General features: G+C 40.8%; 1 protein-coding gene across 1 annotated transcript; it reads right to left on the bottom strand.

Annotated features, from left to right (window-relative positions):
• Positions 1 to 114,736: 114,736 nt before the first annotated feature.
• On the bottom strand, positions 114,737 to 278,251 carry cn (Kynurenine 3-monooxygenase cn). Its single transcript, XM_067146690.2, has 11 exons — positions 278,118 to 278,251; positions 265,199 to 265,268; positions 260,716 to 260,909; positions 259,715 to 259,763; positions 252,956 to 253,043; positions 220,049 to 220,220; positions 217,704 to 217,955; positions 192,134 to 192,223; positions 176,442 to 176,582; positions 130,359 to 130,520; positions 114,737 to 114,878 (listed from the first exon to the last, which is right to left on the bottom strand). The coding sequence occupies exons 1-11, from the start codon at positions 278,154 to 278,156 to the stop codon at positions 114,801 to 114,803; spliced, it is 1,335 nt and encodes a 444-aa protein (XP_067002791.2). The 5' UTR covers positions 278,157 to 278,251; the 3' UTR covers positions 114,737 to 114,800.
• Between the last annotated feature and the right edge of the window lie 10,107 nt (positions 278,252 to 288,358).

Raw genomic sequence — 288,358 nt, 5'->3', positions numbered from 1 at the left:
CACCTTCCTTTTGATTCGTACATCTCCTTCCATCATAATAGATTCACCAGCTTTCCAATCTTTTATTTGGTCATCTCGACAGGTTGTGTCTTTACAAATATTTTTTCCTTTTATTTAATTTTATCTTCTTTCACCTGAAAATAATGACATAAAAATTATACTCTTCACACGCTTTTCTTTCTTGCACGGGCCAAACACGTCTGTCGAATACCGACCCGCACTTGCAATATTTTAAAATGATATGATTATTTACATATTCACTTTTACGAACTTGCTGAATCGCGGCATTAGAATGACGGTCTATTACCTATCCCAGAAAAATGACGTGGTGATTCAAAACCTGTCTCCACTTGGAGATGATACAACAGCTACCTCGGCCAAAACCTATCTTCCCTTTTTTGACTTAGTCTTTCAAACGCTGGTTTATAGAGTTAGTCGGAAATGCGAAGTCTCTCCTCGAATTCAGTTGACACAATGCGTGATTCCAAGATGGCACGTTGTTCTTTTATAGTTTTCTCTCCCACTCTCATGCCATTTTCACTTACCGCCAAGAATTTTACACACACTATTCCTACCCCATAAAAATGTATTGAAGGCAGGTTTCACTGTAACACGTTATTGTTAATTTAGTAGCAATATTATTGACGAGCACTTAAGAATTTCTCTCAACGAATTGAATTGTTAAGTTACCTCATAAGTTAGGCACCATATTTTGTTGATGTAACAGAGTTTAAACGAACAGGCGCGTCCTTTGACAAATTTCCTGCTGGAGCTATTTAGTGGTCTAAAATCTGCATCATTTATGACCAAATTGTTTCATTTATAATTCCCTAGCCTTTATTACAGTAGTTTCGTTGCCAATTCGTTTTAAAATGTACTTTTCAGTATAACACATAGTCTACTGCTACTGTATCCATACTCCTTTTCCACGTGCGGGTGACGTAATTTCTTTAGCGTGAGAATGAGAACTAACACCTGTCCTCCACGTGCCGTCTCTGGCCAGAGATAAAAAAAGTATGTAGAGCTCCTGACTTGTAAATTATATGGGACCTCATGTAATGACTTTAGGACTCTGGTTCCTTATGACACAAAGGTCAAGGGTTCAGTACTGACCAGACCAACTTTGTGGACGTGTCCTTAAGGTTCTTCAGAGAAGCAAGTTAAGTCTCATTCACGTCAAACTGAACATTATGGGAGCAGATTACTGGACGTGCGTTTCGGTTTGCAGGTTAGACATAAGAACTGATCCGGCTGATCTTCATTTCCGTCAAGATGACCTATCAGCGTCGGTTATTGGAGTTGAATAAGGACTTTTACCTCATCTGGATGGACATTATGCAGTGCCAAATATGGACGCGGAGCCCTAACCCCGCTAATGAAGCTTCTGGATCAGCAGAGAGGTGACCACGAGGACTGAACGAGACGGCTAAGTTTTACAAGATGCTTTACGTCGCACCCACACAGGTAGGTATTACGGGATAGCAAAGGGCTAGGAGTGGGGAGGAACCAGCCGTGGCCTTAATTAAGATTTTTAAAATGGGAAAGCACGGAAAACCGTCTTCAGGGCTGCCGACAGTGGGGTTCGAACCCACTTTCTCCCGAATGCAAGCTCACAGCAGCGCGCCCCTAACCGCACGGTCAATTCGCTCGGTCTAATAGTATGTACCCTGCAAACTAGTTATTATCTCTTGTAGTAGTATGTAAGTAATTAGTCTTATTTATTCTCTAGAAGTCTCTCTATATCAAATAAGTTATCCGTAGTTTTCATCATGGAGTTGGGATCCATTTGTCTTACTGTGCATGACATGCAGTCACTTTCCATCAAAATTATTCCCTTAGGTCAACGTTGTAAAATATCATGTATTAATAATCAAAAGTCCCTACGATAAATTATTTTATTTAAATCAACTTGTGAACGGTAATAATTCAATGTGTTTTCTAGTTAAATCATCTGATGGGACATGCTGTTTCTAAAAGTCATTTTGACTTATTTCCTTTATACTGTATAGCAACAGGACAGGATACACGATGGTGATAATAATTCCTATTTCATCCCTTGTGATGATGATAATAATCAGGTCTATAAACTGGAGTTGAGTGTTAGTGTGATGTGTGCTCATATATTTTATTGTTCTGCACTGGTGGAAAATCCAGTCTAGGTCGTCAAGCCTTGATTATTGCAATATGAATGGATTTGTGAAGCATTTAGGAGCGGACATTGTGTAATGCATTTTCAGTGCATTGATGTAATTTTTACGCACTCGGCTGAAGAGGATGCAAGTAGAATTATGCCTGGCCATGTCAGAGATTGCACTTAAATTACAGGAAGCGTCCACGTTGGAGGTATGCGTGTTTGTGTAATATTCATGCTATACTTTTTCTGCTATTTCGATCTAATTTTTTGAAATTGTATTTCGTCAGGATTACAACTGAATCACATCTTTTTAAGTGGCCTACTCATATTTCAGTCTTGTTTAATTAAGGAAGTTCTCCCATTAAAAATACTGTAAATAATAATTGTGTAAATTTAGTGGAAATATATTTCTAGAGTATAGCATAGTCTTGATACTTGTCTGGTATTTGTATAAATTTGTTACTTGTATTTAACTTATCCTGAACATGTGTGTGATTTTTGGTAGTTATAATTTGGTCATTTTCTGCAATTCCTATTGAGAAATTTTTCAGATTTCTGGAATTCCAGCTCTGAGTTACTCTATGTCATGAAGGGAGAGAATTAATGTGTTAATTTTGAATTTGGTGAGAGAAATTATCACGAGATCGTAGCATAGTACTTTTCTGTTACCATAATATTTAGTTGTGTTTAATTCAGAGACAATTTAATTATGTTTAATTGAAAGAAAATTTGTAATTGTGTTTAATGAAAAGATTTAACTTAGTTTAATCAAATAATTGTTCAAGAGATATTTGTTAAATAATGCTACACAGCTACTTCAACGTTAAATAAATTATTTTCGAGGCATTGCATTAAGATCAGGTCAAATTTAATTTTATTAATTCAATAGGCCTCAGCTACCGTGTGCAGACATTTCAATTTAACGCCATCTGACTGTCTGTTCGTCAATTTCGACGTTCCGTTTTACTCTAGGCCCCCACTAGATGGCAGACCGAGTAAACCGAAACTCTCTTGGGCGTCTATGGCTGAGATTTAATGAATTTTGTCGGGTAAACACCAAATGTGTCACCAGAGATCTTTTACATGCCGACATCGTACGACATGGAGGCCGACAAATGTATTTGTTACTTCAAGATGATTGTGGTCAAGACTTTTATTTAGAGTTCCTTTCTCTTGATTGTTTAATAAGATTAGAGTCATTCGAAGCAGTATTGCAAATGATCGTAAAATTAGTTTGTTATTAATGAGATTAAAAGTCGTTCAAAATAGCATCCAGAAAGAAACATAGCAGAAATGGTTATTTTTAATTTGGAGATCATCAAAATCTAGTATGATGTTATTTCGTTGATGTGATTTCTTCACAAACTTCGTTAATAAATTTTGTTTGCAAATTCCAAATTTTTTAATTTATTCTTATTTCCTTGACAAAAGTCATGTCATTTCCTATCCCTATTTCCAGGATCAGGCTCACGAACTCATGACTTCTGGCTGCTAGACGGGCTTAGACCCGAAAGTCGGAAAGTAAAATAGCATGAACACGAGATGTACAACGAAATGTGCTGGTGATGCAAGAGGAAATGGAAGGATATGGGGGACCTGACCGACGAAGAACTTGATGGCGAAAGAATCTGACGGAATTGTACCAGAAGAGCGACCTCTCTTGGTCAACACTTATTCTCTTTTGACTCCTAGGGTATTAGGTTTGCGACTACCAAAGAGATTTCATTTTCACGCTCTTACAGGTCTTTTCCCCTTCTTTTGCCAATATCTCTATTGTCTGACGGATAACAACAACTAGTAATCGATTTCTAATAGCTCCAAATTTTCTTCTCGTGAACTAGTGTTGAGTGCCAGCGAGGGTATTTAGGACGCTGCATGAAAACTAGGAAGGATACATCCCTATTCCTCTTCTTCCTCCTCCTCCTCCTCCTCCTCCTCCTCCTCCTACACTACGATGTAAGTGTTGTATCCAGAATTGATCATTTTTAAGCGAATCATGTGTCATTTAAAATTCACGACACCAATGTTCAACGTAATACAGATGATTCTATCAAATGAATTGGGTTTAACCATAGCTCAAATCACAAGCGAGAACTCAATGTTGTAGGAATTAGCTCTTGCTGGGCAGCGTTGTGCGGCTGCGATACCTCATAAGTCTGAGACTGTCGGAGTTTGATACTTGTACACGTTCAGCACATTAAGTAGGTAATTTCGAATCGTACAGAAGAGAAAGCAATGCGCGCCTGGTCAGATTCCACGGCGGAAGCGCCTGGTGTAGGTGACATCTTGAATGTAATGAATCGCAATATAACATACAAGTATCAACCTATATACACAAAAATAACAGTACCAACACAACAATATATATGTCCTTCCGAAGCATACCGCCCACCTTATTCATATAATTGATTACAGTAAATTACACTCAAGGTTTGAACACCATCACTGAGGCATGTTCATGCACGAAAAGTCTTCTTGATTGGGTACTATCTTAGTCTATCTGAACTGAGACACTTAACGAAAAAACCAGATGAAGAGAATTTTAATCGAATGTCATCACTCATTGGCAACGAGGATAGTTTATTGACATGACTCTTGAATTAGCCCTTAGCAATCTTCACAGCAACCACTTGAACAAGCCCATCTCGTCCTGGATGAACCTCTGTGACCAAGCCCTTCTTTCATACGATTGGCGGAGCCTTGCCTTCCTTGATGATGACTACAGATCCCACAATGAAATGTGGCTGCATTTGTGACTATTTATTTCTCTGCGGCAGTTGACAGATACTCTGATGACCAAGACTTCCAGAAGTATTGTACAATCGGTAGGACCTACTGCCAGCGAGACAGAGGGTTAGGTTCGGAATCAATTTTGTGGTCTGAGAGAGACAATATGGATGCTCCAATGAGAAAATGACCTGGTGTCAGGATGTCTGTATTAATAGTATCGGTGGACAAGGGAACAAGTGGTCTGGAATTCAGAATAGCTTCTGTTTGACACAATACAGTGTAGAATTATTCAAAGGTCAAATTGGCATTGCTATTTGTGCGTTGCAAGTGAAACTTGACCGACTTAACACCCGCCTCCCAAATATTTCCATGTGAAGGGAATTCGGAGGAATAAAGTAAAGACTGATAGGCTATATTGCTCCGCAAAATAACTGGTGATTTCAGTTTTGAAATCTGCTGAACCTAATAACTCCGTTAGTTCATTATGTGTTCCAACAATGTTGATCCCTTTTTTCACCATAAACCTTAGAACATAGTCATCTTCTTGCAACAAACCGGCTCAAGGCTCGATAATTGTTTCAGCTGACAGATCGATTACTAACTCAAGATGTAAGGCACACACACAAGTGCACGAATAGAACTATGTAACACTTGTTCTTCAGTTTACTTCGTTTTCCTCCTGGCATTGAGAATCAAATATATCTATCTGAGGATAAACAGTAGCAATTGTCATTTTTCATGCTGATGTTTCTTGTGATTGTACTCAACAATGAATTTTGTATATGATGCTTTGAGGGTAAGAATAGAGGATGTTGGTGCTCGAACCATACTGTAAGTTTGAGTGTCGTAGACTACTGCCCACCCTCAGCAATTGTTTTTAATCAACAACGGGATTAAAAGATCTTAACGAGCTCTTGGTAGATAGTTCTTCGTTTTACGTCAAAGTTTCTAGGTCTTGTTTGAAGACATCCATTTGCGCATGTTTTATACATACGAAACGAGAAGTTCTTCCTTCAGAAGTTTCTGTTAGCTTCTGCATCTTTTGCCACCCTGCGACGCCTCTTTCCTTAATCAGTCTGGGCCATTCCAACATACACCATGATCCTTAAATTGCCTACAATCAACTCCACGTGATATTAAATCTGCAGGATTCTCCTTGCTGCTGACGTGGCTCCAGTAACTCACAGTTGCCATTTCCTGAATTTGATTAACCCTGTTAGCAACAAATTTCTTCCATCGTTTAGGTGAAGAAACAAGCCAAGATAGGGTTACGTACGTGTCAGACCAAATTCTAACGTTGTAAAATTTCTTCTCTAATAACCACTGTGTCTTCTGAGACAATTCTGCAAGTAGAGATTCCCACGAAGTTCTAGTATTGTTAGCGATAGCTTCTTTAAAGGAGCTATTTTTGATCGTTAGCTTAGTAGTTTGACATTTACATTTCTTTCAGAGTCCACGGTTCGAAGATATAAGCAAGCACCATATGCCAATTCACTGGCTACTGAAAATCCCTTCAATTCAAATCTGTCACCGTCTTCAATACTAGTGATACAACGGTCGACCTTGGTGTCGTTTACATTTGCTAACTGTTCATGAATATTTGACCAAGAAGTCCATAAATCCTGTGGTAGAGGTACATCTCAGTCTATTCCAGCTGACCAAATTTGATGCATAAAAAGTTTACGGGTAACAATTATGGGGTCTAAAACTGCTATAGGATCATATATAGAAGCTATTGTCCTAAAAACACTCATTTTGTTTACAATATTGTCTGGTTTAGGCTGGATATCAAACAATAATTTGTCAGTCACTGAGTTCCATAATACACTGACTGAGCAAATGTTATGGGATAGCGGAGCACTGATGCGCAGGTGCGTTGTCTGCGCACCACACGCCCCCTGTGCCAGCGGCAGTTGCATAGGAGACCTTGTGAGCAGTGGCTGTGCATGTGACAGGTGTAACATGGAACGTCGTCGTGAGCTGACACCGTTCGAACGGGGTATGGTGGTCGGTGCCCGACGGGTGGGAAGTGCAATTTCGGAAGTGGTGCGGGAATTCGGCTTCACACGATCAACCGTGTCCATGGTGTATCGTGAATGGTTGAATGCGGGTGTCACCGTTCACAACAGACGAACGACTGGCCGTCCAGCCACCCTCGATGACCGTGACCGGCGACATCTGAGACGGATTGTCAATAGTGACAGACGGGCAACCGTGCAACAAATTACGGCTCAATTCAACACAGGCCGTGCTAGACACGTCTCCTAGTGGACAATCCGTAGGAACATGGGTTCTATGGGGTATGGGAACCGGCGCCGCACATGGGTGCCACTGTCAACTCAACGTAATCGGGCACAACGACGCGCATTTGTCGGCAGTCACAAGGGATGGACACTGGAACAATGGCGTAACGTGATATGGTCGGACGAATCACGATTTCAACTGCACCATGTCGATGGGAGGCAACGTGTATGGCGCGGACCACAGGAAGCGATGGATCCCGCCTGCCTCGAAGGAGTGGTCCAGGGTGCTGGTGTCTCTGTTATGGTCTGGGGTGCATTTTTCTGGTATGGAATGGGCTCCTAGTTGTTCTGGAAGAGACTTTGAATGGTACGCAGTATGTTGAGCTGCTCGGAGACAATCTCCACCCATTTTTGGCCTTCCGGCGCCCAGACGGTTCTGCGGTGTTTCAAGATGATAACGCGTCGCCACATCGCTCCCACGTCGCCCGGGAATGGTTCCAGGAACATGCAGCGGAGGTCCAACGACTGCCATGGCCACCCAGGAGCCCCGACATGAATCCTATCGAGCATATCTGGGATGTCCTGGAACGCAGGCTCCGTGCCATGGATCCTGCACCCTCCCACAGACCAGTATTGACGGCCGCTCTGCAAACGATTTGGTGTCAGCTGCGTCCAGAGGACTACCAGGGACTTGTCGACTCACTTCCACGGCGTCTCACTGCAGTTTTCAGGGCCAGAGGAGGCCCCACACGCTATTAGGTGACTATCCCATGACATTTGCTAAGTCAGTGTAAAACTCCTAACGTTTTAATAGTTTCCTTGTCGTTGAAATTCAATGGGACATTTGTGTCCAGATCCTCTGGCGGGATATTTTGTAATAATGCAGGATGATTGGATGTCCACTTCCTTAGATGAAATCCACTGCTCCTCATCATTGCTATTAAATCTTTCTCTAATCTTAAAGTTTCATCTAAGTCATTTGTTCCAGGAATTATGTTATCAACATAAAAATCATTGTCGGCTGTCTTGGCTGCTTCAGGATAGTTGAGTGATTCATCTGCTGTCACTCTTCTTAGGCATCTTGCGGCTAGGAATGGCGCCGATGCTGTTTCATATGTAACGGTGTTCGATTCGCACTCTTGTACTGGTTGGTTTAGATCACTTCTCCACACTATTCGTTGGAGATGTCGGTCTTCAGGATGCACCCATATTTGTCTATACATTTTCTCAATGTCAGCCTTAAAAGCAATTCTATGTATTCGTAATTTTTGAATTATTGTGTACAGATCACCTTGCACAGTTGTACAGACCATCATTCAATCAAGCTCCATTGTCGCTCGGTTCTGACGCATTAATGCAACCCTTAGCTTAGTTGTTGAACTGATCTCCTTTATAACACCATGGTGCGGCATGTAAAATGGTGGGGACGTGTATCAGGAAATACTTCAACTTTCTTGTCGACTGATTGTGACTGGTTCTTGGTAACACTTGCTCTGTTGTTATACTTCTGGTCGCTAACTCTGATCCTACCATGTGAGCTTTCTAAAACATTGCATTTATGTTCTAAAAATGAGTACAGTTGCTGGAAAGTTGGTAACTGCCTATCTGAAAAGTAAAAGTAAGATGTAATTAACACCATGCAATTTTAACTTTAGTTATATGCAGCGACGTAAATATTCGGGCACTTGTCGCGTAGGCAGGAACAGGTGAGAGAGGGGGGGGGGGGGGCTAGTAGTAAGCAGAACAAGCTCATTATGTAGTGATGGGCTGGGAATGGACTCGCGAAGACTCGAGTCTGGGATCGTAAAACTCGAGGTATTCGAGTCCGTACTCGAGGCCGAGGACGCTGGCAGCGTTTTATCTGCGAGCCGTGTATGGAAACAACACGATGCTTAATACTGCAGGTAGGCCAAGGACAAGTATTGGGTCCGTTTTCCAATAATGCACAGTGATATAATGTACAAACTGATGTTGCGATGCGGTACTTAACATCACTTTAAAGAAGTGTGTACACAGTCACCCTTTGAAACAGTCGTTAATCCCGAAGCATACACACAGTACCTTACCGAAAAAATTAGTACGATATTATACGGCAGAACAAAATACCGGAGTTGGAAACAATATAATCGTTATTCTTGGATACCTCACCAAATGCCCAGAGCATTCCTTCAATCAATTGAACGTTGTGGACGTTTAACTAAGGCATTCGTTGTTCTACTGCACAACAATATATACAGCCGAACACGTACATTATGCTTTCTTTACAAGAATGTATAGGCCTACACAACAAAACCATATTGTAACGTAAACTAAGGAACGTGTGGACACAGGTGCTTAGGAACCACAGTCCGGCTCCATGTCAAAATGGTTAGCGTGTCCGTTGGTCACAGGGGTCACGGGTTCGATACGCGGCAGGGTCGCGAATTTTAACCATCATTGGTTAATTTTGCCGACACGGGGGCTGGTTGTGTGTGTTGTCTTCATCATTTCATCCTCATTATGACGCGTAGGGCGCATATGGGTGTCAAATCGAAAGACCTGCATCTAGCGAGCCGAACATGTCCTCGGACACTCCCGGCACTAAAAAGCCATACGCCACTTCATTTTACCGGCGCACAGTGTGAAATTGTAGAGATCAGGCAGCACAAGAGTACATTTTTGCCTAATCTATTTATATTATAAAGGGCATTATTGTACGCTCGTGACTATACAAAGAATACCAGACCGCAAAGCTTTTAAAGCTGTGTGTGGTATTTCTGACCTCTACAATATTGTGTGAACATTGCACCCCTTACCGAACCTTGCGTCTTGCACTGGCAATTGTCTAAAGTGTGTTCAGATGAATATACGTAACTAGCGACTGTGTTAAGATATTTTTTATGTGAAATAGGGATACAGCTAGATTGTAATCTTTCTTTCTTAATCTGTTTACCCTCGAGGGTTGGTTTTTCCCTCGGACTCAGCCAGGGATCCCACCTCTACCGCCTCAAGGGCAGTGTCCTGGAGCGTGAGACATTGGGTCAGGGGGTACAACTGGGGAGAATGACCAGTACCTTGCCCAGGCGGCCTCACCTGCTATGCTGAACAGGGGCCTTGGTGGGGTATGGGAAGATTGGAAGGGATAGACAAGGAAGAGGGAAGGAAGCCTACAATGAATAGTTATGTTCCTAATATTCACTCCGTATCTCAAGTTACCAAAGGCTAACCTACTGGGCGATATAATGCAAATATGCAAACTCATATCCTCATCCCGAGGTGGTGTAGCTCCTTTCGGGAAAACCACCGTTGCAGGTGAGCTGCTGTACCATTTCAATCACATACCAGCCTTCCCGACATTCTAAAATTGCTGGCGGTACCGGGAATCGAACGCAGACTTCCAAGGATGGGACTTAATAACACTACACGTTACTCTACAGAGGCGGTGTAATGAGTGAGCCCAACTAAATATAGACGAAGGAGAAAAGAAAGAATGTCATTGTGTGACAAACTAAACGAATGGCATTTCGAAACAAATATGTTACGGTCTTACACTCGTGTGTTTCTCGTTACGGTCATCATTTACGTAGCTGTTGTAATAGTACTTCAGGATTGGGGCATTTCTTCCGACTGCTCGGCAACAGGTCGCAGTTACGGATCGTGACATCACAGTGGAGAGACGAGTACTTCGCACGGGTTACTCGGCGAGGCTTGGACTCGCCAGACTCGATTCTCGCGAGTCCAAGCGTCACTCGCGCACATCACTATCATTATGTGCTTCGTCCCTGTTCTGTAAACAAGAACGTTTTACAGTACGATGGGGCCGAAAAGAAACAATACATCACTTGAAAAAAGAGACAACTTGTTATTTTCCATCATGCTAAAGGGCGTTCTGAAAAAGATATTGCATCATTGATAAAAATAAGTAAGAGTAGGTCTACTGTAGGTGATATTAGAAGAATATTCAACAGAGAAGATAGGATTGAAGACAAACCTAAAACAGGGCGTGCAAGGAAGGTGAGTAGAAAAGAGGAAACTAGAGTAATAAGAACAATTAAGAAAAATCCAAAGTTACCGGCAACGAAAATTTCTGTCGCAGTGCTTCAGGAATATGGGAAGGAGCTTCATCCTGAAACTGTGCGGAGTATCATCAGAAGAGAAGGATATAATGGCAGAGTGAACAGGAAGAAATCCACGGTAAATTAGAGAAATAGAAAGAAAAGATTGGACTTCGAGAATCAGCACATAAATAAACCTGTCCGTTGGTTGGACGAAGTAATTTTTGTAGATGGGAAGATTGGCAGGGATAGACAAGGAAGAGGGAAGGAAGCCTACAATGGATAGTTAAATTATCTTTCTAATCTTCACTCCGTTTCTCTTCAAACAGAGAAAACCAAATGAAGACCCTCAATCGAATAATCTGCAACCCACAATTAAACACGGAGGTGGATGTGACAAGATTCGGGACGCCATGTCTTCATCTGGGGTGGGTGAAGTAGTATTCATTGAAGGTAAAATAAGTACGTGAATATTCTACTGTTACTGTTATTTGCTTTACGTCGCACCGACACAGATAGGTCTTATGGCGACGATGGGATAGGAAAGGCCTAGGAATGGGAAACCACGGAAAACATCTTCAGGGCTGCCGACAGTGGGGTTCGAACCCACTATCTCCTGGATGCGAGCTCACAGCTGTGCGCTCCTAACCGCACGGTCAATTCACCCGGTCGGGAATATTTTAAGAGAGAACTTACCCAAAAGTGTTGAAAATGTAGGGCTTTCGGGCAAGTTCAAATTACACTGACTGACAGAGCAAATGCAACACCAAGAAGGAGTGGTCAGAACTTTATGCCAATTGCAGGGTAGACTGACGTCACTGAGGTATGCTCATGATGTGAAATGCGCCGCTGTGCCGCGCACGTAGCGAACGATAAATGGGACACGGCGTTGGCGAATGGCCCACTTCGTACCGTGATTTCTCAGCCGACAGTCATTGTAGAACGTGTTGTCGTGTGCCACAGGACACGTGTATAGCTAAGAATGCCAGGCCGCCGTCAACGGAGGCATTTCTAGCAGACAGACGACTTTACGAGGGGTATGGTGATCGGGCTGAGAAGGGCAGGTTGGTCGCTTCGTCAAATAGCAGCCGATACCCATAGGGATGTGTCCACGGTGCAGCGCCTGTGGCGAAGATGGTTGGCGCAGGGACATGTGACACGTGCGAGGGGTCCAGGCGCAGCCCGAGTGACGTCAGCACGCGAGGATCGGCGCATCCGCCGCCAAGCGGTGGCAGCCCCGCACGCCACGTCAACCGCCATTCTTCAGCATGTGCAAGACACCCTGGCTGTTCCAATACCGACCAGAACAATTTCCCGTCGATTGGTTGAAGGAGGCCTGCACTCCCGGCGTCCGCTCAGAAGACTACCATTGACTCCACAGCATAGACGTGCACGCCTGGCATGGTGCCGGGCTAGAGCGACTTGGATGAGGGAATGGCGGAACGTCGTGTTCTCCGATGAGTCACGCTTCTGTTCTGTGAGTGATAGTCACCGCAGACGAGTGTGGCGTCGGCGTGGAGAAAGGTCAAATCCGGCAGTAACTTTGGAGCGCCCTACCGCTAGACAACGCGGCATCATGGTTTGGGGCGCTATTGCGTATGATTCCACGTCACCTCTAGTGCGTATTCAAGGCACGTTAAATGCCCACCGCTACGTGCAGCATGTGCTGCGGCCGGTGGCACTCCCGTACCTTCAGGGGCTGCCCAATACTCTGTTTCAGCAGGATAATGCCCGCCCACACACTGCTCGCATCTCCCAACAGGCTCTACGAGGTGTACAGATGCTTCCGTGGCCAGCGTACTCTCCGGATCTCTCACCAATCGAACACGTGTGGGATCTCATTGGACGCCGTTTCCAAACTCTGCCCCAGCCTCGTACGGACGACCAACTGTGGCAAATGGTTTACAGAGAATGGAGAACCATCCCTCAGGACACCATCCGCACTCTTATTGACTCTGTACCTCGACGTGTTTCTGCGTGCATCGCCGCTCGTGGTGGTCCTACATCCTACTGAGTCGATGCCGTGCGCATTGTGTAACCTGCATATCGGTTTGAAATAAACATCAATTATTCGTCCGTGCCGACTCTGTTTTTTCCCCAACTTTCATCCCTTTCGAACCACTCCTTCTTGGTGTTGCATTTGCTCTGTCAGTCAGTGTATATCAAGACAATGACCCAAAACATAAATCGTATATTGTGAGGCTATTGAAAATCTCTGGGATGAACTGAAGAAAAAAGTTAAGAAAACGCTTATGATATCAAGGCAAGCTATAAAGGGTAGAATAATGGAAGAATGAAAACAATGAAGTCCAGATTACACGAGAAAATGCACTCACATCATTTCTAAACGCTTGGAGCAAGTAATAAAGCAAAACTGACTTCATACAAGGTATTGAAATGTACTGTGCTGTGTTTGAGTCACATCTCGCCCGAAAACTTTTGTGGCTGCGATATTGGCCATGTTTCGTTAAGTATTATTGTTTATGTTGTTTTAATTTTTTCAAGTAATAAAATGCTGTTATGTTATTTATTACATGTGTCCCATTTCAATTTATGGCAAGATTGTTCCTATATTATAACATTCTGTTAAAAAAAGGCCTAAAATAGCACAAAACACTGGTGTCCGATTACTTTTGTGATTCACTGTATGATAGTAGGAAGGGAGAGGGTGAAACCCGGTGCCGGCACATAGCCTACTCCCGTCGAATACCACCAACGGACCTGCTCAAGGATTGACGTCCCTATCCGATGGACCATCAACAGCGCCATATGTCCTCACACCATATGAACACTGTGGAGAGGTTTGGAATTTAATCCAGGCTTTTGGCACGCTGTCTAGTGATTAGAAATCACCACCTCTCCTACCCCGCGGGCCAACATTCTTGTGGTGAGACATTATTTCGACCAACGCGACTCGAACCGACTAACCACGGTTTCAGACCGCTTAGACTTGACACCTCAACGATCATGGCCACCAGGTGAGCTAAAAGACTGTTATATCTTTACATTAATAACAGCAATGATCTTTAGATGTTGACTGCTACCTTCAAACATTCCCTGTACCTTGCAGGGTCAGACAAGACTTGTAATTAGCATGCTCAGGTCGACGACTTCTAATCAACTCGTGCCCAGGAGCATTTTGAGACTCCATTGTTTTTACTAGATGGAAAAAATAGTACTGCAATAAGAAAGATATTCCTTCATATTCCCTCATAAATACAGCCAGCGGGATTTCTTTATGAAACACCTCCACTTTATTCTCTACGTGAAATTCCTAGGAATGATTTGAAATGTCACGATCACTAATCCGTAAGGAAAGTCCCTGGCCTTGATAATATATAGCAGTTGGTAAATTAATCCGAACAACATCCAGAAAAGGGGACCTTTAATAAGAATCATAAACTCCTTTGTTACGTAGAACACCACTGACAGGTTTACACATTTATTCCACCAATTTTGCACAAGTAAGCCGTATTTCATGGTCATGTTCATTTCTGTTGTACTTCGACCACGAAAATTCTGAGGGTCAACCAATTTTCCCAGTGCGCCGCTATAGATATTAATATATTTCTGTCAAAAATATTTATTTAGCGTATGTCAAAGCAACTACAAACAGGAATACAAAATACACAGAATATACACACAAAACAACAATATCATACAGAGACAACACTGTGAGTAACATTCAAATTCACAGAGCAATGTTCAATTGATCCAGCCAAACTAGGAAAGGAGGTGCAGCGTCAATGATATCCTGGAATGCTCCATCGTTCTTCCTTAGCGGACATTCCTTCACGACGTGCTTCACAGTCTGGGAAGGATCTCTACGGTCACAGGCAGGAGAATCCCGAAGTCCCCACTGATGTAACATGGCGTTAACTCCGGCATAGGCTATTCTTAAGAGGTTTAGTTTAACCCACTGATGTCAGCCATGTGAGTCATAAATATGTATTTCTTACTATAACGTAATTGCCTTCTTCTCCTACTCAAAACAGTACGGATTGATTGAACTCCGCTTTATAGTAACGTAAACATAGATAATCAGAGAGATTATGACTACTGCTACTAAATGTATTAATTTCTCCCCTGAAGGAGGAGGTGGGCCTCCTAGACGGTGATGCCGTTTCTCAGGCCGTTAGATTTATATCGGAGATGGAGATGTGTGGTGAAGGCGAGAGGGTTGACGGTTGTGGCCTTTACTAGGAAGTGTCCCGGCATTCGCCTTAGTACAGGAGAATGGGAAAACATGGAAAACCATTCTCAGGACAGCCGACGGTGGGGACCAGCCCCTGTGCGTCTCCGTAATGCGGAGGCGTACAGCCGCGGTAGAGCCGTAGCCACCCCTACTCTGCTCGGTTGGCCGGTCGGAGTGCAGAGCTGTCGGACCACGCACCAGCCGTGGCCACTTGTGGACCGAGACCCACTCTGCATCTGCCGACCGAGATTATGAATCAGAGAACACCAAATGTAACCTTGTTGATTTTTTCTCCGCCTCAGTGCAGAACTGTGGTTCCGTACTCACCTAAGCAAAAAAGCAGCGTCTCCGCTTTCTGCCGCCATCACAGTACTCACTAATGTATTTCCTACAGATAAATATCACATATATCATAAAGATCGTATTAACTTCATTAATCCAGGACCATTTTTTATGACTCTGGTACCTTAACTCTTTCCTTCATAGTAGTATTGCCCCGATACCACATATTCCACGTGTGCTCCAGCATGTTGCACAGCGGTATTTTCATTTTCCACGCTACCATCGTTCAGGCAAGACCAACTACAATATATCAGACCTTAACCGACCTATCTAAACTGTCCATAATGGCGGCAGCTGGAGTGCTAGCATGCGTTTGTTTTGATTTGTGTAAGCCGTGTTGTTACCAAATATTTACGGAAATTTGAATATTATTAATCGTATATTATATTTATTTATATTCTTAAGAAGGTTACAGATCCTCTTTCAGTGCCGTAAGAAGCTATTTGTTCTCAAAGAGCTTATTTATTCCAACAATATCGGTGGTGATAAGGTTAATGTTGATTCTCGTGTTCTTCTCTGAAAGTTTTTTCTTCATTTTTAGTTACCTATGCAATATGTTTATAGTTTAATGTGCTGTGTGCCTGGATGTAAGTAAGAACTTAGGTGGTCCCGTTTCCAAAAGACCTAGTATTAAAACAAAATTGGGTTAAGAGCATTCGTAAGGAAAACTTCGAACCGAATCATAGCACTAACAATGTTGTGTGGATTAATCATTTTATCATTTTTGAAATCAAATATATTGTTAGGGAAGACATTATATACCCATAGAAGATGATGATCTAATTCGAGTGCCGCGCAAACTTCCGAAGTTTAAACTAATGATGCCTATCCTAGCATTTGCCTTATCAGCCAACGTACCTTACTACAAAGAACATTAAATCAGTCCCAGAAATCATGACTAAAATTTATGATTTAGAGACTAAATTAATCTTAAACGGTGGCGCAAGAATGATGTAATCAATTTTCAACGTTTTACAATGAACATGCATAAACTAAACCTAACCCCATTTCCCCTGGAGTGAACATGAGGATTGTGTTCTTTTATATAAAATACAATTATGCCATCAATTCTGGTGAGTTTTAAGCTAACGAGTGCTTTAGATGGTCAAGTGTATCATACAAATATCGCTTGTACTTACTCAACAATACAGGTGGATTTAGGAGGGTTGAAATTTTGTTGGAGAAATTCGTTTGCGTGTTTTACATAATGGGCTGTGGTTAAAGGTGGTGTGACATCTATATATCGTATTTGCTGACCGGAGATTCATATGTGATATATTTTTATACACTCTGTCTGTTTCAACCTGACGTTGATACAATAATTCTCCCTTCGTTATTTTCCCCTCTGAAATTTCATTTAGAATTGCAATACGCTATAAGGCTACTTTTGGTGTTTAATTATTCATATTTTGAGTTAGTGAGTTGCATTTCATGACGTTCGACTTGTGATATTTTCTTTAGGTGACTCGAAATAAACATGCATAACCTTTCCCTCAACCTCTCATATCACACGCCAATGTCCGCCATGTTTATTCTGGATTACGGTCTGATGTAATTGTAGTTGGTCTTGGTTCAGGGTCTAGCCTGTGCTGCCACCTGTTGGCCAAAGTATGCACTTCTTCCAACGACAGCGCTATGCGTCAGAATAAGTTTCATAAAACTAACTAACAATATTAGAACTCATAAAAATAATTATTAGTTAACCAAATTCTGTTTCATAAAGATTTACACATGACTAATAAAATATCTTCACTAATAACATTACTTCATTAGTCAGCTGATACAAATGGAGGTTAGAATCGGTCTGTTGCATATGTTCTTGGTTTGGGTTTGTTTCTAGCAGTAGGCTAATGCTTGACTACAACCGACTATTAATCCACATGTTCAAAAGGCTCACTTGATATTTTCGTTGTTGTGACTTCAATACATATGAAAATGGATAAAAGAAATGAAAATAATGTGAGAGGGGCCGATGACCTTCGATGTTAGGCCCCTTCACCAAGCATCAATAATGTGAGAGAAGAAAATTTCGCAGCCTTTTGCACACTATTATCCTCATTGTTCCTTTTACTTTTTTTATTTCATGTCCTCTTAAAAATCTCTGAGATGGACTAGCAAAATCTTTGTTTACTACCCATGTTGGTGGGAGCGGTAGAATAACAGCCACGGTATCCCCTGCCTGTCGTAAGAGGCGAATAAAATGGGTCCCAGGGCTCTCAACTTGGGAGCGTGTGTTGGCGAACATGGGGCACTGAGATGAGTCCTGCCATTGCTTCAACTTTCTTCTGCCAGGCTCATTTTCATGTACCCTTTTGACCTCCCTTGTTCAACTCTTGTTCTTTTCTGACCCTGACAGTATTAGGTTGCGAGGCCGAGAGAGTCTTTCATTTTCACGCCCTTCGTGGCCATTCTCTTTCTTTAGCCGATACCTTCATTTTTAAAATGTCGGATCCTTTCCATTTTTCTATCTGATTAGTGTTGTTATAGATGATGGTTGTCTAGTTGTAGCTTACTTCCTCTTAAAACAATAATCATCACCATCAACATATTGGTTTATTGGTGATATAAGCCAAGATTTTAAAAGATACTTGGAGTATCCGAGCAGAACTGCACTAGAGAAACACAATGATTCTGCGTATCACTACCAACCGGTGGAGTACAATGCGAAGCTGCCATTTTAAGGTTATGCTTCATTCCTTGCAGTGGAACGTTCTATTACCTACAAATCCCATCAAGCAGATACTCAAAAGTTATGTAATCTAACCTAAATCTCCCATTGTACCGGTATTCGTATGTTTGTTACACGTCAGTACAGGCTGTTTTTGACGTAACATTTATTGAACGGTGAATACCTACACTCGTTCCGTATCACTATTTGAATCAGAGTCGACCATTTCAGTGATCTTCATGATTTTATGCCAAAATATTACAATACCGCTCACTTTGGTTTCACTAATAATATGAATTATGAGTCAAAATACACTCGTGGAAATAATCCTAATAATATGAGTAACTTTTATTAGTCATGTTGTCTATGAAACAATTTACTAATATTATTAGGAACATCTACTAATAATTTTGACTCATAAACTAATAACTAATATTATTAACTAATAATTTTATAAAACATAATACTAATATTATTAATTAATATTATTGGTTTCTTATTAATAATATTAGTGTAAGATGTTTTATAAAACAGGGCCCAAAGGCATACACAGTAGCTGCTACTTCAGTGCTCTGAGCGTGTGTATGTCTTCCTTCAAGATACAGTAGTTTTCCTCCTGCAGACGTCTCCAACGTAAGTTACTTATATTATATTATTTCATTGTTATATGTTGTAGAATCATAATATTACATACATTCTAGGCAATTTAATTTATGTACAGTTTAGTACATGAAAACATGGGTGGTATTGCCTCCATACCACTACGACGTAACAAGTTCCTATTATTTGTTTACAGATTTTTAAGATGTCTCGACGTGACGCATGGACACTGGATGAAGTTGATTATGATCTCCTAGTTTCAGTATGGACTGATGTTCCGAGTGAAGGCTCCGATGACGATCTGGCATTGCCTGACGATGATTCACCGTGCATTGATGCGAGTGAAGTAGAGGTGTCTTTACCGTGCCCCCTGCTTCTTGATGCGGATATTCCAGCTACCAGTGACGTGTCTGTTGAAAATGAAATGAAATGTCGTATGGCTTTTAGTGCCGGGATATCCCAGGAAGGGTTCGGCTCGCCAGGTGCAGGTCTTTCTATTTGACTCCCGTAGGCGACCTGCGCGTCGTGATGAGGTTGAAATGATGATGAAGACAACACATACACCCAGACCCCGTGCCATTGGAATTAACCAGTTAAGGTTAAAATCCCCGACCCGGCCGGGAATCGAACCCGGGACCCTCTGAACCGAAGGCCGGTACGCTTACCGTTCAGCCAACGAGTCGGACACGCGTCTGTTGATGTACATGAAGAAGCTTTAGAGTGGCAAAGATTATGATAATAATAATCCAGCCGTGCGGAGAGAGGCGCGCGGCTGTGAGCTTGCATCCGGGAGATAGTGGGTTCGAATCCCACTGTCGGCAGCCCTGGAGATGGTTTTCCTTGGTTTCCCATTTTCACACCAGGCAAATGCTAGGACTGTACCTTAATTAAGGTCACGGCCGCTTCCTTCCAACTCCCATGCCTTTCCTATCCCATCGTCGCCGTTAGACCTATCTGTGTCAGTGCGACGTAAAGCTCTAGCAAAAAGAAAAATAATAATAATCCAGTTCCTGGGCCATCAAATGGAAAAATGCTGATCTCCTGTACCCACAGTTGTTAGATACTCGTCCTGTGCCTCATCATAGTGATACAATAGGCGTGAACAACCAAGTTGCATCAGATTCTGAGAATGATACACCTTTAGTTTATAGGAGGACTGGTGGGGGAGGCTGGTCCTACAGACACGTAACGTAACACGCCAGTGTGTCTGCTTCAAAGAGCCTACAGGTCCCTTGGTACCAGATGAAGCGGAATATCCAGTGGATATTTTTGGACTGATTTTTCCTGATAGTCTGGTAGATGAAATTGTTTATCAGACAAACCTATATGCTACACAGAATTGTGGAGGTATCAGCTCTTCACCAACTAAATATAATGAGATTAAAAAAATTTTGAGCATAAATATCATGATGGGCATAAAAAGATCTCCAAGCTACAGAGATTATTGGTCCTCGGGCCCAAAACTCAGGGACACCCAGTGGCGGCTCGTGAAAAAATCGTCCTACGTGCTACAAAAAACGCTAAATACGCTGTTTTCAATCTGCATATTGCCATGATAAACAACTCATAAGTTACTTCAAACTTGTTAATAATAATAATAATAATAATAATAATAATAATAATAATAATAATAATAATAATAATAATAATAATAATAATAATAATAATAATAATTTTAACAGCTTTTCTCACAATTTATAACAGAGAACGAACAAAAACAACATTAATTTGGAAGCAGATGAATACTTCAACAATTGTCTACGAGATAAATATTTCTTTCGAGAAAGATTGATTTTACTCACCTAATGGCGAAATACGAAGTCCATACTGAGCCGTATCCTGCCGGCCCATAAAAATTATTAGAATATTATTTGACCTAATATGTAAAATTTATTCATAAAAGTTACAGTCTAACATGTTAAAGCATCGTACCCCAAGATAGTTGATACCGGATGTTGAGCAAGACAGTGAATCGCTGGATATTGCTTCATATTTCCGTATGACCGTGAGAAAGGATAGCGTACCCAAGCGCTGGCAAGGATCGACACGTGTATTAGATGCTGACCAAGCAAGATATTTCAGCCAATGGGAACTTAAGGTGTTTGGCAAACCTGGAGGCTACACCGCGCCAAATCTTCATTCCAGGATGACCAACGTGCTCAGTTGATAAAGTCAGTTTCTGTAGGAAATCGGTTTTCCACAGTTTCAGAAGTCAGATATATTTGGAAATGTAATATAAAAATTGGTGGAAGAGATTTGCTAGTGTTTGAGCTGTGTTTTGTAAATATATCACAATAAGTATTGTGTCATGATATATGACGAACTCTCTGATTGGTGGTTGGTTCAGACACCCGGGAACCCCAGCATTAATGGCGTCACCGAAGCCTCCTCAGTAACCCAAGCTCTGGAGAGCGTCACTCTGTGTTAAAGACTTGGATAGTGCGGAAGCATCAACTCTGTATCTCTGTGTTAAAGACTTGGATAGTGCGGAAGCACCAACTCTGTATCTCTGTGTTAAATGCGTGGATAGTGCGGAAGCACAAACTTTGATTGGTGATCGTGATTAACGTGGTGTTATTCCAGTAACAGTAACTGGTTCTCAATGATACTTTAAATTGTGCAGTTGCAATATTTTACTGTACTTGAGTAAATGGAATAGTATAATTTTGGCAGAGTTTACTTTTAATTGATAAAGACGGTGCTTAGTGACCGCTGAGTAATAAGTGTAGAGGAAACGTGCTATTGTTTCACTATTCCGCGACGGGCGCGTTTTCGAGTGGAACTTCCGTAACGAACCGTGTGCTGCTTTTCAAACTGTATTTTCACCCTTTAAGTGAAGTGTGTAATATATATGTGAATCAGTGTGTTTAGCTGATCTTGTAAAGAGAAAGGGTATTTCAGCTCGCAGCATTAAGCAGCGAAGATATTATCAACTCTAGTCTTCTGTGTTCCAGTGAATTATTTTCCAGCAAGATGATGGATACGCCTGCAGAGGAAGGAAGTGCATTCCCACATGTTAATGCTGTGATTAACATGGTGTAGATCCCTAAATCAGTGGGGATGTAAGCTGCTATACTGGTATCTCGAGAGTCGTCATGTAAATTACAGTAAGGCGCATGTGTTATTTATGGCATGATATGTAAGTTATGTTAAGGTACTAGGGCAGTGTAGATATAATTTTTTTCATGTAAAGTAAGCCTGACGGCATGTGTTTGTTTAATTTTGTTACTATGATAGATTCGGATACGAGAATAATGCATGTTTATTTTATTTTCATTTTGATTTATGATTAGATGTTTGGGAAAATGAGGGATTGATAGGATCAGTTGTTGTTTATTTGTGTATGTTATTTAGCGTAGGATATTCCGAGTTTTCCTTAAATATATGCTAGAAGGGCTAAATTGATAGGTTCATTTTTATACAACGTTAAACACGTATTAGTTCATTTTATTTCGGTTATTCAGAGAGACAGGTATAGCTATTCTGCATGATGCATGATTTTACAGAAGCTGATTGAAGGAGCTGCAGAACGTCGTTGTTAAAATAAGATCTTTGAAGTTAAGTTGGATTCTGTTTGCCTGATGGTCTGCCAAGGACACGAACTGCGTCTCATTATGTGGAAAGGCCAGTGGGATTCACGAGAAATAAGAGATAAAATTTGCACGCTGAATTATAATGTATTGGTGCAGGCTGATTGTATGCCTGACAAGATAAAGAGTATTGTGCAGATGTGTGTGCCTGCCTAGTGTCTTCTGAGTGTATATTGTGATCAGAATGGGCAGTGTTAATTCCAGACTATTGAGTCTGATGTTGTTAAATGGCCCAAGCATGCTAAGAAGGAATGAATGTACGTGAGTTTCCGTGTAGCCGATGAAAGGCGTTATCTCATGGCAAGCTGATTTCTGGCCTGTGTTTATCTGTAAGTGTGAAGGAGACAGTATTTCCTTGTGGCGGCCTCCTGAGACAAAATCCAATCTTTAGCATAGTGGAGTTCAACATTTCTTTTCAGCTCGTAATCTACCCGGAAGTACATGACGGATGACCGCGCTGTTGAGCGCTCAAACGCAGCAGAAGGAGGCAATGTTGCCCATTGCTTTCTTCGTGATATGAAGGGTTATTTATATGTTTTCCCTTACAGGATGATATTTTACATTATTATTTGTGATTGTATACATTGTCTCGTTGTTTTTAAAGGGAACAGCCCGAGTGCTGAAGTATTGTTGGTTTTTCTAGTTCTGTCTAGATCTTTTGCAGTGGACCGGGATTCACATTAGAATCAGTGTAGCTTTTAAGATTTTACTCGATATCCGATGTATATATATATGTTTAGTTTGATTATTTGAATTGTTGTTAATACAGTGTAGGATTTGCCCCTAGTATTTTGCATAACTTACATAGCGTCCAGTGCGTCTTAATTATTTTTCTTTATAATGTAACGTTTATTTTACGGAAATAGTTTGACGATTCTCGGGAGTAACTTAACTTTTGAAACCGTATCGTTGAGATGCGATAGTGTGAAACTCCATACGGAAATACCACATGTCAGTGTTTGCGTACACTTGTTGCCATACAATATAAACATTGGACTATAAGACGAAACTCAGTCTTGGTTTATATAATGTTCTTTGTTGAACTTGTTTTTTAATGTCAAATTTGGTATAATCATTCAATTAACGTTTCTAATTTCGACTTATTTCAATACTTTGAGTTCATTTTTTTACAAATTATTATTTTTCCTTGATTTAATTATTTTCATGTGGTATGATCGGGGATATTTATTAATAAATCCATCTTACCCCCTATGATTGTTTCTCATTCGTCTTATACCTCCATTTCCTGTCATTGATTGCTATTTTAGTGTAGAACTTCGACTTTTTATCCTGACCCAATCGACAACCAACCCACACTCTGCCCAACCCTGAGTTAGTCGGATGTTCATACAGGAATGGAGGCATCGTCCTAGAGGGTATTTACCCCTGGGTACGGTACATATATGTGGCGCCGCAACTAAGGGAAAATAGACACTTTGGCGTATGTTCGTATCCCGCTGGGAGTATTTTTGTGTTACCCAAAGATGTCTAGGTTGTTCTTACAAACTTGGGCAGGTCAAATTGAGATTTACGAGAGTGAATGTGGTTTGACAAGCTATTCCGAAGGCTAGATAGGATTAGGATCATGGTTCGAAAGCTGGAAGAGACCAATAATTGGTATCCAGACAATTATTAAATTTTAAGAAAGGTAGATAGGTAATTTCGAACCATAGGCGCAACTTAGGAATCTGGCAACCTAACGTTCAGACAACTTGAGTCTAGAGTCCCATGTTCAGTGCTACGAATGATAGTAGGCGGACATGAAAGGGCAAGATTTCATCGGAAATCGTGTGTTTAGAAAATAGAGTAAAATCTAAATGCATTACGTTAGGAACATCGGCAAAAAAATTTGATTTATATAATGTTAGGACGAATGAGAAACATATGGCCGATAAGTAAGGCGTGTCGTAGTAATAAAGGAACTCTATTTGAGTCAGAGAACTATAAAAAGATTTCTCTAATGAGGTAAAGTGGTCGATGTCGTGTCCTTCAGATATGTGTTGATCTTGACATACCCTGGAATTTGTGTAGAGATCAAATTTCAATTGCCAGTAATGATAATTTTATTTGATTCAGAGTAAGGCTAGGAACTTAAGAGCGCCTCAGTCTTAAGAAAATGGTGGTGATATTTGCAATGAATGGTGATGATTCGAGACTGGTAAACCTATGCTGGAATATTAGTCTGGATTCGGAGGTATTTATCGTAAATATGGTCCAATACTGTTGTCTAGTACTTAGATTAGAGCCCAAAAGACAGGAAAATTAATAATGTTTGGATTAAAAGAATTTGGGGACACAATATTAGTAATTTCTTTTTAAAGTTATGATAACGCGTTTGTTTGTTATGCGCGGCAAAATATAAATATCCCAAATCATAGGAAGCCTCTATATGGCGAATTTTGAGGCCATGTTTTCTTGGTACATGATCAACGTAAATCATAGAAGCTTTTCAGTAAAGTAAATGGTTTTCGTATGGAGTACACAAGATACGGTATAGGATACTAGGTAGTGGCGAACATCCCTGCGTTTTCTCGAATACGTATTTGGTATGGCGATGACGATGGAGGAGTTGTTGGCGGAGATGGACAGAAGGGAGCAGGAGCGTATGAATGAACTTTCGAGTAAGTTGGAGGAACAGTCCAGAGAGACTAGACAATTGTTTAATCAGGCAGAAGATAGGACTGACGAACAATTTAAACAAGCTGCAGATAGGACTGACGAACAGTTAAAACAGGCTGCGGAAAAAAGCGAAGAACAGTCCAGAGAGACTAGACAGTTATTAACACAGGCGGCGGAGAAAACTGAGGAGCAACTCAAGGTGGCGACCAATGAGTTACAGGGGAAAATTGACTTCGTTCGTACATGCTGTTTAGAAGGCATGGGAAAATTAGAGAAACAGCTAGAGACAGTAGAACTTAAAACAGAGACGCAAATTTAAAAGATTAGAGATTCTGTTGAGGAAATCGCCGATCGGGTGACAAAACACATGACTAGCACAGATAAGCGGCTGGGAGACTTATCGTATACATTAGAAGAAGCTACAGCAGAGATTACACTCCAGTGAGGCGCGATTGATAAGTTACGGATTGACACGGAGACGAGGTTGGAAGAGTTCACCGTGGACATCAGTAAACAAATTACTGAAGCTCAGCAGAAAAATGAAGACAAAATTGATTTGAAACTTAAGATGAAGCAAAAGGAGACTGAGGAAAGAATGAAGGAAATAGAAACTCAGATTCGATTGGAAATGAAGGAGGACATCACGGAGACAGGCAAAGAAGTCAAAGATATGATAATGGCTGATAGGGAAAGGAACAAGGAAGATCTACAGGTACTTGGTTCGAGTCTGGAGACGTGGACAGAAATTTCACAGAAAAATCAAGTGAAGATAGAGGTTGTTGAGAAGGAAATCGCCTACATGAAGGATAAATTAGAATTGTTGGATTTACGAACGGACAAAGAACTTAGTAAATTGAAATGTACAGTTCAACGAACCATTATGGAAAAGGCACCAAGTCAAGTTAGCGATAACGTTGCGTTGAGCGATCTTCTACAGTTACCGCGTCAGGAGGTCCACTGTTCAACTCCGAATGAAACACATAACGTTCCTATTTACAATATCCTGCGGAGCAATGAAGAAAAACCACGGAAGTTTACAGGAAATGATGAGAGAACACCTAAAGGTTTCTTGCGTGAAATTGATGACTTCTTAGCGGATTACAAGGTACCACCAGAGCGTAAATTGAGGACAGTAGAAAGATTTCTGGGTGATTCAGTGGCTGAATGGGCGAATGCTTTTCGTTATACGTTTACTACGTATGAGGAGTTTAAGGAGGCATTTCTTAAAAAGTTCTGGGACGTATCTACGCAGCAATCCCTGAGAATGGAATTGTATTCACGCAGATATCCGGCAACGTCGATAACGAAGTATTCTCCTTTTTTCATTTCTCAGATGCTCAAATTTCGGGATTTAGACATGCCCCCGAGCGAGAGCGAAATTATAGCAGCAATCTCTCGGCAACTACCTCTTGAAGTGCAGAGGACATTAATTGCAGCTAATGTCAAAACTGCAGCAGAGGCGGAATTGACGTTAAGACAGCTAGACTTAACATCTAGTCAAAATCAGCCAAGGTTGAGGCATGTTGAGGCTATCCATACGGTAGAGGTGGAAGAAGGAAGCAATCCACCGAAAGTAAGGAACAGAAATGATTATCAAAGCTTAGGGACTAAAACAGCGACACATGAGCAAACCAACAGGAGTGCTGTACATCAGGATGGTAATTGGCAGCGGAGAGACAGAAGAGATCAGTTTCGAAGAAATAATTATCAAGGTAATAGCCTAAATCAGCGAGGATACAGCTATCCAAGCGAAAATAACGGGAGGACCTATAGATACAAGTATCGAAATTATGGTGGACACAGAAGACCATATTATCGTTGGGACGAGAAAGAGCGAAACCCCAGAGGAGGAAGAGGAAATTACCAGGAGAACCGTGACCAAAGAAGAGAAGAGTAAAGACAGTACATAGAAGAGTTGAGAGGAAAAAGGCAGGACGAAGACCGGTGGAGAGGAGCCGTACAAGCTAGTGGTAATGAAGAATGTCACGGGGCTGAAAGTGTTGCGTACAGGGAATACCGTGTAAGGCAACAGGAAAATAGGTTGAATCCCAATGCTCCTAATTATGAGAGTAGAGGAAATAGTGGAAGCAAAGCCCAATGACGATTTCAGCAAATTAGAATAGATGACATCCCAGAAGAAGAATAAGAAGAAGGAGAGATGGCAGAAGATGAGAGTGAAGATGATGGAGAAGAAGAGGAAAACCCGAATGATGAACCCGTGATGGTGGAAGCAGATGACCATGAAGAAGACCCGGAGAATGTCAACTTCGCGCAGATGGAAAGAAATAATTATTCAGAGGAAGAAGATTGTGAAGAGTGTGGTGGCGTGCAGCGACGTTTTCACGCGTTACTTGATATCTACTACAACATCCGCCAAGATAATGATAGACTATGGGAAGAGAATACAAATTTGCGAGACGGCAAATAGTACTAAAGGAAAGAGATTGCATATATCCAGATGATAATAAATAGTCAAATAATACATTAAGAAAAAAATACTCCATATTCATTTTTTTCCCTGGGTAAGAAAGGGATGAGCCGTATCCTGCCGGCCCATAAAAATTATTAGAATATTATTTGACCTAATATGTAAAATTTATTCATAAAAGTTACAGTCTAACATGTTAAAGCATCGTACCCCAAGATAGTTGATACCGGATGTTGAGCAAGACAGTGAATCGCTGGATATTGCTTCATATTTCCGTATGACCGTGAGAAAGGATAGCGTACCCAAGCGCTGGCAAGGATCGACACGTGTATTAGATGCTGACCAAGCAAGATATTTCAGCCAATGGGAACTTAAGGATTTGGCAAACTTGGAGGCTACACCGCGCCAAATCTTAATTCCAGGATGACCAACGTGCTCAGTTGATAAAGTCAGTTTCTGCAGGAAATCGGTTTTCCACAGTTTCAGAAGTCAGATATATTTGGAAATGTAATATAAAAATTGGTGGAAGAGATTTGCTAGTGTTTGAGCTGTGTTTTGTAAATATATCACAATAAGTATTGTGTCATCCAAGGCCCCACACTGCTGGCTGCGCAGAAGCCTGTGACTGGGGAAGACATGTCCATGCGCGTACCGCCATGTTGCGGGCGCTCCTCAGCTTGACGCAGAAATCGTATGGAATTCATGGTTTAACGTACATTTCGCACACATGAAAACATTCGCCTTATAAAATTAATGACAGCCTACACCGACTACCGTGTACACACGCAATGAATATACATAATATCAAGACTGTGGTAATATTAAAACATACTTCTGTATAAGAACTGAAAAATCTACACAAATCCTTTGGATAGCCTATAGGTGGCGCACCTAAAAGATTAGCAGACTGAATAAAAAGACTGAAAAATACACTACTACAAAAATACACTAGCGGTATCTCGAAAATGATCATGTCGCTCACTTTAATATAAAGGTCATGTTTGTAACTGATGTGTTTGAACATTGTACGTATGGCAAGAAGGCCAGACTCAAAGGACGAGAATCACGTGACAATCTGTCTCTTGAGAAATCTAGGATCAATAATTATTTAGCTTTATTGAAAATATGAAGACATGTTCAAAAAGCGGTCTACAACTTAAGTATGATTACATATCGTGAGATAAAAATTACCTGTCTCTCAGCAGACTGGAGAACACATAAATTAAATATCTACAAACTCCTGTACCGATAACAATAATCTTCATTATCAACAAAAAAAGGAAACCTGTGAAATAAAATCTTTCTACGAAAGGTAAATAGCTTATTATTCCTTTCAGATAAGTCATTACAGCAATATTATTTTTGCTAGTGGCTTTAGGACGCATCGACACAGATAGGTCTTACGGCGACGATGGTATAGGAAAGACCTAGGAGTTGGAAGGAAGCGGCCGTGGCCTTAATTAAGGTACAGCTCCAGCATTTGTCTGATGTGAAAATGGGAAAATACGGAAAACCATCTTCAGGGCTGCCGACAGTGGAATTCGAACCCACTATCTCCCGGATGCAAGCTCACAGCCGATTGCCCATAACCGCTCGGCCAAACAGCAAATTTTACTCAATCATCTGAACAGATTGTTTAAAAAGTACATGACTGCAGAAATCTTTCTAAAACAATCAGATACATGTTTTATCATTTTCTGAATACGAAAGGCCGGCTCTGCGGTGTAGGGGTAGCGTGTCTACTTCTTACCCGGTGGCTCCGGGTTCAATCCCCGGCCAGGTCAGAGATTTATACCTGGATCTGAGTGCTGGTTCGAGGTCCACTCAGCGTACGCGATTACAATTGCGGAGCTATCTGACGGGGACATAATGGCCGAGAGGATTCGCCGTGCTGACCACATGACACCTCGTAATCTGCAGGCCTTCAAGCTGAGCAGCGGTCGCTTGGTAGGCCATGGCCTTTCGGGCCTGTTGTGCGATGGGGTTTGGTTTGGTTTGGATATGAAATAACGTAATTGGATGAGTAGAAGTTAAATGATCATGTTTGTGTGATTTGGATTTAGGTAAATGCTGCCTGACATTCGTTACACTGATGCTAGTCTTCTATTGTGTATTTCTCAAAATGAAATTAATGTCTAGGGTTAGTTTGAGTTTCTCTGCGAGGTTTAGGCTTAAGTTTTATTTTTTACAATTTGCTTTACGTCGCACCGGCACAGATAGGTCTTACGGCGACGATGGGATAGTAAAGGTCTAGGAATGGGAAGGAAGAGCCCGTGGCCTTAATTAAAAGTACAGCCCCAGCATTTGCCTGGTATGAAAATGGAAAACCACGGAAAACCATCTTCAGAGCTGTCGACGGTGGGGTTCGAACCCACTATATCCCGAATGCAAGCTCAATGCTGCGCGGTCCTAACCGCAAGGCCAACTCGCCCGGTTAGGCTTAAGTAAGAATGTTATCATTTAAGATGTAAAACCCTCCTCATAATATTATCTTCTTAAATATTATTGCTTTTACAAACTCATTCTGAATTAACGTTATCTGAACACATAAAAATTGAAAGTGCGTTCTAATTTTTCTCTAATATGAGCACCATGATTTACACCAGAAAGAAAATAAAATGGTACTGAAAGTAAAGCATTTGCAAACAAAAAATATTAATCTCATAGTGAAAAGTTAATTTGATTAGCGTTTTCTGATGCAGACTAGGATTGACAAGATGTAATGAGCTTTGTTTAGACTTTATATTGTCAGATTTTTCTGGAATAGCGTATTAACAATTGTATACTTTTATTATAAAGCAAGTGGGAAACATTGGAGAAAATAAGACACACGATACTAATAAATGATTTTTCAAATAATTGATAATTTGAAGCAATACCTTACCCTAATGTTAGAAGGTTTTATCAAGTTGTATCAATCATATCTTACGGATTCTATGCCCAGGTTTATCAAATTTGTAACACCGCTACACAGTTTGTATGAAAAATATGTAGTCTTTTTCAGAACAGCTTTTTATTTCTAAACAATTATCCCCGATGAATTGGAAAAAGGCAAACAAGAAAAAGAAGCCTAAATATTCTAAATTTCATGTCCATGCGTTCTCTGAATCAACCATCCTATAACCTGTTTAGTTCTCGATTATGGTAAATGAAAGATATTTGTTAACAGTTCAATTTCTACTCACATGTGAAAAGAAATACCAGATCCCTTCTGATAGCAGTCTGTACAAATGAAGGCTGCACACAAATTCACCCTCGTGAATATCTTTCCATTCCACAGGTAATGCCTAACTTTAGGCTTAATATAGCCGGTCAATTTAACTACCGTAATGTATCAGCTCTCACATTCCTTGAAAATATTTGACAATATACTATCACTCCGTCACATGTAATACCAAACCAGATCCACTAACAGGCATGATTCAAATCGAAAACATGCAAGGGTCTTTAAACATTACCACGTGCTACCCATGCATTCGAAGCTGAAGCGCCCGCAACATGGCGATGCGCGAAAGTGTTCAATATTCCGATTAGCATCAGCGCGCTCTGTGAGTCTAGATAAGTAATATTAAAGTCTTTGGTGTCATCATATATGACGAACTCTCTGATTGGTGGTTGGTTCAGACACCCGGGAACCCCAGCATTAATGGCGTCACCGAAGCCTCCTCAGTAACCCAAGCTCTGGAGAGCGTCACTCTGTGTTAAAGACTTGGATAGTGCGGAAGCACCAACTCTGTATCTCTGTGTTAAAGACTTGGATAGTGCGGAAGCACCAACTCTGTATCTCTGTGTTAAATGCGTGGATAGTGCGGAAGCACAAACTTTGATTGGTGATCGTGATTAACGTGGTGTTATTCCAGTAACAGTAACTGGTTCTCAATGATACTTTAAATTGTGCAGTTGCAATATTTTACTGTACTTGAGTAAATGGAATAGTATAATTTTGGCAGAGTTTACTTTTAATTGATAAAGACGGTGCTTAGTGACCGCTGAGTAATAAGTGTAGTGGAAACGTGCTATTGTTTCACTATTCCGCGACGGGCGCGTTTTCGCGTGGAACTTCCGTAACGAACCGTGTGCTGCTTTTCAAACTGTATTTTCACCCTTTAAGTGAAGTGTGTAATATATATGTGAATCAGTGTGTTTAGCTGATCCTGTAAAGAGAAAGGGTATTTCGGCACGCAGCATTAAGCAGCGAAGATATTATCAACTGTAGTCTTCTGTGTTCCAGTGAATTATTTTCCAGCAAGATGATGGATACGCCTGCAGAGGAAGGAAGTGCATTCCCACATGTTAATGCTGTGATTAACATGGTGTAGATCCCTAAATCAGTGGGGATGTAAGCTGCTATACTGGTATCTCGAGAGTCGTCATGTAAATTACAGTAAGGCGCATGTGTTATTTATTGCATGATATGTAAGTTATGTTAAGGTACTAGGGCAGTGTAGATATAATTTTTATTTTCATGTAAAGTAAGCCTGACGGCATGTGTTTGTTTAATTTTGTTACTATGATAGATTCGGATACGAGAATAATGCATGTTTATTTTATTTTCATTTTGCTTTATGATTAGATGTTTGGGAAAATGAGGGATTGATAGGATCAGTTGTTGTTTATTTGTGTATGTTATTTAGCGTAGGATATTCCGAGTTTTCCTTAAATATATGCTAGAAGGGCTAAATTGATAGGTTCATTTTTATACAACGTTAAACACGTATTAGTTCATTTTATTTCGGTTATTCAGAGAGACAGGTATAGCTATTCTGCATGATGCATGATTTTACAGAAGCTGATTGAAGGAGCTGCAGAACGTCGTTGTTAAAATAAGATCTTTGAAGTTAAGTTGGATTCTGTTTGCCTGATGGTCTGCCAAGGACACGAACTGCGTCTCATTATGTGGAAAGGCCAGTGGGATTCATGAGAAATAAGAGATAAAATTTGCATGCTGAATTATAATGTATTGGTGCAGGCTGATTGTATGCCTGACAAGATAAAGAGTATTGTGCAGATGTGTGTGCCTGCCTAGTGTCTTCTGAGTGTATATTGTGATCAGAATGGGCAGTGTTAATTCCAGACTATTGAGTCTGATGTTGTTAAATGGCCCAAGCATGCTAAGAAGGAATGAATGTACGTGAGTTTCCGTGTAGCCGATGAAAGGCGTTATCACATGGCAAGCTGATTTCTGGCCTGTGTTTATCTGTAAGTGTGAAGGAGACAGTATTTCCTTGTGGCGACCTCGGGAGACAAAATCCAATCTTTAGCATAGTGGAGTTCAACATTTCTTTTCAGCTCGTAATCTACCCGGAAGTACATGACGGATGACCGCGCTGTTGAGCGCTCAAACTCAGCAGAAGGAGGCAATGTTGCCCATTGCTTTCCTCGTGATATGAAGGGTTATTTATATGTTTTCCCTTACAGGATGATATTTTACATTATTATTTGTGATTGTATACCTTGTCTCGTTGTTTTTAAAGGGAACAGCCCGAGTGCTGAAGTATTGTTGGTTTTTCTAGTTCTGTCTAGATCTTTTGCAGTGAACCGGGATTCACATTAGAATCAGTGTAGCTTTTAAGATTTTACTCGATATCCGATGTATATATATATGTTTAGTTTGATTATTTGAATTGTTGTTAATACAGTGTAGGATTTGCCCCTAGTATTTTGCATAACTTACATAGCGTCCAGTGCGTCTTAATTATTTTTCTTTATAATGTAACGTTTATTTTACGGAAATAGTTTGACGATTCTCGGGAGTAACTTAACTTTTGAAACCGTATCGTTGAGATGCGATAGTGTGAAACTCCATACGGAAATACCACATGTCAGTGTTTGCGTACACTTGTTGCCATACAATATAAACATTGGACTATAAGAAGAAACTCAGTCTTGATTTATATAATGTTCTTTGTTGAACTTGTTTTTTTTTAATGTCAAATTTGGTATAATCATTCAATTAACGTTTCTAATTTCGACTTATTTCAATACTTTGAGTTCATTTTTTTACAAATTATTATTTTTCCTTGATTTAATTATTTTCATGTGGTATGATCGGGGATATTTATTAATAAATCCATCTTACCCCCTATGATTGTTTCTCATTCGTCTTATACCTCCATTTCCTGTCATTGATTGCTATTTTAGTGTAGAACTTCGACTTTTTATCCTGACCCAATCGACAACCAACCCACACTCTGCCCAACCCTGAGTTAGTCGGATGTTCATACAGGAATGGAGGCATCGTCCTAGAGGGTATTTACCATTGGGTACGGTACAATACGGCGATCTTTCTTGCTGCAAAACTTGTCGATCACCTTTTGGTTAAAGTTCTTTATTTCCGAGATAAGCTTTTTTTCGATTGATAGCATCGCTAATGTATTCAACCGTTCCTGACAATAGTATTTCGAAGGAACGTTTTAATCCTTTTAAGACTCGAAAAGCATCTTTCCGGTTCTGAAGTAGTCATTGGAATCGTAATCAAAATCCTGAGCAATTCTGTTATCTGGGCGAAGGTATCTTGCAGTTTGTTCTTCAGGATCAGTTGAAGCAAAGGAATTGCATCGTCAATTTCTCTGAAATCAGTTCTTTCATACAGAACGCTGAGCTCAGTCATTAGTCTATACTTGTCTGGGAGTCTGTTTACGTCACACACCGTGTTAACTACTTTTACAGGGAACTGTTTTGAATATTCGCTAAAATTCATCGAATCTAATAAATTTTCAACCTCTAAATAAGAAACAGACTCAAACCTACGATCTAACTCTTCAGTGATTCGATCACAAACATCCTTAGCATCAGCCGTCCTATAGGATTCCGTTCTGCGTTTTTTGCTTTGTGGCATTTTTGAAGAAACTTCATTTGCTATTTTATCGAACAGAATCCCTGACTGAAGCAATAGTCTTCTTAAAAATGCCAACAACATTTCCTATTTTTATTGCATCTGTCGATCTTGCCTGTAGCTGGGAGTACAAAATATCCACATGAGGCATTATTCTGTGAAAGGACAGCCAAAATAAGAACTCTTCGTCCTCCAAATTGTGTCTGAGTCCACGTGCTTCTTGAACTGTCCTTACAGATTTCGACTTTTCCAGGTCCAGAAAGCATTACAACAAAGCATCTTTGTTTTCATGCCCGACATTGACGGTTCTAGACTTGAAGTTCCACCTTATTGATGAACATCCTGGAATCCTCCGAGCTACCACTTTCTCCAAAGCTGCCAGACGTTGAGGAGATCTGGAAAAGAATGCAGGAAATGCAGATAGGCTGCAGAAAAATACGCGCGCAGCTTGATTTTGAGAGGCCGCGTGTTCTAATACGAGGTTGAGCTGGTGGGCGTAGCAGTGAATGTAATTGGCTAGGGGTAGTGAGCTTTGATTTTCCTTTGAACTTCACCTCTTTCACCACTCATCACAGATGCTCCATCGTAAGTTTGGGCGATAATTTTATCTGGATTAACCCGAAAAATTCTATTGACCTGCTGCAGTATGCACTCAGATATTGCACCTGCAGTTTGTACATCTGGATTAAAGAATCCCCAAAATCTTTCAAGTGGTTGTCCATTTAATACGTATCTGAACACAATTGCCAACTGTAGCTCTTCAGAAACGTCAGTAGTTTCATCTGCCATAATAGCAGTTTACTTAGAGTTATGTATTTCCTCCAGTATCTTTTCACGGCAGACTTCCAGCATACAGTCTAGCAATTCATTCTGGATGATTTTTGATGTGCCCTTAAATACCTTATTGGATTCAATGTGTTCTTTAATGGCACTGTCTAGACTGCTCATGAAATCAACTAATCCCAAGAACACTCCTGGATTTTCAGATACGGAAGACTCATCATGACCACGTAAAGCTAGTTCGAATGCCCCACAAAATTTTATACAATCAATGACTTTAGACAAAATATACCTATTCTTCTCTATTTCTGTATTATGTCTCTGCAAATTGTCGTGATATGCCCTACTAAGATGTGTTGCAATATTCACATTTCCTAGAGCATTTAGGCCCACTACATTTTTGATGTGTTTTCTGTTCGATGAATGCTTCTTCATATACTCGTTTAAATGCCCCAGATCCTTCACACCTTTCGTACTCCAGATATCATTATTTCCAAATAAGACGCAAGGAAAACAAAACAAAGCATTTCTTATATCACAGCTACATATCCAACTGTTATTGTCGTAAACTTTACAGTTGAAATGCCTGATATAACTGGAATTTTACTTTTTCTTCTAATGTTCTCCTAGAAAATGGTTCTTTCATCAAACTGTCCACACTATTCATGCTGTATACTCACTTCCCAAATAGGATCATGGAAATATAAATATAGAAGGCAGTGCCTCTTGCTACCCTGATGATGAACGTGATAAGCGATTCTGCCACTAGAGAGTAGCATCGTCTGGGCTCAAAGGTAAAGCGTTATGTATATTACAATTAGTGCCCAACAGAAAGGCAGATATTTTAATTATATTACAATGTAAATTAATTAAATTGTAAGACTACATTTTATATGTTGAGCATTTCTATCCCCTTGCGGGAGAAAAAGTAACTATACACGGGATCAGTGAAAGTTGATCCCGGTTGACGGTATACTCCACCGGCTAGAGGGAGTGTTCCAAGCTTGGCTGCGCCTGCGTACTGCTTCCTTCAGGCTACACGCCAGAGCTCATTTCACGTGAGCACGAGCCAGGTTCCCCGGGAGAACGGCGCTAGGTGTTCGACAGATCTCTCCCTGATTTTCACAAAACACGAATTCATACCGTACTCAAAACAAAGAAAAGGCAGCAGGATAATTGTACTGAATATAATTAATTCCTTACAGTTCCAAGCTACGTGCTGGAGCCCGGTAGCACGTATTGACCGGCCACCACTGGGGACACCTTCATTAGCAGCCTCATGCCTGTAAACAGATTCAGCTGACTGTTAACTCACCTACACTTCAGTGGCAACTCCCCACAATGGAGAGATCCAGGATTTGACAAGCTATACAAGATCAGACCTGTGTTTGATACTATTTCCATAACATTCGCAGAATATTACCGGCCAACTCAGCACCAGTCAGTAGATGAATCAATGATAAAATTTAAAGACAGGTCAACCCTCAAGCAGTTTATGCCTGCTAAACCTGTAAAAAGGGGGTATAAGGTACGGGTGCGGGCTGATCCGAATGGTTATGTTTGTAAATTTGAATTCTATTGAGGAAAGGTAGGAAATACTACTGAGAGAGACTTAGGAGGCCGTGTTGTGTTGACTCTTTGCTCTGATCTGCAAGGCTTGCTTGTTGTTTAAAGGGGCCTAACATCGAAGGTCATCGGCCTGATCTGCAAGGTAAAGGATATGAAGTGTACTTCGACAATTACTTTACTTCAGTGCCCTTGATGGATAATTTGGCAGCAAAATGTGTTTATGCAGCAGGAACAGTTGGAGAAAACATCTTTCAAAGTGTCTCAGAGATGACAAGCTTTTAGCAAGAGGCGATACAGACTGATTGGAAAATATGAAAGGTATAGTTTATTTGAACTGGATGGACCGGAAACGAGTACATTTTCTTAGCAATTTTCATGACCCAGGAGAAAGAGGAATTGTAACAAGATGCAAAAGAGATGGGACCGAATTAACTGTCAATTTCTCCCATTTAGTGAAAGATTATAATTCCCACATGGGGCACGCTGACAAGTCCGATATGCTAAAGGCATGCTATGAAATAGACAGAAATAGCAAAAGATGATACATGCGTATTTTTTGGCATTTTTTAGATGTGGCGATTGTCAATTCATTCATCATATTTAGAGAAAGAAGTCACGGGAAACCAATGAATCTGAAACAGTTTCGGCTATCTCTGGTCGACGGGTTGCTCCCCATAAAAACTCTAAAGAAAAAGTGTAAGGCGAAACAAAGAATGAGCAAGTTCAAGCCCCAAGTCTCTCAAGAACTCAGATTCACTGGCAGTGTACTGTATGCGTGTGACAGGTACTTGGAAACGATGTGCCAACTGCAGCACCAAAGCCAATCAGCAACGATCCCTATGGTCATGCCGGGCATGTGGTGTTGCTCTGTGCCTCAGAGACAAGAAAAGTTGTTTTGAAGACTACCACACAAAGGACATTCTTGGAAGACTATGCCAGTGGTTGTGAACCGTAACGTCATAGTGGTATCGTGACAATACCACCATGTTTTTCACATATAGTTAATGGTTATATATTTTCTTATTAGTTCGTGAATTTTAGACATTTCCTACAATAAATCATTCTCTCTATGAAAAAATTTAAAATTGCATAGTGCTGAAAATTTTGAGCATCAAAGGGTTAGAGTACTGTTCTCTGCTTCAAATGACAACAGTTTTTATGTTTTACAACATAACCCCATGTACACACCTCTTAAGCCTTTCATAGCAAGACGCGAACAACAAAACAAGAAAACTTCAATGCATTGATCAAACATTATTTACAATTAAATTGATTTAATTTAAAATAAGTAGATTAACCACAGCATGAAATAAAATATTGTACACAAGAGCCACTAAAGTGAAATGTTTACGTCACTCGTTTAGAAAATCCGCCCTCGCCCCATCTCACTCGTAACTTTGCTTGACTGTTGCTTAAATAGCTATCGCAAGGAGCAATACGATAAAGAGGAAGAGTTTGGACCTGGAACTACAGGGAAGTACCAACAATGTAGGAATGTTTATGATAAAATTAGACGTCATGTTCGTCATTATTACCTGCGTTAACTTTCTCTTTAAAAGAAGCTGAATTTTTAAATGGAAGTAGCTCATCCCTCTGAGTATTGTTAAAAAGTATTAGTTTCCATGATACTACGATCAATGGGCGCAAACTTTTAATGGTAAAATACTACGTTATTGCTTAGTGTTGTAGGTTCCTTAGAAGTCTTCAGAACAAAGACATCGACAAGATAAATTAAACCTGGATTAATGCAGGTTTGATGCCGGTAGCTTCAAGGAAATGAGAGAGATTCATTCTTTTGCATCCACGCACCACTGAAGACTTTGTTCCAAACCGTACGCTGTTTCTTTCCAACCCAAGAAACCCGAAGACTGCAATGAGGAAAGGAACATTGCTAGTGAATGGATCGAACAATGCCTAATTCCTAGCATTCGTCCGAAGTCCGCCATTATAATGGACAACGCTCCTATAATAGGCTCCCACTTGGGCTAGCTTGAAACCTGAGGTTATTGAGTAGTTTGGTAGTTGTGGACTTGAATGGAATTTTTGACCATTGGAATAATGAGGGCAGGGACGAGGAGAAGGAAGAGCTGGCCTCGCAAGCCCAAAACCGTCGAGGTAGGAAGAGAACAGTAGTTTACGAAGAAAGGTTGGTTATAACAGGACCATGACGCTGCCAAACTTAGGCAGTGGCCATGGACGATTAGAGGTTTGGCATAAATATGTCTTACGGCTGGGAGTCATCTGAAAATTTGTGTAGCATGACGCAATAAAATGTGTGACGGAACAGTAACCATAACAACCGTGCAGCCTGTGATGAAAAGTAGGTTGGATGGTCAGACAATGTTACCTAGCAACCGTGCAGGCTATGTCTTATGGCTGGTTGCAATCTGAAATCAGCAGCCGTTGATGGATGGTCATGACCGGGAGACATATTTGTGATCATTTGATTTTCGCAAAGGGAAAAGTGGCTTCTTTTTACTCATCCCTTTCGGTAGTATATTTGAGGTACAAACGCGTAGTTAACAACAACTTCCTTATAATGGCGTACCTCGTGCCAGCCAGTGTAACAAGCTGTTGGCTGCTGTTTTTCTGGGCTGTCACCGCCAACATGTGACTGGAGAATGGCGGAGATAATTACATAACAGTTATGACTAGCGGGTGGATTTTTAAAGTATAAAAAATACGCACAAATATGACCTAAAACATTCAAATATAAACTAAAAGACAAAAATATGATCATACAGGTTATTTAATCTATGTATAAAATATAAAATGTAGTCTTACAATTTAATTAATTTACATTGTAAAATAATTAAAATATCTGCCCTTCTGTTTGGCACTAATTGTAATATACATAACACAAAATATGAATAATAAAATAAATGAAATGATTAATCGCCTCACCGGGCGAGTTGGCCGTGCACATAGAGGCGCGCGGCTGTGAGCTTGCATCCGGGAGATAGTAGGTTCGAATCCCACTATCGGCAGCCCGGAAGATGGTTTTCCGTGGTTTCCCATTTTCACACCAGGCAAATGCTGGGGATGTACCTTAATTAAGGCCACGGCCACTTCCTTCCAACTCCTAGGCCTTTCCTATCCCATCGTCGCCATAAGACCTATCTGTGTCGGTGCGACGTAAAGCCCCTAGCAAAAGAAAAATTAATCGCCTCACGCTTGGGCGTTAATTGTAACATTAAGAAAAATTGCATTGATCAGAATATTAATTTTAGTACCATAATTTAATGTCTGGAGACTTCCAATGAAATAAAATTTCAAATTAGTTAATGAATAAGTAAATAAATGACGATACTGATGATAATAGTAATAATTATTCATAATTTGCCGAAAATACAGGTAAATGGGCACCAGAGGTCACCATAAGATCCCTCAATTTAGAATATTAATAACAAGGGCAATAATAATAATAATAATAATAATAATAATAATAATAATAATAATAATAATAATAATAATAAATGGTAGGGCATAAAAAATTCCACTCAGGTCGTGTTCATAGAGTTGCAAACTTCTCCACTAAACGAAAATAAACTATCTATATTCCGACCTGTACGTTAACAAACAATAAATATACGATAGGAACACACTCAATAAATATTTACAACTGCTGGAAGTTTCCCTATATACTGTACATTCATTACACATTGAACAAAAAAGAAAGGCACTGCAAAACGACAGGGACGACTGCACTACTCTTTGTAGTGAGCCCGATGTCCAATAGTTGCAATGCATGAACAGTATATAAGTTATATTGCCCTTCACTGTTTCTGTGTATCATCACAAATTACCGGCTCTCGCCATCAACACATGGTATTGTACCATTATATCTGACCGCAAGCATGGATATTTAACGCAGTAATAATTGTGCAGTAGGGCGCAGTTTGTGAGGGCGTGATGCTATACAGAGCGCGGGAATCGAGAAGGTGATTTCCCGAGGCAAGGCGGCGTCAGGTGTGACGAAGAAAGAATATGTGAGGAAGAGAGAAAGAGAGATGGGATTTTGTCGGAGGGAGAGACCTGCCATCTTAACAGAGATTTTAGCGGGAGCAGACAGGCCCACCACATTACGGAAATTGTGCCGTAATTCCCGTAATTGAAGGTTTTCCAAGAAAATAAAAAGATGGAAATGGTTACTAGAATTTTACGAAACGATAGATACATCTAAGGTTATTAACATAGGATTAGATCAATAAATATGTTCCAAGCAGAACCACCGTGGGAAACTCTGTAGTGGCTACATTCCAGACTCAAGTTGTTTCTCGGGACTTCCCCTGAAGTCCTTAGGTGTGCGGCCTCATATAAAAGCTGAGTGATATGGGGGGAGATCATCCAGTTGACTATCATATTGCTGCCGGCACGCGTCGCGCGTCTGCCTAGATTGCTCCAGAAACCCTTTGTTCAGAACAAAGACAGTGTGTAATTATTAGAGTGCGATTAATTGTTACAGTGCGATAACTTTTATCCAGTGGATAGGAGACTTACGGAGACAGGTGTGGATCTGTAAGTGGCGCAATATTCAGATACATATCAATGAGATCGCGTGTGCTTAATGCTATCAGTAACCATAGAAAGCTGTACTTGCAGACTCGACTAAATAGCGGTAGGGGCGAAGCTCCCGAGGTGCCGAGGAAGTGTAGACAATAGACTGAGGAGGTCTATATTTATTCTCTGATAGAATGTTGAATCCAAATTAAGCGGGCGTAAAACAATAACTGAGTGGATAGTTCCTAGAGCAGAAAATAGCTTGTGGTACAGTACACAAATTAGCGAGTGTGCAGCTATATATGAAGGGAGGACGAGGAGTGTGCATTGCAAAGTGTTAGCGCTGTGTGCTAGCTCAACATAAGTAAATGTCCAGAATGTGGTGTAGTGGGTAAAGTGAATCTCTCATTATAGTAAGAAGTCGAGATATTCTGAGGGGAGTGAGAGGCTAGAACTTCAGAACGTGGCTTCGAAGACGTCACCTTGAACGAGGCATCCCTCAAGAAGAAGGCGGCACTATGGACCAGAGGGGCATGAAGAATGGACTACAAGAATCGAACCTGGATGAGACACCTATCATGATGTGCTAAATCATGCTAGCCGTACCCGGAGGGAGAGACGAGGAGATTATTTAAGATAAGTGGACCAATGAATTATTAGATGCATGGTAGAGTTAAGGTATCACGCAGAGATAGTAGAATTAAACGTGTAAATATTCATATAGGATTTGTTGGTGGCCCATCAGGCTGCATATTGAGATTGTTTGATATCTACGGGTAAGAGTAGTAGATTTGTTTTCTTGTATCTTTATATAAAGCGGACAATGAGGTAATATTTGTTATCGCGGCAAGACGTAGTGTGCCTTGTGATACATATTGTTTGCGCACTATAGACTGGATAAATTTCCGTTGGGGTCGATCGTGAAATACATTTTACTTGTAGGATTTGGCAATATATGTAATTCCCATTATATTCCAGAGGAAGGGCAGATATACCTGCGTTGTGTAAGGTATGCAGGCTGATGACATTTATTTAGTTAAGGGGCTCTACTTACGTATGTTAGACGGGCGTAAACTATAGCGGAGGTGCAGGTTTTAACGCTATTCGACTCTGTGCTACTCTGCCAAATGTGGGTTTGAACCACTGACTCCTGAGGTTACTGTTGGCACGCCGCATATTGGCGGTGATGGTTTGATATGATTGAATTGTAGAACACTTCATGTGATTCGACTGCGACCCGTGTGGGTGGTTAATTGAAGTCAGGAGCGATGTGAGATGTGTTTTCCTCACTTATTTTATGCCATTGGATGGTATGTGTAGAAGCTTGAACGTCCCTTTGTGAAAGAATGTAGGGTAAGACGTCTAGCGGGAGCTTGTTTACGTATTTTTTGTGTGTGGAAGGGGGCTCCAGACCGACTTCAGGTCAACGTTCGCCTGCTCTGTATTGGGGTGAGCTCGGCCATTTTTAATGTGCTCTGGAGGTCGGTCATTCTCCTTTGGCAGGGAGTATTTTGCCAAGCTATGCGTCATTTAGTTTTATCCATTTCACCTGTATTCCTTTCTCGTTTGATTCGTATTATTAGGGTTGTGTAGTCTACTAATGTGATCTTGGCACTATGCCAATGGTATGACTGCTCTGTTGGCACATGTTTCTGCCTAGTGGACGTGGGTTCATATCCGTGTACATATATAATGTTGAGGGCGCTAGAGTAGGTTATCTTAGTTTATTTTTATTTACCTATTGTGCTGCTAATTTTTGTGTATGTAAATATCCCTGTATGGGAGGAAATTTTCATCATAGCGGTAATCTCTGCAGGTATCCTTAATTCTACCATTATATCATTTTATGTCACAGACATAGGGATGTAGCTTCCAAGAACACATCCAGTTTTCTTTTCTTTGGTTCACAGATCGACAAATCTCAGCATAACGTCATCATCCAGACTGTATTTGCTTGTTGTCTTTTTAATTTGTAGAGGTGAGCCTTCGGCGCACGTATTTTGGCACTACAGGTGCAATCCTTGTAATTAACTTGTGTTATGAATACAAACTTATGCTCAAAATTCTGATCATAGCGAAAGTGTTCCTCATTTGGTAGTTTAATATAGTATTGAGTTCCCCATGATCCTCTCGTCATAAGAACCCAAAATTATCGACCCTTTTCTGCCGATGGTAGCTGAGCTGGTGCCCGTATGCAAGAATAGAAGAGCAGGTAGGTATCATCCTGCAGTATTAATGTGCCCTGTAGGGTACATAAAAATGGCCCCCAAAGGCGTGTGGCGAGAGTGTCCATGGGGAAGGATAATAATATCCACCATAATGTAGTAATCTGCCTTTAATTGTGTATGACGAGAGTATAGATGCAGACGCTATGAATATCCAAGAGAGGATACAAAAAACGTGTCTGAATGAAGGTGGATTATTAGTTAGGAATTTTCTTTGATAAATGAGGAACGGAAACAGAGAAGCCAGTAGTTTGGCAGTGAATCTGTTCAAATTTTAGGGCGGTATGTTTAACAGGGAATATTGTACATGTCTTGGTGTCGATATTCTGACTTATATTTCGTAGTCGTGGTGAGGATGACTTTTTTTTCATGAAGGTGATCTGATAATTAACCATTGCTATGCAACACACTGTTATTTAGATTTAAACTATAGTGTGTTATGTCATTTTGTTTTCAAAATTTCTGACATTTGTGTTCATATATGATCAGACAGAGCATAAGCGTATAGGTAGAAATTTAACGAAATCTAGGGTGATGACGGTGTGCGGGTAAGACCTCTAAGTCTCTCTTGACGGGTTGGCGTATTCTCAGTGTAATAAAATGTCGCTGACATTAGAAAGTTTTCGAGAGATGTTGCGGAAGGAGCTGGGACTGTTTAAGGCACAGCTTCAGGAAGAGTGTGACGAATTGAAGGCGGTAATAGCAGGTATAGAGACACAGCCTGCCGAAGCTAGGAAGGAACGGAAGTTGAAATTAGGACAGTTAAATACGCAGGTTGCTGACATAAAATTACAGCCTACGGAGGCAGGTGGAACACAGTCGATAGACACTAAAGAACAATTAGACTCGGTAGCGGTCAATAATCAGCAGACACTCGTTAGTGTGGCAGAAGCAGGTCAGAAAGTTGAAAATACACACCCCAGCTACATGGCAAGTTTGGAGAACGTAGAGAACACTGTTGAGGTAGAAAGGCAAGGCGAAGCGATCCTAGCTTCTCAGATAACCAACGAGGGGGAGAACAGCGCCAGTATGTCTGAGGCGACTAATGCTGCAACGATGACAGATGAAGGTGACAGCCTCCAAGGAGCAGAATTGGAAGGGAAGTTCAAGGCCGACAGAGTTGATTTAAGGCGTGAAGGAAGTCCAGATGAACAGCGTACCCAACAAATGACGGCAGACTGGAAAGCGAATCCAAATCGACCCACACTACACAAAAATGCCAGCCGACGGAAGAAAAGGAAGAAAGGTCTGCAACTTACGATGAAAGAATTGCAACAAGGAACCCCAGAATACATTGAGGCAGAGAAGAAGGCTGCATCCTACCATTTCCTTAATGGCATGTTGCACAAATTTGTGGACGAAGAACACACCCGGCTACGGATAGTGGTACCTTTTAATTTACAGACAGGATTAATTTGGCTTACACATCATGCCACAGGACATGCCGGTATTGATAAGGTTACTGCGACGCTACAAGAAACCTTCGTTTGGCCTAAGTTGAGAACTACAGTTCAACAGTTACTTAAGACCTGCGATATATGCCAGCGGGTGAAACCAAACCCCTACCTATTAAAGCAAAAACCGAAACCGTTACTCCCTACGGAGCCAAGAAAACTCTTCGCAATAGATTGGTATGGGCCAATTCCGGCAGCGAGCAGAGGCTTGAAATACATATTAGTATGCATGGATGTTTTCAGTAAGTACGTAACATTGTGTCCAGTACGGAAGGCGAATACCCGGACGGCGCTAAATCAGCTGAAAAACAAGATAATTCCTTCCATGGGGAAACCTGAGAATTTGTTATCGGACCATGGTGCGCAGTTCACGTCTGAGACGTTTAAAAGGGAATTGGAACGCCTGGGAATCAAACACGTGCTATCCAGCATACGGCATCCGGAAGCAAACCCAAGTGAAAGAATAATGCGAGAGATTGCTAAGTACTGTCGTATCTACTGTCCGCGAGAACATTATAAATGGTTAAGTGTGATACCTATCATAACCGAGTCCATCAATTCGACACGACACGAATCCACGGCACAAATTCCTTCAGTTTTACATCACAACATTTATCCTTGTCGCCCGTGGCAAAGTGTTATTCCGTGCCCCACCGACACAAGGATGTCACAAGAGATGTGTGTGAGGAGGGCGGCCGAACAGCTGAGGGCGCAGGCGGAACGTAGAATGAGGCGAACCAGAAAGAGGCGTTTCCACCGCCCATTGCGAGTGAATGAATTAGTGCTCATTCGTCGCCCTGCTCCCAGTCAACCGTCAGCTAGATTTTATCACAAGTTTGCCGAACTATATGTGGGACCTTATCGTATAATTCAGTGTTACGATAACAAAGCATACAGGGTACGAAGCCTGGACGGTAGGACAGAGAAGGTATTCAATGCAGCCAATCTTAAAATTTATGTACCCAGAGGACAAATGCCAATCGAGGACAGCATCGAGAATGAAGAGATGGAGGGAGAAGAGGACGATGTGGTAGAAGATGATGAAGAAGAAGAAGAAGAAGACGTGGTATGCGCAGACGAAGTACCGGAGACGCACGACGATGAAAATGAAACCCTTGACCACGATCCGAATGAAGTATCCCTAAATGTAGGAAAGATAGAAAATGTTTCACCGCAGAGCAGCGCAATAACAGGAAGGGCTGCTGTGGAATGCAATTAATGTTCGGGGAATCATAGAAAATTCTTGGCTTTGTTGGATGCCTACTATGGAGTGAGGAAGGAACGTGAGGAACTACTGGAGCAAGTTCCGGAAGAACCGCCGGATGGCTCGGAATGAAAGAAAATGCCACGCGAGCGTTAAATATCAGACGCAAAGAAAAATACAAAAAAATAAGAATTTTTTCATATTTTTCTTTGGTGTGTAGGGAGGCAAATGTACCATTATATCTGACCGCAAGCATGGATATTTAACGCAGTAATAATTGTGCAGTAGGGCGCAGTTTGTGAGGGCGTGATGCTATACAGAGCGCGGGAATCGAGAAGGTGATTTCCCGAGGCAAGGCGGCGTCAGGTGTGACGAAGAAAGAATATGTGAGGAAGAGAGAAAGAGAGATGGGATTTTGTCGGAGGGAGAGACCTGCCATCTTAACAGAGATTTTAGCGGGAGCAGACAGGCCCACCACATTACGGAAATTGTGCCGTAATTCCCGTAATTGAAGGTTTTCCAAGAAAATAAAAAGATGGAAATGGTTACTAGAATTTTACGAAACGATAGATACATCTAAGGTTATTAACATAGGATTAGATCAATAAATATGTTCCAAGCAGAACCACCGTGGGAAACTCTGTAGTGGCCACATTCCAGACTCAAGTTGTTTCTCGGGACTTCCCCTGGCGTCCTTAGGTGTGCGGCCTCATATAAAAGCTGAGTGATATGGGGGGAGATCATCCAGTTGACTATCATATTGCTGCCGGCACGCGTCGCGCGTCTGCCTAGATTGCTCCAGAAACCCTTTGTTCAGAACAAAGACAGTGTGTAATTATTACAGTGCGATTGATTGTTACAGTGCGATAACTTTGATCCAGTGGATAGGAGACTTACGGAGACAGGTGTGGATCTGTAAGTGGCGCGATATTCAGATACATATCAATGAGATCGCGTGTGCTTAATGCTATCAGTAACCATAGAAAGCTGTACTTGCAGACTCGACTAAATAGCGGTAGGGGCGAAGCTCCCGAGGTGCCGAGGAAGTGTAGACAATAGACTGAGGAGGTCTATATTTATTCTCTGATAGAATGTTGAATCCAAATTAAGCGGGCGTAAAACAATAACTGAGTGGATAGTTCCTAGAGCAGAAAATAGCTTGTGGTACAGTACACAAATTAGCGAGTGTGCAGCTATATATGAAGGGAGGACGAGGAGTGTGCATTGCAAAGTGTTAGCGCTGTGTGCTAGCTCAACATAAGTAAATGTCCAGAATGTGGTGTAGTGGGTAAAGTGAATCTCTCATTATAGTAAGAAGTCGAGATATTCTGAGGGGAGTGAGAGGCTAGAACTTCAGAACGTGGCTTCGAAGACGTCACCTTGAACGAGGCATCCCTCAAGAAGAAGGCGGCACTATGGACCAGAGGGGCATGAAGAATGGACTACAAGAATCGAACCTGGATGGGACACCTATCATGATGTGCTAAATCATGCTAGCCGTACCCGGAGGGAGAGACGAGGAGATTATTTAAGATAAGTGGACCAATGAATTATTAGATGCATGGTAGAGTTAAGGTATCACGCAGAGATAGTAGAATTAAACGTGTAAATATTCATATAGGATTTGTTGGTGGCCCATCAGGCTGCATATTGAGATTGTTTGATATCTACGGGTAAGAGTAGTAGATTTGTTTTCTTGTATCTTTATATAAAGCGGACAATGAGGTAATATTTGTTATCGCGGCAAGACGTAGTGTGCCTTGTGATACATATTGTTTGCGCACTATAGACTGGATAAATTTCCGTTGGGGTCGATCGTGAAATACATTTTACTTGTAGGATTTGGCAATATATGTAATTCCCATTATATTCCAGAGGAAGGGCAGATATACCTGCGTTGTGTAAGGTATGCAGGCTGATGACATTTATTTAGATAAGGGGCTCTACTTACGTATGTTAGACGGGCGTAAACTATAGCGGAGGTGCAGGTTTTAACGCTATTCGACTCTGTGCTACTCTGCCAAATGTGGGTTTGAACCACTAACTCCTGAGGTTACTGTTGGCACGCCGCATATTGGCGGTGATGGTTTGATATGATTGAATTGTAGAACACTTCATGTGATTCGACTGCGACCCGTGTGGGTGGTTAATTGAAGTCAGGAGCGATGTGAGATGTGTTTTCCTCACTTATTTTATGCCATTGGATGGTATGTGTAGAAGCTTGAAAGTCCCTTTGTGAAAGAATGTAGGGTAAGACGTCTAGCGGGAGCTTGTTTACGTATTTTTTGTGTGTGGAAGGGGGCTCCAGACCGACTTCAGGTCAACGTTCGCCTGCTCTGTATTGGGGTGAGCTCGGCCATTTTTAATGTGCTCTGGAGGTCGGTCATTCTCCTTTGGCAGGGAGTATTTTGCCAAGCTATGCGTCATTTAGTTTTATCCATTTCACCTGTATTCCTTTCTCGTTTGATTCGTATTATTAGGGTTGTGTAGTCTACTAATGTGATCTTGGCACTATGCCAATGGTATGACTGCTCTGTTGGCACATGTTTCTGCCTAGTGGACGTGGGTTCATATCCGTGTACATATATAATGTTGAGGGCGCTAGAGTAGGTTATCTTAGTTTATTTTTATTTACCTATTGTGCTGCTAATTTTTGTGTATGTAAATATCCCTGTATGGGAGGAAATTTTCATCATAGCGGTAATCTCTGCAGGTATCCTTAATTCTACCATTATATCATTTTATGTCACAGACATAGGGATGTAGCTTCCAAGAACACATCCAGTTTTCTTTTCTTTGGTTCACAGATCGACAAATCTCAGCATAACGTCATCATCCAGACTGTATTTGCTTGTTGTCTTTTTAATTTGTAGAGGTGAGCCTTCGGCGCACGTATTTTGGCACTACAGGTGCAATCCTTGTAATTAACTTGTGTTATGAATACAAACTTATGCTCAAAATTCTGATCATAGCGAAAGTGTTCCTCATTTGGTAGTTTAATATAGTATTGAGTTCCCCATGATCCTCTCGTCATAAGAACCCAAAATTATCGACCCTTTTCTGCCGATGGTAGCTGAGCTGGTGCCCGTATGCAAGAATAGAAGAGCAGGTAGGTATCATCCTGCAGTATTAATGTGCCCTGTAGGGTACAGTATATCACTTTGATACTCTACATCTTTTTCTTTCGCTGACACTAACACTTGGTTTTTAGAGACATTCTATTTTGCACAACCACACACTGTTGATCTATGCCTTGAAACCGGGCCATAGATTAACGAAAGTTGCCATAAGATATGAATCTTTCTTTATTCTTGTCACAAGTGCCAACCTTAAATGCAGATACTGTATTTAAAATACATGGTATCTGCATTCCTACCATAAAAATATACAGGTCTATTATACAAAAAGTCTATATATATAAAATAAGAGTTTTGTCTGTACATTGCTCAGAATTTGAAAAGAAAATGTATTTATGTATCGGTCATGTCCACAGTGTCTGTCTGTACACTCATCACGAGAAAACGGCTGAAGAGAATTTCATGAAAATCGGTATGTAAAGTCGGGAGTTGAGCCACTACAATATAGGCTATAAATAATTTTATTCACGCTGAGTGAAATGGTAGTTTAGGGGAAGGCTTAACATTCAATTATAAAATATTTATATTATTAATGGTCCTATCGATAAATACTACATAACCAAAGTTACATAGAATTACTTTCCAATCATTTATGTCTTATACCTTTTTACCGTACCGGCTATGATAACACAGATATTCATGAATTTCGATTTTTGTAGCTAAGTCCACATCAACGCCGAGCCACGAGAAAATGGCTGAACAGTATTTAATGAAAATCGGTATATAGAGTAGGAGAAGAAGAAACTATTGTCTAAAGTATAAACAATGTTACTGACTCTGGATGAAATTGTAGTTTACGGGTAGGCACCTAAAATTTAATATTTAAATACCTATGTTATTTGTCCTATAGAAAAGTACTACATAACAAAAGTTATAGAGAATACAATTTCCGATCATTTATCTTTTATTCACTTTTACCGTAACGATGATAAGAATAGTATTTCAGAGTCGGAAGAAAACTAAATGTGAAGGCCTACAAAATCGAAAGCGCATAAACATTGATCAACAATAACATTACATTGACCATTGTTTGTTGTGATTTTCTTTGCCTCTTATGGTGCCCTCAACTGTTGCGTACCGAGTATAACAGCTTGACTGAATATTGGCGGGAAATAGCTGGGGAGTTAAAAAACGTTTTTCTTTCATACATTGTCTGATACTGCTGGCAAATAGCTTAAGATGATAATAGTGGAAACTCTCCTTACTTAGCACGCAGAGCAGCGGCGACAGCATGTAGTGCTGCCATCTAGCGGCTCGCAGGGAACACTAACATAACGCGCTATTCAAACACTACACATTTCGACTTCCAACCCAACGAAATACAGATTTTAAGACGTTTGCGTCGTTCTTGTAACATAATATAGGGGAGGAAAAAGGTGGATGTTGATCTGAATGAACCAGTGATAAGAATAAAACAAATGTATTATCAAATTAAAAGATTAGATCGTCATGTTATGACTAGGGCCTATAGTCTTCAAGAGCAAATCGCAATATCTTTTTAAGCTTGGTACTTTTACCGGCAATATTTTTCACTGTTGAGTCATTGGTTCTATTCACATATGCCTTTATAAGGACTTTGAAATACTTGACGGTCGGTTATTTCACACAGCTGTTACATGTGACTACACTACATTCATTCAATGACAAAAACCTTCTAATCCCATCTGTGCTTTCTAACAAAAACTTACAAAAACTATCTTCAAATATTCTTGATATTTTAGCATCTAACATTCCCCCACAAATATTCGGAAACAATTTTAGATTTGTCATACTTTTTCATTTCTATGTGCAAGTTTCCCATGCTATAATCACTACCATAAGATGACAATACATCCCTACACTCAGCATGGGGAAATTTGCTACATGCCCAGCCCATTACATAATTGTCGAAATTTTCCTGTAATATATCATGGTCATAATCAGTTACCTGATCACTTAACTCACACTGTCGAGAAACATTAGCATCAAAATTGCACTTCATTACATCATTATGAGTCAGTAGAAAGTCTGCAACATCAGATTCACAATTGCTGTCATCAGAAGCACAGAGCAATTGATTTATCATAACACTCCTTAAGGCACTACAAAGTTTTGTTGCATCTGGGGTTACATTGTTACCTCCACTTGCTCTGATTATGGAAAAAATGTTTTCAATGCGGTCCTGTGTGAGCCTCCTTGTTAGAAAATAATGAAAACCATAATCGCTATATACCGGTAATTCAGACCACAATAATTTCAGTGCAGCAATATTGTCTATCCAACCCTGAATACAGAGAGGGTTGCCTTTGCGGTTATTCAAAACTTTGAGTTGTTTTAGACAATCAAAAATTTCATCCAGCTTTTTCATACGCCCTGAGTCATTGCTTAAGTCTCCTGTACTTTTTGGGACTATTGAGACTTGAAGTATTAAAAATATCAGACAAAGCATCACACATTTCTATAAACTCTGCAGTATTTGCAGCACTTGATTGCAAAGAATTGAACGATACCTGAAGTAGCATTCCAGAAGCTACAGAAGAGCTGAGGACCCTGGTGGCTATACATACCATCATACCTTTCATCTAAATCTACCCTTCTGCTCTTCACCCACTGAGTACACCTAAAAATCGATTAAATGCATAGGTTTAATCATAACAATATTTTAAAGAAAGTATGTTCTCATAAATAGAAAAAATACAGGCACGTAAACATTAACAGGTAGGCCTATATTCACAAAACTTTGTTGTTAGGAAATCTGTAAAATGACTTGCGATCACTTTGTCTTCTGTAATTAAAACACCCATACATAACACAAATAACTCCACTTCCTGCCATTTCCAAAATCGTGATGCATAACAAGCACAAAACTATCTGAAGTACAAATAAGACACTTCTGGCATACACAGCTGACAGCAGTAGCAAGAGTAGTTAGCCTCTCGAACCGCTAGATGGCACGCAGAAGCGGTGTCGCCAGTTTCTCGCAGGAGTTTCCACTATTAACATATTAAGCTATTTGCTGCTGGTACGTAACACACTGGTTCATCATAGTATTCCAGCTATTCGATCCCTACTCTGACGCGCTGTTTTGAATGAGCAGTGTGTACATTTGGCAGAGGCACACGTAGAAATACTGTAGTAGTATGACCTGGTCTAGAATTACAATTTAGGCCTATTCCAAATTATAGCACTACAATTCACTAAATGATTCAAAATTCAACCCTGAAAAGAGCCGTATGTTAAGAAAAGCGTCTTCCTCTTCACTTTTATTAAATTCTATATTCATTTTATTCCAAATTAGCAGTGAAGAGGGATTTTCTCCTCTGGCTTGGAGGAAAAAATTGCCTCCAAGTCAGATAGATTTTTCCGCTGCAAATGTTGTGAAATGATTTTCAGACTCATCGGGTAATCCTAGGAAACAGATTAGTAAAATGACGTAGATTTGCCCCGAGACTCTCCACTATTTGAATCCCCCCCCCCCTCCTTGGAAAAAAAGACGAAGAGTGTTCACGGATCACGGCTGTCTGCGGCTTGGTCATTCTTCCAGCTCTGGAACTTTGGACTATTAGATCGGCAGCGTAGAACTGTTCGTTAAAAGTGAGAAAATGCGTGGTTTTTCATTTTATCGAGTATTTCATATTGCTTTTAATTGCGCCATTCCTACTGACGTCATTCTAATGACCTATGTTCATTTCACTTGGGAAAACCATTAAGACAGTCTTTCTGAGGATGTAAAAAAGCAGATGGAGAGTGAGTGTCTGGCATTATAATGAAAACTCCCCAACCTGATTGTGACTGATGGTAGGCAATCAGGCCTACCATTACAATGAAAATTCCCTAACCCAGTCTTCATATGAGACGTTTGGTGACTTTCCCGTGTCGTTTCTAGGGTAACGTTAAGAGCTATGCAATATAATACAATCTTGCTCACTAAGTGTACACAATCTAACCTAGAATTCTGTATACAATGTAGAATTCCGTAGCAAAGCACGGGTACATCAGCTAGTCACAGATAAAGCAACAATTCGAGAGCTAGACGATTCTTGGCCAGTATTAAGCAACGTTATTAGCGTTGGGACAGGCTGCGATCAAGTCTTTCATAGTGCACATTGAAGGACATAAAACACATTGACATAGATGTTGGATCGTCTGCTGCTCTCCTCAATCACAAAGTGACGAATCGGTTGAGAAACACCACTTCCGCAAATTTACTTTTGTTCTGCCGACTGCTGTACAGAGTCTGTTAAGGGCTTTCCAGATTGTCCAGTTCCCCTGGTGTCCACATGGAAGACTTTCCTTCGGCTCTATCCAGTTAAAAAGGTGGTTGATTCGTTCTTTCCACATTTTGATCCTAGCATTCTCTGCTTTCGCCTCAAGCTTAATTGGTGTGCAGAGAAAAAATGTCTAGATTTTAACCTATGTGTGGCTGGGTGATATCCATAGAGAGGATGTGCTCCTGAAGTAGATGACTGGAACATTTTTTGTTAGCTGCTACCTCCCTACGAATCTCACCGCGAACAATACTAGCTAAAAGTCGGATCTTCTCAGTGGGTGTAGGTTGCAAGCATCCAGTAATGATCCTGCAACATTCGTTGAGAGCGATGTCGACCTGTACCAAACCGGGGAGGCATATTCTTCTACAGAGTAGCATTGAGCTAGAGCTGATATTCTACTTGTTTGTGGTTGTGTTCCCCAACTTGTTCCTGACAATTTACGTACAATGTTGTTTCTAGCAGCTGTCTTTTTGGCAATGTTTCTTATATGTTAATGTGCGATCAGCTTAACACTGATGTACTTTGGTGTAAATCAGTGTTCCAGTAAGTTCCCTTTCCATAGTAAGTTTCTTTGAGTTTCTGAGAGGCCTGTGCATGCCGCAGATGAAACGTACAAATTTGAGTCTTAGCTGGATTTGGTTTCAGTTGGTTTTTCTCATAACAGGTACCTAGCTCTTCTAACGCAGTAGTTAAAGAGACCTCTGCTTCGTCAAAGGAATCATTTTGAGTTATATGTGCAAGGCCATCGGCATAGGTAAAGCTTTTATTATCTAGTAAGACACCCGAAACGGTGCAGTTACTGAGTTCCACAGTTATTATCTCGATTTGATTTTCGGTGGTGACTGAAGCAGACAAAATTCGTAAATCTGGTATGGCAAAAACAGCGCCGGCATACTGTCTGTGGGGAATCTCGGCCACGAGTCTCATTCCCGCTATTTTTGGTCGCCGTAGTTGCTCATCCCAGTGAGTTTCCTGAGGGCATACATAATATATCAGATTCGTACGTTTGACAAAGCTGATATAATATTCCTTCCTTAGATGGAGATAAGCCTTCAGTATTTACAGATATAATGGTTATTGTTGGTCTTGATAAAGACCGTTCTGAATCTAGCGATTTGGTCATGTTGACTGGTAGATACTTCTGGAATGCTGACGTTCAGTTCAGTACTGGAGTTTTAATCCAGGTACCTATGCAGGGGCACCACGGGCAGGAATCACCTTCACCCCCAAGATATCAATACCAAGAATACCTTAGCACGAGAGTTGCATTAGTATTAACAAGCAAACGACAACACTAATCAAACGTACACTCATTAATGTTCACAGTCAAAAGATATAGCAGGTAATATTCACAGTAAACTCCTCCGTGAATTGTTAGCGTAAAATTGTTCAAAGTAATAGTCCTCCGTAAATTTTTCCCGAGTGATGGTAATATTCGCCGCATTGCGTTCTCACAAAGTATAAGTAGACTTATTCCTCCCCACTCTTTCTCGATATCCTCGAGCTCCAATAAGGAGTGAGAGATATCACGTGTCATGGTAACACGTGGCTATTCCGACCACGTCCGAAGTTTGACTTGTGGACTCTCCGTATGACTTACTAAAGTTTCCCTTGGATGATTTTCCAAACCTGTAAATATCTTTGTGTTTCCCAACTGTCTGCACAATACTAATATCTAACATGAAGACGTTCGAGCTTCAAATATTTTTTTACCTGAACACACAATGTTGCATTCCTATACGAAAGTTTTTAGGAAGTGGTTTGAACGAAATCGGGTAGGTCGTTTTTTATAATAAGTAATTTTATGGGATTAATTTAATTACAAAGCCGCACCAAGATTGGATTGACCTTAATGGACAGATTATCGCTAGGAGACAACGACTTATGCTGTATCATTATAGCCCGGTAGGAATCGCTGTATATAGGAGGATGGGAACATGCCGCCATGTTTCATGAAGAACTTTCCTTGCTAAGAGGTTCATGGAATTGGCCAACTCATTGCCTGTTATTTGGAAATAGGAATCCAACATGGTGTGATCAAGATGTACTTTCATGTAACTAGGAAACTTATTGTCTGTTATTCTAAATGTGAATAAATGTGAATAAACATGTGTCCTGTGCTCGCAAAACTCTAAAATTATTCAATCGTCGTCTGTGTTTTCGCCAGCCATAGTACGAGATTCATGAGTTGAATCGAGGAGAAGAAGAAGAAGCACAATAGTCTGAACAAGACCAAAAACAATTAGATTAACAGCTAAGACGTATACAGTTGCAATATGTGAATGTTAGAACCTCATATCCTTAAGTAATAATAAAAGATTCTTAGTCATAGAACGGCAGTCTTTAGTCTTAAGTGATAGTACCACATTCATTAATCATCTGTAATACCTGGCCCCCGTTCGAACAGAGGTCTCCTTTCTCAACACGCAATCACAGAACGTCAATGCATATCAAACCACACTGATCCAGAACGTGCAGGTGCAATGAACCTCTTAGAGTCAGAACTTCTCAAAGGCGAGCAGAAGAATCGGCAGATCAGCGGGATGGACTTGAAGTCTTACGAGTTGAATCGAGAGAACGTGCAGCACAATCTTCTCAACAACGCCAAGAGCAATTAGATCAACAGGGAAGACGTAAACAGTTGCAATATCTGAATGATCGAGATTCATATCACCGAACAGCTTTTTCATATCAACCGGATATTCAGTACAATACTTCATGTAAATTCGTTCAAATCGGAAAAATGGACAAAAGTGTGTCCGCACTGCACAGCAATTACGTTTAAAGAAGAAACCCCGGGAATGTCCTGCACGAGCGGAAAAGTAAAGCTACTGAACTTGAGGAGCCAAGAGAACCACTGAAAAGTTTGTTAAAAAGGAATTACTGATGATTCAAAACATTTCCTCGAAAACATAAGAAATCACAATTCCTGTTTTCAGATTACTTCATTCGGCGCTAACGTTATAGCAGAGCATTTTATGCCGACATTTAAAAGTCAGGGACAAATTTACCACAGATCATTAGTTTTTGCTTCCTTTTCCCAGTAATAATCATTTCTCAGTTTATTTCATTGGAGATGAAAATGACCAAACCCCCTGAAACCTGCTTACCTCGCCGTACCTCTCCCTCGATGGACTGGTCTTCGAACAATTACGGCACTAATGTCATCTAACGGATATGAAGGACAAGAGGCTCAGTGACATCCTCATTTCTTTTCACAAAATCATCTGTAACTCCTAGAACTTAAAGTATGATTCTAGCTTATGTTTCATTTGCACAGTAGGTAAATAGTTCAAATGCTTTCTCGTAAAGTGGTTCTTTCTCCTCACCACAAATTACACTTAGAGCAATGTACAGTTCCGGAAATACAGACTGAAGCTTGACCTCTATTGAAAAGGACAAGTGGAAACCTTAATTTCAGATTTCTTTGACAGCAATGGGAAAAGTATCCTTAAAATGTGTTGACTGTTTTACTTCACCCTTTAGTCTTTTGCTCAAATAATTAGAGTAATTTGCGGTGAGGTATCTAAGCCATCTGTCATTGTTGCCTGTAAGTGCGGTATCTCAGAATCTGTATCTATTCTTGTATTCATGTTACTTTTTGTCATTTTTTAAGCACCAGTATTCAGGGCTGCTTCCTTCCCATTCCTACACCTACACCCACAGACTACACCCTCACAGAGCGATACATGTGCCTCGCCCTAGAAGAGTGTACGGGAAAAATCGCTATACAATAAGCAAGCCAAACATGTCTTCGGACACTCCAGGCGCTGATTTAAAAAAATTCCGCTGTCTCCGCCATGCACAAAACACGACCGCTGGCCGAAGGTACTGGATAGTAGCAGCGATTGGGAATTAGAAATGGGTGGTGGGGGGGACAAAAATGTACAGACAACAAAAAGTATCCGTATTTTTGGGATATATCGGTCGGGGTTTGGTGGGGAGGGAGGGGTTGTAAACCTCAAAACTGAAAAAAGAAAAACAAGCTACAACAAGATGAGCTTTTTTATGCTCTCTGAGCGAATTTCGACTCAGGGGTAAAGGCTGAGTTTACCAACTTAGACTAGGTGCGGTAATAATAGTTTTCTGAGATTTTAAATCAGTAATATACAATAAAAGTTTTCGCCATGCGAACAATATTACGCCTTTATTACAATTAAATAGAAGTACGGCGTGATTATACGATTAAAAATCATTTAATTGATTACACTCTACGAAACTAGCAGACACTAAAGAGACCGCCAGACTGACGAATGCGCGAAACAAGCGGGTGAATCGTACTTGTGTCCATGACCTCGGCAAAAATTATACCCCTGCTAACCTTCCTCACAGCGCATGCAAAGTCTCCACTACTTGCTGTAGCGCTATAGAAATCGGTTAGCCGCGACGAACAACATTTTGTGCGTAAAAAAAGTGCAAGACAACAGGGCTTGTACAAATTGCGTTTTAACTGCATCTACCGACCTAGACGATAACGCCGTCTCTCAGGTAATGGCGGTTTGTATCGCTAAGCTGCCCGGCTCCATGGCTAAATGATTAGCGTGGTGGTCTTTGGTCACAGGGGTCCCGCGTTCGGGACTTCCGGTCAGGGTCGGGAATTTTTGCATTCATTGGTTAATTTCCCTGGTACGGCGGCTGGGTGTATGTGTTGTCTTCATTATCATTTCATCCTCATCACAACGCGCAGGTCGCCTACGGAAGTCAAATCAAAAGACCTGCACCTGGCGAGCCGAACCCGTCCTGGGATCTCCCGGCACTAAAAGCCATACGTCATTTCATTTCATCGCTAAGCTGTTAGTAGAGTGGAATTAGTAAGGAAACTCCTGTTGTATAGATATTATACATTCTTAACCCACCAGTGCACAGGTTGGGTCCTGAGACCCACGCGCTGGTATTTCCTAGATTTTCTAATAGACGGCAGGAGCTGCATATTTCCGGCTTCTGCTACCTTCCTGTTTTTCCTGCAGACGAACATGGAAGTGATTGCTTTAGTACGTGAGCTGTGGGCCTGTGAGACTCAACCCGTGCAGTCATGAAAGTTTTTTTTTTTTTTATCGTAAGCATTTTAGTCTTTCAATTTTAACTGTGTACATAAAAAAGATTTTAGGGTGATTATATCTTAGCGTCTTGTCCAAATCCGTGGTTTAGCTAGCCTGGCTGTCTTTCACCTTAGTTCCTTGGGTTTTTAGTACAGGGTGAGACTGAAAATGGGTTGACCTGGGCTAATGAGTTCGTATGTCTAAAAAAAGTAGTGTTACGATGTCAGCAATTCACGTTATATGGAACGAGTTGCCGCATTACTGGAGGAACCATTATCAGATGATGATATATCCGATATCGCTGATTCTGATGCAGAACCCGAGTTTGTTATTACAAGTGACCATAATACAGACTCGGAGACAGACGCGAACGTGAAAGAGAAGAAGAAGAGGTAGAAGAAAATGATTCAAGAATGAACAATCATTTCATGGGTAGAGATCAAACTACAAAATGGAAGAAAATGAGACCAACCGCAAATGTCCGTACAAGAAGGCACAATATTGTTCATAAACTGCACAGAGCAATAGGGGCTGCTAAGGGAGCAAAAGAAGTTACAGAATGCTGGAATTTGTTTTCAGCAATGGCATGATCGAAAGTATTGTTGCGCACAGGAATATCTTCATTGTAGAAACATTTTCTAGATATAAAGATCCGAGTGACTGTAAACCTACGACAGTTTCAGAAATTAGAGCACTTATAGGACTTCTGTATGGCATGGGTTTCCTTCACGGTGGAAGACTGAATATTCAAGATTTCTGGTCTACTGATGGCTTTGGAACGGAGCGCTTTCCAGTGACCATGGCTTTCAGACGTTTCAGATTTCTTCTGAAATGTATTCGCTTTGATGATGTGGGGACCAGGCAACAGAGAAGAGGAGGTGATAAATTAGCAGCTGTAAGAGGAATGATGGAAACATTCATTGGAAACTGAAATTAGATGAGATGCTTCGGTCTTTCCGGGGACGGTGCAGTTTTAGAATGCACATTCCTTCGAAACCAGGTAAATACGGAATTAAGGTATTCGCTCTAGTTGAAGCAAAGGTGTTTTATGCAAAAAAATTAGAAATTTACTGTGGTAAGACACCTGAAGGTCCGCCTCTGTGGTGTAGTGGTTAGTATGATTAGCTGCCACCCCCCGAGGCCCGGGTTCGATTCCCAGCTCTGCCACGAAATTTGAAAAGTTGTACGGGGGCTGCAACGTGGTCCACTCAGCCTCGGGAGGTCAACTGAGTAGAGGTGGGTTCGATTCCCACCTCAGCCATCCTGGAAGTGGTTTTCCGTGGTTTCCCACTTCTCCAGGCAAATGCCAGGATGGTACCCAACTTAGGCCACGGCCGCTTCCTTCCCTCTTCTTTGTCTATCCCTTCCAATCTTCCCATCCCCCGACCAGACGCCTGTTCGGCATAGCAGGTGAGGTCACCTGGGCGAGGTACTGGTCATTCTCCCCAGTTGTATCATCCGACGCAATGTCTCACGCTCCAGGACACTGCCCTTGAGGCGGTAGAGGTGGGATCCCTCGCTGAGTCTGAGGGAAAAATCAACCCTGGAGGGTAAGCAGATTAAGAAAGAAAGAAAGAAAGACACCTGAAGGCCCGTATCAACATGTGACTTTCAGACATGCTGATGTTGTAGAGAGAATGTGCATCCCCGTGTCCGGAAGTGGACGTAATTTGACAATTGACAACTGGTTTACCTCGTACCCTGTTGTCAAAAAAATGAAGCATAAACATAATATTACCATGGTCGGTACTGTTCCAAAAAATAAGAGTTGCCCACAAGCGTTGTTGTAGCTGCGAAACGACAACTTCACAGCAATTTATTTGGCTTCCAAGAGGACATGACGTTGGTTCCCTATGTTTCGAATAAAGGAAGAACTGTTGTTTTCCAGTCGTCGATGCACAGCGATGATAAAACTGACGAAAGTATAGGAGAAAAGAGGAAGCTTGAAATAGCCACATTCTATAATTCAACTAAGGGTGGTGCAGACTGTGTAGACGAGAGAACGGCATTCTACGATGTGGCTCGAACAGTAGCGTAGCCAGGATTTTATTTGGGGGGGGGGGGGCATTCATCCAGAATTTTATTTTGATAGGTGACCAAACTTCCATAGTTTAGGTGGTGTAGAATACCGAAAAAGGAAATGGGTGTCCTTGGATCCAAGTAAGAGCGGTGGATTCGTGCGGATTCCGGAAGCTAATAGTAATTCTTCTTCTTCTTCTTCTTCTTCCCCCGCTTTTCCCACATCTGTGGGGTCGCGGGTGCTATCTGTGTGGCACATGTGGATTTGGCCCTGTTTTACGGCCGGATGTCCTTCCCGACGCCAACCCTATATAGAGATATGTAATCAGTGTTGTGTGTTTCTTTGGTGGTTGGTGGTGTAGTACGTTGTCTGAATATGAATATGCTGGGACAAACACCTAGTCCCCAGCCAAAAGAATTAATCAGACGCGATTAAAATCCCCGACCCAGCCGAGAATCGAACCCGGGACCATCTTAACCGAAGGCCTCAATACTGATCATTCAGCCAATGAGCCGGACTCCGTAAGCTAATATTAATGTACATTATATATAAAATGCTCAATAAAAGTACATTCGTTAAAACTCCTGGGGTGTCTGGACCTCTTGGGCGACAACCCCCCCCCGTCACCGTTCTACCTCTGTTACTCCCATCCCAACATAACTGCAGCATTTCATATATTCCGAGTACAAGTGAAATGAATGTAAGAATAAACAGTTTGAGTAAGGATACAATATTCTGGTTTAGAATAAATACGGTAATGTTATTATAATAATGGCCATGTGATAAGCAATAAAGAAGTGACATTTTATACAAATAATGCGGCAAAGATATACACACACGCGCGTCGAATACAGGTTTCTCAACCTTCTTGTCCATGGCTAGATGATGAAGGCCCACCGTGGCTCGTTATTTCGACATTATAAACAAACCCTAGATGACACAGACTTCGAATCTAACCGCATCTTAAGAAATCGCACAAAACAGTTAATTAGAAATTTTAAACAATGTATACATTTTCGGAATTTAGCTAACAACTTAAATTCTAATCGCGCACGGGACCAGCTTAGAGCTCTGGGAATAGGAAAACATCAACAGAGACAGACAACTCCTGAGATTCCACTTGACAAACTGAACGATTACTTTAGTAGAATAAATAATCAACCTACCCAAATTAACTGCACCGACTCACCGCCCTCTCCTCCAGCCAATCCACCATTCACATTTCACAGTGTCACAGAAAATCAGGTTAAAAGGCTTTGTACTCATTGAAATCGAAGACTACAGGTGTAGATGATATACACATACATAACATTATGGGTGCTATCTCGCCTATACTGACGCACATACTGAACTACTGTTTACTAAACGGAACTTTCCCTACTGTCTGGAAAACAGCCAATATTATATCGGTACCTAAGAGTTTAGACCCACATTCACCTTCTGACTATCGTCCTATGTGCGTACTCTCTGCGCTTTCTAAAGACTTTGAACGTTTAGTATACGAGGTAGTTCTGGCAGAGGGATGTATTTCCATTTGAGCTACAGGCCAAACGAATACAGACACTCATTCTCCCTATGCTTGATTATTGTGACGTTGTTTCAGTTGACATGACGAGAGAAGAAACATTTAAACTTCAACGAGCACTGAATTCCTGCCTGCGATTTATTTACAATATCGGGTACGATGTTCATATCACCCCATACTATCAGGCTGTCTCATGGCTGATGTCTGATAAACGTCGGTAGCTACACACTTTAACGATGGTGATCAGAGTGGTAGCTGAAAGTCAGCCAATGTATATTTCTTCTAAATTCATCTTTTTATCATCATTTCACAACTTAAATACGCGTTCTAGATTAATTCTTTCTATTTCACTGCACCGCACAAATAAAATTAATAGACAATTTGTGGTGATTGTCGCCAGATTATGTAATTCCCTGCCAGTTCAGGTCAGGGAAACCAGCTTTTATAAATCACGATTTAAGGTCACCTGCCGAGACTACCTGTCGAGGACAGCTGACTGAATGGTTGAAGTATGAATGTGTGCGTTCCTGAGGATTAGCCATTTTTAAGAGTTTTTAATATTAATTTAGTAAGTAATTTATTTAAATATATTTTCAATTCTATTAATTTATGTAGTTTTAACTATTTTAAGTATCTCAATATTTTATTTAAGATTCTGATTAGTATGTGGTTAAGTGTACGAGAGCGCCTGGAGCCCTAACTTCGCCACTGTACTGAAGGCACTAATAAATAAATAAATAAATAAATAAATAAATAAATAAATAAATAAATAAATAAATAAATAATATAAGGCGTATGGGTATAGATATTTTGTTAGTTGGTAAAGAAAAACACGCGTTACAACATATGCTATGTAGGGTTTAACTTGTCCTATTAGTTTCCAACGCGGTTAGGGCCACGAAGCTGTGAGCTTGCATCCGGGAGATAGTGGATTCGAACCCCACTGTCGGCAGCCCTGAAAACGTTTTCCCGTGGTTTCCAATTTTCACACCAGGCAAATGCTGTAGCTGTATCTTAAGTAAGGCCACGGCCGCTTCCTTCCCACTCCTAAGGCTTTCCTATCCCATCGTCGCCATAAGACCTATCTGTGTCGGTGCGACGTAAATTATTAATTACTTTCCTCGCAAGCCTGGGATACAGAATATAGCAGTATAAAGTTAGAGTTTTGTGACGCTAATATTCGTATGTATAATTTTTATTAACGTGTCAGAAACCAACGACACTGAGCTGTTGCCATTTCAACACCGTTTTAAGGTTTCCCGAACCAAGCCGGAATTCGAACCTGCGAACTAGGACTCAGAAGGACAGAGACACAACCAACTGAGCCACATGAAAAGAAGGCGTTTGTGATAATTGTTATAAATAGATGCAGTTAGTATTTTTACAAAGGTTTTATGAGGAGCATTTGTTAAGGCGTACGTTTTCTTACTGTCCTAAATGCACGAGGCCGGACAGAAGAACTAGCTGGGAGCTAAGGAGCCTTGCAGGGGAGTCGCTTCCTTCTCTGTTCACTTTTCCAAACCAGACTCCTTGACGTAACAGCCCCGAAGCGCCATCGCCTACCAAGCGACGGCTGTTCAGCCCGGAGGCCTGCAGATTACGATATGTCGTGTGGTCAGCACGACGAATCCTCTCCACCGTTATTCTTGGCTTTCTAGACCGGGGCCGCCATCTCACCGTCAGATAGCTCCTCGATTGTAAACACGTGGGCTGAGTGTACCTCTAACCAGCCCTCAGATCCAGGTAAAGTCCTTGATCTGGCCGGGAATCGAACCCAGGGCCTCCGATAAGAGGCAGGCACGCTACCCCTACACCGTAGGGCCGGCTGGTTACTTTTAGGTCTCCTTATTTTCGAATTTGACTTAAGGCATTCTGCATTCGATTCCCGGCACTGACAGAGTTAAGAAAGGCATGGGATCGGGAGGATACAACCTTGTTTTTAGGTGCAGAAGAGTTTTCCTAGAGTCTCCCGTAATCGAAATATCTACGGCCTGGAAGGTAGTCACCTTCACGGAGTGTAGTACCAAAGTGGTTCCTTTTTTATGAAGACAAATTAAATAAAGATTCTACTTCCTCACAAACGAAGAACGATATTATCAATTTTACGAACAGTTTCAATAATGCAGCCGGTGTATGTTAAGAGTACAGAAGCTATGATTGTACATGGTAACAATCAAAACCAACAATATCTACTGAAGATCCGTCACCGCACTCGGTAGGACCAGCTTTCTTTTTATATCCACCGGGCGAGTTGTCCGTGCGGTTAAGGGCGCACAGCTGTGAGCTTGCCGCCGGAAGATAGTGGGTTCAAACACCACTATCGGCAGCCCTAAATATGTTTTTCTGTGGTTTCCCATTTTCACTCCAGGAGAATGCTGGGGCTGTACCTTAATTAAGGCCACGGCCGCTTCTTCCCACTCTAAGCCCTTTCCTTTCCCATCGTCGCCGTAAGACCTACGGTGCGACGTAAAGCAAATTCAAAACAAAAAATTTAAAAAAATTCACACCCCCTTCCAAGGAAAAGTTGTATCCATACAACTGGCCTGGACTTACACCCCACCCACTGAAATTATTTTGTGGGTACGCCACTGCACTCACTCGCCATTTAAGGTACAAGGTAAGTCCGAAGAATGGTTGGATACTCAAAATACGCCACCATAAATGATGCGGTTCTGGGTCAAAAGTGTAAGGAAACGTAAGGGACGGGATCTGCGTTTTAAGTAGAATCCGTATCAATAGAACGCGACTTCCCATTTTTAAAATGTTTCATGTATCGACTGCGATTCAAGCCTGGGCCGTCCTGATGAGAAGATAGAACCATTGGAACTGAGTTATCACGCCCGCCAATTACAAAATAGTTATCCGCACTTTTGATGGTGCCATTTGAGGTTCCAATCAGTCCCCAGGCATTTGACAAAATATATAGGCCTACCTATCGAACTTAGGCACGACTCCACGATTGTCTTGCTATTTTAAAAGTAAAAAAATAAACTTTTTCATAACTTACCGAGGATGCACATGGTGTTGGCTTCTCAGTGACAGAACGGTCCCTCTTCTAAGAAAGTTACTTATATGGCACAAAATGAGGAACTAACGTGCAGCTCACAATCCTGTTACAGTCTTCCCAGCGCTGCAACTTAAACACAGCACATCTCTCAACCACGGTACAATCTGAGGATCCCTAGGACATTGTTGTTTCCTGGAACCGATATGCAAAAGCCCGGCCTCACTCCCCCCCCCCCCTTGGCTACGCCAGTGGCTCGAAACACCAGACATTGGACAATGGTGTTTTTCCATGCGTTGCTGAATATTGCAGGATTTAACGCACAGTTAATACTCAGACCCAACAACCCTAACTCTCCAGACGCAAGGAACAGAAGAAAATGTTTGAAGAAACTCTTGTTGCCGCTACTCGTGCTGTTTGTGCAGGAAGTCCCTGTGTCTTAAACACTTGGCATTTGTGTGCAGTGAATGTAAAGATGAAATGTAAATGTTTCAATGAACTTTCTGGATGGTGAAGATTAGGTTATGGCGATTTCATAAATTTTGACCCGATAAGTTCTGAATTTTGTGATCAAATATAATATTGTATGTAAATTTGCAGTGGTTAGAGAAATGCTTTGTAAAATGTTAAGTAAGTGTTAATCATTAACGGTTTTGTGACAGCAATGTGTTTATAAATTTATCGCAATAGGAGAGAATGAATATTGAATATATATATTAGCATACTATAAAAAAGAAATTTGATGATGGGTCTGTGAGACCCAACCCGTTTACTCATGTAACTTTTTGTGACCCGCGCACTGGTGGGTTAAAATGTTTTAAAAAACGAAATGTATGAATAGCTGAAAGAAAATCACGGTATCATAATTATGAAATTAAACAGTGGTCGTAGGAAAGAGAGAGGACCTGTGAATTTCTTTGACAGTAAAATTGTGTTCAAATTCATGCCTGACCCGATCGAATGACTGGAAATTAGTTGAAACAGGCAAGGTCTGTCTAGGGAGGTCAAGTAACGAATGCTACTTATGGAGCCGCCATATTGGGTCTTTAAGCGAGCGTAACCAAAGACAAGGCAAGTGTATTCGAATTTAGAGGATTTCGGTACCGTACATTGAAATAAAAACAAAATACCAACTATTTTTCATAAAGAATTTAATTGGGCATCTACTGTTCATGTATATATAACTGTATAACACTTAAATGAAAAATGAAATGAAATGTCGTATGGCTTTTAGTGCCGGGATATCCCAGGACGGGTTCGGCTCGCCAGGTGCAGATCTTTCTATTTGACTCCCTTAGGTAACCTGCTCGTCGTGATGAGGATGAAATGATGATGAAGACAGCACGTACACCCAGCCCCCGTGCCGTTGGAATTAACCAATTAAGGTTAAAATCCCCGACCCGGCCGGGAATCGAACCCGGGACCCTCTGACCGTTCAGCCAACGAGTCGGACACACTTAAATGATATGAATACATTCACAGTTATCTGAATAGGAAGATAATTAACAGAGCCTGGATTTTTTTCTTTTTTCAAACAAGAATCAACAGAAAAGCTCATGTCCTACTCTTTTACTTCCTTACAACTTGGTCTTACTGTGTTTCTTATTAATATCATCTGTCAAATACGTAATCTTATTTACAGAAACATACATAGAAATCTGTACAGTGTCATATGATTACCGGTAGGCCCATACATGAAATACTGAACTTGAAGTACTGTACTTAAAGTACTAAAAGACAGTTGTTATAAATTACCTTCAGCGTTTTCTTTATTAAGAAAGTAATTACCGATACTGCGTTTCTAAAAGGTTATCCCAGTATGCTGACAAACACTAAATGCATCTTGAGTTGAGTGCATAAAATTATGTATGGTAACTGTTGTTATCCATTCATGTGGTATTTCTATGGGTTCTTAGGCCAAAAAAAAAAAAAAACAAGAGCCTCCGTGGCTTAGGCGGCAGCGCGCCGGCCTCTCACCGCTGGGTTCCGCGGTTCAAATCCCGATCACTCCATGTGACATTTGTGCTGGACAAAGCGGAGGCGGGACAGGTATTACTCCGGTACTCCAGTTTTCCATGTCATAGTTCAATCTAGCAGCATTCACCAATATCATTTCATTTCATCTGTCATTCATTAATATTCATTAATAATATGGTTCATGTTTGTGGGTTACTGTAGTCATGTCCTAGGTCGTGAACCATGGGCAACGGCTGAGTGGCCTAGTAAGTGGTCCTGAGAGTCGGGATACCAGTTGCTATGGAATGGGAGTGGGCATCTCGGACATATTCTGAGTCCTGGCCCTCCTTGTGCTCAGGCGGCTAGGACTATACAAATCACCGGTGGTCCATAACCCGTTTGAGGAGAGATCCTCACTTGGACTATGTGAAAGTAGGGTAGCATCCTGCTTCATGAATCTACCGAGCTCAGAACATTTTAAGCAAGCCTCGGGCCTATGGGAGTAACGGAGTCCCACTCCCATTTGACAGGCGAGGGACTCCTTGGAAACAACTTGGCGAACGAAATGGAATTCGATGGGGAGCTATCAATATTAATGGGGTTTATGGAAGAAAGAAAGTAGAACTGGCTGAGTCAGCAAAGATAATGCATCTGGATGTGCTAGGAGTAAGTGATATTCGGGTAAGGGGAGATAATGAGGAAGAGATAGGAGATTATAAAGTGTACTTGACGGGTGTTAGAAAGGGAAGGGCAGAGTCTGGGGTAGGGGTCTTTATCAGGAATACCATTGCACGCAACATAGTTTCTGTTAGGCACGTAAATGAGCGAATGATGTGAGTAGATTGGAGGAATTAGGACAAGAATTGTGTCTGTGTATTCACCATGTGAGGGTGCAGATGAGGATGAAGTCGACAAGTTTTATGAAACATTGAGTGACATCGTGGTCAGGGTCAACAGCAACGATAGAATAGTGCTAATGGGCAATGTCAATGCGAGAGTTGGGAATAGAATTAAAGGATACGAAAGGGTGATTGGTAAATGTGGGGATGATATGGAAGCTAATGGGAATGGGAAGCGTTTGCTGGACTTCTGTGCTAGTATGGGTTTAGCTGTTACTTTTCTTGCTTGTTTTGAAAGACTATTATTCTCTTTCTTTGGGAGGTTTCCTATTATATGTCGAAGCCTTGAGTGGATTAGGGACGTTGAAAATTGGGATGGAGTTCCACTTGAGTAGTTTCCGTCCATCTGCCCTCTTTAGTTCAATTTGCGATTCTTCAAAATGATGCTAGACAAAAATACATAATAAGACCTATACATATAGAACATCGTTCATATAAAATTATTATTCAGGAATAATACGAATGTATAACTTCACTAAACTCGCCTAAGACGGAATTATATGAATGGATGAAAACCATAACGGTATAAGTGACATTAAAAAAAATGAGTTAAGTGCAGGATTTAACTCCGGGAGGATGTATCCTTTCACCAGCAAAGAGATACAACTGATAGCGGTAATATTCTGCGCTCTAGTGATGGGTGGTATAACTACAAATAGGAAATAGGCAAGGTCTGTCTAGGGAGGTCTGGTCACGCTACCACAATCCTTTGCGGTGGCGGCCATATTGGGTCTTAAATATCGTTGTTATGTGGGCGTGCCCGATGTAATGATGTGAGTTATTACTTGTATTTTGAAGGAAAATGGGATACTGTGCCGCACCAAATTGTCAAAATAAGCCAACTGACGGAATTAGAGTGTTTCGCTTCCCGAGAGATAAGCAAAGGAGAGCTCAGTGGGTACAAAAGTGTAGGCGTGGCAATCTACAGATAATTCCGTCTTGTGCGCGGTTAGTGAAGTTATACATTCGTATTATTCCTGAATAATAATATGTTTATATGAACGATGTTTTATATTTATAGGTTTTATTATGTATTTTCTTCTAGCATAATTTTGAAGAATCGCAATTTGAACTAAAGGGGGTAGATGAACGTAAACTACTCAAGTGGAATTCCATTCCAAAAATTTTCAACGTCCCTAATCCACCCAAGTCTTTGACATATAATAGGAAACCTCCCAAAGAACGAGAATTGTTTTTCAAAACAAGCAAGAAAACTAATAGGAAATGTGTAATAGTAGTACTGATGTTTATGAAAATTTCCTTTTCATGTGTCCGGCTCCATGGCTAAATGGTTAGCGTGCTGGCCTTTGGTCACAGGCGTCCCGGATTCGATTCCCGGCAAGACCAGGAATTTTAACCGTAATTGGTTAATTTCGCTGGCCTATCACTTCAAACCAACCATTTGTGTTCAGGTTGCCATCATTACAACAACAATTGTGAATAGCAGTCTTATACGGTACTGTAGTTATTATTTACAGCTATATTTCATTCATCTTAAATACTCTATGTAGAACATTATATGGCTGGACAAATACTTAAAAATCACAACACTCGCACTAACCAACTACCGTAATTTAACGTACCGTAGCCTAACATAATATCCTAATGTAATCCCTAAAATAGCCTAACCTAGGCTAACTCAACTTAATAGTGACTGAATTTCTATTATTATTATTATTATTATTATTATTATTATTATTATTATTATTATTATTATTATTATTATTATTACCGGGCGAGTTGGCCGTGTGGTCAGGGACACGCAGCTGTGAGCTTGCATTCGGGAGATAGTGGGTTCGAATCCCACTGTTGGCAGCCCTGAAGATGGTTCTCCGTGGTTTCCCATTTTCACACCAGGCAAATGCTGGGGCTGTACCTTAATTAAGGCCACGGCCGCTTCCTTCCAACTCCTAGTCCTTTCCTATGCCATCGTCGCCGTAAGACCTATCTATGTCGGTGCGACGTAAGGCAACTAGCAAAAATTATTATTATTATTATTATTATTATTATTATTATTATTATTATTATTATTATTATATGCATGTTAGGACTCTCTGTTAAGAGCCCCGTGGTCGCTAACCCACACTCCCTAGTTAGGAGCTCCTGACGCCCCTTTTATACTCCGCACGGCCTTACTTCTAAATTGAAGTTTCGCAAAACAAATGATCATCGCCTTTCCTCTGTTGCCAGCGCGCTACGCCCGAGAGAACAGCTGATACAATACGACCGTGATAAACAGCCCTTGTAAAATGTAATACGGTACTCAGAAAACTAATGACTATGGATTGAAAACAAATTCATAAAAACTACACTTACTAACAACATCTGACACTAATATAATAAGTATATTATTCAAGAATAAAAGAGAATGAGGAAATAACACATCACTCACCGCTAATGGCTGGCACAGGAAGGAGGTTATGGCCTACAAAGGGAACACTCCACTCATCTCAGAGTCACTGGAACCCTCCAACACACTAATTACTGAAGGAAAATGCAAAAGATCGCGAACCATACCGAATAGCATACACGCTGAGCGAGATACGTTAACCACGTGGTGAATATAAATAATATAGTTGGCAACTAGGTTTCGAGATCGTGCTCTGCCGATATAAATCGATATGAATGGCAGCTTGGGATTGGTTGGATGTCTATGCTTCAGCGCATAATCACCAGAGAGAGCCAAAATCTTCCAAAACGTCAATTTTGAAGTAGAGCCGTGCGGGGTATAGTCACATCTTATGACAGGCAGGGGATACCGTGGGTGTTATTCTATTGCCCCACCCACAGGGGGAAATCAATTTGGGTTGTGACTACGAGACCCTTAGCTGAGTCTTTACATTGCTTTCACTTACTTGTGTTATGCTCTCACCTATTCTAGCCCATCCGACCTCCAGTGGTCAACACTTGTTCTTTTCCGGCCGCGACGGCATTAGCGCATTCGAGGCCTAGGAAGTTTTTCATTTCCACGCACTTTGTTTCCTTCATCTTTATTTTGCCGATACCTCCATTTTTCGAAGTGTTGGACTCCTTCCATTTGTTTTCTTCTGATTAGTGTTTATAGAGGATGGTTGCCCAGTTGTACTTCCTCTTAAAACAATAATCATCACCACCACTTTGTACTATATAGCTGCATGGGTTATCAATAAACTAGTTAAGAGTAGCTAAGAACGTCACTCTTGTTGCACATGTGCAGAGTATTTTTCCCTTAGAACCCAAGGAAATACCACAAGAATGGATAACAACAGTTACCATACATAATTTAATGCGCTCAACTCAAGAGGCATTCAGTGCTTGTCAACATACTGGAGTAACCTTTTAGAAATGCAGTATCGTTAATTACTTTCTTACTAAAGAAAACGCTGAGGGTAATTTATTACAACTGCCTTTTAGTACTTTAAGTACAGTACTTCAAGTTCAGTATTTCATGTACCGGTAATTATAATATGACACAGGTACTGTACAGATTTCTATGTTTATGTCAATAAGATTACGTATTTGACTGATGATATTAATAAGAAACACAGTAAGACAAAGTTGTAAGGAAGTAAAAGAGTAGGACATGAGCTTTTCTGTTGATACTTGTTTCAAAAAAAAAAAAATCGGGCTCTCTTAATTATCTGCCTATTCAAATAGCTGTGAATGTATTCATATCATTTGAGTGTTATACAGTTATAGTAATATATACATGAACAGTAGATGCCCAATTAAATTCTTTATGAAAAATAGTTGGTATTTTGTTTTTATTTCAATGTACGGCACAGAAATCCTCTATATTCGAATACACTTGCCTTTGGTTACGCTCGCTTAAAGACCCAATATGGCGGCTCCATAAGAAGCATTCGTGACTTGACCTCCCTAGACAGACCTTGGAAATAGGAAGTGGACGCTTACGCGCCTAGTGCGCGATGTTGGAACTCTTTACAATTCTTGGTTGATTATGCATATGTCCGCAGCATAGCGCAATGATCGATACGTAAGGTGCTGCTGAAGTGTCAAGTGACCGAACTTCCTGCTCTCGTGGTCTGGTTATGTGGCGCTGCTATCACGGCGATTTGTGCAATTACTTGCCGCCGTGGTCTGGTATGTGAGACCGCAACAGAAATAGCAGCCAACAAGGCAAATATAAATAACACATGACAAAAAGATTCATATCTCAGACTTCCAAATTGAGTATGAGCAAATTAAAGCAATTAGGCGTGGCTCTATTGTAACAGATGTTGGATTCTTGTTGTAGACATAGTGGATTAGTAAAGTTCAAAGTCCTCTCGAGATAACGTAGCGGCTATATATAGCGTACGCAGATAGCTAGTTATAAATAGGATAAACAATAATAATAGCAACCTCATCAATGTGTGTCCTAAACAGGACAGGTAATGATGAAGACGTACACTGGAAACGTTTGTGAATTGGAATTTTCTTCCGTTGGGGCACAGATATCACCTTCCAAGTTCGAATATATTCGACAGAGACAGGAATGATACACCCGAAGTCGATATGTATGAAACGTTTTTTTAACGACGTTTGAAAAGCAGGAACACTAAAGTAAAAGACTCTCAAATATTCGCGAAGTGACATTACTTAGCCTATAAAGAAAAACACTAAGTAAGAGAAGGCAATGAACGACCTTCAGTAGGAAAACAGCACAGGTGCATTAATACAGCCCCTGCAAGTATTTCTACTCCAAACAGAGCAGATTTCGACAAACAGTGGCTAGCTTTACTAGCCTTGCCCCACATTTCGGCTGTTCTGAGAATACAATTCATCAGTTCTTTCAAAATCCAGAAAGAACCCATTCTTCCCATGGAAGAAAAATTTGAACTTCTTGACCTTGTGTTCCCTGGCACGTACAGTAGGCTATCCTCAGTTAAGATACAGAACTGCAGCTCGTGGGCGAAGAGTGACTGTACACTACTCAGACCCACACCTGAGCATTTCAGACCACATATTACGCTACAGTTGCTCAGTCTTGGAATTTCATTCCTGGTGAGATTAAAAACTCTGCCAAAGTAGAGGCTTTCAGAACCGACCTAAAAGCTCATCTGAAACCAAAGTGAATAGTGGTTTTTCTCTCTTGAGTTCAGTCTCAACCTCTCACTACATCGTTTTCCTTTTTTTTTTTTTTTTCATCCTCTCTCTAAACCACCTTAACCTGTAACAATGTAAATATATTTCATTTTTAGAATGAAGATCTGTTTTTATTAGCTGTATTGTATCAATGCATATTAATGGTTGTATATAATGTAGGGGCACAGGCACTTATTGTGTAAAGAGTGCCTTATGGTCAAACTCTTCCACGCACAGTGTATGTATTGATTTGATACCCATGTAAATTTTAATTACTATGCTGTGAATAATAATAATAATAATAATAATAATAATAATAATAATAATAATAATAATAATAATAATAATAATTTTCTCCTTCACTGAGGGAAATACAGACCGCGGCCGCCATACCCTCATCTGCGCTCCTCAAATATCCTGACCTGAAAGAGGTTGTGACCCTCTAGGAGGCCCATACGGAATGCACACAGTTCAGTAGTAGTATCAATCAGTAGCTCAGGGGGCAGATTAATTGTTTACCTCGCCTTTATAAAGAATTTGGAAATATATCGAACATTTCCCTTGATGAATTATTCCAGTCCTTTATTCCCCGTCCTATAAAATAATATTTGCCTCAATTTGTACTCTTGAATTCCAGCTTTATCTTCATATTATGATCTTTCCTACTTTTAAAAGTTCTGCTCAAGCTTATTCGTCAACCAATGTTATTCCACGTAATCTCTCCACTGACAGCTCGAAACATACCACAAAATCGAGCATCTCGTCTCCTTACTCTCAAGTCTTCCCAGCCCACAGTTTGCAGCAGTTTCGTAACACCACTCCTTTATCGGAAATCACCCAGAACAAATCGCGCTGCTTTCCTTTGAAAGTACGTCACCGAGCGGAGTAGCGTCGGCTAAAGATGGCCACGGCGGCTTTACCGTAGCTTTACATTTGTGCATTCGGGAGGTGGTGGGCTTTTCCCACCTTAGGCTGTCCTGAGAATGGTTTGCCGTGGTTTTCCATTCTCTTCACTAAGGCGAACGCCGGACAATTCCTCTCTTTTAGGCCCTCTCACCTTCTTCACTCCCCAAACGACAGCACAGGAGAGGAGGTCCACCGTACCCCATCAAGGTATGAACTAAAAACATTTTAGTAGCGCTAGAAACATTTTGCAATGCTGTCATGAACAGCTTTAAGTCATAAGCCTCGATCCTCAAATAGCTGTGGATTGTAAATTACGCTAGGTTTCAAACAAGTGCTCGTCAGCAATCACTATCACAATCAGCCACACCAATCATTAAATGATCTGCCCTCTGTAAGTCATACGTCCAAATAGGCTTGTAACAGTCTTCTCCAAGTAGTACGGATTTGTGCGGTTCTCTGCCAAGTGATATCAGCAATCCTCCTGATATCTCTGTCCCATCAGTTTGGTGGTCTTCCTCTAGGCCCCCGATGTTTTTTCGGAATCCATTCCAACACTACAACATGGCATCATGGCCAGCCCACTGTCATTTTAAAAAGCATACTTCCTCCAAGATATCCTTAACCTTAGTGATCGATCGGATGTCAACTGCTCTTTTCCTATCTTTCCTTGTAGAGCACATTGTCCTTTCCATGGCTGTCCGAGCTGTGCTGAGTTTTCCTTTCGTAAACTAGTGTAGTATCCAAGTCACACAACCGTATGTTAAAACAGGAAGAATGTTTTGATCAGAAACTGGCTTCTTCAAATTTTCCGGCTTTTTTAATCTAAAAACTGACGAATTCCTTCCAAAAGCTTGCAATCCAAGCAAGCGTCGATAGATTTTTGGTTTTATATCTCCCTTCACATTTAAAATCTGGCCAAGATAGATATATTCACTGAGCTCTTCTACTGGCGAGTCTTTAATTTTCACTATTCCAGCCTGGACCCATTTTTTGGACACGACTTTCGTTTTGGAAAGTGTCATGCTTAAGGGGAGTATAAATAAATGGTGGTACTTGTAAGAATGTCGACTTTCATTTTTTTTACGTAAAATTATTATTTGGAGTTTCCTCTTTAATTTCATGCATGGTTCACTGATTTTGGATGCCAGCAAGTATTTATAAATTTAAACAAAATTATATTCCTGTACAAACCATTTCTCCAGATTTCAAGAACACTTGCTCAGTTAAGACAAAGTGTCTCGGGAACTATTTACTCTAGAAGGCGATCAATTATGTTGATTTACAGTAAACTTATTGCTGCATAAATTGGCTACATTGGTTGTTATGATATTAGTTCATATCTGGTACTTATGTGGCAAGAAGCATGTCTTGTAAGTGACATTACACTTTCAAGTGTAATTTCTCATAAACTACCTTTTTATTTCAATATTCCCAGTTTTCTCAGAAATTACTTAAAGTAGAGTTCTGAAATCTTTACCTCTCATTTACAGCATTTCTAATGAAGGTAGGAACAAAAAATTCGAACAGTAAATGTATTGTATATAAATCTATATCACATCAAAATTTTGTTTTATTACCTTGGACGATTGCGAAGAAACTGGGATGTGAATGTGTTAACTTTAACATTATCAGGGTAGGTCTTTGATAATCCCCTTAAGCCAACCCACTGTCATTCCAATACGAGATCTGTAACTAACGTTTGTAGCTCATTTTAAACTATGTTATAGCTACTTTCAAGAAGGAAAACCAAAAGGTATTTATCAATTTCCAATTCAATTTCCTTTATTCTCGACCCAAACTTGTTGCTTTCTGACTAGAGCCCTGGTAATGGAGAGGGTTAAAGAAGCAGATGAACTGAACAAGACTGTTACAGAAATAGACTAGTGCACTTTGAAAGGAATCCGTTGAACCTCATTTAGTTCTGTGAAAAGCCCCGGTTAGCCAAATAATAGGCAATATGAACGCAGAGCACAACTCGAGAGAATGTCTAGGGGAGGCACGGCCGATCTGTGGCTCCAAGGAACACACGTGCAGAGTATTTTGTTTTCCACAAAACTGACCGTTGTGAAAAGGTGCACAAAATGTTCCCTCCTCTAACAAGTAAGAAGAGTTCGTCGCTGGGATGCTGACAGGAAATGGCTCGTCGTTACAGAGCGAGTATTGCTGCAGAAGGTGGCACTTTTGAACAGTTTTTCGGGGACATAACAGTTGAATTCAATAATAAAATAGTTCTATTCTCAATCACATGCGCAGACACTGTGTCTGGCATTAACTTTTAAAATATAATCCTTTTATTTCGTGTATTACTTTCGTTCTTTTATCCCACCGTATATTTATTTTTCTTTATTTCTATATTTATTGGGACATCGTTTTTCACGACGTATTGGATATAACGGTGAAATATAACGGATCCGTATAAATCCTATATAAGCACTGTACTGTATTTAAAAATCGCTTAGTACGACATCGCTTATTACGACGTATCGTATAAAACGGCATATTTTATCACATTTTCAGAGAAATGTATCGACTGTAACGACCAATGTTGATTTTTTGGTATGTATGCGTTTGGGGAGTGCTGACAATGTAAGGCTTATTTTCAAACTCTTGTATATTTTAGATTTGAAATCACTTTCTCTGTTAAATTGTCAAGACAAGCTGTGAATATTTTGCAAAAGAAAGGCAAAGTGTTAAATATTGAAAGAAAGTTACACCTAATATGGCGATTACAGTACAGAGCTCGATAGCTGCAGTCGCTTAAGTGCGGTCAGTATCCAGTATTCGGGAGATAGTAGGTTCGAACCCCACTGTCGGCATCCATGAAGATGGTTTTCCGTGGTTTCTCATTTTCACACCAGGCAAATGCTGGGGCTGTACCTTAATTAAGGCCACGGCCGCTTCCTTCCCACTCCTAGCCCCTTCCTATCCCATCGTCGCCATAAGACCTATCTGTGTCGGTGCGACGTAAAGCAACTTGCAAAAAAAAAAAAAAAAAATGCGATTACAGTACAAAATGGGTAAACAAACGTCAGTATGGCGAAAGAACTGGGTGTACAGTAACATACCAAACGATTTCTACAATATGGGAGGACAGAGAGAACATCTCATTCATTAGCCAAGACTGTGTGCGACATTACTGATCAATACATTGTTGCTACTTCTTTACTCACTTACCACTGTAGTTTAGATGTTACTTTGTTGTTCGTACTGTGTAAACATTAGAATTTTTCTCAGTCCTACTCCACAAATATTGTATTGCAAAAACAGTACTTTTTTTCCCTTATGTTTCTTGAAATTTTAATTTTATTCTCTTAATATACAATGTACGCGTGCGACTGTCGCTCGTGGCGGTCGGCTCGGAGTCGTTATTACCGGTTTCGGCTGTACATTCATTATCATTGTTTATTTTACCTTACATTATTTCAGCAAACTTACGTATTTATTGCAGCTGAATGGCCATAATTAGTAATAGGTTCTATGTATTAACACCAAAATTATCGCAAAGAAATGTATTGTTTTTGTTAACATTCTCTACAGTGTGAGCCAACGGCGATAGCCGTGTTGAAACACCGGATCCGGATCCCGTGAGATCTCCATAGTTCAGCAACATTGGGCGTGGTCAAGATTTGGATGGGTTGCCACGCGCTGTTGGTGGGGGGTAAGGGAATGGAAGAGCGGAAAGGAACTGGCCACCCTACCGTACGTAAACTCCGGCTCAGGCACACCTCTGCGGAGGTTCGGACCTGCCTTCGGGCAGAATACACCCTTACCTTCTACAGTGTGAGATGTTAGTGGTTTAACGTCACTCTAGGACATTGAATGTTTTCGGAGACGCGAGGATGGGAAGGCACCGGCCGTGGCCTTAGTTAAGGTACAGCCCCTGCATTTGCCTGGTGTGAAAATGGGAAACCGCGGAAAACCATCTTCGGGTAAGCCAACAGTGGGGTTCGAGCACACTATCTCCCGAATGCAAGCTGACAGCTCCGCGACATAAGGTTTAGTAACAGTAGCGGTGCTAAGAAGTCCCCCCCGCGATAATTAAAAAGCGGTCCCTCGTTTCCTGAATAGGAGAGTTACAATTTTATTTCGTCGTACAACATTGTATATTATTACAATGAACAGGAACGACAATAATAATAATAAGGAGAAGAAGAATTTAGTTTTCAAATCCGTAGGAATGGTAAGAAGACACACACAAGAAACGCATATTCCTATTATAGTCACCAAAACACGCTGCCCGTCACAATATTGAGAAGTAATCTCGTTCCTAGGACCAAACAGTTTACAACTCAACCGTCCATCAGGAGCCTACTTAGCTACACTGACTGCAGAGAGTTATAAACAAACTCGAAACTTCAGTATTTTTGAGTTTAGATAAGGAGGATGTCTTTGTTATCGTATCTTCGCTGACTACTGGGTTCTCAGAACGGGTTAATTACTTCAATAGCCTTGTTGATTGTTGTGAGTTGCAGCAAGGGATGATTATTATTAGAACAGGCTGGAAAACCCACATTCTTTCAGAAATAACTACAGTACTCCTATTGACGAAAGAAGCTCTGCACTACGACGGCCTATGTTTGGAATAACCCTCTGTAATAAAAATAATACTGTAGTTTTATCAATATGTAAAATCACACTTTAGCTACTGAATTAAGAAACAGTCATGGCCCCTCACAAAGCCATGGGCGGAGTCCTTATCACTGCCACTGTTTACCAATTACACGAATGCAGATATTAAATCTATAATTCATTTGATCGCTATGCATTACAGTGCTGTTTCTGGTCTCATTTTGCTCATAATTTAGTCGTATTATCAGTGCTGGAGTAATCGGATGTTCTTGTTTGCTTTGTAGCGGTTTAGCAAGATAGAATATATTTCTTAAAGAGAGGTCCATCGTTAACGGTTTCACCAACTAAAATTAAAGTCCTTTTTTATAGGTTTCCAAAGGACTAACGGTTCCTAAGTTATAACGATTGCCCTGGAGCATGGTACTGCAGAAACGGGTCCTTATTTGGCGGACGTAACAGGATTTTTTATGGGTGTCAAATTATGCTTTAAGCGTTCTTCTGTCGAACGATATAAATTATAATAGTGATATCGTTGCTAGATACGGAGATATCAGCGTTGCAAATTAGCATCACGTTTTGTAAATTGCTTTGTGGGGCTGAAAATACCACCAGTATCAAACCTATGATTATTTAACAAAACATATTTCTCTCGTCCCTTCTACTGTACCTAGACATTTGCCATGCAGTGCTAAACGAAAGCTCACGCGGCTTCGGTGTGGGCATCCTTTTTGTTTTGATAACAAATAACTCGACAAAGAGGAGTAGCGGACACAGTACTGCTAATAAGAACTAAATATCTGAGATTCTTACACCGAACCCAATTCAACACAATCTTTACGGCAACCTGTAGCAAGTCCTTAGGGATACCCTCTTCTGCCTTTCACTCTGGAGAAGTGACGCTCAGATATTTGGCGGGAAGAATTCATCGGTTCACGTAAGAGTCTAGACTTGCCAGTAATTAACTTGAACAATTGAAGGTGAGCCACTGGATTTTCTAATAAAATTATGTAATATATAATAGTTTATGGTATGTCAAACTGGTCAAATGAGTTTTTACTAAGGTTTTTAAATGGTGTATTAACGTCTCGCGAAGCTTGGTGCTGTAGGTTTAAGAACAGCTGCAGAATTGGTCACCTAACGAGAAGTGTCGAACTGGCATCTTGCTGATGCCTGGTGATAGATCATAATTTATCATGCAGAAGTAGAGTGGGTACGTCCTGAGAACTAGAAAAGATCCTAGGGAAGCCTCACAAAGTGTTCTTAGTTATTTGGCAAAAGTGTTTTAAACTTTGGGCTGGGAAGACTTGGGTGTAAGGAGACAAGGTGTATTAACTAACGGGTATGTTTCGAGCTGTCAACAAAGATATGCCGTGGAATTAAATTAGTAGCCTAGACGAATGACATTGAACTGAACGTTGAACAAAGTTAGAATTCAAGAGGACAAATAGGGGCGAATTTTATTTTATAGGAAAAGGAAATTATGATTGGAATAATGTACAAGAGAGATGATTGGTAAATTTGCAACTTCTTTGAAATCATTTTAAGAAAAGCCTATGTAAACAATTCCACCTGAACGACAGCCGTAAATGCTGATCAGCGACGATGTATTTATTTATTTATTTATTTATTTATTTATTTATTTATTTATTTATTTATTTACTGACTTCGTTTGGGCCGCCTGAGGACCACGGTGTTTGTGCATTAGTTCTGTTGTTGTTGTTTACGATGGTTGCTGCTTTCTTCTTGGTACCTTGACCTTTTCTGTTGTCCCAGTAATCATGGGCGCCCGCAAGGGGGGGGGGGGGCCTTGCCACCTCCTGGAATTCTAAAAAGGTTGATGTTCAATATTGTTCAATATCATACCAGATTATTTCAAAACTGAACTTACTGACAATCATCTAGCATCTGTTACAACCGGAAATTTCTGTAAACCATTTAATGTTGCTGACGTTATATTGGTTTTTATATTCAAGAAAATTGTTAATGTGCCCCCCCCCCCCACTGGAAAAGATTCTGCGGGCGCTCATTCCAGTAATCCTTCATTTTCTTTCTGAACACTGTTTTGTGTTGCTCGGACCTTTACCTAGTCTCATTGTGGTTAGCTTTTGTGAGGTATGTAAGGAATTGAATTGATAATTGAACGGTACTTGCTTCTATTAATTACGATGGCATTATAATTTCTGCCGGATACTTCTCTACCTACTGGATCTACAGCGATTCAGTGACTTTACCCTTGGTGACTACTTTGAATATCTTATAGGACAGTCTGTGGTGATCCACTCTACACAGGTGTCCGTAGGAAGCAAGCAGTTTTCTTCTGATGGCATCTGTGAGGGTTTATTGCTGTTCGTAGAGTTTGTGGTTTGGTTTGTACCATCGCCTTCCATCTGATAGGACCCTCTCCTAATATCCTTCTCAGGAACATCCTTTCTTGTACTTCGAGGGCTCTTAGTGGGGTCTTCTTAGAGAGAGATGGGCACTCTGCTACGTACAGGACCGGCGGTCAGACGATTGCATTATAGTGTCTTGGTTTGACGTTCATTGATAGGCGTTTTGAGGCGTACAGTTTTCTGTAGGCATGGTATGCCTTGTCTAGTTTGATTCTCCTCTGTTCGAGAGCAACCATTTCACTAAGGACTTCTGAAATCCACTCTACAAGGACTTCACATTTTTTGGTTTGATATGCTTGGTGTCACTGATTCTCATTGTTGGAGGGGCGTCTTTGATATTATTTATTTATTTATTTTAAACCGGCTTCGGTGGTGGGGTCATGTGAGGCGAATGGAGGATGATAGGTTACCTAGGAGAATAATGGACTCTGTTATGGAGGGTAAGAGAAGTAGAGGGAGACCAAGACGACGATGGTTAGACTCTGTTTCTAACGATTTAAAGATAAGAGGTATAGAACTAAATGAGGCCACAACACTAGTTGCAAATCGAGGATTGTGGCGACGTTTAGTAAATTCTCAGAGGCTTGCAGACTGAACGCTGAAAGGCATAACAGTCTATAATGATAATGAATGAATGAATGAATGAACTTATTTATTTATTTATTTATTTATTTATTTATTTATTTATTTATTTATTTATTTATTTATTTATTTATTTATACTGACATGGCCTAGTTTTCGTTGAAGTGTATCCACCATTCAGACGACACTCTCACTTCCATGTCAGTTCCTCGACTAGACCTTTTCAAAACTATAAAAGGAATCGAAGCCTTCCAAGGAGCAATTCCGGTTGAATAAAATGTTTACGTCAATTCCACCCTCACCTTTCAAACCATATAACAACATTTTCACATTTCTTCTTTTGGGTTTATATCGGAAGCATGTGATGTGTCTTCCCATTTGCACATTTTCAGAATTAACTTTCGAAAAGGGGCAAGGATACACAAATATAGTTGATGTAGGCAGATGAATCTAACATTACTCTATGTTACCTGCAATCTTCTTCTCTCCTGGCCGTACATGTACCCGTAAAACGGGTGCTCCCGAGCTCACTCAGGGTCTTCTCGTCTGACTCGGAGAGAGTATGTCCGACGTTCGTGTATCAGATCTAATGGCACTTCACCTATCCTTCAGGCAGCCTCAGCAGTTCGTTTCCATGTTGCTTTAGGACGCCCTCTTCCTCTCATCGGCTCATCGATGGCAAGAGTTTTCTGTACCAAATGGTGTTCATTTCTTCTTCTGAAGAGCCTCCGTGGTTCAGGTGGCAGCGCGCGGGCCTCTCACCGCTGGGCTCCGTGGTTCAAATCCCGGTCACACCATGTGAGATTTGTGCCGGACGAAGCGTAGGCAGAGCAGGTTTTGCTCTGGGCACTCCGGTAATCCATGTCATAATTCATACGAGCAACACTCTATAATATAATTTCATTTCATCTGTTATTCATTAATCATTGCCCCAGAGGAGTGTGACAGGCTTCGGCAGCCGGCACAATACCTATCCTCGCCGCTAGATGGGGGCTTCATTCATTCCATTCCTGACCCGGTCGAATGACTGGAAACAGGCTGTGGATTTTAATGTTTTTCTTCTTCTGGCATTACGTACCAGTGGTGCTGTTCTTCCTCCATCTTGTCGCTGATGTGCACAAGTTTAAAGGCTCCTTGCGCATGCTCATTGCGCACTTTGTCGTATAGAATGACGCCCGCTGACTATCGCAACATCCACATGTCTGTGACATGCATACGATGGTCATGCATTTTCTGCCTTGCCCAATATTCGGAGCTGTACATGAGAGCAGGCCGGATAGCGGTTTTGTACACTTTGCTACCTGCAAGCGTCTGTACATTGTTTTTGGTCCCCAGGATAGGCTCACTATCTTGAAAAACTGGTGTATGAGGCTTTGAAATGATTGAATTCAGATTTTCACTTTTCTTCTTCAATCTTTAAGGGCACATGCCTGTAGCCAGAGTAAAGTAGTGGAAAATAACTATTTTTGCCATCATAATTTAGACAGAAATATTTATTGTAGGTGAACAAATATTATCATGGCGATTATAATTATTTCTGTGCATGTCACATTCGATGCTGAGGAGGCTGACTGAGTTCATAGACTTTCGTTTTCGGAAATAATCGTTTTGCGGAAGAAACAGGAACAATAATAATTAGGTCAAAATATTTGATACTTTGATACCAATTTTCACTATTTCTTTAATAATGACGCAAATATTTGTAGGAGAGTGTGCCGATTGTGTTATGAGAGACTCAACACAATAACAATAATTTACAGGCAGATGCAACCATGCGACAATTATTCTACAACGCACTGTAAAAACAGACTTTTTCGGCTCATTCTAAAAAAATATCACGATGTAACCTTTTCCATGGCATTCGGACAAAGTTATTAATTTACTCCGGTCTCGCCTTCATTGCAGACCTTACACACCACCGCTTCTATGAAATGTTCACTGCAGATATAATATACACATCAAAAAATGTTTTGCATAATACGGAATAGTATGAAAAATAAACATTTGGCCTTTTGTGTTAGTTTCTATAATGCCATTCATGATCTTGTTAAGTGTATAGCTCTGAAACATCCGCGTCACCGTCCGCTGTTTCGAGACTAATCGCTTCCCCCGCTTTCTTCCATCTACAGAGGAAGAGTAGACAACTCATATCACGGCCTGTACGCATTCGGTACATGTTGTTATTCACATCAACATGCCTAGACGGTCCATCATTCCGTTCAAGCGGGCACGCATCGTCGCTCTGATCCAACAAGGCCTAAATCAGACTGCTGTGGCAACTGTCTTGGAGTGAACCAAAGTGACGTGTCGCGAGTATGAAGGAGGTATCAGCGGACACCTTATGTGTCTGATCGTCCCCGGACAGGTGGTCCTCGCTCCACAACAGCAGCTCAAGACCGTTTTGTATGATAAACGCCACAAGGCGACCGATGGCTAATGCCACAGAGCTACGTTCTGACTTGCGCGGGGCTTCAGGGGATCAAGTTTCCAACCAGACTATCAGAAATCGTTTGCATGTGAGAGGTCTACACTCAAGGAGGCCCGTTCGTCGCGTTCCCCTCCCTGACCGCCAGAGAACTGCTCGTCAGAGGTGGACCCAAGCACACCGTGCATTGCGACGTACAGAGTGGCGATTTGTGCTGTTCACGGACGAAATGAGGATCACCTTGCATCCCGACAGTCGTCGCACAAGAATGTGGACGCGTCAGGAATCTCGTGCCAGGATGCAGCATGTCCAAGAAGTGCACGCATTCCGCGAACGGTCGGACATGTTTTGGGCCAGGATCATGCTGGGACGGCGGACGCCACGCGAGCCTATTGATGGTACAATGACTGGACAGAGTTACATTTGTGAAGTGCTGCGACCAATTTTGCATCCATTCCGTGAAGAAACTGGTGATAAATTCGTTCTTCTGGACGACAATGCAAGACCACATCTAGCGGAGGTGGTACAAAACTTCCTGCAGGAGTCCGCATTTACACGAATGAAGTGGTCTGCTGTGTCGCCGGACATGAATTGTATCGAACATGCCTGAGATATGCTGAAGTGTGCTACTATATTTCTGAGTGTCCATGCCCCCCCCCCTCACCCCATAACTCACCGAGAGATCATGGAGGCCGCCGTCGAAGATTGGGATCGCCTGCCTCAAAAAGACCTCAACAACTTGATCTGTGGTGTGCCACAGCGACTAAGAGCCCTACTGGACGTCCGTGGTGGCCATGTTCCTTATTAAAACATCACAGGATGGCAAGTTTATAAAGCATATCAATCCCTGTTTAACAGGGCAAATGTCTTTCCGTACATAGATTTTAATCTTCCTTAGACATGAATAAAGTCTGCAGGATATTTGTCAGAATGCAGTCTCTTTTGTAATAATATTGCCCACAATCCCACATAAGCTCTGCATCAAGCAAACAAGTGTTTGCAAATTTTTGTGATGGGTATACAATATAACGTTACGTACCAACACAGTGGTGGCACCTTTCGGTGCTTCCTGAGTCACACACCGGGAATCTCCCAGCCGGCCTTTTTCGTCGGCTGGTTCACCTGGGAGGTGAAACGAAAATGTTCCGTCTCTAGCCACATCACGAATATTCTGGTACTCATCAGCCGAGCTATAAAAAGAAGGCTAACCGTGAACAATCAGTCAGTCAGTGTTAGAGTCGCTGCGGGACTAAATGTTGGAGTCAGTGTTAGAATCTGTGTTGGAGTGAGTGTTAGAGTCAGCTTGAGACTCCGTGGTGGAGTCAGTGTTGGACTCAGTTTTAGAGACGGAGTTGAACTCGGTGTTTTTGTGTTCGGTGGCTGGGCTGGACTGGGGCAACAGGGTCGCCAGAGTCCCACCAAGGTCTGAACGAAGAGTTGTTGTTGCGTCGGAGTGTCGTGTGAGTGGCTAAACTGGAGACGGCGTACGGAACGGAAGACTGTGTACTGCCTGCGAGTACTCTCCCTCTCTCTGTGTGTATGTGTAGTCAGCGTTCAGTTGTTCACTGTGTTTGACTGTGCGATTTACTGGACTGTCTCTGGAGTCGAACCAAGGAGACGTTATCGCGTGTTGTGTGGGGAGTAGCCCTGCTTTCAAACTCGTCTGTACGCGGTTGCTGTGCGCGGTAACTGGACTGGTGAACGCAAGTGAAAGGTCCGCCAATCAGCCGTAAAACATCCTTCAGGTAAAGACTGTCCAGCTGGAGTCCTGCTGTAAGAGAGACTTGTAGATAAACAGCAATTACTAAGTGTGGCCATTCATGGTTGAACAGAATTTTGTGTGTGTTCATTTGCTGAATCATCCTGAAATAGAGTAGTACAACAGACGCTGTTTTATTCGTAACAATAATAATTACAAACGCTGGTAATTTCACGATTGAAAAGGTCTGAAGATCTTGTGTTTCCCTTAACATATGCAATCAATGAAATTAAATTATGGTTTCCTTCTGGGAACTTAATTTTTTATATAACATTGCTATACCGGTAATCATTTGTTCGAAATTGTTAACCTATATGTAAAATAGTTCATATAAGTTTCGCAAATAGATTTTTGTGTTAATTAAAATATTTATATCCAGAATTACTTCTTGCAATTTACTGTTAAGATCCACTGTCTGAAAAATCCGTTTTGTGAAGTCGTGAAAGTATGTTCTGTATTACTGCAGCCAATAACAAAGCCAGAACGTTATGACATTAAAAAGTAGTCATCTGAAGATAACATTATAAAATTATTGAATAAATGCATGTAAACATCACACGTGTTCCAGCTTCTTATGGTCAGCTGTTGAGGAACAGGCCTCCAAGTAGTTGTCATAATATCCACCCGCAGCAGCACATTTCTGTAGGCCTATGCACGGAGCCGATACAAAGCTGTAGGGGTATGACGTGCCGCATGCATTGTTAGTAACGAACATATTACACACCTGTGACTTGCAGCAAACGAACTCATTACTGTATTGTTCCATCCACAAGATAGACTCCATTACATTAGTTGAGTTTTGTGTTTGGTGTTAAGTATTTCTAAGAAATCAAGGTAGTGAACGGTGGATGGATTTCCACGCGGTTGGAAGTGTACTTTAACGCTAAACTGGAGAAAGAGGTTCCTTTCTTGAACCAACTATCTCACATTCTCATGATCGTTTTTGTACTTGCTCTTCTTCATCTACCATAAGTCGCAGAGCTCGAACAGAGGCTTTTCGTGGAAAGAGAGCCTTCTTTAGCATGTACAGTGCCCCTGAACCTAATATTACACAACGGCACTTCGCACAATTTTATAAATGCGTGAGAACAGGAAAAATTGTTTAAATTGTCTTCAATCTATGTACAGAATGGCGCAAAGTCAATTTTCCCTAATATATTGCGCAACCACTAAGATAAGGATTGTTCAAAGTGGCGGGTGTCTTGTTCATTACATCTCATGCAACTACTTACAACTGATTCACAAATACGAGAAAATAAAATAATGTTTTGGCGATACGGAAAACATTCTAGATTAAAATCACATCAGGAGGACAGGAGGCTGGTAGTCAACGAACGTTCATTCCAACATGGAGTCGAGCTCTATCTTATCGCCAGATTAAATACTGCATGTGCATTTATTCCAGCTCAGCAATTGAACTAACTGTTTCTCGAAAAAAGTTAGATACTATTAATCGGACGGGCTTACTTGAAATATCTCCCCAGACATTGCACATTAAGCTCTTTCACCATTATCTCACCGGGGTTTGTGCCGGACCAATAAACATAGTTTTATAATAGTGATTAACGCGTTCATTTTAATTGACGATCTACTCTTCTGTCCATAAAATCCACCGCCAAAAGTTTGGACCTGCTTCGTTGCCGCTTACAAACCACTTACAGAACTCAAGTTTTCTGTTAAAATAAGTTCCGTGCAATGCGCGAAGTAATTTTGGGTAAAATAGCTCAAATGTTAAATGTTCTACGCTCCATCCAGATAATCCCGACTAAGCCGACTTCTTACCTGTAGTCTTAGGAGGACTTGCTATAACTGCTTGAGCAGGCAATTGAGTATTTTCTTCATCACATGGCCGACTGGATCTTGATGCACCTCTAGTTCTTTCAAATTTGAGGTTAAGGTTTTGCAAATGTTACCGAGTTTATAACATCAAGAAACCTCATACTAAAGTCGTTATGAATTGTAGAAGTCTATTTATCATACTTCAAATTCAAATATTAGTAAACCTCTATGTCACTGAAGGAGGAGAACAGAATACATATTCTACTCATTAATAACAATAACAGCTGAGTCACGACAGACAAACAAATGAATTTGTGCAGTGCTGTATCCTTTGAACTCCATTACCCTTAGCGTATGCTTCCTGCTCTACCCCTAATTAATTTCTGCACTACGAACATCTGTAGGAAGTGAACACTGCAAACAGTCTAACATAAAACATAATCATGTTACATGAAATATATTTACACTTATAGTATTGAAGGGTTGTTCCTACCTGATGATTTATATCCACAAATTGTATCGGTGAATAAGAACGTAGGATAGCCAGCTTTCCACTCGTGCCATGGATTTGGAGGAGCATCACCACCTCCAGTTTCATTGTCACTATCAGTCTGTTAACTTACAGTTATATTTTTCACTTTGAAATAATCCAAGTCAGTTGTTGATTCATCAACGTCACTATCACCATCCACTAACTCTTCTTAAACATCCACTTCCTTGAGCAAAGAGGAAGCATGTTTACATGTATCTCATTTCATAAACGTTCGAGAATAACAGACGTTCCAAGTTCATTACAATTCCCGCAAGCTATAGTAAATAGGGGAACTGACTCCTGCTTCGCCGTGTATATAAAATCGCCTTTCTGCGTGTACCATTTGATTTTTGATTTTAACATCGGAAAAGACAAATAAGGGCTTGTGGCGGATTCAGTTTATTTATTTCACTTGTCCGTCCGTCTGTTACAGAATGACCGGAGAACGGAGTGGCAATTTTTCATGAAACCTGATATTTATGTTTAGGGTAATGGCGAGTAGGATCAGAGCTATATGAAAGTTTTAAAACATGTGTTATACAAAAGTTTTCGAAATTTTATTAGTAATGCAACTAGTATTACTGTTCACACAACGAAGCACACAGACAAGTATCCAAAATATGAACGTTGAATTAATAATGTACAAATTATATTTTCTTTGCGATGGCGACATATCGTGACGGTGTTCGCCATTTTATTATAAGGCCTCGGGAGTATCAAGTTAGCCTGGCTGCAGCTGCGAGTGATGTCACAGAGTTAGGGCTCCGCCCACTTGCCACACAGCAACTAGTGTGGAACGAGCCAGGCGCGAAAAGCCAGTCCCCACTGTCACCATTTCGTTATCTCACTGCAGTGCCCCCGACGGTGGGGGAAATAGCTGGAAAGTGAACGAAGATCATTCGGTTCCGAGAGGACTCTAGGGGATTCTCCATTTGCAAAGCATCTGGAAGGACCGGTATCCCTATTTAAGGTGGGCCGGATGAGCTCGATTAGTTCAGTTCATTAGAGAGACACAGTGAGTGCACTGCTGTTGAGTATTCAGTGGACAGTGACAGTTCGAGTTGAAAGTCAGCCTGAGTTGTGGAGTCAGTCTGTGTGTCAGTCTATGTAAGTGTCCTGTGAAGATAAGTGTTCGTTCTGTCTGTCTGTCTGTCTGTCTGTCTGTCTGTCTGTCTGTCTGTCTGTCTGTCTGTCTTCCGAGAGTAAATTCTCGTGTCCAGCTGCTATGAGTGATTGGGAAAGGTCAGTGAACGAAATATTCTGTAAGTGTACGGACAGTATACGACATGCAGGATTGTGAGGCTGTAGTGCGCGAGCTGTGAATTAAGTGGCAGTTATAGCGTGCAGCGAGAATAACCGTGTGACTGACTTAGAATATAGGTGACAGTTATGGAATAGTGTGTATTTTGACTGCTTTAATGTGTAAGTGCGAGTGTGAACAAACAGTGTGACTGATCAGTTAAAGCGTAAATTGGTGCAATTGTATGCACTCTGTAGTGTCAAGTGTAGTCCTGGTCTGCGTAGTGTATGAGCCACTAGTAGTTAGTTCTACCAGTAGTGTGTTTACTTACGATACAATATTTTGTGGCATACCATTGTTTTCCTGCAACTAACAGAACACTGCTGAAAGTTCTCACACCTCATCTGAATACTCCTCAATGTTTTCTTGGATTTCATAGTGTACAGACGTCGTGATGAATAGGACCTATCCACTTCAGTCATAAATGAATTCTTGGTTTTTATTTCAGTCAATTTGATGTGACCCGGAATACTTCTTTCGAAGACTGGTACCTTGTAATGTTGGAGTATGACGTAATTAGTTTTAGTTTACTCTGTGCCAATCTTCTCCTTTAAATGTGTTTTATACTAAGCAATAAACAGCATCCAAACAAATACATTCCTCCAGTTTTGGTTTTGCCCGTAGCTAGTTGTCAACTTATTCTTCTGTTTCCGTGATTTTCATAATACTTCAGCAAGTATATACCTATTTCCTCTGAACCCCTTGACGCTACCGTTTCATCCCAGTAAAATAGTGACCTGATGAGAAATCACATGGATGAATACTGGAACTGTAGGAAACTATTTTCTTGAATAGAAAAGAGTTGAATAGTGGGCAATACGTGTTTTAGATCAAAAGAATATTTTTATTTCCCTGCTCTGTTTGTATTTTTGTATAATCATGGCATACCTGGGCTTTTCTGAGATGTAATCCTTTTTATATAGTTAATTCTGCATATTGTCGTTTTTCGCAGCCAACAATTCAATTTCATGCGAATCGCACGTTGGGCAAGTACCTGTGTTGAACGCCATGTGTTTTCTTCAGAGGTCAGCACAATCAGACTGCTTCAGGCCCAGTGGAAGGGGGACAGAGTCTCGCGCCTCACCGGCGTCAGTGAGTTCCGACACTTGGACGAGCGTGGGTAACAGTATTGTGTTTGTGCGCTACAACATGGACCACAGCGTCCTAATGTATATTTTGTACAGTGTAAATAGTTTTGTGAATAAATGAAGTATGTAATGTACATTATGTTGGCCTTCCCTTTGCACTTAATGAAGTACATTTCGTGGACTGTGGGAAGAGCTAGGCCTCGTTCAACACGAGTAAGCAACTCTAAAACGAGACCGAACATTTTGGTCCTCCAGTGCCCGATGTGATTCAGTGACGATATTACATCTCATAATCTGCGCATTTAGGCCTATTAGTGATAACAGTTTATTTACAAGTGTTTACATTTGTGAAGTACGAATGTGTTCGTTTTACCGCCAAACTTACAACCACCCACGTGCTAAGTACTGCGCAGTAAGGTACAAATGAGTGACTTCAACTAACGTGCCGTGTATGTGATTCACAACCATTTTCTACATGAAACACTGTGACTTGTGATGTGATTAACTGAGTTCTAATACAGTTCTCATTCATTTTAAACTTCGAGATTGAAGCGTGTGTTGCCGCCATCTTGCGCGGACGAATACAGTCTTGCCAACTCAATTGATGGAAATTCCAAGGAGTAGTAATCCAGATCCGTAGCAGTAGTTCCAGAAGTGACCACCAGAGTGCAGCCCAGCCGCGCAGTGCTCTTTGGTTTTTTCCCTGCTGTGGAAGGATACATTCTCCTGATTTGTAAGTAATCTAGCATTCCCATTCCTTTATAATATATTCATTATTTCTTGTTATCTTTCACCATGGATCCTGTCCAGCGAAAAGGTCTCATAAACAAGAGAGTGGTTATTAAGTCTCGTATAAAACGTATAGCTAGTTTTGTCAGTACATTTAATGAAGGCTCAAATCTGAATGATATTCGAGTTAGGCAAAGGCTGCTATGTTCAAGTAAGGAGGAATACAACGATGTTCAAACCCAGTTAGAAATTAGCGATACCGAAGAAGTTCATGATGCAGATAGGGAATCCACTGAAGAACTCATCCTAGAAATAGAATATAAGATGCAAACTCTGTTGAATGCAAATTCGAATGCAACTTCCCCCGCAACATTTAGTTCTTCAAATACCAGTAGCATACATGAAAAAAGACTCCCTACAATTTCACTGCCAAAATTTACAGGAATTATTTCTGAATTTATTCATTTTCGAGATACCTTCCAGAGCCTAGTAATTAATAATCATGCCTTAACAGACATACAGAGGTACTATTACCTACTATCATGCTTATCGGGAGAACCTCATAAATTAATTGAAAGCTTGCCTGTCACTGAAAGCAATTTCAAGGTAGCTTGGGAATTAATCTTTCAGAGATATAATAACCCCAAATTGATTGTAGACCTACACGTTAAGCAACTGCTAAATCTTCCGTCACTTAAAACAGAGTCAGCTAAGGACTTACGAGTGTTGCTAAATCAACTGCTGAGCAATTTGAGCACTATTGAAGTAATGGAAATAGATGTGCCTCTGCATGAAATTTTGTTATCTCGCCTAGTGCTAGATCGAATCAGCCTCGGTCTAAGAAAACAGTGGGAAGTTAAATCTTCAAAATCTTCAGATAAGAAGTTCCCTCGCTTGAAGGATTTAGTAGCTTTCTTGGAGAATAGTTGTCAAACTCTGGAGCTAATCAACCCCGAAAAACACTAAAGCGACCAGCAACAGGTCGTATCCAAACATGGTGGTGATAAGAGCATTAAGAAGTCCTTTGTCACAACAGCAACTCATTGTGAGTTTTGTAAGGCTTCTCACACCCTAACAAAATGCCCTAAGTTTCGTGAAGCCAGCGTTGGAAATAGAATAGATTTCACCAAGAAGTGTAAACTTTGCTTTAACTGTCTGGGTGCAAATCATACTTTAAAGGAGTGTAGTTCAGGAAATTGTCGAATCTGCAATAATAGACATCATACTCTGTTGCACAAGGAGCAGAGTACATCCTACAATGCTTCTACTACATCAGAAACCAACCAGACTCAGCAGCAAACCTACTGTGCTGTGAAGAGCAACTATACTCATGTAGAAGTTCTATTGTCAACAGCTCTCGTAGTGGTCACAGACAAACGTGGGAATGCACATCAGTGCCGAGCTCTACTTGATAGTGCGTCTCAAATGCATTTCATGTCCAGGCGTTTGGCAGATCGCTTAGGGATTGAATTGAGTCGGCACTCAATGCCTATAAGGGGAATTAGTGATACTAAGGCAACTGAATCATCACATATTTGTCAAATCCAAGTTACATCTAGGGTCACAGACTACACTACCCCTATTGTTTGTGCTGTACTTCCTCGCATAACTGGTCAGCTCCCTACAGTACAGCTTGACACGTCTGACTGGCAGCTACCACAGGACATTTCCTTGGCGGATCCTCAATTTAGTACACCAGGTGAAGTTGATTTACTACTGGGGGCTTCTGTGTTTTTTAACATACTACGTCGTGGTCAACTCACGAGAGAAAATCATCCTGTACTACAGGACACTGAATTTGGTTGGATCTTATCAGGCAAGATACCACCACACTCTCTCAAGTCTACCAGCAAGAAAGGAATGTCTTGTCTTGAGCGCGGCAATGAACTGCACGTACAGGTCGAACGATTTTGGCAACAAGAGGAAGTAAAGATGTCTCCCCCGCGTTCTAAGGAAGAAAGTCAGCGCGAAGAACACTTTGTGAACAACACTACTAGGGACAGCACCGGAAGATATGTTGTAAGACTGCCTATTAAACCACACCATGAGGAACTTGGGGATTCATTTAAATACGCCACTCGTTGCCTCAGTCAAATTGAACAGCGGTTACATCGCCAACCAGACTTGAAGAAGGACTATGTTGAGTTCATGACAGAATATGCTGATCTTCATCACATGGAACTTGTGACAACGCAAACCAATAAGCCAACATATTACCTGCCGCATCATGCTGTAATTAAGCAGTCCAGCACTACCACTAAGGTCAGAGTCGTCTTCAACGCCTCTGCTAAAACTACTAGTAACTACTCACTGAACAATATCTTGATGGTTGGACCTACGGTGCAAGAGGACTTGTATTCTATCATCTTGAGATTTAGAACACATAAGTATGCCTTCACTGCAGATGTTACAAAAATGTACAGGCAAATTCTAGTTCATCCTGATGACCAAGATCTGCAACGCATTGTATGGCGTTCGTCTCCGAATGAACCTATCCAGATTTATCGACTTTCCACTGTAACTTATGGTACCTCAGCGGCGCCCTTTTTTAGCCACGAGATGCCTGGTACAACTTGCCAACGATGGTGCACTGCAATACCTAAGAGCGCCGGAGACATTACGAAGAGACTTCTATGTTGATGATGTTCTGAGTGGAGCAGATACCATTGGAGATGCACTCAGTCTGCAACAAGAGCTGATCGAACTACTCAGTAGCGCAGGCTTTCCTCTTCGTAAATGGTGTGCTAACCATCCTACTCTTTTAGAGCACATACCTCTTGAGCACCAAGAATCACAACTGCCCTGGAGTCTGGATGACAAGGAAGAGGGTACCATTAAGGCCTTGGGACTACTGTGGCATCCTCTAAAGGACATCTTCTAGTTTGTAGCTACCGGTCACACCCAGAAGACCACAACCTGGACAAAACGTAGTGTGTTATCCTGCATTTCATCCGTTTTTGATCCTTTGGGCCTCTTAGGTCCAGTAATAATAAAACGTAAAATTTTCTTGCAACATTTATGGCAGGCGAAAGTGGACTGGGATCAGAGTTTGCCTCCTGAGCTATTAACTACTTGGGAACAGTTTCATGCATATTTGCCATCACTCAACGACATTCGCATCCCTCGAAGAGTGACGGGAGACGGAGAGATTAAACAATATGAGTTACACGGATTCTCTGATGCTTCAGAAAGGGCCTTTGGAGCATCTGTATACCTACGGAGTATAGATGTCAAGGATAATGTAACAGTAGTACTATTAAGCTCCAAATCCAGAGTAGCACCACTGAAACAGATTTCCCTCCCTAGACTTGAACTATGTGGTGCATTACTCCTTGTAAAATTAATGGATAAGGTTAAAACTGCACTTAACCTCAAAATTGAACAAAACTACTATTGGACTGATTCTACCATAGTACTAGCTTGGCTTGCAGGAGAGCCCGCATCTTGGAAAACGTTTGTTGGTAACCGAGTGTCTGAGATACAACAACTTTCATCTGTAGAACAGTGGAACCATGTGACGTCACAGGACAATCCAGCTGACATCATTTCGAGAGGGATTGAACCACATCTTCTTTAAGACAATCTGTTATGGTGGGCGGGACCATCCTGGCTCTACCAGCCACCGTCAACCTGGCCTGTCAGCGACATGAAGAAAACTTCCGAACTCACTGATGTACCAGAGCAACGGAAACCAGCTGTTTGCTTACTTGTTGTCAGTCATTTCCTTGAAGACTTAGTCCAACGCTTTTCTTCTTGGTCACGGCTGGTGAGAGTCATGGCCTTCATACTGAGATACATAAACAACCTCAGGCTTGCTGCTTCAAGGAGACAGGTGGGAAGTCTGACTGTAGTAGAACTTCAAGAGGCATCGCACAGGATCATTCGTACTGCCCAAGAACGAGAATATGGTAAGGAGCTTCAAGATCTGCGATTTGGCAGACCGATCGCAAAGGACAGCAAGTTGAAGTCTCTTCATCCCTTTGTAGATGCAAACCAGATGCTTAGGGTGGGCGGCAGATTGGAACAATCGCAAGCTCCGTACAGCCAGAAACATCCCATCATCCTACCACCTAACCATCATGTGACCAGGTTGTTAGTAATGTGTGAGCACATGCGACTTCTGCATGCTGGACCCCAACTTTTGCTTGCAACCATTAGACAACGATATTGGATACCTAATGGTAAGTCTGTCATTAGGCACATAACACACAAGTTGAAGGCAAGTACATCAACTGAACTCATGGGCCAGCTCCCACACCACAGGGTGGAACCCAACAGACCATTTTTGAACTGCGGAGTTGACTATGGGGGTCCACTTCACATTAAGCAAGGGACTCGTAAGAGCAAAACAAAGCTAAAATGTTATATTGCTCTATTCATCTGCATGGCTACCAAGGCGATCCATCTTGAACTTGTCTCTGACCTGTCTACTGATGCGTTCCTAGCTGCTCTGCGTAGATTTACATCGCGTCGGGGTATCTGCCAGAATATCTACAGCGACAATGGAAGTACCTTCATGGGAGCAAGAAACGAGCTACGGGAGCTTCACACCCTTTTCAGATCTCAAGTACATCAGAGGAAGGTGTATGACTTCGCATCTCAATGTGGAATCCAGTGGCATTTTATTCCACCGCATGCCCCTCATTTTGGTGGGCTGTGGGAGGCTGGCATAAAGTCTACTAAGTCCCATTTGAAGAAGGCTGCAGGAAATCTTGTACTGACTTTTGAAGAAATGTCCACGTTGTTAGTTCAGATTGAGGCATGCCTGAATTCGAGACCAATAACCAAATTGTCTGATAATCCTGATGACTATTCATTCCTGACTCCCGGTCACTTCCTGATTGGAGAACCTCTCACAACCATCCCAGAGCCAGATTTACTTACAGTTTCAGGTTCTCGTCTGTCCAGGTGGCAACTACTTCAGCGTTGCAGACAGTACTTCTGGAAGCGATGGTCAAGGGGCTATCTATGTCAACTCCAGCAGCGGACTAAGTGGTCAGCAGGAAGGGTCAACATTCAACCCGTAACTCTGGTTCTTCTCAAGGAAGACAACTTGCCACCTCTCGTGTGGCAGGCAGGGATCGTGGTAGATACGCACGCAGGTGCTGACGGCTTGGTGTGAGTTGCCACTATTCGCACGCCCAAGGGGACCTTCAAACGGCCAATTGCAAAACTTTGTGTCTTCCCAGAAGAGGTTGAAACTGTATATAGTGAAAAAGTGTAATTAGTGAAATGGTGTAATCTTTGATGTGCTAAAACTTTGGTTTCTTCATTTGACTTTTTCAGTGTGAGTGCTAATTTTATTGTTCTTAATAATATTTATGTTTGTAATTTATATATAAATTAGGTGGGCGGTATGTTGAACGCCATGTGTTTTCTGTCGTCAGAGGTCAGCACAATCAGACTGCTACAGCCCCAGTGGAAGGGGGACAGAGTCACGCGCCTCACCGGCGTCAGTGAGTTCCGACACTTGGACGAGCGTGGGTAACAGTATTGTGTTTGTGGGCTACAACATGGACCACAGCGTCCTAATGTATATTTTGTACAGTGTAAATAGTTTTGTGAATAAATGAAGTATGTAATGTACATTATGTTGGCCTTCCCTTTGCACTTAATGAAGTACATTTCGTGGACTGTGGGAAGAGCTAGGCCTCGTTCAACACGAGTAAGCAACTCTAAAACGAGACCGAACAACCTGATTTCGGCAATTCGAAGAAAATAATGAATTATTCAATAACATGCGATGATATTTTATCGATATTTTTTTCTTTTATGTCACAGCAGCATTCTTCTTTATAGTAATTCTATGGAATATTCCATCGACACATAGAATGCATAATAAATACCCGCAGATCAAAGATGATTGCAAGGCAGAATGTAGGAGGAACCAATGTTGAACTCCGTCTGGAACATGTTACTGGTTTACAGTCTGTGAAATGGAGACATCCAGTGGAGACATTCATTACATTTTTATTTCAATTTAGCTGGTTGAAATCAGCAATTTAGGAATTATTAAAAACAACAGTTTGTACAAGCGCCATTGTCCCATCAGCTAATTCTTTCCTTTATTTTCTTCAATTAGTAAAATAATTATTAGCGCAAATACACAAAAAAATGATATCGATCGCCACGGCTAACCGATTTGTATAGCGCCACAGTAAGTAGTGGAGACTTTGCACGCACTGTGAGGAAGGGTAGCAGGGCTATAGTTTTTGCCAAGGTCTTGACACTGAGCTGTGATTTACCCGCTTGCTCTGCGCATTCGTCAGTGGCAGGTTCTTTTAATGGCCGTAAGTTTAATAGTATAATTACACCGTACTTCTATTTAATTTAAGGTCCAATGAGCTTAGATGTTAGGCCGCTTCAAACAACAAGCATCATCATCATCATAATTTTTAATTTAATACATGTATAATATTGTTCCTTTGGTGAAAGTTTTATTGTACATCATTGAATCAAAATCTCAAAGACACTATTATTACCGCACTTAAGTTGGTAAAGTGTGAACCTTTCCCTCTCTGTCGAAATTCGCTCAGAAAGATTAAAAAGAAATCCCACTTTGTTGCCCTTTTTTCGGTTCTGATGCGTATACCCCCTCCTCCCCGACCGCTACATCCCACAAACCGGGATACTTTTTGTTGTCTGTACATTCTTACCCTACCTAATGCCGCTACTGGAGACATATGTTGGAGCAACACTAGTACTACAAACAGCGTAGTACAATAAGTTGCAGTGCATCCAGAGTTATGCTCAGGGCACTTGTTACCAAAAAAAGAGCGTTAAATTAAAATGGATACACATGGTAGCCTACACCCTATTATTATTATTATTATTATTATTATTATTATTATTATTATTATTATTATTATTATTATTATTATTATTATTGTACCGGGGGTACACCTTCCCCGGCCAGTTAAAGTGAGCTCCTTCTATAAGGCCATCTATGTAAACAAACTTGAACTGGTGTACTACCAGATACTTTGGTATTCAACTGTTAAATGTCTCTGTCATTGGTTTAATTGCTCTCTGAAGCGGGATGGACTATAATTATTTCATAAAGGAATGTTTATATTTGCAGTTGGCAAACGTTAGGTTTTGTGGATTGCATTGTTTATGTATCGAAGTTTTCAACACTTTAGCCGGTACCTTCTTCAATCGTAATCAACCTATCAGAATCTTGTAAATATTTTTCTCTGGCCAATTAAAATTGGGGATGTGTACAGAAATCTAGCCTATCAGTAAGGAGTTCTGGAAGCTTCCCTTTACAATTACTATAAAAGCAGGGCGCCTTAAGCCGTTTTGTCTGAATTGCTCCAGTGTGAGGAGGGTGAATTGATGTAAACCAGGAAGTAGGGGCGCGGCTTGCATGAGGATGGCCCAGCGACTCATGGTAATGGCAGAATTTTCATAGATATGTGATAGCTCCTGCGGATAGAGTGGTGGCTTAAATGTAGAATTTTCCGCAAGTCTGAGGTAAGGGGAGCAAAGAGTGATTACCCTCTATCGGTTCCCATTCAACTTGACATGGAGTGACTACATTGTTTTAAACTCTAAAATTTTTAAAACATTTTGGCATTAATATTTCTCATTTAGTCACCCCGGTGTCGAATAAGATTAGTCTTTGTATCGTTGGGCCCACTTAGGGTTTTACCTATTTCTATGAGGAGGGCAAGTGTTTCGCCTCCTAACTTTTTGTCTATGGCCAGTCATGTGCAAGCTTTTCTTTTAACACTAAGGCCACTTGGTATGGGCAATTATGCCCCTGTACACTTATTGGTGTGTGTAGACTTTTTCTGGTGTTAGTTCCCTTTGGGAACAGTGAACCCTATAACCCTGCAACGGTGTGTAAATACTTTAATTGAGGACAACCGATAGGTTGTCAGGTGGAACTTAAGTGCGCCATAAGAAAATTGATGTCTTGGCGACGCTGAACTATGATATAGTTGGAGCGCAGACACCTACGAAGTGCATTTTTCTGGGGCATTTCTTGCTCTTATAAAATTTTGGGCTCCATTCTGCATAAAATAACATTTGTTATTCTCTCATGCTTTTTTACCTGATATTCGGACTTCTAAGTCCACTGTATTGTTAGTGTTAACGAGCTGATTAATATTGATGTTATTCATTCAGATTTTCTAATTCTCCAATTTTAAACTCAGAAAAGAAAGGAAAGAAATAAAATTTCAAAATTTGTTGTATTTAGTTCTGCTCTAGTTAATATCTTGTCCAGGTATTTAAACCAGGCGCTTTTTAATCCTTTGTAAGCCACGGAAACCCCGAAACTATTATTATTATTATTATTATTATTATTATTATTATTATTATTATTATTATTATTATTATTATTATTATTATTATTATTTCTTTGTAATGCCCAACTAAGGAGTGCGATTGAACTTATTTAGCTGATGTCGTTGCCTTTTTCTTCTCCCAAAATCTCTTCATCTTCTCGCTGTGGATTTTTTTGCGAACTTCTGACCAAGTTTCTTTGGTGGTAGTGCTTGGATGATGTTTAAAGCAGTGATTGTCGACCATGTCATCTATGATGACTATTTCCTGAAGATCTTTTCCAACTTTAAGCAGCCATTTTTTAAACTTTGATTGACAGGGCTAGGTTCAGAATTATTTTGGCCAATCTCTGATTACTTATTCTGAGAATATGTCCATAAAATTTCAAACGTCGTTTTCTAAATGTGTCCAAGATGTTCTCTGGGTGTTGGTACATGTCATGAGATTTCCTTATCATCCAAATTCCCCCTGTACATACTGGTCCAAATATTTTCTTTATGATGATTCTTTCTTGCTTTTCTACATCTTTAATCAATGATATGCCACCAAAGATCAGTGTATTAGTTGAATATAGTACTTCAGGTTTGATTACAGTGTTATAATATCTTAATTTTGCATTTCGAGATATAGATTTTTTATTATTTCTGCTCCAAGTGAGTCTGATGCTCTTTGTAGTTTAGAGACCCTTTCTTTGTTTGCTTCACGATTGCTTCCTCAAGGTTGAATGACTGTCCCATGTATTTGAATTTAGACGCTTAGGATATTATTATTATTATTATTATTATTATTATTATTATTATTATTATTATTATTGTTGTATCGCTAATTCAAACATTGCGCCAGTTGAAACTCCTCTACTGGATAAAGTCTGAACTTTAACAACCACATTAATTCTAAGGTTTCTCAGAAGATGTCTTTACTGTAAATTTTGAAGTGTTCTGAACTATGTCGGTTTCGATTTGTTTTTGTTTTCTCTGTATTGAGAAGTGTGAACATTCTCTTCTAGATGGCACTACTTAAGAACTACTATTGTGCACCGTAGTGCGAAGTGAAGGAACATTTTTTGAAGAAATTTGCTATTCATAAGTTTGTTCTTTGTTAAATTTCTTTCAGTCATTGTTTGGGTTGGCATTATAACCCTTCTCTTTCCGCCAGTTTTGAATTTGACCAATAAGGAATTTCTGTAATTAATTTTCCACCAATAAGGTGTTTCTTCTTCGTCTGGTGTATTAGTTTTTGCCATTATCCAGTAAAATTTTGTGGGCGGGTTGTAATCATTCATGAAACGTCTCGAATTTTCCACGAGGGTATATAAACTGCTGATTTTCTGGTCTCCTGGCCACTTCAGTAACATCTTTCCTAGTGTGATTATGTAGCAGGGGGCGGGAAGCCCCTCTTTCTTCGGGCAGCAGTTCATCCACAAGGTAATGGTCGTTTAATAACTTTATTTCTTGCTAGCTCAGCAGTTTAACCCTCGGGGCAGGTTCGAAACTTTTCTCATGTAACCTATCCTTAAAATGTAATAGACACTTGGTAAAACTTCGTCTCTTTAACTATAAATTGGGATAGAGAGTGCTAAACCCTCTCGAGCTCCCACTCCTATTGTTTTGAGGTGACTTTGTTTTCGCAACCGTTTCTTCCTTTCTTAATGTAATAAAGTCTTCTTATACAAGTCACCTCTTTAGTATGGGATTAGCCCTTGTGTATGCGGCCTAGTACCAAGTAGGTTTTAAAAAGGTATTAGGAGTGCAAGTTACGCCTCCATTCTAATCAGAATTTTGGGCCATGTAATTGACCTGTTTCTTTACTGAATAGGCCTCAGTAGGTTGGGTATCATTACCCCTGTTCTTGTGTGCCCGGAGGGCAGCTTAAAGGTGGAGTTTGGTGTGGCCTTTGAATAGGCTTGAACTTTGAGAGCGGGTTGCTCTTTCTTAAATTTGGTTTCTGTGTGCCTCGAGCAGGCTTAACTGCGTAATTGGGAGCTAGTGCTCCTTGGCATGATTTGGGTTTTCTGCCCCTTTGTTGAACCTTGTACATAAGTAAGGTTGGGCTCGTTGCTCAAGGATTGCGTGTCCGGGCTCGAAGCCCAAATCCATTAACAAATTGCAATTGTACATTCTTAATTTGTTGATATGCTACTGAGTACCTGTTATACTTGTTATTTATCTTGAAAAGAAAAGTTAAAGTTTTAAATTAACTTTAATTTCGTAAGTTGAGACCTATTCCCACCAGCACCTTCTTTCACCTCTGCTGTTCCACAGATATCTCGGAACAATTATTATTATGACACCGTCAAGGAGTATGTGCGTCTTTTTCAGAACATGTACCAAGGTGGAAAGACGCAAGGTAGAAACAGTGCAGGTTGGTTTTCATGAAGGATGTGGACTGAGTCCCTATATTTTTGACCTGATAATGGATGTTCTCTTTGAAAATCTAAGAGAACCAGCTCCTTGGTGTATGCTAATTGCAGATGATATTGTACTATGCAGCACAAATAGAGAACAGCTTGAACATAAACTAGAATGGCGGAGAAGAGCTCTAGAGGAAAGAGGTCTTAAAATCAGCCAGAATAAGACTGAATACATGTGCATGAGAGGAACTGGGAAAGAAACTGTTCAGATGGATGGAAACCAGCTCCAGGCAAGGAACAGTTTCAATACATAGGATCCATTATGTCTGCTGATGGTAATCTAGATCTAGAAATTACCCACCGAATTCAGACTGTCTACTCTAACTGAAAAAGATTGTCTGGTATTCTCTGTGGCAGTAGACTAAACATCTGAACAAAGAGCCTATAAATGACCACTGAGACCTGCAATGATATATGGTGCAGAAACTTCGCCATCAGTGCACTCAAAATATAAGCGGCTGACTGTATCTTAAAGGAAGATGCTGAGATGGATGTGTGGGGTTGCGAGGAAAGACACCTTTATACGAGGCAGCGTTAAAGTGACTGCAATATCTAGAAAGATCCAAGAAAGACTATTGGTCAGTTATGGCCGCATTAAGCGCAGGGGTGAAAATTATGTGAAAAGGAGAATGCTTGACATGGAGATGGAAGGTAGGACGGAGAGGGGTAAACCCAAAATAAGATGGATGGATTGCGTGCTGGAACATCTCAGGGAGAAGGAGGGCGGAGGGAAATGGAAACGAGTTATCAGAAACGTCGACTCCGCATGAACGGAAAGAGACGATGAAGAAAAAGAAGAGATTATTATTATTATTATTATTATTATTATTATTATTATTATTATTATTATTATTATTATTATTATTATTATTGCAGACACGATATGGTCTTTTCGCCTTATGTTGTGTCAAGGAAACAAGATGAAACTCTTTACGTTTCGCAAAGAACTTTGCTCCGCGTCTTCAGAAGAAAATCTGGACTATTCACGAGGAAGACTTCCACAATAATGAGGGTTTGAATTTAAGAATGCTTTACTGTTGGAGAGCTGTAGTGATACGCTGGTTCGTCACCAGGTGGCTCGCTGTATGCTGGCACAGCGCTCCAAGTGGGAGCCAACGACAACATTAAGCTCCAATTAACATGTTCATCACTCTGTGTGTGCTTGAGGAGTATCAAAGAGCATATCAGATGAATAACGGACGAATGTGGCAGAAGAAAATAGAAACTAATAAAATAAATGCAACGAAAGACACCAGGATAGAATAGAAGAGACCGGAAGAATAGAAAGAAAGTACGTGGAGAAAACCGGAGGATGATAATGATGTGAGACGGTGTGAGATGGGGAGGGGCATAACCGGTGTACACACGTTATGAAAGAGAGAAAGAGAGATTGTGTGTGTGTGTGTGTATGTGTGTGTGTGTGTGTGTGTGTGTGTGTGTGTGTGTGTGTGTGTGTGTGTGTGTGTGTGTGTGTGTGTGTGTGTGTGTGTGTGTGTGTGTGTGTAGAAATGGTTTTCACTTCACATAGTTCAACAAGGTCCCTGGAAACTTTTGTAGACGCACGTGGACACGAGGGAGGTGACCTCAACATGACGCTCTGCAGATGGCAATGACGTGTTAATAGTGTTGGTGCACATTCCTACTTCACGTTGAACTATAGAGATAAGGTTGCTCTTCTGACAATGAACTTCGGCTATTACAGTCAAGAGCTGCAGCTGTACTTGTCACAGATAATGTTTCATAACAAACTATTGTTCACAAGTCCAACCACCTGAAGGATTCATTTTCATTCTTTTGGACGAGGTAAGAGATATTTCTAGCCAAGAATTTAAGTATTCCCTGCCAGAAGAGAGTTGAGTGGCCCCTAAACGCATCGTTCTCTCATTTGCCGCTTGACACTAAATTCAACTCCATGTAGAAGTGGAGCAGTGAAACATTATCATTGCTCCCAAAGTCACGACTGGGTATAACCACCTGGAACTGCTGAAATCTACGAAGCATGGAATATGAAATTGATAAAGCTCTGGGCCGCTTCTTGCGGAACTGTAGCCCAAATCACTGCACTGCGCGGTTAAATGTTCTAAAATAGTTCGGGGTGGATGGCGAGAGTGGATCGATGTCCCTAAATATATTCAATTGCGTTTAGGTGTGGTAGCCTAGTTTCCGCGAAAAATATACCGGACAACACATTACCAACCGCGATCTTTCCTGACGACGTGACGGGCCTGTGTTAAACGTCGATTTTATGGGCTCAGTTGCACACTTGCTACTTGGATACAGGCAAGTAAGCACTCAGAACGAGTAAAGGTGTTTCCAGCTGCACACTACACAACTGGGGGGCAAATATTCATTTACAGGATGAAGAGTAAGCGATTGAAATAAATTGTCGAGAGAAATGTCCGATAAATTTCCAAGTTCTTCGAAAACGTTTAATGAAGTGCTAGGAAAAAAAATCATATGGAATTTCCCACCTCGACGACAATTCTAAATGCAGATTGATTGATTGATTGATTGATTGATTGATTGATTGATTGATTGATTGATTGAACACATGCACATTTGGACTTATTATTTTGAGGGATCTCTCATCGCCATCCTTTCGGGTGGTGGTGGTGGTGATCTACAATGGGTAATGATCCTCTATTAACACTAATAAGATAGGAAAAGGTCCGACACTTCGAAAAATGTCCGACTCGTTGACTGAATGGTCACCGTACTGGCCTTCGATTCAGAGGGTCCAGGGTTCGATTCCCGGCCGGATCGGGATTTTAACCTTCATTGGTTAATTCCAATGGCTCGGGGCCTGTGTATTTGTGCTGTCCCCAACATCCCTGCAACTCACACTCCACACACAACCCTCTCCTCAACCACGATAACACACATGGCAGATGCCACCTACCCTCATCGGAAGGTCTGCATTTCAAGGGCTACACTCGGCTAGAAATAGCCACACGAAATTAATGAATTAACTTCGAAAAATGAAGGCAACGGCAAAAAAAAAAAAGGAAAAGTCACGAAGGGCGTGAAAATGAAAGACTCCCTAGGACTCGCAAAGCTAATAACTTCGGGGTCGGAAAACATTAAGAATTGATGAAGGGAGGTCAGACAGGAAAGACTAAACTGAGAACCCTGACGCAAATAATTCGAAAGAATGCCAGACTCAGGTAGTGCCACATGGTTGCCAGCTATCGCTCTCAAATTCAGAACCCCTTCTATTCGCCTCGCCTCTTATGACAGGCAGAGGGCCCATGAATTCTATCGCTCCCATCCTGTGAGCCTGAGCTCACGACTGCCGTACCCACACGTCATAACCCAGTGTTGTTGCAACAGGATATGTCTCCATTTCACAGACTGAAAGCCAGTAACATGTTCGAGATGAGAGTTCAACATTGATTTTTCCTACTTCCTGCTTTTCAGTGGTCATTGATGTGCTCTTAGGGCTGAGCACCTAGTGGCATATCCCCTATCATTTGTTTTGCCATGCTCCTTTTATCTACCCTATCCGACCTCCGTTGGTCAACACTTGTTCTTTTCTGACCCCGACGGCATTAGGCTGCGATGCCTAGCGAGTCTTTCATTTTCACGCCCTTCGCGGCCCTTACATTTCTTTGGCCGATGCCTTCATTTTTAGAAGTATCGGACCCCTCCAGTTATTTCCTCTCTGATTAGTGTAATGTAGAGGATGGTTGCCTAGTTGTACTTCCTCTTAAAACAATAACCACCACCACCACTACCAACACCTTTCATTTGTTTACCTTGATTTTTCTTAAATGATCTCAAAGAACTTGGAAATTATTGAACATTTCCCTTGATAAATTGATCCATTGCTTAATTTATCTTCCCATAAATTAATATTTACCCCAATTTTTTCTCCTGAAGTCGAACTTTATCTTCGTATTACCTTTCCTATCTATAAAAGCTGCATTCAAGCTTATTCATCTACTAATGTTATTCGACGCCACCGCTCCCCCTAACAACTCCGAACATACCGCTTCGTCGAGCAGCTTGTCTCCTTACTCTCTAGTCTACCCAGAACAAGTTAATCAATATTTTCGTAACACTAATTTCTTGTCACAAATCACCCAGAACAAATCATGGTGCTTTCTTTCGGATCTTTTCCAGTTCCCATTCCTAGTAATCCTGGTGTGGGTCCTACACTTCAAAACCATACTCTAATTGGGGTCCTACCAAAGACTTATGGTGAAAGTACCACATTGTGAATATAAGGAATGGGCTAATCACATTATCCGTGTTCAGAGCCGTTTCTCATCACAGCCCGATAGTCCTGTCTCCTTGATGTGCTTAACTTTCTTCTTGTGTGTGAGTCCATCTTTCAATCAAATTCTCACCTGTAGGTTATTGCTCTTCATCCATTACACTCACTGTACACTGGTCTGAGTTGACCTCTCTGCCTCAAATACCAAATTTATGGTAGCTTATTTCTTCATTTCTCATCATTCACTAATCTTTCGCTTGCCTAGTACATTCTTAATTAATTTTATGCTCGCTGATGCCGAAATATAAATATTATATGCCAGAAAACTGAACCTTAATGAGGCTCATTATAGCTCAAGTTTCATTATGATATAGGTTCTCCACCAATCAGAGTTCATATTTTCATTATGATACAACTGTTTGACCAAATAGGTAAGGATAGCATCGCACTAGCTTCACACTTGTATCCAATATCAAACATGTCGGACACACATATACCTTCTATTTCCAATATTCCACAACCACAGGGCACATGCCCGCAAATTCACTTCACAATAAACAATATGTATTTGAAATAAATGTAGGTTATGATAACCTCCTATCAAAGATCGAGATCGATAGCTGCAGTCGCCTAAGTGCGGTCAGTATCCAGTATTCGGGAAATAGTAGGTTTTATTTATTTATTTATTTATTTATTTATTTATTTATTTATTTATTTATTTATTTATTTATTTATTTATTTATTTATTTATTTATTGTCTTGTTTTATATGGCGGGACTCAGGCTATGAAGCCTGCTATTCTGTCCGACCATACATACACCTACATGAAGAGTTAAATATACACTAAATTATCTACAGTTTAATATCTTAAGCTCTGTCAGTCAGTGTACAAGCGTTTCGTCTACTAATGTTAACCCACGCCATCTCTCCACTGACCGCTCGGAATACTCCTCTTCAGTCGAACAACTTGTCTCCGCACTCCCAACTCTTCACTGCCCAAAGTTTGCAACATTTTCGTAACAGTCTTATTTTGTCGGAACTCTACCAGTACAAATCGTGCGACTTTCCTTTGGATTTTTTCCAATGTTCGAATCATGTGACCCTGGTGAGAGCATGTCAAGATCACGAGCTGTTGACTGACGGGTTTGAGTATATGATAAACAGCTGTTACGAGCGCTAGTCCAGGACGTTATCAGATAGTGAAAGCCTAAAGGGGTGTGCATTACAAGTTCATAACTATGCTACTCCGTGCAATACATGCATATAAGGAAATACATAATTAAATGAGTCCAACACGGCATTTAGGTAACATGTGCGAAACAACATGCTTTGCAATCACTGTGTAGCAGGAAAATAATTATTTTAAAGGTTATAAGCAACAAAAACAAATAAAAAGGCACTTTTTAGTGACAACACGTTCAACTCTCCTATGAATAATCATGAAGGGAAATAATGCCTAATACTATGCCGATACACGTCTGCAGAAAAACATGTTGAAATAAACATAAACAAAAGAAAATAGGCTACTCATTGAACACCATTTGATAGTTCGGCTATTAAGATTTTTTTGTTCTCTCCTGTGATGCCCTTGCAATCAATTCATAGTGCCTTCGGACATTAAACTTCTCACGTATTACATAATTTATTTTTGATATAGAAGGCACTGTGCTTCTCCGTCATGAAAGGAATAACCATTCCTCGTCGCATTTGGAAGATGTCTTCCGTTTACAATTTATGCTTGCACTTGACGTGTAGACCACAACAGGTAACCGGAGCTTGTTGTCGGTTAGCATGCGCACTGCACACCACTGAGTCAGCAACGCGAAGAGACTTGCACTCGCGTGCACCGGCATACTCTGAAACCATGCTCTAATTGGAGTCTTCTCATTTTCTAATACCTTTACATCCTTACTACAAACCCTAAATACCACCGTAAACATATCAAGAGATTTGTAACCTATACTTACAGCCTCATTAATATGTGTATTTTTACCTCATTGGCACAGTATTTAAGAGGACTTTTCCTCTTGGCGAAACTCACAGCCTAAGTTTTTAGTCCATTTACTATCATACCATTGTCTCCTCTCAATCTCACAACATTGTCGAGGTCTTCTAGTTATCACTTACAGTACTGTACCTTATTTCTCTACACAGTATAACATCATCACCAAAAATTTTATATCTGATTCCAGTTCTTTACTTATACTATTTATATGTGATCCAATAACACTGCCTTGCAGAACCCTCCACTGGTGTGTGTATGGTAGATCTAACACCGTCATAGGCTTTTCTAATTTTGTTATGGATGTCGGCGGAGGTTTGACAGATCTACCAACTCGAGCTGCTGCACAACATGCCACTCTTCTGCACTTATTCGCAGACCCACAACACCATCCCAGTGGTTTCCTGTCTCTTTCTTATGTTTGTGAAAAAGCAACATCAGTCATGTCTATGATGTTGCCACATGATGACATCCATTATGCGCTTTTAAAGGAAGTCCCGAGAGCGGATTTTATGATGGGAAATAAAAGTGAGAGAGTAAATAATAACACAAAATCTACATGCACCTACAAATGATTATGTATTAGACGATGCAAACTGCGATATTCTGCTGGGTGTAGATAAGAAGAAATACAAGGACACATGTCTTTAATTCCTTCCTTACTGGAATGGATGACTTTCTCTCTGGAGCTCTAACCTAAGGGATCTCTTGAATATTTGGTCTGGCTACCACTTGCTCATTCTAGTCTGCTCACTATCATCTTGCCGTCTGACCTCCCTTGGTCTTAGGTCCTCAAGGTCTAGGGAGATTTGACGACCTCTGTCATCTTTCCCTGTTTTGTTTTGCCGATAAGTTAATTCTTCCAGGGAGCAGAGCGATTACTTTCTTTGCTGATTAGTGATAACTAGTTGTACTTCCTCTTAAAACTATAATCATCACACCGACGTGATAGGAGGCATATAACACCTACCGTTCTATTCCAAGCGCTTATTATTCATGTGTTATGTATTTAATCTCTCACATCACCGTATGGCTTTAATTTCAGATTTATCTCGGTAAAACAAGTAACTAATTTTACATAACTAGTATTTCAACTTGATCACCTGCCACAGGCTGACCTCCTGTACAGAACAAGGTAACTCAACACTGAAGGTTATGAAAAGCAACCTTGAGACAGGTTTCGAAAACACTGACGAGGTGATCACAGGTGAGAGATATTCCACAGCAGTTCCCTATGTTTGCTCTCGAGTACCGTTTTACGAACCGTTTTATTATGGTTTGGTGGGTGATAAAAATCTCGATTAAACGCTACGAAAAACAAGTTGTAGCAATCGTAAGCTGACACATCCCTGAATACTGTGGGTTAGTAAGTAATTAAGGCCCTGAATAACGTCCTGCAGGAAAGCGAGCCAGGCTTGCTACACAGCCAGAGTTCGAAGTTGTTGAGGGAGCTGTACAGGCGTCCACCCATCCTGTGCCGCACATGTTTAATAGGACTTAGCTCCAGAAACTTGGCAGGTCATTGTAAAATTGTAATGTTTTGGAGCGAATCCCTGGTGACTCCTACTGTTGTACGAGTGGGCACTATGCTACTGAAACACCCCATTTTTAATAGATTCTGACCGGGCGAGTTGGCCGTGTGGTTAGGGTCGCGCGGCTGTGAGCTTGCATCCGAGAGATAGTGGGTTAGAGCCCCATTGTCGGCAGCCCTGAAGATGGTTTTCTGTTGTTTCCCATTTTCACACCAGGCAAATGCTGGGGCTGTACCTGAATTCAGGCCACGGCCGCTTCCTTCCCACCCATAGGCCTTTCCTATCCTATCGTCGCCGTAAGAACTATCTGTGTCGGTGCGACGTAAAGCAAATTGAAAATAGTTTCCAACAGAGCGCTTTAAAAAATATGTACAGCTAAGGATAACAAGATTGGAGTCAAGTGAGCAAAAATGGAACAGTATGGGTATATCTATACAGAAACAAGTTCCTGGCAAGACATTCAGCGATCATTATCGAACAAGGCGAGTGTACATGTGAAGACTAGTATATAAAGACAGTTTGATGTAAGAATAATATTCAGTTAGAGGAGGTGACGAATACTGACGAAGAACTGAAATTTGCTTATGATAATACATTTACAGAAAGTTGCAAAAGTTGAAAGCTTCAAAAACAGCTGGGTTTAATAAAGATTTCTGGGGATATACTAAAGGCAATGAATTGGGATATAGTGCCATGTCTGAAATATGTATTTGATTACAGTTTGCTAGAAGGAGCTGTAACAAATGAATGGAGAGTTGCTATAATAGCTTCAGTGTACAAGGAAAAAGTGTGTTTTCTTTTTGTTTGCTTTACGTCGCACCGACACAGATAGGTCTTATGGCGACGATGGGATACGAAAGGCCTAGGAATGGTAAGGAAGCGGCCGTGGCCTTAATTAAGGTACAGCCCCAACATTTGCCTGGTGTAAAAATGGGAAAGTATTAATTCTGATTATAATGCACGCGTTTGCGAAGTTACTAACTGGTTTGATAAAAGTCAATTCGTTAATAGCATATATATATATATATATATATATATATATATATATAGAGAGAGAGAGAGAGAGAGAGTAGAACCAAGAAATTAGAGTGGCTGAAGAAGCATTATCTGATTCTCTAACCATTAAAAGCAGGATCCCGCAAGGCAGAATTATTAGCCCCTTTTTGTTTTCTGATACATATAGATCATATAAGTAAAAGCTGGATTAATTTTTTTTTTTTTTGCTAGTTGCTTTACGTCGCACTGACACAGAGAGGTCTTATGGCGACGATGGGATAGGAAAGGTCTAGGAGTTGGAAGGAAACGGCCGTGGCCTTAATTCAGGTACAGCCCCCAGCATTTGCCTGGTGTGAAAATGGGAAACCACGGAAAACCATCTTCAGGGCTGCCGACAGTGGGATTCAACCCTACTATCTTCCGGATGCAAGCTTACAGCCGCGTGTCCCTGATCGCACGGCCAACTCGCCCGGTAAGGCTGGATTTAGACAAGGGTGTTATGGCTAACTAGTTGGCAGATTCCCTATTAATTGTGCCTAGTCTTTTCTTAAGTCATTTCAAATAACATGTAAATGTATAGAACATTGCCCTAGACATATTTATCAAATCCCTAATTTATTTCCTCTAAATGAATGTTTATCCCAATTTGTCTTCTTGAATTCCAGTGTCATCTTCATATTGTGATCTTTCCCGAACGAACTGAGCATCAAGAAACGTCTATCTTTCGTGTGAGTGAGTGTTAGCTCGTGTTCCTTGGCCACATTTTTATAATAGAAGGAGAGAACTTAGGAAAGACCATTTGCAAGGCAAAGTTGAAGTAAGTAGACCACGAGGAAGGACGGTAAGTAGATGGTTAGATCTGGCGAAGAAGATCATGTTCAGGAAAGCTGAAATCTGCTCTGGATTGTGGCATCTCATCAAGGCTGCAACGCAGAAATTAAAGTTATGAGGACTCGACGCTCAGCAACGAGCAAAATGACTAAAGATGATGATGATGATAATGATGATGATGATGATGATGAACTTTCCTAATTGTTAAAGCTCCACTAAATATTGTTTGTCTCCTAATGTCGTTCCAGGCCATCTCTCCACTGACATCTCAGAACATGCCGTTTACTCAAACAGCTCGTCTCCTTAATCTCAAGTCTTTCCACCTCAAAATTTGCACCATTTTCGTAACAATTTTGTCGGAAAGTACAGGGTGAGGATTCCGTACTCTAACTGGTGTCTTACGAGAGACTTGCACGTCCCCTCGGAACGTAAGAATGATCTATAGCGTTCTCATTAACAATCATTAATGTACTTAAATTTCATTTTATTTCCCCTGAAACAGTATTTGGGATTTCACAATCTTAAGATGAATATGAACATCCAATAAAATTAATAATTAATTTATTGGCTTTACGTCCCACTACCTACTCATACGGTTTTCGAAGACGCCAAGGTACCTAAATTCCGTCCAGCAGAAATTCTATTTCGTGCCAGTAAACATCTAACAAAATGATCAGGCAGTAGATGAATATGTTTTGAAAAGTACCGGTCGTTGTTGTGTTTTCAAATTTGTTATTCAATCCAGTTTCACGAGGTAGGCTGTAAGAGAAGAATGAGAGAATGACGCTCATCAATATCTTACGCAACCAGCTGAGTGACTCGGAGGGTTGAGGCGTTTGCCTTCACACCCCAAATTGGGTCAATCCGGTGCTATTTGAAGGTGCTCAAATACGTCAGCCTCGTGTCAGTAGATTTACTGGTACGTAAAAGAACTCCTGCGGGACTAAATTTCGGCACCACAGTGTCTCCGGAAGCAATAAAATTAGTTAGTGTGACGTAAACCCAATAACATTGAAAATCTCGCGCTCCTTTATACGATGGCCCCCTCCAGAGAAAACAGGCAAAATGGAAAATCCTACAGGAAGTTCTGTCTCTGATTTCAGCAATATGTCATGCCTTCCACAATAATTCCCTTCATTCAGGAAATCCATCTTGAATGCCACAGCAAGAAGTTGAAGTGGCAATGCGGGAAGGACACGACTGCTTGGGCGAGCAGGAAGCACGGGACGCGATCAGAATATGAGACTAGGGCCGACCGCACACATTCTGGGCCCCCTGACAAACCAAGTTGGCTTGCCTCCTCCTCATCCTCAACCACAGGACCGATTGTCAAATAAGTTTCTACATTAGTAAGTGCAGCCTTAACGGTACCTGATTCATGCTCCAAACAAGTAAATTATGTTTATGTACAGACTGTGTGGACCTTGTCATATACATTGTTCACGTACAAACAGCGTGGACCATGTCATCCACATTGTTCACGTACAAACAGTGTGGATCATGTCATCAACATTGTTCACGTACAAACAGTGTGACCTCATTGTTCACGTACAAACAGTGCGGAACCTGTCATCCACATTGTTCATGTACAAACAGTGTGGCCCATGTCATCCACATTGTTCATGTACAAACAGCGTGGTCCATGTCATCCACATTGTTCATGTACAAACAGCGTGGTCCATATCATCCACATTGTTCACGTACAAACAGTGGGGAAGCTGTCTTTCACATTGTTCACGTACAAACAGTGCGGAACCTGTCATCCGCACTTTTCACGTACAAACAGTGCGGAATCTGCCTTTCACATTGTTCACGTACAAACAGTGCGGAAGCTTTCATCCACATTGTTCACGTACAAACAGTGTTTACCTCATTGTTCACGTACAAACAGTGCTTACCTCATTGTTCACGTCCAAACAATGCGGAAGCTGCCATCCACATTGTTCACGTACAAACAGTGCTTACTTCATTGTTCACGTACAAACAGTGCGGAACCTGTCTTTCACATTGTTCACGTACAAACAGTGCGGAAGCTGCCATCCACATTGTTCACGTACAAACACTGCTTACCTCATTGTTCACGTACAAACAGTGCGGAAGCTTTCATCCACATTGATCACGTACAAACAGTGCTTACCTCATTGTTCACGTACAAACAGTGGGGAAGCTGTCATCCACATTGTTCACGTACAAACAGTGTTTACCTCATTGTTCACGTACAAACAGTGATTACCTCATTGTTCACGTACAAACAGTGCGGAACCTGTCATCCACATTGTTCACGTACAAACAGTGCGGAACCTGTCATCCACATTGTTCACGTACAAACAACGTGGACCATGTCATCCACATTGTTCACGTACAAACAACGTGGACCATGTCATCCACATTGTTCACGTACAAACAGTGGGGAAGCTGCCATCCACATTGTTCACGTACAAACACTGCGGAACCTGTCATCCGCACTTTTCACGTACAAACAGTGCGGAACCTGTCTTTCACATTGTTCACGTACAAACAGTGTTTACCTCATTGTTCACGTACAAACAGTGCTTACCTCATTGTTCACGTACAAACAGTGCGGAACCTGTCATCCACATTGTTCACGTACAAACAGTGCTTACCTCATTGTTCACGTACAAACAGTGCGAAACCTGTCTTTCACATTGTTCACGTACAAACAGTGCGAAAGCTGCCATCCACATTGTTCACGTACAAACAGTGCTTACCTCATTGTTCACGTACAAACAGTGCGGAAGCTTTCATCCACATTGTTCACGTACAAACAGTGTTTACCTCATTGTTCACGTACAAACAGTGCGGAAGCTTTCATCCACATTGTTCACGTACAAACAGTGCTTACCTCATTGTTCACGTACAAACAGTGCGGAAGCTTTCATCCACATTGTTCACGTACAAACAGTGTTTACCTCATTGTTCACGTACAAACAGTGCGGAAGCTTTCATCCACATTGTTCACGTACAAACAGTGCTTACCTCATTGTTCACGTACAAACAGTGCGGAAGCTTTCATCCACATTGTTCACGTACAAACAGTGTTTACCTCATTGTTCACGTACAAACAGTGCTTACCTCATTGTTTACGTACAAACAGTGCGGAACCTGTCATCCACATTGTTCACGTACAAACAGTGCGGAACCTGTCATCCACATTGTTCACGTACAAACAACGTGGACCATGTCATCCACATTGTTCACGTACAAACAACGTGGACCATGTTATCCACATTGTTCACGTACAAACGGCGTGGATCACGTAATCCAAATTGTTCACGTATCGCGCGGACGGTGTCATCACTAGGAACGAGGGGAAAGTACAAAATAAAGTAATAATCTTGATAAAATTTATTCAGCTCCTCAAAACATCAGCTTCAGCAGTAAATGCGTCTTCTTGTTAGAACCAGGCCATGGCACCAACAGTAATGCCAACTCCTGCTGCAGCCACAGCCATCGCCACACAGCGGTGTATCACCTGAAACATGCAGTAATGTTTGCTTATAACTTATAACTAAATCAACATAATTACAATTTCATCGCGAGATTTCTATTCTTTGCCTCATTGTTCGTTTCACCCTCGGATGAGGTGTACAAATGTCGAAGGTATATTCATTTCAATGGGGCTAAAACTAGAAATGTCAATTTTATCTGGTAATGTTACATATGTCATGGACAACGGAATCTTTTTGAATAGGCACCTTTGGAAGGCGCTCGTTTTCAAACATCCCTAACCGGCGCGCTGGAAGAGCAAACCGATGATGATGATGATGATGATGATGAATGTTACATCAAAATACAATTGTTGACGCTTGATATTTCTTCCATTGTAGTTGTTAGAGAAATAATAATGGAGATGTTACATTTTTCACAAACTTGCAAATAACTTCTGAAATACTAGTTCACTATCTTATTTTTTAATTGCCATGTTCCCGTCGTCTATCAATGGGCTGACTTGCAGTTTTGCACGTAGACATCCGAAATAGCGAACGTGTATTTGAGCTGGTGAGGCCCCCTTGCGACCTGGACCTGCAAGGCCTGGAAATGCTGGCCAGCTCATGCGGTCACGGAGAGTTTCATAATACGCCGCTAGATGTCATCTTCATGGGCTGACCTATACAATACTCTTAAATGGCAAAATAACACACATCTGTGTGTTCTATAAGGAAGAGAAAAGAATAAAAATGAATCGGTTTAAAGCACATAATAATTCCGTACCTGATAGTATATAATATTTTGAAGAATCGTTTACATTTTCCAGTCTCTCCATTAGTGTAGCCAATGCAATTTTTAAATGTATTCCTGTGTGTATGTCTTAGGCAACCCATTGAACTAAATTGTAACCATTAGGTGAATTTGTAAGCCATGGAACAGTTATCTTCAAAGTAGTCTCACCAAATTTAATGTTTTCCTTTCTATACGGGTCTAGCTCCTCTACGAGCAATAGTTCATTTGAATCACCATTATCGGAATTCTTTAAATACAGTTTAATTTACTTGTTCGCTAATTTTGTCATAGGATGTTGAGGAGTTTCTCCATGGGTGAATCTGTCATTGACTGAATTCTTTCTGGCTTAGATTAATCTAATCTGGGGTAGCATCACTTCTGCGTTTGGCATATATTTGTTTATGAGTGTATAAACCACTAAATACCGATGGTATTTTCTTTGGAAGAAGCCGCTTAATTGCGGGTCTAACACTGTAATCAGATTCAAGGAAATGCCTGCTATACACTTTCGACGGTCTTGTTGCCTTACCTCGAAACGGCAATTTTCCACTTCTCTTGTAAGTTTGGATCAGTAAGAAACAGATGGAACGCGACATTGTGTTCTTAAGTACATCTTTGTTTGAAGTACATCTTGGAGCAGAGTAAACCATCAATTTGAACACTTTATCTGTACTCACATTGGTATTTTGTGCAAGAAATGTACATTACATGAGTTGGCCCTACAAGAATTCTCAGAGTGTTCAAAGTAACACCACACTATTCGTCAATGCCATAAAGAAACTGACGGTAGTATAGGTGTTTTGGTACAGAAGCAGACGAAGAAACAACTGATAGATTAATACTACTAGTAAACATTTTCATTCTGCACCCTGATGGAGTAAGGCGGGTTTTCTAGAGGGTTACGTAATTTATCAGGCCAAGGAGATTCGAAGCCGTGATTTGAGATGGGAAAAAGGTGAGGGGGTGGTGCGTGTGGCCTATAAAAACGCATGTCCCGGCATTGGTCTTAGTGCAAGATAATGGAAAACGACGTAAAACCATTCTCAGGACAGCCGATCGTGGGAACCAGAACCTCCGCCTCCCGAATGCAGAGCTACAGGCTAGGAAAACTAGCCGCTGTTGAGCCGAAGGCGATTCTGCTCAGTCGATATAAATGATATGAATAAAGAACAAAATATCCAAGCAGATCGAATCTAACTTATAGACGGAATGAGATGAAAATTTAAAATTGTAATTAATGAAAAAAGAACTATAATAGGATGCATCTATAAGGGTTCTATGATTCGTACAGCTGTAGCAAGCTAAAGAATACCATGAAGTCCATTAAGAAACTGCAAATATATCACACATGTAATGCGAATCTTGTACCGAGTTGAGGTTGTAATACACTGACAACAGCCCACAACCCTGACATCTACCTGTGAGACTACAAACCTCAAGTATCCCGCTATTCTGGCGGAAAATAGCCCGTTATTCCAGACCTTTTCTATCTCGCTGCCTTGTACCTATGGATATCACGTAAGCAACGCCTGGACCCAAGCTCCTTCTGATGTAAAGGACTGTACTCAATACGACGCATGAAATGGGCCGTTGAGGCAACGAACGGACGACGTATTCGCAGGCGCTAGTGCCACCTATGTAAATAATGTGTATTAGTATTCTTCGCTTTTCTCACGTCACTTTCATGTTATCTAGTTTGACTTCTTTCATACTCAATCCAATAATCACATTTAAAGAACAGAAGTTGTTTTACATAGCCTAGCTACCATTAATGTTACTTCTTGATAAAGTACTTCCAATAATCATTAACCCACAGCTGGTGACCGACGTTATTAAATACATCTAGTAAGGTGAGCCTAAAGATGCAGAAGAAGACAGTGCAACAAAGTCAACAAAGAATGGAGTCGAACTTGCTCGTATTTCCGTGAAGATTCCACCTGTCTTAGTAAAACGATAAAGGTATGGTTTATGCAAATAAAAACACAGTTACTACTCTTGGTATTAAGAGTGGATATACAAAATGTTCTTTTTGTGTGTTTCATTCCCCACCCGAAGAGCGGGGCGGGCCCCTTAAACGGTTACGCCGTCTCTCGGGCCAGAGCTGTGGGGAGAAAGATAGTGTGATGGGAAGAATACGATGGAAGGACGAAGTGAATAAATTGTATGAGGCGTACTGTGAGGGCATCTAGGCTGGGGAGAGGAAAGGAAGTGAGGATTTACAGGAATTGCGAGAGGTAAAGATTAGAAGAGAGTGCCTATAGGAAGATGCGTGATGAGTAATTGGAGAGTATATGTGAGATTATTGAGGGGTGTGATGAGAAGGCGAAGGATATCTAATGTCGGGAGGGGTGGGACAAAGCAGTTAGATTGGGGAGGGGGTGGACAAATGAGTTGATGGGGTGGAACAGGCGGAGGAGCGGGCTGGGGGCGATAGTATATCCTGTTAGGAAGAGAGCAAGCTGGTTAAGGAGGGGAACGAGATGGTTCCACTCTGTAGTAATGACGGTAAATGTAGACTCCGGATTCAATAAGATTGTGGACGCCAGCTGTAGTCGGTAGATGAAGTTGTACCATGTAGGTTGGGCCAGTGCTTGTTTGTATTCGAAAAGCACGATGGGCGGGGTCGCCTGCGGTGTATAGTTCTTGGAGTATGTTCTGTCTTGAAATGGATGGTTCTATCCTACGGATGACACAACTAGGCATGCCGTGGGAAGATGTTGGGGGCTGAGTTGACAGTGTTGACGTAGTTACTGCTGAGGCATCTGCTTGAGGCGGTGGTGAAGGCGACGGCTATGTTGCTGGTGTTGAATCCAGTGGGAGGGTGGGAAGTTGTTGGAGACTAGGTTGGACGGGGTTCAAAGAAATGGGAAGTGATGGGAATATGATAGGCAAGGGATGACAAGTCAAGACCGTAGTGACTGAACGTGGGAAGGGGTGTAAGCGGATGTTCTCGTGGTAGTAGTGGTGGTAGTGGTGGGGTAAGTAGAAAGTGAGGGCGTTGGACGGAGTTGAGATGCGGAAACGACGGGAGGAAGAGATGGGTCAGCAAAAAGTTGATCTAGGATGGTCTGAGGAGACGGTACCACTGGATGGAATAGGTTGTGAAGAGTCGCACCGGTTTCTTGTAGTCGGAGCACGTTGTCCTCTCGGCGGAGATAGAGTAGAACCGTCGTTGATGGTGAGGATGTAGTGCCGTCCAACAGCCTGAAGACATCAGAGACTGGGACGTCCGTTGTGCGAAGGTCAGTCAAGATGTCATCCTCGGAGAGGGCCAGGCCAAAGTCAGGAATGAGACAGGTGTACATTGTTGGGGAGACCAACTGCCAACTCGGTGTCAGCCTATTTGCTTTTTTAAGGTCGGCGAGGTAGCGAGCTAGAGATGTGAGCCACCCGGCCGAGCTAAAAGACTTGGAGCTTCTGAGAAAATTATAAGGTCGAATGGAGAGGTCGTTGTGTTGTACAAAATGTATTCATGTTGTTGGAACGTTGGAAGCCGATCGCGGAACTGATTTCAAAATTATCAAATGACCAGCAACTTGTACCCCGTTTACAGATCTCAGATAGAGATACAGGGATTCGAAGAATCCGAAGGAAGGAAACTAACTTGTCGACAGAACAGGAATTAGGAGACAAGAAATAATTCCAAATTTTAAGGGAAATACGCACATGCGCGAGATCCCAGATTAAGGATTAAGGATGACTTCCTAAAACAATCTTTGTTCAAAGACTCGCGGTAATAGCACTAGCTACTAGCAGAGATGATTTGGACACTCTAGCAAACATGGCTGACAAAATATAGAATTTGCATGGTCTGGTTCTAACACTGTTGCTCAAAGCACCCAACCTCAATCATCGGATGCTATTCACTCATCATTCAACCTCCCATTCGATCGTCTTTCGCTACTATAAGCGCAGTTGGCTGAGTTAACACAGGTTATTAATAAATTAAAAACATCCCTCTGATGACCATGGTCGTGGTTAAACGGTTCGAGTACCGTTGGTCGAAAAATATTTCAACATCAGAATGTTGGCCGACAGGGTAGGGGAGGAGGCTAAAACTGTCCTCAACTGAAACTCAAGGGGCCGGGAACATTTTCCTCTGTATCCCGGATTTCGTTTCATAAAGGCGGTTAAAAATACAATCAAATCATAAGTACATACCTCCGTCAGATAATCCAGCAGTGGATTTATATGATTTTATGCGGTAGTAGATACAGTAATGACACAAAGCACACCAGCACTAACACAAACCTTTTCTTGCGTAGAACTTCCTCACAGTGCACAGTAGTACAGTACACACACTTGTTTAATACACATTACATGTTTCATTGTGATACTGTGCAGTACTCTCATTTAATTCTTCCAGTAATTCATAATTGTACGCTTGACACAACTATTCCTGGTAGCACGATTCTCATTTAAAATGCGGGCATGGCAAATAATGTCGAACAAGTCCGCGTCATTTATCTCCAGCGAAGAGGACTGAATGTCCTTTGTCGGTAGGACTTCACGTTGGAACATAAACCATCTACTTCATCATGTTTGTTCTCGTCATCATCGCCATCAGTTTCTGTTTTCTTTTCTTGGATGTGATGGGTGACGAACTCTTCGATGTTTCCTAATGCTGCCTCTGTCTCAACTTCCAGATAAATGTCTACGTAATCTTCTGCACTGACATTACTATAATTACACTGTTCGAGAATTTGTTGTAGCATATCAGTATTTCCGTTTATTATGGTTCCTTCGTCAGGGTATGAGACAAACTGACGTACCGTATTTGGCGACACTCCTTTCACTGCTTCTGCGATCCATTGTAAGCAATAATGTCATTATCAGTTTTCTATAATTAATCTTTAAAAAGTGAATGACACTGCACCCGACAGGGGCATGATACAAGGACCCCTGGTCAATACTGGTCTTTGAAATTACAGACGCAATGATCTTTGAGGGAATAAAATCAAAACTAATTAATATCCATATCATTAAGACAGGTAAAATGAGCCTTTCAACTTTATTCTACGGGATTTCATTATTTGCGATCTATTGCGCAATATCTTCCTTTGTGTAGCAGGAACCCGCAGCAGAAGCCAAGCCCACCTAGACTCGGGCGGGGCTGCAATCGGGAATTCACCATGACGTAACTCGAGAGAAGACATCCCTTCCCCACGACTAGGAGACTGAGGGAAAGCAAACATTTTCGAAACGAAATATGGAAACCATCTTGAATTCAGACTAGCCAACTTAATTATCTACGATGTAAAAATTAATGAAATCCGAATTCTGGAGTCGTCTCCCGATTTAAAAGAGATAACTGTCACTGGGACATCTATTTAGAGTGTCTAATGTCCTCTTACTCGATAACTTTCAGATGAAGAAAGAATACTGTGTTGTTTCTGTGTGGAAAAGTACCGGGGGCCATCTGTTTAGTGTCATCACGCCTCCTTGACACGGGAGTTCACCCTCGCGTGGAAGGGGAAGCCGGACAGACTTAAATTAATCACAGGAGATCCTACGAAGAATAATCGTACGGAAATGTCTCAATCACATCAGGTGAATACTGGTCACCTGATAGTCGTACTATTTGACCTTTAGTGGGCCGTGGATAGGCAATATGCTGATTTGGAGAAGGGGAAATTGCCTCTTTGTAAAAAGCACTGCCGAGAGGGAAGCGCGTCATTCGGGAATCTCAGCTTACCGTGGGCGGAGCTATGTTTAGTTAAGCTCCCAATTGATCCATTGTTTAAGTGACTTTAAACTTAAATTTCGAGTGAAATAGTGTAATTCATATAAAGATTGCATAGATTTGGTGTACATGACTTTAAAAGAAACTGTGACGTGTCGCGAACTTTCAGCGCTAAGAGGAATAGACCTCAGTTTATTGTGGACGTACCTCGGGATGAGGTGATTTTGTTAAAGAAAGGGCTTGTTATGCCTTTGAAAGCCAAGGCTATTGACCGCCGTGGTAGGGGGTGGATACGTCTGACCTTGCTAACAGATGTTTTTATTTTTGTGTGTGTCCGCCTCGGTAGAAAGGGGACCTGAGCTAAGAAAGGAAGTCCTGTATGGATCGACTAATAATGGGAAATATTCAACACGCCAGAATGAAGTATTCGCTAATAAACGACACGGTGATTATTATTGCTACGGCACTACTGTCGAGCAGTATCAAAGGTAGAGTGGCTGAGAGGTACCCGGAATCCGATACTGAACCGCGGATTACGAAGTAATATCCGAAATCGTGGCCGGACGTTCACGCTGAACTCAACTAAACAGATTTGAAATAAATAGTGACGTGTTGTGTGCCTAGGATTACTGCCAGCGGCTTCATCAACCAGGAACTATGGACTTCCAGCCTGATTGAAGAATGGTGTCACCAGTAATTGCTTTGGTGCCAATGGGTCAACACTGAAACCTGAAATGGATTTCCCGAGCTGACAACGTGTCATCATGTGATGGAGATGAGTATTTTTCATATTATATGGCCTGATTAGAGGGGACAGGAATGACTTATCATAAGCTGACGGTGTTATGTTAGGGATAACTTAATTTAAATGTTGAAGTGCCGAAATGGGGCACGTAGCTTTTATTTCTTATTTCATTTAATTAATGACAGGTCTGAGTGATTTAACTGTAAATAATTGTGACAATAATCTAATAGGTTTGCATGCGGTAGAAGATTTACTTGGTTAGTTTATTTTTGGGCGTCAGGAGACTAGTATTGTAGTAAATTCAGGGTAATTTAAACTAGGCTGTAGTTGATCCTATATCAATAAATGCATGACTGATAAATAATAAGTATGCAACGTGAGGTCCCGGAGTCACGAGAAATGTATATGGAACTGATGCCCCAGGCCTCCATTGAAATATTTAGCTAGGGAGTGTTACAATTCAAGCTGGATTATTTGATCAGGTTAATCATAATTTTCGTACAATTGAATTGAGTTAATTACCGTGTGGAAATTTAATTGAGTTAATTACCGTGTGAATATTTGATTGGGTTCATTACTGTGTGAATATTTAATTGGGTTAATCACTGTGTGAGTATTTAATTAGAAGTTAATTACAGTGTGAGTATTTGATAGAGCTGATTAGCGTGTGAATATTTAACTCATATTGTATTACTGTGTGACGATTTAATCAGAAAATAATTATGTGTTAATCATAAGTTGATCAAGGTTTAATTATGAATTCATTGTCGTTGGGTTATTTAATTACATCGTAATTACGAGGAAGTTTCGGTATGATGACTCAGTATGATTTAATTACCAGGTAAATCACGTAAAAAGATAGTGTAATGATGAATCCAGCAATAATAATAATAATAATAATAATAATAATAATAATAATTGTAATGGCAGTAATCGTACAAATAGTGTGTCGTGTTGTGAAGTCATGATTGAGTCATGAAAAAATTATGTGTTGAATCGAGGTGATAAATTGGAAGCCGATGCAATTTGCTTAGTGAGGAATAGACCTCAGTCTATTGTGGACGTACCTCGGGATGAGGTGATTTTGTTAAAGAAAGGGCTTGTTATGCCTGTGAAAGCCAAGGCTATTGACCGCCGTGGTAGGGGGTGGATACGTCTGACCTTGCTAACAGATGTTTTTATTTTTGTGTGTGTCCGCCTCGGTAGAAAGGGGACCTGAGCTAAGAAAGGAAGTCCTGTATGGATCGAGTAATAATGGGAAATATTCAACACGCCAGAATGAAGTATTCGCTAATAAACGACACGGTGATTGGTATTAGTATTTGTTAGATTACTGTTGTTACTCATTTGAGTATAATTTAGCTAGGGATTTCCGTGTCCTACTTTCATCCCAAAGGGTTGTCAGTTCAGTTCCATACGCCGGCATTGGTATTCCACAATGCTGAAATGAAGAATGGGGTGCCTCACGTGTTCAGTGATATAATATGTGATTCTCTATATTGTTTATGCATCATGTTGTGACTATAATTAGCGTCGGCGATGGGTCTAATCCATCGGCGCGGCGAAGTTGCATTCAACAGAGGGTCAGTTCAAACCTGGGTGTTTGGTCCACATTTGTATTGTTTCTTTAATGGTATTTCGTTGGGAAATAATTGTGTGTTTTTAGTATAGGGATCGTTCAGACTTGTTGCATGAATTTAAATGTCATTTGTCAATAATGTCATATAGCCTCAATGTTTATGGTAAATGTTTGCGTTCGTATCACGTCATGGCAAATCGCTTTGCGATAAACAATACTCGGATCCATCAAACACGACTACAAGTCGATAATAATCCATAACAATTCTTAATAATTAATGTAATTCATTTGTGAATATAGATGCGTCATTCCCATCGTCATCAATGTCTAATAAACCGCTTGTATTAATTTAAACTTTAATTTGAATGTGTTCTCATTGCAGTTAAGACAGTATGCCCCGTTTTTCCTACCCAGTATGCCATTAAGGTAATGATAGATAAGCAGCTATTTTATTATGTTTTCCACCCGTTAACGCCCTGTAGATCTCATGCCGGAGCCTTTTGGGGTAGGGGCGGGTACAGACACCCTAGTCCGCTAGAAGAATTCGAAAGAAACTATGGGAGCCTAACGATAGAAAGCTGTATTGTTAAATGGCATGTAGCATTGCCGACAAGTAGAATGATGTTCCTGTTTTGTTGCTTCATTCTCAAGTTGAATGGCACCAACCATTCTTCCATTAGGTGGGACATCATCCATGCACTCTTATTGGATCCCCAATCGAGAGGTAGACTCTTTAAATCAATGTTTTTTAATCATCAGGGTTTTGCTGCTTTTCCTGTAACTAAATGGCTTTTTATATTTTGTTTTACGTCACACCGACACAGATATATTTTATGGTGACGGTGGAATACGAAAAGCCTAGGAGTGGGAAGGAAGCGGCTGTGGCCTTAATTACAGTACAGCCTAGCATTTTCATTGTGTAAAAATGGGAAACCACGGAAAATCATCTTCAGGACTGCCGAGTGTGGGGTTGAACCCTCTATCTCCTGGATGCAAGTCACAGCTGCGCGCCCCTAACCGTACGGCCAACTCGCCCGGTTAATGGCTTTTCAGGTTCCGCAGAAAGAAAACCACATTGAAGAACTGTCAATCTGTATCTTTGGAAAGTATGTTTATATTTCCTCTTTCAGAGATAATGTTTTGCTAGGTAGTGCTCGGAAAAGTAGTCCGGTTTCATCACCATAAGCTATGTTCCGCGGTTTATACCCTGTAATTACCCATATTGAACCCATAATTCTACGATGAGAAAGTTTTTTATTTTTCTCTATATTTATTTTCAAATAAAAGTTACTTGTTTGAGAGCGGCCATTTCATGAGTCTGGCTGTCTCGTGGGAGCGACTTCACAGGGTCTAGCCGAGCCGCAAGCTCTTCAAACGCCGGGACACTTCGGTGGACTGCGAAAATTCAACAATTTTTTCATATTCACAGAATTCTTCGTAACGAGAGATTTTGGCAAAACAGTAAATCCTGAAATAAAGAATGCAAATTAGCAGAAATAATTCATTTCGTCTGTTGCGAGTGTGGGAAAATTATGAAATTAACACAGAAATAAATTGTAAGTCTGTCCGAAGTTATGGAACAAATTTCAGAAAAATCTGTCTATTGGATGCGGAATTAGCATAGTGCATAACCAAGCTCCATGGTGTGAGTAGCGTCATCCCATAGAGTATAAAAGAAACCCCCCTCTGTATATTTCTCAGTGTCTGTCTGGTTTCTGAAGCTGCGGAGCCCACGTCTCTCGTCGACCGAAAAGTGTAAAAATTTGATCTCCAAATAACTTACTACATGTTCGTGGCTATGGTTCAGATCTACTGTTAGGAATGGAAGATGATAGAAATTTTCTGAGCTACCGATAATAGGAACATTGAAGATTTAGATATGTGGTGAATAAGTAATTGAGTTCCTCTTTGTATTCAGTGCGTGCGTATAATATTTGTTAGAGTCTGGATGAGAGCTACAGTGTCTGGTTCCTTATCCGTTGAAACACCTGGTCTTCTTAGTAAGGTGGACAAGTCAGTCGCCATTTGAGAAGCGAGCTCGTCACAAGAGCGACCACGTCAAAAAGTGCGTTATAAAGTGTTGTGTAATTTAAGTTGTATGTATAAGAAGATGATGATAAATTTTGCCATGGAGGGCTAAAAATAAACGAGGTTGCTGGCTAGATGCAGCCAGAATCCAGGACGATGGCTACGATCGCAGGTCTGTGAATATTTTATATCGATGTTGTAGTTAGATTGTTGTTTGTCCCAACCAAATTTTTCATTGCGTATGTCGGGTTGATATTTTGTAATGATCAGGAAAAGATATTATATTATTTGTCAGCGTGTGAAAATTTTTAGTTTTGTAAAATTCACATCAAGAAACTATAAAATGCGACGTTTAAGTCTTATGGTCATGTTCTTCGAGATATTGTCCGAAGTGGGGAAAATTAGGAAGGTGATCATGATAAAGTAGTCGTGGCGAGTGTCTTAATTTCGAATATCGTTTGAATTCAGAAAATTTCGTCGAAATAATAATAATAATAACAATAATAATAATGTCTCCCGCGGGATAAAACTTTCCTATGTTAAAAAGTGGATTTAGCAAGAATGATTGCGGGCGTTTAGAAAAATTCCAGTGAAATTCGATAAAGTTATGTTTTATTCATGGGAAGTAAAATTTTGTGACATCGTGTATGTCGATGATATGGAAAATCACGGTGTGTTGTTGTATTCTCGAGGTCCGAAAGTTGTAGTAACAGTAAAAATAAAGAGGTATATTTTATAAAGGTTGTTGTTTTTCACAAGAGGATTGAGATTTGAAAAGGGTCTTGAAATATATGAATAATGGATTGAGAGCGAAGAATTTATATATGTGGAGATGAGAATGGTAGAAATGTTGAAGGCGAAAGGGAGCCCGGATTTTACGTAATTCCGCCGTGAGAAGGAGAGGAGAATGAGTTTTTGAGACAGGCTATGTTTGCCGAGGAAGTATTTTTGAGACAGGCTGTATATTAAGTGTGAGATTTATGTGGCAGGCTGTAGTATATTCCGCTAACAATCCGAAAGCTGGGACCTGGAGAAGGTCGGTCCGAGATAATTATTGTGTGAAGCACAGTAAATGCCAAATAAGATCCCAAGTGAAAAACGATTTTGTTGGGTAACTCTTGGTAGTAAAATTTCAAGTGACTAGTTACGTAGAGTCAGTAATGAATATTAGAATAATATGACCTCAAGGATAAAAGAGCATTTTGTATACACGGTTGGTGTTGTTTGACTCTAAGGACGAGTTTCCAATCAGTAGAGTTCATAAATTACAAGGCGGTAATTTATCAATAAATAGGAGCATTTGTGGAATGAGATATTCGACGTTTTTAAAGCGATATGTTTGACTATGTAAATTTATTGAATTTCGTTTCACTGGATAGTCATGGATATGTATATTTGGAAAATGACGTTAGGCAATCTGAGGGCCTCACCCTAAAATTATAGTATGGATTTCTGCGCTGGTGATGATTATTATTTTTTACGACATCCACTAAATGTTAGACGTGTGTTGGAAGATATTATTCTTTCCTAAACTTCATTGCGCGTGCTGAGATCGTGTTTGAGTTGGGGGATTGTTCGCCACGCGATATTTATTTCTAAGTTTACTGTTTTTTTTTTTTACAAGATAGAGACTTACTGCATTTTCCGACTTGCATTCGTTCTGTGGCAAGAGTTGTTTCGTTGTGTGTTATTCGTTTCGACCAGATTTACAGTTAAAAATATCAGAGTTTGTTTGAAATTACGAGTTCGCCTGATATGCTAGGGGAAACGTATACGACCCAGTTTCCACCCGACGATAGATTTAGGACGTCACATGTTATCCTAGGACTATACTGATGATGAGACGTCATAGTTCACGCTCAATGATAGAATTAGGAACGTACGTGTACATAGAGGTTAGTGTTAGGGTGTGCAGATGTTAAGTAGGCCCGACGATAGGTCTGGGATGTCAGCTGTACATACTCAATTCTTAGATTAGATATTTTTGCGAAGTGACCTGGGCGTTGGTAGGGTATGCAGTAAAATACGAAATGTGAAGATTGTTAGCTTGGTAATAACAAGGCCAAACTTGTGCGCAGCCCTCAACAGCTGGGAGGTGTTTATTCAAGATATTATAATCACTGACGGCGTGCATAATGAGGGTTGTCCAATATTGGATACTGAGCTAACGGTGATTGAATATTTTACTGTAATTTCTCCATGCGTGTTGAGTTCAAATAACTTCGGTATTTTATTTTATTTTACGGACCTAATTGTTTTGTCGTTCTGACGTCCGTTTCGCTTTAATAGTGTGCATATTGAGTGTCAATATGCACACTATATATGCACTTGAGTTACGAATGTGGATTCGATTCGTCAGCCAGTAATATATTTTATTTTCAATCTTTGTCGTTCTTTCACATTATACATAGTTGAGTTGGATTAATTGATAGCTTTGTAGGTAGTGTGTTGGGACAAACAATAAGTAGATGGATCTGTGATGGTAGTCATTGTTAAGTAGGAAAGAATTCTGTAATTTGTGTATTTTTTCTTTGTGGACTTGTAATTTTATTAAGCGTAACGTAACCGTTCATAACCTGAAAGTTGGTTTTACAATAATATTTTTCAAGTGATTTACCACTTTTTAATTAACTTCAGTGTTTTGCATTTCTTCTAAATACGTAATGAATAAGTGTTTCCTGCATTTCGCAGTTTTGTTCCTTCATAACGACGTAACGTAAGATCCTCGCGGATCGTGTTGTTGTTGGTTTATTCTGAACAGCTGTTTGGGTGATGCACGTTTAGCATCGGGTTTATTTTATCACTTAAGGGTGTCATGAAATGACAAATGCATGGTGGAATTTTGTTTCAATTGTGAATGCTGCTGTTAACTTGTAGTGAACACCATGCTTTCCAATAATATTTCGCTACCTATCCAAAGCAACTGATAGTCAATTTGGTTCGATTAAGGGTCCATTCGGCGGGTGTTCCGTATCCGAAAGGGTATTCGCCTGGTGGATAACCTTAATTGAGAGTAAATCAGGCGTTCTAGTTGTTGAAGATCAGATTTTTCACGGATCGTGTGGATTAATTCTCAGTTATCGTCTGGATTAATAGGTGCCCGATTTTTCAGGTTTTCCTTTCAGTTTTTTTTTTTTGTTTCGCCGTCCACTAATTTATTATATTCCTACTTTCACCGAAGCAAATTCTTCGATATTGTAAAAGAAAATATAGACGCTATGCAATGTGACTGCGATGAAACATTTCATAATTAATAATATTAATTGTCGATCAAGGATTTATATAATTTTTGTGTGCCATTGAGAATTTAATAAAAGTTAGTTAGCACATATTTGCTCCTCATTTCAAGTAGTTAGGCTCTCTTCTGAGCCCCATCGTTTGGTTAAGATCGTGACCGAAACATTCCCGCAACGACCCCAAGATTTATGAGTTCAATATTGCTCTACTGTAGCAGCTGTGGCCGACCAACGATAGAACGGTAAATCAAGGGTTCAATATAGAGACAATTTTTGAACTGCAGTCTGCCAATGTTTTCTCAGCGACGTCTCCAGTCTCTCCGCAAACCTCCCTCAACATTGTCTGATGTCTTCTTTTAAAACTTTCCGACCACCCACCGGAAGCGGTAAGATCTTCCTTTCCGAGCTTTCCTGCAACTTCTATTACATGGTATTGGAGCATTGTTCGTTATATTGGAAAATTTCTTGCTATTGCACTAACAAACCATTCCCAAACAATTTTATTTCCTCATTCCATTTACTCTGAGCTTCCGTTTCACTGTTCTCTGTTTTCCTTCGGTCAACTCTTCTTCTCCCGCAATTTAACGCCATTATGTTTCTGAGACCTATGCATTCTCCCATTGTATACACCTCACGGTCTTTTTTTATACATACCTTCAATCTTCGTACTGGTTCGACCTCTTCTGATTACATTTGTAATCTTCCTGTAAACACTAATCGTCACCACTGTCATCCAATAGCTTGTGGTGTCTTTGTTTCAGGGTGAGGGTGATGGTGACCACTTTTATTACTCTTACAGTGTTCTGACAGGACATTCTCTACATTTATACAAATACAGCGCTACAAGTTGCCATCATCGTCAATTCCTAAAGGCAACGCCTTTCCCTATGCAAGCACTATTCTCTATTCGCAGCTCCTCTTTTCACTTTACTGTACGGAGTACAATGAAGAATGATCGAATAACAAGTGTCTGCAGAAAAGCATATGCAACTCTTCATTCCCTAAAAATCAAACAATCCGGTCTTCCACATATTATGAAAATATACTTATTCAAAAGTAATTACGTGTACTGCAATGATGTACTAACCGACTAAACTGTAGAATAAACAATAACAATAATAAGAAGAATAGGAAGAAGAAGAGTGCCGTGTGATCTCCAGAGAGGCCTGTTGCAGGTATTTTCCTACTGAACGCCCCATAGGCGACCTGCATGTCTGTGAGGATGCGACCATACCTAAGGTGATTTCTAATGAAGAGGGCACTCATCCACTCAGCCATATGAATTAGAAAATGAAGGTTATAATCTTCCACCCAGCGGAAATCGAGCCCAGGACCCTTGGGCCAAAGGCTAGCACGCTAACCATTTAGGCATGGAGCCAGACGTCTTAGGGATTGAAACCCAAATTTCCCACTGTCGAATGCTGGACAGCTATGTTCATGATAATGGAACAAATACTCACGTTGTCCTGCCAGTCCTTGTTCTGCACACAGCGATGGTATGGCATATCGCTGAAGGTGACACTGGAGTAGAGCGGTACCCATGTTTCGGGAAACATCCAGGAGAGGAAACTGTCCAGTTTCTTTCGAAGGAGGAACGAGCGTTTGTTCACCAAGTCCCGCATCTGAAACGGAAATATTATGGTCAGGCTGGGGCTCAGATGGCAACGTACCGCTAGTTTAAGCCTTAGAAAGTCGTCATTGAGAAAAGCTGTCCATAAATTACATCATGGCCTTCTTAAACCTAAGTGTTATTCAAGTTCCTCCCTGCGCCTTTTGTAATTTCTTTCCTAGAACAGTAAGCTGACCTACTTCAAAAGCAAATGACAGTTAACTTGCTTCCCTCAGCGCAACATACCGTGAGTTTACAGACATAACGCAGTAAGTAACAAAGTATACGTTTGGGAAAAGAGTTTTGAAGGTCCTCACAGTCTTTAAAATTATATAATGGGTTTGTTAAAATATTCATAAAAACGCTGTGTAGCTGAAATTGTATTTTTGCAGCTAATAGTCTTATCAAAACATGTCTCTGACAACGTGTTTTACCTTCCGTAAGCAGTACATGAAAAACTGGCATAACTTCCGAGTTAATGTAAACTAATTATATTTTACCTGCTTATTTTTCACTACATGCAGCACTTGCGGCAGTTAAGATTGTTCTGAAGGAGAATATATTTTCAATTTTAAATTAAGTTTGACACGAAAATGCACCAAACCAAACCCCATGGCGCAAGAGCCCCGACCGCTGCTCAGCCCGAAGACCTGGAGATTATGAGGTGTCGTGTGGCCAGCACGACGAATCCTCTCCACCGTTATTCGTGGCTTTCTAGACCGGGGCCGCCATCTCTCATCAGATAGCTCCTCAATTGTAATAACGTAGACTGAGTGGACCTCGAACCAGCCCTTAGATACAGGTAAAAATCGCATACCTGGCCGGGAATCGAACTCGGGTCCTCCGCAGGAACGCTACCCCTACACCGTGGGATCGGCACGCAAAGGCACCTCCAACAACAATTTCAGCAATATTTAAACACATTCAAACAATAAAACTTCTCACTCCACCAAGTCAGTTCAGACCTCCGATGCCCCTTTACGTAATCAATAACGTGAATAAGTCACAGTGAACATTAAAAGTTAACAGGAAAAACATACAAGTCCAATTAGGTCTGGACTCACATCACGACAATAAATCTGGTTAAACACACTAAGATACGTAATGGAACTTCTCTCTTTCGGATTATCAAGGAAATAAAAATTAGAAAATTCAGTAACCAAATGACCTCGTATGGCGTAATGGACATCAGAACGGAAGAAATAACGTCGGGTAGCGCGAGAGTCTCAAAAACTCAACAACAAGAAATTACATAAATTTATGTATTTATTTATTTTTTATTTATTTATTATTTATTATTTATTTATGTACTTCTTTCTTCTTTCTTAATCTGCTTACCCTCCAGGGTTGGTTTTCCCCTCGAACTCAGCGAGGGATCCCACCTCTACCGCCTCAAGGGCAATATCCTGGAGCTTCAGACTCTGGGTTGGGGATGAAACTGGGGAGAATGACCAGTACCTCGCCCAGGCGGCCTCACCTGCTATGCTGAACAGGGGCCTTGCGGGGAATGGGAGGTTTGGAAGGGATAGACAAGAAAGAAGGAAGAAAGCGGTCGTGGCCTTAAGTTACGTACCATCCCGGTATTTGCCTGGAGAAGTGGGAAACCACGGAAAATCACTTCCAGGGTGGCTGAGGTGGAAGTCGAACCCACCTCTACTCAGTTGACCTCCCGAGGCTGAGTGGACCCCGTTCCAGCCCTCGTACCACTTTTCAAATTTCGTGGCAGAGCCGGGAATCGAACCCGGGCCCTCTGGTATTTATTTATTTATTTATTTTTTTTTATTTATTTATTTATTTATTTATTTATTTATTTATTTATTTATTTATTTATTTATTTATTTATTTATTTATTTATTTATTTATTTATTTATTTATTTACTTTTGTTCAAGTGCGAAGTTAAGGCGCATGGCCCTCTCTTACACTTAACCACATTTACAATACCCTTGTGCAGTTATATTACGTTGATAATTTAGTATAATTACATTATGCTAACACGCGCTATATCAGAGTTATAATGGAATTTAAATATTATTCTGTAAATTAACCAATATGAAATAGTACTGCTCAAAGGCACACATACACACAAAAAATAAATGTATATATTACATAACTATCTACTAGGTCTACATATACCAGAAATACACAGGCTATCACCATTCACACGCTGAGCTGTACAGTGCACAAGTCAGTCGGTAGTCTTCAGCAGATAATCTCGGCAAGATCTCTTGAATATAGTCAATGAATCACTGTCCCTGACACTAACTGGTAAGGAATTCCACAGTAAAAGAATTGTTACACGCAGATGAATGGTGAAGAGGTATTGCAAAAGTACATCCAGCGCGAGTATTACAGTTATGCAATGAGGAGAGAAAATGAAATTTAGAGGAAATGTACTGAGGCGAGTTGCGCTGTATACGTTTAATACAAGTATATGATATTTACGTCTTTTGTCAGGTTTTAGTCAGCGGAGTTTTTGATAATAAGGAGTTACATTCGCAGCATAGCTCAAGTAAAACATGAATCTGAGGCAACGGTTGAAAGCTCGCTGCATTTTCATCGTTTGTTCCTTAGTTACGTCAACAAGGATTGTGTCACAGTAGTCGAAGATAGGAATAAATAAAGTCTGCGCTAGTATCTGTTGCATGCCTGGAGGTAAGACGTCTTTGTTTCTTTTCAATGGATAAAGAGAAGAAAAAACTTTCTGACATATACACTGGCAGAAAAGGAACTATCCAAACACCATGAAATAATGAATGTAGAATACGGAAATGTTGGCAATATATTTAATTGATTAAGGACACAAGACTACATGTTACTATTCGCGCGAGAAAAGCCACCTCAAAAGTGCAATCCTGGTCCATTAACAACCGGTGTAATCGCCTGACTGTTGAACGCAGGCATGCAAACATGCATGCATTGGTGTCGTCAGGTACCGGATGTTAGCTTGCGGGATGGAGTTCCATGCCTCTTGCACTTGGTCGGTCAATACAGGGACAGTTAATGCCGGTTGTGGATGATGCTGGAGTTATCATCCAATGATGTACCATAGGTGCTCGAATTGAGAAGTTCGGAGGATCGAGCATGTCAAGGCAACGTGTCGCCACTCTGTAGAGCACGTTGGGTTACAACAGGGGCACGGGGCGTGTATTATCCTGTTGGAAAACATGAATGGCAGCACTACAGGTCGAATCACCAGACGGACGTACACATCTGCAGTCGGCGGGCGTGGGATAACCACGTGAGTGCTCCTGCTGACAGAGGAAATTGCTCCCCAGACCAGATATCCCGGTGTAGGTCCAGTGTGTCGACGCCGGAGACAGCTAGAATGCAGGCGCTCACCTGGCCTCCATCTAACCAACACAAGGCCATCACTGGTACCAAATCGGCTTCCTTCGGAAAACACAACGGACCTACACTCCATCCTCCAATGAGCTCTCGCTTTGACACCACTGAAGTCGCAGACGGCGGTGGTTTGGGGTAAGTGGAATGAACACCACAGTGTGTCTGGCTCGGAGCTGTCCATCAAGTAACCGATTTCGAACATTTCGTTGCGTCACATAGGTGCCAACTGCCGCTCGAATTGTTGCTGCAGTCCAGTCCGTTGCGCCACAGCCATACGCCGAATACGGTGGTCCCCCCTCTCGGTGGTGCCACGAGGACATCCGGAGCCCGGTCTTGCGAGCGTACCTTCTCGTGACTACTGCTGCCAGCACACAAGCACAGTGGACACATTTCTGCCAAATCGTTCTCCAATAGCGCGGAAGGAAAATCCACCTTCACGTGGCCCTATTGTGCTGCCTCGTTCAACAGCAGTGTGCTATTGATACTGGCCTCTTTGTCCTTGTAAAGGCATTCTTGACCCACTCACAGTCACTTCGTCTAATCTCGCATGTAACTAACGCTCTAGCAGAGTTCAGCCCGCATTTAAACAAACTTGATGCGCAAGGTCATGGGGCCGCTACTAGAGCCACACTAATGCGATTTGCGGGAAATTTGAATCATCGTCACCTTTCAGATGTATAAACACGCCTACAAATGTTCGATAATCTAGCACAACCCCTTCTTGGTGTTCGGATATTTTATTCCGCCAGTGTATTTTTGTATGTTCTGTCCAATTTAGGGCTTCAGACACAGTCACACCAGGGTTTCTCACTGTTGTACTGTAAGAAATGACTTTATCGTTTATTATCAGAGGTGAAGTATGATTATTGTTGATCACACTTAGTAACTTTCGAGAACCGACAATGATTCCATGTGTTTTTGATGTGTTTATGTGAAGCCTGTTTGATCCTACGTATTCGCTTAGTAGTTTCAAGTCAGCATTTATGTTTTATAGTGCATCTGATAATTCGCTTATCATACAGTGGCTGTATATTTAAAGGTCATCTACATAGTGATATCTGCATGATTTTAGTGTAGACGAGATGTCATTGATGTAAGTGAAAAACGTAGTGGTCCCAAAATATTACCCTGCGGGGTGCCTGCTTTCCTAGGTCTCCATTCTAAAATGATGTCATGACTTGTTACCCGCTCCCAACGATAATAAATACTCGTATTGCATTTCTTATAGCTGGGGTCGTCAGAAAATATGTGTAACGAAATAATGTCATGAAACGCGATGTTACCTAGCAACAGTACCTTGAGAGCTTCACATGCCATGGATGTGTATATCATGGCCAACCATCAACACTTCACATCGCAGCCTGCACGGTTGCTAAGTAACATCACGTCACATATTTTATTGAAGGACATATTTATGATCGTTTGAATTTTCCAAACGCAAATTTAATAACATTTCTTGACTTGATTTCTACTTGTTCATTTTGCTCATAAACCCACATACTTCCCTAAGAGGAAGTGGAGAGAAGTAACCTTAACAAGAGTTCAGGAAAATGAACCAATTTCCATTTTAATTGAACCATATTTCTAAGAGGATAACGGAATTGTTAGTGAACTTTGGTAGGTTAAAATGACTCGTAAAAGTATTTGTGAACAGCTGAAGGAAAGAGTATGTCCTTGTCTGGTACATTACAAAAACGCTAGGTTTCATATCATTAGATAAACCAGACCATAAATCAAAATTAGAGATGAATAAAGGTAAATAAAGTAAGATAAACTCGTGGTCGTCCCAATGTAGTGCAGCTCTTTTCAGGCACACCCGCCGTTGGGGATGAGTTGCATGTACTTTTTTAACCGTATTACCAGCCCTCCTGTCATCCTTCAATTTCTGGCATTATCGGGGATGAAACCCGGGCCCTCGAGGACGGCAGCTACGGAGGTGGACATTCATCAGAATGAAAACCCTACTTTGCAAAAAGCAATATTTAGCTTGACTGCGGTGTTCACATTCTCAAATTGTATGTCTCTGCTACATTCCTTTATGGAATGGAAGGATGAATTGAAACATACAGTCACTATAAAGAGCTCGGGTATTTTGAAATGTGGTGTTAAAGGCGTGTGGTTCGCGTCTCGTAGAGCAAAAAAGTCGGGATGAATAAACCAAGTGAGGTTTTCCTTTCCCACAAAACTCGTAAAAACCGAGCTCGATAGCTGCAGTCACGTAAGTGCGGCCAGTATCCAGTATTCGGGAGATAGTGGGTTCGTACCCCACTGTCGGCAGCCCTGAGAATGGTTTTCTATGGTTTCCCATTTTCACACCTGGCAAAGGCTGGCCACGGCCACTTCCTTCCCACTCCTAGCCCCTTCCCATCCCATCGTCGTCATAAGACTTATCAGTGTAGGTGCGTCGTAAAGCAACTTGTGTGTGGGGAAAGCTCGTAAAAGATATCATCTGGGGAAGAAAGATAAACTACTCCAGTCGGTACTCTATGGTATTCCCCTCTGGCTAGGGAGGTGTAAAACATCCCCTGTCGTATAACGGGGACTACAGGGGCTCTCAAATTGTGAGGGACCACGGGGACCCGCCGAGTCAGGCATTGTTTCCACTTAGTTGTGCCAGTCTTCTCACCTTTATCTGTTCTATCCGACCTCCCTTGATCAACTCATATTCTCTTCAGACGTATTAGATTCGTGAGGCCTAGGGAGTAGCATTTCCCTTTATCTTTCCAATACCTTCATTCTTCAAAATGCCGGTCTTCTTCCATCTTCTTCCTGATTAGTGCTATACGGGATGGTAGTTCGTCTTGAAACGATAATCACCACCACCACCACCGTACTGGAAACAGAATATCATTGCTTGCAATTTTCCAAATGTTCCAGGTCAAAAAGACAAATTCACTCCTATAGCTGCTAAATCTGATGTTAAAAATACTAGTACTACCGCCAAGCCGCGGTAGATGGCTTCTCAAGAAGATGAAGAACAAAATCTACAAATATTGTCTTAGGTAGAAAATGTGCATGGGCTGTGGGGAGGCACGCAAGTGTTAGAAACAAGAGGACATATTTGTTTATGCTGAACTATCCTTTCGCGAATGTTATAAAGTCACATTATTTCTTCATTGATTACAGAGTGTCTTCAGGCGTATCTAGCTCCACAGGGTAGACGGGACCAGTGCACGAACTCGCTTGTCGCTTACGCCTTTGGCTCTCTTATATCTAATCTCGGATATTGCGGCTTGTTCGATTCCTTTCTTGTTTCTCCGTTTGCGGGAGGCTTCAACATTCTTTAAATTAAGTTATTAAGATATTTTGAAACTTGGACGAAGTTCGCAACTATTACACAATTTTCATGCGCCTTACCAATTTTTCTCACAAATGTTATTACAGATATGGCTAGAACTTGAAAGATATCACTCGGGGTCAACGAGCCGAATCTGGCCGCAGAAGGGCACACTTTGTCTCAACCGAAATGTACTCTAACCGAAGCGAAGTTAAGAGGGGAACATTCTGTCCTAGCTGATTGTAGTTCCACGTCCGAATTATGCACGTCGATGATAGTACCTCACTTGTTGATTTTAGACATTCTAACAGGCACTATCAGGCCATATTGCGAGACAATAAATTGCAGTCATCCTGTACTCTCTCTATATATATTGTACCAGGAACGCACGGTACATGTCGGATAATTATCAGGCGCGCTGAGAACTACAAGCTCGACGTGCTAACATCTACTAGGACGAGCCAGCGTGTAAGCAAAACAGCTGTGAATGACGTAGATAAGGAGCGAGATTGACTACCCGTCCAACTCACCAACTTGCTTCGTGACATGGATACACCTGGAACAATGAGCCAGGCCTTCTCGAACCTTCGAGGTAAAAACTTAGCAAACCTTTTTAATAATGGCCGCATTGTCTTGGGAGATACTTTATTCTGTAGCCATTTACAAGAACGTGTCCACTATCAAATCTCAAGAAAATCCACCGAGTGATTTTCGAGTAAATTCGATTTCTGCTCATACTCGTACATAAATAATTAATTCTAAGTATTCTTCAGTAACTTTGTAATTTTACGAGATTCGCTGTGCTAAGAGTGATTGGCAAGTTATCATTTATTTCATCGCGGATAAACTCTTAAATAGCCATTTTGTGTCAAGTGGGACAATATTATTCTTCGTTGTGGCAAGTAACTACAGACAGTGCACTACAAGTGAACGGTATTTTGTTTCATCATTTTCAGTGGTAAATTATCCATGAAATGTGTCCCATCTTTTCATTTATTAAATCAATGCTATCCGCATTTTCATCGTTTGAAGTGACATTCAATAATTTACGTCTGCAGGTATTGTGCGCCTACATCAATATTAACGTTAGTCTTTAGTGTCAAGTGATTCTTAACATATTGGGGGACTGTACGACTGTGGACACTCGTATAAAGTTAAATCACGAGTGATTACCCCGCATCAAGATCTCCGTAAACCTTCGAGAAATTCGAGACTTTCAGATTCGAGGTACGGGTTCATTCCATGCTGGTGAGCGGACTTGGGAGTACGAGTCCAATTCCTTGGTGACGAGAGGGCCCGGGAGTACGAGATTGCCTGGAGAACCATTGGGGAAGGTGATACGGGAGATGGCGGTTCACTGCACCAAGATGATATGAATTTCAATTTGCCAATAAGTTTGAATAAATCATACTTTTAAAATAAATCTCCACCCAGTGTAGATAAAACCTATCCTCCTGTACAAGGTCCTAGCTACTTTTACCTAGGAATCGCCTTGAGAACTTTTCATCCATGCTCTTTTAAATTAACAGTTAGGGCATATAAATACAGTGTAATGACAAAAGTAGCATTTGAGAAGGTGAGTCCATATTTGAAGGAGGATGTATGTAGCAATGCGGCCTGCAGAATCATATCTTTAACATCACACGTGTAGAGGAGTAGCGGAAGTTGCATCAGAAAGAGGGTAATGGAATTTTCTACTCTGAAGAGAAAGAAACGTGAGATCGATATGAGACAGAACTACTGAGTTATGTTGGCAGAACTTTCGGATAGCAAATCACGAGGTAGCGCGCAAAGGAGGAGTTGATGCAGTAGCAGGAGTACCAATGTGAAAGCACTGTGAAATAAGTCTAAATTCAGAAAAAATGATTGTTTTTGTTTGAGTCATCAGTCCATAGACTGGTTTGATGCAGCACTCCATGCCACCCTATCCTACATCTGCTCTAATCTGCTTGTCATATTCATATCTTGGTCTACCCCTACCGTTCTTACCACCTACACTTCCTTCAAAAACCAACTGAACAAGCCCTGGATGTCTTAAGATGTGTCGTATCATTCTATTTCTTCTTATCGTAAAATTTAGCCAAATCGATCTCCTCTCGCCAATTCGATTCAGTATCTCTTCATTTGTGATTGGATCTATCCATCGCACCTTCAGCATTATTCTGTAACACCACATTTCAAAAGCTTCTATTCTCTTTCTATCTGAGCTAGTTATCGTCCATGTTTCACTTCCATACAATGCCACCCTCCACACGAAAGTCTTCAAAAACATCTTTCTAATTCCTATATCAATGTTTGAAGTGAGCACATTCGTTTTCTTAAGAAAGCTCTTCCTTGGTTGTGCTAATCTGCATTTTATGCCCTCCTTACTTCTGCCATCGTTAATTATTTTACTACCCAAGTAACAATATCCATCTACTTCCTTGAAGACTTAATTTCCTAATTTAATATTTCCTGCATCACCTGCCTTTGTTCGATTGCATTCCATTTCCTTTGTTTTGGACTTATTTATTTTCATCTTGTACTCCTTACCCAAGACATTGTCCGTACCATTCAGCAGCTTCTCAAGATCTTCTGCAGTCTCGGATAAAATAACAATATCATCGGCAAATCTCAAGGTTTTGATTTCCTCTCCTTGGATTGTGATTCCCTTTCCAAATTCCTCTTTGATTTCCTTCACTGCCTGTTCTATGTAAACGGTGAAAAGGAGGGGGGACAAACTGCAGCCTTGCCTCACTCCTTTCTGGATCGCTGCTTCTTCTCCAAAGCCCTCAATTCTTATCATTGCAGACTGATTTCTATACAGATTGTAGATAAATCTTCGTTCTCGGTATCTGATCCCAATCGCCTTCAGAATCTTAAACAGCTTGGTCCAATCAACATTATCGAATGCCTTTTCTAGATCTACGAATGCCATGTACGTGGCCTTGTCCTTCTTGATTCGAACCTCTAAGATCAGACGTAAAGTCAGGATTGCTTCACATGTTCCTACATTTCTTCTGAAACAAATTGATCTTCTCCTAACTCAGCTTCAACTTGTTTTCCATTCTTCTGTAAACAATACGTGTTAAAATTTTGCAGGCATGAGATACTAAACTAATGGTGCGATAGTTTTCACACCTGTCAGCACCGGCTTTCTTGGGAATAGGTATAATAACATTCTGCCGAAAATTTGATGGGACTTCTCCTGTCTCATATATCTTACACACTAAATGGAATAACCTTGCCATGCTGGTTTCTCCTGAGGCAGTCAGTAATTCAGAGGGAATGTCATCAATTCCAGGTGCCTTGTTCCTATTTAGGTCTCTCACAGCTGTGTCAAACTCTGACCTCAAAATTGGGTCTCCCATTTCATCAGCATCAACAGGCTCTTCTTGTTCCAGAACCAAATTATCTACATCTTCACCTTGATACAACTGTTAGATATGTTCCTGCCATCTTTCTGCTTTGTCTTCTTTCCCTAGAAGTGGCTTTCCATCTGAGCTCTTAATATTCATACACCTAGATTTCCTTTCTCCAAAGGTTCCCTTGATTTTCCTGTATGCATCATCTACCTTTCCTAGGTCTATACAACCTTCGACATCCTTGCACTTCTCCTTCAGCCAGTCTTCCTTAGCTACCTTGCACTTTCTATCCACTTCATTCTTAAATCGCCTGTATACTTTTCTGCCCTCTTCATTTTTAACATTCTTGTATTTTCGTCGTTCATCAATCAGGTCTAGTATCTCCTGGGTCATCCATTGATTCTTAGTTGATCTTTTCTTCCTTCCTAACATTTCTTCAGCAGCCCTGCTAACTTCATTTTTCATGAATATCCACTCTTCCTCTATTTTGTTTCCTTCAGCCTCTTCATTTAGTCCTTTTGCAACATGTTCCTTGAAACTATCCCACACATTGTTTTCTTTCATTTTGTCTAGATCCCATCTTTTTGCATTCTTTCCTTTCTTCAATTTCTTCAACTTCAGATGGCATTTCATGACCAACAAGTTGTGGTCAGAGTCCACGTCTGCTCCTGGGAAAGTTTTGCAATTAACACCTGGTTTCTGAATCTCTGCCTAATCATAATGAAGTCTATTTGATACCTTCCAGTGTCTCCAGGTCTCGTCCACGTATAAAGCCGTCGTTTGTGGTGTTTGAACCAAGTATTGGTAAGGACTAAATTATGATAAGTGCAGAATTCAACCAGCCGATTTCCTCTTTCGTTCCTGTGTCCCAATCCGAATTCTCCTACTGTATTACCTTCTCTTCCTTGGCCTACCACTATATTCCAGCCTCCCATCACAATTAGATTCTCGTCAACTTTTACTTATTGTATTAAATCCTCTCTCTCTTCATATGTTCCTTTGATTTTTTTCATCATCCGCTGAGCTAGTAGGCATATAGACCAGCACTATTGTGGTGGGCATTGGTTTGGTGTCTACCTTGACGACGATAATTCTTTCACTATGCTGGTTGTAGTAGCTTATCCGCTGCCCTATTTTCTTATTCATTATTAAACCAACTCCTGCATTTCCTCTGTTTGATTTTGTGTTGATAATTCGGTAGTCGCCTGACCAGAAATCCTGTTCTTCCTGCCAACGTACTTCACTTTACCAACTACATCTAACTTTAGTCTATCCATCTCCCTTTTCAGATTTTCTAATCTACCACAACGATTCAAACTTCTAACATTCCACGCTCCGACTCGCAGAATGTCAGTATCCATCTTCCTGATGATCGCCCCCTCTCGTGTAGTCCCCACCCGGAGGTTCGAATGGAGGACTAATTTACTTCTGGAATATTTTACCCAGGAGGAAGCCATCATCAGTACATCATTCATACACAGTGAGCTGCATTTCCTAGGGAGTTAGCTACGGCTGTAGTTTCCCGTTGCCTTCAGCCGTGTAGCAGTATCAACACAGCTAAGCCATGTTGAGTATTGTTACAAGGCCATATCAGTCAATCATACAGTCTCCCGCCCTTGTAAGTTCCTAAAGGCTGCTACCCCCCTTTCAATGAACCATTCCTTAGTCTGGTCTTTCAACAGATACCCATCCGATATGGTTGCACCTGCGGCTCGGCTATCTGCTTCATTGGGACACGCAATCCTCCCCACCGCGGCAAGGTCACATGGTTCGCAGAGGAGGAAGCAATGATTACTAAAAGAATATAAGACTCGTATAAATCTGTAAAAATGTAATTATGATATCCTGGCAAGCATATGTGATTAAATATGTGGTTGCAAAAGATAGAACGTGATGCAATCTAGCCGGGGATTCACTGAGACCTTTGGTCTAGAAGGCACGCGGTCTGGATAAGAGGTTCTCTAAGCTTCTGGACTGAAGGTGTCGGACGTGTTTTGAGATCGTCGCCGGAAACGTGAATACTGAGCATTTCTGAGTATAGAAACAATAAGTCCTTTTTGATCCAGGACTTAATCCGCAGGGATTTTCCCATACGGGAATTAATAGTGATAAATCGTCACTGATTAGTAATTATAACGGTGTAAAGTGCCGAGAGACTTGTTCCTCAAGCAGTGTCAGAACTGGTTAACCCGCAAGTGGTCGCTAGCCAAACTGTAACGCGAATGGTCGCGCGTGAGACTTTCTCTCACATTAAAATAAATATGATATTTTTCACTGTTTTGTGGGGCGTTAAGGCTGAAATTTACCACTGAAATCAAACGAAAGTTCTACCTTATATATTTTAGAAAAAATTAAATAAAGAAAATGAAATGGCGTATGGCTTTTAGTGCCGGGAGTGTCTGAGGACAAGTTCGGCTCCGCATGTGCAGGTTTTTCGATTTGACTGTCGTAGGCGACCTGCGCATTGTGATGAGGATGAAATGGTGATGAAGACGACACATACATTCAGCCCCCGTGCTAGTGAAATTAACCAGTTATGGTTAAAATTCCCGACCCTGCCGGGTATCGAACCCGGGACCCCTGTGACCAAAGGCCAACACGCTAAGCATTTAGCCATGGGGCCGGACATAAATATGAAATGATTAGCTGTTTATTAAAGACAGAAATTGCTACTTAAAATAACATATGCAATGTACATAAAAATAACTTCCGTCCTGGAGTTGTAAAAAAATAAAATCTCACACATGCATTATATCTAGTAACATTTACGTAAAAAGCAAGGTTTCTGAACACAATAACATTTTCAAAAACAAGAAGTGCTCATAATACAAATACTACCGCGTACAACAGGAGTATGTTTTCCGCTCCACTTCAACATAACACAAACGCCATTGGTCGCGCGATGAGAGAAACTCTCACACAGCGCGCACGGATATATAGGAACCTTTGTTCTGACTAGGGGAGGGGGTGCTTACCCTTCAAATGTGAATCGCTCTACTCACGACAGTTATAAACTCAGCTAGAAGAGGGAACAGTCACCTCCCTTTCATCACTGTGAAGTAATATCACAACAAAAAATAATATGAGAGAAAATCTCATATAGCGACCACTCGTGGGTTAATAATGAATTTGCGAGGCACGCTAGAACTTGAATTAACATTGAATAATAGATTCCGCTGGAAATAAGATACAGATCGAACTATTAAGCGAATTGAGTGTTTTTCGGAAGAATTATTTACTGTGTTTTGTAACTTGTATAATAATTGATTGTATGTTTTATGCTCAGTGAACTTCGCGATTGTGCGGACACGAGTTTACCGAACTTTACCATGAACTTTAAGAGGAGAACTATGGAGGAGAGCCCTAAAGATGGCGGTATTTCCGTCGTGATGCAGTGAGCAACACATCGATGAGCCGACCCGATGGCAGAGATGGTGCGTTGCTGAATCATGGACCGGAGCGGACAGGGATGAGTACATCTGATTTTATTTAATTTCATATAGCATGCATAACTAGCTGCCTGTATAAATTTGTAAATAGTAACTTCTTGCATGTAACGTTTAAGATTTGTTTTATTTAAATAGTAAGAAGGGTCAGATAGATTTATATAGTTTATGTGTGTTACAATGCCTCGCGGGTTTACATTTTTGTATATAATCTTCGTGTGATAGTGTTAATTTGATCTTCAGAATCTATTCTTAAGCGTGTGTTAAATAATCTTCTGAAATGATATCAGCGTGTGTTAGTGAAATGTTTATAAGACTAGATGGCATTAAGTACATTTAAGTAATTCGTGGGGCATGTAAGCAGTATGGCATGTAGTATGACTTTTTTCGCTCTTCGAGCCAGTGACCATCAGTGAATATTACAGTTGTTATTTTGAGTCATTGTTCATGGCTAAGTGATTTGAATTTTATCAGGTTAGCGATATGTGCTGTGACTTATTTCATGTTTTTCAACATTTCATTATTAAATTAATTGTGTGTCTTGTTTGAGAAATGATGTTTAAACATTCAGAACAGTGAGAGGAAGAGAACCATTGATAATGTGGAATGAAATATGACGAAGTTGATAATTGAATGCAAGAGAATAAATATTCTTCAGGAATATTTTTTGTGAATCCTGGTGAGGTTTGAACCAGTGAATGCCATAGATGAAGGCAAGACATTGTGTATTCCTAAGTATATATTGTGAGGAATATTTGTTACGAGCCCAACGGAGGCTAGCTTATATAATGTATTTAGACGAGGCTGAATGAACTTGCGTTATTACGGAGATAGCGCGGAGTGCTGACAGATACATGCCAGGGAGCGAAAATAATAACAGATGTATTAAATTTCAAGTCATGACTCCCCACGTCACACCGTTCGAATGTTAAGGTTTATATCCCATTGAGATAGAGTCACTGAAGACTAAGTATGATGTTATCTTACGCAATTCCAATTGATTAGGTAGAACCACAGCACAAGGCTATTTAACCCTGACAGTAACACCATACGTTTTTCTGACGTGTTGTACGAATGAATGCCATCTATTCCTCGTAAGGGGGGAGAGTTATCCCCTCTACCACCTCTATTCCTTGTTCATTCCATCTGGTAACTTTAATGTAACTTTAAATAATAGGCTTTGAGTGACACGTCTTCGAAACGTGTGGTGTAACTAAAGCGATATTTATAGACGTGTTACTGTCAGGGTTAATTATTTAACGTCGTGACTTTAGTTAAAGTTTAGGGAATTTAAGGTTATTGTAATTGTATTTATATTACGTAGGGCCCTTCGCTACAGATTTTCATTTAGTGTAAATCATTAACTTGTAGTTTCTTTGTTGGTGGAACTTAGTACAGAGACAGCTGGTTATACGTGAGTGTGAAGTTGAACTTTTCTAATCGGATTTACTCATGTTTATAATTAGGTCAGATGTGCTTGTTCAGTCCGCCTCCGTTTCGTTGTAGTTATTCTAGATGAGTTTCGAAAAGAAAGATGATGATTTAATCAATTAAATAATTTGGTATTTGATCATTCTTCTTCTTATAAATCTGTTTACTCTCCAGAGTCGGGTTTTCCCTCGAACTCAGCGAGTGAACCCACCTCTAAAGCGTCAAGGGCAGTATCCTGGAGCTTCAGACTCTGGGTCGGGATACAACTGGGGAGGATGGCGAGTACCTCGCCCAGGCAACCTCACCTGCTATGCTGAGCAGGGACCTTGCAGGGGGAGAGGAAGTTTGGAGGGGAGCCTTAAGTTAGGTACCATCCCGGCATTTGCCTGGAGGAGAAGTGGGAAACCACTTCCAGGATGGCTGAAGTGGGAATCGAACCCACCTCTACTCAGTTGACCTCCCGAGGCTGAGTGGACCCCGTTCCAGCCCTCGTACCACTATTCATATTTCGTGGCAGAGCCGGGAATCGGACCCGGGCCTCCAGGGGTGGCAGCTAATCACACTAACCACTACACCACACAGGCGGACGATATTTGATAATTCGATAATTTAATAATTTTATTTTGATTTAATAATATATAATTAGGGCCCGGATTTATATGCACTAAAAACCTGAAAATATGCATGCAAATATGCACTAAAATGTTACAATATATGCACGGAAAATAAGGAAATATGCTCTTAAACATGCAATTTTATTCACTTACCTATTTACAGGTATCATTTATTGCAAAAAGAAGCATCACAATAAGTAACTAGTAGTCTTTCAATGTTTTCTGGAGACAAACTATGTCTGTTGTCCGTCAAAATGAGTTTATAGGCTGAAAATGATCGTTCTACATCAACTGATGTAATTGGACAGTACTTATACATGGGCACCAACGTTTCGGAGCATACATCTGGCAAGGATACCCTAGTTCCACTAAAGTATTGACTAATTAACTTAATCTTCTTCAGTCCTGGGTTCGAATTCAACACCTTTTCTAACTTGCATTTAATCTTCTCTCCAATTTCGCCTGGAGCGTAATTCAACGAAGATGCAGCTTTTTCAGTGATTCATGGAGGAGAGTACCAGAAGATTCTAAGCTCTCAATGGCTTTTGGAAGTTTAGAAAAATGTGTATGAATGAAATTCACATCTTAATAAACAGTAGCGGTTTCAAACACACCTTTTGCATCACGGACACACGCAATATGTTCATCTTCATGTTTTGTAACCACTTCTTTCACTTCATTAAAATGTTCCTGATAAAATGATACTGCAGATAACCATGTCCCCCACCCTGTCAGGACAGGTTCAAGTGGCAAAGGAACTTCAGGTAGACAATCTTTGTAGAGCTGGACACGAGCTGGTGCTTTCAGAAACGGTTTCTTCCCACATCCAATTAAATTGTTAACAGATGGAAACTGTGCGCGTATTTCTTCTGCAATGCGGTGTAATCCGTGCGCTAAACAGGTTACGTGTATGAGTTTTGGATAAAATACTTGGAGGGCCTTTGCTGCTTTCAACATATACGAAGCTGCATCTGTGAGTAGTACAAGCACTTTACAACAATTAGTCTCAATTTCAGATGGCCACAATAGTCGCAGAGAATAATTTACAAATCTTGCTATTGTGCTATGGTTGGTTTTCTCTAGTACTTTACAAGCAAGAAGATGTGGCTTACCGGGAACGTCTGGATGTAATTTACCAACCACGAAATTTGCTATGTAACGGCCACACGAATCCGTTGTCTCATCCACCAATATCAAGACACAGTTCCTTCCGATATCAGAACGGATCAATTCCACGGTAGATTCATATAGCGCAGGTAGGTAATTTTTCCTAAGAGTTGATTCATCTGGGATTTTTTGATTTACGCAATATTTCTCGAGAAATGATCGCAGAACTGGATTGTTTAATTTATTCCATGAAATGTTGCTGCATACGAAAGCCCTACTAAGATCATTTGAAAATGTATTAAGACTACAGGACTTGGGCTTTACCTGTGTAAAAAGTAGTTGTTGTGGTGTGCTGTTCTTCTCCTCCTTTGCTTTAATATGTGCAGTTTTTGAATGCTGTTCAAGCTGAAATTTCTTTTCACATTTCACTTCCTTTGAGCAAACTTGACAGTACACGATGACACCATCTGTTGAATAGTCCCTATTACCCAACACCCACTGATTTAGTAAATCTCTTCTGCTGCTCTTTTCCTTAGGCATTTTTTTTTAAACTAACACTTTTAGAAATGAGATGCAGGGCACTAAAATGGAACGTAACTAGTGAACTGAAGATACTTCTGTCCTGACCAAGTGCCCAGCCCCCTGAGATTATTATCTGCTGTGGTAGAGAAAGGAATTCAGGGAAGTCCAGCCTGCCTACCCACACCTAAGCTATCTGTTGCCATTGTCAGTTGTGAAAGTAAAGTGCCGTTACACAGACAGTCGAAAATACCAACTAGCGAGGGATGAACATAAAATAGGCAACTAGCTAGGGATGTATAAAACAGATTTATTTTAGTAGTTCTTGTAATTATCCTTAAATTCAGACATTATATACCGGAATATGCTGTTACGTCTAGAATATGCACTAACCCTCAAAATATGTCAAAATATGTAATTGCATATGCGCATATGCATTTTTTTAAAATCCGGGCCCTATATATAATTTAATGATTTAATGAATGTAACTTAAATTAACTCGTAGAGATAGCACAGGTCAACTTCAGATTTTGGAAATAATGTTCAGTAACTTAATAATGAAACCCAATAAGCGGTAATTAAAATGAAAGGATGATTTAATGAATTAGAAGCCGGTCAAATTTTGTTATAATGAAGCCATAAATATGGATCCATCAAATTAGGTAATGAAGTTTAAACCACTCGATAATGTATTTTCCGTAGGAGTTTGAAATAAGCCAACCTATAAAATTTAACAAATGAAGCATTTGTGCTTATTGGAAGATAATACTCGGATGATATATCCGACTTTGAAACATTGATGAATAATTAACGGGTTTCAGTTGATCTTGTGTAGTGGCAGTGCGTCTTATATCCATTTGTTAAGAAGAACTGCACTTCGTTTGTGGTTTCCAGAGGGTATTTGTGATTTTATTTTAGGTGCTGAGTTTATGCTAGTGTTATCTAGGGAGTCCACGTTCATTTAATAGTGTTTTAGGGTCATATTTATTCTCAGTTTTGTGCCCTAAATATCTGCCATCTTGTTCACTGCTACAATAGTTCCACAGATATCACTACTTAGATGGAAACTCGTTATATCTCTTTTAAACATTTTTCCCTAACTGGCACCCATCTTGTCTCGTCTGCCATCACTACCATGGAGACCACAAAGGTGATGTGCACTCTACTCTCTTTTCACGCGGTTGCCTAGGACACAGAGCCTGCCCATTTTGTCAGCCATCTTAAGAAGGGCAAATTTTGATACGACGTGTAGCGTCTGATCCAGAGTGGGCGGCTACACCCAGCGTCTGTTCTCCATGTTAGGAGCGGCTGTATTCATACAGGGTAAGGCAACGGGTTTGATAGCAGGTAGAGACCCTCCTTGGAGGGAGTGGCGCCCCTGCCTATGTGAGTCCCAGAGCACGCTGACCCGGTGTGTAGTATCTGGTAAGGGTCCCAGATCAGGGTTACGAGTGAAGACCTCAACGACATCAGCGGCGGAGAGGGTGACCTTCGGTACGGCGGAGATGTTGGAAGAGGCAGCCCTGTACATGGGGATTAATACGTGTACAACACACAAAGGGCACGACGGTTCCACATGTTAGTGGCGGTACCCCGACAGCGTCTGTTCCCCATGTTAGGGGCGGCTGAATCGCAACTCACCAACACGTCTGGCAAGCGTGGTGTTTTATTGCCGAACACCTTCCATAAACTCCTATGACTTCGAATTTTCAAACGAAACTACCCCTGGTGAGTAGAGTGAAAGACTCAGAATCTCACACTGACAATACGTCAGTCTGCCTCAAGGATTCTGGGGGAGGCAAAAATTCGAAAAGAACGACTAAAAAAGTAAGAATAGCCACATACAACATAAGAACTATGAGACTAGCTGAAGATCTTGAAAGGCTAGAACAAGAACTGCATGACATACATACATACACACATTACATACATACATACATTATCATTATAGACTGTTATGCCTTTCAGCGTTCAGTCTGCAAGCCTCTGAGAATTTACTAAACGTCGCCACAATCCTCGATTTGCAACTAGTGTTGTGGCCTCATTTAGTTCTATACCTCTTATCTTTAAATCGTTAGAAACCGAGTCTAACCATCGTCGTCTTGGTCTCCCTCTACTTCTCTTACCCTCCATAACAGAGTCCATTATTCTCCTAGGTAACCTATCCTCCTTCGCTCGCCTCACATGACCCCACCACCTAAGCCGGTTTATGCGTACAGCTTCATCCATCGAGTTCATTCCTAAATTAGCCTTTATCTCCTCATTCCGAGCTCCCTCCTGCCATTGTTCCCACCTGCTTGTACCAGCAATCATTCTTGCTACTTTCATGTCTGTTACTTCTAACTTATGAATAAGATATCCTGAGTCCACCCAGCTTTCGCTCCCATAAAGCAAAGTTGGTCTGAAAACAGACCGATGTAAAGATAGTTTTGTCTGGGAGCTGACTTCCTTCTTACAGAATACTGCTGATCGCAACTGCGAGCTCACTGCATTAGCTTTACTACACCTTGATTCAATCTCACTTACTATATTACCATCCTGGGAAAACACACAACCTAAATACTTGAAATTATCGACCTGTTCTAGCTTTGTATCACCAATCTGACATTCAGTTCTGTTGGATTTCTTACCTACTGACATCAATTTAGTCTTCGAGAGGCTAATTTTCATACCATACTCATTGCACCTATTTTCAAGTTCTAAGATGTTAGACTGCAGGCTTTCGGCACAGTCTGCCATTAAGACCAAGTCGTCAGCATAGGCCAGGCTGCTTACTACATTTCCACCTAACTGAATCCCTCCCTGCCATTTTATACCTTTCAGCATATGATCCATGTAAACTACAAACAGCAAAGGTGAAAGATTACAGCCTTGTCTAACTCCTGTAAGTACCCTGAACAAAGAACTCATTCTACCATCAATTCTCACTGAAGCCCAACTGTCGACATAAATGCCTTTGATTGATTTTAATAATCTACCTTTAATTCCATAGTCCCCCAGTACAGCGAACATCTTTTCCCTCGGTACCCTGTCATATGCTTTCTCTAGATCTACGAAACATAAACACAACTGCCTATTCCTCTCGTAGCATTTTTCAATTACCTGGCGCATACTGAAAATCTGATCCTGACAGCCTCTCTGTGGACTGAAACCACACTGGTTTTCATCCAACTTCCTCTCAACGACTGATCGCACCCTCCCTTCCAAGATGCCTGTGAATACTTTGCCTGGTATACTAATCAATGAGATACCTCGATAGTTGTTGCAATCCTTCCTGTTCCCTTGCTTATAGATAGGTGCAATTACTGCTTTTGTCCAATCTGAAGGTACCTTACCAACACTCCACGCTAATTTTACTACTCTATGGAGCCATTTCATCCCTGCCTTCCCACTATACTTCACCATTTCAGGTCTAATTTCATCTATTCCTGCTGCCTTATGACAATGGAGTTTATTTACTATCCTTTCCACTTCCTCAAGCATAATTTCACCAACATCATTTTCCTCCTCCCCATGAGCTTGACTGTTTGCAACACCACCATGATGATTTCCTTTTACATTGAGAAGATGTTCAAAATATTCCCTCCACCTCTCCAGTGATTCCCTGGGATCTGTTATGAGTTCACCTGAATTGCTCAAAACACTGTTCATTTCCTTTTTCCCTCCCTTCCTAAGATTCTTTATTACTGTCCAGAAAGGTTTCCCTGCTGCTTGACCTAGCCTTTCCAGGTTATTACCAAATCTTCCCTGGGTATTTGTGAGACTCGCCTTCAAGGAGAAAAAGCTGAGACCCTTCCATCACGTCATGTCATCTTACGTAATAACGGGGATGTTTCTACACATGGGGTTGCTATTCTTGTCAATAAAAATATCAAAGAATTCATACACAATATGATTTGTGTCTCTTTCAGAGTGATATATATCGTCCTCAAATTGAATAGTAAATTCTCCATACAAGTCATACATGTCTATGCTCCAACCAGTACTTCTGATGAAGAGGCAGTGGAACAGCTGTATGAAGATATCACCAATGCGAAAAATTCAGAAAAGACACAACTCTGTATCATCATTGGAGACTTCAATGCAAAAGTGGGTCAAAAGGAAATCGGAGACCATTGAACATTGGTACATATGAACTAGGCGATCGAAACGAAAGAGGAGAAAGATTGCTAGAAAATCTCACAGCCGAAAATCTCTATTGCATGAATACTTTCTTTAAAAAGCCCATCCAACGAAAATGGAGATGGAAGAGCCCCGATGGACAAACCAAGAATGAGATAGATTTTATCCTGACCAACAAGAAGAAATATTGTACAGATGTTACTGTTCTCAATAGATTTGATACAGGAAGCGACCATAGGCTAGTTCGAGCAACCTTTACATTTGACCTCAAACTTGAACGGTCCAAAATGGCAAGGGGGTACACTTTTCCAAGAGTAGAGGACTTAGAAACACATCAATCATCATTTCAACAAGCTCTTACCAAAAAACTTAACCCAACAGAAGATTTGAAATACTTGGACGTGAACGAACTTAATGAGAAAATTACAATCAGTATTCAAAATGCAGCAAAGGAGATCCCATTGAAGAAAACTAATAAGAAGAGCCGACTTTCACTCAATACCATGCAGCTCATTAAGGACAGGAAGACAATGAACAGGGATACAGCAGAATACAAAAATCTTAACAAGACCATTCGCAAGGAAATAAGAAAAGATCTAAGGAAATTTAATAATAACATGATCATGCAGACAATTGAAGAAAATAAAAACATGAAGATTTTAAAGAACAGCATGTCTACAGGAAGACCAAAAATTACAAAACTTAAGAACCAAAATGGAGAAATAGTCACAGATAGGCAAAACATTACTGAAGTTATTAGAGATTTCTACTACAAGCTGTATACATCAACCATTAATAAACCATCCAGTGATGAACAACTAGCCCAGAATTATACACATGAAGTAACACCGGAAGTAACCACTGCTGAGATTGAAAATGCTCTTAAACAACTAAGGAATAAAAAATCCCCTGGTGAGGATAAAATAACGAATGAAATGCTGCAATTAGGTAAAAGAGATCTGCTAGAAGCCGTGAGAATACTCATGAACAAGTGTATTAACTCTGGAAGAATACCAGAAAATTGGAAAAATGCTGAAGTGATACTTCTCTTCAAGAAAGGTGATAAGGAAAATTTAGAGAACTATCGTCCTGTGAGTTTGTTATCACACCTTTACAAGCTCCTGACTAAAATTGTAACCAACCGCCTCACAAGAGAACTGGATTTTTATCAACCTGCCGAGCAAGCGGGATTTGGTAAAGGTTTCTCAACTGTTGAACACATCCAGACTATTCGTCTTATTCTTGAGAAAACCATTGAGTACAACATCAAGATTCATCTGGCCTTCATTGATTATAAAAAAGCTTTTGACTCAGTGGAGATCTGGGCAATCATGAAGGCACTTCAAAATGCCATGATAAACTCAAGGTATATAAAGCTTCTGGAAAACATTTATGATCAAGCAACAATGGTAGTCAGAGTGGACGAAGACCTCATCACCAATAAAATCCCAGTTGGCAAAGGAGTTCGACAAGGTGACACAATCTCTCCAAAGCTGTTTACCCTTGCCTTGGAAGATGTATTCAAAACCCTTAATTGGGATAATAAAGGAATAAAAATCAACGGGTTATATTTGAACCACCTACGTTTTGCCGATGACATTGTGCTCATAAGTGAAAATCTAGATGAGCTAGAAAGCATGATCCAAGAATTAAAAACTGCTTCTGCTAAGATTGGTTTGGAAATGAACATCGATAAAACGAAAATACTAAGCCCAGAGAGTCGACCACTTAAAATGGGAAACCAATATATAGAAGCTGTCGATGAGTACATCTATCTTGGACATAAGATAAAACTTGGAAAAGACAACCAACGTGCAGAAATTCCTCGCAGAATAGGTGAGTTGGACTGCATTCCGAAAACTAAGATTCATCCTCACCAACAAGGATGTTCCAATTAACCTGAAGACCAAGGTTTATAATACGTGCGTGCTGCCAGTTACAACTTACGGTCTGGAAACGATGACTCTGACGAAGGAAAGTGCTCGCAAGTTTCAGCGAACACAACGAGCCATGGAGCGACAGATGCTAGGGATCAGCCTTAGGGATAAGATCCGTTCAGAGGACATCAGGAGAAGAACTAATGTAACAGACATCCTAGAGATAGTAGCAAGACTAAAATGGCAATGGGTAGGACCCGTAGCCCGACAAGACTACAACAGGTGGACCTCTAGGATTGTTCACTGGAGACCATGGGGACACAAGAGAGGCATTGGAAGACCCCTGAAGAGATGGCTCGACGACATAAAGCTGTTGGCTGGAACATGCTGGCTCCAAGTGGCTCAAGACCGAAGACGATGGAAGCACATGGAAGAGGCCTATATCCAGCAGTGGATTGAAATAGGCTAGAAAAGAAGAAGAAGAAGAAGAAGAAGAAGAAGAAGTTCATCTTGTGAGTTTTAATTAAGGAATTTTATTCTTATAGTGTTGTTATTTTATTTTTCGTTATCGTTCTGTCAAAGTTTTAAATTAATTTGTTGCAAAAGTTTCTCGTTCGTAATCTTTATATTATTTTTTCTCTTTTATCCTTCCTACTTATTAATTTAAGATTAGTTTACTTTTATTTCGAAATATCACCGGGGATCACCCGTGTACGACTATGGGATTATAGCCGGCGCACAAAATCATAGGCTGGAAGGGTACAATATATATAAATGTTTTGTATGTAGGTCACAAATGGCTCAAAAACTATCCGAGCGATCTGGCTGAAAATTTAACATTTTGTTCTTATTCCTCCTGGGAGGGTTTAGGAAGTGGTTTGAACGAAGTTGGATGGGTAGTTCGGCATAGGGTTGAGAAAGGTGGGAAAAAGAAAATGGGGAATATAAATAAACCGCATGACAAGTCTGATCAGTGGGTTGCCTGACCAACAGTATGTGAAGATTATGATGTGCTTATTAAAACTTATATTGTTCTATCTTCTTCTATGTACGGTATATAAGAATGAAGAGTCCAAGTTCAGTACCCACAGATGGTGAGAAGTAGTGAAGAAAGAAAATGTAAAAAAACGACAGAGATTACGGGTGAATATGTGTGTATGTTTCAGAATAGCTCTCAACCAAACTAGGTACACATATAACTTACTCTCCGGAAAATTTAGTGTAGGGGCAAGAAACCCCTAGCACCCCTAAAGGAACGGGTGAAATGTAAAAATCAAAAAAAAAATATCTGATATTAGCAGCGGATTCATAGCCTTTGGGACAGCTGAGATGAACTGTGACACACTGGATGCCGCTTGTTCCAAAGTTCATTCCCAATCGGGACTGGGGTTAGAAGGGGTACAAGGAATGTCCAAAATGACCGAGATCATGAATATACGTGTACATGTTCCAGCATAGCTCTCAACCAAACATGATACTCATATGACTTACTTTTAGGGAAAGAAAACTGGCGGGGGGAAGGGGGTGAAATATTAAAATGACAGAAAACGACCGTCCGCCTCTGTGGTGTAGTGGTTAGTGTGATTAGTTGCCACCCCCGGAGGTCCGAGTTCGATTCCCGGCTCTGCCACGACATTTGAAAAGTGGTACGAGGGCTGGAACGGGGTCCACTCAGCCTCGGGAGGTCAACTGAGTAGAGGTGGGTTCGATTCCCACCTGATCCATTCTGGAAGTGGTTTTCCGTGGTTTACCACTTCTCCTCCATGCAAATGCCGGGATGGTACCTAACTTAAGGCCACGGCCACTTCCTTCCCTCTTCCTTATCTATCCCTTCCAATATTCCCATTCCCCAGAAGGCCCCTGTTCAGCATAACAGGTGAGGCCACCAGGGCAAGGTACTGGTCATCCTCCCCAGTTGTATCCCCGACCCAGAGTCTGAATCTCCAGGACACTGCCCTTGAGGCGGTAGAGGAAAAAATCGACCCTGGAGGGTAAACAGATAAAAAAGAAGATGAGGAAGAAGAAGAAGAAAACGACCAATATTAAAAGTGAAAATGAAGTATGTTAAGAAATAGAGTTGTCCTTTGCATTTGATTAAACGGTTTAGAAACATCAAACGCGGTTGAATTAATAAACGCAGGCGGAGTCGCGGGCACCTGTTAGTATAATACCGGGTGCTTCAGCAGCCCCTTATTTTTTTCGGTGGTAGGTAACCCAACTAACACGTATATCATAGTCATCCGAAAAACATTAGTATCTGCTTCTCTATGGCCTTTGTGCAACCATACCGTTTATATAATGCTGGCTAATATCGTAGAAATCATTAACAGCAGTGTTAGTGCTATTCTTAAGGTATAATGAATGTGGAAAACTATCTTTCTTTCTTTCTTTCTGTCTTAATCTGCTTACCTTCCAGGGTTGGTTTTTCCCTTGGACTCAGGGAGAGATCCTACCTCTGCTGCTTCAAGGGCAGTGTCCTGGAGCGTGAGACATTGGGTCGGGGTATACAACTGGGAAGGGTGACCAGTACCTCACCCAGGTGGCCTCACCTGCTATGCTGAAGAGGGGCCTTGGTGGGGGATGGGAAGATTGGAAGGGATAGATAAGGAGGAATGAAGCGGTCGTGGCCTTAAGTTAGGTACCATCCCGTCATTTGCCTGGTGGAGAAGTGAGAAACCATGGAAAACCACTTCCAGGATGGCTGAGGTGGGAGTCGAACCCCCTCTACTCATTTGAACCCCCGAGGCTGAGTGTACCCCGTTCAAGCCCTCTTACCACTTTTCAAATTTCGTGGCAGAGCCTGGAATCGAACCCGGGCCTCGGGGATGGTAGCTAATCACACTAACCACTACACCAGAGAGGCGGTCGAAAAACTGTCACAGCTGCGAATAATGCTATCCTGTTTTTCGATAGGATGTGGCTATAAGGACTACAACGTGCTAGACGCCAGCGACGGCTCGCGGTAGCTAAGACGGTTAAACCACACATTGCTGCTGTTGCATTAACCGAACTGTGTGATAACTGGTTCGGAGCACTGGCTGGTGCACATTTTTTTTAAATTAACGCCGTTTACAGTGACAGTGATATGGCCGCATAGCATCCTGCTCCGAGGTGTGAATTTTTATTTGGCATTGAAAAAGGCCGTTTTTATCCGATGTTAGGTAACCAGGTTGGACTACGACGTGATAGTCTGTAGGTAGGAAGTATGGTACCCTGTATATTCAGAGTAACAAATATTCGAAATGTTGACCACTAGTGTTCATTTCACCTTTTGTCATTACAGAGCACGTGGCATACACTTTAATTCGACCGTACTTTCTCCTTAAATAAGCCACAATTCAACGTACTCTTCATAGGAATTCATCGTGAGGAAATGATTAAGTGCTGTAATGTCCCTGGTAGGTGTGGATTATTATTTGTGTGCGTTGGACTCGGTAGGGTGTGGATTCGAATCCAATACTGGCCGTCCTGAAAACGGTTTTCCTCGTCTCCCATTTTCAACACCGGGCGAATTCCGGGACGGTAACTTAACAAAAACCAAGGCCTATTTCCTTCCCAATCCTTCTCCCATCCATCCTTAGCGGAAAGACGCCAAATCACAGCGCACCCCTTAAAACAAACAGCAAAAAATTATTGGTTATTATTGTATCCCCGCAAATATGGAACACCTCTGTCGTTCAAAACACTTGCCTTATGCTACTCTGCCGGTACTAAGCCATCTGCTACTCCAGCCCTTAACCGATTCAGCCGCGACGTCAGCATACACGATGCTCCCTAGAGGCTTAGTACTTCTGGACGGCCGTTCAATATCCTAAGTTAACATACGTATCGAAGTCTGCAATGAAGTTTTACAGTATTAATGTAATTTCCTTACGTTACAGAGACGTGGTATAACCTATTATTTCGATCGTATTACGTGTACTTGTGTTACTTCAAGGCACAATAAATCACATCTTTGCAGAATGGTCCTTAGTATTTTGCGCGGAATTGTGCATAGTAGCTTTTCCTTTGCTAGGTCCATGGGTCAATGTACAGTGATGACACACAGGTAGGGAAGAGCCTTATTGGCCATAACGAGAAATTTCAAGTTATTAAGTGGTCATAAAACTAAATTATAAGGATCTTTAAGTTATACGCGTTATCTGTGTAGCCTGTCACAGAAAATTTAAGGGGCTGGTGAACCACCCGGTATAATGAAACTATATTTCTGTTTGTCTCGCATGGACTCCAAAACTATTGGAGCGATAAGATCTCAAAACTTGTTCTTATTACTACTGAGGCGGTTTATGAAGTGGTTTGAACGAAATGCAGTGGGTAGTTCTGTATGAGTAATTTTATGTAATGAATTTAATTGCAAAGCCGCACCAAGACTGGGTCAACTTGATGGACTTGATAATCAAAATTAGAGATGAACAAACTTGAATTATATTCATCAGAATGGAAACCCCACATTGAAAAGAGCAATTTAGCTTGGTCAGAGTTCATGTTCTTAAATAGTAGGCAACATTCATGAATGACACCAGTAAGAAATGCTGTATACAGGATGGGAACACGCCACCATGCTTTATAAAGTACCTTTCTTGCTAGGAGGCTCATGGCCGTGCCTGTTACTTGGAGATAGCAATCCCACATGCCGTAATCGAGATGTACTTTCATGTCACAGGACCAACTTTGATAGGTCTGCCATGTCTGAAGAACGTAGCTTTGGATTAGATGTTAAAAATATTTAATAAACTGTGAAAAATGTAGAATATAAACAGTGAATAACACGAGTTATCGCCCATTCCTAAGGAAGAGCAATTGGGGGTTTGTGGGCGGAGCCCCAACGAGAAAAAGCGAATCTATATAATATAACATATATGGAAGCATGCGGGCTATGAGTATTCTACACCTCTTCCTAAACCACTATAGCAATTTCAACCAAACTTGTTACACTTACGACTTACTATATGGAGACAAATAAGGTGAGGGTAAGATGTCCCTAGCACCCCTAAAGATGGGATGGCATGTAAACATTTTTAAATCTATAGTTTTCAGGATCGCTGAGATGAACAGTGACACTCCGGATACCGTTTCAGTCCATGTTCAGCCCCATCAGCATAGGCGTGAAAAACGGTGAAAAAATAAAATGTCGAAAATGACAGAGATTATGGATGTGCGTGTGCATGTTCCAGCATAGCTCTCAACCACACATGGTACACATATGACTTATTATTTGGGAAAGAAAACTGTGGGGTAAGACACCTCTACGGGCGGAATTGAAAATATCATATATATATATTGAAATATAAAAATAATAGAAAACGACCAATACTAATGAAGAAGACATAGCTTCCGGGGTCACTGTGATGAATACTGACAATCCGGTTATCGTATAAATTCGAGTTCAGTCCTCATCGGCATGGGGGATGAGAAGTGGGCGAAAGAGAGTATATCCAAAATTACCGAGATTACGGATGCATAAGAGTATATTCGAGAACAGCTATCGACTAAACTTGGTACATATATGACTTACTATGTGAAAAATTTATGTCAAATCCATAGTTTTCGAGGTCGATGAGTTGAACTGGGACATTCTGGATTCCGGTTAAGTCATACTTCAGCTGCAGTGGGAATGGAGGTTGAGAAAGGGTGAAAATGATGTAAAAATAACCGAGGTTATGGATGTATGTGTGTATGTTCCGGCATACCTCTTGGTTCGCATATGACTTACTTTCTGAAACGATTACTGTGGGGATTAGACACCTCTAGTCACCCTAGGGAAGGAAGTTAAATTACATAATTACAGGACGAGTTGGCCATGCAGCTGTGAGCTTGCATCAGGGAGATCGTGGGTTCGAACCCCACTGTCGGCAGTTCTGAGTACGGTTTCGCGTGGTTTTCCATTTTAACACCAGGAAAACACCCAAAATGAACAATATTATGGATATATGTAAGTTCCAGCATAGCTGTACCTTAATTCAGGCCACGGCCACTTCCTTCCCACTCCTAGGCCTTTCCTGACCCATCATCGCCGTAAGAGCTACCTGTGTTGTTGCGAAGTACAATAATTGTAAAGATAATCGAAAACGACCTATGTTAGTGTCGAATCCATAGTTACCGGGGTTTCTGAGACGAATAGTGACACTCCAGTTACATTTTTTTTTTTGCTAGGGGCTTTACGTCGCACCGACACAGATAGGTCTTATGGCGACGATGGGATGGGAAAGGCCTAGGAGTTGGAAGGAAGCGGCCGTGGCCTTAATTAAGGTACAGCCCCAGCATTTGCCTGGTGTGAAAATGGGAAACCACGGAAAACCATTTTCAGGGCTGCCGATAGTGGGATTCGAACCTACTATCTCCCGGATGCAAGCTCGCAGCCGCGCGCCTCTACACGCACGGCCAACTCGCCCGGTAAGGACAAATTTTTACTCTAAAATGAAATAATCTTAATCCTGAAATCGAGCACATGTAAATAACTATAAAACTACATAAAAGACAGTAAAATATCAATCAATGTCACAATAAGGAATTCTACGAAAATTCACTTCACACATGCAATACAAATCTTAAAGGTAAACATTCAAAAAACTATTCGGCCAACGCCGTGTAGTACGGTTAGTAGAAATATAAAAAACAAGTTTCTTATTCCTGTTTTAGCTGATGTTCCTGTTATCACAAGAAGCAGGTTCCGATCTACTAAAGATGGTTTTAGCGCATCAGACCTTTATCAGAAAATCACGTGTATTTCAAGCAATCCATGATATTTCGAAGAAAATCGTGAAATCCGATATATTTTAATAGATTTAGGATCAATTGAAATATGTTGTACTCTTTAAACCTCTCTTTATCTGCATGAGTGGGCGATGTCTCGGGTCCTTGGTTCTGCCCCGGCGCTGCTCGAATACTTACTGTTATGTTCTCCTACCTCAGGGTCCCAGACTGTTCATTGATGCTATTCTACTAACTAGGCTACTCGAATCTAGAAAACGAGACTTATTTAACTAATGTATCAATTTATTCAAATAATCAAAATGGTGGAATTAAATTAAATAAAACAAAAGAATACATGAATTGAAGTTACAAGATGCGAAAGAAATGAACACTGATAACAATAAGTTGCATTTTATCTTGAACTGACCACAAAAGTGGTTCGCAAAGTGAACCAAACATAAAATCGCAAAGGTGTTAAATTATAAAAGCGGGATAACAAATGACGAATCTAGTTTTATAAGCCTCTAGACCAGATCATCTCCTTCCCACACACTTTATCAGTAGTTAGATTGACAGTGATTTACCTTAAACATTGTCCTTAAAATAAAACAATGGATGAAGACAAAATAAAAAATGAACCTGAATCAAAAGTATCGTAGTCACCCGACTGACTTAAATACGTAACATTTTTACATAATGAAACACACACTTCGTGTCGACAAAGTTTTCGTCATAACAATGTTGTTATTTACAAATTATGTCCATAGGGACCATATTAACGAACATTAACAGACATGGGCCCCTCTTAATACATACCATGGCTGAACATTTCAATCTTGGAGTTATTGTTGACGAAATGGACCCATGGGTAGCCTTGGCATGGATAAACAACTGTAACACGCAATACAATTTGATGATGATGATGCTTGTTGTTTTAAGGGGCCTAACATCGAAGGTCATCGGCCCCCAATACAATTTGTCAATATTGGGAACGTTATACTTATTTGGGGCCTTTAGCCTCGTTTCACTTTGTGAATTTTATCGACTGAACGGACACAGCAAAATTTTACAGTATAAACATTTCCCATTACTATTCAATCACACACAATTATTATTTTTTTATCTCGGCTCTACGCTTCATTTTGACACCTGCAATTTCAATTATTACCTTCAGGCTACCTTTAATTCACAACACTCGTCTGTTCAGTGACCTCGTCCTGTCCGCTTCCGTAGCGTAACGGTTAGTGTCCTCGGTACCGTACTGCCAGAAATTTGAGAATGGCGAGGTGGTTAAAATTGTACATCCAACTCCATGGACACGAGTTTACTTTAATAACAATGTATCAACGCAACGAAAACAACAGTAATGCAACAATCCCTCATACATTGTGGATATTGCCTTTACTTGACTTATAACTAGGCAAGTGGTATTCCTACTAAACTAACCTAACATCACACACATACAACGCGGGTCAGTCATCTCCATCCTCCACCAATGAAACAAATCACACATTATTTCAATCCACAATACATAAAATTCAATAAAAGAAAAGCCTTAACGTAAAGAAGTGCAAACTAAAAAACCCCATCAGAACAACCAATGCAGTCAGCCTATGCAACGCTAAATCCGCTATAACTGAAGCCAAACCAAAGACTCCTGGAGCAGAGAGTTCATTTAAATGGCACCACTTCAGAATGCCTCCAACTTAGTAGCTAATAATAATAATAATAATAATAATAATAATAATAATAATAATAATAATGGCGTGTGGGCTCCGGAGAGGCCTGGAGCAGGTCTTTGGAGTTGATGCCGTATAGGCGATCTGCGCATTTGTGAGGATGGAGTGCTCTCTAAGATGAAATCTAATGCCGCACATTAACCATATTATTATTATTATTATTATTATTATTATTATTATTATTATTATTATTATTATTATTATTATTATTATTATTATTATTGTTGTACCGGAGGTACACCCGCCCCGTGCATTTAAAACTAGCGCCTTGTAGAAGGCCATCTACCGAACAGGAAATCTGAAACCCATTTTGGAAATAGTTTGAACATATCTCGATAGATGTCGCTACTATCAAAATATGTGCGCCCCGGGGGGGAGGGGGAAGATGAACTGTTAATTTTCAAAGTAAATTTGTGTGGCAAGGTTTCCTAAACCGAATTGTTTATAGTTTTTTTATTATTATTATTATTTTTTTTTTTGTGTTCTAAAGTTACAACAATTCTATCTCTTCTATATCTTCCCCCAATTCAAAATTTTGTACATTAATTTGAGTAACCAAACAGAAATTTTTGATATTTATTAAATTAACCAATAGAAATTGTGATTGTGTCAGGGTCTCGGACCAGAGAAATCTGGAACCTTCCTCTCCATTATAAAAGCTGGGACATTTCGGGCCACGTTGTCTTTGTGATCGCTCCAGTCTATAGGTTCAGAGTGTGCTCATAGAGGAGGCGAAGGCCGCCTCGTCCATCTCCGGAAAGCCCTTCAGCTCAAGGTAATGGCAGACCGTTTGTAAACATGTAATAGTCTCAGGAAAATAGTTCAAGGGGAAAGTTTCAATTTTTAGTCAAGTAACTTTATTTTCTCAAATATAAATTTCAAACAAGACTAAAGAACTTAACCGAACTTAGGAAATAAAGAGTGAGGTACCCTCTTGTATTCTCTCTCAACTTAATATTGAAGTGACTGTGATTTTGTAACCTTTAAATCTATATCTTAATTTTGTAAACTTTCTCTCCATGTAGTCACCTTTGTAGTAAAGGCTTAGCCTCTGTAACGTCGGGCCATAAGTCCACATAAGGTTTTAAGTAGTTTCATGTGAATTTCAAAGAGTCCAAGTGTCCGCCTCCTAACATTTTTCTTCTTACGAAGTAACTTTAACCTTTTTTTTTTTTTTTACCAGAAGCCACATAGAATGGGTACTTGTTACCTCTGTTAAAGTCAACTTTATTCATTTCGTTTTAAGGCAAATCAGGCTGTTGAGTCGCTAAGAAAGTGAATACGGTTTGTTTTGTTAAACGTAGGTTGTGGCTTTGGCAGGCCTGGAAAGTGAAAATTTTAGAGAATAGTCTCTTAACGTGTAATTTTGTAGAGCAAGGGCGCTCTTCCTACTAACGTAAAATTGGGAGATCCGTCTCCTTGACTGTTGGTTGAAAGGAGCAGGAGTGCTCATGTAATATTTGTAACTAGAGATCTTCAAGGTCAGGTTGTTAAATGCTTATTAGTTGATTATTCTGATGTTTCTAATATTGTTAACCAAGATCACCAGCTAGATCGTATACGTGTATTTTGTTATTTGCTCAGCAAAGTGTAAAGTTTGAAAAGAAAATAAGAAAAGGAAAAAGAAACATAACTCAAATTTTAAGGTTTAAATTTAATCTTTTGACTTTTGTATATCCACCCATTCAGTCCCGCACCTTCCTTCACCACTGTCCACCTCGGTATCCCTGGAACAAGTGGTAGAAGAGCGTGGATGAATAGGTCTGGATAAAGCCCCTTTTGACGGCACCGCATAAAATTTGAAACCGAACTCTAAAAATTGTTTCCCTTTCTGGAAGTTTCAAAAATGTGTAAGCTTTTCACTCATGATATCTGATTCTCGAGTAGTCCTTGCACCAGGCTACCTGAAAAAGGAGAAATTAATCTATGAACTCTTAATCAGGAACGTCCACCTGGTGGCACGGTTGCGGCAGATAGTGCGAAACTTAAAGGATCTTTAGAGAAAGATATTAATGAGGCAATGAGGCTCTCTCCACCATCACTGTCAACTGTCCGTTGTATGTTTCTTTGAAGTACGTGTTCCTTCTACCAATCAGCTTAAGTGTGTTTACAATAGGGCTTGGAACCTATTGTCACTGAAACTGAAGGATGGTTATGCTAAGGAAGCTAGTAATTTAGTGGAACACCTTTCTGACATGTCTAATAGGGTTAGTCAATTGTTGTCCGAGGCCGCTAGTGCTAAAAGTGACCACATTCAATCTGTAAACTTAACAACGGAGGATCCTAGTAGGTCCGCTGAGAGTAGGAAATAGGCGGTTACACAACAAAGGTCTGCCGCATTGGAAGAAGTATCTGATCATCTAAAAAACTTCCACCTTTCTTTATTAGTAATGCAGCTTTTGAACTCCCTCAAAGTCTAATGCCGTCCCCTATTATTTCGCCTGGTTTTAGCAGCTTGCCCCACTCCTTAGCCATGTTGCTTAAGGAAATATCTAAATTTTCGTTCAATTAAACTAACGATGCCATTTCATTTCCGTGATTCCTAATTGAATTTCAGGATCATGCTTTGGTGTTCGCTCTGTCTCATTCGCAAATTATCCAAATAATTTACCCATACTTTTTAGGCATCCTCTCGGATAAAATAGTGGAGGTAATAGCTAACAGATGATCCACTGAAGACTTCCATGCCCATTTCCTAGCTAACTTCATTCCAGCTAGAGCTATTTCATCTCTAATACAGAAGTATTACTTCCGAGTCCAAAGGTTGGACAAGAATTTGGCCGATTTCATTCAAGACATAAAGTTCTGTACGAGGATATTCGCTCTTAATTTTCCCGAAGATCTAACTTCTCCATCATACAGGTCGTACTTATGTTTTGCTTCTCGACCTCAAACCTTCTCTGAACTTGAGGCAGTGGCAGCGCCAGCAGAGGGAGTGAGATACGCTGACAACTTACAAGTCGCTAGGGAGCCCCCTCCATCATCTAATAGTTCTCGGACACAACCTCGCCGAACCTTCCCTCCACGCAAGTGTTATGCGTGCGAGTCAGTAGAACATCTTCGCAATAAGTGTCCCCTTGTAAAAACTAGTTGAACTACGAATGGAGCAGGCCCGTCCCAACGTTGTCTTAAGCGCGGGTCGTTCTCCCACCTGGCTAAAAGTTGTACTTCACTTAACAGCACATCTTCATTCGGTGTTCGGCTGTGGTGCAGTGCACACGTCTCTATCCGGTCACTGGTGCAGCGGCTGTTTCACGTCTGTAGATAAGTAGAGTGTCTTGTGTTTGTGTTTGTATCCTAGTAATTCTTCCCTTGTAGTTGTTTCGGTGATAGTATAGTGTAATCAACTTTCGGTGTACTATGTCTGTAGACAGTGGTGGTGGCCCTTTAGGGAGACCTCCTGAAATTGGCAATGATTACATGAGTGAGGACTTAAAAATGGACGCTAGTAATACTGATACTCAAAGGGAAAGTTCTCAAGATACAGTACGTGGCATGGTTCAAAGTCAGCCCGTTCCTGTATCTACATATTCTAACACTCATCTTGGTCCCTACATAGTATATCTCAAAATAAAATAGGACATATTCACCCTATGACTCTGGGTCGGATTTTCTATGAGAGGCAAATTGGTGAAGTCAAGGCCATTCATAAGAAGGGAAGAAATAGGATCCAGATTACTTTTATGTCTAGTAAGGCTGCAAACGCCTTTCTTTCTCATCCCATTCTTAAGGAAAAGAAATTGAAGGCGTTTATTCCATCCTCGAATATTCATCGAGTAGGGGTAGTACGGGGGGTGGACACCACCATTTCCGAATCCGACATTCTAACCTATTTAGAATCGCCATATCCTGTAGTGAAAGTACAACGTCTAAACAGACGATCCTCGAAAGATGGAAAAACTGAATATATCCCTAGAGGTACTGTGAAGGTTGTATTTGAAAGTGAACATCTTCCGAAAAGTGTTTCCACTTTTAAGGTTATTCTACAGGTTCAAGCTTTTATATTCACCCCCTTATTATGCAAACGCTGTCAGCGGTATGGACATACCGCTACTAATTGTCGTTCAAGGGAGCCTAGGTGTGGTAAATGTTCCCTTAATCACACTACCGAAGATTGCACTCACCAACTATTTAAATGCGCTAATTGTGCAGAAAGTCACCCGGCGGGTGCTGAACGCTGTAAAATCCACAAACAACAAAAATAAATAAAAAAAATCATGACTGTTGAAAACAATTCATATATAGAAGTCAAAAACTATTTTGCCCCATTAGAGTGCATATCCTACCCCATTCTGATGCCACAAATTTCCCTCCTTTACCGAATAGAAATTCCCAACCGGAAGAAACTTTCCCTAGAAAGCGTAAATATACTATGGTGGTTAGTAACCCTCCCCGCCCACCCGTTAAAGCCGGTTATGACAGGACAGCATATCTGAATTTGATAAGTAATTCGAAGATGGTTACAGAAAATTCTGGCACTCCAGTAGTGAGATTGATACCTGCTAATCCTACCGAGACTGCATCTACCTCATGGAAGTCCAGTCACCAAGGGCAACCTTCGGAACCCCACGCACAAATATCAGCATCTCCCTCTGTCACGGCTTTATATCGTAATTCAAATGTTAATTCTAATGAAAAATGTCGAAATGTTTCTAAGAAATTTGAAGATTTAATGGAACACATGGGACAAAACATCCAATGGAAGCATCTGTTAAAGTCATTACATGATGAGGTTCTTCTTTTTTTGGGACATTCCACTACTTCCAAGTAAAACATGCGGTTATTGCAGTGGAATTGTAGAAACATTCTAAATAAGAAACATGAATTAGTGAGTTTGTTGAATTCATTTGATCCTGAGCTAATTTTATTGAGCGAAACTTGGTTGAAATCTCATTTTCATTTTCGTATGAAAGGTTTTTCGGCACTACGGCATGATTCACCTATCTCTGGAGGTACATGCATTTTACTCAAGCAAGACATCTATTTTCAGGAAACCCCATTAAACTATATTATACCGGGAACTCAAGCCCTTGCCGTACAAATTAATGAATGGTACGTGGTTTCAATATACTGCCCGCCGTGGATAAAAGTTAATTATGTTCAATGGGACATCTTTTTTTTCCGCAATTTTCAAACAAAAACACCCTCATAGCTGGTGATTTTAATGCCCACAATCCTCCTTGTGGGAGCATATCTAGCTGCCACATAGGGAGGAATATTGAAAAAATTACCTAAAACAGGAATTGATTATCCTAAACGACGGCTCTCCTACTCGTCCAACAGCTCCTAACATTAATAAAAGTGCAGTAGACCTCACTATTTGCACAGTTGATTTAGCACACAAAACTCATTGGAGTGTAATTTATGATACCCATCAAAATGACCATTTCCTCATACTGATAGATATAGGCCCACAGGTTCACAGGAATGTCTCTCACTTTACTGCATCCCGTAACCTCCGCTCGTTTGATTCTGACTTATTCACAATCTTTCTCGCAGATAAAATACGCTCTATAATTCCAGATCCACATATTCTTGACTATGATCTACTATTATCATTTATTCATTCTTATTTAGAGACCTATCACCCCATTGAACACAAGCAGCATTTTAAAACGCAGAACAATTCTATTCGTTGGTGGGATTCCGAATGCGCTTCTTTAGTTCGTCGACGACAAGCTGCCTTAAAAGCTTGTAGAACATATGGCACCTATGATCACAATATTCAATATAAAAATTAGTCGCTTCTATACAGACTATTTTAATGAAAAACGACGAACAGCGTGGAAGGTATTTGTCACATCTCTCAATTGACAAACGCCTGTCAAAGATATATCGGCAGCCATCAAACATTTAAGTAATGCTCACGCAACTTTTGTTTCTAAATCGGTCCCTAACGGAATTGCCCAATTTTACCACCAACTAACACCAGATTACGTGGAACCTTCTTATGAATATAGTTTTATACATGCCTCCGCAAAATTTTCTAGTCTATTACAGAATATCTCCCTCCATGAACTCGATATGGCACTCGAACATCGAAAAGATACTAGTCCGGGCGGAGATTCTATAACTTATAAAATGTTGAAATATCTACCGTCCCACGCTAAGCAAACGCTGGTAAATAAATTTAACGCCATACTCGATTGCCATGCATTTCCTGTCGCTTGGAATGATTTTCAAATTATACCACTATTAAAAAAAGGTAAACATCCTCAAGACGCAAACGGGTATAGAGGGATCGTTTTGGGATCCTGCCTTCGTAAAACTTTCCAACGAATCCTCTTGCACCGTCTTTTATGGTGTTTAGAATATTATAATATACTTCCAGTGTATCAGTTTGAGTTTTTGAAAGACCGAAGTACGGCAGACGCTCTTAATATATATTTTACAGACTTATTACTCGCTCGAAGTCGAGGTGACGTTTTGACGGCTATATTTCTCGATATAAAAGGAGCATATGATAATGTGGAGATCGGAGTACTTCTTGCCAAATTACATAAGTGGCAATTTGCTATTCCGTTGTCCGGCTCCATGGCTAAATGGTTAGCGTTCTGGCCTTTGGTCACAGGGGTCCCGGGTTCGATTGCCGGCAGGGTCGGGAATTTTAACCATCATTGGTTAATTTCTCTGGCATGGGGCTGAGTATATGTGTCGTCTTCATCATCATTTCAACTTCATCATGACGCGCAGGTCGCCTAAGGGAGTCAAATCGAAAGACCTGCACCTGGCGAGCCGAACATGTCCTCGGATACTCCCGGCACTAAAAGCCATACGCCATTTCATTTTGCTATTCCGTTTATTAATATCATACGGTAATTATTCACTAATCGTCACATTTTTATAAAGACCAATGGCCAGAGTCTCGATTCTAGGTACACTTGCAAAGGTCTCCCACAAGGTGACATTTTGAGCCCTATCTTATATCTGTTATATACCTTTGACTTAGAGCGAGTGATTTCTCAACAGGCTAGAATCCTACAATATGCTGACGATATAGTTATTTATTCCATTAAAGAATCGGCAATTGAATCCCGTACTACTATTGAACGTACACTAACGATCCTCCATAGATGGTTTCTACGTCATAATTTAGAAATAGAATATCAAAAATCCTCTGCAATGATTTTTACGAGGAAACGAAATTATGATCATACGCCAATCACCTCTGGCTCCCATGAGATTAGTATCAAAACTTCGATCAAATATTTAGGAATTAAAATTGATAACCAATTACTCTGGAGAGAACATATCGAATATATTATTTCCAAATTAGAACCTATATATCATATCATTAAATCTCTCACTAAACGCACCTGGGGATCGGATTCCTATGTCCTTCTTACGGTATATCAAAAATATCATCCGGTCAGTATTCGAATATGGCAAACTTGATACCTTTCAGTTTAAAATACTCCACTTAATCATGGGGGCTATGTCTTCCTCCCCAACGAACGCACTTTTAGCTGAAGCATCGGAACCGCCATTAAAGTTTCGACGACGACTACTCGCCAGCAAATATCTTCTAAACAAATTAAATAAATATCGCCACCCAATCCTCCCGAAACTACAGCTGTTACACGAATATTATCAAAATCGGAATGTTAATGAAGAACATCAACCGGCTCTCTTATGGGCATTTAACCAATTCGGTCACTTTCGTACTAGTATGGTTCAAATATTAACCCACCCGAAATACTCTATTTTTCGAGCTAGTACATTTAAACCCGACATTCTTCACACTATCTTCGAAAATCGTACCCCAATACTACGAACCAATAGTCATGTCACGAACAGTCTATTTCAATTTGCGTTAAGTAACCACGAGCAATATATCACTTTCTACACTGATGGTTCAAGTAATCTATCTCCAACTGGTGTAGGTGCTGCATTTTACTCACCCCAACTGGCTGTGAACAAAAAATACACTCTCCCACACCTAGCTTCTTTCACGGCCTAAATATTCGCAATACGCCAGGATTTATTATACATAAAATATTCCGGAATATTAAAAGCTCTAATTTGTACTGACTCCTTAACCACTTTGATGGCTTTAGACAATCCCGAACATACAAATAATTGGTACATTCAAAATTTACGAAAATTAAGTTATGACTTGTCCCTCCGTAATGTTAATCTAATATCCGCGTGGATTCCGGGCCATTCTGGAATGCGAGGCAACATCACAGCAGATAACCTAGCTAAAGAGGCAGCCCTGGGTACCGGATTAGACTACTACATCGCAGTTCCACAGTTCTTAATCTGCTTACCCTCCAGGGATGGTTTTTCCTTCGGACTCAGCGAAGTATCCCACCTCTACCGCCTCAAGGCCAGTGTCCTGGAGCTTCAGATCCTGGGTCGGGGATACAACTGGGAAGAATGACCAGTACCTCGCCCAGGCGGCCTCACCTGCTATGCTGAAAAGGAGGCTTGGTGGGGGATGGGAAGATTGGAAGGGATAGACAAGGACGAGGGAAGGAAGCGGCCATGGCCTTAACTTAGGTACCATCCCGGTATTTGCGTGGAGAAGAAGTGGGAAACCACGGAAAACCAGTTCCAGGATGGCTGAAGTAGAAATCGAACCCACCTCTACTCAGTTGACCTCCCTGGGCTGAGTGGACCCCGTTCCAGCCCTCGTAGACTACCACTTTTCAAATTTCGTGGCAGAGCCGGGAAACGAACGCGGGGCTTCGGGAGTGGCAACTAATCACACTAACCACTACACCACAGAGGCGGACACCCCTTGGTGTTATTGACCAAACTCAGTATAAGATTGAGGTAACGGATTCTATTCCCGTAAGAGTTCCTCCATATAGGCTATCTCCACCTAAAATCAAGGCCCTTAAGGGGATTATTGACCAAATGTTGAAGGATGGCATTATTCGACATCCGTCGTACTCGTTGGCTGAATGGTCAGAGTACTGGCCTTCGGTTAAGAGGGCCCCGAGTTCGATTCCCGGCCGGGTCGGGGATTTTAACCTTGTTTAATTCCAGTGGCTCGGGGGCTGGGTGTATGTGTGACGTATTCAACATTATAAATTATCCTAGGTAGTGTCCTCTTCATCTTCACAGACATGCAGGTCGCCTAATAGGCTGTCTACTAGAAAAAGACATGCACCAGGCCTCTCCGGAGGCCATACGCCATTATTATTTTTCGACCTTCAAAGTCGGCGTATTCCTCGCCCATTTTTCTTGTACCGAAATCCCAAGGTGGTTCCAGGCCTGTACTTGACCACAGGGCTATAAACCGTAAGATAGTATTGCAGTCAGTGCCCCTTCCTGATCTTCATTCGTGTTTTTCGTGGTTTCGTAAGGCTAAGTTCTTCATCGTCTTAGATCTTAACCAAGCATATAATCAGTTGCCTCTGGCGGAAAAATCCAGATATCTGACGGCTTTCGCTACTGATTGGAATTTGTACGAACACAACCGCGTGACTTTCGGGCTCTCCACGGGCGCGGCTGTCCTTACCAGTCTGCTGGATAGGGTCTTCTCTGACACCAAGTTCGAATATCTGTACAATTATATTGATGATGGCGTGGTGTTTTCTGAAACTTTTCAAGAACACTTAAATCATCTTAAGGAAGTCCTAAACGCTTCCGTAAGGCTGGGTTGACAGTTAACTAAAGTGGTTTTTTTCTAAGCCTTCCATGTCTTTCTTAGGACATATTGTGTCGCCCGATGGAGTTTCTATCGATCATTATAGAACACAGGCTATTCTGGACTTCATGACCCCTAAGGACGTTAAAGGAATCGCTAGGTTCATAGACATGGTGGATATCTTCAGGAAATTTATTCCCAACTTTGCTAATAGGGTGACGCCCCTAACCCTACTTCGTAGGAAAGGTGTCCAGTTCGAAAGGGGGCCATCGCAGTAAGCTGCGTTCGAAGACCTTAAGTTACCTCCCTGTAACGCCCCAGTTTTAGCTATGCCAGATTTCTCTAGGAAATTCATAGTTCAAACCGATGCCTCTTCATCTGCTGTTGCTGCTGTAGGCCTACTTCTTCAAGAAACCGAACTCCGAAGGCGTCATGTTGCCTATGCATCTAGGACCTTATCGGCTCAAGAAGCCAAGTACTCCATCTATGAATTAGAAGACCTGTTTGCCTTGGAGAAGTTCCGCCTGTATCTGGAGCATGTTAAATTTGAGTTAGAAACTGACAAGCAGGCTTTAAGTTGGGTTTTAGCTAGGCCCCGTCGTACAGGACGTATCGCCCGTTGGGCTATCCGTATATCGGCTTTTCAATTCGACGTGCAACATATTAGAGAATCTGATAATGTGGTCGCAGATGGTTTAAGCCGCATGCTCTCTGGTAAGGTTGACTCCATTGAACAGGAGGAAAGTGCTTCCCCTTCCATTTCCATACCTTCTTGTGTTGGTGCTATTTTTACGGATACCGATATGTTATTCCGCGAAATCGAAAAATATCAAGGGGAAGATCCAGAGCTGGCTCCTGTAATGGAAACCCTTTCTTCCGGGGAACATGTTGTCCCTTATGTGCTGAGGAATGGGTTCTCTCTTGCCCTTCGAAGCATGGTCTGAGGATGAAAGTAGTAGTTCCAGCTGTTCTTGTGCCCATGATCTTCATGTACTATCATGAGACCCCATTAGGGGAGAATTAGGCATCTTCAAAACCAGAGAGAAAATCAGAGAAATGGTTAACACTTTCAAATCTCGCTTGCTTAGTAAGCCCACCTTGTCCATTGTCATCTCATCAAGCATCAAGCATCAAGCCGTATTACGTCAGACCCTTCCATCAATCTAAGGGGAACGGGAATACATTCATCCTTGTATGTCTAGATGGTCTCACCAGATTCTCATGGTTATTTCTGACTAAGCTGGCTACCGCTCAATCTACCATTTCTTGTCTTAATACTATTTTTGCTTCTTTCGGTCCTTGTCAATATATATAGTCTCCGATAATGTTAAGGCATTCAAATATAATTTATTCCGAAAATTTTGTTTTGACTTATCCGTATCTCATGTCACTACTTCTACTTATTACCCACAACCATCTCTGACTGATCGGGTTAATCATAATTTTCGATCTGCTGTGATAGCCTTTCATCATGTAGATCATTCTAGGTGGCATACTTCCCTGCATTGGTCATCTTTTGCGCTAAATTTGGCTGTTCACGAGTCACACAAGTTTACGCCTGCCTCTCTCATGTTTAACTTTATTCCTAATACGCCGTTGTCTAATCTATGGCCCATCAATGAGATTTTGCCAGAGACAACAGATCCCGATAATATCAGGTACCAGTGGAAGGAAGCTAAAAGTAACCTTAAAGCTTCCCATGAAAGAGTTAAAGAGAGATACGATTGTGAACGGAGACCCACCAATTTAAGGGCTGGAGATCAGGTCATGGTGAAGAATTTTGTACCTGCAGGCAAGCTTGCCCCCATATTTCATGGACCGTGTATTATCTTGGATTTCTTCACACCGGTCACCCTCCTGGTGAGCAATCCAGCCACCGAAAGAATCTCTAGGGTTCATCTGTCACAAGTAAAACCAGTATGAAATCCTTGTTTTTGAGTTGCCTTTGCTGGCAGGACATAGTGTTTACAGTGCACTATGTCTTCTGGTATAGGCTAGAGCAATTTTGTTACTTTCATTGATCTGTCTCAGCTTTATCCTTAGCTTTGACAAAATGAAAGTGACTGAGGTATGAGTGATGCTAGTAATGCCATTTCTTCTGCAGCCAGTCCTTGCTATGAATGGTGTGAAGATATTGCTCATAGGGTCGGTTGGTGCATGCATTTCGGCGGGCTTGGCAGATTGATATGTAATAGCAACTTCTGGTTCAGTGAGGAAAGCAACGGGAAACTACCTCACTCCTCATTTCCCTAGTACGCCTCTTCAGTGATGCCTAGGCCATCTATGACAGCTGATGGCGGAGCTGTTGAGGATCCAACCAGCCTTCGGGCTGATGACTAAACATACATACACTATGTCATGGCAGTGGGAAAGTAGTTATATTTCTTTCCTTTACAGATTGAAATATAAACTATATACGTAGTACGTTGAGGCCTTCTGAACTCTTAAAATTGCAATATACCTAGAATATATTCTTGTTCCCAGTAATTTTTTCTTCCTTTGGTCCCTGCACCACCACACTCATAAATAAAGAAAATCTCTCTCCATAAAAACAGTCACTGTCGCCCAGTAAAATATTGGTTCAGTGCCCCAATTGTCACCTGCGGCCGAATTACAACAACTGGCGAGTGATGCTGGCTCGGAGTAAGGGCCCATCTCGCTCTGTCCCAGTCTCCTTCACGACGGCGAAGTTCAGCACCATCTTTACCGGCAAGGGCCGAGAGGCGGTCCCACAACCGTCTACTTCATCATGAGGCAGTGCTTTAATATCTGATCCGCGGCGACCATCGCCATGGCTACCCCTCTCAAGGTAGCAGGAGAGATGTATCTGAGGGTACTTGGGGAGTCGGGGGAAATCACCCGGGTATCGGCAGTGGCGGCCGCTCTTGCCGTCAAACTTGGACTGCACCTTCCGGACATCTACGACTTAATAAACACTTCAAGACTTATTTTCTGCATAATATGTTATGAATTAAATCTCCATAAAGAATTTTTCCGACTACAATCTTCAAAATCAAATTTTCTAAAAAGTAAAATTTCAAAGCTGTGACAACTGTGGAAGGACTTTAGGTATTGGAGGTCTGTACCGGAGGTACACCCGCCCCGACGATTTAAAACTAGCGCCTTGCAGAAGGCCATCTACCCTACAGGAAATCTGAAACTCATTTTGGAAATCGTTTGAACATATCTCGACATGTGTCGCTACTATGAACATATGTGCACCCCCTGGGGGTGAAGATGAAATATTATCTATCAAAGTAATTAAGTGTGTCATGGTGTCCTTAACTGACTTATTTATAGTTTGTTTTTGTTGTTCTAAAGTTATCAACACTTCTATCTCTTACCGGCAACTTAATATGTTAACCAATTAGAAATTTTGCACATTCATTTAAGTAATCAATCATAAATTTTTGATATTTATTAAATTAACCAATAAAAATTATGGGTGTGTCAGGGTCTCGGACCAGAGAAATCTGGAAACTCCCTCTCCACTATAAAAGCTGGGACATTTCGGCCCATGTTGTCTTTGTGATCGCTCCAGTCTAGAGGTTCGAGTGTGCTCATAGAGGAGGCGAAGACTGCCTCGTTCATTTACGGAAGGCCCATCAGCAGAAGGTAATGGCAGACCGTTTGTAAACATGTAATAGTCTCAGAAAGATAGCTCAAGGGGAGAGTTTCAATTTTTAGTCATGCAACTTTATTTTATCAAATGTAAATGTCAAACTTTAAATGTAAATTTCAAACAAGACTAAAGAACTTAACCGAACTTAGGAAATAAAGAGCGAGGTACCCCCTTGTGTTCCCTCTCAACTTAATATTGAAGTGACTGTGATTTTGTAGCCTTTAAATCTATATCTTAATTTTGTAAACTTTCTCTCCATGTAGTCACCTTTATAGTAAAGGCTTAGCCTCTGTAACGTCGGGCCATAAGTCCACATAAGGTTTTAAGTAGTTTCATGTGAATTTCAAAGAGTCCAAGTGTCCGCCTCCTAACATTTTTCTTCTTACGAAGTAACTTTAACCTTTTTTTTTTTTTTTTTTTTTACCAGAAGCCACATAGAATGGGTACTTGTTACCTCTGTTAAAGTCAACTTTATTCATTTCGTTTTAAGGCAAATCAGGCTGTTGAGTCGCTAAGAAAGTGAATACGGTTTGTTTCGTTAAACGTAGGTTGTGGCTTTGACAGGCCTGGAAAGTGAAAATTTTAGAGAATAGTCTCTTAACGTGTAATTTTGTAGAGCAAGGGCGCTCTTCCTACTAATGTAAAATTGGGAGATCCGTCTCCTTGACTGTTGGTTGAAAGGAGCAGGAGTGCTCATGTAATATTTGTAACTAGAGATCTTCAAGGTCAGGTTGTTAAATGCTTATTAGTTGATTACTCTGATGTTTCTAATATTGTTACCCAAGATCACCAGCTAGATCTTATACGTGTATTTTGTTATTTGCTCAGCAAAGGAAAAGTAATTATAGCTAAAATTTTAAAATTTTAAATCAATCTTTTGCTTTTGTACATCCACCTATTCAGTCCCGCATCTTTTTTCACCTCTGTCCACCAGGTTATCTCCGGAACAGCTATTATTATGAGAGCTATTGTATTTCAGAGCAGAATACCAAGAAAATAGCCAACTTAGTAACATAATTAACACATTATTTAAAATACTCTTATTGAGACAGTGGTCTAAAAATGGAAACTAAACCAAATTAAGCAGAATATTCTAATTGTGTCATAAAAATCAACAAAAAACGTACTTTTCTCACCAACATTACCTATTTAATGTAGAATTAGTGTAGCTACTGTGTGATGTAGTAGTTTGACATACGCACCTCAATGTAGTTGTACATGGCCAGGTCGCAGATTGCCTCGGCGTCTGGTGCTCGAGTAGTGGAGAACTGTTCGAGCACTAGGGGAAAGTTACTGTGGTGCTGTTCCATCAGACTGTCGAGCAGAAGGCAGTCTTCAAACCCCTAGAACAAAAAACATCTGTCTTCACACATTGACATGTCTGATGTTCCTTCCAAGTTCCAACACTACTACACTACCCGTCCATGAGAATTCTTGACCTGAGTCCTCGTACTTTTCACATCAGTAGTGGTCTACAAAGCACACGTTAGCAGGGAGCTAGGCAGTAATGAAGGTGTTGTTAAACTCTGTGTACGTACCTCGCTTAATCACATGTGGGCCTAGTTAACACAGCTGAGAACAAAAGCCATTCACATCATAGTTATCAGTCAAATGACTTGATTATCAGTTCCTGTTCTAGTTTTTCATAATTTGCTTATTCCATTTCTATATCATATCCAATTGCTACAAATATTTCAGTACTTTACAAGTGAAGATCATTTCCTTTGCAATGTATGTTTCAGTACAGGTCAGTCTCTGATCCTTTTTTTTTTTTTTTTTGCTAGTTGTTTTACGTCGCACCGACACAGATAGGTCTTATGGCGACGATGGGACAGGGAAGGGCAAGGACTGGGAAGGAAGCGGTCGTGGCCTTAATTAAGGTACAGCCCCAGCATTTGCCTGGTGTGAAAATGGGAAACCACGGAAAACCATTTTCAGGGCTGCCGACAGTGGGGTTCTAACCTACTATCTCCCGAATACTGGATGCTGGCCGCACTTAAGCGACTGCAGCTATCGAGCTCGGTAGTCTGTGATACAGACAACCAAGCAAGCTGGAAGTTCTGCAACCTGCTCTCCTACTTTCTTTCCTCAAATTAAATGTTCACCGAAAATATAAATGGATTGGGAATGAAAACGACTATTTCTAGACTGTAATATAGACTATAAACTTATTCTTATCTGTATACATTCGAATGTGTTCAAAAATTAGAGTAAATTTAAGACAAATAATTCAATATCTTCATTTCAGTAAATAATTTAATAACTTAAAAAATTAACAGTACACTATATATTAATAGCATACCCTCTTTTTCTTCAAGAATTATATTTGCAAGCTCCTTTTTAAACAAAATAATAAGAAATAATTCATGATGAACTTGAAGACCGACTGGCTGACTTCTTACAAGTGCCGCTTAATATTCTTATTCGATCCTGAATTCTTGCTAGTGACTCAAAATGCACAATTGCTTCTATAACTCAGACCATGCAGGAAAAAAATGATATTCTTCTCTCCTCGATCTCATAGAAACGTAATACTTATATAAATTAAACTCCTCCTTGCTCGCATTTTACTTCACTAAACAAAATTGTGAAGATACTTTTACTCATTAATACTCTTTCCGATAACTTGCATTCTTCAATTGACATTTCTGCAATCTTTCCTTTATGTTCCCAAAGCATAAAAAAAAGTAATCACAGTTTCGTCAAAACCACAACATTCCAATGTATTTTTTCTTTCTTTTTATGTGATGAAAGATACGCGCAACTCACCAACGTCTTATATAACTTTGATCTTATTGCTCAAAACAAGACACGCCTCCTTGACTCTCCATTCCATATACAGTCCTTCAAAATAATCTTTCACACATACAGTTCTTCAAAGATTACGATACACTTGATACCTTAACTCTTTATTATATCATCAACGTTCATCTCCTTCCCTTTTTTAACACCGTGCAATCGACAGCTTTCATCTTTTTAATCTTTTTGAATGTCGCTTGTTGAGAACTTACAAAGACATTTATATTTAATTTATTCGATTTCGACCTTAGGATCTCGAGAGACATGTACAGCACGTCCTTGTTCTTCCCATAATAATAATAATGAAATCTAAAGCAAATTAAGTAGAATATTCTTATTATGTCATAAAAATCAACAAAAAGCGTTCTTCTCCCGCCAACATTACCTGTTTAATGTAGAATTAGTGTAGCTACTGTGTGATGTAGTGCTGTGACATACGCACATGACCAGGTCGCAGATTGCCTCGACGTCCGGTGCTCGAGTAGTGGAAAACTGTTCGAGCACTAGGGGAAGTTACTGTGGTGCTGCTCCATCTCTCACTCCTCCTATTTCTCTCCGCTTCTGTGATTTGGATCTTGATCTTGGTATCCGTCCATTTATGACATTCGACGAGCTTTTTGTAATAAGATCTATCCTGTACAGCCGTTAGTGGATATTTATCTGTTATGCTAATAGCCATCCAACCCTCCCTAACTTCCTTCATCCAGTTATTTCCCGTTAAGCATGTCGCAATTTATGTCTCCCTTATTAACCTGTTGCCATCCATCCTCATCAAATGATCCACGAAACTCAACCTTCTTTTCCGCAATTCACTTGAAATTTGATTTACTTTTTCGTGTATCTCCTGGCTTGATCAATGCACCCATATTTCACCCTGCTTTTTGCTACCCCATATATCTTTCAGGATCTTTATTTTCTCCTTTTCCAATCAAATACAAGCTCTTTTGCCCAATGCCATGGTCTCAGTAGCGTAAATGCAGCGTATCGTGTCACAGTTTGGCGTTCCTCGACAGGTTCTTCTTTCCATAAGTCGTCTTGGCCGTCAATGGTAGTTTCTGCAGGAGTTGTGCTTTGTCACCCGCACTCTTATTATTCTGTAGTTTGCCTGTTATATTCCCACATAGGTACCGGACACTGTCGACTTTCTCTACTACTTGATCTCTAACCATCCAGGTGGACTTCGCATTCAGTATCTTAGTCTTCTTGTACGTATCGTCAGGGCAACCTTCGCCGCAGTCTCGGCTAGGTTTGCTAGCGCCATCTTCGCATCTTCTTCCTTCTCGTGTAGCAATGCCATATTATCTACGAAGGCCAAGCAATTCACTGTGGCATTGCGTTTGATCTTGTATCCAATCTTTACACCTTCGATGCCCATGGTTTTGTTCATCTGTTCACCACTTCATCCGGAACGAAGTTGAACAGTATTGGTGAAATTCCATCACCTTGTCGCACTCCTGTTTTAATTTCGAAGCTGTCAGACAGTGTATTCCGGAAACTAACTCGGGCAATTTGAATTCTAGAGTGCCCCTTACTAATGCTAGTGTTGTGGTATCCAGTCCTCTAGCACGCAGAATTCCAATATTGTATTCCTGTCTACTGAGTCGTAAGCTTTGCCGAAATCTCCACATGCCACTATTGTGTTTTTTCCCTTTCCTATGTCTGTGTTCTATGATCCTCTTGAGCCCAAAAGTCTGCTCTATACATCTTCTCCCTTTCCTAAAATCACTTTGATATTCTCCTATGCTCGATTTAAGCTGTTCTTCCACTCTAATCAGTAATAATCTCGAAAGGATCTTGTATCCAATGTTCAGTAGGGAGACGTTTCTGTAGTTAACCATTATATTTTTATCTTTCTTGTGGATTGGTATGATTATTGTTTCCTTCCATTCATTAGTTATCTTCTTTTCATCCAGATATTCGTTATTATGCTGAATATCCTGTATTCCATTGCTCGACCTCCCCATTTGATCTCCTACGCTCAGATACCATCACCACCAGACGCCTTATTTTTCTTAAGATCCTTAATGGTCTTCACCGTTTCCGTTCTAGTGGGTGCACGATCTTGGTTGACGTCTTTGGTGTACTTTCGTGTCATCCCTCCTATAGTGTTTAGTAAGCCCTTGAATTACCTCTTACCGAGCTCGATAGCTGCAGTCGCTTAAGTGCGGCCAGTATCCAGTATTCGGGAGATAGTAGGTTCGAACCCCACTGTCGGCAGCCCTGAAAATGGTTTTCCGTGGTTTCCGATTTTCACCCCAAGCAAATGCTGGGGCTGTACCTTAATTAAGGCCACGGCCGCTTCCTTCCCACTCCTCGCCCTTTCCTGTCCCATCGTCGCCGTAAGACCTATCTGTGTCGGTGGGACGTAAAACAACTAGGAAAAAAATTACCTCTTCATTTCCTCACACGTCTTTCCCACCTATTTTCAACTCGCTGGATTGCCCTTTCACAAAACGTTCCCTTGCCTCGTAATACTTTATCCTGTTTTTCATTTCCCTGAAGAAGGTTCGTGATTTGTTTCTCTTCAAGCTTTTATCCGCTTCTTCCAACCTCTCAATCCATCTGTCTTTCCGTGCATTTCTTAAGGTCCTGGCAGCTGTTCTCTTGCTTTTCCGAATGTTAACAATTCGTAATCTTTCTTGCTGTTCTATCACTTTACCTATGACTTCCTCCTGCACTCTACCGCATCTTCGCATTCAATCGTCCATTACTCATGCTTCCTTCTTTAGTTGTCAGTGGCGACTCGTTTTGATTGTTCTTTTATCTAGTCTCTCATATTCTCCCACTTACACATCACTGCTAGGTTCTTCATGTAATCATCTCTGTGTCTGTCCAGCAGTTCCCTGTCAATTCTGTGAGAATTCGTGGTCCTGCTTTTCTTAGTTTTGCTCGGTATCCATCTGCACTTTATTTCAATGAAGTAGTAGTCAGACTCCATCCTACTGTTTTTCCTCCTTTTCGTGTTCATAATCTCCCTGTGGTTTCTGTTTCGGATTGCTGCATGGTCTGTTATCTTTCTCCGATCCTGTTGCCTAGACTTATCCATGTTGTCTTCTTACTCCCTTTGGCTTTGTAGTGTGTGATTATGATTCTCATCTTGTGCCTCCTGCACAAGTCCACAAATCGTTCTCCATTCTTGTTAGCTATTTTATGCGCTAGATACTCCCTTACTGATCCAATGAATCTCCTTTCCGTTCCTAGTTGTGCGTTGAAATCACCCAGCAAGATCGTAAAACCTCTCTTGTCCGCTTCCATCACTACTCTATCCAGTGTATTCCAGAAAGGTTCTGTCCCTGCATTGTCTTCCTTATTCTTGCCGTTTGTGGGTTTACGTTTTATTTCCTACTTTAATTTTTAGGTACTAAACTCTTTCTTACACACCTTTCCATTCTATAATGCTAGCCAGGTAACTTCGATCCACTATGAACGCCGTGCCGAACATGTACGGTTGTTTGCTCATCTTGACTCTCGTTTTTCCTTTTAGTATCACGTATCCTTCTATTCTAATGTGCTCCCGTTTCTGAAGCTCATTTCTTGTGATGTCAGTATGCCGATGTTATATTCTCTCATAACATCTATAACTTGTTTTAATTTACCTACCTTGACCATGGTCTGTATGTTAATGGTGTCCAGTTTAAAAATCCTTTTCGGTTTGATCTCTTGTGACCGAAATGTTGTGGATGTTGCGGTATTGGAGAGTTCCGACTCTCCCTTCGCACACGATGCAGACTCGCCAGAATCCGACAGCCTCCTTTCGTTAACTGGTCGACGGGGGACCCTCTATCTGGGGTTTATTAGTGATTAACATGAGCTCCATAATTATTTCACAAGCCGAAGTATTGTGTTGGACTGCCGTACCGTCGGTGGTGTGATGACAGCTGAGGTAGTGAGCCCCAATGTCCTTTTCTCAGGGGGTTGGTACCCAAGCTTTTGAGAGTTCCTTCTCTAACCACAAGGCAGCCTTAGCTGGACAGGGCTGCCTCTTTCACCATCTCCGCCTTCACTGTCGTAGTGGTTTGCATAGGTAATATTGTGATAGTATGTGGAAAGAAGGTGCTTAATAATGGGACACAGGCGAATGGAGATGACAGCAATACAAAACCATTACGTTCATCGCAATGGCACCCAGAAGTATAAACTCCAAGCCCGTCTTCTTCATGGTTAAATTTGCATTGATGGTAAATATAACAAGATGGCTGACACTTAAGGTAAAGATGGTGAACAAATGCACTGATTGTCTCTCTACGTATTGTTAACTATGGACTGAAATATCACCGCCACCACTGAATTGTAGGTAAAACGAGGTGGTTGAAACTTACGGCACGAAAGATACATAATACACTTATGTTCATAAAAACTGGAACACTTTAAAATACTAGAGATAAGAAGTTCATACTCATAGGACATGTGCATTAGTATGCTCTGAAGAAATGAATAGCATTTGAACCTTGTCAGCACTCGGGTTCAAGGTCCACATCGAGTTCTCTGCGCACCACCACCGACTGGTAAAATGTGCCTGCGGCTCTCGTTGTCGCTATAAACCGAACGTGATTGATCAGTGTGACTTGAGCAGACGTGCAGGGTACCTCGCACATGCATGCGGGAACCGTACCGTGAAATGAGTGAGTTTGATAGAGGTGTGATGCTTCCATCCGGGAAATTGCTGTTCGAATGGGACGAAGTGTGTCGGTAGTGCAACGGGTGTGTACAGAGTGGTTCACAGAAGGCCATAAAACACGACGAGATGGGTCTGGTCGCACTAACCAGACCACCCCCGAGAAGATCGACACCTCATCCAAGTGGCATTGCAGGACATATCTGCGTCCTCTCCGCCTCTCGCGCAACAGCGGAACAGTGTAACACATCGTAAAATATCAGGTGGTTTATTATGGCCTGGGTTACCGGCGCGTCGTCCATTTCTCCACCTACCTTTGACATTTGACATGATAGACCGCAATGACGTATGGAACGACGTCACTAGGGACAGGAATGGCAGCAGGTAGTGTTTTCGGATGAATCCAGGTTCTGTTTGTTTGAAAATTATAGCCGCATTTTGATTCGCCGCAGACAGGAGGAGAGGCGTCACATTGAGTGAATTCGCACAATACATACAGCTTCGCCTCAAGGCCTTATGGTGTGGGGTGCTATTGGGTACAACCACAAATCACAGTTGGTGCGTGTCCAGGGCACTGTGACCCGTTTGACCTAAGTTAATGACATCCTGTAACCCCTTTCTGCACCACACCTCAGACGGCATATTCCAGCAGGACAATCCGCGACCACATGTTGCTCCACGAACATGTGCCTTCTTGTTGTCTCAGGATGTCAGACTGTTGTCCTGGCCCACCCGATCACCGGACTTGTCGCCAATCGAAAATGTGTGAGATATGGTGAAATGACGGGTGCGGCGGTGAGACGCAATGCAAACCACTAATGATGAACTGTGGAACCAGGTGAATGCAGCATGGATGGTTGTACCCCAGGACGCAATTCGCGCCTTATTACGCGTCGATGCCATTACGCATGGAACAAGTTATCAGAGCCCACGGAGGACCCAGTGCCTACTAGGCAACAGGACACATGCTGAACTTAGGTGACTGAAATGCTAATCATTTCTGCAGTACATAATAATGGACACGTCCTGTGAATATGAACTTCCTATCTCTAGTCTTTCAAGGTGTTCTGTCTTTTATGAACATGAGTATTTGTGCGACAAATCAACATTAAAGAATTGCAGAACCACTAGACAACACTAGCATGCACTTAATACACGTTACAGTGTCACAAACACTGTCAGGAAATCATAAACGAATCACAGTTCCGTCTTACAAACGGAGATTTACTGCACGTAAACTACACACGCCCATCTTCAAAATTATTACTATCCATCATCCATGAGTAAAAATATATGACATGAATGCCTAACATGATTACACTAAACCTATAATCAATTAACATATCCCTTACATATGCACATAACAGCTGATGTTTGATTGATAACTACACTCATGTTCAGACGTTCTCTCATGCCAATAATGCGCCCTCTTTCAAACTCACTCATTTGACAATATGGCTCTTACATACATCTGCGAGGCATCCTGCACGTCTGCTCAAGTCACACTGATCCATTACCTTCTGTTTATAAGGACAACGAGACCCGCAGGCACATTTTACCAGTCGGTGGTGGTGCGCACAGAAATCGATGTGGACCTTGAACCTGAGAGCCGACAAGGTTCAAATGCTAATCATGTCTTCAGAACATACTAATGCACATGTTCTGGGAATATTAAATTCCTATCTCTATTATTTCAAGGTGTTCTGGTTTTTATGGACACGAGTGTATAATTCAATAGTCAAAATCAAAGATACCCGTCTCCCTTAATCTCGAAAACCATAGATTAGGGAGAGGGTATGGTTTATTGTAACCGTTTCATAATTTATGATATATGCAGTATACAAAATTAGAAGAAGTAATCTGAGATAACTATTGGAAATTGTGTTAATAAATGGTTTTTTCGATGAATATTAATATAAAACAGATTATTAGAAATTGAACAGAGAAAGAATAATTTAAACTGAATGTTGGAGTTGCGTTGATAGATGGCATTTTGAAAGAAAAACTGAAATATCTATGGATATTAATATCTCTTCAGATTATAAACAAAACCTCAAAGAATCACAATAGTGCCTTTACGGACTATTGAGAAAAGGGAAAAAATGAAAATTAGTATTCGGCAATACGGCAGAATAATAGAACTACTGCGACAAGGTAGTTCCATACTATACCTTAAGCCTACGTACCTAATGGCTCTAGACTTCAACGGAGTTATATTGTCTAGGTTACCTTAGGTACAATTCAGTTCCTGGCTGACATGTATCACATCCTTTCCTTCCCTCAGTTTCCTACTCCACATTCCCCTAATAATGTTAAATAATTTTGCTATTCTCCCTGGGTGCATCCATTCTCTGTTCAATAAGTTTACAGTTGTATACAACTGATTTTCGTTCTCAATTTTCTTTACATCCTCCTCATCTATAAATTTCTCTCGTATTTGCTTTGTCATTGAACAATATTTTATAATGTGTGCCCATCCCATTTCTTTAGAACATAGTAAACATTTATTTTCATCTCTGTTTTGTCTGTATGCTTTATTTTTTTTGCACCCCCATTAACCACCATATTATACCCCTCATTCCCTTTTCTGTTATAATCTCTGCATTTATCCTCATTCTCCCACTTACATTACAAAATTCTTCAAATGACCTCTTACTTCTACATTGTGCAGCAATACATTGCTTTTCAATATCCTTAATTCTTAGAACTATATTTTTTTTTACATATTCTCATCTTCTCTATACAGTCTCTTTTCCAGTAATATCCCACTCTTATTGTTTTCAAAATGTTCCGTATCCCATCCACCCAGTATCCTTGGTTCTGATGTTTCATTTGGTGTTAATATCCTATCTGTAATACTTCACCACCTTCTCCCAGCTTCAGTCTCAGCCAAAACTTTTATCCTTTTAATAATATCCGCTTGCAGACTTATAACTTTGCACATCATTCTCACTCCACAGTTAGCTGTACAACTGGGTAGACCCATAATTATTTTACCAAATCTACTCGTGATTGTATCAAGTGAATCAACCCTCCCTTCAACTCCCCAAATCTCCGCTCCGTACAACATTCTAGATTTAACTAATGCATTAAAAACATGTTATACACTCTGTAGTCTGTGTTGGGCATTTTTTATCCAGTATGTTAATGGCTGACAGTGCACTCATACATTTTAATTTCGATCTTTTTATTTGCTCTGTCCATTTTCCATTTCCACTTAATATCAAACCCAAGTATTCCACTTTCTTGACAACTTCTAACCTCGTCTCGCCCATCCACCATTTTTCATTTTGACAATTTATATCCTTTTTTGCACACCATTACCTTGGTTTTATGTGCATTAATTTTTAAATTCCACTCTTTACAGTAATTTACCACTACATTTATACTACCCTGCATACTATTGGGTGTCAAAGTGAGCAGAAGGATGTCGTTAGCAAAACTGAGACCCGGAATAGCCTGGTTCTCAAGACTTGGGTAAACCCCTGCCTCAAAATCTTTCGATTGAAAGATATCATTTATAAACAGTAGGAACAGTACTGGTGATAACTTACAACCCTGTTTCAGCCCTACTTAATAATTCCCCAAATACTGCTCCCTCCTTAGTTTTAATTGAGCACTTCACTTCTAAATATACGTTTTCAACCGTTCTTATCATCTTCTGAGACACCCCTACCCTTCTCATCTTGGCTACGACCGCCCCTCTGCTCACAGAATCAAATGCTTTCTCCAAGTCAATAGCAGTAATGTACAATTTTCCACTTTTGTACATACTTATCCTCTTGCCAAGATTTTGGAAACTCCCCTCTTTCAAATATTCGGTTAAATTGTTTCACCATACTTTCAAGGATATCCTCATTCTGCGCCACCTGCTTCCAAAATTCGTTAGTGATGCCCGAAATCGCTCCTGATTTGCCTTTCTTGGCTTTTCCTAAGACCTCTCTTATTCCTTCTATCGATATTTCCTTGTCTAATGCAGGCACAGTACACCCCAGTCCTACCGATATTCCGTTTTCATCTATTCTCGGTCTCCACCTATCTTCAACCTCTAATAGTTTCTTATAGTGCTCCACCCAGATAGCCTGACTTAATTCAGTCTCCCGCGGAAGCTTCCGCATTCCACAAATCCTCCTAAATGTACTCCATACTTTCCTACTGTCAGTCTGTTTTGCATTGCTATTCAATTCAACAACTCTATGCTCCTGTCATTCGGACTTAGTTGTAGACAGTAATTCCCCATATTCCCTTCTCAAGTTACAAAATTCGATCCTATGGTTTTCTCCCCCGTGCTTTCTATACGCCTTCAATGCTTTCAGTACTTCATTCTTTTTTTCCCCCCATTCGTCACTGTACCAACCCTTTCCTATTATGTTCTTCCCCTCCTTTATCCTCATCTTCTCCCCTGCCATCTTTACAATGTTTTCTATTATTTTAACTGATGTACTCGTTCGGTTAATCTCGATCATTGAGTCTATTCCAGCTTTCACTATCTGGCCTATTTCTCCCTCATAATAATTCATAAACTCCTTCTTTAGCTCCTCTCTCCACCTGTATTTATTAACTAATGTTTCTTTGAATTTTATCGTGTTGCTTGTTAATGCCCTACCCTATCTATCATTTACTCTGACAATAATTGGTAGATGATGTGACTCGCCCCATTCCTTAACCTTCATGCTTTTAATCACAGGCAACGCATTCCTGGAGCATAGCGCCAAGTCTATGCTACTCCCCCCTGCCTCCGTTATGTATATCAGGCTCCCTAATTTGTCGTCATGCCACCATCCATTCAAAATATATAGTTCTACCGTACCATACAGCTCTAGCAACTTTTCTCAATTTTATTACAGCCCTTATCCTGGCTCACGCTCTTTTGTACATAAACTTCTTCTGCCTCCTTGTCGTACACCGGCTTCTGATCCGCAACCCTCGCATTGAAGTCCCCCATTATTAGAATACCTGCATCCTCAAAAATGTTTTAAATTCTATTAATTTCTAGTGCCAACTCATCAAAGAAATCCTTTCTCGCAAATGCAGAGGCTTCAGGAGGGTTGTAGACAAAACCAATACATAAATCTGACTCATTCTCATCGTACATCTTTATTTCGACCCACATCATCTCCTCTATTTCTGATTCAATTTGGACCATTCTAGCTTGTAAATTCTCCCTAACCATAACCATTATCCCACCCGGATATCTTCCCCTGCCGGTTCGTCTTTCTTTTGCCTTATAGTAGACCTTGAACTGTTCTATTTCTACATTACCTTTCGGTGGAATCCAGGTTTCCACACGTGCGAGGATATGCAAGCTTCGTAACAACTCTTTAAAAGATTCATTCTGTAACTTACTCCTAAGGCCTTCAATATTGATGCACCCTACTGTTATCTCTAGTTATTTCTTTCTCCCCTGCCCCTCACTATGGCTGTTCTTCTTAGATCTCGTAATCCTAGTAATACCCAGTTCATCAGAGTTCTCATCTAGAGTATTAACACATTCCCTATCGAGGCCACCCTCGTTTAAATTACCTTTTCTGTACCAGAAGTCCTTGAGACTCACACGTGTGCGTTTCGGTGTTGCGTCTCTCATGGAGTCAGCACTCAGCTGTCGCTGAAGGTCACCAGGACTGCCCTCACTATTAGTTGTTTCTGCGTCTGTTTCTTCCTCTCTCTGTCGTCGCTTCACTTCCTGGTCGTCACACGCTGCTCCGCCTTTTGCTGATCTCAGCTGCCTCGTGTCAAGGCCAACTAGATAGTGCGGCCTTGCTCGTGCGTTCACTTTCCTCCTCGGCCAATGTACTCACTGTGTTGTACATATTATTTAACTAGCTGATGTACCCGTGCGTCGCTACAGAATTCTCCATTTTATACAGAATTCCAGGTTAGGTAGTGTACACGTTGTGAGCAAGATTGTATGAAATTGCATAGCTCCTAACGTTACCCTAGAAACGCGATAGGGAAGTCACCAAACATATTTTCTCATATGAAGGCTGAGTTAGGGAATTTTCACTGTAATGGTAGACCCGCTTGCATACCATCAGTCACAATCAGGTTGGGGAGCTTTCATTATAATGGTAGACACTCAACTCTACACCTGCCTTTTTACATCCTCAGAAAGACTGTCTTAGTGGTTTTCCCAACTGAAATGAACATACATTACAATGACGTCAGTAGGAATGGTGCTATTAAAAGCAATGCTTTTATATGGAATACTCAATCAAATGAAAAACCACACATTTTCTCACTTTTAACGAACAGGACTAAGTTGCCGATCTAACAGTCTAAAGTTCCAGAGCTGGAGTGACCAAGCCGCCGACTGCCATGAGCCGTGAACACTTTTCGTCCCTTTTCGGTGGGGAGGGGTTCGAACAGTGGCGACTCCCGGGACAAATACTATGCCCTTTTACTGATCTGTTTCCTAGGAGTACCCGATGAGTATCATTTCATTACACTGGCGGCGGAAAAATCTATCTGACTTGGAGGCAAATTTTTCCTCCATGCCAGAGGAGAAACCCCCTCTCCACTGCTAATTTGTAACAAAATGAATGTAGAATTTAATAAAAATGAAGAGGAAGAAGCTTTTCTTAAGAAACGGCTCTTTTCAGGGTTGAAGTTTGAGTTATTTAGTGAATTGTGGTGTTAGAATAGTCCTGATTGTAATTCTAGACCAGGCCATATCACTACTGCTACTACTCTACCAAGTGAGCCCCTGTCTTAAGTATGCCCAATGCTCATTCAAAACAGCACGTCAGAGTAGGGATCGAATAGCTGGAATACTACAATGAACCAGTGTGTTACATACCAGAAAATTTTCTAACTCCCCGGCTATTTTCTGCCAATATTCAGTCAGGCTATTATAGTCGGTACGCAGCAGTAATCCCATCTATTGGAGTTGAAAGGCAGCATATGAGACAAAGAACATCACAACAAACGATGGTCAATGTAATGTTATTGTTGATCAATGCTATGCGCTTTCGATATTGTAGGCCTTCACATTTAGTTTCCTTCCGACTCTGAAATACCAATCTTATCATAGTCGGTACGGTAAAATTGAATAAAACATAAATGAGCGGAAATTGTATTCTCTATAACTTTTGTTATGTAGTACTTTTCGATAGGAGCAATAACATAGGCATTTAAAAATTACATTTCATGCGCCTTCCCCTAAACTACAATTTCATCCAGGGTGAATAAAATTGTTTACAGCTTAGAGTGTAGTTTCTTATTCCCCGACTCTATATACCGATTTTCATTAAATTCTGTTAACCCATTTTCTCGTGACTTGGCGTTGATGTGGACTTAGCAACAAAAAATACAAATTCATGAATATCTGTGTTATCATATCCTGTATGGTAAAAATTTATAAGATGTAAATGGTCGGAATTTTAAAGGTTATGTAGTATTTATCGATACGACCACTAATAACATAAATATTTGGGAATTAGATTTTAGACCTTCCACTAAACTACCATTTCACTCAGCGTGAATTAAATGATTTATAGCCTAGATTATATTGGCTCATTCTCCTACTACGCATACTAATTTTCAATGAGATAGAACGCTAATAATGTAAATATTTAAGAATTAACTTTAAGGCCTTTCCCTAAACTACCATTTCACTCAACGTGAACAAAATTATTTATAGCCTAGATTGTAGCGACTTATTCCCCGACTTTGCATACCAATTTTTATTAAGATGGGACCACTAATAACATAAAGATTTGAAAATTAAATTTTAGGCCTTCCCCTAAACTACCATTTCAATCAGCGTGAATAAAATTATTTATGGCCTAGATTGTAGCGATTTATTCCCCGAGTTTGCATACCGATTTTCAATAAATTCTCTTCAGCCGTTTTCTAGTGATGCATGTACATACATACATACATACAGACAGACAGACAGACAGACAGACAGACAGACAGACAGATAGACAGAAATTACGGAAAAGTAAAAAGTGCATTTTCTTGTTACTGTGGACATGACCGGTACAGAAATACCATTCTTTTCGAATTCTGAGCAATGTACAGACAAAACTCTTATTTTATATATATAGACTGCTCTACCCCCATGCTCTAGTCCACTTGCCGTCACTCACCACTAATTTGTTGCGCCTTATGTAGGCCATTGATCCTGCACGCCTAGCTTTTCCTAGGTGGAAATGTAGCATTTTCTGGTTCCTGAAGGCTTCTTTATCCAGCTCCTGACCAATAATTTCTCATCTCGACCCCTCCAATAACCAACAACACTGCCATCACTGATGCAGCCATCAAAATTGAAATCAAACTCACCTGCTGCCCGGCTCTGTAACCCATGTTGCGCCTCGTGGGCCTGCCTCTATCGTGCCAACGACCTATCGTCACCCGGTACAATTCTATTGAAATCCCCATGTCAGCACTCACTCACTCAACAACCTTCCTCTTCGCTTGCACGATTACAACTGTATATAATTCAATACATGGTACATGGCTTATATAATTTATTTCTTTTTTCAGTTTGTTCCATTGCAGTTCTACGGGACACTGAGTATCGTGATTATAGACGCCTGATCTCATGTTTAACCTGGAATACGAAACACAGAACATTCCATTTAAGGAGTTACGTGAATTTAGCCGGAATTCATATATCGTCAAATTTGGAGAGCAGCCACTATCTCGTGCACTACACTCGTTAACGTTGGACACCCCTCTGGTAACAACAAGTGACAGGATATGCTGTCTCATTCTCCAGTAGCAGTGATTCAGCAGCGTGCAGTGAGTGTTGCAGGATCTTGTAGCGGTTGTCGCAACAACTGCAATTTGTCCATTTAGATTTCTGGCTAACAATCGTACAATCACACGAGCGTTTAAGTGAGAGCGGCAACAACGTATTCTTTGGAACTGGGCATCAATCAGTCATCACTGATCTGCATTTAGGACTATCGTCCACGTGGTAGATTCCCTGTCAGTTGCTTACCTAGTCTTTTCATGACTTATTTCAAAGAGTTAAAAGGTGACGCTGTACGGGACTGCTTCGTGCGTCGCTCGTTAATGCCGCTACTGTGTAATACATAGAGTATGCTAAAGTTTTAGTTGGAAAATGTCAGGAGGAAGTATATAATAATCCTCCTATGTGTTGAATGTTCAAAAAGACAGACTGACTACTGCGCCTGTATTGATTGTTCAGTCTAGTGTTTTAAGACTGTCACACAACATTACACTGACAACGGTTCACTCAACAAAGAGCAATATGGCTTGCAAATTCACGTTTTCGAGCACTCTTCTAGGAGATGTTTTTGTACCAACCTGTGGTGGGACTACTACCCTATTAGCTACTGGACAACCATTAAGTAGATAGTTATCGATAAGATACACATGTTTACCACTCCTACGTATGTGATGGCCACCATTCTACACTATTAGATTTACCATCCAGCTTAAATGTAATTAATATTGTTAGAACCACTTTAGACAGACAATTTACTTCTCTCGTTCTACAAAAAGACTCACCGCGTTCATCCCCTGGCCGTAGAAGGGCACCATGGCGTGGGCTGCGTCTCCAATGATGAGCGCCGTACCGCCCACGTGGTAGGGATTACACTGTGAACAGAACACCAGATATTCCCATTCATTTAAGTTCATTTGTTCATTGCTTACAGTATGTTTTCTTCCTATTAACGAATCGAAATATAAAAAAAGCATAATATTAAGTGAAGTGATGCAAAAACTGAAACTGGTACTGTGTCGGACAGAAGATGTTTCACACTAAAGATCTCTACCGAAACAAACGACCATTTCCACCATAAATGTCTGAATAAATATATTTTAAGCTATACAAAACATAAAAATATGCTCTGTTCATCCTCTCCTTCCATGGTAGATAAATAGGCTACTTCAGCAAGATTACGGTACCGTTTATATATCCCAGAATTCAACACTACAATATGAAATTCAACTTTGTGTACATTCTTTCCATTCCTTTTCTTGCTGTTTGCATTCGTCGACGAAAGTTCAGTCTCATTGATCTGAAAGGATTTGACTGGACAACTCCGTAATAACTTTTTGTATCAGTATTTTAGGAGAAACCCATTTCTTGTCGTATCCCCAGACTTAGCGCAGGAGATAATTTACATCCAACATGTTGTGACATACCGACTCTTGCCCACAGATGTGCGACAACATGTGACGTGCCGTGTCACCTTAAATCTTAATATATATACTGAACCCTTGACTTACCATTCCATCGTTGGTCAGCCACAGCTGCTGCAGTAGAGCATTATCGAACTCTTAAATCTTGGGGTCGTAGCGGGAATAATTCGGTCACGATCTTAACCAAACGATGGGGTTCAGAAGAGAGCCTAACTACTTGAAATGAGGAGCAAATATGTGCTTACTAACTTTTATTGAATTAATTAACTGCACAAAAATACCATGTATATATAATCCTTGATCAAGAAGATATTTAATTATTTAATGTTTCAAACGCAGTCACATTGCATGGCGTTAGGTTTATTGATTACAGTATCGAAGAATTGTCTTCGATAAAAGTAGAAATATCACAGATTAGTGGACGGCAAAACTGAAAAGTGAAAAGCAAACCTGAAAATCGGGTACCTATTGATCCAAACGATAACTGAGAATTAATCCACACGATCCGTGGAAAATCTGGCCTTCAACAAATAGAGTTCCAAATTTACTCTTAATTAAGGTTATCCACCAGTCAACTGGCCTGTCGGATATGGAAACACCCGCCGAATGGACCCTTAATCGAACCAAATTGACTATCAGTTGCTTTGGATATGTTGCGAACTATTACTAGAAAGCATGGTGTTCATTACAAGTTAACAGCAGCATTCGCAATTGAAAATAAAACTCCACCATGTATTGTCATCTCGTGACACACTTGTTATAAAATAATCCCGATGCTGAAACGTGCATCACCCAAACAGCTGTTCAGAAGGAACCAACAACAACTCGATCCGAGAGGATCTTACGTTACGTCGTTCTGAAGGAACAAAACTGCGAAATGCAGGAAAAACTTATTCATCATGCATTTAGAAGAAATGCCAAACACTGAAATTAAATAGAAAAGTGGTAAATCACTTGAAAAATATTATTACAAAACCTACTTTCAGGTTATAAACGTTTACGTTAAGTTTAATAAAATTACAAGTCCACGTGGTAAAATAAAATCAGAATATTAGGAGATATTTCCTTTACAACAACGACTACCATTACAGATCCATCTACTTATTGTTTGTCCCAACAATCTACCTACAAAGTTATTGATCGACCACAATCAACTACGCATTATAAAAATGAAAGAACGACAAAAATTGAAAATAAAATATATTCCCGGCTGACGCATCGAACCCTCATTCATAACTCAAGTCTCACACAAATAAGCTGAGTGTCAACATGCACACTAGCAAAGCACACGGACGTCAGAACGACAAAACAATTCAGTCCGTAACAAAAATAAAATACTGAAGTTAAATAAACTCAAACACGCGTGGCAAACTGCAATAAATATTCAATCACCGTTAGCTCAGTACCCAATATTGGACAACCCACACGTTCATGCCACTAGTGGTTCCATAATCTTAGGTAAACACCTTCCAGCGAGTAAGGGCTGTGCCAAGACATGGCCTCAATATTACTTAGCTAACACCCTTCGCACTGCATACAGTACTGGAGACACTACCATCGCTCAAGTCACTTCGCAAAAACATCTAATCTAAGACTTGAGTGTATATAGCCGATACCCTAAATATATCGTGGGGCCTACATAATGTCTGCACACCCTAACACTAACCTCTATGTACATACACACACCTTCCTAAACCTATCGTTGAGCGTGAACTAGGACATCTCATTATTAGTATACTCCTAGGAAAACATGTGACGTCCTAAATCTATTGTCGAGAGGAAATTGGGTTGTCTACGCTTCCTCTAGAATATCAGGCGAAATCGTAAATTCAAACACACTCTTTGATATTTTAGCTGTAAACCTTATCGAAACTAATAGCACACAATGAAACAAATCTTGCCACAGAATGAACGCAAGTCGGGAAATGAAACTAAGTCCCTATCTTGTTAATAAAACATGAAATTGAAAATAAATAACGCGTGGCAAGCAATCCACAACTCAAACACGATCTCAACATACACAATGAAGTTTGGAAAAATAATAACGACTTTCAACACACGTCTAACATTACGTGAATATCGCCAAAACAGTAATCATCACCACAGCAAACATCCACACTATAATTCTAGAGTGAGGCCCTCAAATCGCCTACTATCTCACTATTCCAAACAAATCGTATCCATAACTATCCAGTGAAGCGAAATTCAATGAGTCTACACAGCCAAACTATCGCTTTAATAACGTCCAATATCTCATCCTACAATATTTCCGATTTAATGATAAATTATCGTCTCGTAATAATGAAATTTACTGAGTAGAAATTTGTCATTACAGTCAAATAACAACAACCGTGTATTCAGAATGCTCTTCTATCCTTGAGGTCGTATAAGTTTACTATAATATTCATTATGCTGACTTCACGTAAACTAGTCACTTGGATTTAACTGCCAAGAGTTATAATCTTCAACAGAAATTGTTTTTCACTGGGGATCTTAACTTGAAATCATAATGTGCGTAAAAGAGCACTCACTCCGAACCAACCTTCGCCCGGTCAGCAGTTCCGGATTGTTAGCGGAATATACTACAGCCTGCCTCAGACACATTTAATATACAGCCTGTCTCAAAACATTCTTCGCCATCAGCAAATATATAGCCTGTCTCAAAAATGCATTCTCATCACCTCTCACGGCGGTATTACACATGAAATACAGGCTTCCTCTGCCTTCAATATCTCTTATCTCAACATATCATTCCGACACGATCCCTTTTCTTCTGTTCCAAGACTTTTCAAACCTCAATCCTCTCGTGACAAACAATTTTTATAAAAATCATTTTTCATTTATTTTTACTACAACATTCGGACCTCAGGAATACAACAACATACCGTGATTTCATATATCACCGACATACACGATGTCACAAAATTACCTTCCCACAAAAAAACATAACTTTATCAGACTTCACTGGATTTCGAGACAGACGCAAACCTTATTGAACATAACTGTTAAATACTTTTAACATAGAAAAATTTTATCCTGCAGTAAATATTATTATTATTATTATTATTAGTATTATTATTATTATTTCGACAAAAAAATCTGAACTCATACGATATTCGAAATTAAGACATACACCACGACTACATGATCGTTATCACCTTTCTAATTTTACTCAATTTGAACAATATCTGAAATAATAATTTAAATTTCGCTTTTTATAGTTTCTCGACGTGAATTTTACAGCCCTGAAGAGTTTCACACGATAACCAGAAATATAACACGTTCGCCTGATCATTATTAAATATAAATTCGACACAAGCACTGAAAATTTATTCGGACAAACAAATTCTAACTACAACATGGATACAAATATATTTACAGACCTGCAATCGTAGTCATCATCCTGGATTCTGGCTGCATTTAACCAGATGACCTCGTGCTTAGCCTTCCATGGCTACATTTGACACCATCTTCTTATATATATAACTTAAGCTTACGGATTTTACACTAGGTGTCGATTAACACCGCAATTACCGCACTTTCTTGGCGTTTAACATGCGACGAGCACGCCTCTCAAATGGCGACTGCCACAGTATTCCCAGACTCTGCTCTCGTTTACACTACTGCTAGCCAGGTGTTCCAAACAGGTAAGAAAATCAGACCTCGCGGTCAGCCTCGAGACTTCACTTTTGACAAATATTAAACGCACATAATTGTAATACAGAGAGAAACTCAGCTACGTATTTTAACCAAATACCAAAACCTTCAAAGTTTTCATCGGCGGCAGTTCAGGAAAATTTCTATCACCTTCTACTTTAATATTGTACTTGAAAAATTTACACGAATATGTAACAAGTTACTTTGAGAACAAAACCCCGAACTTTCTTGCAGAAGAATGACGTGGGCTTTGCCGTTCAAACAATCATATAGAGTGTGTAAAATATGCGGAGGGAGGTTTCTTTTATACCCTCTGGGAGTGACGCTACCCTCTCCACAAGGCTCGGTTATGCAATTTGCTAATTCCACATCCCCTGGATGAATTATCTTCAAATTTATACATAACTTCCGACAGATGTATAATTCATGATGGTGTTAATTTTATATTTTTCCCATAATTGCAACGGGCGAAATGAATTATTTCTGCCCTGAGGTTTCGCGGCATCTTCTCTAGGAAATTGACCTTGCCACGTGCCGCAGAATCCGCGAGCAGGACGCACTCTCCTCCGGGCTTAACGGCATTTACATTTACCCTGGGGATTCTAATTTCACAGACGGTTTATACATAATTTAGATCCTTTATTCCTGGATTTACCATGTCACCAAAATCTCTCGTTATTAAGGATTTCTTGAATTTGACAAATTATTAATTACTCGAGGTCCACCTAATTATCCCGGCGTTTCACGAGCTCGCCCCTCACTTGTCACGGAGAGTTCGTTCCCACGAGACAGAGAGCCTCTCGAAATAAAAACATGGCTACTCTCAAAAAGTTGTTTGCAGCTGAAATAAATAATTGGAATTATTTTTTTTCATTCTCAGAAGTATGGGTTTAATACATACTTGCTCATATACTTCTCCATAAGCAATATTCCATTGGCGAAAGCCTTCGAACTTATGGCTTGAAGACGACAGTTGATAATTATTAATAATAATAATAATAATAATAATAATAATAATATAGGTAATGAGACTCTAAATACTCCCAGAGGTGGGGTGACGGAACACTAACCATTAAGTACACACTAACTTGGAAATTAAAGATTATTAATAAGAATTCCTGCAATAACCAATTAAATAGCTATCAGTTAGGATGAAAAACGTGACGGCGCATATATGAACTCTTAATTTACGGAAGCGAAAGGAAAATTGAATTAAATAAAATTTAACAAACTTAACTGTTGCGCGGAGACTTGCAATAATTTATGCCATTATCTCACCATATTTAGACTCTGTTATCTGAACACGATCTATGTAGCAGCTGATGATTGATGGACCTCTCGTGCTGGTGTCGTCATCTCTCGTTGTAGGTTCAAGTCCAATTCCTGATTCGTGCATATCTCACTATTAGAACAATGGCTTTCTTGACTTTAACACTTCCTACAGTACTCCTTACATAAAGTTGTAATGAGTCCTAATTTCAATAGCAAAACCACCTTGGGTTACGTTCATGGAGAGAATACATTCGTATTCTCCCGTATTACAGAATAGTGGCGTAACTAAGTACATAACAAAATTTCTTCTGTTCTACACCAGTCAAACCCGGTCTCTCGTTGACTTTAATTCTCGTCATTGCGGTAACCAGGTCTCAATGACAGTAATGTTGCGTTGTACTCTACTCAGATGCGAAGTGAACTAAGTTAAGATCTTCAGACCTTCCACTGTCAAGACGCAGAGCCCTCCTCCAATGTAATGATAGAATAGATTAGAAGTGACCAATGGGATTCACCTCTCCAGCTCTTATCATGGATGTATATAGGCTCCAAAATCTCCCTCCATGTACCATATCACATAGTCCAGTAAGATCTGATGTACTATCCCTTCTTCTATCCATCTCTGTATATCCATCAATGTTGTTCCAAAACGTCCGTTCACATAGGTTGAACTTTCCCTGCCAATCAAGGCGTCATGTAGCGAACTTCGAAAATTAGGCGTTAACCAGGCTTTAACTGTCTCTTCAGACTATAGAAGGGGTAAGGACTCTTGCAAGCTTGATGACGATTTTTTCCTGGTAATGGGCTATAATTAGCATGGTTAGTCCGGTCACCTGATCTCGGATACTTTGAAATTTACTGCAAGCTATTGATACGATTGATGTTGTAATGCCTTTCTCAAGAAGTCGTCCATTCAGAATACGTTATAAACGTGATACAAAGAAATGAGATGATTATGTGACATGGATGACTAAAAACCCTACGTATAAACATAATAATTTTAAATAACATACCACTAAATAAATATATATACCAAGCTCGATAGCTGCAGTCGCTTAAGTGCGCCCAGTATCCAGTATTCGGAAGATAGTGGGTTCGAACCCCGCTGTCGGCAACCCCGACGATGGTTTTCCGTTGTTTCCTATTTTCTCACCAGGCAAATTCTGGGGCTGTACCTTAATTAAGGCCACGGTCACTTCCTTCCCACTCCTAGCTTTTCCTGTCCCATCGTTGCCATAAGACCTATCTGTGTCGGTGCGACGTAAAGCCAATAGCATAAAAATAAATATATACATCTTTCCAAGTGATTACACAGTTCAATAATTAAGTACATGCTGTGATATTCTAAACATCACATTCGCCCCTCTGTGCCCGAAACAAGCGGCACTTCAGTTGAGGGCTCACACCTACACTCTGCCACTTATATTTCGCTTGTGTTTACACGTGTGTAAAGCAGTTCTACATTCCCTCATTGCACAACATATCATATTAAACAACATTTTACAAAATTACCTGTTGGTCTCTTCTACGAATGACTGTCATCTTGATGATTCCACATACAATTTAATTACATCAGATAATATTTAACACTTCCATATTTCCTAAAAAGTACACGATATTATAACTTAGCGAGCTTCTGATGTCTCACTTTTCCAAATGTTCATCATATCTTGCTGATTTCATGAATTCAGTGGATGCAACACTTGGCAATTCAATTTACACCTGTACAAAAATAACACAAACAAAATATACCGGATTACTCTTTCAAGCGTTTATATGTTCTTGCTGTATAACTATCACTTCACACTCGCTAACACATTCACGTGGTTTCAGCCTAGGGTAAAATTATTTAAAGTCTTTAGGATGACTTAATCTTCAATATTAATGATCCTTGTTATAGCAAATCAAATTCTAGATTACCCGACACATGGCATTACATAAGGAGAACAGACGTACCCTTGGTAATGAACTCGAGTCTACAGTATACACACACCGTCCTGACAGCAAAACAAATCTTGGGAAACTCCACCGTCTAGAGAGCGGTCACTCCTGTCCGCGACAGGTACGTTCTGTAAGAGATAAGAGTAGCCTAACCTACTGACCTACATCCCATCTTTACGGAAAATCTGCCGGATTCGTAATACATTTACGCAAACTTCTATAATGCCCTACTTAAAGCTTCAGAACTTGTCTTCATCCCGTAGGGAACGCGCCGAAAATGATACAAGCTGTACTTATGACTAAATGCTGTAAGAGGCTTGTCTTCTAGTCTCAACTGACATTAATTAAATCCCTCTCCGGGTTTCTCCTCAAATCTAGAAACCTCAATAACACTCCGCATGGCACAAACATTCGTTCTCCCCTGAATTCCATTTTTTAGTTCGAGTTTGACATACTTATTATCCAACTTCAGATTCACCATTGCTTCGTTTCAATCTAACTGGGCCGATTTTAAGGTCAGCCAGTCACATCCCAAGATGAGATCAAATACCATGTGAGAAATAACTAGACATGCCTGTACAGCAATAAAACCTTTTATATTAATCGACACCGCTACTTGCTTGTAGATTTGTTTTGACTTTTTACCAACAGCTGTAATAATGAATGTTGACTTAACAGGCATCTTTTCAAATTTATTACCCTGTTTAACTAAAGAATAATACCATTCTGAGCTAATACATGATTTCTGACTTCCTGTATCAATTAACGCATTGGCATACGCCCCCCATACTTCTAATTTAACAACAGGACTAACCACTTCTTCACCCGAATCTAAATAATATGATCTGGTTCATACATAAGATCTTCCTTAACATCTAGGTCATATGGCAAGAGTTACATAACACAATTTCTAACTACTTGCGGATAAGGCTGAAATTCTGACCCTTCATTACAGCCTGCATTTAGTTTTAAGGTTGCGTTCGCGTACCTACACTTGGCACATTAGTAACTTGTCCTCTATCTCGTTGGGCATTTCCCGTTCTATTTTCAGGTGCTCCACTCCTACCGTTATTCCGAGGCTGAAACTGATTACGATTCTCATAGTTTTGCTGTCTCCTATTGTCCCTTGGCTCACTATGAGGAACAAAATTATGCAGGTTTCTTGTTCTATGCCCATTGTTTCCTAACGCATCAAAATTCCCTAATAACTGCTCCATTTCCTGGATAGTTTTAATACTATTCATGCACGCTGCCTCGCGTACCCTGTCCGGAAAATGTCGTAACAGTAATCTGACTACATCTGAATCAGCCGTGATTCCGTCTAAATTCTGGCAAACCATAACATTTGACAAGAAATTCTCAGTCATAGAGACGCCTTCACTACGTTTGAACTTCCCAAGTACTACGCTTTCTCTTTCACGGCTTTGAACGTGTTCGTTCCAATATTTGTCTGTGAACTTCGTCTTAAATTCCGTCAGACTTTTTAAGTGGCTTTTATAGCCGGAAAACAGGAACGCATCTCTCCCACAAAAGCATGATCAATGATGTCGAACGCCTCTTCCCAGTCCATAAACCCCTCCTCAATCCGTTTCCCAGACCGCTTTTCTACTATCTTTCTTTTCTAGTGGGTTTGTTTCTTTCCTTACTGTAAATCCCCCATAACATTGCCTCTCAGCTTTACCTTGTCTTTCTCTTACTTTTCGCCTTATGAGTGTTTGTGCTATCGCTATGCGGATATCTACATCTTTCTCTCTTCTTACAATTTAATTCACTAAAGTGTTCTGGTTTTCTTTCAATGTCTTAATTTCAACTGTATTGCCTTCTACAATCGCAAACTTTTCTCTTGGTTCCCTAGTGTTGTCTTCTATCACACAATGAAACGTATCGATATTGTTTCGAAACTGTTCTTTAAATTCTGTTATTTCCTCCTTTTGGGTTACAGCTTTATTGTTGATACTTGTCACCTGTGACTTTAACTCCTCTCTGGTGTTGTTGCTTCCTTTTTTTCATTAATTCTAAAACTCACCCCTCTTCTCTACAAATTTCTTCCTTGCCTGTTGTTTGTTTTGCTTAGTTGTCTCTTTCTGTTAATCTATCTGCTTGTTAAATCTTTCATTTTGTTCCAAGAATTCGTTTTACTGTTTGCTGTGTTCGTCCATCCTTTTATTAGCTTCGACCTTGTGTTCATTCAATGCCTTACTTAATTCTAGTTTAGTTTGTTCTACTTCATTTTTAATTTCGGATTTAGTTTGTTTCAATTCCTTTTCTATTTCAATTTTTAATTTCAGATTTATTTTGTTCCCTTTCATTTTTATTTCATATTTAATATCCTCTATTTTGCTTAACATTAACTGCATCATTTCTAGTAACTGATTATTATTATTTTCATTGTTAGGGTTAACCTCCACCCCGCTCTCCATCGTACTATCGTCTTAATCTATAGTAACTTCATCATTCCTACTCTTATTTCCTTCGCTATCTTCGCTCCTATTATTTGTTTCCTCCCAACTACCTACCTCTCCCTTAGAATTACTCAAAGTACTACCCTTCATCACGTGCCCACTATGCTGCGTCATGTCTTTCTCCTCTTGCTCAGCCATGCTACACCCAAACTCAAACACACAAAATAAAATATACTGTGGATACACAACATTTATCCCTAAAAACACTGATTCTATCTTCTTTACAGCCATTCTCATACAAGTACTTAATGGTTTTCGAGCTCCACGCTTGCGAAGACAATATGTGACGTACCCACTCTTGCCCACAGATGTGCGACAATATGTGACGTGCAGGGTCACCTTCGTTTTAATATAAATACATACTTGTTCATATACTTCACCATAAGCAATATCCCATGGGCGCCAGCCTTCAAACTTGTGGCTTGAAGATGACACTTGATAATTATTAATAATAATAATAATAAAATGTTTTTTGCTAGTTGCTTTACGTCGCACCGACACAGATAGGTCTTATGGCGACGATGGGACAGGGAAGGACTAGGAGTGGGAGGGAAGCGACCGTGGCCTTAATTAAGGTACAGCCCCAGCATTTGCCTGGTGTGAAAATGGGAAACCACGGAAAACCATTTTTAGGGCTGCCGACAGTGGGGTTCGAACCTACTATCTCCCGAATACTGGATACCGGCCGCACTTAAGCGACTGCAGCTATCGAGCTCGGTAATAATAAAATGTAATGGGACTATAAATACTCCCAGAGGTGTGGTGACGGAACACATTAAGTACATTAAGTGCACACTAACTTGGAAATTAAGGATCGTTAATAAGAATTTCTGCAATAACCAATTAAATTACTATTTATTAGGATGAAAAACGTGACGGCGCACATACGAACTCTGAACTTACGGAAGAAAAACGAAAATTGAATGAAATAAAATTTAATAAACTGAACTGTTGCGCGGAGACTTGCATTAATTTATATGCCATTAGCTCACCATTTGTAGACTCTGTTATCTGGACACGATCTGTGCAGCAGCTGATGTTTGATAGACCTCTCGTGCTGCCGTCGTCATTTCTCGTTGTAGGTAGTCCTATTTCTGATTCGTGAATAGCTCACTAATTGAACAATGACTTTCTTGACCTTAACACTTACCGGGCGAGTTGGCAGTGCGGTTAGCAGCGCGCAGCTGTAAGCTCGCATCGGGAAGGCAGTGGGTTCGAACCCCAATGTCGGCAACCCCGAAAATGGTTTTCCGTTCTTTCCCACTTGCACACAAGGCAAATGCTGGGGCTGTACCTTAATTAAGGCCACGGCCGCTTCCTTTCCATTCCTAGGCCTTTGCTGTCGTATCGTCGCCATAAGACATCTGTGTCGATGCGACGTAAAACAACTAGCAAAAAAATCTTTAACCCTTCCTACAGTACTCCTAACATACAGTTGTAATGAGCCCTAATTTCAATAGCAAAACCACTTTGGGCTACATTCATGGCTAGAATAAACTAGTATTTTTCCGTGTTACGGAATTGTAGCGTAACTAAATACATAAAAAAATTCTCCTGTCCTACACCAGTCAAAACCGGTCTCTCGTTAACTTTAACTCTCGTCATTGAGATAATCAGGTCTCAATGAGAGTAATTTTGAGTAGTGCTCTACTCTGATGATGGGCTGCCTGGCCGAGGCGGTAAAGGCGTGCTCAGTTTGCCCGGAAGGACGTCGTAAAATTTAAGAAACGGTATTTCCACTTCCGGAGGTGCATATGGCCCTGAGGTTCACTCAGCTTACACCAAAAATGAGTACCAGGTTAATTCCTGGCGGCAAAGGCGGCCGGGCATAGAGCTAACCACTCTACCCCATCGCGTGCCGCGGTTAACAATGGTGGAAGCCTTTACCTTCCACTCCTCCAAGGGCCTTCATGGCCTGTACGGAGGTGTCTTTGTCTTTTTTGCTCTACTCAGATACGAAGTGAACTAAGTTAAGATCTTCAGCAGTTAAGACCTCCTTCGATGTCAAGACGTAGAGCCCTCCTCCGATGTAATGATAGAATAGATTAATTGACCAATAGAATTCACCTCTCCAGCTCTTACCGTGGATGTACATAGGCTCCAGAATCTCCCTCCATGTACCATATCACATGGTCCAGTAAGCTCTGATGTACGATCCCTTCTCCTATCCATCTCTGAATAACCACCATCTTGTTCCATAACGTCCATTCACATAGGTTGAACTTTCCCGGCCAATCAAAGCGTCATGTAGCGAACCTCGAAAAGTAGGCGTTAACAAGGCTTTAACTGTCTCTTCAGACCATGGAAGGTGTAAGGACTCTTGCAAGCATGATGACGTATTTTTCCTGGTAATGGGCTATATAATTAGCATGGTGAGTCCGGTCACCTGACCTCGGCTACTGGAAATTGACTGCAAGCTATTGATATGTTTCATGCTGTAATACCTTACTCAAGAAGTCTTCCGTTCAGAATACGTTATAGCCGTGATACAAAGAAATGAGATGATGACGTGACATGGATGACTAAAAACCTTATATATAAACACAATAATTTAAAATTACCTACCACTGATTATATATATTGAAACGGGAATGCCCTGCGAGCATTCACGTTCATGTATTTCTTGAGAGGAACTCGCTAACACCCGACTGTATGCATTCAAAACGAGCGCCGAGCGCGCAGGCATTGTGGGAGACAGCATGCAAACTAGCACTGCTCCAGAACGCCATCAAAGGCCAAGTGACGTCACACCGAAGGTTCCTTCTTGTTCTATGGCATTTCATCATGAACGGAATGTAATATCATAATTTCGAGAACGTCACCTTGTAGGCCTGAACAGTAAATGCTGCTAGCCAAAATTTCATGTAAATCGACGGAAGGATGGCCGAGATATACATTTTTCTAGATGCCCACATGCGCAACCACACCGTCCGACCTTCGGCAATAAAAGGGAGTCGCCAGCCTTGAGTAAAGCAGTGTGCAGTATGCGGTGAGTGCGTGTGCCACTCAGTGTGTGTGTGCGAGCAAGCACATTGTCGCCCCACTATACGGTTCGTTACTCTGTCCGGATGAGTACATGGGTTCGAAAGTGTTAGTGTTGAAAGCCTTCTCCGTGGACTTTGACTTTGCGCGTGAACGAAAGCTTATTTTCGTTTCTATCAGTATGAAGAGCTGTGCAATTGTATTTCGCTTGTGGATTGTGAATTTAAAGAGACTGTACGTTTGAAACTGTGCTGTAGTTGTTTCCTCTACCGTGTTAAGCTATCTCGTAAAATTGTGTGTCACATTATTTTGTAAAGAACAGTGCCTACTTTTTTTCCCTTTAAGATTGTGTCTCTCACTCCGCGTGAAAACAGTGTTAATATTTCGTAGCATAAGCTGTGCAACCTTCATTTCATTCAAAGACTATGTCAATTCCCCTCATAAAACTGTCTAAAATTACGCCTCAGTGATAACCTTCCCTCTGAGAAATTACGACATAGCAGAACTTGGACTGTCATAAACTGTTTCTTTATATTTTCGTAGAAGCTCTAATTTATTTCAACGAGAGTGTGCGTGTTGTACTCATTGCATACAGTGCAGAGACTGTATCCAAAGAATTTAATTTATTTTTTGAGATTGAGTGAAGTGCTTAATTATTGCATCTCGGAAGGTTCCAGATTGTTTCATTAATTATTATTTCAAGTACGATGGTGCCTACTGCATTATTCTCACGGAACTGTGACTTTGATTTCATCTTTGTTTCAAAAGTGCGTCCAACACCATTTACTGTGGAAACTATTCAAAAGTGCTTCGCCTTAATTCGCAGTGCGGTAGAAAAGTGTCGCACCAGATTCCCTTGATATTCTGTGCGGAACTTCTTCATTTCTCCGCTCCTTAACAACTATTTCACGCTGCACGATCTGCCTCAGGTTCGAGTCGCCGTCAACGTCCAGTGCTGAGACAACACCAACGACGCGGGACGACGCCGACGCCGACGCCGACGACGAAAGACGACGCCGACGCCACAGAACAACGTCTCCTCCACACCTTCAAGGGCAATCTCACAATACATCTGTTAAAGGTGATATAATTCCTTTGCTTATCTCTTGAATAAACTGCAAGTTCCGCTTTAATCATAAATTTATTTCACCACCCTTCTCTCATACTCTCTAAGCATGAGCCGTACACGCCTTCACGTTATCCATGCTCTCCGACAAATTGAAGTACGGGCGTTCCTGTTTCAGAGAGAAGGTAGTGAATAGTAAAGTGGCACCCGTGACGTTGGGGCCAGATTAAAGAGAGTACAAAGTGATAAAAATTAACTTTGATGAAATCAGTGATATCTTAAATTTCAAGTTTAAATGGAAGTGAATATTTCAAACTATAATTTCAGTTCAGTGAATGCTTTAAATTTTACGAAGTTCAATTCAATGACTTTGGTAAAATCTTGAACTTATGGCACAGAACTCTGACTAATTTTGTGACACAAGTGATTATTTTTTTCCTTCTCTTACTATTTAAACATTTCAGGCACAATATTTAATTTCATGCACAGTTTCATATAAGTGTTTGATATTTGTGTTGGTGAACTATTGAACTTTACCATTGGACAATAATGGGGCTTTTAAATATGAATTGAATGATTGTATTTTCTGCATTTTGTGAAAATAACGACATTAATATGGAAAATATATTAGCTGCTACTGAGGCTTTAAAAGTCAGTCTAAATGAAAGATTACAGAGAGTAATGCTAATTTAGGGCTTAGGATTGCTGAATCCAATGCTACTTTAGGGTCTCAAATTAAAGAGTCTAATGCTGCTTTAGTTAACTTAGAAAGTCGTATTGAGGCCACTAATAATACTTTAGGAGCTCAACTTAGAGTATCTAACGCTACCTTAAGTGCTAACATGACGCAACTCAGAGAAGCTAATGAGGCTACTAATGCTAGTATAGGTCAGCTTAGACAGGCTAATGAAGTAACTAATCGCATTATAACTCAGCTTAGGGAGGCTAATGAGGCCAATATTGTAAAATTAACAGAATCTGTTGATCAAAAGTTTGCAGAACTTAATAATAATTTGGAATGTAGGCCCAATAGTGCAGGTGCCGAAATTGAGAAACTATTTAAAGAATCTAACAAGAAAAGTCACAAATGATATTTAACGCCGAAATAATATTGCGCAGCATGACGCGAACTGGAAGGGCGTGATGCCATATAAAACGCGGGAACTCAGGAGGTGATTCCCTAGGCGATGCATGAGTGAGAAAGAATATGTGGAAGGGAGAAAGAGTGATAAGAATTTGTTTGGGGAAGCACCATGCCACCCTAACAACAATTTTAAGCGGGAGTAGTCAGGTTCACCACATCACGGGAATTGACCGATATCTCCTCTAACTGAAGGTTTTCCAGGATAATAAAAGGATAGAAAGTATCTCCAGAATTTTACGAAGCCAACGATATGTGTAATGCTGTTAATAAATAATCAGATTAATAACTACGTGGCCAGCCGCCGACCGTGGGAAACTGTTTAGTGGCTGCATACCAATCTCAAGTCGTTTCCAGGGGCTTCCCCGGGCGTCGCGTGGGTTTCTGCCTCCCATAAGAACTGAAAGATGTGGAAGGAGGTTATTCATTCGACGATAAGACCGCTGCCCGTGCGTGTCGCGTGTCTGCTTGTATTTTCGCGAGAAACCTTTGTTTAGGACAAAGACTGTGAATAATAAATGTAGTGGCGATAACTTAGATTCAGTGAATCTGATATCTCTAAACTTTCCAGTAGTAATTCAAGTGTACGATACTATTTAGACGCTTTGCAGTAATATCGCGAGTGCATAATTAATTGATGATAAAAAATGCCGTATTTATAGACTTCATTATGAAGCGGTAAGGGTGAAGTTTGCGAAGGGCAAAAGACATACCAATGATAAACTAAAGCAATCGGTGTCATTCCTGTTAGACTTAGGAGACTATATCAGCGGTACATGAAATAGTAAGAATTGCCTCTAATGGCTCATTGTTGGTTTCAAATTTGAGATCGCAGATAGCCAGTATTCATCTCCATTTCCAAAGTGAACAAAATATACCGGGAGATGGTATGCTGTGAATAAATTAGGCATTTCATTCTAGTAAAGACCTGTGACGTGTGCAAGAGACGTGGGATACGGGATCTTCCGGCTACAACCACAAGAAGATGACCAACGAGCCATCCTCACCGAAGAAGACATCCTGAACGAGCTACACATGGAGACTGGACCCAGAGGCTCGATCCAGGACCATACCACCACCATGATGGGTTAAGCTGGCGCGATTCAACCCGGAAGGAGAGGAAGAGGTCTCCAAAATGATAGATAAGTGAACCATACTTAAACATATGTTAATATCGGGGGTTGTTGCGCAGAAATACAGTATTTAGATTTCTAAATAATTGGTAGATGATGTGATTATAGCCTATTAGGCCATTCAACAAGATGATTTTATAATATTAATGTGTAAAGCATATCTATATTTTTATGCAGAAACAGGGATAGAAATTAGGTTACATGATAGGAAGAAGAGTGCCTAGTATTATGGGAGCTTGTTTTGGGTACATTAGATTAGTATATTCCTTAGGATAAGTATAAAATTTTCTTGTAAATGAGAGTTACTCAGAGTAGTTTATCGTTTCTCTCTGTTGGGTAGGATAGAGTGATCTGCGCAACGTAAGTGTCGTCAAAAGAAAGTTCTGATAATTTAAGACGGAGTCTGGGTAGGAACAAATTGTTAGTTAAATTTAAGTCGGGATCTGCATGTTGTATTCCATGGTTTCCAGTGCTTTGGGTGAGGCGGCATATGAATTGTAGCAACGTCGTAACAGTAAGATTATCTGAATTTCCGACAGAATTTTTCACTATGCACTTGACTTGAACCTGGGACTCAATGAAGAGATGTTGCGCTGTATGAAAGATGCGCCCTAGCGTTCATAATGAATTGGTACGTCAGAGTACCCTGATTTAATGAGATAGGCCCTAGATGCGGCCAGGCGTTTGAGCCTTTTGTATTTGTGAAAATGAATGATCCCTTGTGGTAGGAATGTCCGAGGGAGCTTATATGCCCGCTTGTAAGAGCGGAAGAATGAGAGTCCTTGTCCCGTCAAGTTCGCATCAGCTGCGAGGATTTAGGTCGAGGAGGCATGTTTGTTTAATGTTTTTTTTTTTTTTGCTGCTAGTCAGGGAGAGACCCTCACCCCACTCCGCAGGTCAAAGACACGACCCACACCCTTTAAAGGGGAGTTTTCGTCTCGTATGTCTGCATGCGAATTGTTATTTTTGGTCTGTTTCTCTTGTGTTTTTTATTCCAGATGATTAATTTCATGTCTATTGTTGGCATCCGTGTGTATGTTTATTTGTGTGGTAAGGCATTCCCCTTCAGGTAGAGAAGTATTTGGCAGTGATGTTTCTTTGATTTGTCTTTTTTTCTCTTTCCGGTTACATGTTAATATTGTCATGAATTATATATAGGACATCGTGACTATAAGGAATTAATAGTGTTACGCTATCTTGTAAATACAATGATTACTTAATAGACATGAGTTCGCATCCGTATGCATACCTCTATGCATGGTAGGGACAGATACGGTTGCAGTGGTAGATCTATTTTAGTCGTAGTTGTAACAGACGACCTTACTATTTGTGTGTGTACTCCCCAATATGTGCCTTGCAATGGCTTTATTCCTGCGAGACAGTTCTGATCTTGGCATCATGTTTGTTTTTTTACTTTTATAGGTACGATGGTATTCCTTAAAGAGGAATACAAGTTTGGTTCACAGATTTACTCATCCGCACCGAGTCATCACTGAATGTAATTTTATAAATTATGAATATGCGCCTTTTTATTGTACATAGGAAAGAGTGATAACAAAATTCTTGTTTATTTCATTAGTCAAACATGCTTTGTCCAGTAAAATATAAAATATGAGTTCCTCATTTCGTAATTTGTAGAATAAGAGTAATTTCCCTAATCCCCATACTCTCGTCGCAAGGACCCAGTAATCGACCGGCTGCCGACTGCAGCTAGGCTGGTGCATTTACTTAGTAACAGGTAAGGAGGTAAGTTCGATTATGCATCGTTATTTATGCCCTGTAGGGTATAATACATCTTTCCAATTAATTGCACAGTTCGATAATTTAGTACATGCTGTGATGTTTCAAACGTCATAATGTAGCAAAAGGTATGCGATTACGTTTTTCGTCTAATTTTGCATACCAGAAAAAGTGTACCTGGCAACCATCAAGAAAGTCCTCAAATAAGTGGCTAGATCTGAGCTTGAAAATCTAAGATCTTCAATTCCTGGGTATATTTGTAAATATGTTTACCTATATTATATCCCTAGACTAATGATTCTAAACTAACGTAACAAGGAAAATTTCGGTGATTGATTGTGAAGTAGGGAGATTAACAGTCAGGCCTCCCTAATGACATGTTATCAACACCAGATAAACAGAACTGACCAAAACCCGCTCCAAATGTTAAAAACTCGGAAGTGGTAAATCTCTTAACTAACATGAAATACCATAACCTATTTATAGTTTTATAAACAGGACGAACAGAAGTGCTTTCAGAGCACTGACAGTAGGCGGTGTGCTAAGTTAATTTATAAAATACACTACTTCACCCTTCCGCAAAATCAATTCGTATAGTATTTAATTTTCCGACTCCCTGTAACACAATTATTTTGTAAAATTTGTACGTGACATTTCTATGTCTTTCCTTGTAAAACATCCACTCCGAGTTATGTGAATACACGGAAAGAAATATTATTATTGATATTATTATTAGTCCGCCTCTGTTGTGTAGTGGTTAGTATGATTACCTGCCACCGCCGGACGCCAGGGTTCGATTCCCGGCTCTGCTACGAAATTTGAAAAGTGGTATGAGGACTGGAACGGGGTCCACTCAGCCTGGGGAAGCCAACTGAGTCAGCCATTCTGGAAGTGGTTTTCCGTGGTTTCCCACTTCTCCTCCAGGCAGATGCCGGGATGGTACCTTACTTAAGGCCACGGACGCTTCCTTCCCTCTTCCTGGTCTATCCCTTCCAAACTTCCCATCCCCCACAAGGCCCCTGTTCATCATAGTGGGTGAGGTCACCTGGGCCAGTTTCTAGTCATCCTCCCCACATGTATCCCCGACCCAGAGTCTGGAGCTCCAGGACACTACCCTTGAGGCGGTAGAGGTGGGATCCCTCGCTGAGTTCGAAGGAAAAACTGACCGTGGAAGATAAACAGATAAAGAAGAATAAGTTGTTTTTGTTGTTATTATTATTATTTTAATTATATGCCCATCCATGGAGCGCAATAGATCTTATTTAGCTGATGCTGATTTTTTATTCTCCCAAAATCTCTTCATCTGGGCACTGAACAATTTTCGCCGTTCTTCAGTCCATGATTTATTCGCCCCGGCATTCACTTTTTCAGCAAAATGATGGTTGTTGACTGGCTTTTTGAACTAGAGTAGATCTTTAACAATTTCCTGTGGGATGCCAATTTCCTGAAGGTCTTTTTCTATTTCACTAAACCAGTTGTTCCCGACATTCATTGAGAGGACGAGGGTGAGAATCTTTTTGGTGAGCCTGTCATTGTTCATTCTATGAATGTGGCCATATAACTTGAATCGCCTTTTCCTGGTGGTGTCGGTGACCTTTCAACATTGCTGATAAAGCTCTGGAGAGTTCCATTTAATCCAGATTTCCTCTGAGTAGATTGGACCAAACATTATCCTCAATATTTTCCTCTCCTGTTTGTCTATGTCTTTAATAAGTTATCTGCCTCCAATGATCAAGGTTTCCGAGGCGTATAGTGCTTCAGGTTTGATAACTGAGTTGTATGTAATACCCTCAATTTTGCGTTCCTGGATATTGTTTATTTATATCTGTTCCAGGTGAGTCTATAGGCATTCTGTAATTTTGAGATCCTCTCCTTATTTGCTTCACGATGCAAGCCTGATGGCTGAATCACTTCTCCTTGGTACTTGAACTTATTCACTTGATTTGTTTTACCGAATTTAGTCTTTAGAGGTTTCCCTTCTAGATAACGAGCTGAGTAAAAGAGTTTTCTAAATAAATGTTTGGCACATCCGTCCGTCCGTTCTATTGGACGGATTTGCTTCATATCTCTTTTATTCTTCCTGAATTACCTGCCGATGAATCACGAGACATTGATAGGCCTCTAAGTTCAGCGAGCTTTGAGTAATCATGAAATCAAATCTTTAAATGATCACTCCGATAATTGCAGGCAATGGCTTACCCTAACCCGCAATACATTCTGTGCTCAGCAGGTTGCTAAGCGACTAACACTTTCATTAATATTCTGATACATGTGATTTTCATCCTGTCAAGCCAGAGAGAATACTCTTCCTCCGATGATGCTAGATACTCTTTGATTCTCTGACTTTCTGAATATACTCAACAGATGGCAGAAAGTTCGTAATAACTGACATGCTGCTAAGAGAAAACAGTCTAAGTACGTACAGACGGGAAGGTATCTAGTAGACTAGCCTTCTGTAAGACCAAACTCTTGAAAGCGTGGGTGTCTACTTACCTGAACCAATATTCAGCCACGGCGAACTGTATGTTGCACTATCTCGGGCAAGATCTTTTGAAAATTTTATGATCCAGATACGGCCGAATGGTCGAAGCACAGAGAAAATTGTTTGGAAGTATGTGTTATAAACTACATTACCGGTATTAAATGTTCATAAAACTACGGTACTGAAATGGACATGCAAAAAAACATGTCTGCTACAGGCATATCTAGACGAGTTATCTGAGCTATTTATAAGGAATGCTGCGGAGCAGGACGGGTCAACTAATTATTATCATTATTATTATTATTTCGAATAGAGTTCGGTATTCAAAGTTTCTGCTGGGGGCGAGCCTTGATGGCTGCCCACTACTTGCTGATTCTCTCGCTATATTGCTCCTTTCTCTCCTTCAGGGACCTGTCTTCTTACAGGACGGTCCGTCCTGGAGCCTCTTTTGTCTCATAGAAGTGACCGGTCTTTGATGTCACTTCCTTCAAATCCCAGTTCTATCACGTATTCGACTACTGCTGTTAGCCACGGTTTCCTAATCTTTCTGTTTTCCCAGTGTAAGAGAAGCCGACTAGCCAGAGAAGGTCAGACGCCTCTTTCTGGCCACGTCTGTACCTTTTCTGTGTAACTGAAGCCCTCTCGTTTGCGCGACCTCCTGTATTCACCTCTCTCTGTGACCAGTAGCGTAACCAGGATAGGCCGATGATGGTAGTGGCCGTTGTAGTTACAAAATGCTGATAGAACACAATGAAGGTGCATGCGGGTGTATGATGCGCATATGCAAGACTTGTCATAAAAAGGACACCGATGTAAGTGAATTATGTTGATATTCAGATTGCAGCACACTACAGAACAAGAACAATACGATCAACGTCAACAGTTTTACTTTCGAGGCTTCTTACAAAATATGTTCAGCAGATATATTGGTTTTACATTTATGCCTCTGAATGTTTATTTAGTTTATTGTCAGTTTCTGTTTATTTTATTTTTATAAACATTCCATAGGTGTCTAACCCCCAATAACCCCCGCCTCTGGCTACGCCCCGGTCTGTGACTGGCCCCAGTGTCTTTATCTGTTTTACCTCCAATTTGTCTTGCAGACCTTTTCTGTTGAGGATCGTACACTCAAAGGCATACAGGACCTTAGGGTAAACGATTGCATGGCATTGTGAAAGAGGCACCTCTTGTTGTGTGTGTTCTTAGACATTTGGTATGTCAGCTCTAGCTTTTTAATCCTTCTAAGTGATACATCTTCTGAGAAATTGCGTTCCAACCAATCTACCGGGTATTTGAACCTCTTGACTTTATCGATTTTGCCCTGTTTCAGTTGTAGTTCACTGATGTTCGTCAAGTACTTTCTCTTGTCCAGTGACACTTAAAGTCTCCCCTTAGAAGCCTGCTGACTGAGTGTATTTAGTTGCTCCATGCTATTCCACACAAGCTCGCAATGTGGGCTCAAGACGTCTGCGCACCCGAAACAATATAGAATGATCCCCTTTCGTTTGTACCTGGGGTAAAAAATACTTTCGAACATTCTGCCCATCTAATTTCTTCCGGCACGCTCAGATGACCTTCTTTAGTGCACAGCTGAAGAGAAAAATTAATTACACTTCTTAACTGATGTCTTGATCTAAAATTTTCCGTGAGTGTTCCTCTGAACTTCACTCGTTATCTGGTATTACGCAAAGTTTTTTTTGATAAGGCTGTGAGACTTCTGGCCCAGTCCCAATTCTGCAAAACACTGAAAACTGTAATCCTGTCAACTGAGTTATATGCCTTTTTACAATCTAAAATACTGATTCCATACCTCTAACAACCTGCGTCAATAATCACTTCAGATTAAGGATGTGTACAGCACAAGAATGTCCTTATTGAATACTTCTTGGTATTCTTCCAGTAGTGGTTCGGCCCTGTTCAGTAAGGTCTTGGGGAATATCTTGTAAACGACTGTTACTGATGTTGGTAAATTAACCTTTCCCTTTTAGGGGCGGATCAGAGCGTATTTCCAGTCCCTTGGTAGTCTCTCAATCTCCCAGATGTTGTTTAGGATCTCAGTTAACTTCCTGACTGCATCGTCTCCAGCATGCTTCCTGATCTCAGCCACTGTTAATCCTTCTCTCGAAGCTCTACTTATTTCAGGGAATGGATGATTATTTTTCATTTGTTTTTGAATTGGGGGAAGGAGTTAGATTGGTGGGAACTATCTAGATGGACAAAGAAATTCTTAAGAGCCTCACAGTTGAGAAGAGGTTCAAAGTACTAGGCCTGGAGATGGTAGTTGTCCTTGTTCTAACGGGCTATCGTTCCATCCGGTCCTATGAAGTGAAGGCTGGGATTGGTATAGTGACTGAGGTTTCTCTTGAAGGTCCTATAAAAGTTTCCGTCCTTCTTAAAGTCCTCATCTAGCTCTGTCGGTTGGTCCCGGAGGTATTGTCGCTTCACCTGTCTGACGTCCCAGTGCTGCGTCATGAATTTATCATAGTTTGTTTGAGATTTATGTGAACACAATCTATGCCACGCTATCTGTCTCTAGGCGACCACCTGGTTGCAATCTGTTGTTCACCAGGGGTGTTTCCTCTGTGTTAGGAAAAGGGGCAGTATCTACGGCAAATTTGATTCGGTTGCCCCTTAGTAGGCCCAACTGTTTTGGTCCATTGCTTCCAATTCTCCTGTGAACTCTTTGCATGTCTTGACCACAACGGCCAAATTTAGCGAGTTTGACTGTTCAAAGTTTCTTGGTGTTTCTGGGAAGGAACTTCTATTTTACTTTCGACAGATAGTGGTCTGAGTACAATTTGGTTCCCTTTAGCACCCTGGCGTTATTAATGTCTCTGTGGGACATTCACTAAATAGCTATGTGGTCTACTTGGAACGCTCCCATATGGTTGCTGGGAGGAGTGCATGTCTTCTGTGCCCTTGGTAGACGTCTAAATGCAATCGAATTCATTACTAGATTAAAGGTCTTAAAGAGTTGTGTTAAACGCTCTCCGTTCTTGCTGGTCCAGTTGTGAGCAGGGTATTCCTGCTACTATGTGGCGGCAGATACGTTCCTTTCCCAGTAAGGCATTAAAATCACCCGTAGAATAATTGTATATTGCTCACGGACGTTGCTGATTCCATCTTCTAATTTCTTCCAAAAATGTTCTGTGCCTTCAGGGTAGACTTTACTGATACAATGGAAGGCTATAAGGGACTCTCAGCTATTGGGAGAGTGGAAATCATGAACTGAATTCAGAATCCTTTGGTTGACAATGGAGCCAGTCCTCAGACGAAAAGCACTTTCAATCCTCTTTCGAACCACGTTTGCTTGAAGATCCGGTAGGCCCGGGATTCAAGGGCATGTTCGTCTGTATACCTGATCTCCAGTACCGCGGTTAGCAATATCTGTTTTTTGTCAGAGTGTCTGCAACATGGTTCAACTTACCCATTTTGAGCAGCAAGTTAACATTCAGTATAGAAATGTAGTACTGTTGTTTGTGTCGTATCGTTCTATAATAGATTTCAGGACGCTCTTCCCCCTGTAGGTGGGGGTGATAAAATAACACCCATGGTATCCCCTGTCTGTCGTAAGAGGCGAATAAAAGGGGCCCCATAGGCTCTTAACCTGGGAGCAAGGCTTGGCGAACACGGGACAAAGCTTCCAGCTACTTGTGCCAGGTTCCTCACTTTCATTTATCCAATCCGATCTCCCTTTGTCAACTCTTGTTCTTTCCTGACACCGACGCTATTAGATTCCTAGGATTAGGTAGTCTCTCATTTTCACTCCCTTCATGGCCCCTATCTTTCTTTGGCTGCAACATTCATTTTCCTAAGTGTCGGATCCCTTCCATGTTTCCTCTCTGATTAGTGTTAATAGAGGATGGTTGCCAAGTTGTACTTCTTATAAAACAATAATCATCACCACCACCTTCAGGACGCTCCGACTCGTCCTTTCAGTATCTTGGCGTGGGCTCCCGAGAATACAGAAGCCAACTACGCCGCCTAAGGCATCAGAGTTTTGTGTATCACCTGAAGTAATAATTTACTTATGTTTGTCCTCCGTGCTTTCCCTTGAAGATTGTGAAGATGGATCAGAGATATTACACCCTGATCATTATACTACTGAGATTGTAAACTCTGGTAATTTTGTTGTCAGGGCTCTCTTTCTTCTCAGACTCTGCAAACTAGTTTTCCCGGTTTACTCATATTAACCCGAGTACCAGGCCACTCTTTCCGACTCTTACTTTGTACCGAAATTCACCTTCTTCAGTGGAGTTACCATTGAGGTCTTTACTCACATTCTCAAGCTTGGGCCCTCCCCAGTGACTACCTCTGGAGACAGGGTGGGCCAGCATTATAAAGCACCCAGAAAAAGGTCATGATTTGCAAATCATTTTACACCACCGGGGCAGTGAATGTGCTGGTGATAATCAATTTGACACTGAACATCGGTGGTCTGGAACTTTTTGGAATTGAGGCATTCCGACTGGAATACCTTTCTGATAATCTTGACGTTATGTATTGTTCATATTTGTGACATGCTTGCTCGAACCACACACCTCCCAAATGTTCACTATTTAGAATGCTCTTGCTGTATACGTGTAAAATCCACTGACACTGATCAACCAACACATCACATGACGTGCTACCTTGCCGGAAACCAGACTTACACTAACTGTTAGCTGCACAGCACGGCGGTTTCGTTATCTCAAGATAGCGGCGCTTTTGCTAGATATATTGATCCTTCCTCTTTAAGGTGAGGTAACTGACACCATAGTACACGTGTTGTCTTAAATTATTTTCATTTGAAAATGCATATCCGTTTTAAACGCTCATCATCCGAAGTACGGTTTTGCATCAAATCGTGGTCAATTATTCCCAAACACCATCTATTTCAGGCTTTAGCAGGGTCAGTTACTAGTTGTAATATTAGGCTACCAGGTAACGCATACAATTGCATTGCCTTTGAATCTGTGAAAAAGAAATAACCATTACGGAGAACTTTGCAGTGCGCACTTTCGTAGCCACAACTGTAAGCTGTATCCTACATTCCAATATTACCTGCCAACTCACCTTAATGGAGACGAGAGGACTCGGCTGAGTGGCGAAGAAGTCGGCACCTAGTCGCTGCGGCCCAATCAGCGGAATGACATCAGGGAAGTGTTGGCCGAAGAACTGGAGTACGTCGCCGGGCGTCTTGAGAGCCGCGAACTGAGCGAAGGGCATGAACAGCGTGACAGTCCAGGAACGAGTCTGGTTGGGCAGCGCGATCAGCATAAAAGTTCCTCGTGGCCAGATGTGGAGGTGGTTGGGGTGCATCGCGAACTGGAATATGAGTACAATATCAGATGTGGAGTTGATTAGAGTACATCGCGAACTGGAACATGAGTACAATACCCGATGTGGAGATGGTACATCGCAACTGTAACATGAGTACAATATCAGATGTGGAAGTGGTTAGAGTGCATCGCGAACTGGAACATGAGTACAATACCCGATGTGGAGATGGTACATCGCAACTGTAACATGAGTACAATATCAGATGTGGAAGTGGTTAGAGTGCATCGCGAACTGGAACATGAGTACAATACCAGATGTGGAGATGGTACATCGCAACTGTAATATGAGTACAATACCAGATGTGGAGATGGTACATCGCAACTGTAACATGAGTACAATATCAGATGTGGAGTTGGTTAGAGTACATCGCGAACTGGAACATGAGTACAATACCAGATGTGGAGATGGTACATCGCAACTGTAACATGAGTACAATATCAGATGTGGAAGTGGTTAGAGTGCATCGCGAACTGGAACATGAGTACAATATCAGATGTGGAGTTGGTTAGAGTACATCGCGAACTGGAACATGAGTACAATACCAGATGTGGAGATGGTACATCGCAACTGTAACATGAGTACAATATCAGATGTGGAAGTGGTTAGAGTGCATCGCGAACTGGAACATGAGTACAATACCCGATGTGGAGATGGTACATCGCAACTGTAACATGAGTACAATACCAGATGTGGAGATGGTACATCGCGAACTGGAACATGAGTACAGTACCAGATGTGGAGATGGTACATCGCAACTGTAACATGAGTACAATATCAGATGTGGAAGTGGTTAGAGTGCATCGCGAACTGGAACATGAGTACAATACCAGATGTGGAGATGGTACATCGCAACTGTAACATGAGTACAATATCAGATGTGGAGATGGTACATCGCAACTGTAACATGAGTACAATATCAGATGTGGAAGTGGTTAGAGTGCATCGCGAACTGGAACATGAGTACAATACCAGATGTGGAGATGGCACATCGCAACTGTAACATGAGTACAATATCAGATGTGGAGATGGTACATCGCAACTGTAACATGAGTACAATATCAGATGTGGAGTTGGTTAGAGTACATCGCGAACTGGAACATGAGTACAATACCCGATGTGGAGATGGTACATCGCAACTGTAACATGAGTACAATACCAGATGTGGAGATGGTACATCGCAACTGTAACATGAGTAAATATCAGATGTGGAAGTGGTTAGAGTGCATCGCGAACTGGAACATGAGTACAATACCAGATGTGGAGATGGTACATCGCAACTCTAACATGAGTACAATATCAGATGTGGAGATGGTACATCGCAACTGTAACATGAGTACAATATCAGATGTGGAGTTGGTTAGAGTACATCGCGAACTGGAACATGAGTACAATACCCGATGTGGAGGTGGTACATCGCAACTGTAACATGAGTACAATATCAGATGTGGAGTTGGTTAGAGTACATCGCGAACTGGAACATGAGTACAATACCAGATGTGGAGATGGTACATCGCAACTGTAACATGAGTACAATATCAGATGTGGAAGTGGTTAGAGTGCATCGCGAACTGGAACATGAGTACAATACCAGATGTGGAAATGGTACATCGCAACTGTAACATGAGTACAATATCAGATGTGGAGATGGTTAGAGTGCATCGCGAACTGGAACATGAGTACAATACCAGATGTGGAGATGGTACATCGCAACTGTAACATGAGTACAATATCAGATGTGGAAGTGGTTAGAATACATCGCGAACTGGAACATGAGCACAATACCAGATGTGGAGTTGGTTAGAGTACATCGCGAACTGGAACATGAGCACAATACCAGATGTGGAGATGTCACATCGCAACTGTAACATGAGTACAATGTCAGATGTGCAGTTGGTTAGAATACATCGCGAACTGGAACATAAGTACAATATCAGATGCGGAGATGGTTAGAGAGCATCGCAAAATGGAAAATGAGTACAATATAAGATGTGGAGGTAATTAGATTACATCGCGAACTGGAACATGAGTACAATATCAGATGTGGAGGTTGTTAGTGTTATGTTATGTTACACTCTTACCTCCCCATCCTCTCTGGCTGGTATACACAGCTCTAGGTAGCCGTGCTCGATGTACGTCTGGCTGAAGTTGAACAAAGGTCGCTTCATCATGTGACGGCGGACACTAGAGAAGGCTCCGTCAGCACCGATGATGAGGTCTGCGTTAGCACACACTTCAGACTTCTCGTCGGGGCTGCAACACGAATGAGAGCGGTCAGTGTTTTATTTGTATTCTATCACATCAGATTACTGATTCCTGATACCCTAAAGTGATCTGAAAACTGAAAATGAACGCAGTCTAATACGAAATAACAGGGTATAAAGACAGAAAGGGTCTGAGTACTCACTCGGATAGGAAACAGGCTGGATCACATATACAGACAATTACAGACACACTCCACTCCCTACCAACACATTTAAACAATACATACAGGCTTTCGAATATTCAACTCTTTAAGTCGAAAATATAAAATTAAAGTTTTAGAAAACAAAACCTTGAATTTAGAATATGAGACTCTGCACTCTTATTTCTCTATGAATATAGTTAATAAATTTAGTGAAAAATAATTGAACACTTTCCTTTTGATCAGATTTGTTTATTTTTAATTTTAAAATTAGCTTCTGTACGATCGTTCAATTATTTACACATCCCGCCTGGTGGATATGATAGTTAAGGCGTGAAGTATATACATTCTGACACCATTGTTAGCCGATTCGAGTCCCGCTGGTCGAAAACATTTTCACAATTAGAATGTTGGCCAGTAGGGTAGGAGAAGTGGTGGTATACATTTTATAAGCAACAAATTCCGAGCCACAAGCATGGATTCAATTCCAGATGTTTCTGGCAGTGCCCATATGGAGTGAGAGCATATGATGCTCTACAAGGTGATTGGTCTTTCGGATGAGGACGTTAAGCCTTGAGCTGAACCTTTGTTGCTATTCGACGGGAATAGGCTATATGCCTGCACCGGACTTCACACTCTTCCTTCCTACTTCATATATCACGTCCGTTATTTCATTTCATTGCTCTGATGAGGTTGACGTGAGGAACGATATCCGGTAGTAAAAACTCGCTACGATGATTCGTCTCCCCGACTCCGGTACAAGGAGAAACGGTACAAAGGTTGGATATATAATTATTTACACGCCAGAGCAAGTTATTCCCGTCTAAAATGTTTGTCTTGTGTCTTTCATTAGCGTCGTACAAATAAAGAAAACGAAGAAAATAAATTAAGCTCTTAGTTGAAAAAATGCATATATATTTGAATAGCTGTAAGTAGAAGTAGTAGGGCTATGTATGTTCTAAAACAAATAACCGTCAGCATTTTCGTGCTGAGTCAGCACCCGAGGTCATTGACCCCTGGCAAGGTCATTGATCCCTAGCATCCAATCATACTGTCCCCGCCGGATTTTGCATAAGAGAGCAAGCCTAACCTCACAATCACCATCTTGGAGGGGCAAAACATCACGTTTAGAGCCAGATGCCCATCCCGACGTGGATTTTGCATAAGAGAGCAAGTCTAACCTTACAGTCGCCATCTTGGAGGGGCCTAACCGTAGAGACTTGTTTTACGGGCAAATGCCCTTCCCGACGGCAACAGTCGCCATATTGGCGGGGCCTAACCTCACATTTACGACCAGATGCCCTTCCCAAAGTTATCTTGAGTAGTAGGGCAACGGAGATTCTCGTGACGCCATCTTGAGTAGTAGAGAAATGTGGATTCACTTAAGAAAGCAAGTCTAACCTCATAGAGGGGTATAACCTCACTTTTACGGTTAGATACCCTTCCCGACGCCATCTTTAGTAGTAGGGCAATGTGGATTCGCGTGAGAGAGCAAGTCTCGTGGAGGGACCTAACCTCACTTTTACGGTTAAATGCCCTTCCTGATACCATCTTGTGCAGTAGGGCAATGGGGATTCGCTGATTATGCCGACGCCATCTTGAGTAGTAGGGCAATGGGGGATTCGCATAAAAGAGTATGCCTAACTTCATAGAAGAGCCTAACTACATAGGGCCTAGTTTTTCGGTCAGATGCATTACCCGTCGCCATTTTAGAGGGCCCAACTACACAGGGCACATTTATAGGCTCAGATGACCTTCCCGTTGCCATTTTGATACTCCCACTAGAGGGGCCACATATTTCCTCAAGTAGTTTTACGGCCAGATGCCCTTCTCGTCGCTATCTTGGAAAGGCCTAACTACACCGTCGCCATCTTGGGTCCAGATTCACGGGCAGATGCCCTACCCGTCACCATTTTGGAGAGGTCAAACTACACCGTCGCCATCTTGGCTCAGTTTTACGGTCAGATGCCCTTTTTCGCCATTTTGGACGGGCCTAACTACACAGAGCCCAGTTTTACGGAGATATGTCTTTCCCGTTGCCATTTTGGGGGGGATAACCACACAGTCGCCATTTTGTGCTCAGTTTTACGATGTTGCGCTTCGCTCCTCACAGACGACATTTCGGAGGGCCTAACTACACTGTCTCCATGTTGGGCCCAATTTTTAGGATAGATGCCCTTCCTGTCGCCATTGTCGGAGGGGCCTAACTACACAATCGCAATCTTTGGCGTAGTTTTATGGACAGACACCCTTCAATTTGCCATTTTTGAGGCGCCTAACCACACAGTTGCTATCTTGGGGTCCAGTTTTAAGGTCAGATAGCCTTTACTCCTCTTCATCTGGCCTAGTCCCCCCTTGGTGTAGTGACAGAGCTGTGACGTAATAAGCGCGGACGATTTAAAAATTCCGTTTTATTATGCGCCGATTACGTTGTTATTCTTATGCAAGATTAGGCTTGTTCTTTATCAAGGTTACTCTCTAGTAAACTCAAGCCTTTATAGACGGTATAAGCATGAAGTTTTCTTTAGTCTCCAAGATACTGTGATAGAGAGTAGAACGCTTTATTCCACCATGACGAGAACATTAATACATTAATACTTGATGTACAAGGCTTCAAAGTGAACGGCAACAAATTTGTGTTCAAAGAGGTGACTGTGTTGGATTGTCCTGTGTTGTGGGGGTCAAAACTCGTCAGTTTAATATTTAGCCCACGTTTTCCTTATGGTTCCCAAATAGATAAAGATAAAATGCAGACACAATGGATAGACATAATTTAGGTCTGCAGTGGGAAGAAAACGGAATACCTTATCGTTTTCTATCTATGATCATGAACGCTCATTTGTCAAGAGCAGATCTTGGTTTTCTTAACGGGTTGTGAAAAAAAGGAATGATTGCGTCAGTATCTACTATCAACGTGTGAAATTATCGACATACATGAATTAGAATGTCGATCATTTAAAACTCTTCACAAGGAACATGGTGGAGAAACAATTAAACAGACTTTACGACATGTGTGCATGCTCTTTGATTTGTTGTGTTGCAGTGCATACCGGGAGGTGAACAACATATGTAAATTTCAGTGTCCAAATTACGTCAGTGTGAAAAAAACATTTGTAGAGTAAAGACATCATGTCATTTCTATCTGATGCTACGTGTAACGCAGTTGAAAAGGCAATCGTAAAATGTTATGTATGCAAAAAGAAACTAAACACTTTTACTGAAAAAGAGTTGAATGCATTACCAAAGACATTTTTGGTCAATGTAGCTGCGAATGCTGTAAAGGAGGTCTGGGATAAAGTGCCTCGTGAGCGGACTTAAATTCCTGTTTTGTCAGCGTTTCAAACGTGTAGTTTACTCATGAACAAGTAAGTTTAGCTAGGAGATCTTCAGTAAGACAGTGTTGTACATGTGAACTATTTAAACTGTATCACGGACCTAAAACTAACGAGTTGTCTTCGCTTATAAACACTTATCATGGCTGCGAAAAGAGTAAGAAAATTGTCACAGATAAAGTGAAGGAACTTGCTGGGAGAAAGGTGAGAAAGCATGCTGGGCATGGTCTCATCAATAAGGTGCTTGATCTTCTCCCTTTTGAGTTTCATCTTCCTAGTTACTAGTACTGCGGCCCTGTAACTCGACTTAACGTCCGCTTGACACGTGGTGATCCTGGTATTAATGTTTTAGATGCTGTCTTCAAAGAGTATGACATTGCTTTTCATCAAAACAATCCTGAACTAAGACTGATGAAAATCTGTATCGTAAAGCTATGCAGCGTGTGTCGTCACCTAATGCTACAGTTGCTGAGAAGATAGCAGCACTTGTCGTTACCGGTGCAATGAAAGGAAACTGTTACTGGATGGTGGCATTAAACAGCGAAGGCAGCAGAAATAATCTATGCAAGAAAGGACAGAACAGATTTACGTGAAGGAAGGAAAATGTATACATTCTAAAATAAATACGAATTGAGAAAAATATTGTAGGTGTTGTTTAATTTTTTAATATTAATCCTACCCTACACTATGTCCTAAATTAAATAGTAGTAATAATGTTCACTTGCAGGTTTAATTTTGTCTTATGACATAGAAGAAAGGAAGGGTATAGGTTCGAGTATAAAAAAATCTCAAGTTTTAAAGTACATCCACTTTTAAATCCATGAATTGAAGTTGTTATTAAAACCAACTCATTTGACATACGGTTTATTTCCACAATGTCGTGAAACACGTTCGATTAAATAGTGGTCAAGATATTTTGTTTTCTGTAGTTCTTCAAAAGGCTGTCTTGTAGGATCGTGAATTAAATATGTAACTGGATTTGTAAGCTTGATACTCCTGATTTTAAACATTTCTGTGCTCCAGTTAGGGGTGTATCCTTTTGCAAAGATAGACTTGTGTTTGCTGATACGAACAAAATTACCTTTTAAATGCGATGGCGGCACGGATCAACCGTTTGGTTACAAGATGAATTGCATCTAAGCATGTTGTATTCTTTGTAACAATAAATGGCTTTTTGCCGATAATGCGATGAGGTGTATCGTTGTAGGTAGACACGAATCTAGGCAGTAGTACAATCGAACGATATGAACCTTGAGCTGTAAATTCTCGCCACATCATTGTTTTCAGTGTACGATTAAAGCTTTCTACAACGCTTGTCTTCAGAGTGCTGTACGTAGAGTAGTGATGAATGCCAAGACACTTGTTGTAAAACTCTTTATCTTGATTGGTTTGAAGAAGCCTTGGGCAGCATTTTGATTGTTCAACAATATATTTAAATACGTCTTTGACTTGAGCTGCTGTCTTCGAACGCACAGGTTGTGCAAGAGAAAATTAAGAGTACACATCGATGACAATAAGCAGATACTTATACTCCTTATTGCTAGAGGCATATGGAATCATTTCTAATAAGTCTGCTCGCCAGAGATCATCTTTTCCGCGTGTAACAACGCGCCTGTGCCTGTAGATGCGGCGTGCTGGCTTATGTAACTCGTGTGCGATGCTTATCTTTACATGCGAGGTCTTATCTTCACGAGCCGTTACTGAATAATACCCGCATGTCGTAATTCACTCTCTATTTCTAGAATTTCTGATTCGTGACCTGTGTGACCAGTATCTTGCGAAGCTACTAGAAGTTGTAATCGTTCAACGAGTAAGTTATGGTCATTCCACTATCTTACGTCTACATACGGCAACAAAGGCTTGTAGATAATATTAAGGCCAGGTGCAGTTGGTTGATGTGACGGAAACACCTTAGAAATAAACTTTCGATTCTTGTGACGCTTATTTGCATTTACAGGAAAACAACGGGAAATTACCACACTCCTCATTTCCCTAGTACGCCTCTTCAGTGACACCTAGGCCATCTATGAAAGCTAATGGTGAATCTGTTGAGGATACAAACAGCCTTCGGGCTGAATACCCAACATACATACATACATACATACATACATACATACATACATACATACATACATACATACATACATACCCATACAGCTTCCGTCCTCTTGTAATTACGTCGTGTTGCGTCAGTAGCAAAAAATATTGCTTTATATTTTTTTAAGATCATCTTGTAAAATTATATCCTTGTCAGGTATTCGTGAGAAAAGAAGTTCTAAGAGTCGTTTAGTAGGTTTATAGCTAACACCCTTTACGATAAGTCTGTTGCCATTTATCTTAACCTTTGCATTACCTATCCAGAAACAATCGTCTTCATAGCGAATACCATAGGTTGTGTCAGTTTGTCATGTAAAGAGTTTTTCTATACAAGGAGCAGGAAGTGATTCATAGGTATTTCGAATAAAAGTCTTAAACTGATTACGATACTCTAGCGCAATCATAACCTAAGACAAAGAAGGTAGATCTTGTGTTGATGTAGTAGGTGTTTCAGCAATAACATCTGTAGTTATATACTTAACACGCTTAGATGGTTAAGTATAGTTAAGTTCTTCTTTCCCATCCTCTTCTTCCTCACCTCCTTCTTCATCCCTAACCTTCTTCTCGTCTTTCTCATCCCGCTTCTCTTCTTTATGCTTTTCTCGTTCATTCTTCTCTTCTTCATGTTCCTCTTGTTTATGCTTCTCTTTATTATAAGATTATTGCATAGAAACAAAACTTGTAGTAGACTGCGGCAATGAAGTATAATCAAAAATTTCCTTCAGTGGTGTACCTAGTTGCGTTTTCAATAAATAAATCAGTGTCTGCTTGAATACGTTCAAGGTCTTTAAATTTCCGTCGAACATCATTTCGAGCACGGATTATTTGTTTTGTAATCTCTTTGCTGGATGTTGATATGATGGTGGTTTTTGATAAATTGGTGACTGTAACTCTGTGTTATTGCATATAAAATGATCAAAATCCATGCGATTCAATCCATACTGAACATCAGTTTCTTTATTAATAACTAAATTCCGCAACAATGTGATGACCAGTATGTAGCACACATACGTTTAACCCTCGGGACGTCGCGCCGCGGTCTTTTCGACCGTACGCATCCTTCTTTTTTTTTACTCTGTCTACGATTGTTACAGGACAGATTTCTCCCTCCACCATATCTACCCCGCCACCTTCCTCTAGTGTTTATAGCCAAGTAGCGCTCCCTAACTGCTCTTCTTTTGTCGCTGTGGATGTTTATGTGAGTGTGCGGTGCTTTCGACCGCGGGTGACTACTGCCGCTTGTTGAATTTGATTCTAACCCTGGACGCGCAACTGTTCGTATACACGAATTGTTTCACTGTTTACTTGTGTTGCGAGTGGAAAAGGATTCCGAAGAAGTTGATAGGATAAACAAATTGATTGATGGTGTGGAAAAGGAAACAGAAAGACAAAGACTTTGTATGCTACCTGCTCTCTGTGCATATGCCGGAGCACACTATCTTCACCTGTCAAGCCTGCAGTATGGGGACAACAGGTGAAGATGAAGAAAATGAAGATGACCGTTTTATTATCTAAGGACACAGTCAGCTCACGAATATAATGAAGAATGACAAATAAATTGTCTGTAGTGAACAGTAAATCTGTAATTGCTGTTACCCTTCTATCTGTTGTAACCTTGATCTTACCATTGGACAGTATACGTTATTAATATTGCTGTAACTTAGTTTTGTACATATTTTTACTGATAGCTGTAAATTACTCGTACATTGCACTATACTTCTTTTACCGGTTTACTATAGTGAATTCTGTAAATCTATGTTCTTCCCATTTCACTGTTTTTTATGTATGTTAGGTAGAACATAACGTTAATTATTGTATAATTTTAAAGCATTATTTAAATGTAAATAAATAATATTTGTATTTTAATGATGAGAATAGAGAGTAAACAAAAATATAGCAACATAACAAAAATAAATAGCAAATTGAAATACAAAAACGATATGGAATTCTTGCGCGGTCTTTTCCACCGCACGCGACTACTGACGTACACTGTCTCGCGCGACGTCCCGAGGGTTAAAGACATTAAATGTCATATCAGTGTTAACATGAGAGTGCTGTAATTAACTTAAACAACAGTCGCAGCCGTGAAACTCATTATGTTGCCTACGTAAAACGTAAGTCTAAAGTACGGTATTTCGATAGCTATGGAGACTTACCTAGTAAAAAAGGGAGTTTCGTTTTTGTAAGCACGTAAGCTAGTGTTTGGTGCTGAGTTAGGTTGTTATTTTGTGTGTATGGTTAGTTTTGAAGGATGAAGAAAATAACGAACTATTTTACATCCACACAGGCATAGAAAAAGCTGAAAGTTAATTATTCGAACGTAAACAATGACGGGGAAGCGCCAATAGTGTCCTGTGGTGATGCAAAAGAAGATTACAACAAAGAGCTTTCAGCTGCGTGTAGCAGTGTGACGGAGGACATTCCCGAATGCTGGGATTTGGAGAAAAAATTGAATTTTGCAGTAAATACGAATGGTTGGTGGTAAAAATAAGAAACTTGGCTGCAAAATTTGTAAAGAAGTTGGCAACTTGTGAACAGAAAGCACATCACGAGGGATGAACATTTAACCGCAGAAGGTTTCAGTTTCTATTTGTGCAACTGGTGGAACTGAAAATAAATGCCAGCAAATGCTTTCTCTAAGCAAGAAAATATATTAACCTAAATAGAGTTCAGCTCATCAGGCTGCAGTTAAAATATTAAAAAAGGAAAACTGAAAACTTTGGAAACTGCATGCATTATGGCTTTCGAAAAAGAATAGCAAATAATAGCCGATGTATTTCGAACAGCATATAAAGTGGTGTAAAAATCAAGCTTTCCACGATTTCGAAAATGAGTTGACGTGCAGGAGTTAAATGACGTTAATGTGGGCCGTTAACAGAGGCCGCATTCTTCATTCAACTAAAGCATGCATTAATATTGTTTCTCATATCGCAACAGAAATGAGAAAAAAAAGGTATCAAACAAGATACCGCCTGGCAATTGTAAAAGTGGCCTCCTTATAGATTAAAGTACCACACTCAGTCAGCAGTCACCACTGATAGTATACCTGAGAACAACACTTCCAGATATGGATCAGCCAACCAACACATTTTTTGTGATTTATCGAACTGCGAGATGTCACTGCAGAAGGTATATTTAGTGCATTGATGACTTATTTTGGGGAATTGGGGTTCAGTGATGAGTTTCTGAAACAGAATCTTGTTGCAGTCTCAACTTGTGGGGCTGCAGTAATGGTAGGAATAAAAGAAGGGTGTAATTACTTTAATTAAGCAAGTTTCCCAATGTATTGTTTTGGCATTAAGCCAATCACAGGCTAGAACTTTTCGTAGTTGATACTGTGAGTCAACATTTCCCCTCACATGTAAACCACTTCAAATCTTTCCCTGATAAACTGTATATAGTTTACCACCAGTCAAATAAAAATACCAGGGAACTGAAAGTTAATGTAGAGGAACTTGAAACCGTACTCCTAAAAATTGGAAGGATTCTAGATACACGATGGGTTGCTTCTTGCTTTAGAGCAGTCTCAGATGTGTGGAACAATTCTAAAGTTTTAGGGGCACATTTCAAAAGTGCCAAAGATGATCTCAAAAGAGACAAAACTGATCAAACCATGTGTGGAGGACTCCTTAAACGCAAAACCAGTATCAACTTTATATTAGACCACGCATTGAAGTGTGACGCTCTTCAGGAGTTGGCAGAACTTAGTGTTGACTTGCAAGCTCATGACATTACCATTTATTCGGCCCATAAGAAGATATGCCAGCTAATTAAGGTGTTTTCTGAAAGAAAGTCAAAACATGGCCCATGCTACACTGAAGCCTTGGAAGAACAAGCACTGTTAATGTTTAAAGGCGTGTATCCAGAAAAAGGAGCAAGAAAGGAAGGGAATCCTATAGATGCTGTAAAGTTCTATTAGTGCCTGGGCAGACGTATGGATAACCCCTAACAACAGAAGAAATTGAAATCCCAGAATTGGCTAGAGTTTTGGACACTACAACTTGGCAGGAAAATCCTGACGTAACTCATGGAGAAGCAGAAATAAGAAACATATGTAAACATTTTAAGCTCCATGAAAGACAAATCTGAATATCTTGCTGAGAAGAAATGTCCAGTGTCTCTCCTGTCCCTTATTAACACTATGAGTAGCATCCCAAGTGAATGCGAAACAGACTTCTCAGAAAAGAACGTGATCATGACTCCAACAAGAGCATCATTGCATTTGAATACAGTAGCAAATCTTCTGTTCATGAAATTGGTGGGTCCTCCACTAAGGATTTTCAAACCTGCGGATTTCATGAGTTCATGGTTTCTGAAAGGAAGACATCTGGCGACCGACACGGAAACCAAGAAAAGGAAGCGTGAAGATGGCAGTGATCAGCCTCTTTTACCAGTGTAGAACTTACTGTAAGCAAGTCAGAAAAATGACACACTACCACAGTGCTTATATTTACGTGTTCGCTTAACTTTAAAATTAAAATGATTTAAAATACTGAGTGCAATTAATATCTTGACATTTTGACCACAAATAAAATAGCGTAGTCAATTTTTCTGCAAACATGTCAGCCCGGAAAGGTGATAACCGGGCTACGCATAATAGCCGAACACAGCAAGATCGTGATGTTTAGTTCACTATAAACTGAGAGTACCCCTGACTGACTGACTGACTGACTGACTGACTGACTGACTGATTCATCATCGCCGAGCCAAAACTACTGGACATAAAGAAATGAAATTTTGAGAATACATTTACATTACAATGTAGGTGCTCGCTAAGGGAGGATTCGTTGATATTCCGTCGCTAAGGGGGTGAAAAGGGGGGTGAATTTTTAAAATGAGTGTATCTATATCTCAAACCATTAAAAGTTTACAGATGCAAAAATTGGAATTTAGAATCGCCTTTAAAAATAAAGAAACACGTATTTTTTGTTTTCGGAAAATCCCAATAGGAAGGGTGAAAAAGGGGTTGAATGCCTTTAATGAGGATACTTATATTTCTGAAGATATTACAGACCTGAAATTTGGCGTTTGGGATCTTCCTTAAAAATAAAGAAACGCGTATTTTTCTGGTTTTGGATAATCCAAATATAGGGGAGTAAAAAGGGAGTGAATTTTTAAAATGAATGTATCTATATCTCAAAACTTTAAAAGTGTACAGATGTAAAAATTGGTATTTAGAATCTCCTTTAAAAATAAAGAAACGCGCATTTTTTCGGAAAATCTCAATAGTAGGGGTGAAAAGGGGTGAAAAATTGGTTGAATACCTTTAATGTGGATACTTATATCTCAGAAACTGAATTGGTATTTGGAATCTCCTTTAAAAATATAGAAACACATAATTTTTGTTTTCGGAAAATCCAAGTAGTAGGGGTGAATGTTTAAAATGAGTGTATCTACATCTCCAAACTTTCAAAGTTTACACATGTAAAAATTGATATTTAGAATCTCCATTAAAAATAAAGAAACACGTATTTATCGTTTTCTGAAAATTCTAATAGGAGGGTTGAAAAGGGTGAAAAAGGGGTTGAATGCCTTTAATGAGGATATTTATATCTCAGTCACTGAAGATATTACAGACTTGAAAATTGGTATCTGGGATCTCCTTTAAAAATAAATATACACGTATTTTTTTGTTTTTGGAAAATCCAATTAATGGGGTTAAACAGGAGTGACAAGTTTGGGTGAATTTTTAGAAGGACTATATCTACAGTATATTCTGAAACGTAAAATAGTACAGACGTAAAAGTTGGTATTTGGATTCTCTTGTAAAAGTAAAGAAACATAGGTGATTTGTTTTTGGAAAATCCACTTAAGGGGAACTAAAAAGGGGCTGAAATTTTAGAATGAGCATTTCTACAGTATATTTTAAAAACTTAACATGTTACACAAGTGAAAAATGGTATTTTTATCTCTATTAAAAATAAAGAAACGTGTATTTTTTGTTTCGGTAAAACCACTTGGGTGGGTGAGAGGGTAAACGTGATTGAAAATGGGGTTGAATTCTTTTAATTAGGATAGTGATATCTCAAAATCTGAAGATGTTACAGACGTGAAATTTGGTATTTGGAATCTGCTTCAAAAGTAAAGAAACACGTATTCTCGGAAAATCCAATGAAGGAGGGGGGGGGCGTTGAAAGAATTAAAAAGTTAGTTCAATTAATTGTATAAGGATACTTACATCTAATAAAAACTAAAGTTGTTACAGACGTGACAATTGGTATTTGGATGTCCTTAAAAAGAATGCGTTGAGGGGGGGACCATCTTGGGGGCGGGAGTGAAAAGGAGTTGAATTCCCTTTATGAGGACACATACCTCAAAAACTGAAGATGCTAGAGTTGTGATAATTGGTATTTAGAAGATCCTTTACTATTGAGGAAACAAGTACTTTTAGCCGAAATATTCCCTTAGGGGGTGGGGGAGATTGTGAAAAGTGAGAAAAGTTAATATGTTTTATGTGTATACTTGCATCTCATAACTGAAGGTAACAGACGTGAACATTGGTATTTGGAATCTTCTTTAAACATAAAGAAACACGCCGTCTTTTTTTGGGGGGGGGGGAGTAAATCAACTTAACTGCGGTGGGATGAAAAAGGAGTTGAGACCAATTGATTTTACTGTTCATAATGTTCTTATTAGGAGCCTCCGTGACTCAGGCCGGCCTCTCACCGCTGGGTTCCGTGGTTCAAATCCCGGTCTCTCCATGTGAGATTTATGCTGGACAAAGGTGGGACAGGTTTTTCTCCGGGTATTCCGGTTTTCCCTGTCTTCTTTCATTCCAGCAACACTCTCCACTATCATTTCATTTCATCTGTCACTCATTAATCATTGCCCCAGAGGAGTGCGACAAGCTTCGGCAACCGGCAAAATCCTTATCCTCGCCGCTAGATGTGGGCTTCATTCATTCCATTCCTGACCCGGTCGAATGACTGCAAACAGGCTGTGGATTTTCAATGTACGTATTCTGGTCATAAACCGATCATTTTTAATCTTTCCTGGGTTCGTTTTCAAGAGCCGTGTTTTCCTTTGGAGAACGTTCTTAGATTACAGTACTGTAGATTCTCCTGTCATATAAATAAAAATTTAAACATATTTGAAATAAACGATAGGAATGGTATTGCCGGTGCAATTGTTCACCTCTATAATAAGGCCGTTAATGCACGGAAGTATATCATTCGTATCGCCAGAAATCCCGCGCACTTGCCTACGCGCGACAATGGTGCTGGTCACATAGTCAGCAATGACAATGGCAGCAGATGTAATTTACTGCCAAGTAGCGGTCTGGCGTCTTGCTGTGGGGTCCTGAACATCAATAATAATAATAATAATAATAATAATAATAATAATAATAATAATAATAATAATAATAATAATGTTCTGGACCGTCGTCAAAATGTGCGGACCGCGCTGAAAACGGGCCCTGGCCGGGTAATGACTACGAATGCAGTCCGGCGAGGGTTCAGTACCGCCAAGGCACCCAAGACGACACCACGCCGGATGACCTTAAGGATTTGATCCATATCAAAAATGCTTATAGGTAAAGATAGAAAAGAATTAGGGACCCAGCTGACCGGGTGGAATACCTGGACCTAGCCCGGGAAGTACGAAATCGATTGCTGGAAAGAAAGATTGAAAAATGGGAGTAACTTTCCCGTAATCTCTGAAAACGAGTCAGATCGCGAATTTCGGCGGATTCTCTCAGAAAACGAGTCAGATCGCGAATTTCGGCGGATTATATACAAAACGTTAAGCATTCCGTTATAAATTTCAGTACACGTAGCGAAGCACGGGTATCTTGCTAGTTAAATATAAATGGAGATGTTGAGCAAAGTTGGTCTAAAATCATATTAGCAAAATCACAACACTCACAATAGTATCCTTCTGACTGATTGTTAATAGTCATAGTTTGATCGTGATCTCGCGAGTTACTTCTTCTAACATTACAATACGCCCACAAGTTTTATGAAAACACTAGCAAATATACCCGTGCTTCGCTACGGTATTCTGCATCGTATACGAATTTATCCGTAAATTACTGTAAAGTCACTGTGTAAGATTACAATAAATTGCATCTACAAACGGACTTCACCATCAGACGCCTCCTTCAGTGTTCTACATGGTTGGTCCTATGCCATTTCCTCCTATCTCCTATATTTATTGGTTAGATTCAGTTAGTCACTGAATGGGGTGAAATTTGGTACAGTTTTCACACACTACTTTATTTTTTATACTCGTGAGACACTGGAATCATAAAATTTGGAGAACATATGGCCACTGGTCATGTCAATGTGCGTGCCCAATGCCATGATTGCATCTTTCCGTAAGTGTGCCGAACGATAACATATACATGTAAAAAGTACAAAATTAACTTGAAATCGGGAAATACAGCTCTATTTAACGTATAAGGGATAGAGATACGACAAAAAGTCATAGGCCAAAAGTTGTAGATCTCTCAAAATTGAAACGCAATTGTGCTTTCTCTTTTGTGATACGACTTACCGTTTAGCCACCAATTATTCCGAAACGAAGGTCTACACCGTCGTTAAAATTGCATTCATATTCCGATATTTTCCGTGTCCAAAAGTTATACATTTGAATAGCTTGGAATACTTCCTCAAAGAAAAGAGTGTCCAGATTTCGGGTTTAGCACTCGCATACATACGGAGTAATTAAAGAAGAAAGTAATATAGTCGAGAAAGTTGAAATTAATAGAAAATAGGATTATAGCTGATGACAGTCGGATAGGCCAAATATGTAAATACCAAGTGGATGTACTGGAAAATCAAATGTCCCTCAATAAACTATCATGGTATGAATTACGGATATAACAAAGCGGTAACAGAGGAGAAATTTAGGCGCATGGATTCTTAGGTAAACAGATAAGAAGATGACTAATGGTGTTATTATTTAAGCTATTCGAGGACGGTTATAACCTCCAACGATATTCCGCCAGTATACTGCAGAATGGTCGATTGATGTCTCTCTTGCTTTCTACCCAAGGAACAACCACGCATTTACAGGAATGATGACGAAAATAGCAATAATTAACTTCCCTGCTGGCAAGCAGTCAGAGACGTTGCCATGGTAACCTGTAGGTTCGTTGTCGGCCTGTTGGTCACTCAATACAATGTATAATAACCCACATTAAATTGTAATTTTCTCCGTCGTTTGAAGAGTTAAGGTAAATTATGAACAACATAACGAAAGTTGTTTATAATGACAAGACGTTTCACATACAGTCCACGGAGTTTACGGAAAATCATTAGTAAAGAGGAAATGGAGAAAAACCGTTCTGGTTTTCCTACAAAACATCCGTCTATTCAAAGATTTTAAAAAGATATGCATATCAAAAACTTCCCCGGGATGAGTATACACTAAAAATGATGTTTGGTCGAGATCTATCCAGCCGTTTCGTCGTGATAGTGGAACACACAAACAGAGAGATAGACAGACAGACACAAAAAATGAAAACCACCGATTCGGTCTTGAGTCGACCTAAAATGGATAAATATCTGATTAATTGGCAAAACAAACAAAATTACAGACAGCGGGCCCCTACAACTTTATATAGATAAGCGTGGACACGTCTAGAAGTGCAGACCTTTATTTCGAGAGTTACTGCTTTGAAACTGTACGACATACCTAAAAACGGACTTCACCATCAGGCGCCCCGTTCAGTGTTCTATATGGTTGGTCCTATGACATCTTCTCTTATCTCCTATATTTATGGGTTAGATTGAGTTAGAGTTGTAGAATGGGGTGAAATTTTGTACAGTTTTCACATACTACTTTGTACTTTTGATACTCATGTGACAGCTAGAATCATCAAATTTGGCTATCATATGACCGCTGGTCATGTCAATGTGCGTGCCGAATAGAATGATACTGTCTTTCCTATAAGTGTGCCAAACGATAACATATGCGTGTAAAAAGTGCAAAATTAAATTTAAATCGAGAAATACAGCTCTATTTAACGTATAAGGGATATAAATACGACAAAAAGTCATATGACCAAATTTGTAGATCTCTCCAAAATGAAATGCAATTGTTTTTCCTGTTTTGTAATACGACTTACCATTTAGCCACCAATTATCCCGAAACGACGGTCTGCACCGTCGTTAAAATTGCATCCATATTTCGATATTTTCCGGGGCCAAAATTTATACATTTTCATAGCATAGAATATTTCCTCAAAGGAAAGAGTGTCCAGGTTTCGGGATTAGCACTCGCATACGTACGAGTAATTAAGGAAGAAAATAATACAGTTAAGAAAGTTGAAATTAATAGAAAATAGGATTATAACTGAGGCCAGCCGGATGAGGACAAATATGTCCAAGTGAATGTATTGGAAAATCAAATGCCCCTCAAATGAGTTATGGATATAAGAAAGCGGTAACAAAGGAGAAATTTAGGCCCTGGGTTTCTTAGGTAAATAGAAGATGAATAATGGTGTTATTACTTACGCTATTCGAGGACGGTTATAACCTCCAACGTTATACCGCCAATATCCCTCAGAATGGCCGATTGACGCATCTCTTGCTTTCTACCCAAGGAAAAAACCCCACGAATTTACAGGAATGATGACGAAAATGGCAATAGCCTCCCTCCGTTACTTCTTCCATGGTGGCAAGCAATCAGAGACGTTGCCATGGTAACCTGTAGGTTCGTTGTCGGTCTGTCGGTCACTCAATGCAGGGCAAGATACCCGCGGAAAATAGTAATTTTCTCCGTCATTTTAAGAGTTAATGTAAATTATGAACATAACAAAAGTTGTTTATAATAAAGAGTAGTTTCGCATACAGTCCGCGGAGTTTACAGAAAATCAATAGTATAAGAGAAAATGGAGGAAAACCGGTCTGGTTTTCCTATAAACCTTCCGCTTATTCAAAGATTCTAAAATGTTATGCATATCAAAACCTTCTTCGGAATGAGTATACACTAAATATGTCATTTAATCGAGATCTATCCAGCCGTTTCGCCGTAATGGTGGAACAGGCAAACAGACAAACGGACAGACATGAAAAGTAAAAACCACCTATTCGGTCTTAAGTTGACCTAAAACAGATAAATATCTGGAAAATTGGCAATGCAAACAAAATTACAGACAGTGGACCCCCTACAATTTTGTGAAAACATAAATTTTAAATTGTACAAATTGCTATAAAAGTTGTTACAATTTATATTTACTAGTGTGAAGTGGCATACTGTAGTTATTGTAATGTGGAGATGAATTGATCTTTAAATGCAACAATATATATATGTAAATAGACGTTAGGAAATAATTAAATTTGCTGCGTAATAATATTTATACATTTACTTTTGTACACAACTGATGAAATACTTCCATTTTCTCGTCGATGTTTCTTCTATACGAACAGAAAGTATAATTTCTCATTTAAAAATGTACGTATTGGTTAATACATTTATACTCTAATCTCAAAACTGGTAGGAAAAATTTATTGATTAGAACATTATGTCAAAAGACAACGTTTGGTACTTACGAAAAAGAAAGGAACTTTCCTCATGTACACAATATTTGAAAAATTAATTAGTGGCATACGGACTTGAAGAACGAAGTGAACATAATGATACAAATGAGTAAAATATGCGAAGTGGACACCTAGTTCACCAACATTGCCCAAATGATGAAAGTAAATCGTAGTAAATGTAATATGAGTAAACGAAATATATTTTGGCTATAGATGACTCTGTATATTTAGATTATAAAAATTGTAAAATATTATGTTATTATTTATGTTCAAAAATTCATAAATCTGTTAGTGCAAGTTATAAATAATGAAAATACATGTATGATATATAAACAAGAACAAACTACAAAATATGACACACAGTATTTTTTTAATGTAAATAATTACTTTTAATAAAATAGTATCATGTTATCGAACCACTATAATTTTTTGCAAACATGTGTTAAACTAAACATATTTTATAATAACTAACAGCGAAATAAGTTGGTTTCCACCACGTCCAAAGAAATGACAGAACTCTATGTGTCGCGCTGCCCACTATGCCATTGCTATAATAGCTTTTCACTTAACCAGTTCATTTATAATTGGTACACCGGGTGATTGGCCGTGCGGTTAGGGGCGCGCAGTTGTGAGCTTGCATCCGGGAGATAGTGGGTTCGAACCCCAATGTCAGCAGCCCTAAAGATGGTTTTCCATTGTTTCCCATTTTCAAACCAGGCGAAAGCTGGGGCTGTGCCTTAATTAAGGCCACGGCCGCTTCCTTCCCAGTCCTAGCCCTTTCCTATCCCATCGTCACCATAAGATCTATCTGTGTCGGTGCGACGTAAAGCAAATAGCAAAAAAAATGTAATTGTTACTGTGCTAAAATGTTCGTTTACATAAATTCGTTTACATCTATTTCATAACTAAAAATATAGCGATTTTATCTGCAACGTCCACTTTCGTAGAGTAACTGTTAGGACTATTAGCTACCTTCATCGGGGGACCAGGGTTCGGTTCCTGGTATTGCGAGAGATTTAAGAATGGCAGGAGCGCTCGTGTGAGATTAAAATGGCACACGCAGCTCACGTCCATTGGGAGTGTGTCTGAAAAGTGTTGCACCACATCAAGATGATGACAAGAGTTTCTAGCGTGCTGGCCTTTGACCCAAGGAGCACCGGGTGCTATTCCCGGCAGGCTCGGGGATTTTAACTTTCATTAATGAATTATTCTGTTTCGGGGGATGGGTGTTTGTGCCGTCCTCATCATTACATTTTATTTAGGTAAGGCGCCACCCTCATAAAACAGGTATCTTCTACAGAGCATCATCTCTAAATGCCTGCACGAAACCTCTCCGAAGGCCACACGCCATTATTTATTATTATTATTATTATTATTATTATTATTATTATTATTATTATTATTATTATTATTATTATTATTATTATTATTATTATTGTACCGGGCGGTACACCTCCACGCCGCTAATTCAAACTTTGCGCCAGTTGAAAATCCTCTGCTGGAGGAAGTCCGAACTTTATCTAATGTATTAATTTTCAAGTTACCCAGAAGATGTCACTACTTGGAAATTTTGAAGTTTCTGAACTGGGTCGTTTTCGACGTATTTTTGTTTTGCTTGTAGTAAGAAGTGTGAACTTTCTCTTCTAGAGGACACTACTGAAGAACTACAATAGTGCACCCTAGTGCAAGGTGAAAGAACTGTTTTTTGGAGAAATTTTTATTTCAAAAGTTTGTTTCTTGTTAAATTTCTTTCTGGTATTGTTTAAGTTGGCTGTATACCCCTTTCTTTCCCCTTGTTTTGAATTTAGCCAATCCCGAATTTCTTTAATTAATTTATGACCAATAAGGTGTTTCTTCTTCAAATTGGATATGCTGCTTAACCCTAACCAATAAATGATTGTGGGCGGGTGTTTTCTTTCCTGAAACGCCTCGAACTTTCCGCGAGAGGATATAAACTGCTGATTTTAGGGTCTCGGCGCCACTTCTCTACCATCTTTTAGTGTGTAAAGTACATAGCAGGGGGCGGGAAGCGCCTCTTTCTTCGGGCAGCAGTTCAAAAAACAGGTAATGGCCGTATAATAACTTCGTTTCTTGCTAGCTCAGCAGTTTAACTCTCGGGGCGGGTCCGAAGCTTTTCCACCATGTAACTTTTCCCTAAAATGTAAAGACTCTTAGTATCTATTATCTTTTAAGCTACATATTGGGATAGAGAGTGCTTAACCCTCTCGAGCTCCCACTCATATTGTTTTGAGGTGAACTTACCTTTTCACAACCAATTCTTCTTTAACGTAATGTAAATTGTTTCTTTCTAAAGTCACCTTAGTATGGGATTAGCCCTTGCATTTGTGGCCTAGAGCCAGATTAGGTTTTAGAACAAAATGTATTAGGAGTGCAGTTCGCCTCCTCTCACATTGGTATTTTAGAGGCCATGTAATTATCCTTTTCTCGCTTAATAGGCCTCAGTAGGTTGGGTATTTTACCCCTGTGTTTACGTCCTTAGCGGACAGCTTGAAGGTCGAGTTAGGTGTGGCCTTTCGATAGGCTTAAAACTTTGAGAGCGGATCGCTCTTTTGAAATTTGTTTCTGCGTGCCTCTAGGAGGTCTTACTGTGTAATTTGGAGCAAGTGCTCCTGGGCGTGATTGGGGTTTTCTGCCCCTTTGTTAAACCTTATGTACATGTAAGCTTGGGCTAACCGCTCAAGAATTGTAAGTTCGGGGCTCGAAGCCCAAAGCCTGTAAATACTGTTTTTGCTCTTTTGTTGCCTTGTTACTCTGTACCTTCGATGCTTGTTATTTCTTGATTTTGAAAAGAGAATATAACCTTGTTAAATTTTACATTAACTTTAATTTCGTAGTTTGAGACCCGTTCACCCCCGCACCTTCTTTCACCTCTACCTACCACAAAAATACGGTAACAATTATTATTATTATTATTATTATTATTATTATTATTATTATTATTATTATTATTATTATTTGCTTTACGTCACACCGGCAGAGGTAGGTCTTATGGCTGAGATGGAATAGGAAATGGCTAAGAGGAGGAATGAAGTGACCGTGGCCTTAATTAAGGTACAGTTCCAGTATTTGCCTGGTGTGAAAAAGGGAAATCATGGAAAACCATCTTCAGAACTGTCGACAGTGGGGTTCGAACCCGCGATCTCCCAAATGCAAGCTCACAGCTCCGCGCCCCTAACCGCATGAACAACGTGCTCGATATTATTATTATTATTATTATTATTATTATTATTATTATTATTATTATTATTATTATTATTATTATTATTATTATTATTATTATTGGGCAACCAGCCCCTATGAGCACTAATCAGAGGGGATGAGGAAGAACGACGACATCGATAAAAGAAAGAGAAAGGCCATGAAGGGGTAAAAAAACTGTGTCAGAAGAAACCAAGAGCTGATCAAGGGTGGTTGAATAGGTAAGATAAAATGGAGACTGACACAAGTAAGTAGAAGCAATATCTGACTCAGGTTGGGGAAGCATGGTTGCCAATCCACGCTCCAAAATTACCCTCCTCTTCCACAGTTATTTTTATTTGTTACTATAGATTATGTTTTGGAAGCCACGCCGAAAATATCCTACTCTCCCTTACCACCCCCACCCCCTCCCTCAAAGGTACGCTATCTTTGCTGTTGTCAGTGACTGACACATTACTCGTCCTACGCCCACTTTCAGACGATTCCCATCCTAATTCCACCAATTACTAATTCTATCCACACCATAGGCCCATTTACAAACCTAACAGAAACTTTGGGGTGTACCCATTCTTCGTTATTTCTCCTTGATGGCTGTCCAGTTGTACTTCCTATTAAAACAACGATCACCACCACCTATCTGAATCTCCCTTTATATCACTATCGCCTAGCAGGTCCTGACACATCCTATTTGCTGCATCAAAGCCTGTACACACGACCCAATCTGATCGGTATCGTATGAGTTGCGCCGAGTAAGAGTTGTACCGTGTTTAATTCAGTAAAACTTGCGCCGTGGTCATTAATCATTCTAGGAACTAGAGGTCTTGTTTGGGAATTCCACAGGGAAGTTTCGTGTTTCAGAATGATTACATTACCGCTTTCCAAATAGACCTCCGTTGCTCTCAAGATCCTTTGGTATAATTGCACGTAACTTCTTTTTCCCTCAAGATGAAGTTCATTCCTGGCAATCTTAAAATTCGAGCTTTCTGCTTCGGATTTGAGACACAAAATGAGATCTTTAACTCGTCGGTGCGGTCTCCCTAGAATACTAATTAATTTTGTGGTGCCACCCTTCGACAGCATTTGTTGTTCTGTGGCGTCTTCCGTGGCAGTTCCAGATTGCTTGTGGTACATTATGATTTTCAAACCATTCTTCCAAAAAAATAGTCCAAAAACTGGACAAGTTTAGGATTCTGTGGCGCTTCTTCGTGGATATCTTCAGGCTTCAAGAAGGCAAGAGCCCCGCACTTCCGAATTGTCAGCCGCACTTCTTGACATTCTTTGTAGAGTGTTGTCAGTCCGATTTCCTGTACCTTTCTCCAAATACACTGGAGAAAATGAAAGAAACATCCTTGTATTTCAGCTAATGGAAATGACTCTTTCAAAGCACAAATGCTGGCAGACTCATATCAATGATCACCCTTTCGGGTTTCCGGTCGGGAATTCTCTCCTTCAACATTCCCAACATTTTATTGTATGTTTTACCTAACAAAAGGGCAGAAACATACAAAACTGGCGTTCAAAATATTATTTCTGATTTCTTCATATTTATATCAGCATCACTGTTTGAAACAATTTAATTTGTCATTTATTAATCTGTTATACCCAGGGGAATGCGACAGGCCTCGCCAGAGCACACAATTTCCTTTCTTTGGCCGTAGCTATGGTTCATTCTTGAGCCCTATCACTTCATAAGGGGTGCATATCGGAGAAACGTAGGGTGAGACAGTTGTTTTTCTGTTTTCACTGGTCATTCTTTATTCATCAAATTTGCTACATTTCATTTGCCATCCATTAATCTTTGTCCGCAAAAGCACGTCAGATCTCATATTCGGCAGCGTTTTCTTCCTTTAGCGGTATTTCATTCTTCATTCATTCTATTCCTGGCCCTGTCAGGTAGCTACAAACAGGCTGTGGATATTCTTCATAAGACTGAAAGACTGATTCCATGTTTCCACACTTGGTTTGTAAATTAAGTCAAACTACGTAGTTATACACATTTCACCCACTGATATAAATACGATGCAGGTTTTCTAAATGTGCAAGAAACCAACATTGATAGAGTGAATACCGAGCTCGATAGCTGCAGTCGCTTAAGTGCGGCCAGTATCCAGTATTCGGGAGATAGTAGGTTCGAACCCCACTGTCGGCAGCCCTGAAAATGGTTTTCCGTGGTTTCCCATGTTCACACCAGGCAAATGCTGTACCTTACTTAAGGCTACGGCCGCTTCCTTCCCACACCTAACCTTTCCTGTCCCATCGTTGCCGTAAGACCTATCTGTGTCGGTGCGACGTAAAACAACTAGCAAAAAAAATATAGAGTAAATAATATTTTTATATATTAATTTCAAAATCTCAGTACTACAGATATTCACAGACATTCCTTGAACTTGGAAATAATCCCCTGCGGTGCAGCGCAGGTAGCAGATGCTTAAAAGAGCTGCCAAACCACTTCTACTCACGGCGGGGAATCTCCACGACGGAAATTTTACTCGGCGCAACTTTTACTCGGCGCAACTCATACAGAACTATCTGATCTGCAGGGTCCATGCAGATCGGGTGGTGTGTAAGCTTGTCGGGACCGGTCGGACCGACATAACTTACGAAGGGTGGTTGTTCGGGGCGTCCACTCAATCTGCCAACTCACTATCGCGACACAGCAAGTTGGGTCGTGTGTAGGGCGGTTGCACAATTCGGGGCTTATTGAGTGCAGTGAGTAGATTAGTTCAATTATAATCGATGATGTCGGAAAATGAAAAAGAGGTTTGGAAGGAGATTTTAGAACTACCGGTATACAAAGATATGCCCTGTCTAAGGGATATTTCAAGTTCAAATTTCATCAATAGAGATATGCACAATCAAGTGTTAGAAATGTTACTAGATAAATACAAACTGGTCGCTTATGACGCACCACCTCTATTTTTAACAAATGAGCATGGAAAATACGTAGTGGCACGTCCGCACGAAAATGCAAATCTTCGTAACTCTCTCCGGTTGCTAGAAATCTTGAAGTCACGATTAATCGCTCTTCAGCACTCACACTTTCCCTCATTACAATGTCTTGTTTCTTTATTAATGGTGCCACCATACCGAGAAGTGCATTGAAAGTGTCGATACCCATTCCTAGGAAGTTTCTAAAATCGAAAGTTTTTTTTTTTGCTAGGGGCTTTACGTCGCACCGACACAGGTAGGTCTTATGGCGACGATGGGATAGGAAAGGCCTAGGAGTTGGAAGGAAGCGACCGTCGCCTTAATTAAGGTACAGCCCCAGCATTTTCCTGGTGTGAAAATGGGAAACCACGGAAAACCATCTTCAGGGCTGCCGATAGTGGGACTCGAACCTACTATCTCCCGGATGCAAGCTCACAGCCGCGCGCCTCTACGCGCACGGCCAACTCGCCCGGTCGAATGGTTTTAGTAATATGTGTATGAATAAATTCTTTCCTCTTTTAGCCGAATATTTTCTCTTTCGTATCGACTCAAGTGACAACAAAATCAATGCAATTCCTATTTTTTTTAAACTTAGAAAATGAAGGAGCCATGATCAGGCGTGTTTTCGGAGCACAGCGAGCCAGACAGCCTACTGCAGATTGTGTCCTATGTATAGGCCTTCAGCCAAAAATTCACATACTATCTCTCTTTACAATGTTAGTGACAGATATTATTATAAAATAATGTAGCTTAAGCAAATCCCAGGAATAACACACAGTGATACTTAAAGTCGCTCACGGACAGATAAGACAAGCAAGGCCCTACGTATGACATAAGATGAGCTTTACATCGACGTTACGGTGGTTGTTATCACTTCCGTGAACAATTTTTCCATGACCTACTAACTAGACAATCTCTGGTCCTGACCTCGTCAACAAAATTTTAAATGGTGTTTGGTCAGTGACGTCATTGGCACATAAGAGAGCGCTCTTGACCCAGTGTGTTACACAACACCGTGATACTTCCTTCGGTAATAATAATAATTTCGTGTGGCTATTTCTAGCCGGGTGCAGCCCTCGTAAGGCAGACCCTCCGATGAGGATGGGTGGCATCTGCCATGTGTAGGTAACTGCGTGTTATTGTGGTGGAGGATAGTGTTATGTGTGATGTGTGAGTTGCAGGGATGTTGGGGACAGCACAAACACCCAGTCCCCGATTCAAGGGAATTAACAATTTAAGGTCAAAATCTCTGACGCGGCTGGGAATCGAACTCGAGAACCCTGTGACCAAAGGCTAGCACACTAACCATTTAGCCATGGAGCCGGACACTTCCTTCAGTGAAACGTATCGTCCTATACAAGACATTATGTCGTAGATCATTGATCTGATTGTGCTTCGTCTGGCTGAAATTGAACTGAATATACGCTATGCACGAGACGAACATGAAATAGATGTTGACATCTTTGAGCATAATATCCTTGTACAGCATATTGGGCTTCATAGATGATTATGCTTGTTGTTTAAAGGGGCCTAACATCTAGGTCATCGGTCCCGGCTTCATAGATCAACAAGAGGATGTTCATATTAAAAGTTACTAGAAAACGTTGTGGCCTCTTTCCATACCCATCTACTCTGAAGCCATTTTTTGAATTGCCCTTGATGAAGTTGATAAAGATACGACGATCAGCAGGAAGGAAGTAAACACCATGATATCGTAATATTTGCTGACGATCTAAAAGACCTTCACTTCCTTCTGAACTACATCAAGGAGTGCGGCCTTTAATCAAATATTCAGAAAGCTAAGTTCGTGATAAATCTAGGGAGTGGACGCTGGCTAGCACTTAACCTCGCACTTGTGCATTTTCTCCGCTACGTAGTGCATGTCTTACAAGACGAGAGAATGAGTTAAATTCTTTGATGTTCCCCTCTTAGTAGCTTCTTTTACGACGTGCACTCTCAGGGGAGAAAAAGAGTTCCGGTAAATCGAAAGAAAATTTAATGTTTCCACAAAAAATTGGTACGGCTCTTCAATCGTGACAAAATGAAAGATTATCTAGACATTGTACAAGTATTATTATTATTATTATTATTATTATTATTATGCTGCAGGACTGTTCCTCAACACTATTTCTTTTTAATCTAAACATTGTCGTTGCCATGACTGTAATACCAGATATATCTGGAATGAAACTAAATAGAGCAACTATGCATTGTGATAGATTTGCTGATGATATTGTATTTTTGGCTGATGGCCAAAAAAACAAGCTTATGCAGATTATGCCGAATAAAATAACAACCATCTTAAATAATCTTCAACTGAATATTATCGTGAAAAGAATAATGTTATGGTTGTAACCAAATCAAAAGAAAAGGCAAGAAGAACGCATCTCAAAATTGGAAAAAATCACAATACAGCAAGTGCATTAGTTCTCTACCAAGGATAAGTTATAACGGATGTCAACAGATGCACTGCACAAAAAAAAAATTAGAATGGCGTTATGTAAAAAGACCTTTACAGACCGGAAAAAGTTCATAGTGAATGAGAGTAGCCTACCTGAAGTCCCTGGTTGTACTTCCTCTTGAAACAAAAATCACCCCCACCACATCTTAGTGAATGAGCATTGAACAAAAGAAAAAGTTCAGTTCATTTATACATTCATTTGGAGTGTGCTAGTCCACGGCTGTGAAAGCTGGACTCTCTTGAAGGAGGAACGGGAATAGCTACAGTCGGTGGAAATGTAGTTATGGAAATGTAGTTATCCCTAGAACCGTTAGGTAAACCAATGATGAAGTACTTAAAGAAACGAACACTTCGAGGCTTCTTCTGACAACAGTGAAAAAGAGGATAACATCATTTGGTTATCATCTCCGGCACAACAATTTCCTACAGAATATACGAAGGCAAAGTACTGGGTAAGTAAATCGGAGGAAAACCACGCAGAAAAATCATAGAAGAAGTAGCGGAGATCACGGGGTGCCAAGGTTACGCATATGAAACGAACTGCATAGAGAAGAGATCGATGGTTGCAGCGACAAGGCGAAGCCTTTAGGACACGATGATGATGATCGTTATTATTATTAGCAAGACCAGTGTCGTAGAGATAGCCTGTCTGTCTCTTATTCCAAGGCCCTGGGTTCGTTTTCCGACCAGTTAAAGAATTTTAATTCTGGACTGAGGAGCAGAACGGGCTTTTTTTTTTTTTTTTTTTTTTTTTTTTTTGCAAGTTGCTTTACGTAACAGCGACACAGATAGGTCGTATGGCGATGAGGCGATGATGGGACAGAAAGGGCCTAGGAGTGGGAAGGAAGCGTCCGTGGCCTTAATTAAGGTACAGCCCCAGCATTTGCCTGGTGTGAAAATGGGAAAACACGGAAAAACATCTTCAGGACTGCCGACAGTGGGGTTCGAACCCACTATCTCCCGAATACTGGATACTAGCCGCACTTAAGCGACTGCAGCTATCGAGCTCGGTAGAACGGCATTCACTCGTACTGTACGAGATTTTCTCAAGTTCTTAGTTACTGGAAGAAAGCGAGAAAATGACGCGACTAATCTAGTATACATAGACAAACACTGGTTGCCATGGTTACAATAGTGTCGAAAAAATTGACGACTGTAATACCAGATAGACCATGTTTAATATTTCCTTGCGTGCAGCCGCCCTCTCCAAGACGAATCTCACTGGCGTGTGTTATTACCGGTGACACTAACGAATATGGCCATCTCCAATATGAAACTCATTGGTGTGTGACACTTAAGTCTACCGCCAACTCCAATACGAAACTCATTGGTGTGTCTTGTTACCGGTGATACTAAAGGCTACCACCATCTACAATATGAAACTCTTTGAAGTGTGTCACTAAAGGCTACCGCCATCTCCAATACGATTCCCCTGTGGGTGGGGGCGGTAGAATAACACCCACGGAATCCCCTGCCTGTCGTAAGAGGCGACTAAAATGGGCTCCAAAGGCTCTGAACTTTGGAGCGTGGGATGGCGACCACGGGGCCCTTAGCTGAGTCCTGGCATTGCTTCCACTTACTTGTGCCAGGCTCCTCAATTTGATCTATCCTATCCGACCTCTCTTGGTCAACTCTTGTTCTTTTCCGACCCCGACGCTATTAGGTTTGCGAGGGCTAGAGAATCTTTCATTTTCACGCCCTTCGTGGCCCTTGTCTTCCTTTGGCAAATATCATCATTTTTCGAAGTGTCGGACCCCTCAAATTTTTCTCTCTGATTAGTGTTATATAGAGGATTGTTGCCCAGTTGTACTTCCTCTTAAAACAATAATCACCACCACCACCACGCTCCAATACGAAATTAATTGGTGTGTCTTGATTTCGGTGATACTAAAGGCTACCACCATCTCGATATATGAAACTCGTTAAAGTATGTCACTAAAGGCTACCGCCATCTCCAATACGAAACTCATTGGCGTGTCTCGTTACCGGTGATACTAAAGGCTACGGCCATCTCCAGTATGAAACTACCGGCGATTTGGCCGTGCGGTTAGAGGCGCGCGGATGTGAACTTGCATCCGGGCGACAGTGGGTTCGAATCCCAATTGCCGGCAGCCCTGAAGAGGGTTTTCCTTGGTTTCCCATTTTCAAGCGAGGCAAATGCTTGGGCTGTACCTTAATTAAGGCCACGGCTGCTTCCTTCCAACTCCTAGGCCTTTCCTATTCTATCCCCGCCATAAAACCTATCTGTGTCGGTGCGACATAAAGCCCCTAGCAAAAAGAATAATATGAAAATCATTGGTGTGTGACACTAAAGACTACGGTCATCTCCAATATGAAACTCGTTGGTGTGCGACACTAAAGTCTACGGTCATCTCCAATATGAAACTCAGTGGTGTGCGACACTAAAGTCTACGGTCATCTCCAATATGAAACTCAGTGATGTGCGACACTAAAGTCTACGGTCATCTCCAATATGAAACTCAGTGGTGTGCGACACTAAAGTCTACGGTCATCTCCAATATGAAACTCAGTGGTGTGTGACACTAAAGCCTACGGTCATCTCCAATATGAAACTCGTCGGTGTGCGACACTAAAGACTACGGCCATCTCCAATATGAAACTCAGTGGTGTGTGACACTAAAGCCTACCGCCATATCCAATACAAAACTCGATATTGTGTGACACTAAAGACTACGGCCATCTCCAATACGAAACTCGTCGGTGTGCGACACTAAAGTCTACGGTCATCTCCAATATGAAACTCGTCGGTGTGCGACACTAAAGTCTACGGTCATCTCCAATATGAAACTCGTCGGTGTGCGACACTAAAGTCTACCGTCATCTCCAATATGAAACTCAGTGGTGTGTGACACTAAAGCCTACGGTCATCTCCAATATGAAACTCGTCGGTGTGTGACACTAAAGACTACGGATATCTCCAATATGAAACCCGTTGGTGAGAGACACTAAAGACTACCGCCATCTCAAATATGAAACTCGTTGGTGTGTGACACTAAAGTCTACGGCCATCTCCAATATGAAACTCGTTGGTGTGTGATACTAATCGCCACCGCCATTTCAAATATGAAACTCGGTGTGTGACACTAAAGACTACCGCCATCTCCAATACGGAACTCCTTGGTGTGTGACACTAAAGACTACGGCCAACTTCAATATGAAACTCGTTGGTGTGTGACAATAAAGTCTACCGCCAACTTCAATATGAAACTCGTTGGTGTGTGACACTAAAGTCTGCCGCCAACTTCAATATGAAACTCGTTGGTGTGTGACACTGAAGTCTACCGCCATCTCCGGTAAGAAACTCATTGGTCTGTCCTGTTACCGCTGATATTAAAGACTACCGCCATCTCCAATACGAAACTCGTTAGTGTATGACACTAAAGTCTACCGCCAACTTCAATCTGAAACTCGTTAGTGTGTGACACTAAAGTCTACCGCCATCTCCAATACGAAACTCGTTGGTGTGTGACACTAAAGTCTACGGCCATCTCCAATATGAAACTCGTTGGTGTGTGACACTATAGTCTACCGCCATCTCCAATACGAAACTCATCGGCGTGTGTTATTACCGGTTATACTAAAGCTACCGCTATCTTCTTTACAGAACTCATTGGCGTGACTTGTCACCGGTGATACTAAAGGCTACCGCCATCTCCAATACGAAACTCATTGGTGTGTCTTTTTACCGGTGATACTAAAGGCTACCGCCATCTCCAATACGAAACTCGTTAGTGTGTGACAGTAAAGGCTACCACCATCTCCAATACGAAACTCGTTAGTCTGTGACAGTAAAGGCTACCGCCATCTCCAATACGAAACTCGTTAGTCTGTGACAGTAAAGGCTACCGCCATCTCGAATACAAAACTCGTTAGTGTGTGACACCAAAGAGTACCGCAACCTTCAATACGAAATTCGTTGGTGTGTGACACTAAAGGCTGCCGCCATCTCCAATATGAAACTCGTTGGTGTGTGACGCTAAGGACTACCGTCATCTCCAATACAAAACTCGTTGGTGTGTGACACTAAAGGCTACCGCTATCTCCAATATGAAACTCAGTGGTGCGTGACACTAAAGGTTACGGAATTCTCCAATATGAAACTCGTTTGTGTGTGACACTAAAGAATACGTCCATCTCCAATATGAAACTCGTCGGTGTGTGATACTAAAAGCTACCGCCATCACCAATATGAAACTCGTTGGTGTGTGACACTATAGTCTACCGCTATCTCCAATACGAAACTCATTGGCGTGACTTGTCACCGGTGATACTAAAGGCTACCGTCATCTCCAACACGATACTCGTTGGTGTGTGACACTAGAGTCTACCGCCATCTCCAATATGAAACACGTTAGTGTGTGACACTAAAGTCTACCGTCATCTCCAATACAAAACTCGTTAGTGTGTGACACTAAAGACTACGGCCATCTCCAATACGAAACTCGTTGGTGTGTGACACCAAAGTCTACCGCCATCTCCAATACAAAACTCGTTGGTGCGTGTCACTAAAGTCTACCCTCATCTCCAGTACAAAAATCGTTAGTGTATGACACTAAATTCTACCGCCAACTTCAATATGAAACTCGTTGGTGTGTGACAATAAAGTCTACCGCCAACTTCAATGTGAAACTCGTTGGTGTGTGACACTAAAGTCTACCGCCAACTTCAATATGAAACTCGTTGGTGTGTGACACTGAAGTCTACCGCCATCTCCGGTACGAAACTCATTGGTCTGTCCTGTTACCGCTGATATTAAAGACTACCGCCATCTGCAATACGAAACTCGTTGGTGTGTGACACTAAAGTCTACCGTCAACTTCAATATGAAACACGTTGGTGTGTGACACTAAAGTCTACCGCCATTTCCAATACGAAACTCGTTGGCGTGTGACACTAAAGTCTACCGCCAACTTCAATATGAAACTCATTGGTGTGTGACACTAAAGTCTACCGCCATCTTCAATATGAAACTCGTTGGTGTGTGACACTAAAGTCTACCGCCAACTTCAATATGAAACTGGTTGGTGTGTGATACTAGTCTTTTTTTTTGCTATTTGTTTTACGTCGCACCGACACAAATAGGTCTTTTGGCGACGATGTGATAGGAAAGGCCTAGAAAGTGGAAGGAAGCGGCCATGGGCTTAATTAAGGTAAGCCCCAGCATTTGCTTTGTGTGAAAATGGGAAACCACGGATAATCATCTTCGGGGCTGCCGATAGTGGGGTTCGAACCTACTACCTCCCGAATACTGGATACTGGCCGTAGTTAAGCGACTGCAGCTATCGAGCTCGGTGCACTAAAGTCTACCACCATCTCCAACATGAGACTCGTTGGTGTGTGACACTATAGTCTACCGCCATCTCCAATACGAAACTCATCGGCTTGTGTTTTTACCGGTGATACTAAAGCTACCGCCATCTCCAATACGAAACTCGTTAGTGTGTGACAGTAAAGGCTACCGCCATCTCTAATACAAAACCCATTGGAGTGTCTTGTTCCCGGCGATATTAAAGACTACCACCATCTCCAATACGAAACTCGTTAGTCTGACAGTAAAGGTACCGCCATCTCCAATACGAAACTCGTTAGTGTGCGACAGTAAAGGCTACCGCCATCTCCAATACGAAACTCATTGGCCTTTCGTGTTACCGGCGATATTAAAGACTACCGCCATCCCCAATATGAAACTCATTAGTGTGTGACAGTAAAAGCTACCGCCATCTCCAATTCAAAACTCGTTAGTGTGTGACAGTAAAGGCTACCGCCATCTCCAATACGAAACTCGTTAGTGTGTGACAGTAAAGGCTACCGCCATCTCCAATACGAAACTCATTGGCCTTTCGTGTTACCGGTGATATTAAAGACTACCGCCATCCCCAATATGAAACTCATTAGTGTGTGACAGTAAAGGCTACCGCCATCTCCAATACAAAACTCGTTAGTATGTGACACCAAAGACTACCGCCACCTTCAATACGAAATTCGTTGGTGTGTGACACTAAAGACTACCGCCATCTCCAATACGAAACTCGTCAGTGTGTGCCAGTAAAGGCTACCGCCATCTCCAATACGAAACTCATTGGCCTTTCTTGTTACCGGTGATATTAAAGACTACCGCCATCCCCAATATGAAACTCATTAGTGTGTGACAGTAAAGGCTACCGCCATCTCCAATACAAAACTCGTTAATGTGTGACACCAAAGACTACCGCCACCTTCAATACGAAATTCGTTGGTGTGTGACACTAAAGGCTGCCGCCATCTCCAATACGGAACTCGTTGGTGTGTGACACTAAAGGCTACCACACCGAGCTCGACAACTACAGTCACTTGAGTGCGGCCAGTATGCAGTGTTCGGGAGATAGTGCGTGCGAACCCCACTGTCGGGTGCCTTGAAGATCGTTTTCCGTGGTTTCCCATTTTCACACCAGGCAAATGCTTGGTCTGTACCTTAATGATGCTCACGGCCGCTTCCTTCCCACTCCTAGCCATTTTCTCTCTCATCGTCGCCATAAGACTTATCTGTGTCGGTGCGACGTACAGCAACTTGTAAAACATATAAAGACTACCGCCACCTCCAATACGAAACTCATTGGTGTGTGACACTAAAGACTTGGTCAATGAACCGACTGCAAGAGCTTTGAAATGTCCGTGTATCGAGAGAGTACGTCACCAGCGGGAACGTAGTCCGTCGCGCCATGTGTAAATGTCGGTCACGTCTTCCGAACAGATGAACGTAGGCCTGCAGCTGATCACAGAACGTAAACATGGACGTGGCCTCGGGCATCAATGAGAGGGGAAACTTTCTTCACGATGATCGTGAGGAGGCAGCAATGAGTGTAATGACACGCTAAGTGAGAGTCACATGTTTATTGACGTCAGAGGTCAGTATGTTATTTAGATACTTATAGGCAGCACATAGCCAAGAGCTGTTCTTCCGGAGCCGTTTCCTCTCATCATGACGCACTCCCTTATCATTACCGTCCTAGACCCACTCAACATGTTCCACATACTCCCCGGTCACGTACATTGATACTCACATTCGGAAGGTCATGGCTCCTTTGCTGAGGTCAGCTGCCACCAGCTTGTGGTCGAAGTGTAGTTTCACGTTCGGGTAACTCTCGGCCGCTGGAAGCAAACAAATATGTTACAGTCTAATTCTACATAGCAGTCGTATAATTACACTATATACAGGTCTCTCGGAATGCCAAATCGTAGATAGGGAATATACCCCTGGTTACCTATTCCTACACGGACATCTAACTATTTACAGATAGTAACACTGCAAATCTTATTTCTTTTCTTTTCTTATTCTTGGTATGCCTGCCGTGTAATTCTAATTCAGCCAAGAGAACCAATCAGTCAGCTCAGTCAGGTGCAGATTTGTTTACGTAACCTTAAATGATTTCGAACAAGTTTGAAACTTTATCGGACATATCTCTTGATGAATTAACCCCTGTGAATAACACACGCGTTATCCAATGCCCGTCATATGAGGCGCTTAACCGGGCGAGTTGGCCGTGCGCGTAGAGGCGCGCGGCTGTGAGCTTGCATCCGGGAGATAGTAGGTTCGAATCCCACTATCAGCAGCCCTGAAAATGGTTTTCCGTGGTTTCCCATTTTCACACCAGGCAAATGCTGGGGCTGTACCTTAATTAAGGCCACGGCCGCTTCCTTCCAACTCCTAGGCCTTTCCTGTCCCATCGTCACCATAAGACCTATCTGTGTCGGTGCGACGTAAGCCCATAGCAAGAAGAAGAAGAGGCGCTTAAAAGGGGGCCCAGGGGCTATGAACTTGGAGGCGTGGATTGGCTACCATCTGACCTTTAGCTGAGTCCTAGCACTACTTCCACTTATTTGTGCTAGGCTCTCATCCGACCTCTCTTGGTAAACACTTGTTCTTTTCCGACCCCGACGATATTAGGTTACGAGAACTAGGGTTTCATTTTCACGCCCTTCGTGACCCTTGTCTTTCTTTGGCCGATACCTTCATTTTTCGAAGTGATGGACCCCTTCAATTTTTTCCTCTGATTAATGTAAAAAAGAGGATGTTGTGCTTCCTCTTAAAACAACAATCACCACGACCATGACCTTGATAAATTGCTCCACTCTCTAATTCCTCTTCATATACAGTAAATTAATATTTGTCCACTTGGGTTCCAATTGTATATTCATATTATGATCATTCTTCAATTAAAAAGCTTCACTCAACCTCTAAGCTCATTTCATGCCATCTCTATATGGGCAGCTCGCAACATACCACTTGGTCGAGCAGCATGTCTCCTTACTCTCAAGTCTTCCCAGCCTAAAGTTTGCAACATTTTCGATACACTACTCTTCTATCGGAAATCACCCAGAAGTAATCGTACTGCATTCTGGACGTCAGAGGTAAACTATCGTAAGTGACATTTCACGAATTTAACAGGAGAGCAGAAAGAAGCTGCTTAAGCGCGTATTTTGCTACCTTAAAGACAGGTCGAATCGACAGTTCTGACCATGAAGAGCCAATACGGTAAGGAGTGCGGAAAACGGCGTAAGGCGAAACTGTTGTATGTTCACTTACCATTGTTTATCGCCTTGCACATACGTTGTACCACATAACTTATCTTCACTCCTGCGAAACATACAATAGTGTACCCATAAGAAGACGCGACCAAAACAAGTCACTTACGATTAAAAAAAACCCTCAAAATGATAATTTTTGCATTTACGATAGTTTACCTCAAACGTCCAGAATTGCGATCTTACCAGAGACTTTCACGCTGAAGAGGATCCTCTCGAACTTGATTGTACTTTACACTATGATATAGGTCTCTATTCATCTGTGTGTTCCTCTGGCGAACAAAAATATAAATACTTGAAGTAGATATAGTATCTTGCTGACGACTCTAAATTCCGAACAGGAAAGAGGAATTTAAAATTCCAATGGAGCTGGCTGAGCGAGTTTCGATGTTTGGCTATTCAGATGCAAAACCAGGAACCTTTTGTAAGTAGGTCTACTGTGTAATGTTTTCATCTGGTTTTGGAACAGGGAAAGGCAGTAATGTTCAGCTTGGCTATCTGGTTAAAAATCCATTAGGAAATGGAACATTGTCATAGAAGAGTTTAGAAAACACGAAAATAAGGAATATCACAAAAAATGTACTATTGCTGTTTTTGGACGCAAACTTAGTTGTGTTATTGACCAAATAGCCAGAAGCAGAAAAAATGAAATAGAGTACAACCTGAAAAATACTCCAATTAAAAAACTGGCAGAGAAGATCATAGAGAATCCGATCTTATTTCTTTGGAAAGAAATAAAGGTTCACATGACGCCAATTTCAGAGCACGTTTTGTTTTCAAAATGACGCAGGCGAAAGTGAGCTAAAAGGACATCTTACATATTGTGATGCTAATCCAACTTATCCCAGTCCAAAGACACAAAAAGAAATTATTGAAGTATGCAGACAAATTACTACCAACAATATTGTCAATAAAATTAATAACTGTAGCCCTACATATTTTAATTTTCTAGCAGATGAAGCTGCAGTTGTTTCAGGTATTGAACACTTCTCTCTCTGCATTCCTTTTGTGCACATTCAGAAACAATCTTATGTCATTCGGGAAGATTTCCTTAAATTATTCCGTACATGATGCTCGTGGTTTTTCGTTGGCCGATGTTCTTATCGAAAATATGCATATTCCTGGTCTAAATTAGAAGAATTTAAGAGGTATGGATTGTAATGGAGCCAGAAATATAAGTGGACAATTCAATGGCCGCGCTGGTAAAATAAGGGAGAAGTATTTATTAAAGAACGGGATGTGCTAAACGAGAAAGATTACTCAAATTCTACGAGACACGCTGGATGAACATTTGGATGCTATTGCCCTTTTTTCCAGAGCTGCACGATGTCATTGTTCGCTCACTTCCGGAAATTCAGAACCTTGTGGATTCTGAAACATCAAACATGGCATTTTCTTTCGCAGCTGCGATTCATTCTGATTTTATAGTATCAATGGTTATTGTTAATCACATTTTCAATCTGTCCCTTGGACTGTCCACAGTTCTTCAGTCAAAGCAGGTAGATATCAATGACCCGGAGGAGTATTACAGAATTTCAATTTTCTTCTCCTTCATCGATTTCTGCAACACAAATATATCCTGAATAACATGGAAATAATACTCCCTCAATCAATTGTGAAGGCATAGTATGATGTAATAAATATTGCTGTAGATGCATTTATTACTCAGTGGCCAAATGGTATCAACGTGAGTAAAATAGTATTTTCCAGAGAACTCAAACTGAGGAAAAGAAGTTTCTCTTCTAAAATCAATCATTCTGAACCAATGGACTTTGTTTCTGCACTTGACAGTTTGCGAGAGTGACATTTTCCTAACAACACATCGAGTACTGTAACTGTTTGCTGTCTTACCAGTAACCATTGCCACACCAGAACGCTCTTTTTTCACCCCTGAAGGATTTAGAAGGTTATTTTAGAATATGACCACAGGAAAGGTTAGCTCTATATATACAGCTTGTGAGCGTAGAAAATACAATCCATGGCTAGCTAAACTTCTCCGGAGACTTGTGATGTTGTAATCATCTTGATGCGTCTTAATTAAATAATTGTGTTCATCTGAAAGTTTTAATTCACTGTTTCTAATTTCACAATATTCACCCAACATTATTTTGTAGAAATCATCAAGCACGGAACAACGCCCCTGAAATCTACCCGCCTCCACCGATCACGACCGAGGCTCACGAGGAACTCGGGCGGGTCGTAGAGGTCGTTATGTCGTCAATGGTTCAATGGAACAAGATCGGTCACAATATGTAATATACGGGTAGAAGGTTTTGTGCTTTGACACCATTTTTTATATCAAAGCTATAGACTAGACACACGAATAGCATGGAACTTAAAATACCAAGAAATATCTACGATACAATCCAGCAATTTCTTCTCTAGAAAATTATCCTCAATTCCATTAAAATGTATAAAATGATTTCTTGCAGGTGACGGATGTTTCTATATGATACAACATGAAGTTACAGTAGCAAGGAATATTTATGATTAAATCTACCGATTTATTCGCTGAAAAATTAATCTCACTTCAAACGCATGTATCAGAGGTTTGCATTCCTCCACGTTTCTGAAAGTCACTTCTATACACGAATATCAAATGATTGCTTTCAGGTGGCAGATTTTGCTCTATGATACAACATAGCAATTTGTTGTCTCGAAAGAGTATTGAGTGATTAGTTTCCGACGTCAACAAATGACAATGTGGATAAAATTAATTCTTTCACTCTGGAAAAATTACCTGGGCAGTCTACGAGATATAAATCCATAGATACAATTTTAGATAAACAATCAGTAGATTATCCTGTAGAATTCCTGAACCCATAGATCCACCAGGAATGCCTGTTCATTTCTTATCGCTAATATTGGATCACCCATAATTTTACTCTGAAACTGGATCCACCTAGACTTTGCAACGGAACGGGGCTAATAGTTACTTTGTAAGGTCATCGAAAGGAAGAGGAACACTCATCCCACGGATACCAATCATCCGCTCTCACATGCCGCTTGAATTCAAACGACTGCAATTTCCACTACGTCTAGCCTTCGCGACGACTGTAAACGAGACTCAAGGACAATCGTTGGAAGTAGCAGAGATTAATTTGGAAAGTGTGTTTCATTCCTGGTCCATTATATGCATTTTGCTCCAGGATGGAACTCCAATAAATTTACGCTCCGAATAGTGCGACACGTGGTGTTGATTCCTCCAGCAAAAGATTAATGATTTCACGGTTAGAAACATGTAAAAAGTGACGAATACATAATACGTTAAAATGTTACCAAACTGTAGGAAAACAAACGTAATACCATTTCCATTTGTAATGATTTTCAACTGCTTTTTGATACAATATTACATTCTTTTACCACAACAGATCATGTGTATTATTCCCTTACTTCCAAACTCTGCAACTTTGCAACATGAAAAATGTGATCTCTTGCGGGCGGAATCCGAGAAATATTAAATACAGGACCTTAATTTCTTTGCCATTGTAAAGCTTATACTGTACAGGTTACAACAATAAGTGTCTGAATAATTTATTTATTTATTAACCGGTTATGGAATGATATTTCTCTACAAAGTGGTTCGTGATGTAGGTTACTGTAGTCACGTCCTAGCTCGTGAACCATTGGCAAAGGGTGAGTGGCGTAGTGAGTGGTCCTGAAAGTCAGGTGCTATGGAATGGGAGTGGGCATCACGGACATATTCTGAGTCATGGACCTCCTTATGTTCAGGCCGCTAGGACTATACAATCCACCGTGGTCCCTAACCCATAAGAGAAGAGATTCTCACTATGACTATTTGTAAGTAGGGTAGCATCCCGCACTCAGAATATTTTAAGCATGCGTTCGGATCTTTGTAATAAACGGAATCCCACTGCCATATGGCAGGCAGGGGACTCCTTAGAAACAACTTGGCGAACGAATTAGAATTTGATGGGGAGCTTTCAACGTTAATGGGGCTTAAGGAAGGAAGAAAGAAGAACTGGCTAAGTCAAAAAAGAGGATTCATCTGATTTGTTAGGAATTAATTATATTCGGGTAAGGGGAAATGGCGAGGAAAATATAGGAAATTGTCGGGTACTAAAAAGGCAGTGTGTGGTGTAGGACTGTTGCTCAGGAATACTATTACACGCAACATAGTTTTTGTTAGATATGTAAATAAGCGAATGGTGTGGGTAGATTCAGCAGTTGGAGGAATTAGGCCGGCAAATGTCTCAGTGTATTCACCATGTAATGGTGCAAATGAGAATTAACTTGACAAGTTTTATGAAACATTGCGGGATATCGTGCTCAGAGTCAACAGCAAGGATAGGGTAGTGCTAATGGGTTCTTTCAATGCGAGAGTTGGAGATAGAACTGAAAGATCCGAAAAGGTAATGGGTAAATGTAGGGAAGATATGGAAGCTAATGGGAATGGGAAGCGTTTATTGGATTTCTGTGTTACTGTAGTATGGGATTAGCAATTACGAATACATTCTTCAAGCATGCAGTTATTCACCGCTACACATGGGAGGTGAATAGCTGTATGCTTGAAGAATGGATCTGGTGAGTTCCATAAGAAACTATATCTCAACAGACTTTGAATTCAAGAAATGTGTTAGGAATGAGCGGGTATTGCGAAGATTTTTCGATGATACAGACCACTATCTAATCTGTAGTGAACTAAATTTATCTAGGCCTAGGATAGTGGAAGTGAAATTTGTCTGCAGACGAATAAGGGTAGAAAATCTCCAGGACGAGGAAATTAGACAGAGGTTAGTGAAAGGGTTCTAAACAATAGCCAGCAAGCAGGTTCAGGATAAAAAGAGATTTGATGGCATATATGGATGACGTAGTGGAAAATGTAACGAAATCCCTAGGAAAAATTTTACTAAAACATGGGAGAATGATGAAGTTGATGACAGGTTGTACAGGTAAAATGAAGGCGTATCAGAAATGACTGTAAACAATGACAGATGCAGACGTAGCTGAAAGAAATAATTGTTGAATCCAAGAAGTCGTTGGAAGATATCGGTAATAACCAGTAAAAGCTAGGTCAAGCGGCAGGGAAAGCTTTCTGGACAGTAATAAAGAATCCCACAACATCGTTGCGACTTCATCGCACTGAACGCCGCGAGAGAGGGCCAATGAGGCACAACAACAGTACTTCTTTGTAACCTGCGGACTTTGAAGGGTATTGCTTTTTAAATAGAGTTTCATTTGTCACGCCCAAAAGGGCCGTGACACAGACAACTCACCTGTGAGCAGAACCTCGTTCAGATACCTCCGGCTCACCGAGTAGATACACTGAAAGAAAAGAGAAAACTGTTAAACAATAGAACACCACAGAACTGTCCAATCTATCTCCAAGAGCTACGAGGAGTAGTGATCACAGAGCTATTGTGTTGGAGAGGTCAACTACACTGATACTTTCTTTAAAATAGTTTTGCCTTATGACTGGGGGTCATCTGAAAATTTGCGTCATGAAGTCAGCGATACAGAATGTGTGATGCTATGTTACCTGGCAACCATGCAGGCTGTAATCGGGCCATAACTGAGGAACAGATTATCAAAGAGGGGCATTAGAGTAGAAATGGTTGATATTATGATGCAGGCTGTTATGGTCGGAGGAGAATTACCTTGCTGTGGCCCCCTGCGATGGAGCAAAGACCGTTAAGACTGATTTTCGATAAGTACCCAGAGCAGTTCTCATTTCCTAGCATCTGTTTTGGAGAACCTCCACAGTTCACATATCTTTGCGAAATGATGCGAATAAGTTAATCATTATCAATTTGAGCTTCACTTATTTATGATCATTTGGTTTTCCGAAAGGAATTCGTAATTAGAAGTTATGTATCCTTCCCATGTCCTCCATTTAAATTTAGTGGTGCAGACTTTTACTGAAGGGGTTAGCTGGAGGATATTTTCTGTAGGCGTTCCTTATTTCTGTTCAGAATTATATTAAATAAAATAATAATAATAATAATAATAATAATAATAATAATAATAATAATAATAATAATAATGCCAAATTAGTGCAGACAAGACTTTATAAATTGAAAGTCACTCAAATGACCACGCAGAACTAAATATGATATGAAATGTAATATAGGGATGCAAATGAAATGCACTTCTTGTATTTTTATGCGAACAAATTTACCGATTGAATTCGTTTACAATCACTGGGCATTATGTGCTGGGGTATACATAGGGCCTATATACCAACAATCACTGAGCAAGAAAACAACTGTTAACTCACCTGTCCGTTCTTGGGATCGTAGGGAATGCGGTACTGCGACCCGTCTAGCCGGTGGATCATCCTGCCACCCATGGGTATAGCATGGTGCTCCACGATCTTGTCCTCCAGACCGATCTGTCTGAGCGCCGCGCGACCACGGGCTGACAGAGCCAGGTTGATGGAACGGCCCCGCACATGCTCGGCTTGTCGAATGTCTGAAACAAGAAATATTCCTTTGGTTTACTTCAGTGCAACTCCTTGGCTTCCTTTGTTTCAGATGGACCCGGGTTCAAATCCCAGACTCACCGCGTTTGCTTAACTCCACTGGTTCAGTGGATGCGTGTTAAAATACATTTCAGAAACTCGTGATCCATCTAGGAAGGATATCCCGCCGAAAAAATTGTGCATGATCACCATTTACGACCAACTCGGACAACTGCCAAAAGGCTAGGAAAAGGGAAGAAACACATCTTACTTGAACATTTTCCTTGCATTTTACTCTCAGAGTACTTACAACAATCGCGGTACGGGTCGGTAGACGAAGGCTTTGGAACTCATGTCTAGTGGGTTTCCGAAGCAAATATCTTCCTAGTCCTATCCTGTGCTTGTAGGACGGCCAGTATAGTGACACCCGATATCAGACATGTATGTAGGCATAGTCAACCGAGCGTAGCTTGCTGTTCACCACTTTTGTTTTTGTTTGCAACCAGTTAGTGTCACCCTAAGTTTTGCTGGCGTCAGAAGGAAGTGGCCTGGCCTCAGTTAAGGTACGTTCCCAGCTATCACTCATACTGCCTAACTCACTACCTGTCTTTGACTTTCGTGCCACCCTTCAAGCCTTGGGAAGAACACCAGTTCCCTCATACACCTCAGGGGACTCATCTCGAATCCTCCTACTGTACCTACACAAGCAGTATGTACTGTAAATACGCGGAGTGATTATGCTACTGTAATGTATTGGTATGTGTAAACGTGTGTGTGTGTGTGTGTGTGTGTGTGTGTGTTAGCATATGTAAAACAAAGAAACAAAGAGAGCATGCGTGAAATGTGGGCGTGGTGCAATATAGTAATTATGCGCGTGTAAAAAAAAATTCAACAAAATGTGTGGTATTAAATTTATGATAGCCCACCTGGTTGCCAGGATCGTTAAGGCCAACACCGTGGTTAGCCAGCTCGAGTTCCGTTGGTCGAAAAATATTTCACCATCAGAACTTTGGCCGGGAAGTCATGTTAGCTTGGATACACACAGCCTAACGAATGTGTTGTTGTTTATAAAGCACAGAAAGTTATAGAGAACTCTAGGACATGTTGGCTTGTATAAACACAGCATTACGAATGTGTTCTTGTTTATAGAGCACAGTAAGTTATAGAGAACTCTCATTCATGTTGGCTTGTATAAACGCAGCCTTATGAGTGTGTTGTTTATAGAGCACAGTAAATTATTGAGAATTATCAGACATGTTGGCTTGTATAAACACAGCCTTAGGAATGCATTGTTGTGTACTGAGCACAGTGAATTATGGAGAACTCTCAGACATGTTGGCTTGTATAAACACAGTCTTAGAAATGTGTTGCTGTGTGCAGAGCACAGTAAGTTATGGAGATCTCTCAGACAATTTGGCTCCTTACTAATGCATTGTATACTGAGAGTCAACTCAAGACCTTAGCGGTCCCTTTGATGTTAGTCAGACTTCTGGTCGGTGAAAAGGCTTCCGCAGCGCCAAATAGTTCCGTAGGTTTGTTACTTGTTCCTGAAGTCAGGAGCTTTCTTCAGTTTGGTTAGATATTCTGGTAAAGTAAACTCGTGTCCTCATCTCGAGGTGGTACAGCTCTTTTCAGGCACACCCCCATTGGAGGTGAGCTGCATGTACCATTTCAATCACATACCAGCCCTCCTGCCATTCTTAAATTTCTGGCAGTACCGGGAATCGAACCCAGGCCCCCGAGGACGGCAGCTAATCACACTAACCGTTACGCTACAGAGGCGGAGAGATATTCTGGTGAACTGACTTGATCAATTAAAATTTTTGCCCTGTATAAATATGGGAAATATATCACATGTTGTATGTTATTCGGGTTCGTTACCAACTCTTATATTTTATACGTAGATGGCTATGAATAGTGATTGCTTTCTGTGGTGTATGTAGCAAAATAATAATTATTTAATATGATATTGATATCTTATTGCACTGTGTACTTAGTAAGTTTGTTCGAGTTCATTCCACTGCTGATAAGTTCGCATAATATGTGCGACGTTGAAGATGGATCCAAGAAAACTGTTGGCAATACTGGCTGCAACAGCGTGTTCAGTATTCATAATGGCTGCCAGCTGTGAGTAAGACGTGTGTGATGCTGTGACGCTTGAGTCCCCTGTGAAATACTTCAAAGCTAACAAAAGTGGAGAAAAATAAAGTAGAAAATCTAAACCAAATTGTTTTAAACGTTTACAGTAGCCTACGAGATTAGAATCCACTGTGGACTGAGGAAGACGTGAAAAAGTCCACGCAGCTGATCGGCGTTTCTGTGTACATTGTTTACGCCGCTCGCTTGGAATCTAACTCCACGGAAAATCCAAGTTCAGCGAAAGATCGATGTGTCAGCTCAACACTCGCCGTAAATAAAACAGGAAGGGCCTTAACACGGTATGGGAATAGGATCCTTGGCGTATTCGATAATAATAATAATAATAATAATGTGTACTTACTTTATATTCGTAACCGCCCTCTACCTGCAGAAATGTTGTCATGAGAGGATCATGAGTTCGTTTCTACCTTACGAATGACGAGACTACAATATTTATAACATTCCTGGAAGTATTGTATTTTGCAATCCCACTCACGGGCAGGTTTTCAGCTCTTTTAACTGTGAGAAACTGCCACTGACAGTCGTTGCACGAGAGCGGAATCGTATACTTATGGTGTAAGTCTCCATGTGCCTCGCACAAATTGCATTATGAAATAAAAATAAACCTTGCTTCTCCTGCCTCGGTATTCGTCAGTAATCTGTAGGTTTTACATGGTCAATAACGGAATAAATAGGTATGGTACGTAATCAAAGTACAGCTGTGTGAAAGGAAGTGATTTCGTTTGATGCTTCACTATTTCAGAATGAAGTACTGTGCTTGTCAGATGGACGCACGGCGTTAATGATAAGCTGGTTGTGGCCGAGATGGAGAACGGGACGAGACGGGAAGTGGGAACAGGGACATGCTCACATGCGGAAGGATAATTTTCCTTAGCTCTTGACTTGAATTATAGTGTATAGAGCACAGTAATGTATAGAGAACTTTCAGGCATGCTGACTTTTTTAAACGCAGCTTTAGGAATGTGTTGTTGTGTACAGAGCACAGTAAGTTATGGAGAACTCTCAGACATGTTGGCTTGTATAAACACATCTTTAGGAATGCATTGTTGTGTATAGAGCACAGTATAGAGAACTCTCAGTCATGTTGGTTAGTATAAACACGGACTTAGGAATGTGTTGTTGTGTACGGACCGCAGTAATTTATAGAGAACTTTCGGACATGTCCGCCTGTATAAACACAGCTTTAGGAATGTATTGTGTATAGAGCACAGTAAGTTATACAGAACTCTCAGTCATGTTGGCTTTTATAAGCACAACCTTAAGAATGTGTCGGTCCCGTTGATTTGTGTGGAGTATCGTTTATGGAACCGTACACTTTTCCTATGTATGTATGTTCAGTCTTCAGCCCTAAGGCTGGTTGGATCCTCAACAGCTCTGCCATCAGCTGTAATACATGGCCTAGGCATCACTGAAGAGGCGTACTAGGGAAATGAGGAATGAGGTAGTTTCCCGTTGCTTTCCTCACCGAGCCAGAGTTGCTATTACATATCAATCTGCCAAGCCCACTGAAATGCATGCACCAACCAACCCTACGAGCAACATTTTTACACCATCAAGGATAGGACAGAGTCAGATCAATGAAAGTAACAAAATTGCTCTAGCCCATACCAGAAGATATAGTGCACTGTAAACACTAGGTCCTGCCAGCTAAGGCATACACTTTTCCTAATATTCTGATAATATTACTCGGTCCTTCACCAAGCACACTATCTGTGGCAGGGATTTCTGTAAATATCAAATAGCACTAGGGCATTCATGCACACTTCAATAGGTGTCGCTGTTATTGGTGAATCTGTCTCTCAATATCGAAGATGCTGAGGAATGGGTGTATTAAGCACGACTTGCAGTTGCCATACTGTCACGAGTTCACCAAGAATATTCGGATATGTATTAAGGTGAGCATGAACCCGACTCTGCTTTGGGATATTTACAGAACTAGCTCCCTGCGTACTGTTAAATTACAAAGGTACATTGGGAAGGAAACAGAACTTCTGCCCACAGACTGTGTGGAAAGTGAGGAAATGAGGTTTTTTTCTCAAAATATAGTGTATATTTCTGATTATAGGTGAGTTGCTTGGTTCAGTTCTAAACCCGCGAATGATTCAGGAAATGGTGAAATTAGATGTACAGAAACACTCACCTCCCCTGAACTCGTATAGATGCACCTCGTGTCCTCGTCTGGCCAGGAAGCAGGCGCACAGCGGTCCAACCTGGGAAACACAACACCAGGTTACTGACACTTGACACTCTGTCATACAATACAGTGAGCATATCCTTTCATTACATTAGCGTACAGTGGACAGTCCCTCATCATGACTATATTTACGGTTTGTTCGACGTCGCAGTATCGGGAAATATGCAACCTAAGGACATTTGGCGAATCCAGAGTCGAAATGTCCTGTCTAACATAGATTGTCAGTACTGACGAAAACTGTAAAAGTAGTGTTCATAATTACATGACCAGCTTGACTAATAGGAACTTCAGTTCAATTATATGCATAATTTATTTCCTTATTATACACGTAAGGCACCTCATAACGATGTTATTCTCAGATTTTATCACCTGAAGTTTTGCTGAACACCTTTGCTTCCGATCACATTACCTCTCTCCGTGGATCATTGGTAGAATGTCGGTCTCCGGTTCAAACCCGGCAGAGATAGACGTATTTTTAAATGGGCGATACGGCGGGACGTAAAGAGTTTGATGTTCACCAGACAATATTAATTCAAATGCAGTCCGCTTTACTGTATCATATGCTGAAGAACAACAGAACGTCGAAATTAACGCGTGGACAGACTAGATAACATCAACCTGAAATACCTGAGGTCATTATTTATTATTCGCTTACCTTCAATGTGTGAACCTTTGCCCCTTCTTATTTATTATAATCTTTATAAAAAATTCAGACATAAATGTTAAACCATTTTCCTCAATTTAATAGACGGAGCCCTATTTATGCCAAGTACCACACGGGGTGCACAGACAAGCACTCGCGTTGTGTTATTCTGCTGCCGAATATGCGTGCTCGGTGTGCTATAGACGCTGTCATACCAAACAGGTGGACGTCGCTTTTAACGAGACTTGTCGAATCATCACTTGCTGCCTACGGCCTACGCCTTTGGAAAAATTGAAGTGCATTGCTGGGATTGCATCTCCAGAAAAAGAGCGAGTAGAAAAAAATTGATGCATCTGAATCTCACCCTCTGTATGATCACCAGCCAGCTTGTCTACGTTTCACTTCAAGAAAAAATTTCTCAGAACAATGGGGGCTCTCGTAGTAACTGCGCACTAAGCCCGAATTCGTAAATGGCGAGGGAGGTTCAAACGCTCACAAGAATGGCTGACTCCAAGCGAAGAACTCCCTCATACAGAAGGTTGGCTAACGTGGAAAATTTCTCAACAGATTGCGCTCAGCTGTTACAAGGTGCAAACCTAATCTTTTTAAGTGGAATTTTCACGTAGACTCGCTGTTATGTGACTGTGGTTTTCACAGTCAACGTCTCATTTTCTCCAATGCAAACTGTATCCAACTTCATATACTATGGAAGATCTCATGCAAGCAGCACCTTAGTCCCTGAAATTGGCTAACTAATGGTCAGCAGCCATATAAGTTTGTTCTTCTGCCAATGCAGATCTACTTTTTCCAAGCACCGTGCTCGACAGGAGTCCAAATCTATCATATTGGAACCTCCTCCTTTTTCTGTTTGTTACTTTTATATATTTGTCTTTTGGTTTTACAGTTTGTATTTTCATATGTATATCAGTGCTTCTGATGTCCGGCTCCATGGCTAAATGGTTAGCGTTCTTGCCTTTGGTCACAGTGATCCCGGGTTCGATTCCTGACAGGGTTGGGAATTTTAACCACAATTGGTTAATTCCCCTAGCACGGGGATTGGGTGTATGTGTCGTCTTCATTATCATTTCATCCCCATCACGACGCGCAAGTCGCCTACGGGAATAAAATCAACAGACCTGTACCTGGCGAGCCGAAGGTCTCGGACACATCCCGGCACTAAAAGCCATACGCCATTTCATTTTTTTTTTCAGTGCTTCTGATACGATAAATAAATAGTTAACCACGTCCTTCACCGTGTAGGAGCTTTAGTTCTATGCACGAGTCTCAATAACGAGAGTATTCCTCAAGCACATTGCACTTCGAGGTCGGACGATGTATAACACATGCACGATGTTAGTTTTAAAACTGTGTTCACAGGAAAACGATGGCAAGCTTATCTCTGGGTGATGCGCAAACCATAGGAAGATTATCTATAGGTTATAGGAGTTAGAGTATATCGCCAGAGCTTATCGAAACACTTAGATATAATATGCGCCATAAACATTTGTTGGACCATTATGCGGGTAAGGGATTAGCAGTGCATGACCATTTTCCCCATCCAACTTTATGAAACTCAGTTTATGATCAATGTTAAAAATTGTAGGCACATGGCCCTGAGGTTCACTCAGCCTACACCAGGTTAATTCCTGGGGGCAAAGGCGGCCGGGCGTAGAGCTAACCACTCTACCCCGCCAAGTGCCGAGGTTAAGGATAGTGGAAGCCTTTACCTTCCACCCCTCCAAGGGCCTTCATGGCCTGTACGGAGAGGACTTTGCTTTTGCTTTGTTAAAAATTGTATGAGTGTTTGGAGGTCAGAATGGTACAATGTCGTTGGTTTACGAGCAAAATGCAGTAAGTCATAGTTAATTACGCGACAGTCGTGGTGATTGTTGTTTCAAGAGGAAGTACAACGTTACGAGTGCAGGCGAGGGCAGAATTTCGACAGGAGTAACGAGTAGCTTACTCATTTTAAATTTAATTTTGATTCATCCCATTGAAAATCCTCCATGTTTGATCCATGCATTGACGTTTTCTTATTTTATTGTTCGTATCTTGCAATGAAACATATAAGAGGTGTGTAGCCTACATGTAATTGTGTTGTATTAAAACACAACAATGAATGTTATTTGAAGCAGTGAACAGTCCACTAAGCTACCAGAATCTTAAGCATGGTCCTTGAATAATGAAGGTAATACGAACATTATGATATGTGCGATATTTATCTGTTGGAAAGTAATTATCCCTGTAATGTCCAGAATAATTACACTGCGTAATAAAAGTTTGATTTGTAATCTAACTACAGAGCTTCCTAGAACTTCAACTTACACTCAAATATTCGAGGTAAACACTTTCAGTTGTTTCGGTATTTTCATTTTTAAGTGATATATTTGTGGTAATGGATAATATATAGCGTAAAAGATTAAATGGGAGTCGATGGGTACCTAGGTTACGACTTTCTCTCTATCTACCCACTAAGATAGAAGCGTACACAACAACTGGTAGAAAGTGTTTTAACTTCACTCTTAATTTCCGCCAAAGTCTTGATGTCATTGACACCTAATACGAAATATTTTTTGTCCTAAATTAATAACTGAAACTATTTCTGTGCACTTTACTCATAAACCTACGTAGATAAATAGACAGTTGAGAATATTTAAGGCAGACGATTGAAGTACTATTATTCATGATGTATGACATTCACTCTTTCTGGATTTAATTTGATATCTGTAGCCTATGTCGGTGTTTCTTACGTAAAAACACAGCAATTGCCTTCTTATTAATATGGTGAGTGCCCATATTTCTGAGAAGAAAGTCATGAATTCCTATTCTAGTATATCCAGTGACACATATGCCACGTGGGACATTACAGAGTTCACCTCTACATCAATCAGTATTCGTATTGTGATGGCGGAAAATTACTTTAGCTGGGAAGAGAGGCACCATTTTGTGTGTAGATGAGTACGAAACGACGGTGCTGGGATCTGGCGGAGAAACAATTCAACACGGTTAAGTTTGGTGTTCCTTGATAATGATCTCTATTACTGCGCAGCGGAGTTCAACCAGTCAGAGATAAACAGTGCGGAAAGTAACTACAATACAGTAAAGTGACATTTTCCGTACTCTTTTGAGTGCTTACGAGAAGAAGGAAATTATGTCATAGCATGCAAAAAGCACTTCTTTTCAGAAAAAAAAAATGGAAGTTTTCAGTCCTTGATTGCCAACATCTGGCCCCCGAATAAGAATATTTCTTATTAAATTTCTGCAATGGGGGTGTCAGACTAATATAATTTCAGCTATGTTCTATCCGACATAGCAACATGAAGCAAATTCCTCTCTTGATACTTGGCAAGAAGAGGCAAATTAGACATTTCACTGACCAAAATGATCTCCTACGACTTAATTAATATCAGAGTAAACAGAGCGGGCGGTGTGAAAAGTAACTTGTTTTGCTTCACAAACCACTATATGCCAGTTAACATTAGCATTACATCGCTCGAGGAGACTACAGCACGTTACAGTAAGTCATTAATCGAGTGACTGATAATTATTTCTTTGCCAACACGTTAGGACAAAATAATAATGAAAAAAGTCATCAAATACCATTCGGTCGTCAAAAAAGATTCGACAGGAAAGAAGGGCAAAATACGCTCATGAATACATCCAGTATGAATACTACGACCTAGCTGCAGTCGCTTAAGTGCGGCTAGTATCCAGTATTCGGGAGATAGTAGGTTCGAACCCCACTGTCGGCAGCCCTGAAAGTGGTTTTCCGTGGTTTCCCATTTTCACACCAGGCAAATGCTGGGGCTGTACCTTAATTAAGGCCACGGTCGCTTCCTTCCCACTCCTAGCCCTTCCCTGTCCCATCGTCGCCAAAAGACCTATCTGTGTCGGTGCGACGTAAAGCAAGTAGCAAAAAAAAAAAAAAAAAAACTACGACCAGCGATGAAAAACTCTCAGTAGTTCATTGACGGAAATAAGCCTTCTTGTAACGTAGTAACGCTGACACGTGTTTTAGAGAAGAGCAGTAACAGAGGATTATAGTTATGCTCCTACAACATCTGACCACATACTCCATGCTATTAATGCAATGAAAATAATAATAATAATGTTATTTGCTTTACGTCCCACTAACTACTCCTTTACGATTTTCGGAGACGCCTGCAATGAAAATCGATACATTGCCGGGCCCTGATAGAGTTCTTATCAGAGCAATAAAATATTGCAGAGTTGTAAGAATTTTGCCAGCAATTTATACAGTACCCATGCTTCGATCAAAATTATGCATTGTATACAGAATTCTAGATGAAGTCATGTACACGTTGTGTATAAGATTGTATTAAATTGCATAATAATGTAGGTATTTAAAAATTAACTTTTAGGCGCGTTCCTTCATACAGCGCGAATAAAGTTATTTATAGACTATACTTTACATGTCAATTTTCACTGAATTCTGTTCACTCATTTTCTCGTGGCTCAGCATTCTTGAAATTCTTGAATGTCTCCGTTATCATAGCCGGCACGGCAAAAACGCGTAAGACATAAATTATCGGAATTTTAATCCATATACATAAAGTTTTAGCGGGTCCGCTGTCTGTCATATGGTTTATTTGCCAGTTTTTTTTCTTCAGATATTTATCAGTGCTTTTTAGCTTTCGTGTCTGTTTGTCTGCCTGTTCCACCATCACGGCGAAGGAGCTGAATAGATCTCGACCAAACTCTTAACTTTAGAATTTACTTATCCAGGAGCAGGTTTTGATATGCATATGATTTTAAAATCACGGAACAGAGTGGGGGGTTTATATGAAATTTTCTTATACACAATTGATTTTCTGTAAAATATGTAGGCTATATGTGCAACATCCCTTCATTTTGAATCATTTTTGTTATCTACATAATTTCGCTTTCTTTTCAAATGACTATTTTCTGCGGATTTCATGCTCTTCGTTGAGTGACGGACACCCTCGCGGACCGACAACGAACCTACCGGTTACCATGACAACGTCTCTGGCTGCTTGCCAGCAGAGAAGTAACGTAATGTCATTTTCGTCATCATTCCTGTGAACTTGAGGTTGTTCCTTGGACAGAAAGCGAGAGAGACGTCAACCTGCCACCCTGCGGGGTATTTGTGGAATACCGTTGGGGTTACAGTCGTCTTCGAATCGTAATAAGTGTGGCTGTTAATATCGCAAACAGTACCGCGGAGTGTGGCCCATTATTTCACACCGCAACGCGTTTTCTGGCATTTGCTATAAGTTTTCCTGTATTTCGCTTCTACTTCCGTTTTCTGTTTTAATTTATTGCCTCTGCCTTACCTCTTCACTCTTAAGTAGTAACACCATAAGTCGACTTCTTATCTGATTACATTAAAATCCCTGCGCTTAAATTTCTCCTCTGTTACCACTTTCTTAAATTTGTAGTTCATATAATCACAATTTAGTGAAGGGCATTTAATTTTTTCAGTACATCTACATGGTATTTACACATTTGTTCCATCCGGCTGTCCTCAGTTTTTATCCTGTCTTCAATTAATATCAACTTTCTTAACTGTATTACTTTCTTCCTTAATTTCTCCGAATGTATGCGAGTGCTAATCCCGAAACATGGACTCTCTTTCCTTTGAGTGATATATGCACTATTCCTTTCGTGCAGTTTTTCTTCGCAGTCTATGTTTTCGCCGATTAATTCGCATAACGTACCGTTAACTAGAACTTATTTAGAGTCAGTAGGTAGTTTGTGACACTTTTGAGAGTTAGTGCCTCTTCCTATAGCAACTAGAAACCGAGCTGCCGGTGGAAAATCTTCGTTCAAAGCCTGAAAACACCAGCCCATGTCTAGGGCGTCTGAGAATGCTACTGAACGCGAGGCTGGTTTGAATGTGGTCAGGTTAGGAAGACATTTGGGGAGCGATGCTGATAGCAGGCCAGGTTCATCGCGGAGAGAGGACGTCATGGAAAATCTAGGGCGTCTGAGGCTGCTTTTAATAATGTTGCTTTACGTCCCACGGTTTCCGAAGACACTAAGCAGCCGGACATTGTGTGCCAAAAGAGTTAATTGATGTACAGGTAGATTTTCCGACACTAGCTTTGCAGATTCCCAGTTACCCACGAGCGAAACCTCTTCACATACAGTACCATCGAACTGAGCCAGAATCAAACCCACTTCCGGTTTTGAAATTTCGGACTTAGCATAAACATTTATTTCACCCAGTGGAGGATTTTTTTTTTTCGAAAGCTATAACCTATAGTTTTGATGGGCTCAAGTCTCAACCCCCACCCTCCATACAAGATGGCGGAGAAAAATTACCAGATAAGCTAGAAAATTGAAATATGGTAAACTTTCAGCCTGTAACCGATGGAAACGTTCCAAGATGATCAAATGTGTAACTTTTGGCGCTGAAAAATACCGAAATATGGAGGCAATTTTAATGACGGTGCATACCTTCGTTTCGGAGTAATTGGTGGCTAAGCGGAAAGTCGTATCACAAAACAGCACAATCGCAGCTGAATTTGTAGAGATCTACAACTTTGGTCCTATGAACTTTTGTCGTATATCTATCTCTTATACGTTAGATAGAGCTGCATTTCTCTATTGTAAGTAAAGTTTGTAATTTTTAGACGTATATTTTAAAGCTTGCAAGGAGGCCTGTCATCGTAATAAAAATCCCAATCTCGATTGTGACTGGATGTAGGCAAGTGTGGCTGCCATTATAATCAACACTCCCCAACTCGATTGTGACTGTCATTAGGAAATAGGGCTTGTCATTATAATGAAATATGACCAACTGGATTATGAATGGCAGTAGGCATGTGCGCCTGCCGTTATAGTAAAAACTGCCAAATTTGATTGTAAACGGCAGTACGAAACTTTGCCTGTCATTATTATCAAAATTCCCCAACGCGCACCTTTAATAGGAAACAACGTATGGGAAACTCCCCGTGGTTTTTCTCGCATACCGCTAGGAGACATGCAATTCAATAAAATCTTAATCACTGCGTGTACAGTAATTTACGTAGAAATCCGTATGCATAGTAAAATACCGCTGCGAAGCAGGGGTATATTTTCTAGTTCTATATAACTTTAGTTATGTAGTATTGATCGATAGAACCACTAATAATATAGATTGTTGTGAATTGAGTTTAAGGCCCCTAAACTACTATTTCACTCAGTGTGAATATAATTATTTATAGCCTAGATTGTAGTGCCTCATTCCTCGACTTTACATACCGATTTTCATTAAATTCACTTCAGCTATTTTCTATTGATGCGCGTAAATACATACACACACAGAGAGAAAGACAGACAGAGATGACGGAAACTTAAAAAGTGTATTTCCTTGCTACTGAGGACGTGACCAATACAGAAGTACCATTATTTTTAATTTATTAGCAATGTACAGATAAAAGTCTTATTATAAATATATAGATATCGAGTACAGAGAATGTCCCATCTTGCCTAAAATTCTCATTCCCAATAGTGGAAATCAAACTTTTGTTCTGCCTTATGAAGAGTCTTGGGACGTATACAGGTGCTAAGCTACTCCATCATATTTTATACCATTTAACCCTCTTAAAAGAGGTTTCATCACTTTTCCAGGTGTTGTTAATGAATCATAGATACTATTCTGAGGAAAGACAAGCGAAATAACTGCAATTTTCCTTGATATTAGTATAGCATTTGATCACGTTGGTCATTTCAACATCCAAAAGACAATACAGACAGCTTTCTCCTCTACCTCTTAAACTCCAGGACGTAATCACGGACTTTCAGAAAGGCAAATTTATTATGGTAGAGTGCAATCGAAGTCGGACAGCACTCATGGTGCACCCCTCTCTCTGTCTCCGGTATTGTACACGATCGATGGTCGCATTAGACGAGCTGTCAGGGACCACAGTTTTACAACAATACGGATACGAATTAAAATAACTGTACTCAGTTTTACACATGTCACGGTTATAATAATTGCAAAAGACTAAAGAGGATATATAATTCTTGTGAATATCGCTGTGCAAAGATTTAAAGAAATTAGACTCTCGTTAAATGTTCAAAAATATATTACCATTAACATCACTAAGGGGCACCTTGATAGCTCTCCAGTATCACTAGACTTAGGATTTGCTCCCTCAATCAGAATGAAAAGTTTAGCTATCTTACTTTTCCTACAAATTGCTTTTTGACGAGAAGAAAACCTTACTTGAACACTAAACAAATCTGAAGCTACTAGCAAGTAGCTCACTTCTGAAACCAGAACAGACGTTTTCGGTGGTAAATAGGTTCATCAATTAATTAATTAATTAATCAGTCAATGAATGAATGAATCAATCAATCATCTGCGCTTGGGGCTGTCACCGAGGTTGCAGATTCCCTATTAGTTGTTTACCTAGCCTTTCCTCAAATATTTTCAAAGAACTTGGAAATTTATCGAATATGTCCCTTGATAAATTATTGCAATTGCTTACTAGTCACTCCACGTCCTATAAATGAATATTTGCCCCGATCTTTCCTCTTGAATTCCAACTTTATCTTCATATTATGATATTTCCTACTTTTAACCCTTCAGTGCTCAAATTATTACGTATTTTAAATATGATGGTTTTTCATTCCATTATTAGCAGAAAAATATTTTAAAATATATGTCCTAATGTCTTTTTTACTTGGATCAGTCAAAATGTTAAGAGTTTCGAATATTTTACATTTCGGTTTATGCAAAGCTTTAATCTTAGGGATGTCCTTGCTCACGAAACCCGGGGTGAATAATATTTTATTTGTTTTACACTTTATCCCAGCTAATTAGCAAGCAAAATCAAAAAATAAAAGATTGTTTGCTTTTTAATACACTAGCGACTCCTAGCAAGGTCGTCTCCAAGGTAGAAGTAAATGCACATTTGTAAAATCATAAAGCAGATATAACAAGCAAATAAATTCCCCTTTGCACATTTAATAGTTAAAAGCTCTGCTCAAGCTTATTCGTCTACCAATGTCATACCACGTCATCTCTCCACTAACAGCTCGAAACATACCACGTAGTCGAGCATCTCGTCTCCTTACTCCCAGCTCTAACCAGCTCAAAGTTTGCAACATTTTCGTAACACTTCTCCTTTGTCGGAAATCACTCAGAACAAATAGTGCTGTTTTCCTTTGGATATTTTCCAGACCTCGTATCAAACAGTCCTGGTGTGGATCCCATACATTGCAACCATACACTAACTGGGGTCATACCAGAGACTTATGCGCCCTCCCCTTCACATCCTTACTACATCCCTTAAATACCCTCATAACTATGTGAAGCGAACTTACTTTACAAATTCGTTTATGTTATTACCCCCAATTAATATCTTTCCTTAGACTGTGTTTACACCTCGGTACTTACAGTGGTCCCCACAAGGAACTTTCAACCCCTCAACACAGCAATTAAACCTGATAGGTCTTTTCCTTTTTCTGAAACTCACAACCCCGTTTATCATCATTCCATTGCCAGCTGTCCATCTCACAACATCGTCGAGGTCTTTTCGCAGTTGCTCACAATCTCGTAACTTATTTATTACTCTATACAGTATAACATCATCCGCGATTCTGATTCCACTTCTTTACTCATATCATTTATATATGTAAGAAAACATAAAGGTCCAATAATACTGCCTTCAGGAATTCTACTCTTAATGATCGTGGGATAAGATAATGCTTCACCTACTCTAATTCTGTACGGTCTTTTTCTAGAAATATAGCCACCCATTAAGTCACTCTTTTATGTAGACCAGTTGTACTAATTTTTGTCAGTAGTTTCCCATGATGTAACCTATCAAACGCCTTGGATAGGTGAATAGCGATTCAGTCCATTTGATCTCCTGAATATAATATGCTATATATTGCTGGAATCCTGCAAATTGAGCCTCACTGGAGTAAGCTTTTCAACACGAATTGTCTTCTAACAAACCAGTCAGTAATTTCGATAACGTCTCTGGTGTAATCAGAAAGAATTCTTTCCCAGAGCTTATAACCAACACATGACCGCTCTATGTTTGCTACTTTTGCCTTGTACACTGGAACTACTACTGCAAGCCTCGATTCATTTGGTATCACTCGTTAATGCAAACAGTAATCAAATAAGTATTTGAGATATGGCGCTATTGATCTATTGCTTTCTAAACGCCATCAAACCAAAATTGTCTAAATCGTTTATCCTCACATTAGATAAAGTAATAAAGAGTGCAGTTAAAGACCAACTGATATCCCTGATGCCATGATTTATTCGTCTACAAGAGAAGTACTTGGTGTCTTCAATGCTCAATGGGAAGCTTTAGCACAGCATTTTAATTGTTGTCAAATCCTGGAAACATGCCGTAATGAATATATTAATTCCACCAGAGATCTTCCTGCTGACAAATTAAAATATTTGAAAGAACTAGGTATAGATGATGGATACTCAGTTATATCTAAAAATCTACTGACATGTAAGGACACTTATGAACAGAGGAATTTCAAACTTACTGGTAAAGGCGTGACTTTATAAGAAGACTGTCCGTTAGGTAACAGATGGCTGGAAACAAGAGCAGGAATCAGCAGTTCTGAATGTAGGGACGCAGTCAAACTACAAGGCAATGTTGCTCTTGTAAATGTGATCCACGGTCGATGCCTGAACGGAACCTGCTCCAGACGCCTTGGCTAGCACACGTCTTAGGCTCTTGTCCGCACAACGAACTCTTACGTAACGCTCACACCAAGATAGCAGCTTCTATTTCAGACAAGAATTATTGCTGACTACGGGAGTACAAGAAGAGTGGATATTAGGCCTACTGCAATCGACAAGAAAGATAAGTCGGGTTTAATCTTGAAACAGACTCTGAACAGCCACAAGAAGTTCACCGCGAGAAGGAAAAGATACGTGAACCGACATCAGAACATTTCCGAATGAAATATGCATTGGAGAAAATCTTTGTTTTGGCTTAATGATCGGCAGCCATGCAACTATTCCAATGACATTTCTAAATTTCTGCAAGCTATTTTCGATTTCAAAACGAAGTAGTGGCTGTTCTCACAATGTAAAGTTCAATGTATAAAGTTAAATATATAAAATATGTATTATAGCTTCTTTTTCAATTAAAAATGATATTCTTTAAATTATGGCAATCTGCAGGGGCATATCGCGTTCATCTTTAAGATTACACAATACCTAATTATTAACAATAGAAAATGAAAAACCACAGCCTGTTTCCAGTCATTCGACCGTGTCAGGAATGGAATGAATGAAGCTCCCATCTAGCGGCATTATTAATATTTATGTTAGTTGAATTCAACGAACTGCATTTCCCAGTTGAGGAGTGTTTGTTCGAAACGCGATATTCCCACCCTAAGAAAGTTGTGGAAAAACGCAAGGAAACGTATAATAAAAGGCACATGGAACGTACCCATGACCGGGTATGGTACTACATTTAAGGAATTACATCTTCCTGGTCCGGGTTGCTCATGGTATTCGACAACATTAAACTACTGCAATACACGTGGACGAAATAATTAAAAAAATGAAGTGGAAATAACACCTTTTGAATTGTCACTCCTAAATTTATTTGTTGATGCCTGACCCTCATGTTACGGAAGAATAATTTATCAGGTTGTGGTCTTCTAAAGTTGGTGGACCGCTGCTGTACTGCTAACAGGAGCGAGAAGCTATATCCCTCCTCATTTTCCTACGACTCTTGGGTGAGGTCTAGGCGAGCTATGACAGTTGACGATCAAACATAGTGATTGTTAGAATAGAGACATCGCAGAAGTGTCTTCATTTCCCTAGAAGGGCTCTTGAGGAGTGAGGTCTAGGCTAGCTATGACAGTTGACAATCAAACATAATGACTGTTAGAACAAAGACATCGCAGGAGTGTCGTCATTTCCCTAGAAGGGCTCTTGAGGAGTGAGGTCTAGGCTAGCTAGGATAGTTGACAATCAAACATAATAACTGTTAGAACAAAGACATCGCAAGAGTATCGTCATTTCCCTAGAAGGTCCCTTGAGGAGTGAGGTCTAGGCTAGCTAGGATAGTTGACAATCAAACATAATAACTGTTAGAACAAAGACATCGCAGGAGTGTCGTCATTTCCCTAGAAGGGCTCTTGAGGAGTGAGGTCTAGGCTAGCTAGGATAGTTGACGATCAAACACAGAGACATTGTAGAAGTGTCTAGTATGGCTCTGAACGTAGAGATTGATAGAACAGGAGTGCCACTCTACTCACCAGCCCACCGCCGATCACAGCCACCTTCTTCTCGTCCATAGCCTTGTGTGTTCTCGCCGCAGCAGCGACTGAAGCCCTTCAACTGACTGATCTCAGATCCCCCTCCAACAAGACACTGTCTTGCTACATAGGCTACCACGTGCATACCGGGTTATATAATTTGAAGGTTGGCACAAATTTAGGGAAGCTTTTTCAGCAGGTCAACGTGTTCATTTTCCTATATTTAGGACTGCAGCCAGAGCTCACTGCCTTCAGAACACCTCAGACAATTTTGAAATTTGTAATATCAACCCAGGAATCCCAAGTGTATCTGCATGTAGTTTATGTATCCTAGCACCAGAAATGTGCACTATCGACTAATAATTATCGAACTTATCGATAGCTTCAACTACCGTAAGAGTCGACTAATTTACCAAACAAATCGCATACCCGTCACAGCGACACGGAAGCGAATGGTCACTATTGCCACTAAAACATTTAGGCCATTTGTATCATGCTGATTCCTATTAGGGTTACCTGTTTATTACCACCGTGTATGCATGAGTGGGTAAATCGTATGATAACATGTGTAATTGTGGAGGTTTTGATAGTATATGTGAAACTCTAATAGTTTAAGTATACGATTTCGATGCGCTCCCAAGGTACAGTGCTATAGTGGTATTTTTCAGGAGTGAGTGTAGAAAATCCAGTGAGAAAGCTACGTTAAGGAGAGTTGCTGTCAATGACAGAATATGAACCTTGGATTTCGGAGTAGTAATCTCCCATTCACAGTGTGGATTGGAGTGGGATTCTCGGCTGCATAGGTTGAGTTTGTAAGTTGCTCAATATAATATTTGTTTTGTTCCAATGAGTGTATGTACTAGTAATTTGTAAAGAGTGATCAATTAGATTTAAAAAATCTAATTCTTGTAAGTACCATTGTTCACTTGTGGTACAGAGTTTCGACTCAGTCTTCTCGACCACGAAGGTCAATATGACATTTGTTCTACTGAGTGTCTATTGCAGTGATTTCTAATTATTAATTGAAATGAAATGTCGTATGGCTTTTAGTGCCGGGATATCCCAGGACGGGTTTGGCTCGCCAGGTGCAGGTCTTTCTATTTGACACCCGTAAGTGACCTGCGCGTCGTAATGAGGATGAAATGATGATGAAGACAACACATACACCCAGCCCCCGTGCCATTGGAATTAACCAATTAAGGTAAAAATCCCCGACCCAGCCGGGAATCGAACCCGTGACCCTCTGAACCGAAGGCCAGATCGCTGACCGTTCAGCCAACGAGTCGGACATTATTAATTAATTACGTTTAAACAAAATGTAATTCGTCAAAGTACCACTGTCCACTGTTTGGACATGTAAACGAATCGTATCCATGAAATTTCATTATAATTTTTGTACTAAATGGAAGATAATGATAGCTTTTACCTAAATTAAAGGTAAAATTAGCAGTGAATTCATAATTGCCATTATTACTAGAGAAATATATACATACATACTTTGCTCGTCGCCATAAGACCTATCTGTGTCGGTGCGACGTAAAGCCACTAGCAAAAGAAAAATGAAAAAAGCATGCTTTGCTTTATTACGACTACGCATTCTATTACGTCACAGCGCTTCGGTGTGTTCATGTAACACTTGTGTGAAGTCTTTGCTCACTTAACTTCTTTGAACGTCTTTGCTTCTCCTTGATCAAGACCAACTACAATTACATCAGACCGTACCACAGGAAAACTTGTCGAACATAGGTGGACGACATGAGAGGTGTTCTGTGGTTAAGGAGAAGACTGAACGTGTTTATTCTGAGTCACTTAAAGAAAACATCACAAGTCGAACGTCATGAAATGCAACTCATTAACTCAAAATATGAATAATTATGCACCAGAAGCAACGATATCACGTAATTCTATTGTAAATCTAATTGTTAATTTCAGTGGGAAAATAACGAAGGGAGAATTTATCAACGTCAGGTTGAAACAGAAACACACACACTCACACACACTACAAAAATATTTCACATGGTTCAATAACCTTGAACATATAAAGCTCTTGTCACCTTAAAACTCACCTAAATTGATGGCATTCAATCCTCCTCTAATTTATGAAGAAATGAGGTAATCCTCATTTTAAATCACGAGGAATGGGGTTACGTTCCGTTTACGTACCTCCGTTGTAAAACACTGAAAATTATTCAGTTGCATCATTCTTGTACCCATTTAAAATGATCATAATTCAGCCGTAACTCCGGGTCACGACTTTTCAGATTTTTCTGGGACTGATTTAATTTTGTAATTAGGTACGTTGGCTGATTTGGGAAAATGCTAGGATAGGCATAATTAGGTAACTTCGAAAGTTTGCGTGGCACCCTAACTGAAACAACACGTTTTCCCTAATAATAAATTTGTTATCAAAATGTTTAAGGAACACACCATGAGCGCCCTAGAATTCTAAAATGGTTGATGTTCAATTGTTTAATATCACACCAGATTATTTCAAAACTGAATTTACTGACGGTCATCTAGCATCTGTTACAACCGGAAATTTCTGTAAACAATTTAATGTTGCTTACGTTATATTGGTTTTTATATTCAAGAAAATTGTTGATGTGCCCCCCTCCCCCCCCCCACTGGAGAAGATCCTGCGGGCGTCCATAGCACACACCATTAGTATCACTTGGTTAGATGTTTTTCCTATGGATACACCTAACCAATTTGTCTTAATATTAAAATCTTTGGAAATCTGAACACTGAAGCATTTGCTCTGCCGCTGCATAGTACGCGAACCTTTTGTTCCCATTTAGTGCTATGGAGCTCAGGGCTCAAGAAAAGTTTCGCGTACTACACTGAGATAGTCACCTAATAGCGTGTGGGGCCTCCTCTGGCCCAGCGAACTGCTGTGAGACGCCGTGGAAGCGAGTCGACAAGTCCCTGGTAGTCCTCTGGACGCAGCTAACACCAAATCGTTTGCAGAGCGGCCGCCAGTGCTGGTCTGTTCGTGGGTGCAGGATCCATGGCACGGAGCCTGCGTTCCAGGACATCCCAGATATGCTCGATAGGGTTCATACTGGGGCTCCTGGGTGGCCATGGCAGTCGTTGGACCTCGTCCGCATGTTCCTGGAACGATTCCCGGGCGACGTGGGATCGATGTGGCGGCGCGTTATCATCATGAAACACCGCAGAACCGTCTGGGTGTTGGAAGGCCAAAAATGAGTGGAGATGGTCTCCGAGCAGCTCAACATACGGTGTACCATTCAAAGTATCTTCCAGAACAACTAGGAGGCCCATTCCATACCAGGAAAATGCACCCCAGACCATAACAGAGACACCAGCACCCTGGACCACTCCTTCGAGGCAGGCGGGATCCATCGCTTCATGTGGTCTGCGCCACACACGGTGCCTCCCATCGGCATGGTGCAGTTGAAATCGTGATTCGTCCGACCATATCACGTTACGCCATTGTTCCAGTGTCCATCCCTGGTGACTGGCGACAAATGCGCGTCGTTGTGCCCGATGACGTTGGGTTAACAGTGGCACTCGTGTGCGGCGCCGGCTCCCATACCCCATAGAACCCATGATCCTACGGATTGTCCACTGGGAGACTTGTCTAGCACGGCCTGTGTTGAGTTGAGCCGTGATTTGTCGCACAGTTGCCCTTCTGTCACTATTGACAATCCGTATCAGATCTCGCCGGTCACGGTCATCGAAGGTGGCTGGACGGCCGGTCGAACGCCTGTTGTGGACGGTGACACCCGCATTCAACCATTCACGATACACCCTGGACACGGTTGATCGTGCGAAGCCGAATTCCCGCACCACTTCCGAAATCGCACTTCCCATCCGTCGGGCACCGACCACCATACCCCGTTCGAACGGTGTCAGCTCACAACGACGTTCCATGTTACACCTGTCACATGCACAGCCACTGCTCACAAGGTCTCCTATACAACTGCTGCTGGTACAGGGGGCGTGTGGTGTGTAGACAACACACCTGCGCATCAGTGCTCCGCTATCCCATGACATTTGCTCAGTCAGTGTATAATTGGACTCTCATCGAGGCACGAAGTTCATACCACCTATCTGATTAAATTATAAAGACACTGCACAGGTAACTGAAAACTTAAAGGAAACAGGTTCTGAGAAGAACATGAGGACAATAACCTTTTCATTATCACCACCGGAATTGTTCGAATAAATACGTTGTTTTAAGAATAAACAGCTTCTTACGGCAGTGAGAGAAACTATAGCATTTTTAAGGTTATAAATAAGTATAATTTTCGATTAATAATATTCAAATTTCTGTGCATATTTGGTAACAACACGAATTCCACTAAACAAAACAAACACAACCTAGCACTCCAGTTGCCGCCATTATGGGCAGTTTCGATAGGTTGCTTAAGGTCTGACTGAGGTATTGTAGTTGGTCTTGCCTTGATGTTACTCGGTGGGGCAAGTTGTTGACTTGTGCCCACAACTCATTAATTGATATTGGTCGAGGCAACATGCTACTTTTCTTTGACCAAAAATCATTTTTGTGCTACGATATTTTTACCTCCATTTTCCCGGTTGAACTGCCCGCGCCAGTTATCATGGACAAATATATTGAGAATTTACAGACATAGCACTTCCATTTGTCGGTGTTAGCCCTGGACATTAAGAAGGAATCAAAAGACGGCACGATGAAGCGTAATGCCATGGAAGAGAGTCGTGTCTGCAGCAAAGTAGTCGCCGTAGTTAAGTATATATATTTCTCTAGTAATAGTGATATTTATTAATTTACTGCTCATTTTACTGTAGATTTGTATGAAAGCAATTATTGTCCTCCATTTAGGACAAAAATTATAATGAAATTTCATGGATATGATTCGTTCACTAACCCGATTTGTTTTACGTCACACCGACACAGATAGGTCTTACGGTGACGATGGGATGGGAAAGGCCTAAGAGTGTGAAGGAAGCGACCGTGGCTTTAAGTATGGTACAGCCCGAGTATTTTCCTGGCATGAAAATGGGAAACCACGGAAAACCATCTTCAGGGCTGCCGACAATGGGGTTCGAATCCACTACATCCCGAATTCGAGCTCACAGCTGAGCGCCCCTAAGCGAACGGCCAACTCGCCCGGTGAAATGCAAAGAATAGCCTCCGTGGCTCAGGCGGCAGCGTGCCGGCCTCTCACCGCTGGGTTCCATGGTTCAAATCCCGGTCACTCCATGCGAGATTTGTGCTGGACAAAGCGGAGGCAAGACAGGTCTTTCTCCGAGTATTCCGATTTTCCCTGCCATATTTCAGTCCAGCAACACTCTCCAATATCATTTCATTTCATCTGTCATTCATTAATCATTGCCCCAGATGAGTGCGACAGGTTTTGGCAGCCGGTACAATTCCTATCCTCGCCGCTAGATGGGGCTTCATTCAATCCATTCCTGACCCGGTCGAATGAATAGAAACAGACCATGGATTTTTATTTTCACTTTGGACTGAAAACATTCGACTATTCAGTCGATAGTGCGAAATTCCTATCGCCCGACTAGTCGATAGTGGTTTTCAGTCGAAGGTGCTCATCTTTCTCGGCTACAGTATATTTGTAGACAGGGCAGTTTCTGTAATTGTAGCCACCTAGCGGAAATGGCTTATACCAGGAGAGGTGAGTCACTGTTACGTTGTTGTTGATCAGTGGTCAAAACTCCGGCTCATTCTCCTCCTTATCTTGCTGATTAAAAGGGGAAAGGTCACGAAGACAACCAGCGTTGTCCTTATCAATACTCCTCATTCATTAAATTGACGATCACAGAGTAGAGTTTAACAGCGGCTAGTTTCAATAGCGTTCGGGGCTCTAGGGCTGGTTTCCACCATACGCTGTCCTGAGAACGGTTTTGCGTGCACTAAGGCGAATGCCAGGATAGAACATTTTCCAGAGCACGGCCGCCATCCCTTCCCCCTTACCGCACCACGAATCACCTCTACAAATCTTCTTGGACGTAACTAAGGGAGGCCCGCTGAATCTCTCAGGAAACGGAATAAAAGATTGCTAAACAAAATGGCGATAAAGTTTTGAATTAGTTATTATCTTCGTTATGGTTGGCTCCCCCAAAAATGCCCCACGACATCAAATGTTCAAAATTAAATTTCTTTGCAAATAAAGCTGACTGTTTTCAAATTATCAGCAAGAACCATTGGGCCACCATTTGCTCCTTTGAATATCGTAACAGAATATTTCCACTTCAACTACCGTACATTTTTTGGTGTCATGATATAATAACCCATGAGTCAATTACGAATGACCTGTATTTACGGTCGTCACCTAAGTGGAGGATTTTCTTAAATGATTTCAAATAAGCTGGAAATGTATCTCTTCCTAATAATGAATATTTGCCCCAGTTTGTCTCCTTGAATTGCACTTTTGTCTTCATACTATGATCTTCCGTTTTCTTTAAAAGCACCACTCAAGCTTATAAGAAGGGATTATTTTTTGCCTATTCCTGTATGCGGAAATGTTGCCTTTTAAGATAAAAATACGTTTTAGGCTCTTTTTTCTTAGCAAGCAGTTGTTGGTTTTATTGTGATTATAAATGCCTATTTCAGGAGTCGTGTTTATATGGAGAATAATTCCCTATTTCATCTCTTTTGGTAGTCTTTTAAATTATCCGATTACTTCGATTGGATTATATTCTAGCTGGTGTGGTCGACAGAATTGTACAGAATTATGTTCTCTTTTCTCCATATCTGTTTACCCCACTAGCAATAAGGAGAATTCTTGGAAGTTCCAAAAATGCGCTTGGGAAATGTACTTCAGGACAAATAAGGAATCCACCTCTTTGGTGTGGTGGCTAGTGTGATTAGCTGCCACTCCCGGAGCCCCGGGTTCGATTGCTGGCTCTGCCACGAAATTTAAAAAGTGGTACGAGGGCTGGATTTGGGTTCTCTCAGCCTGGGGAGGTCAGCTGAGTAGAGGGGGTCCGATTTCCACCTCAGCCATCCTCGAAGTTATTTTCTGTGGTTTCCCACTTCTCCTCCAGACGAATGCCGGGATAGTACCTAAATTAAGGCCATAGCCGATTCCTTCCCTTATGGTCGTCTGTCCCTTCCAATTTTCCCATGCCCCCACAAGGTTCCTCCTCAGCATAGCAGGTGAGGCCGCCTGGGCGATGTATTGGTCCTCCTCCTCGCTGTCAGTTGTATCCCCCGACCCAAAAGTCTCACTCTCCAGGACACTATCCTTGAGGATGATATCCGAGAACTAATCGTCGAAATATGTTCTACACATTCCTGTCCCCCTCTCGTTGCAAAGTTTTGGCTACAGTATTTTGTCCTGAGATCGCGTTGAGATCTACTTTCAAGAAGTGATGTTGTTTAAAGGTCCTAACATCCAGGAAATCGACCCGATTGAAGAAGTATCTTCCAAGGCCTACTGGCTGAAGCAGTAGATCGCTGAAGATCCCAACTTCACTACCGATGGAAGGGTAGTCAAAGTCGATATTCCTTTTCTTTTTCGTTTCGGTCTCCGGATCAGCTGGGAGAGAAATTCCTTCCTAAAGGGTTGTTTCAGTTCTTGCATCAGGTGTTGTCGGTAGCGCAGCCGTACCTGGAACGTCTCCTTTTCGAGGTGATCAATATCCAACATCGTTAAGAAACATTGATGGTGTCAATCATCAGGATCCTCTGATATATAAGTCAGTGGGCGTCCATTAATAACGGCCTTTGCGTCACAAAGCCAAGTCAGTGATTCTTCATAAGTGAATACGGACCTTTCGAACATTAACAATTCTTTAATGGAACGGAGCAGACGTTTCCACCATCCACCCCACCAACTCACAGTATGGGGATTGAAACCAAGATTGGTGTTGAAGTACTTGGAGATCTAAACCGTTGTCAGAATATATAATGGATGGACGGTCCCTTTTAGCTATAAATCGTCTCATTGAAAGAATGAAAGCTTCGATACTTAAATACGAAACTAGTTCGAAAAAGATTGATCGAAAGACAGCATTACCTCTCATAATCAATGGTCTTGCCATGTCAGTGCCAAATACTTCAAAAACATTGCCATCCTTTACTCGATCCTTAGGTATAAGGGCACACTCTATTTCAGCATTTTTTAGTTTATGACGCTTACATTGCATACAACTTGCTATCACCTTCTTTACTGTCCTCCTGGTTTGTATTATCCAATACCTTTTCCTCAAAAATATCATTAAAAACTGCGAACCAGCATGACAATGAAGTCGATGTTGCTCCTTAATCATTGCTTCAACTGTTTTATGTTTCTTAGTTAGCAACAATGGGTATCTGAAGTTTATTATATCCTCTCTAATCACAATCTTGGTCTTCACTCGGATGAGACCTTCCTCGGCCTTGACAACATTTATCCCATTGACGTTATCGCCTTCAGCAGGGAATGGAATACCTTTAACGACAACCTGCTCTGCTGCCTTTATTTCTGAAAAATGTAGGGGACCTGCATGGGAGTTATTCTTCCTTGCATTACTACAGAATCTAAGAATCCGTGTCACAACACTAACTCGTTGCGAAAAGCTAAAATTTATTATCATTTGTAGAGTTAGCATTGTCATAGTGTAGTCAACTCATTCTTCCTTTCTGCTAAGATTGGGGTTTCATCCTCATTGCCTTCCAGCTGATTAAATGGCCACTAATCTTCTGGTCGTTTTAACCATTCCGGACCTTTCCACCATGACGGGTCCTTCAGCAGGGTCGAATAACATCCTCTTGATACGTAATCAACCGGATTGTGTATTCCTGGAATATGTTTCCAGTCCTCTGGACATGTTCAACTCCTGATCTCTTTCACTCTGTTGCCAACAAATGTAGCCTACGGTTCGTCTCTTCTTATCCAAGCTAATGCGGTTGAAGAATCGCTCCAGAAATACTATGCCACATTTTGTAGATGTAGAGCCGACTTAACTGTTGATGCGAACCTACTTGCAGCGGGGCAGCCTAATAATTCCAGCCTGGGAATAGCGATGACTTTGAGAGGGACTATCCTGGCTTTAGCTAACACCAGCTGCACTGAAACTTCCTGGTCACTTTTAGTTCGTAAAAATATCACAGCAGCATAAGCGTGTGGGCTAGTGTCTACGAAGGTATAAAGCATCCATCGATTCCTTTCCTTCACACCACCCGTGCTTAGTCGAGGAACTTCCACTTCTCTTATGCAGTTTATTTCCTATTAAAGAAAGTAAGATTCTCTTCGTCAATACTTGTCGGAGAGATAAAAATTATGTATTAAATTCAATACTCAGTGTGTCCGATCTTCTGTTTTACTGTAGTCCGAGAACATTTGTGATGTATATCTCCTCAATTTCGCTTCCCTCCATTGGCGTGATTCCTTCTGTCGAATATTCCCAGTTCCTAAGTTTCATTGTTGAATTATTCAGAAGTTTAACGCTCTCAGTTTGAAATGTATCAAATTCTTCCTTCGAAGCTACCAATGTCACACAGTTGTCGACATACATCGACCCCATCAATTTATGTGCTGTTGATTTTTCTTCCTTACGGACGTTGGTAATATGGTGTTCTATTACAGCGCCTAGGATAAATGAACTGCAGGTAGTTCCAAAAACCACTCGTGAGTGTCTGTAAACTTTAATTTTCGTCATACCGCAATTCTTCCACCAAACGCAGGAAATCACGATCTTTCGTCGCAAACTTGAATCATTTGAAAGGCTTTTCGGATGTCTGAAGTAACTCCAATTACGTTCTCTCGAAATCTGAGGAGTTCCTCTGGAAATAAATAAAATAATATGATTGGGCCCCTTCTCTAGACAGTCGTTCAGTGAAACACCATCTTCTGTCTTGCAGGATGCGTCGAAGACTGGACAAACAGGAGATGTCAAGCTTGTTTTTAATTACTGGCCGATGAGGAAGATAATGGCCGTTCCTATGTTGAATTTATATCTCTTGTGATGAACGCTAGAAGTTTGATATCCACCAATCAAAACATTGTTTACTATCTTCTGAACAAGGTTCTAGCCTCAACTCTTTAACTATACTCTGAAGAAGGTAACTTGGTTGTGAACTACAGTCTAACAATTCTAGTGTTGTTTTCTGTTTACCATTCCCTTGTAATTTGACCATCAGTGTTTGTAGGACAACTTGATTGATACAAGTATGGTTAGCTAGATCGGATGTAACTTGAGTTTGTTGCGTTTCCTTCTCAATCTTAGATTCACTCTTCTCAGCTCGTGATAAATCAGGACACATAACTAAAATGTGCTTATTTCTACAAAGT

The sequence above is a fragment of the Anabrus simplex genome, chromosome 1 (genome assembly GCF_040414725.1).
Source record: "Anabrus simplex isolate iqAnaSimp1 chromosome 1, ASM4041472v1, whole genome shotgun sequence".
Classification (NCBI taxonomy): domain Eukaryota; kingdom Metazoa; phylum Arthropoda; class Insecta; order Orthoptera; family Tettigoniidae; genus Anabrus; species Anabrus simplex.
The sequence above is the reverse complement of the archived record's forward strand: the minus strand, read 5'-3'. Positions and strand labels throughout refer to the sequence as shown.

Bases quoted from the DNA above. Each gene is read 5' to 3' on its own strand.
- cn (XM_067146690.2), bottom strand. From the start codon at position 278,156: ATGGACGAGAAGAAGGTGGCTGTGATCGGCGGTGGGCTG. The intron at 253,044-259,714 runs GTGAGTTGTCTG...GTTTGCTTCCAG, and splicing joins GAACGAGGTTCTGCTCACAG to CGGCCGAGAGTTACCCGAAC. The intron at 114,879-130,358 runs GTGAGTATTTGT...TGCATGTTTCAG, and splicing joins ACAAGGACTGGCAGGACAAC to GTGATACACCGCTGTGTGGC.